At 24.6% G+C, this 212,882-nt stretch overlaps 13 protein-coding genes across 15 annotated transcripts; 7 read left to right on the top strand and 6 right to left on the bottom strand.

Annotated features, from left to right (window-relative positions):
- The first annotated feature begins 822 nt into the window (after positions 1-822).
- Positions 823-85,270, top strand: LOC122500348. Its single transcript, XM_043609244.1, has 4 exons — positions 823-5,088; positions 72,555-72,814; positions 81,829-82,180; positions 84,561-85,270. Exons 1-4 carry the CDS (start codon positions 4,197-4,199, stop codon positions 85,007-85,009), a joined length of 1,953 nt encoding a protein of 650 aa, XP_043465179.1. The 5' UTR covers positions 823-4,196; the 3' UTR covers positions 85,010-85,270.
- A 1,802-nt stretch (positions 85,271-87,072) lies between these two features.
- LOC122500352 (peptide transporter family 1) lies at positions 87,073-105,419 on the bottom strand. Of its 2 annotated transcripts, XM_043609252.1 has the most exons (10): positions 105,076-105,419; positions 96,578-96,656; positions 96,075-96,303; positions 94,141-94,415; positions 93,736-93,818; positions 90,686-91,105; positions 89,991-90,219; positions 88,143-88,720; positions 87,742-87,847; positions 87,073-87,226 (listed from the first exon to the last, which is right to left on the bottom strand). In XM_043609252.1, exons 1-10 carry the CDS (start codon positions 105,106-105,108, stop codon positions 87,141-87,143), a joined length of 2,118 nt encoding a protein of 705 aa, XP_043465187.1. In that variant the 5' UTR covers positions 105,109-105,419; the 3' UTR covers positions 87,073-87,140. The 2 variants fall into 2 exon arrangements, with proteins under 2 accessions (XP_043465187.1, XP_043465186.1); XM_043609251.1 differs by lacking the exon at positions 87,073-87,226 and having other exon boundaries at positions 87,383-87,847; positions 105,076-105,417.
- A 3,852-nt stretch (positions 105,420-109,271) lies between these two features.
- On the bottom strand, positions 109,272-119,993 carry LOC122500386 (solute carrier family 15 member 1-like). The gene is made up of 9 exons (XM_043609297.1): positions 119,771-119,993; positions 119,304-119,445; positions 118,204-118,478; positions 117,457-117,587; positions 117,022-117,099; positions 116,770-116,940; positions 109,980-110,108; positions 109,710-109,817; positions 109,272-109,436 (listed from the first exon to the last, which is right to left on the bottom strand). The coding sequence occupies exons 1-9, from the start codon at positions 119,844-119,846 to the stop codon at positions 109,272-109,274; spliced, it is 1,275 nt and encodes a 424-aa protein (XP_043465232.1). The 5' UTR covers positions 119,847-119,993.
- Positions 119,994-120,415: 422 nt separating this feature from the next.
- On the top strand, positions 120,416-125,232 carry LOC122500286 (E3 ubiquitin-protein ligase NRDP1). Its single transcript, XM_043609140.1, has 3 exons — positions 120,416-120,739; positions 121,378-121,965; positions 123,908-125,232. Exons 1-3 carry the CDS (start codon positions 120,650-120,652, stop codon positions 124,175-124,177), a joined length of 948 nt encoding a protein of 315 aa, XP_043465075.1. The 5' UTR covers positions 120,416-120,649; the 3' UTR covers positions 124,178-125,232.
- A 618-nt stretch (positions 125,233-125,850) lies between these two features.
- Positions 125,851-147,932, top strand: LOC122500285 (laminin subunit alpha). Its single transcript, XM_043609139.1, has 28 exons — positions 125,851-126,583; positions 128,665-128,811; positions 130,799-131,206; positions 131,561-131,774; positions 131,943-132,152; positions 132,277-132,549; positions 132,969-133,106; positions 133,194-133,466; positions 133,583-133,882; positions 134,038-134,196; positions 135,553-138,394; positions 138,533-138,761; positions 138,986-139,694; positions 139,803-140,029; positions 140,196-140,955; positions 141,212-141,495; positions 141,582-141,769; positions 141,863-142,403; positions 142,585-142,718; positions 142,857-143,700; positions 143,797-144,346; positions 144,653-144,739; positions 144,953-145,195; positions 145,309-145,475; positions 145,672-145,911; positions 146,804-146,966; positions 147,184-147,417; positions 147,507-147,932. The coding sequence occupies exons 1-28, from the start codon at positions 126,374-126,376 to the stop codon at positions 147,773-147,775; spliced, it is 11,043 nt and encodes a 3,680-aa protein (XP_043465074.1). The 5' UTR covers positions 125,851-126,373; the 3' UTR covers positions 147,776-147,932.
- On the bottom strand, positions 147,849-150,071 carry LOC122500287 (solute carrier family 66 member 3). Of its 2 annotated transcripts, none has more exons than XM_043609142.1 (5): positions 149,603-149,809; positions 149,089-149,262; positions 148,449-148,671; positions 148,239-148,359; positions 147,849-148,126 (listed from the first exon to the last, which is right to left on the bottom strand). In XM_043609142.1, the coding sequence occupies exons 2-5, from the start codon at positions 149,238-149,240 to the stop codon at positions 147,996-147,998; spliced, it is 627 nt and encodes a 208-aa protein (XP_043465077.1). In that variant the 5' UTR covers positions 149,241-149,262; positions 149,603-149,809; the 3' UTR covers positions 147,849-147,995. The 2 variants fall into 2 exon arrangements, with proteins under 2 accessions (XP_043465077.1, XP_043465076.1); XM_043609141.1 differs by lacking the exon at positions 149,603-149,809 and adding an exon at positions 149,843-150,071 and having other exon boundaries at positions 147,852-148,126.
- A 63-nt stretch (positions 150,072-150,134) lies between these two features.
- LOC122500288 (transmembrane protein 208) lies at positions 150,135-151,952 on the top strand. Its single transcript, XM_043609143.1, has 5 exons — positions 150,135-150,295; positions 150,635-150,793; positions 150,923-151,059; positions 151,174-151,258; positions 151,373-151,952. Exons 1-5 carry the CDS (start codon positions 150,290-150,292, stop codon positions 151,505-151,507), a joined length of 522 nt encoding a protein of 173 aa, XP_043465078.1. The 5' UTR covers positions 150,135-150,289; the 3' UTR covers positions 151,508-151,952.
- A 453-nt stretch (positions 151,953-152,405) lies between these two features.
- LOC122500327 (modifier of mdg4-like) lies at positions 152,406-157,134 on the top strand. Its single transcript, XM_043609212.1, has 5 exons — positions 152,406-152,977; positions 153,604-153,780; positions 153,947-154,433; positions 154,499-154,555; positions 156,749-157,134. The coding sequence occupies exons 1-5, from the start codon at positions 152,795-152,797 to the stop codon at positions 157,132-157,134; spliced, it is 1,290 nt and encodes a 429-aa protein (XP_043465147.1). The 5' UTR covers positions 152,406-152,794.
- Positions 157,135-157,422: 288 nt separating this feature from the next.
- On the bottom strand, positions 157,423-161,798 carry LOC122500325 (nose resistant to fluoxetine protein 6-like). The gene is made up of 12 exons (XM_043609209.1): positions 161,420-161,798; positions 161,040-161,290; positions 160,464-160,681; positions 159,957-160,230; positions 159,636-159,802; positions 159,323-159,491; positions 158,931-159,127; positions 158,483-158,621; positions 158,202-158,397; positions 157,970-158,112; positions 157,761-157,891; positions 157,423-157,558 (listed from the first exon to the last, which is right to left on the bottom strand). The coding sequence occupies exons 1-12, from the start codon at positions 161,721-161,723 to the stop codon at positions 157,528-157,530; spliced, it is 2,220 nt and encodes a 739-aa protein (XP_043465144.1). The 5' UTR covers positions 161,724-161,798; the 3' UTR covers positions 157,423-157,527.
- A 771-nt stretch (positions 161,799-162,569) lies between these two features.
- LOC122500326 (esterase FE4-like) lies at positions 162,570-165,725 on the top strand. The gene is made up of 8 exons (XM_043609210.1): positions 162,570-162,860; positions 163,221-163,503; positions 163,600-163,785; positions 164,060-164,253; positions 164,372-164,534; positions 164,727-165,044; positions 165,270-165,408; positions 165,477-165,725. The coding sequence occupies exons 1-8, from the start codon at positions 162,726-162,728 to the stop codon at positions 165,649-165,651; spliced, it is 1,593 nt and encodes a 530-aa protein (XP_043465145.1). The 5' UTR covers positions 162,570-162,725; the 3' UTR covers positions 165,652-165,725.
- A 1,130-nt stretch (positions 165,726-166,855) lies between these two features.
- LOC122500328 (NEDD4 family-interacting protein 1-like) lies at positions 166,856-170,951 on the bottom strand. The gene is made up of 6 exons (XM_043609213.1): positions 170,624-170,951; positions 170,138-170,293; positions 169,706-169,858; positions 169,515-169,641; positions 167,735-167,920; positions 166,856-166,978 (listed from the first exon to the last, which is right to left on the bottom strand). The coding sequence occupies exons 1-6, from the start codon at positions 170,648-170,650 to the stop codon at positions 166,875-166,877; spliced, it is 753 nt and encodes a 250-aa protein (XP_043465148.1). The 5' UTR covers positions 170,651-170,951; the 3' UTR covers positions 166,856-166,874.
- Positions 170,952-171,702: 751 nt separating this feature from the next.
- Positions 171,703-211,857, top strand: LOC122500280 (putative oxidoreductase GLYR1 homolog). Its single transcript, XM_043609127.1, has 10 exons — positions 171,703-171,818; positions 171,917-171,953; positions 172,695-172,783; positions 172,856-172,982; positions 173,087-173,188; positions 173,473-173,658; positions 175,706-175,879; positions 206,790-206,900; positions 207,019-207,463; positions 209,971-211,857. The coding sequence occupies exons 1-10, from the start codon at positions 171,784-171,786 to the stop codon at positions 210,168-210,170; spliced, it is 1,506 nt and encodes a 501-aa protein (XP_043465062.1). The 5' UTR covers positions 171,703-171,783; the 3' UTR covers positions 210,171-211,857.
- Positions 180,904-187,281, bottom strand: LOC122500279 (leucine-rich repeat and immunoglobulin-like domain-containing nogo receptor-interacting protein 2). The gene is made up of 4 exons (XM_043609126.1): positions 186,845-187,281; positions 185,000-186,765; positions 182,649-182,931; positions 180,904-182,308 (listed from the first exon to the last, which is right to left on the bottom strand). The coding sequence occupies exons 2-4, from the start codon at positions 186,754-186,756 to the stop codon at positions 181,664-181,666; spliced, it is 2,685 nt and encodes an 894-aa protein (XP_043465061.1). The 5' UTR covers positions 186,757-186,765; positions 186,845-187,281; the 3' UTR covers positions 180,904-181,663.
- Positions 211,858-212,882: the final 1,025 nt, after the last annotated feature.

Below are 212,882 nucleotides of genomic sequence, written 5' to 3'. Positions count from 1 at the left end.
TAAAGCCATCATGATGATTGCGGTCTGATGGTATAGTTTCGATGTCGGTAAATTCGAAAACAACAACGAGCGATGGATGATAAACGGTAAATAGCAATAAACGGCAAATGCTCTCTCGTTCTCAGCAAATAGCTTTCAATAATAAATCGTTGCCAGCCGTCCAGCGGCATTCGTCGGGCCACCCCATTCCAACTCTCTATATACTCTTCTCTTCCTGCCAACCCCCTCGAAAACAGTGTTAGTGGCAGGAGAATTACGTAAATATCATGGTGGTAGTAGCTGGCACAAATATACATCGTGGTGGTAGTATCAAGACGCATCATGGTGGTAGTGGAGTGCTACTAGTATTAGTAGCAGCAGAAGCAGAAGTATTAGCGGCAGTAGTATTAGTAGCAGTGGCATCATCATCTATGGTGGTAGTAATGGAAACAGAAGCATCAATAACTGGTGGTAGTGGGTACACCTATAACACTGGCAGTCGGTACGCGCGAGCAGTTAGCGAGAGTAGGAGAACGCGCGCCGGCCGTTAACTCCTCACCCTCACTAACCCCTTTTCCCCCTCGATCTACCCCTCATCCACGAGCATCACAAACCTCTCCTCCGCCTCCGCTTATCCCCCTTTTCGCTAAACCCTTATTCGCAGTTGCGCCCGCAATACCCGCGGCGATTTGCCCCTAAAGCCCCCCCCTCCCTCCCCTTGGCCCACCCCCGCGTTCAAACGATGCTGTGCCGTGCTTTCCTACCGCCATCACCTCCCCTCCATCCCCCCTCTCTTTAGTACCGTCAACCCGCCATTACCACCACCCGCTCGTTCGTCCGTGTACCCTAAATCTCGCGACAATCAGTCAGTAATCGGGCGTCAACGGGCTCGGGCTAGGACGCGCGCGCGTCTCTCCCCATCTTTCTCTCTCTCTCTTTCTCTATCCATCTCTCTTCATCCCGTATTTGCCTTTTTAAAAAAACTTGAGAGAGAGAGAGTATGTGTGACACCCGAGTCTATGGCTAACTAACGACCCCACTATCGTTAACTGTCCATGAAACACGTGCTGCTGCTACTGCTGCTGCCGCTGTTTTTTCTGCCGGTTTCCTTCTCTCGACATCCTCCCCCCTCCCTCCCTCAATCAACCCCTCTCTCTATCCAATCAAGCCAGTAAGTAACGCTTCGCGTGCGCACGTGGTTCCGCCGGCTTGTCTCGTCGCGGATGACCTAATCATTGACAATTATGTTCTTGGTGATCAGTGACGATTTATCATCTGCTTTTCGAGCAGATGAGAGAGGGTGTTGTTCCTCCTCCTGAGAGCCATTTCTCGCTTTCTTTAGATCCACTTGATGGAATGTACTCTCTGCCATATGTGATTCTTTACCAGTGATGTGGAATTTTAAAAAGCATTCTGAGAAGTGATTTGTGAATTGGTGATTTTGATTCTGGATCTGGTTATGTATTGAATCGAGGAGAATCTAATTAGTTGTAATTCAATTAAGATTGGATATTTTCGGAAGATTGCAGATCAATTAGATTGTAGTTCGATATGGTAGATTATAGTTTAAGATGCATTAGATTAGTTCAAGATGCATTAGATTAGTTCAAGAAGCATTGAATAGTTCCAGTTGCAGTAAATAGTTCAAGAAACATGAATAGTTCAAGAAGCATTAAACATTTAAAGATACATTAAATATTTAAAGATACATTAAATATTCTGTGCACTAAAATAGTTCAAGAATTAAATAATTCAAAATGCATTTTATAGTTCAAGATGCATTAAATAATTCCATAAGAATTAAATGATTCTAAAAGAGTTAAATAATTCCAGAAGAATTAAATAACTTCAAAAAAATTGAATATTTAGAAACATTCAATATTTTAAGATGCATTAAATGGTTCAGAATTCATTTAGAGAATTATTTTTGAGGATAGATTCAGAAGATTATTGTTCGGCAAACATCAAAAAGGTTGTTGTTTCGAAAATATTCAGAAGACAATAAGAAAATTGTCGTACAGAAAATATTGAAAAGAGTGTTGTTTGGGACAAATTTTTAATGTTCAGAATACATTTAGAACATCATTATTTAAAATACATTTAGAAGATTATTGTTTAAACTTCAACGAGAAGATTTTTCAAGATTTTTCAAGATTTTTCAAGAGTTTCAAGATACATTCAGAAGATTAATTCAGGATACATTCAGGAGAATTAGTTCAGGACACATTGAGAAGATTTGTTCAGAATACATTTGGAACATTTGTTCAAGATACATGCGGAAGATTTGTTCAGGATACATTCAGATTATTGATGGAAACATATTGAGATTATTGATGGGAATATATTGAGATGATTATGTCAAGGACATATCGGCAGGATTTATTACATCAGTTGGACAACGCATCATTAGTGATGGCACTTGTGCTGCGATTTATCTAAAAATTGTTACAATTGATAAAAAGTTTTCGATATTAGTGGGGATTTATGAAATATTCAGTTATCTTCTAATTTCTTTTTCATAAAGATTGAATTTAGAACGAGCAGCAATCGACGTCGACCTTCCGATTGGTTTTTGTAACTCCAATATCCGATCAATATTGAATATCAACAGGACCTGGTATTTCAACAGGTTCTAAAAACCCACTGGGATTTAATATTCTAGCAGAGGCTGATAAGATATTAATACAGAGTGCTGTCATATCAACGGGAGCTGGGAACTTAACAAAAAAAGCGAAACAAGAAAGCTAAATTATTCCTCACTCTTGAGGAATGTAGTTTTATTGGAAATCGGAAATATTCCCGAATTGGTGATTTTTTAATGGAATTAGTCAGTATTAGTAGTAATAGTTAGTAATGACAATTGTAAAACAATAGTAATAACAAATTGGTTCAACAATCGGTGCAATAATCGGTTCAACAATCGATTCAATTATCGCTTCAATAATTGGTGCAATAATCGGTTCAACAATCCGTACAACAATTTGTACAACAATCAAGGTAATTTATTTTGAATGATCTTTTTTTGTCAAAATAGTTGAGTGATTCTCCTAAACAGAATAGTACTAATGTATCAAGAGTGATATTGCAGATCCGTTTACATTGCAAACAAAGGAAATGAAATGTTTAGAATTCAACATGAGTAATTCGTAACAAAGGGAAAAATGAATTTGAAATATTTAGGGGAATGTGACAAAACGGATCTTGAAAAGATGTTTTCAGTTGATTTCAAGATTAATAGCAGTCGTGAAATGTACTTGTACTGTGTTGGAAGGTCGTGTGTAAACTCAAAAGAGAGTTGGGGATATTAACAAAAAGGAAATGAGTGCATCGTGTACAAAGTGTTGTGTTCAGAAATGGACTTGAAGCCCCAAAGTGTTGTTAGTGACACCTGTTGACAAGAAAGTCGAGAGGGATGTGCGTTCATCGCGATGGGATAAGAAGGTGATGATGAGAAATTTTTTCTCAAGTATGTATTTTAATTAATGAAAAGAGAGAATAAAATAACTACACGATTTTAGTAAAAATTTTTGATATAAATTGTAGCGGAGAATTGTAGAGAAAGAGAGAGAGAAAGGGAATTAGATTGATCGATCAGGAGCCCTAAAGTGGTTCGACAAACAAGTTGAGTTTGAGTACTTGGCAGACCTTTGTTCGTGATATTCAGCATTTGAGCGTTATTACAGAGAGAGAGACCCCCACCGCTTTTCTACTGCAAGATTTAATTAAGCTCGGCAGATTCAGTGTCGCGGTCGGCCTCCTGGGAATGGACCCACGAAGATCCCTTAAAAAGCGAACTTACGAGGGGAATTTCATCCCTCGATTTTGTCGAGAAATTCATAGGCGCGTCGTTTGGAATGGCTTATCAATGAAATTAAATTACCACAGTAAGAGCAGATTAAATCAATAGCGACCAGAACCGGGGTACACTATAATCGAGCCGTCGATAAGTCGTCTCAGTTGAATTAATCGTGTAAACATTAAACGCGCAAGCGTTTCGTGTGTTCGATCTGATAAAGTTAACCGATCGAGAGCCACTTAAACCCATCCATTAAACTCAAACTGCACGTAGCTAGCTGGAGATTTACTCTAGGCAAACCGTCCTACAATTATGTAGTAGGTGTACGAGAAATAATTTCGCTTCGGCTAACGGTGAACTCTAAAATCGCCCCAGTTAGCCTCCCCCAAGAAAGTAATATCGCCGATGTCCTCGTCGCAAGATGGCAGAAACCGATAAGCGTAAGACAAACGATGACGAACCCAGTTCACCCCAAGAGACAATAATTTCCTGTGACAACAACAACGAGACAAAGACAAGTTCGCAATTCTTAAATAGCGAACGCACAAGGTGTGAATTAACGGTTGACGGTTCAGTACCGGTTGACAACCCCGGCACCACCATTAGGATCGGTTCTTGGCACGATCACGTGTACGCAACGCCGCCTCGAACCCCAACACCGCACCGAATCAGCGATATTCTAGGTTGGAGTAGACCCTCATCAGGAGCCACCAAAGGGCACATCTCCATAGGGATGGGCTCCACTAAGCTACTGGCTCCGACCCCCAGGAGATTTACCGGAAGTCCTTTAATTCGCGCTCCACTGCCTATTTATTCGCCCTTGCCGGCTCACTCGCCAGCCTCAATTCAAGGCAGTTTGACGTCTCCCCCATGTACGCCGAGTCCTGCATCTCCGCTCATGTCACCCTCATCAATCGCCAGCATTGGAATATCGTCGCCAAAATTACAGTGCTCTGAACAATTATCGAGGCAAAGTGTTACGGCTTTTCAATTGGCGAATGCCAATGACAATACATCGGCTATTCATCTTGATGAGATGAATGACGATAGGCCACTCAATTTGACGACCACTTCACGAGTCAGAAGTCCATCCACATCGCCGAGCTCGTCTATTCTCAGTGGACGCTCAGTGTACTCGAGGTCTTCACCTACCATGTTCCGTGAGCCGCAGACCGAGCCCTACATCCTCGGAGTTCACCGCAACCCACACCATGGCTTGTCTCATCAACCTTATGTACATAATGGAAGGCAGATTGTTGCTGACGTTGCTGCACCTGCCTCGTCTGGAAAAGGCATCAGATCCAGCGCTAAGGGTGAGCTTGTACAATTAATCATTTCATGCCATGAATATTATTGCGAATATTTAAATCTTCTTTTTTGTTGATCATTTCTTATGATTCTAGATTAGGAATAGTTGTTGGTAAATGCTTATCTGAATTTTAGATTTATGATGAATAAATTGATTGCTATTTTAGTGGCAAATAAATTGGTCCTTATTTAAGGAACAAAAAAAATGGTCTTTATTTAAGTGGCAAATAAATTGGTTGCTATTTGAGTGAAAAAAAAAATTGGTTACAATTTAAATAAAGAATAAATTGGCTGCTATTTAAATAGGAAACAAATTGGTTGCTACTTGAGTGGCAGAAAAAATTGGTTACTATTAAAGTAGAAAATAAATTGGTTGCTATTTAAATAAATCGGTTGCTACTTAAGGGGAGGTTCTCATTGCAGAGGCCAAAATAAACACAAACTTTGACAATTTTTTGCAAAGAACGGCTATGACTTAGCGATTTAGTTTTTTTTCTAAATAAAGATACATTCTTGAACTTTTACAACATATATTTCATTTTCAAAAAAATGCAAAATGGCGGCCAATATGGCGCATCTAGAAAATAATGTTTTTTTAAATAAGGAAAACGGTGGGCATTCTACACTGCGCAATTTTTAGTCTAAAACAGAAACTCAAAATTTTTTATAAAGATGACATCCTAAAGAATAGGTTATACCTATAAAATAGTTAAAAAGTTAACAAAATGACAAAATGGCGGACACATTTTTAAAAAAAACTGCGTTTTTGCATTATTTTTCCATATTTGACCTCTTGTAAAAATCTGTATTGTTAACAATTTTATCATATTATAGGTATAACCCCTGTAGAATTTAGTTACCTTTAATAAACCACAAACCCGAAGTTGATTGATTAAATAGTTTAGACGCTACGATGCCCACCAGTTTAAAAAATCTTGTTTCGAGAAAAACGCGTTTAGCTTGAAAAACATTTTTGTGCAATAATTGTATTCTTTGCAATTCTTTGTTCAATTTGCGTATATGATAAATATCTATAGGTATTTAGGGTCTCTCTTTACGATTCTGAGGTCAGATTTGCAAAATTTTTAAAAATTGATGTGATTTGCCTGACATTTGTTACTTAGTGCTCGGGACGTCGGTTAGTTCAAGACTCTATAAAATCGAAAATATTCTTCGGATCAAAAAATCGGTATACACACATATTCTACATATATATAGCTTTCAAAAAATACAATAAAAAAGAAATCAATTTTTTTGACTCCCGCGATGGGAACCTCCCCTTAACTGGAAAATAAAGTAGTTACTATTTAAATAGAAAATAAGTTGGTCTTTATTAAGGTAACAAATAAATTGGTTGCTATTTGAGTAGAAAATAAGTTGGTTGCTATTTAAATAAATAATTAATTGGTTAAGTTTTAAGTGACAAATAAATTGGTTGCTATTTAAATAAACAATTAATTAGTTAAGTTTTAAGTGACATATAAGTTGGTTGCTAACTAAGTTGCAAATCAATTGTTTGCTATTTAAGTGACAAAAAAATTGGTTACTATTTAAATAGAAAATAAATTGACTGCTATTTAAATAGAAAATAAATTGATCGCTATTTAAATAGAAAATAAATTAGTTGCTACTTAAATAGAAAATAAATTGATTACTATTTAAATAGAAAATAAATTGGTTACCATTTAAGTAGAAAATAAATTGGTCTTTATTAAGGTAGCAAATAAATTGGTTGGTATTTAAGTATAAAATAAGTTAGTTGACATTTAAGGAACAAACAAATTGGTTTTTATTTAAGTAACAAATAAATTGGTTGCTATTTAAATAAACAATTAATTGGTTAAGTTTTAAGTGACAAATAAGTTGGTTGCTAACTAAGTTGCAAATAAATTGTTTGCTATTTAAGTGACAAAAAAATTAGTTACTATTTAAATAGAAAATAAATAGGTTGCTATTTAGATAGAAAATAAATTGATCGCTATTTAAATAGAAAATAAATTAGTTGCTATTTAAATAGTAAATAAATTAGTTGCTACTTAAATAGAAAATAAATTGGTTGTTATTTAAATAGAAAATAAATTGGTTGTTATTTAAATAGAAAATAAATTGGTTGTTATTTAAATAGAAAATAAATTGGTTACCATTTAAGTAGAAAATAAATTGGTCTTTATTTAAGTAGCAAATAAATTTGGTTGCTATTTAAGTACAAAATTAATTATTAATTAATTAAGAAGCAAATAAATCGGCTGCTATTTAAGTGGAAAATAAATTGGTTATTATTTAAATAGAAAACAATTAGTTGCTATTTAAATAGAAAATAAATTGGTAGCTAGTTAAGTGGCAAATAAATTGGTTGCAATTTGATTGGCAAATAAATTGGTACTAAAAAATTAGTAAATCTTTACTAACAATTTATTAGCAGAAATAAATTACTAAATAAGTATCTAATTACAAGACTATTGAAATAAATAATTAAATAAAAATAAATACAAATTTAATAAATAAATTAATTAATAAATTCATAAATATTAAAATATATAAATAATAAAATAACTATACGTAAATAACTTAAAGGTTTAGTTGTTTATTTAATTTACTTGTTTAATTAAACAAGTAAATACTAATAATAATTATATATAATAATACAAAAAATTTGTTTGTATATTTGCTAAAAAATATTGATTCACATAATCTCGAATAAAAAAAATGTAGCTCAACAAATATTTGTGGTTTTAGGTGAGCAGGAAAAATTTCAATTTAAAATAAAAGCTATTTGTGAAAAAAATTATTGGAGATATATTGAAGTATTTAATTTACATTCGCGTAGTTGCATCCATTTTTTGTGATTCGATACTTTTATGATATGACTTTTTTTGTTTTCCAATATAAATACGTACATACATAGTTATATTGACTATCTATTGTCAACTAAATTAACAAATTTTCATGGGTTATTTAAAACCCACCTGTGGATAAGTTTTCAGTATCTGCATCAACAGATGATAAAGAATGTATGGGACGCGTGTATATATTATGTAAATTAAAATAGTTGATAAATTTATTAAATAACAAAATTTAATGAGATATTTTTGTTTTCATTTTAAGAGAAATTTTCATTCTCGTAGATATTTTAGAGAGTTATTTATTTTTTCCTCCCTTTAACATTGTTGTATCATACATGTATATGTATATATACGCTTTTGAAATGAAATGTTGTTAATGTGATTTGTTTTAAAATCAATTTATTCGTGCGGTGTGCTTTCAATAAATTTTGAGAGAATTCGTTGGTACAACAATAATATCCTCAATATACAGGATCTATTGATATAAAAATTTAATGCTATAATACCTCCATTGATAAAACAATCTGTTGATATGTGAATATAATAATTTATTCTTTATGTGTATAGTTATATATTTGTGTGGTATAGATATATATGTTGTAAAGAGCTAAAACACTAAACACACTTCAGTTGCAAGCACTCTCTGTTTTTCGAATTTTATAGCTTTTATGGTTAACAATACTAAATTTAAATACCCTTTTAATACGATAATAATAAACGAACTGGAAACCAGCATTATCGAAACATATATTTCGATTAAAAATTCATAACTCTCTTTCTCTTTTCATTTAGAAAAGGAGGATAAATTTTATATATTTTTTTAATTAAAAGATATTAAATACGTGAAAAATTACAATTTTTATCAAAATTAATTTCTAATGACCAATTTAACTTTTTTTGATCCGTTTTTGCTTTTTATTGAAAAATTGTGAAATCTATTTTTAACATTCAATTTACAATGTTTCCATGTATTTTTAACTTTATATTTGCAATCTGTCAATTCATTTTATATATAATTTTTTTTTTTAAACTGTGTTGAAACATAAATATATTCTCGGTTAATTGAATTTTTAATTACAGGAGAGAATATTGTACAAAAAAAAATTTTTTTGTTGTGAATGGCATCGGGAGTTGGGAGTAAAGTTTTTAAATTAAAAATCTAGATTTTAAAAAAAGGGAGTTAATATTTTAGTAACGAAAGGATTCTATAAAAGTCGCCCGATTTTGGAATTATAATAAAGAGAGTAAAAATTTAAATATGGTTAAAATAAATGAAAATAAATATTGTATTAAATATGGTTAATTATATTTGATAGTAATTGCACGATGAATATTTATAATATGAGTTATATTATCCATAAAAAGCATGTGCCAATTTCGTCAAAATTTCCATTGATGATGGCTATAAGGATAATAGATTTATTGAGCATTAATTGAACCCTATAACTTATAATAATGGTTTACTGAACGCTTTTACAAAATCTGATGTTTCCTATTATGCAAACAATTATCCGGATTTCGAAAATTACATTTTCGACCGGTGAATTAATTGTGTACAATGATTCAGGAGAATAATTCACCGTTTATGTGAATATCTCTTTTTTAAGAGATATTTCTCTTTTAGAGAGAAACGAAAAAAAAAGAATATGAAATCGTTTATTTTTTTTTCTCTTTAGTGTTTTTCTAGAATAGTAAAAGTTCTTTTCACTGTTGACTTTATGTGGGTAATATTTTTTTTTACTCTTCTCACTTGAGACGTGTCATAGGGAAAAAATATCACTTCAATTTTACAATCCGTTTGTAATAGATTCTCAAGCATATTTATGGAAAAGAAGACAAACAATTGGAATAAAAATTTGTCTAAAATTTATATTTTTGTATTTTCAATTAGATGGAAAATAATTTAGAATTTTTTTTTGACATTTACGAAAATAATTGAACTTTGGAGAAGAATTTTGTTATTTATAAAGATAATTGGGTTTTTTGCGAGAATTTTTTTCAAATTTTGAACATAGTTGAATTTTATAAGAAGAATTTTATTTTTTTTTGAAGAACTATCATAAAATTATTACTTGTAAATTATTTAATGAATAATTTTACTTAAATATTTCAAAATTAATTGAATTTTTAAAGAGTTACGTTTACAATATTTCTGAATAATTGAACTTCAAAAGGTTTTAATTTGAAATTTTATGATTGTTGAAATTCAATTATTTTCAAAAATAATAAAATTCTTCGCAAAAATTCAATTATGTTCAAAAATTTTTTTAAATCCTTGTCAAAATTTCAATTATTTTTATAAATAATGAAATTCGCCTCTCTGAAATTCAATTATTTTCAGAAATTTTAATAAAACTCTTGGTAAAATTTCAATTATTTTGAAAAATTCTCCTCAATTCAATGATTTTTAATATCTACTATTTTAATAAAATTTTCCAAAAAAAATCAATTATTTTTAAAAAAATTTGATAACAATCTACGCAAAAATTCAATTATTTTTATAAATAATAAAAAAGTCAGAAGAATTTAAATTGCAAATTTACAAAATTTACAAATTTTTTTGTAAATTTCTTCACAATATTTCCATTATTTTCCTGAACAATAAATTTTTTTGAAGAGATTCAATTATTTTCTTAAATAGTAAAACTCATCGCAGAATTTAAGTTATTTTTAATTCAATTTTAATCAAATTCCTCGAAAAAATGTAATTATTCTTAAAAATTTTATTAAAATTCGTCAAAGAAATTCAATTATTTAAAAATTTGTTGATAAGATTCTTTATGAGAATTTAATTTTGAGAAACATTCAATTACTCAATAAATTATTTATTCTTGTATCTAAATAATTGAATTTTTGTAGAATTTTCTAATAAAAATTGATTAAAAAAAGATTTTTAGTTAAAATTTTAGATAATAATTGAAAATTGAAATTAGGGCAAGAATTTTTTTTACATTTACGAAAATAATTGATCTTTGAAGAAGAATTTTGTTATTTATAAAGATAATTGGGATTTTTAAGAGAATTTTTTTTCAAATTTTGAACATAGTTGAATTTTATAAAGAAGAATTTTATTTTTTTTTTTGAAAATAATTGAATTTCTGCAATTATTTGTAATTTCGCCAAAATTGAATTCTATTAGTGTTTTGAACAAAAATTTAAATTAGAAAATTTTTAAATTCTAAAATTATTTTTAAAATTGTTATTTTTATTAAAAAAAAAGGTAGTAAGAACTAAGAAGTTAGAATTGTTGCTAGTAATAATAATAATGAAAATAATAATATTAATAATAATTATTTATTATTCAGTTTATTATTTTCTGTTAATTAATTCTGTTTTATTAATTATTATTCTTTAGAATAAATTACTTGTTTTTTACAATTATATAATTTTTCATCACAACTAATTAATTTTTTAATTTTAAGCAGTTAAATAATTGTTTTTTAAAATTAATTAATTTTTTTTCGAAGAGTTAATAAAGTGTCATTTATAATTAATCAATTGTTCTTTAATTAGTTTGAGAGGATAAAAATCTTATACCAATTAAATTAAATACGTTTAATTTTTTTTTTTTTTTTTTTTTTTTTTTTTTTTTTTTTTTTAATGAAGTAAAAATTATTTCACTTGTAGATGTAAATAAATTTTTGTGGTTGATAAACTAGTTGAAAGAGGGGGAGAGAATGAGAAATCGTCAATTAAAAGTATTTAGTGCGTCAGTGGATGCGGTTAGTTTCAGTAAGTCATGTCTTATAATCGATAAGTTTGATTCGTGGAATCAGAGTTAACGAGAAGAGGGGTTTATATTGTCGATTGAAGACTTGGTAACAATATTCTCTTGATTATTTCGAAGTAGTTTACCAAACCCATTGATTCCGGATGGTCGGCTGATCAAAATCGCCCTTCTCCACTTTGATTCACTCTCGAGCTTTATATATTCTCTGTCGTTATAAGCAGTAAACTCGGATACAATAATAAATGGATCGGTTTTTTTTTCTTCTTCAAAATACCCTTGGAAAAATATATTCTCACGATTGTTTTCTCAATAATATCTCATCTTTATAAAGAGTAGAGTGACTTTTTTCCCCTATATTGTATTTTTAAAATCATAATTTTTAATTATAAATTTATAAATAATGTCTTTTTATTTAATTTCATGTTATTTATTTTTCTTTTATTCAATATTTTTAATATTTATTTTTTATTTATTTTATTTATTTTTTTTATTTTATTTATTATTTTTTTAGTTTTATTATTTATTTATTTCATTCTTATTTTGTTTATTTCTTTTTGATTTTATGTATTGAGCTTATATTTTTGTTCATATTTTTATTTATTTGTTTTATTTCGCATTTGTTTTCGATTCCACTTTAATTTGGTTTATTGAATATTTATTTCATTTATTTTATTTTTATTTATTTCGCTTTAGATATTTTAAATGAAATGCGACATTTGAATTAAATAATTGGCCATTATTAAAATTTAATAATTCTCATTAATAGAATTTATTTGTTTTGACAATTATTGAACTTTAGTAACTGACAATTGTTAAAATTTAATAATTAATAATAATTGACAATATTGTGGATTGTTATTTTGTTTTTATTGGTAAACCTCAATCAATCTGAATCATTGATATTACAATAATTAATTAAATCGATTTTTGTTGGTAAAATTTAATAATTTATAACTCATTTGCTTATTTGCCTTTTAATTAAATCTAAATATCTAAGTTGTATATTTAATTATTTTCTCTAAATCTAAATTAATTAAAATTTGGGCAATTATTTAAAATAAAATTTCTATTTTTAATAATTCGTTCAGTAACATTTTTATTAATGAAAAATATAAACTATAAAATAAACAAAGTAGTTAAATTGTTCTAAACATAAAAGTTTAGTAAATACTGAATTTAGTAAAAAAAATTTTAATTTAGAGTTGTTTTTTTTAAATATTTAAAATACAGTTGAGTAGATTTTGTTAATAGAGAAATTTCTGGTTAATTTGCGGTGAAAATTATAAAAAGAGAATAAAATATTATAATCGTGAAATTGTGAAGCATTTAAAAATCGTAAGTTCAGTATAAAGAGAAAGCACCCCACAAAGGCGTTAAACCTAAAAGTTGGTGATAACTTTTCATCTTCCCCCCAAAGAGAGCTTTCACAAAGTTGTACATCAACTTTTTGTATTCGTAAGACGAAGGTAAACATTTAAGACTTTTTTTTAAACTCATTTTTTTCTTTCTTTCTTTTTATCTCTCTATTTCTTTTTCGCTCATATCGATTTTGTTCTAAACTTAAATTATTTATATACTCTCTCCCCATCGCATGGAAATTCATTTGAGATAATTATTTAAATCTTATATATGTAAAGTGTGTCTTTACACAATTCTACCGCTGAATCTTTACGGTTTTATTGATTATAATGAACCTATAGAGTTTAATTTTATACGATTAATATAAAATGGAAGTGACTCTTCACTGGACATATATGTGACGCTCATTTATATAAATCAATTGTATCTATTTTTAATGTGACGTTTAATTCTTATTCTCCTTTCTCGTGATTAATTTAATTTTAGATTGACAGGAAATATAGTTCAAGCAATTTGACACTTTTTTTTCTTTGTTTGGATGGTATTTTTTTTTAAATGCTTGTGCTTTATTTAAGTATTTGAAAATGGGAGTTTTTAACTAGAAATGGAATTGGATGATAGTTTTACTCTTGGGGAATTGAAATGGAGTAAAATTCTTGGTAATTTTTCTTCTTTGTGTTAATTTAACTTTGACGGGAATTATTAGTGAAAATTTTTGTGTTACTGTAGGCAAAGTTTATTAATTTTTAATTCTAAAATTTTTACTTTCCACTCCGATTGTCATTAAGTTCCTAAATTTTTTTAGTGCAAAAGTTGCAGTACTAAATTTTTTTCAGTCCGAGTCAAGTAAGAGAACATTTTACTTAAAACTATAAATTAAATTTTTCATAACTATAAAACATGAAGGTATTGATAACTCCGAGTCTTCGACTCGGAGTGATCGAATTTTTCATGTTTTATAATAATAAAAAATGGGCGAGTGATAAAATCATTTACAATTCAATTATTATTTACAAACATTTTTAACTGAAATTCTTCTTTAAATCGATTATTTTTAATAATTTTCGGAAAAGTTTTGAAAATTTTCAAATCCATTTGTTTACAATATTCAATTTTACGAAATTTCAATTATTCGTAAATTCTTCAATTAAATAAATATTAGAAAATAAAAACTTAAAATAATATTAAAAAAAATTCAATTGTTTAAACACAAAAGTAAATATTTTATTGAATAATTAAATGTTTCTCAAAATTAAATTTGATTATTTTTGAACAATATTTAATTTGTGCGGAGAATATTATTACTCATGAAAATAATTGAATTTCTGCAAAAATTTGTAAGTTTTCCAAAATTGAATTTTTTTAAATTTTAAATTTAAAAAAAATTTTAAATTTTAAATTAAATTTAAATTTTTAAATTTTAAATTTTTAATAATTTTTTAAAAAGTTCTTTAAAAATTTTCAAATTTATTTGTTTACAATTCAATTTTTTCAAAATTTCAATTATTCGTAAATTCTTGAATAAAATATATATGTTAGAAAATAAAAACTTTAAATAATTTTTTAAAAAATCCGCAATTAAAGTTTAAAAAAAAAATAAATTCCACAGAATTGTTAGTTAAAAATATAAAAAATTCATATTTTCAAAGATTTTAATCTAAAACCTTTTCAATTATAATTAATATTCAATTATAATCTAAAATTTGAACTGGAATCCATTTTTAAATCATTTTCTCATAAATTTTTATGAGAAAATTCTACTAGAATTCAATTATTTAGATACAAAAATAAATAATTTATTGAACAATTGAATTTTTCTCAAAATTGAATTCTCATAAAGAATTTTATCAACAAATTTTTAAATAATTGAATTTCTTCAACGAATTTTAATAAAATTTTTAAGAATTTTTTCGAGGAATTCGATTAAAATTGTATTAAAAATAATTGAAATTCTGCAATAACTTTTATTATTTATGAAATTAATTGAATTTCTGAAAAGAATTTTATTATTTACGAAAATAATTGAAATCCCGTAAAATTTTTACTATTTATGAAAATAATTGAATGATTGGGAAGAAATTTATAAAAAAAAAATGTAAATAATGAAAGTGCTGTGAAATTTTTATTATTTTTTGAGAATAATTAAAAGTTTCTGTAGAATTTTATTAAATTTTTTTTTTAAATAATTGAATTTTTTTGGATCATTTTTGAAAGTAATTAAAATTTTTCCAAAAATTTTATTAAAATTTTAGAAAATAATTGAATTTTGGAGAAGAATTTAATTATTTCTCAAGATAATTGAAATTTTGACGAGAATTTTTAAAAATTTAATTATTATTAATAATTAATAATTAATAATTAATTATTAATTATTATTATTAAAATTTTAGAAAATAATTGAATTTTGGAGAAGAATTTAATTATTTCTCAAGATAATTGAAATTTTAACGAGAATTTTCAAAAAAATTTTGAACATAATTGAATTTTTGCGAAGAATTTTATTATTTTTTGAAAATAATTAAAAGTTGGTGTATAATTTTATTAAATTATTTTTTTGAAATAATTGAATTCTTTTGAAAAATTTTATTAGAATAGTAAATACCTATTAAAAATCATTGAATTGAGAAAAATTTTTGAAAATAATTGAATTTCGGAGAAGAATTTAATTATTTCTAAAGATAATTGAAATTTTGACGAAAATTTTTAAAAATTGTTGAACATAATTGAATTTTTGAGTAGAATTTTATTAGTTTTGAAAATAATTGAATTTCTGCAATAATTTCCAATTTCTCTAAAATTATCCAAATTATAGCGAATTAATTCCTTGCGGAGTTAATCTAAAGTAAATGAATTAAGAAGTTAAAGAGGTTGAAAGAATACACTGAAGGATATTTAGGAGGTAAATGGTATTAGCAGTTGGAAGTAAGTTTTTCGAGTTAAAAATCTACTCCAAAAGTGAGTTAATTTTGAGTGAGAGAAACGACTTTGTCATTTACTCTTTTCGGAGTTATTTCACAATTACATTAAAAGGAGGAGTTAATGTAGAGGAGTAAAATTTTAACGCTCTAAATTTTACTCCTTTCGCTTTAACTCCAAAAAGGGAGTGACTTTTATAGATAATCTCGTTTGGAGTTGAAAGTTAACTCCCTTTTTTTTGCACTGCTATTATTTTTGTCAGATAAATAAGCGTGTCGCTAACTTTTCTCAAGTGCAATGACTCCTAAAGTACTCCCACTAAATTATACTCCTACTTGTAGAGGAGTATAATTACAACTTTCAACGTCTGCCCTTTTCTTCACCTTAAAAAGGGTGCGCCGTTTGTAAACTCCCATTGAGGGTTGATTTCCTACTCCCTCCACAGCAGAGAGTGTTAATTATCACGGAGTTAATCTAAAGAAGTATAATTGCGTTAACGCCAAAAACAATAGAGAGAATTCTTTCACATTTCAATTAAAGTTCCCCTTTTTTTTCCCAAGTAATCGTCGACTCTCTATTTTCTCTCCCATTTTTTTTCTTCTTCCTCAAATAAATAAACAATTTAGCTCACGGTTATTGTGTGATAATGGAACAAAGCGATAGCGTGGTTGAAAGTTATAGTTTGTCGTAAGTCACTCCGTCTCTCTTCCTCCCCATATAGCTCTATACTTAGGAGGAAGAGTGAGTCCGTTGAAGCCACAGGTTCATAAACTATGCGACTACATAGTGGGGTCGTTGGCGGAACGAGAGATGGCTGGATGTGCTACTACGTAGATTTTAGGGGTGCGGAGGTTAAGAGCTGTACAGTAGCGCGCTCAAGTTAGGGGTGGATGGAGTTTGTGATAGAGTGGGGGTAATACTCGGGCGGAAGGGGAAATTGAGTGGGGGGAAGGTGGAAAGGGAGAGGAAAGCTATCGTGGAGAAAAGCTTCTACTAGCGTAAAGTGGGGTTGTTTTACTCTATATATACGTGTGTATAAAGTTTGTGTGAAAGTATGTGGGTAAAACGAGCGAATGAAAGAGATGGGGAGTGAGGGGGGTGAAAACTGCCTCTTAACACTCATGCCTTAACGTTTACCCCTTCTCTCCTTTCTATGCTCGTTTGCAGCCATAACCCTCTCTCAGTGTATATGGTAAATCTGCTTTCCTCTACACTTTCAGGTCTCTAATACTCTATTCTCTCTTACAATTTTCCTCTCTCTCTCTCTCTTTTGCTCTCATGTCGCCTTTCTCTTGCTATCTTTCTTCTCTCTTTCTTCTCTTTCTTCTCTTTTTCTGTCTTTTACTCTCTTCTCTCTTAATCTTTTCCCTCTTCTACCCTCTTTTCTTAAACTCTTTTGTTTTTTACTCTCGTCCCTTTTACTATCTTTTCTACTTTCTCTTTTCCTTTTGTCTCTTCCTTTTTCTCTCCTTTTTCTCTCCTTTCCCTCTCCTTTCCCTCTTCTACTCTCTCATTTTTCTTACTTTCTTCCCTTTTACTCTTTTCTGTTATTTACACTCTTTTCTCTTACTCTCTTCTCTTTTACTCTCTTTTCTCTTACTCTCCTTGCTCTCTATTTTCTCTTATTTTCTCTATTTTTTCTTACTTTCTCTATTTCCTCCTTTTTTACTCTTTTCTTATTTTCTTCTTTTTTACTCTTTTCTGTCCTTTACTTTCTTTTCTTTTACTCAATTGTCTTTTACTCTTCTCTTATACCCTCTTTCTCTCCTCTACTCTCTCTTTCTCTCTCCCTCTCTCTATTTTCTTATTCTTCAACTATTTTTCTCTCCCCTCTTTCTTTTACTCTTTAACTCTTCTTACTCTCCTAACTTATTAAGGGTTGATGCTACAAAAATTTAATTTCGCTTTTATTTTTAATTTTCCCTGATTTACAGAGAAAATTTTTTTTCCTAACCCTGAAGAAATTCTGATTCACTCTTAAAATGATTAAAATTTAAAAAAAAAATATTCTATTACTTTTATTTACGAATTTCTTTAGTTGTGAAATTATTCGAAAACATCAGTAACTTTTACTTAAAATAAATAAATATTTATCTAAAAAAGAAGTTATTGATAATTATTATTTTTCCCTACATAGGAATAAAGATTTTCAAAAATTTCAAATCTAAACTTTTTTGAAATTCAACAATAACAACTTATAACTATTGTTGATTTCTTCATGTTTTATAATAATTAAGAGAAGACCGAGTGATGGAATCATTATTTTTTATATTATAAGAATATTGTTACTGCAACTGCTTCAAAATTATTTGCATTATTTCAATTTAATTATTATTTTCTAGAATTTTTTACAAAAATTCTTCTTTAAATCAATTATTTTTAATAATTTTTGAAAAAGTTTTATGAGAATTTTCAAATACATTTGTATACAATTCAATTTTATTAAATTTCAATTATTCAGAAATTCTTCAATTAAAAATTCAGATTTTCTAAGATTTTAATTTGAAACCTTTTCAAAATTCATGTATATTTCCAAAAATTCACTCTATAATGGTTTTAATATTCAATTATTATCTAAAATAATTTAAACTGAAATTCATTTTTTAATCAATTTTTATTAGAATATTCTACGAGAATTCAATTATTTAAATACAAATAAAATGCAAATAAATAATTTATTGAATAATTGAATGTTTCTGAAAATTGAATTCTCATAAAGAATCTTATCGACAAATTTTTAAATAATTGAATTCCTTCGACCAATTTTAAAACAATTTTTAAGAATGATTACAGTTCTCGAGAAATTCAATAAAATTGTATTAAAAATAATTGAAATTCTACGATAAGTTTTATTATTTATGAAAATAATTGAATCTCTGTAAAAAAATTTTATTATTTATGAAAATAATGGAAATATTACGATGAAATTTCTAAAAAATTTGTAAATAATTGAATTTCTGTGAAATTTTTATTATTTATGAAAATAATTGAATTTCTTTGAAATTTTTATTATTTATGAAAATAATTGAATTTTTTTGAAATTTTTATTATTTATGAAAATAATTGAATTTTTTTGATATTTTTATTATTTATGCAAAAAATTGAATTTTTGCGTAGATTGCTATCAAATTTTTTTTAAATAATTGAATTCTTTTGGAAAATTTTATTAAAATAGTAGATGTTGAAAATCATTAAATTGAGGAAAATTTTTCAAAATAATTGAAATTTTGCTAAGAATTTTATTAAAATTTCTGAAAATAATTGAATTTCAAAGAGGGGAATTTCATTATTTATAAAAATAATTGAAATTTTGCCAAGAATTGGCAACATCTCTGAATTAAATTTCAGAGAGGAGAATTTTATTATTTATAAAAATAATTGAAATTTTGACAAGAATTTAAATAAATTTTTTGAACAAAATTGAATTTTTGCGAAGAATTTTATTATTTTTTTTTTGAAAATAATTGAATTTTTGCAATCATTATAAAATTTTAATCTGAAACCTCTTGAAGTTCAACTATTTATTTATATTGCAAACGCATCTCTTTAAAAATTCAATTAATTTTGAAATTTTGAAGTAAAATTATTTATTAAATAATAATTTACAAGTAATAATTTTATTCAAGAATTAAGTTATTTAAAAATAAATTAAATAAATTATTAGGAGAAATAGAAAAAATTGAATGTTCTGTATTAGAATTCTAATTCTAATTTTATGAATTGTAAAAATTTAATTTTTTCCAATATTTTTATTACAAAAACCGCTGATTTTCCCCTGACCAATTTTACTTTTCCTGACTTTTCTCTAATTTTTCTGTCTTTCCTGTCTTTTACTATCTGCCTCTCCTCTTATCTTTTCTCTTCTCTATTTTGCTCTTTAATTCCTTTTCTCCTTTTTTAACAATTTTTCCTCTCCTACAATCTCTTTTTCTCTCTACGTTCTACTTTACTTTCTAAAACTTTTTCTTTCTCTTCTCTCTTTTATCCTCTTTCTCTCTTCTTTATTTTACTCTTTTTCTGTCTCCTCTCTTTTACTCTTTAGGACTTTTTTCGTTTTTTCTCCCTCTTTTACACTCTTTCTTCTCGTTTTCTCTTTTTTTGAGAATTGGCTGAAAATGAGAAAAAGAGAGAGGATAAAATAGAGAGAAAGAGGAGTAAGAAAAAAAGAGAGAGAGAGGGAGAGAGAAAGAGAAGTAAGGGAAAAAGAGAGAAGGAGTTGGAGTATAAAGAAAGAGAAGTAAGGGAAAAAGAGAGAAGGGGTTAGAGTATAAAAGAGAGAAAGAGAATTAGAGAAAAAAGGAAGATAGAGTATAAAAAAAGAGAAAGAGTATAGAAAAGAGAGAAGGAGATATGAGGAAAAATGAGGAAAAGAGAATTATCGTGCCGTGTTTCGCTCTCTTTTTCCAACTCATTCATCAGGAAGAGAATGAGTAGTCGATGATTGCCTGACAACGCATTTACGTATATTTATCTTTCCAACAGTGAATTTTCATGAAGCCTATGATACCGCCACTTTTCGTCACCAATCAGCAGCGGAGAGTGTATTTCTGGTGCGCTTGCGTGCGTCGTCTGTGAAATCGATGACTCGTCTGTAATAGGGACTGTCGCCAAAACATTTTCTCTCTTCTTCTTTCTCTCTCTCTCTGTCTTTCTCTGATATTCCAGCAGCACCCCAGTTAAACGGCGATGGCATCCGCTGTTTATCAGAGAAAAGAATGCGCGTGCGTGCGTACATTACCCCAAGGAAATGAAATCACTTCCTCCCAACGCGGGCTTCATTCCATTACCTAAATTCGTGCAACCCTGTGTGATACACATATACCATCTCTCTCTCTCTCTCTCACTCTATGCTCTCTTGCTCTATGTTATTTTCCACTCTGCGCAGCAAATATCATGGAAACTCTCGAAAACGAATTTATCGTCCGAAACTATTTACCTTGTATGGATGTATATACATTTTAACTTGATAGCTGTATATATATTCTAACGATACTTTTTATTTTTTTTTTTAATTTACTCCCTTTTCTTTTTTTCTTTTTTTAATTTTCTTTCATTAAATTAATTTCTACGTTTCGTTCTGTGACGATGTGAAGTTATTCAATTTTGAATGTGGATTTGAAACAATTTAAATGATACTTCCAACCAAGTTTATGAATTGTATTCATATTGCGAATTTATATTCTCTCTCTCTCTCTCTCTTTCTCTGTGAATTAAGTTGTGTAATTGAATTAATTCAAATTACCATATACTATATTGTAATAGTGGAGAAATTTTATAATTTTGTTCAATTGTCCGTTTCTTTATTTTTCTTGTTTTCATGAAGTTTATAATACGATGGCATAAATATTTTGTTGAAAGAGAAACGCTTTTGTTTGATGTGAAAAGCAATTATAGTGTTTCGAGTTTGGCTTTTAATTTTTTTTATATATCGTGAGCTTCTAGAGTTGAATAAAATTTTCATACTTAATTACGTTAAGTATTTGTTTTTCTTTCTGGAAAAATTTTTCTTTCTTAAAAACTGAGAAAATCTCGAAAGATAAAGAATTTCTTTTTTATAAACTTGGTAGGAAATTATCTGTTTATTTTCTGATTGTTATATTAACAATTTGAAAGTTTTTGTTGAACGGTAGACAGTAAAATTTATTTCAATTCTGTGTTGCTTTGAACAAATATTAAAAGTTTTTAAATTAAAAATTAAATTAAGTTGTTGGTTTGATATTAAAACAATCGTTTTATATTAATAATATTAGATGGTAATGTTTAATATTAAAATATTAGAAATATTCAAATTTAATATTGCACTAAAAAAATTATTTGACTGAAATAATTAATTGGTTGACTGTCAATTAAATATTTACTTGAATCAAATAATTTTTGAGTCAATTAAAATGGTATTTGCTTCAAATACTCAATTTATTGGTTCAAATAGCATTAAACTGCGTTTTCGGGGTTGCCACAAAAAATTAAATTTGTTTTTCCCTGATTTCCAGAAAAAATTTTGACCTTATCCTAAAAAATATTCTGTTCTACTCTAAAAATTATTAGATATCAAAAAATTGAAATAACTTCGAAAAAAAATTTTAATTATTTATTTATCTTCTCATAGGAATTAAAATTCTTCAAAACATTCAAATTCAAATCTTTATGAAATTCAACAACTTATAAAAAAATATTATTATAAAACACAATGAAGATATCGATCACTCCAAGTCTTCGACTCGGAGCAATCGGTATCTTCATTGTGTTTTATAATAATTTAAATTTCCATAATATTTTTTGTAAAAAATTAAATTATTTACAAAAATTTTAATAAAATTCTTCGCAAAAATTCAATTATTTTTACAAGTAATAAAATTTTTCCCATGAATTCAATTATTTTTATAAATAATAACATTTTTCATAAGATTTCAATTATTTTAAATGAATTGCTTGAGAAATGTAATTATTTTCAAAAATTTTTTATGCAAGAATTCAATTACATTTCATAAATAATGAAATTCATCTCTGATATTCAAATATTTTCAAAATCTACTATTTTAATAAAATTTATCAAAAGAATTCAATTATTTAAAAAAAAAAAAATGTAATAAAATTCGTTGCAAGAATTCAATTATTTTCATAAATAATAAAATTCTTCACAGGATTTCAATTATTAAAAAAGTAATAAAAATTCATTGCACGAATTCAATTATACTCCTAAATAATAAAATTCCTCGCAGGATTTCAATTATTTTTAATGCAATTTTAAATTCTTCGTGAAATGTAATTATTTTCAAAAATTGTATTAAAATTCTTTGAGATAATTCAATTATCAATTATTTTTATTAATTTTTTGCAAAAGTTCCCTGAGAATTTTCAAATCTATTTGTTTACAATTTAATTTAGCGAAATTACTATTATTTGTAAATTCTTCAATTAAATATTTAGAAAATAAAAACTTGAAATAATTTCAAAAAAAGTTCAATTAAACTTTTTCAAAAAAATTATTATCTAAAATTTTAACTGAAATTCATTTTTATGAAATGAAAATAAATTTTTATTAGAAAATTCTACGAGAATTCAATTATTTAAATGTGAAAATAAATAATTTATTGAATAAACGATTGTTTGTCAAAATTTAACTCTCATAAAGAACTTTATCAACAAATTTTTAAAGAATTGAATTATTTCGACGAATTTTAATGAAATTTTCAAAAATAATTACAATTTTCGAGGAATTTGATTAAAATTTTATTAAAAAAATAGTTGAAATTCTGCGATGAGTTTTATTATTCATGGAAATAATTGAATCTCTGTAAAATTATTGTTTATGAAAATAATTGAAGTATTGCGAAGAAATTATTAAAGAAAATTTGAAAATAATTGAATCTCTGTAAAAAATTTTATTGTTTATGAAAATAATTGAAATATTGCGAGGAAATTATTTAAAAAATTTGAAAATAATTGAATTCCTGTGAAATTATTATTATTTATAAAAACAAATTGAATTACTGCAAAGAAATTTATAAAAAAATTTGTAAATCATTGAATTCTTTTGGAAAATTTTATTAAAATAGTAGACATTAAAAATCATTGAATTGAAGAAAGTTTTCGAAAATAATTGAAATTTTGCCAAAAATTTTATTACGTAAAATGTAAAAAAAAAATTTTTTGTTAAATTTAAAAAATTTTGAAGAAAAATTTTATGATTTTTAAGGATAATTTAGTTATTTGACTCAAATAAATTTTTGTTCAGTGTAACATTAAATGTTAATGTTTTTAATCTTTTTAATTAAAATACTAGATAAAAAAATAATTAATTGATGTTACTTTTATTGTTTTAAACAAATATAACAAAGCACAATGAATATTTGTAAATAATTTTTATACTGGAAAGTAAATTTTAGTTTTTTAACTGACCTATAGATAGTGTATTGATAAAAAAATGTAGATAGTAATAAAAACAATGTCTGTAGGTATAGACAGTAATAAAAATGTTTAGATAGTAATAAAAAAATTGTACAAAAATGTAGTTACATCAAGTGAATTATTTTTTAACAAAATTTTTTGCTGTCGTAGGAAAATATTTTTTTCTAAATATAGATTAGAAACAAATTTTGGAATTTCATTTCAATAGGTGATTAACAATTTTCCAGATGTTGAATAAATTTCCAATACCTTGATTGCAAACTTCTTTTTTCAAACTCGAATTATTTCTGAAATTATTTTTCAGTTGTTAAAAGTTACATGTAATTAATTAAAGTACTTGGTTGTGTGATAAAAACTGTAATTAATAGTGATAATAAAAATTACATCTAAATAATTGTCATAATAAAAAATATGATGAATGAATGAATTAAATAATTAATTAATATTAAAGTTAAGATAATATTTAAAAGAGTGAAAGAAAAAGGTAAAAGAGAGAAAAAGGGAATATTCAGTAAAACATAAAATTAGACGAATATAATTCTACTAATAGGGTTTTAATATTTTTGTTTAAAATTAATAATAATTGAATGAAAAGTAATTAAATTTGTTCCCCCTAAGAATATATATATATATATGTTTTCGTTCCTCCATAAAGTTGAGCATTTGCTGATCAAATATAATATGTAACTATCGGTATTACAGTAGCCACTCGCGAATGGTAATATTGATTCTGGCTAACAGTTTACTACCAGTTCCACTGCCATCAGATCCAAACTGATTAGCTATGAACACGTTGCATCCAATTGTAAGCTCCAATTATTTTCCAACATGAGTTGTATATTATAACATAGTTTAATATCACTCTAAAGCTCAACAAAATTTACAGCTTATCTAACATTATATTTTTCCACTATTTAAATAGTATTATTAAATTATTTCCCATTTATGTTAATAATATTTAATTTCCAATTATTTTTAATTTTTTAGCGATTATTATTATTATTATTATTATTATTATTATTAATACCTCTGTTAGGGATTTATTTCGATGGAACGAATTTTTAAAATTTGATACAAAAATAAAATAGCTGTAAATAACAATTTAATATCTGTTTACACACAAATAATGTCATTCTCATATTACTCTAATTGGGAAGAATATTCGATATAATCTAATTACTTATGCAAATTTCCCTTTTTAAATTTAAAAATGGAAAAAAGAGTTTCGTACAAAAATACAAAGTGATATATATATATATTTAAATGTCACAATTTAATGTTCGTTTCATATTTAAAATTGGATTCTGTGAGAACTTAACAGATAATTAACATATATATGAATAATAACATCGAGTTGCATATATATCTCTCTCTATATATTTAAAACAATGCAAAGTGGTATTCATCGAGGCATTTTAAATGAGCATATCACTGACTGTAAATATTTATCCCCTCTTCACAAAAAAAAAATATCTCTCACAGTAATTTGATTATAAATAAAATGTGAAATCATCAATAGAAACAATTAGTTTATATAACAAATTAACCTCAATTTAATACATTTGAATACGAAATTAAAGTGCATCTCTTTTTGTATTTTTAAAAAGAATTAGGTATTTGCTCATCAAAATTTTTTAATTTGTAAAATTTTGATTTAGTAGTAATTATTTTCTTGATAGCCAGTGCAATTTTACTGATTCCAAATATTGGAATTTCACTAATAATTAGTAAACCGGGAATTTTTTCACCAAATTAAAATAAGTTTTATTATTTTGATTCGTTTTTAAAAAATCGCTTTTTATTTCAATTTTTGTAGATATTTATACTGTTCTCTAAATTTGAATTAGTTAAATATAATTAATTTGATAGTAATTCAAATATAGTATGCACGTAGTATGTAAATAAATTTTAAAAAAATTATCGAATTAATAGAAATTTTGTGAAAGTCAACTGAAAATAATTAAATTTGTTAAAGAATTTCATTAAAAACTTTTTAACAAATCGAATTTTCAAAGTATTTTAATTTAATAATTGATAAATAATTGAATTTTAAAACGAGTCAGATTCTAATGTATTCATGTTTCTTAGTGTGAAGATTAATAATTAAAATTTCTATTAGTTAATTTAAAAAAAGATACACACTTCAATTTTTTTAAGAAAATTGAATTTTCGCAAAGTTTTTTTTTGAAAATTCTGAAAAAAAAGATTTTTGATATTTTTCAATTCTATTGTTTTAAAATAATTGAATTTTCATAAACAAATAATTGAAAATTTTTGAAATAATTGAAATTTCTTGACATTCAATTAAAAATAATTAAAATTTCTTCGCAATATATTCAATTGTTTTCATAAATAGTAAAATTCATTGCAGAATTTCAATTATTTTTGATACAATTTTAATCAAATTCCTCGAAAAATGTAATTATTCTTAAAAATTTTATTAAAATTCGTCCAAAGAATTCAATTATTTCCATAAATAACAAAATTCTTCAGATTTACTCAATTCTTTTAAATATTATTTTTAAAAAGAATTTTTCACAAAAATTCAATTATTTTCATAAATTTCCATAAAATTCTAAAAATCAATTCAATTATTTTCAAAAGTAATAAAATTCTTCAAAAATTTTTTTAAATTCTCGTCAAAATTTCAATTATTTTTAGAAATAATTAAATTCTTCTCCGAAATTCAATTGTTTAAAAAAAATGTAATAAAATTCTACATCAAGTTTTAATTATTTTAATACAGTAATAAAAATTTCTCACGACTTTCATTATTTACAAAATTTTTTTTATAAATTTGTTCTCATTTATTCAATTATTTTCATAAATAATAAAATTTTTACGGGGATTCAATTATTTTCGTAAATAATAAAATTCTTTTTAGGAATTACATTATTTTTATACGTATAGTAAAACTTATTGCAGAATTTCAATTATTTTTGATACAATTTTAATCGAATTCCTCGAAAAATGTCATTATTCTTAAAAATTTTATTAAAATTCGTCGAAAAAATTCAATTATTTTCATAAATTTCCAGAAAATTCTTAAAAATCAATTCAATTTTTTTCAAAAGTAATAAAATTCTTCGCAGAAATTCAATTATGTTCAAAATTTTTTTTAAATTCTCGTCAAAATTTGAATTATTTTTAAAAATAATTAAATTGTTCTCCACAATTCAATTATTTTCGAAAATTTTAATAAAATTCTACCCAAACATTTGATTATTTTTATAAATAATAACATTATTCTTTTGAAGGATTCAATTACTTTTATAAATAGTATAATTCTTTGCAGAAATTCGATATTAGTATCAATACACTTTAATAAAATTGAATTAATTAAATTTTCAATTATAATTATGAACAGACAAGATTTTTTACCAAAATTTTAAAAATTCTTTGTTTAATTCAATTATTTTCCAAATAAATAAAAAAATAAATTAATTAATTAATAAAAAAAACATTATATTCAAAAAATTTAAAGAAACTTGTCAAAAAAAATTAGTTATTCATAAAAACTCTAATAAAAATTTTTGAAAACATTATTTTGTTTTCAATTATTATTATTCAATTATTGTTTGAAATGAAATAAATTTAAATTTGATGAGAGAAAAAAACCGGGAAAAATTAGGACAAAAGCCGTGAAATTTGTTGGAACGAAAATAGTAGACACTCTGTGAGGAGTAGAATTTTTCGAGTTGAAAATCTGCTTTTTAAGTTAAACAATAACGAGGTTATCATTTATTCTCTTCGGATTAATTTTACAATTAAATATTTAGTGAAGGAGTTAAAAAAGTGGAGTCAAATTTTAACTCTCTTCGGATTTATTTCACAATTAAATTTAGTGAAGGAGTTAAAAAGAAGAAGTAAAATTTTTGACTCTCTTCGGATTTATTTCCCAATTAAATTTAGTGAAGGAGTTAAAAAAAGGGTAAAATTTTTAACTCTCTTTGCTTCAACTCCAAAAAGGGAGTGACTTTTATAGAATCCAGTTTGGAGTTAAAATAATTTAACTAATTTTTTTACAGTATAAATAGTTAAATACCTATAAACTAATATTAATAAGCCGTATTTTACAGTTAGAGAATACATATCTATAGAAATGGTAAATTTCTAATGGAAAATAATTGATCATGCGGAATAAACGGATTAGTAATGAGAATGTATCTTTGATGTCGTAATAATAATAATAATAATAATAGCAAAGATAGAAAAAAGATAATGAGATTAATAATAATAATAATAACAAGAACAATATTGACTTGTGGTTGGTCACAGGTACTATAGACGCTGGTAGTGTGTGTGTGTGTGTTAAATAGCAAACATTTCTAACAGAGTGGCAGGTGATGAATTAACGCGGAAATTCATCGTTATACATTTCGATTGGTCTCTGATGCATTTATCCTGCGTAATATTCATCGTCGGATAGATCGAAACTGGACATATATGCGGTGAAATAGTGGCTGGTTTTCGGTATCATGGGTCGCGCGAGAGATGCGCTTCTCTCGTTGTTAAAGCGCCGTTTGAAATGTGGCATTATCTATAGGTTATAGGTATCGTCTGCGGTCGGCCCTAATGCACATGGTAGCAAAAGGGGGTGGTCGCTCCCTATCCAACAGACCAATAGTCTTACCGCACTCGAATCGCTCATGATATGATCAATGATCAGCCCTGCGAGAGACCTACTACCTACTACTGCTCGCCGACCGTCTGACACTAAATGCCGGCTTCTACTTCCACTCTTGTATCTTTAGACTACAAGTTGAAGCCAAAAGAGTCAAAGTCCATTCTAGTAAATTCCAGTCCTCTGATTTCACTCAGCATTTCTAGTTTCAATCTCTCAATATTCCTTTATTTTATTCTTTCACTTTATTTATAATAATAATTTATTCCTTATCTCTCTCCCTCTCTCTCTCTCTCTCTCTCTCGCTCTTAATTAGTGAAAAATAAATAATTTGATAAGAAAAAATCAGTCACTTATTCAGTTAGTAATATTTCTACTAATTATGCGGCTAATTATGACTAACTACAATGAAAAAAAAATTATTTGATTCAAATAACCGACTAATTGACTCATTATCAATTAAATATTAACTTGAATTAAATAATATTTATTGGAGTCAATTAAATGCTTTAGTTCATATTTCCTTCAAATACTGAAATTATTGGTTTAAATCTTTAAATACCATTTAATTGAATCCAATAAATATTATTTGATTGAATTAAATATTTAATTAATAATACAGTCAATTAAACGGTTATTTGAATCAAATTTTTTTTTCGTTTAAGAAAAATAACGCGCGTGCTGTTTCTTTTTGTATAGTACATAAACATACCTACAAGCTTTTTTCTTTTTCATATTAAATTATATTTTGAAAATAAAAATAAAAATTATTATAAGCAAAAAAGGTTAAATGCATACATATGAGAAATATTTAAAAAAAACCCAAACGTCTAAGTTCAGGTATAATAATTTTATGTAGTTTAAAATTAATTGAATTTTCAAAGAATTGCGTTTACAATTTTCATAAATAGATGAATATTGAAATTTTATAAAATTTCAATCTTTAATGAATTTCATTAGAAATTTTAAAGATTATTTAGGATTTCGAAAAAATTTTAATAATTCAAATTCTTCTGAAATTTGTTACATTTTTTAATTGTACATATTTAATGAATTATTAAAAATAGTGGATTTATATAGACGAATTTTACTCAAAAACTCTAAAAAAAATTGAATTTTGGAAAAATTATAAAAGATAATATAAATTCAATTATTTTCAAAAATAATCAAAATCTTTTCTAAAATTCAATTATTTAAAAAAATGTTAATAAAATTCTTGGCAAAATTCAATTATTTTAAAACTTTTTAATAACATTCTTGGCAAAATGCAATTGTTTTTTAAATTTTTAATAAAATTTTTGGGCAAAATTTCAATTATTTTCAAAAATTTTCCTCAATTTCATATGAATTCTATATTATTTACAATTTTTTTTATAAATTTCTTCGCAATAATTCAATTATGTTCATTCAATAAAATATTAAATTTTTTTACAGGGATTGAATTATTTTCATAAACAATAAAATTATTTTTAGGAATTCAATTATTTTCATAAATAAAACTTAATCGCAGAATTTCCATTATTTTTAAAACAATTTTAATTGAATTCCTCGAAAAATGTAATTGTTCTTAACAATTTTATTAAAAATCGTCAAAAGAAATGAATTATTTAAAAATGTTTTGATAAAATTCTTTTTGAGAATTCAATTTTAAGAAATATTTAATTATTCAATAAATTATTTATTTTTGCATTTAAATAATTGAATTCTTGTAGAATTTTCTAATAGAAATAAATTTAAAAATGAATTGCAGTTAAAATTTTAGATTTGAATATTTATTATTCAAATTATTCAAATATTGAAATAATATTCGAATATTAAAAGCATTATAGCATGAATTTTAAGAAATAATTGGATTTTGAAAAGGTTTCAAATCAAATTCTATAAAAATCTTAATTTTTTTATACTTATAACCAAGAATTCTGTAGAATTAATTATTTTGAAAAAATTTAATAAAAATTCTACGCGAACATTTAATTATTTTCATGAATAATAAAACTCTTTTTAGGAATTCAATTATTTTCATAAATAGTAAAATTCATTGCAGAATTCCAATTATTTTTAATACAATTTTAATCGAATTCCTCGAATAATGTAATTATTTTTTAAAAATTTATTAAAATTTGTCGAAAGAATACAATTATTTAAAAAATTAACAAATTAAATTGATAGCTTTCTTCTTAATATTTAAAAAATTGTTCATAAAATTTTTTATTGGAATTGAATTTTCAGAAACATTTAATTATTAAATAAATTATTTATTTGCATTTTATTTGTATTTAAATAATTGAATTCTTGTAGAATATTCTAATAAAAATTGATTAAAAAATAAATTTCAGTTAAAATTTTAGATAATACTTGAATATCAAAAGCATTATAGCACAAATTTTTTGATTCGATCAACTTTAATTATTATAAGTTGTTGAATTTCAAAAAAGTTTGAATTTGAAATTTTTAAATATCTTCATTTCTATGAATAGAATAATAGGTAATAATTAAATATTTATTTAAAAAAGAAGTTATTGAAGTTTTCGAATAATTTTACAATTAAAGACATTTGTAAATAAATGTAAGTAATAAAACATTTTTTTTAAGTATCTAATAATTTTTAGAGTGAATCAGAATATTCTTTTGGATCAAAATAGTATTTAAGTATTTTTAATCAAATAGTATTTTTTTTTACTAAAGATTAGTTATTGTCATTAGTTATTTGCAAAAATTTACTAATTCAAATTGGTAAACGAATCCTCACTATTTCATTAGTAGAAAATTATTAATTCAGATTTAGAGAGTATAAATTACTATTTATTAGTAAAATTAACTAATTCAATAGCTAAAATTCAGTCACTAATAAGATAAATAAGTTAATTAAGATAACTAAGATAATTAAGGTAATTAAGATTAATTAGATAAACAATATAAATAAAGTATAATAAATAAATAAAGTATAATAAATCCAATATCCCTGAATTTAAAATTTAATTTTCAAAAATATTTATAAAAATAAAAGCGACAAAAACACAAAAATGAATTTTTCATTTCCGTTTAAATACTTTATTCTGTTTGGATTTAATTTTTTGTTATGCATTGCCTTTTATTTGTTGACAATTTGTCGAATATCTCTATCGCAATAAAATGGAAATAAAAAAAAAAAAATAGTAATATGGTACTTTGCTTTGAAATATTTATAAAACTAATAGCTAACAATTTTTGCTTTCAATAAAAAAGCAAAAAAAAAAAAAAAAAGGAAAAAAAAATCGTAACAGCTCCCGTTATTGCTCAGTAAAAAGTTTACTGTGAAAATATGACCTCTAATAATTTTAGCTTTTGTAATAAAATTCACCACACAAATGTTACGGTGTTATACCAATTTTTAGAATGAAATTGCTGCACTTTTTATGCTCTTATTGCCGAGGGTGCATTGAAAAAAAAAATTGCTTGATTAAACGATAACGATTTTGATTTTACATGTTATTATTTTATATATGTATGTAGCTCTCTAAATATATTTTTTTTGAGGAAACATTTTTGTTTTTTTTTGTAATTTCTATCGAAAGTTTTAAAATTTTTTATTTATATATTACATTTTGCGATTATATTGAAGATGAAAAAGTAGTGATGTGATGACAAGATCAAGGAGGAAAAATGTCATCAAATTTTTTTTCGTTAATTCGATTAAAATTGATAGCAAAAATTTGGATTAGTTTTAATTTTTAATTTTAATTTGAGAATTTAAAAACAAATAATGGACTAAATTTTTGCTGCACATTTTGAGACAATTATATGAATATTTTTCCAAACCACGAAGCGAATTATAGAGTTTGAAATAAGTTATAGAGTTGGGAGTAGAATTTGAAGAATTTTGGAGTAAAATTAGAGTATTTATTTTGAAACTAAATATGTAAATAATATTGGATGGGTTATTGAATGATTTATTATAATGTTGTAAAAGAAGTGATATTATTGACTGAGAATTAGAGGATCATTGAGAGCAATTTGTTGGATGTAGATTCTGTAAGCAGAAGTTTATTGGCCGCTTAACAGATCGTTAAGAATTAATTCTACTATCGATTGACTCGTGCTAAATTGCCTATTAAATGGTGTGCTTTGAAAAGTCTCGCTTGCACAAGTCATGCGGTTACCCCTACTCGTGCGAAATCTCATTACGATAGCAGAGCACGCGATTCGATTTACGTTTACCCCATTCATACCGCATTCGCTCGTCTGTCATCCTTTTCGAATTGTTCCTGTTATACGTTTAAATATGCGCACTTTTCATCCTCATGCAAATATTTCATTTCCTCTCTTTCTCTCTCTCTCTCTCATTCTCTCTTTTTTTTATATATACACATATACGTACATTTTATTTCAAACCTCTCCAATTATAATTCACTTAATTTGTTCGTTTATTTTATTTTATTTTATTTTTTGGTTTAATATACACTCACGCGTGTTCCCTCATTAATTTTTGTATTCAATATTTACAAATGTGTGCTTTTTGCGCCTCAATTTTCACGTTACGGGAATTTTTTTCTCTCGTTTTTATTTTATGAGAGTGGAAACTTTTTTTTTTATTTAAATTGAACAATTACATACAATGTATATTTAAATTAATTAAAAATTGTGAAATTTTGATTATATTTTCAGGGTGTCTACTAACTGGGATAATCGAGAAATAGCCGGGAATTTTATTTGACCGGGAAAAACCGGGAATCAGCCAGGAATTTTATGCCAAACTGGGAATTTTTTTTAACCAAATTAAAAAAAGTTTTATTATTAATTTGTTTTTAAAAAATTGCTTTTTATTTTAATTTTTATAGATATTTATACTGTTCTCTTGAATTAGTTAAAAATAATTAATTTGATAGTAGAAAAAAAAGAATTTTATTAAAATTCTTTTCTTCTAGAAAAAATCATTCACTGATTCAAATATAGTTTGTAAATAAACTAAAAAAATTATCGAATTAATAGAAATTTTGTAAAATTTAACTGAAAATAATTAAGTTTGTTAAAAAATTTCATTAAAAACTTTTTAACAAATCGAATTTTAAAAGTATTTTAATTTAATAATTAATAAATAATTGAATTTTATAAAGAGTCACATTCTAATGTATTCATGTTTCTTAGTGTGAAGATTAATAATTAAAATTTCTATTAGTTAATTTAAAAAAAGATACATACTTAAAATTTTTTAATAAAATTGAATTTTCCTCAATTGAATTATTTTTAATATGTATCTACTATTCTAATAAAATTTTACAAAAGAATTCAATTATTTAAAAAAAAATTTAATAAAATTCTACACCAACTTTGAATTATTTTCAAAAAATAATACAAATTTCACAGAACTTTCATTATTTACAATTTTTTTTTTATAAACTTCTTCGCAATCATTCAATTATTTTCATGAATAATAAAATTTTTACGGGGATTCAATTATTTTCGTAAATAATAAAATTCTTTTTATGAATTCAATTATTTTCATAAATTGTAAAAAAAATTCTTTGTTTAATTCAATTAGTTTCCAAATTTTTAATTAAAATTATTAAAAAAAAACATTATTTTCAAAAAATTTTAAAGAAACTCGTCAAAAGAATTTAATTATTCATAAAAAAACTCTAATAAAAATTTGTAGTTTTATTTTTGTTCGAAATCAAATAAATTTAAATTTGATGAGAAAAAAACCGGGAAAAATTAGGACAAAGCCGGGAATTTTGTTGAACGAAAATAGCAGACACCCTGTATTTTATGTTACACTTGTTTCTATTGGTTAGAAAAAAATTGAAAATTTTATTAAACTTTTTGGTTATGTTATTATTTATTTTATTTATTTATTCAATTTTTAACAGAGCCCTTTAGTTGTTATATAGTTCAATTAAATATAATTTATAATTTTTATTTTAAGAATATAAAATTACTGAATATTTAAAATTCACTGAAACATTTTCTGAATTAGGTGACACAAAAAAAATGTTTAACCAATCTCGAACTTAATGTTTTATCATGCTATATAAAATATAAAATTGACTTTCAATTAACGAGATAATATTAATTTTCGACATTTTGTGGGAGTTGAATATCGAGTTTCTATTATCGCATTCGACTTGCGGTATTTATTTTAAAGGTAACCTCTGATATTTTGCAAATTAGTAATAAATCCCTTTAGAATTGTCAATAATTCATAATAGAGATCCATCACTTTAAAATATTTTAAATTAATATTTAATGTATAATCTTTGATATGATTCTTTTTTCCGATTTATATAATAATGATATAAGATATCTTATATATTCTTCTATCTGATTTATTCTTTAATCGAATAATTAATTAAATTATTTTTATTTTAGATTAAAGTTGAAAAAAATGGTATTTAAAATTTTTCTGTGAATTATTTAGTTTTTTATTTTCAATAATAATTTTTGATTATTGTGTCACAGTTTTGTATAATAGTAGAAATATTGTAGGAATTTTTGGAATTTTATATTTTATTTGACAATTTTAATCGAAAAGCAAATATTTGAAACAAACAATCATTTGTCTGACATGTAGGTAATTGCTCTACTTCCGAGTGTATTTTTTTCAAACCCGCGAGAGTTGAATTTATATTTCCAAAAGAGTGGTATATTTATTTCAGGGGAAATTGTTATCTGATAGAATTTTTTTTTATTCTGATAATTTGTAATTTTATATTTTGAGTATATAAAGTTTTTAAGACTTCTTTATTTATTCTTTCTATTTTTTTGGATTTATTATTATTAATTTCATATTTTGTCTTATTTTTATCTTAGTATATTATAAAGAAAGAAATAAAATTAATAATTAATAAAAATAAATAAAATTAATAAAAATTAGGAAAAAATGCTATTTACTAATTCAAAAGAAAATAGTTTTCATTTCTACTAATTATTACTAGAAATTAAAAAAAAAATTGTCTCAAGAATTCAATTATTGCCATAAATAGTCAAATTCTTCTGATTTACTAAATTCTTTTGAATATTATTTTTAAAAAGAATTCTTCACAAGAATTCAATTATTTTTATAAATAGTAAAACTCATTGCAGAATTTCAATTATTTTTAATACAATTTTAATCAAAGTCCTCAAAGAATGTCATTATTCTTAAAAATTTTATTAAAATTCGTCGAAAGAAATCAATTATTTAAAAATGCTTTGATAAAATTCTTTATGAGAAATGAGAATTCAATTTAATTTTAAGAAATATTTAATTATTCAATAAATTATTTATTTTTGCATTTAAATAATTAATTTCTCGTGGAATTTAATAATAAAAATTGATTAAAAAATGAATTTCAGTTAAAATTTTAGATTTGAATATTTATTATTCAAATCATTTAAATATTGAAATAATATTTGAATATTAAAAGCATTATAGCATGAATTTTAAGAAATAATTGAATTTTGAAAATGTTTCAAATTAAATTCTTCGAAAATCTTAATTTTTTATACTAATAACCAACAATTTTGTAGAATTAATTGTTTTGAAAAAGTTTAATTATTGATTTTTTTTTCTAAAATTATTTGAAGTGTTTTTTTTAAATACATATTCAATTGAAGACTTTCTGAATAATTGAAATTTCGTAAAATTGAATTGTAAACAAATGGATTTGAAAATTCTGAAAGAGTTTTTTTTCTAAAATTATTAAAAATAATTGAATTAAAGAAGAAGTTTAGTTAAAAATTCTAGAAAATAATAAATTGAATTAAAATGATGAAAATAATTTTGAAAAAATTATAGTAAAAATATTTCTATTATATAAAATTATGATCTTATCACTCGGTTATCTAATTTATTATAAATTGTTTAATTTCAAAAAGGTTTGAATTTGAATCGTTTTTATAAGAAATAGAAATTTTGTAAATATTTCTTCCAAAATAAATTTTAAATTTCTTAAAGGAAATTTGAATTTTACCATTTTTTTTTAAACTTGTACTTTATTTATGAATTGTAACTGAGAAGCAGAAAATTTTGAAAATATTTTCTACTTTCTAATTTCAATTTTCCAACAATTTTTTTATTTTTTTTAGATGAAAGGAAAAAATAGCTGCATAATTTCGATTTGTCAAATATTGATTATTTCGTATTTAAAAAAAGGAAAATATTTTGTTGAATTTAATTAATTACCTGAAACGTTTGTGACAAAATGTAAAAACATTAAAAAAAATTTGTTGGATTATTTGAAAAATAAAGATAATATTATTAAATGAAATGATGAATAGAGAAGAGGGCCGAGAGATATTAAATGGCAATATTTGATTACTTTTCCTAAAGTGAATTTAAACGTCGCGTCATTTAATTTCCACTGTAAATTTATCTCTCGAATTGAGAAAAAAAAATATCGCTTCAAGTTGCAAAGAGGTTAAGACTGTTGGAAGTGTCTAAATTAGTGAACGTCAATTGTAATTCTGCAAATAGCTATGGTGTGAAATCCTGCGAGGCTCTTTTGTGCAAAGTACTGCTATAAACGGGGAGAAAGAGATAAAGGAAAAAAAAGAGAGAGAGAGAGAAAAAAACGTTTCCAATTTCTCAACTTGATGTAATCTTCATTAGAGTTGGGTAAAAAAAAGTTTTTAGTCACACACACAGACAAATTGAGAGAGAATATTTATGTTTGGGCGCGTATATGGAGATGAAAGTTTGCATTTTGATTTTGTAGAGTCATTGTCACGTGGTGACATTCGAGAGCCATGAGATTAATTTTCAGTGCCCATTGGGGTTTCAGTAATATGGCATCCATGCGAAACATTTGAGCCAGAACTACGTATTGATCGGTTTCACCGGCTCATCGAATACTAAGTAAGCCCTACCGTCATCCCTGTTACATATACACTGTGACACTGAGTTGAGAGTGAGAGAGAGGTGATACACCACCCAATTAACACCCCTAAACACGCCACCGCAGGCAGCTAGGCAGCCAGGCAGGCAGGTAGGTAAGCGAACAGTATAGTTGCTGTTGAGGGATGAAGAGAATGCGGGCGAACTCGAGAAATGGGGTGAGGTGAGTTCACTACTACTACTAATACTACTACTACTATTACAGCACATCCGAGTCACTATCTCTCTATATATGTATATATACATCCACCCCCCTCCCCCTCTTTACGTGTTTCTGTATGTGTATGACAAGCTTATACACACAAACACTGATCATCCTTGTACACGTGTATACAATACTCCTACAATTACACCAAGAATGATCGCATTCGAATTATATACAAGGTGGCTCGTATATAACTCTCTCTCTCTATCCCTCTCTCCCTCTTTCTCTCTCTCTCTCTCTCTCTCTCCCTCCATCTTCTTCTCTCACTCTCTCTCATCGTAACAATATCTAGCTCCAATTTACTCGCAAAAGCTATTTCGCATTTCCATAGTATGGAGAAAAAGATTTGTCTCATATCATCCAAACATAGAGGGTCGTTTTAAATTCCAAATTGCTTCGTTTTCAACCAATTTCACAACTCTTTTTGAATTCTTTAGGGGTTTTTTTCTTCTTCTTCTTCTACTTATTTTTTTTTGTAAAAGGAAGCATTTATTTGAAATCTTTGCTCATGTTTTGAGTTTAGTAAGAAAGGATCGAGGGTTGGATTAGTTTTTGCTCTAAGATGGGAATTTAAGGAGGAAAAAAGTTTAAGAAACTTTTACTACTCCTGGAATTAGAAGTTTTTAGATAAGGGTGTAATTTCTACTGTTTGGGGTAAAAATCTAATACTTAGTATTTTGCAAATTTGGGTTTGAGTAACAAACCTGAAGCAGGGACTCTTTTCAACCCAAATGAACACAAATATCAAGTGTGTGTTTGTGTTGTGTTCAGAACACAACACAATTTTAATATTCGAATTGTGTTGTGTTCTGAATACAACACGAACTCAACACAAACGTTTGGTAACTGTCCCTGCTCTAAAGTTGTCATATGTGTTTTTTTGTTTACTTTGAATAGATTGTATATTTTATTATTATGTTATAATTATTTTTATTTTATAAACAAAATTGTAATGACAAATAGTAATCATCACTTCTTTTCATTAAGAGACTAAAATTTTGTTAAATATTATGTTTTGGAAAACTTGAAATTATGCAGATTTTTATTCTTTACTTCTAAACAAAATTAAAAAATTGTTAAACAACTGTGATTGAGAAATAGAAAATTTATTTATTTTGCATTATTTTTCTTTATGAATCACAATTTTTTTTAAGAAAATTATTATTTTGTTTTCGAAAAAAAAGAAATTTGCACAATTTCTATTTTTAATCTTATTTTGGGAAGAGGATTTTCCACAGGAATTAAGAAGACATTGAAAAATTTCAAATTCAAACTTTTTTTTAAATTAAACAACTTTAAAAAGTATTTTTAGAGAACATGAAGATATCGATTGCTCCGAGTCGAAGACTCGGAGTGATCGATTTCTTCATGTTTTCTAATAATTAAAGATGACCGAGAGATAAAATCGTTATTTTATATTAATAAGAATATTGTTACTGTCACTTCAACAAAATTATTTTCATCATTTTAATTCAATTATTATTTTCTAGAATTTTGAATTATTTTTTATGGGAATAATAATTGAATTTCTTAAAAAAATTATTATTTATGAAAATAATTGAATTCCTTTGGAATTTTTATTATTTATGAAAATAATTAAATGTTTGCATACAATTTTTTTAAATAATTGAATTCTTTTTGCGAAATTTTATTAAAATAGTAGATATTAAAAATCATTGAAATAAGAAAAATGCATTTTATTTTTGAAAATAATTGAAATTAGGACAGGAAGTTTTTTGACATTTATGAAAATAATTGAACTTTGGAGAAGAATTTTGTTATTTATAAGGATAATTGGGATTTTTACAAGAATTTTTTCAAATTTTGAAGATAGTTGAATTTTATAAGAAGAATTTTATTTTTTATTAAAAATAATTGAATTTCTGCAATTTTATTTGTAATTTCTTCAAAATTGAATTTTTTTAGTGTTTTCAACAAAAATTTAAATTAGAAAATTTTTAAATTCTATTATTTTTTAAATTGCTAATTAAAATTCAATTATTTTCAAAAGTAATAAAATTCTACGCAGAAATTCAATTATGTTTAAAATTTTTTAAAAATTCTCGTCAAAATTTCAATTATTTTTAGAAATAATTAAATCCTTCTCCGAAATTCAATTATTTTCAAGAATTTTCCTCAATTCAATGATTTTTAATAGGAATCTACTTTTTTAATAAAATTTTTCAATAGAATTCAATTATTTAAAAAAAATTTAATAAAATTCTACACCAACTTTGAATTATTTTTAAAAAATAATAAAAATGTCACACGACTTTAATTATTTACAATAGTTATTTTCGTAACAAGGGCGCAAAATAGGTGATTGCGACGATGGCGAAATGAAGGGACCGAGGGGACACAATTTCGCGCCCGAGGCGAAGCCGAGGGAGCGAAAGTGTCCCCGAGGTCCCGAAATTTCGCCAAAGTCGTAATCACCTTTGCGCCCATGATGCGAACATAATTTTTTGTCCTAACTGCATGGAAAGTATGGCATTGAGGGCACGCACGATTAAACACTCATATTAGTTAAAAATTAAGCTCTATATAAACATTATATCGAATGAAGTCTTATAATGATAGAAGTTTTAAAATAGAAATAAAAAAATAATGTATTCTGGAAACATAGTATTTATTTAGAACGTAGTAATTAATAATTAAACAAAACTGAAACAAGAACTTTTAAAATTGACAATTTTGATAAACGAAATGGGAACAAAACCAAATGTCTCATAAGTTTTTTTAGAGAAAATAAAAAAAACTTGCAAATTTTTAAAGGTAAAATAAAACAAGTTCAAAATATTTGCAGTTCTATAGTCAACTTAAAAAGAAAGTCGAAAATGTCGCATTTTAATGAAGAAAATCGAATAATTAACAAGCGGGCGCAAAATACTTTTCCGCCCGCTCGGTGGTAGGGGAAGCGGGCGGAAAATACTTTACCGCCCGCTGACGTCATACAAGCGGGCGCAAAATACTTTTCCGCCCGCTTCCCCCACTCCCGGGCGTAATGTGTTACTTTGCGCCCGCCTTAAGTGCCCGAAATGACATACTTTCCGTGCAGGTAGGACAAAAAATTTTTTTTAATAAATTTCTTCGCAATCATTCAATTATTTTAAAAAATTTTAATAAAATTCTTTTCTAAAATTCAATTGTTTACAAAAATTTTAATAAAATTTTTGGCAAAATTTCAATTATTTTCATAAATAATAAAATTTTTACGGGGATTTAATTATTTTCGTAAAGAATATAATTCTTTTTAGAAATTCAATTATTTTTATAAGTAGTAAATCTTGTTACACAAGAATTCAATTATTTTCATAAATTTCCATAAAATTCTTCGCAGAAACTCAAATATGTTTAAAAAGTTTTTAAATTCTCCTCAAAATTTCAATTATTTTTATAAATATTAATTAAATTGTTCTCCACAATTCAATTATTTTCGAAAATTTTAATAAAATTCTACGCAAACATTTAATTATTTTCATAAATAATATAACATTCTTTGGAAGGATTCAATTACTTTTATAAATAGTAAAATTTTTTGCAAAAATTCAATTAGTACGTCTATCAATACATTTTAATAAAATTGAATTAATCAAATTTTCAATTATAATTATAAACAGACAAGATTATTTTAAAAAATTGAAAAAATTCTTTGTTAATTCAATTATTTTTCAAATTTTTAATTAAAATTATTTTAAAAAATATTAATTTTCAAAAAATTTTAAAGAAACCCGTGAAAAGAATTTAATTAGTCATAAAAACTCTAACAAAAATTTTGGAAACAATTTGTAGATTTATTTATGTTCGAAATCAGTTCAAATATTTACTAATTTGAATTAGTGACTGACTTTTTGCTTTTGAATTAGTAAAATTTACTAATAAATTAGTAGAAATTACTATTAATTAGTAAAATTTACTGATAAATTAGTTAAAATTACTATTAATTGGTAAAATTTACTAATTCTAAAGCAAAAAGTCAGTTTCTAATTCAAATTAGTAAACATTTTAACTAATTCAAATTAGAGAGTACTTTAGTTGCTAGTTGCTACTTACAGTGTAGACTCTCATTTGGAGTTGAAAATTGAAATTCAAGTCCCTTGTTTATAGTGTACTCGTGGTATTTGTGTGAACCTAACTTTGTTAACAGAATATACACTCAATAATTTTTCATGACACAACGATATTGCCAATTTTCCTGTCGGATTTTATCAAAGGAGATAAGAGACAGTGAGAGAGTGATAAACTACATGAGAATGAAAGAGCGAGTTCGCTTGCGTCAATAATAACGTTAACATTTCTCTTCTCGCCTTGGAATCATTATATTCGTGAATTGAATGGTCTGCTATTAAAATACTGCATAGTCACGTGCTTCTCGATGGTACTCCTCATTTGTACACAGATCGTTAAACTTAATGGTCGTCGCTGCGAATATTGCTTTCTCTCTCTCACTCTCTCATTCCCTCTCCCACATCTCTCTTCTATTTCTCTTTCCCTCCGTCTTTCTCCTTTCCACTCTAATCGGTCAGTTGTCGTTTTCAGTAACAATTGTCGGAATTAATAGGGTAAAAGGGGCAGATGCTAAAAAATTCGATATTTTTATTAGTTCGCCTTTTGATGGGACGTTTCGTCGTTCATTCTTTATGAATATGTGTCAAAAGCATCGTTTTTCTTGTGTTCCAAAAATGGCAAAATAAAGAAATTTTTTTTCTGAATTTTTAAAGTTGACAATTTTTCATATTTGAATAAATTGAATAGAAATTAAATTATTAAATATTGGGAAATGTTTAATAACATCGAAATGAATAAAAGAAAAAAATGCGTGGTGATTATTTTCCCTCAAAAAAAAAGAGAAAAAGTTTGAAAATAATTAATTTTGTGTACGTAAGTTTCTAGACAAAAGAAAAGTCATTAAGTCAGCTTTTAGTATTTCAGACAATCAAGTGGCAATTCATTAGTTCGTTAGGGGGGGAAAAACCTTCGTCTCAATCAATTAGAAGTGGATCAAACTAGTAGGACACATAGAATCAATTCAAACAAAATTGATATTTTTCTACTAAAATATTTTTCTTCCAAATTGCTCCTAAAATAAAATTTTTCTACATAAACATTCATTTAAGGAAAGAAATAATTTTTTAGCACAAATAAACTTTTTTTCAAAACCAAAATTGAAGAGTCTGTAATTCTAATAACAATTCTAATAATAATTCTAATAAAAATAATAATAATAATAATAAAAACAATAAAAATAATAATACTAATAATATAAAAAAATAAAATAATAATAATTTAGATTTTTCTATAGAAAGGAAATAAAGAGAATAAAATTCTTAACGACAATAAAAAGCCAATAATATTTCAACTAACAATTTCCACTTAAATATAAAACAATAATTAATTATTATTTGTTATTAATTAAACATTAAATTAATTTGAAGTTGAACTGGGAGAAGGAAAAAAAATCTTTAATTGTTCTCAATTAAATTAGAGGATAGATTTAAAAAAAATTGCTCTCAATAATTATTCTTTCCTAGAACAATAAATTATTCACCAACAATTATTAAATATTCTCACTATACATCAATGAAACTTGGGAAATGTAATTAAGTTTATAGAAATTAAAAATCCAGTAATTGATCGCATGTGATATTTTTTCATAAAGAAAAAAGAAATTTAATTTTTCTCTTTTATCGGACAATGTAATAATAATTCTTCATTTAATCAAATTCTTTTATCTTTTTATTTTATTTTAATTCTTTTATTATATTTCTCTCCCTCTCAACTGGAAAATATACATTTAGACAGTAAATTGTGTGTTAATCAAAATTTTTTATTTCCCTGATCTTTCAATGATTTTTTAATTCAATTATTTAGAACTTGAATAATAATTTTGTTAAATAATTTAAGTAATTCTTATCTGTTTTTCCATTAAAAGAATTTTAATTTAAAACCTTGTAAAAAAAATTTAGTAATTTATAAAAATTACAACATAAACCTTCTAAAATTCAATTATTTTCTAGAATTTTTAATTAAACTTCATCTGTTTTTTTTAAATAATTTTCCGAAAGTTCTTCGTGAATTTAATTATTCAAATACAAAAATTCAATTTTTTATAATAATTACAACTGTAACGGTCCTTTTTAAATATTAAGGTATAATATTTTCAAAAAATTATAATAAAGAAATTCTTGAAATTCATTTTTTAAAAATATTTTTAAATAATTTTTGAACGATAATAGATTTTCAATTTTGAAAAATTTCCAAACAATTAAAATTTGGTAAAATCTTTTAGAAATAATTGAATTTTTAAAAACTATAAATAAAAATGATCAAATTTTTGAAGAATTTTAATTATAAACAGGACCATGATTTCTCAAAAATTTTAATAAGTCCATAAAATAAATTTTGAATCTTAAAAAATTATTAAAAAACAATTCTAATAATTAGTTTTTAAAAATATTTTATAATTTTTCGAAAATAATTGTATTTCTTAAAAGAATTTTTGTATAATTTAAAAAAACTAATGAATTTTTTAATGAATTTTAATTAAAGATTTTGAACATTATTGTTTTCTCTAAAATGTTAAAAATAATTTTCAAATATTATTATTTTTGGAAATATGTAATTATTAAAAATATTAAAAATATTGAATTTTAAAATATTCGAAGCATATTTTCATTTTTAAATTAACCTTTAAAGATTTTTCATTATAATTTTTGATAATTCAATTATTTTCAAAATTTATTGCAATTAAAATTCTTCAAAAGTTAATTTTCAAAAATTGTAAAAAATTACTTGCAAGAAATTAATTATTTTGAATTAAACTTTTTACAAAATTTTAACTATTCACTCTATAAATTTGAATTAGTAAAAGTGTTTACTAATTTGAATTAGTGACTGACTTTTTGCTTCTGAATTAGTAAATTTTACTGATAGATAGTAATTTCTACTAATTTTTTAGTCAAATTTACTAATTCAAAAGAAAAAAGTAAATCGCTAATTGAAATTAGTAAACATTTTTACTAATTCAAATTTAGAGAGCAAAAACAATTTTTGAAAGATTTGTTTTTTTTTTTGCATTATAAAAATCAAAATAAGTTGCACTTATTTACTAAAAATTGTGGTGTTTTGTTGCAATGTTTGGAAGAAAAGTTCAAAAAGTCTCAATTTTCTTAATTTCCCAGACAACAATTTTTTTTCATGACATTTACCTGAATTAACTGACAAAAATTTTATTTTAATGAGTCATGGAAATTTTATCGTTTATCACCTGGAAATCATGAAATTTTATATGGAGAAATTTGTAGAAACCTTGTATTTGAAACATTTCAATGAATTTTGATGGCAGGTGGTCACTTTTTCTAAAAAATATTTTCTAATCCTTTTTGTCTAAAAAAAGCGATTTCTAATGAAATCTGTTTTCTAAAAAACGGTTTTTCTAACAAATTTTGATTTCTAAAAAAAGTTTTTTTAAAAAATTATGATTTTTAATATTCATTTTCCTAAAATTTGTAAAATTCCATAATTTTGATAAAAGTTAGAAAATTGTTAAAAAATTAAGTTTAAGAAATAGAAACTATTTTGCATATTTTCTGTTTCTCATTTATAATATTGTTCACAAACTCATTCTTTTATTTTGTGAAAAAAACATTACATATTCCCGTTTCTTAATAGTTTTGTAGAAAATTTTTTTTTAAAATAAAGGAAAAAAAATTTATAAATAAATTCTATTTGTCAATTACTTGAAAATGAAAATTTTTGAATTTTTAGAAAATAGAGGAAAAAATTTTACTCAAAAATATGTTGTTACATTTATTTACGAATTTCTTAAATTGCAAAATTATTAAAAAAACATCAGTACATTTTTTTTAAATAAATATTTAAATATTATTTTTTCATAGGAATTAAAATTCTTCAAAAGATTCAAATTCAAACCTTTTTGAAATTAAACAATTTATAAAAGTATTGTTATAAAACATGACGATATCGATTGGTTCGAGTCGAAGACTCGATTTCTTCATGTTTTATAATAATATAAATTTTATAATACTTAAAAATTTATAAAAATAAATAAATAATTGAATAATTGCAAAGAAATTTATTAAACAAATTGTAAATAATATTGAATTCTTTTCGGAAAATTTTAGGTATTAAAATAGTAGATTTTGAAAAAGTAGAAAATTTTTTTATAAAATTACTATTTCTTATCACAATTTGTTAACAAAATTCTGTTCATTTTTGAAAAATAAATAATTTGCATCATTTTTATACTAAAATTTCCAAAATTAATTTATTTATAAGACATTGAAAAAATTTTAAATATATTTAGGAAAAAAATCTCTTTAATTTCTATTTGTTAGTTACGATTTTTAAATAGATTATTATAAAATTTTGTTAAAAAATTTGCATAATTGCTATTTTTTATTATAATTTCTTAACGAAATTTCAAGTATTATTAAAAAAAAATTTTTTTAAATACTTTTATTAGAAAAAGAAATTTTTAGAAAATGACCTTTATTAGGAAATAGAAAATTAGAAAATCTTCATTAGAAAAAAGTTTCTTAGAAATTCACCTTTATTAGAAAAAAAATGTTTAGAAAATAAAAAATTAAAAAATACATTTTAGAAAAACTGCACCCCAACTATTTTGATTTAAAGTCCCCTCCCCGCTCTGGCAGGGGGAAGGGAAAAAAAGATGATTTATTTATTATTTACGGAAATCGAAGGAAGATTGAAGGTAAAATGTAAAATAAATTGAATTTATCCCACATTTAGAGGAGAGAAGCTGGGATATAGTACAGAGATATTGTAATGCATAATAAATCGGTGACAAAGAGGATTATGCAACTGCTATTCGATAGCATAGTTGGCTGTGGGAGAGTGTAAGAGAGAGAGAGAGATATACATCGGCTTGTCGAATTTAGGATCATAAAATATATAGAATGTACAAAACGACTAGGTCACGGGTTGGGATGTTTGCCTTATGAGTATTCTAGATATGCATGCGCTGCCTCTATAGAGTCACGTAGATGACCCGCAAGCTGAGAGTGGAGATGCGCGGCAAGGCACCTATCAGGCAGTTACCAGACAACCAAACAACCACCCGCGTGTAACTGCCGCATATTCTCTTCAAGTCCACTTCTCTCCACCCTCCTCTCCACTTTCTTCCCACCAGCTCCCTCACATGTACCAACATCTATACAAAACGTGATGCTTCTCTTGCTTCCAGTGGCTCTCAACTCTCCCATCGTTCCCCTCTACATAATGTGTCACAAGCCAACAATTATTCTTCGCTCCCTCTTCTCTTCTCCCTCTCACTTCCAAAAGAAAAAAAATCTGAAAAAGAAGAAAAACCAACAATCAAAGTTGGAAAAAATTTTGTTTATTACTCGCACGAATAATGTGAGGAATTTGAGGAAATATTTTGTCCGACTGGAACTTACTGTTACTATTGCGGTAGTAAAATTTCTATTCGATTAAGCCTTAAACGAAGAAAAGACTAAACTGGGTATTTTAGTACTATTAGTATTTTTAGTATTTTTGTAATCAGTACTATTAGTATTTTTTTAGTCTTTTCGTATTTTAGTACTAGTAGTATATTCGAATTTTAGTACTATTAGTATTTTAGTACTTTCGTATTTTAGTACTATTAGTATATTCGTATTTTAGTACTATTAGAATTTTCGTATTTTAGTACTATTAGTATTTTTTGGTATTTTATTACTATTAGTACTATAAATATTTTTACTACTTTAGTACTATTAGTACTATTAATATTTTTATTATTTTAGTACTATTAGTATTTTAATACTATTAGTACTATTAATATTTTTATTAGTTTAGTACTATTAGTATTTTCGTATTTTAGTACTATTAGTACTATTAATATTTTTATTTTTTTATTTTATTTACTATTAGTACTATTAGTATTTTTAGTATTTTTAGATTCTATTAACGATATGACTTTTGTCACTTCGTTCTTTTTCTTGGCTGAAAGGCAAAATATTGCCTTCTCTGATCAACAAAAAGGAATTGTCTGACTAAACTCTTGTTTTTCTACTGAAATAAATATTTTTTTATTTTGATAACTTTAATTCCTGTATAGAAAAAAATATGTCTGAAAAAACTAGATTTATTCTACTTGAAAAAAGTATTCATTTAATAACGAAACAGCACAATTTTTAAAGTAAATCGTGTCTGACTAAAATCCATTTTTTCTACTTAAAAACTTTCTATAACTATTTTTTCTTACTCTGAGGCAAAGTTTAGTCAAAACCCAAGTTTCTGTACTTGTAAATAATCGTCCTCCTATCAAAATTGTTTTGCCTACAAAAAAAAATTTTGTCTGACTAAATTACTTTTTCGACTTATAAATAAATATTTTTTGCTTCAACAATTTAATTTGTTAATTTTTTACCATTGTTAAATTAACAAGTTTGTTAAATTAAAAACTGCGATTTTCCTACTTGAAGAGAACGTTTGCTTTTGTAAACGATTTTTCTCCTGCGTTAAAAAAGGTAATTTGTCTGACTAAACTGCATTTTTTCTACTTAAAAATGAATTATCTTGTTAAAACAAGATAATTAGAATTAATAATTAAAAACAACAATCTCGTTGTTTTTCTTTTACTTAAAAACTAAAATAAAATTTGGTCTCACAATTTCTAACCTTTGGTTGATTTTGTTAATTTTTACTAACTTCCACAAATAAATGTTACTATTCCCTAAATTTAAATTAGCACAAATGTTTACTAATTTGAATCACTAACTGACTTTTTGCTTTTAAATTAGTAACTTTTACTACTAAGTAGTAAATTTTACTAACTTTATTTATAAAATATAAATGAAATTAATAAAATTTACTAATTCCAAAGCAAAAAATTCAGTATAATTAATGCAAATCAGTAAACATATTTACTAATTCTAATTTTACTTTATATAAATTATTTTTATTCTGGAATACATTTTTTACTATACATGTAAGGTAAATTTTACTATTTGATAACTACTGACAATATTTATTATAGGGAATACTCTCTATTTTTAAATTAGTAAAAATGTTCAGTAATTTGAATTAGGAACTGACTTTTTTGCTTTTGAACTAGTACATTTTATTATATTAAATAGTATTTTTGCCTAAAGAATACTATTTTTACTAATAAATAGTATTTTTGACTAAAAAATACTATTTTTACTAATAAATAGTATTTTTGCCTAATGAACACTATTTTTACTAATAAATAGTATTTTTAATAATTAATAGTATTTTTTATTAATAGAGAGCATTTTAAACTAATTTTTAAGTAAATTTAGGTACTAATTTAAAAACAAAAAGTTTTGATTTTTGCTAATTTATTAGTAAAAATTTACTAATTCAAATTAGTAATTGATCTTTTGCTTTTAAATTAGTGAATTTTATTAATGAATATAGAATTTTTATTAACTGATAGTATTTTTTACTAATGAAAAGAATTTTTTATTAATTTATTAGTAAAATTTATTAATTTAATATCAAAAAATAGCTTATTTTTATTTTGGAATTTATTTTTTACTGTTCCAACGAATTAAATTTTATTATTAACTATTAAGTAACTACTGACAATATTTATTGTAGGAAATACACTCTCAATTGAAATTAGTAAAAACGTTTACTAATTTGAATTAGTATTTTTGCTTTTGAGTTAGAAAAATTTACTTGTTCAAAAGCAAAAAGTTTGTCTTTAAATTTCAATTAGTAAAAATGTTTACTAATTTGAATTAGTAAGCAGAATTAGTAACATTTTTACTTTAAAAACTAGTTTTTATGTAGGATCATTAAATTTGGTGAAGTTACCAACGTTTGTGATTAACAATTTCAGAAGAAAAATATTTCTCTACAAGTCTAATTTTTATAAATAATAAAGTTTCTTGATCCACTGTTTCTAAAAGAAATATTTTTAAATAACAGAGTTTATTATTTTCCTTGTTAAAAATATAAATTTTATTTATTGATCATAAACGTTGTAAACTTGACTAACGTGATTCATTCTATAGAATCATTTTAGTGAAATTCTATAAAATTTTTTTTTTCTTTTGACAGAGTATGTAATTTTATTTGCATTTACAAAATGTTTGTCCAACAAAATGTCGAATAAAGACATTGAATGATATACATATACATATACATTGACCAAAAAGAAAAAAGAAACTGGGGAATGAAAATACATGTCAAGCGAGAACTAGAATATTGATAAAATTGATATGAATTTTGATATTTCTATTGGAGGTGAATTTTTTCCTTTCTTTTTAGTTGTATATAGTTTTGATTGAACATTCGAGATGCAAAAAACAAGTGTACACGAATATGTGTGTGTGTGTGTATAAACGGGCGGAGAGAAAAATGACGGAAAGAAAAAGGTTGCGCTCTTGGTCCGCGGGAAAACGAGTGTCTATACACGCAGCTGAGTTTAATAATTGAAATGTCGCATCGTATGCGATTTCTATTCTTTTGATGTCAGTGCGACGAAATATATTTCCCTTGACGCCGCGCGCCACATGCCAGCCTATTGCACGACCAATGTTATGGTTTGTGGCTGCCGGCACTGCTTGATCCCCCGGAAACAAATTAGTTATTGCTTTTCCGCGCGTTGCTCATCTCTCTCTCTCTCTCTCTGTCTGTATTGCGACTTTTCAATGCGCACACAGGAAAATGGATGTATACAGACACGGTATATTAAATTTCTTTGAACTGCGATGGGATGAGATTTTAAAAGGGGGTGGAAAAGAGAGAGAGAGAGAGGGAGGGAGCAAAGGGCGGACAGGCAAAACGGACAAAGAGTCGAAATGTTCTGCTTACAAGTTGCCTGGGGGCTTGCTGCCATTGTCAGTAGACGAGATTGCCATCGCCGATTGAGTCGCTCCGGCATGGCACGCTGACTGGACGTTGTTATTCGGATTGTCGACTCTCGACGCTCGGAAACTTTGCAATTATTAAGCGTTTCCCTTTCGCAGTCTGCGTTCTCCTCCTCATTCTATCAATTCACTTGGACGAATATTGTCGCACGAGGAATTAAGTGATGTGGATTTTTTTTTTTTTTTTTTTTTTTTTTTGTAAGACGACACTTGGAGAAATTTTAATGATATTGGGTCAAATTATTTAACTAAGTAAATTTTACTATTTGTAGATTATTTTTACTTTTCGATTACTTTTTTCGATTACTTTTTTTTTAATTTCTTCTTCGAAGTAAATTTTACTAATTTTACTATAGTACTGACAATATTTATTATACGAAATACTGAAATACTTGCTTTCTGAATTTTAAATTGGAAAAAATGTTTACTAATTTGAATTAGTGACAGAATTTTTATTATTAAATTAGTAAATTTTACTAATAAATCAGTAAAAATGAAAAATTTTTTTCTTTAAAATTAGAAAATTTTACTAATAAATTAATAAACAATAGTATTTATTAAAAAAAAAAAATACTATTCATTAGTAAAAACTAGTATTTATTAGTACAAATACTATTCTTTAGTCAAAAATATTATTAGTTATTAAAAAATATTATTTATTAGTAAAAATATTATTCTTAAGTCTAAAATACTATTTATTAATAAAATTTACTAATAAATTAGTAGAAATTAAAACTTTTTGCTTTTGAATTAGTAAATTTTACTAATAAATTAATAAAAAATTCTTTTCATTAGTAAAAAATACTATCAGTTAGTAAAAATTCTATATTCATTAATAAAATTCACTAATTTAAAAGCAAAAGATCAATTACTAATTTGAATTAGTAAATTTTTACTAATAAATTAGCAAAAATCAAAACTTTTTGTTTTTAAATTAGTACCTAAATTTACTCAAAAATTAGTAAAAAATGCTCTCTAAATTAATAAAAAATACTAATTATTAGTAAAAATAGTATTCTTTAGTCAAAAATACTATTTATTAGTAAAAATAGTATTCTTTAGTCAAAAATACTATTTATTACTAAAAATAGTATTCTTTAGTCAAAAATACTATTTATTAGTAAAAATAGTATTCTTTAGTCAAAAATACTATTTATTAGTAAAAATAGTATTCTTTAGTCAAAAATACTATTTATTAGTAAAAATAGTATTCTTTAGGCAAAAATACTATTTATTAGTAAAAATAGTATTCTTTAGTCAAAAATACTATTTATTAGTAAAAATAGTATTCTTTAGTCAAAAATACTATTTATTAGTAAAAATAGTATTCTTTAGGCAAAAATACTATTTAATATAATAAAATGTACTAGTTCAAAAGCAAAAGAGTCAGTTCCTAATTCAAATTACTGAACATTTTTACTAATTTAAAAATAGAGAGTATTCCCTATAATAAATATTGTCAGTAGTTATCAAATAGTAAAATTTACCTTACATGTATAGTAAAAAATGTATTCCAGAATAAAAATAATTTATAAAAAGTAAAATTAGAATTAGTAAATATGTTTACTGATTTGCATTAATTATACTGAATTTTTTGCTTTGGAATTAGTAAATTTTATTAATTTCATTTATATTTTATAAATAAAATTAGTAAAATTTACTACTTAGTAGTAAAAGTTACTAATTTAAAAGCAAAAAGTCAGTTAGTGATTCAAATTAGTAAACATTTGTGCTAATTTAAATTTAGGGAATAGTAACATTTATTTGTGGAAGTTAGTAAAAATTAACAAAATCAACCAAAGGTTAGAAATTGTGAGACCAAATTTTATTTTAGTTTTTAAGTAAAAGAAAAACAACGAGATTGTTGTTTTTAATTATTAATTCTAATTATCTTGTTTTAACAAGATAATTCATTTTTAAGTAGAAAAAATGCAGTTTAGTCAGACAAATTACCTTTTTTAACGCAGGAGAAAAATCGTTTACAAAAGCAAACGTTCTCTTCAAGTAGGAAAATCGCAGTTTTTAATTTAACAAACTTGTTAATTTAACAATGGTAAAAAATTAACAAATGAAATTGTTGAAGCAAAAAATATTTATTTATAAGTCGAAAAAGTAATTTAGTCAGACAAAATTTTTTTTTTGTAGGCAAAACAATTTTGATAGGAGGACGATTATTTACAAGTACAGAAACTTGGGTTTTGACTAAACTTTGCCTCAGAGTAAGAAAAAATAGTTATAGAAAGTTTTTAAGTAGAAAAAATGGATTTTAGTCAGACACGATTTACTTTAAAAATTGTGCTGTTTCGTTATTAAATGAATACTTTTTTCAAGTAGAATAAATCTAGTTTTTTCAGACATATTTTTTTCTATACAGGAATTAAAGTTATCAAAATAAAAAAATATTTATTTCAGTAGAAAACCAACAGTTTAGTCAGACAATTCCTTTTTGTTGATCAAAGAAGGCCATATTTTACCTTTCAGTCAAGAAATAAAAACGAAGTGACAAAACTCATATCGTTAATAGAATCTAAAAATACTAAAAATACTAATAGTACTAATAGTACCTACTAAAATACGAAAATACTGAAATTCAAAAGTACTAAAAAACTGAAAATACTAAAAATTATGAAAAATGAAATAAAAACAAACAATTATTCAATTAAAAAATACTAAAAATATTAAAATTTTAAAATACTAAAAAACTGGAAATACGAAAATACTAATAATACTAAAATAAAACTACTAAAAATTATGAGAATACTAAAAATACTTAAAATACGAAAATACTAAAATTCAAAAGTACTAAAAAACGGAAAATACATAAAACGATGAAAATACTAATACTAAAATACGAAAATTCGAAATTACTAAAAAAACTGAAAGTATGAAAAAACTAATAATACTAAAATACCAAAACAGTAATATTCGAAAATACTAAAAAACTGAAAGTACTGAAAATACTAAAAACTCGAAAATACTAATAATACTAATCTACTAGAATTACTGAAAATATCAAATAAAGTTTTTAAAAAAATTCTAAAATAAAATGAACAATAAAAATTACAATAGACACAAATAAAATGAACGAAATCAAGAGTCAGAAAAAAAAACAAAATAAATTTTTTAAAAGTTTTTTTCAAACTAATACTGACTTTTACGAGATACGTATTATAAAAAAGTAGTGGGAAGCGTATGTATACACAGCCGAGGTATATAAATGTTATTTTTGTCATCTTAAGAAGTTATAAAATGGGATAAATGAATTGAAAGTGGTCGATTAGACACGTGGCACAGTCAATGCTCCATTACACGGAAAACTGATCACAGAAAGTGACTGAAGTGGTTTCCATTGGCGCGGATGCATGCTTCCACATGAGGTAAAGGAGATACTTTCGTTCAAACAACCCTACATCGTTCGACAAGCGCCATTAGCTTGCTTCTGAAATCGCCCTCGATATATAGCGCAGGCTTTAGCTTTTTAAAAATTGACTCTCAACTCGGCGCACACAATTTACTTATATACAAAAGCCGCTGCATTCTTTTCACACATATACAATCACACTCATAATACATTTACTCAAAAAAAAAAAAAATCGTTTCACCCGGGAAAAAAACGATCAATCTAAAATTATTTTTTTTTATTAACTCGAATATCCCAATTATCTTTATAAATAACGAAATTCTTCTGCAAAGTTCAATTATTTTTATAAATATAAAAAAAAATTCTGGTCCTAATTTTAATTATTTTCCAAAATAAAATGTATTTTACTAATTTCGCAATGATTTTTAATATCTACTATTTTAATAAAATTTCCTAAAACGAATTGAATTATTTAAAAAAAAATTTGAATAAAATTTTATGCAAACATTTCATGCAAACATTTCATTATTTTTATAAATAATAAAAATTTTACAGAAATTCCATTATTTGCATAAGTAATAAAATTGTTTTAAGGAATTCAATTATTATTTTCATAAAAGATAATTTTAATTCTAGAAAATAATAATTGAATTGAAATGATAAAAATAATAGTTACAGTAACAATATTCTTATAATATAAATTAATGATTTTATCTCTCATTTTTAAATCTCAATTTTTCGTTCAAAAATACTGTCAAAAATATAGGATAGGTAATAATATTTATTAGTAAAAATAATAATATAAAAATAATAATAATAGAGTCAATTATTATTATTATATTGTTATTAATAAGAAAGTTATGAAATTTTCTCTGTAATACAAAAAATATATTTTTAGAAAATATGATTGAGAATTTCTATATAGAACAGTGTTGAATAACTGGAGCGTCGAAGAAATCAGACGGGTGCTGATATTTTACAGACGATAAGCACAATATGATTGGCTATCGAGTATAAAAGGCATTCGATAATAACTCGTGCCATATATACTTGATGACGGAGGGTGAATTCTTTCCTCTATATATTATAATAAAAGTGATTAATTTCATTATATTACGTGAATAATTATTTTTCTTTTTTCTTCCACATTCATAAACATATATTTTATGATCGCATACACATTATACTGACACCTTTCTTTGCCACAGTAAAAAAAAAATTATTTTTCATTAAACAAACATTATATATTTATATCAAAAAATTACTTTTCTATTTCTATATATTATTATATACTCTCGTATATTATACAATATTATTTCAACGTAAAATAATCTCATAACATTTTTTTTTCCTTTTTTTTGCGTTATATAAAGAAACGTCAAAAGTGTGCATAAATATTTCACGAAAAATTTTTCAAAGAGGTGAACATTTTTTCTGTTATTTTTATACTGGTGGATATTTATTTTTTGTTCTCAATTTGAATGTGTGAAGTAAAGATTTTTTTTATTTGAATTATTAGTTGACTTTTTTCAAATAATGTGTTGACTATTACTATATATATATAAGAATATAAATTGATTTTAATATCATTTTATATGCAACTTGAGTGACATTAATGACAGGGTATTGGAGTAATTTATAATGTAATTAAAGATCAAGCGCGACGTACTTAATAATTATTTTAAGTTTCTAAAGGTGTTACATTACTGTTGTGATAATTATTATGCTTTATTGATTTTGAAAATCAGAGAATCTACTTTGATGTAATTTTGATCAATCATTCAGAGGAAGTGGCTCTATCGTAATAATAATAATATTAACTAAAATATGATCACAATAATAAAATAATAATAATAATAATAAATAAATAATAAAATAATAATGCACTGAAGGAAAAAATATATTTGATTGAAATAAATATTTAATTTGATAATAGACAAGTAAACGGTTATTTGCATTGAATAATTTTTCTTTTTAGTGAAATATAAAAAAAGCAATTGTAATGAATAAATAAATTAAAGAAATATTATTCTGGGGAAATGTTCGTGTAATTTATTTATTTTATTTATTTGAACATATGCGGAGAATCTTTAATGGAGAATTACTATTTTCGGAATGCGCTTAAAATTTTCGATGATACCTTTCATCATTAAAAAACAGAATCGACATTTTATTGCGGAATTTTTTGTTTTGTACAAAAATGGCAGTTGTTGAAGTTAACGAAAATTATTCAATCTCTGTAGATACTTTGAATGACAGTGTTTCATTTAGTTTATAACTGAATGGTTTTACCTCTCGAACATATGAAAATAAAATACCTATATATTGATTATCAAATGTTTTTACAAATTACAGAATATATATAGATCTGCCAAAACTTCATTTTAAAACATCAAATTTATTCATAAAAGCAATTTTTTTAAAACTACCATAAATTTTTTGGTTTATTTTATATGAAAAGAAAAATTGTGTCGACGAAATTTTGAGGAAATTTTGAAAAATTGTAGTTTTGGAGGATAAAGAAATTTTTACTCTGATGAAGATTTATTTGAACTTTTTTTAACTTTTTTTTTTTTTTTTGAAGTAGCATAAAAAATAGAGACTTTTTTATATAGAAATTTCTCTATTAGTAGTAAAAGGCAATTTTAGTCAGACGAACAAGAGTGTGGATTCTGAAAAAACAATTTTTACTCTAGTTTAAATCAAATTTGGTCTCACGGTACCTACTTTTCGTTTTTTACATGAAAGTGAATTTCTTGAGTAATATATTTTTCAAAACAAATTTTATCTGACAGAATATATTTTGCAATTTGTAAATTTTCTTTCAAATTATTCAAAAAATTGATACTAGTAGTTAAAGAAAGTGATGGTCAGACAAAGCGTTTTGTTCGAATTTTAATTGACATTTCAGTAGAAAAAGACCCATTTTGTCAAAACAGAGTATTTTAATAAGTACAATTTTTTTTTCCCAGATCTTTCAAGATAATATTTTCTCTAAGTGGAAAAAATTATAAAAAAACATTTTCTAATTATCTACGAAAAAAAATTGAAAGAAAATCTTTAATATACTCGATTTTCTTTTAATTTAAATTAATTTATTTTTTCTCTATTATTACTTTATAGAAATAATAATTTGATTAAAAAGTAGGCAATTCCAATTTCCATTTCTGCTTAAAAGAATGGATAAATTAACTTATTTTACTTTTGTACTTTTACTTCTGCTGTTTTACTTTAACTACCTAAAAATATTGTATTTACATTTAAATAATATGAAAAAAAAGTAAAATTAAAGCTCGTAGAAATTTTTCCCTTTTAAAAAATAAGTTATGTCTGACAAAACCGTCTCGTTTTACTTGAAAAAAGTAAATTTTGACCTAATAGCAATATTTTTCCTTTCAAACACAAATTTTGTCTGATAAATTTTTATTTTTTCGCACTCAAACAGTAATATTTGGTTTAAACAACGTTACTTTCTAAAATGAACAATTTTGTCTGACAAAACAAAGCTTTTTCTACTTAAAAGAAAATTTTGATAAAAAAAATACGTTTTCTTTTAGAAAACAAATTCAATCTGTCAAAACAATACTTTTTTTACTTAGACAAATATTATTTTGTTTAAATACTTTTAATAAATAAATAAAACAATTAAACAATTACGCCTGACGAAACGAATATTTTCTATACTTAAAAAATTTTCTATACTTTTTTTTTTCAAGTAAAAAAACTTTTTCTTTTAAAAAAACAAATTTTGTCTTAATAACAACTTTTTCGTTTAAAAAACAAATTTTGTCTGATTAACTTTGGTTTTTCACAAATAAACAAATACTGTTTTGTTTAAACAATATTTCTGACTAAAATAAACAATTTTGTCTGACAACACAAAGTTTTTTCTACTTAAAAGTAAATTTTGATAAATAATAACAAAGTCTGACGAAACGAATTTTTTACTACTTAAATACTAACATTCATAAAAGCTCTCACACTGTACCTATAAATATTATTTTTTTTCTCAAAAAAAAAAAAAAATTCTCGTTCAGAAAAATAATTGGCAGACTAATAATTAATTATTATTGATCGTGTATTATAAATGATTCACTAATAATAAATGATAAATAGCATCTCGCGAGGAATAGCGTTTTTTTTTAAATACACTGCAGGTAATTAATAATAGTATCCGATTTAAAAAAAAAAATAAAGCTTCACTTAATTTACACAATGTCAAAGTTCACAAAAGCTTTTGTTTTATAAAAACAGAAGTGTTTTAAATTTGGACCCGAATAAAAAATAATAATCTGACATTTAAATATGAAAGCTTTTTTAACATTCGATTTTTCGAGGTTGACTGAATTGGGAATTTAAAAAAGCTTTTGATGTAAAAATACGTCAAGCAAATCAATATGTAAATTTGTAAATACGTAAATTTTTTATCTATATATAGCTTTAAATTTTTTTTTTTTGTAAAAACACCTGATTTTTTTAGTCGATTAAAAAAATGGTTTGATATAAAAAAAAATTCAAAGCTGAGAAAAGGAAATTTTTAAATTTATTTATTTATTTATTTATTATTATTATTATTTATTTATTTATTATAAATTCTCTGTTTAAATTTAATTTATGGAAAGAAATTAATCTTACATAATGTTTTCTGAAAATATTAAGAAAATATTGGTTGGACGAATAATATTTGGTGGACGACATTTCGTAATTTTTTTAATAACTTTTTACTAATTCAGATTTAGCGAGAAATTAAAATAAATAAATTCATTAATTAATGTGAGTAATCATTAATTTATATTTAATTAATAACATTAGTGCATCAGAGCAACAAAGTATAAAATTCATAATAGAAATGAAAATTGACAAATGAATTTTTATTACTGAATTTAACTCGTTAATTATTATTATTATTATTATTATTATTATTATTATAGTTTTTTTTAATGTTCCAAAAATATTCTTACATAAAATGTCATTGTTTATAAAATGTATATATACATACGATCAATTAATTTTAAAGGTTATGATATTCATGAAAATCTTTTGTATAATAAATCGTGGCACACGCTTTAATATTCATTATTTAATAATAATAATAATAATAATAATAATAATATGATATATTAATATTCATTTTCACGTTATGAGAATATGAAATGATGATCATATCACAGTGTGCTTGAAACGTTTTCTTGTTCTGCATAATGCAATCCACGGTATGACTGGTATTTTAACTAGTCCCCATTACCTCCCGAGAATGATGTGGCAGAATCGATTAACGGAATTTACGGACGCTTCTGAGTGGCGAAACGGATAATCTCGCCAATTCTGTCAATTATTCACCTGAAGCGACTTCCATCGAGATTTAATCATTAATTACCATTATCCAAAGAATAAATTTACTATTATAAAGTTAACTCAACAATAATTTATATATCACTTTTCAAATTCAATTATACGGAAAAACATTGTCTTTCAACAGTAACAAATTTCGACAATTTTAAATGTCACCATCATTCAATGCCCGGGGGCTATTAACATATATATTTCGATTTCATCATTATTTTTTATCATTATTATTATTATTATTAACATTATCATTATCATTATTATTATTATTGTTATTGTTGTTATTATAGTAATTATTTTAAACCTAATAATATTAATTAAACATAATAATAATTATTTATAATATTTATTATTATAAATGAATAATCATTAATTACACTGAAAAAAATGTGAGCCGATTCAAATAACCGATTACTTGTCTATTATCAAATAAATAATTTTTTGGATCAAATAATTTTTATTTAAATCTATTAAATAATATTTGCTTCAATTACCAAAACTATTGGTTCAAATTTATTTAATTTAAATAAAAATTATTTGATTCAAGTAAATATTTGTTTCATAATACACAAGCACTCGTTTATTTCAGTCAAATTAATTTTTTTTTAGTGTAAAACTGTGTTATGTTTAATATTTCATTTTATTATTATTAAATTTTTAAAAATAATTGAAAAAGAAATTAATTAACATTAACAAATGACATTGTGATTATCAAAAAGAAATGATGACAGTTTTTTTCTTCGTTTTCTAAACAATCGGAATTTTAAAAAAAATATGTGAAAAAAATACTTGAAATTTTGGGAAATAATTTTTGAGTTTTTTTTAGGAAGTAATAAAAAAAATTCTATAGACAATTTCAATTTGTGAAAGAAAATCTTTGAAGAAACTTTCGGTTTTTTTATAAAAAAGAAAAATAAAAGAAAAATTTACATGATTTTGATTTGTCAATATTACAATTTTTTTATTTTATTAGAAAATTATAATTTTTTTTTATTAGAAAATTATAATTTTTTTTTTATTAGAAAATTATAATTTTTTTTTAATGGAAAAAATTTGCATAATTTCTTTTTCTAATTTCACAATTTGGCGTGACAAAGAAAAAAATACTTAGTACTGAATTTTTAAAATTATTAATTATGAATTAATACTTATTAAAAAATAAAAAATGAGAGTTTGTTTAAAAATTGTTAAAGGTCGTGTGGGACAAACTTAAATTTCAAGTAGGTAAAGTTGTCCTAATGTGACATTTATTTTTAAGTAGAAAAAATGTATTCACGTCAGACAAAATTGATTTTCAATTAGGCAAAGTTATGAGGATAAGAGAATGTATATTTTTAAGTAGTAAAAGCGTAATATTGTCAGACAGAATTTTATTTTAAGTAGAAAGTTATACTGTCCTAATGAGATATTTATTTTCGAATAGAAATAGTACATTTACGTCAGGATATTTTTTTTAATATGTAAACTTATGCTGGGAAGACTATATTTATTTTTAAATATTAGAAAAAAATGGAATTTATTTTTAAATTTGTTTTTAAAGAAAATATTATTTCATTAAGTAATTATACAAAATTTTATCAAAAAAAAAAATTGTTTTTTAGAAGGAAAAAATTACTATCTATTGTACTTAAAATTTACTTTTAAGTAGTAAAAAATCCGTTTAGTCAGACTTCATTGTTTTTTTTATTTATTATAATTATTTAAATAAAATAATACTTAAAAAAAAGAAGTGTTGTTTCAGATAAAATTTGTTATTTATTAAAATTTACTTTTAAGTAAAACAAGTTTTGCTTTGTCAGACCAAATTGTTTATTTTAGTAAAAAACATTGTTTAAACAAAGTAGTATTTGTTTAATTGTGAAAAACCAAAGTTAATCAGACAAAATTTGTTTTTTGAAAGAAAAAAAATTGCTATTAAGACAAAATTTACTTTTCAGTAGTAAAAATTCGTTTCGTCAGGCGTAATTGTTTAATTGTTTTATTTATTTATAAAAAGTATTTAAACAAAATAATATTTGTCTAAGTAAAAAAAGTATTGTTCTGACAGATTGAATTTGTTTTCTAAAAGAAAACGTATTTCTTTAACAAAATTTTCTTTTAAGTAGAAAAAGCTTTGTTTTGTCAGACAAAATTGTTCATTTTAGAAAGTAACGTTGTTTAAACCAAATATTACTGTTTGAGTGCGAAAAATAAAAATTTATCAGACAAAATTTGTGTTTTAAAGGAAAAATATTGCTATTAGGTCAAAATTTACTTTTTTCAAGTAAAACGAGACGGTTTCGTCAGACATAACTTATTTTTTAAAAGGGAAAAATTTCTACGAGGTTTAATTTTACTTTTTTTCATATTATTGAAATTTAAATACAATATTTTTAGGTAGTTAAAGTAAAGCAGCAGAAGTAAAAGTACAAAAGTAAAATAAGTTAATTTATCCATTCTTTTAAGCAGAAATGAAAATTGGAATTGCCTACTTTTTAATCAAATTATTATTTCTATAAAGTAATAATAGAGAAAAAATAAATTAATTTAAATTTAAAGAAAATCGAGTATATTAAAGAATTTCTTTCAATTTTTTTTCGTAGATAATTAGAAAATGTTTTTTTATAATTTTTTCCACTTAGAGAAAATATTATCTTGAAAGATCTGGGAAAAGAAAATTGTACTTATTAAAATACTCTGTTCTGACAAAATGGGTCTTTTTCTACTGAAATGTCAATTAAAATTCGAACAAAACGCTTTGTCTGACCATCACTGTCTTTGACTACTAGTATCAATTTTTTGAATAAATTGAAAGAAAATTTTCAAATTGCAAAATATATTCTGTCAGATAAAATTTGTTTTGAAAAATATTTCAATCAAGAAATTCACTTTTATGTAGAAAAAGAAAAGTACCGTGAGACCAAATTTGATTTAAACTAGAGTAAAAATTGTTTTTTCAGAATCCACACTTGTTCGTCTGACTAAAACTCCCATATAGAACTACTAATAGAGAAATTACTATATAAAAAAGTCTCATTTTTTTATGGTACTTCAAGAAAAAAAGAAGTTAAAAAAATCAGTACACTCGACTCTCGGATCTTTTGCATTCAGTTCTTTTACACTCTCGCTTCTTTTGCAATTTTTCTCCCGCATCTTTTACCTTTTATATTAAATAAATAAATTACTATCAAATTGTCAAAACATTAATTTCGCGATAACTTTGGTTATCTAAAGTAAATTAGAACAGCACCTCCATTATGTGATTAAAATTATATTAAAGTTTTAATTATTATAAATGTAAATATTAAAACTAAAACATAAATACTGTCATTAATTTACATATTTGGTTATACATATTGTTTTGTTTTGCGTTACCATGGCATTTGTTTTGGTAAAAGGTATGAGAGGATTTGGTTCCGTAAGTGCAAAAGATCCGAGAGTCGAGTGTAATTATATTAATTATTTTTTTAATATTATTTTTTTTAATTAATTATTTTTTCACTGAAAGTCAGTTATTTTTAACTGATTCAAAAGCAAAAAGTCAATCACTGATTGTCTGTTAAAACCACGATTTTTAACTGATTCAAATTAAGGGAGTGTGTTTATCGTTTCGAATAAATTTGATTTAAAGTGATGAGTAAAATTTTTTGTTTTCAGACAAAATTTGATTTTTATTTGAATTAATAAAATTGGGTGACAAAATTATTTTTCCTCTTAAGTGTATAAATGTACAAAATCAATTTAATTTCTTAGAGTGTGTATGGTAAATTTTATCCCCTTGAGGGAAATGATGTCAGAAAAGTATATGTATACGGTTAATATTATCTCATTATATATATATATAACTGAAAATAGTTGTAAGTGTTGACGTGAATATACAAAGACAGATATATAAATTTCTCATGAAAAGCGCGCGCGAGTAACGCGAACAACATCTGGAGAATGGCAAACGTGAATGCAGACAAAGTTAATTAGTGCAAAAAGTATCAGAAGCACAGTGCAAGTAGTCCTCTTGGTGTGTATATCATTTACAAAGGAGAGGAAGATTTCAAGGTGGATGCCTGGGGCAGAAAAGTGAGATGTATTTAGCAAACGTTGAGTAAGAGAGAGAGAGAGAGAGGAGAAAGGAATGGACGAGGATTGGTAATTATCGTGCCCCTTGAAATTAACGAGACAACTTTACCTGACCCGACTTAACCAGAGAAACCTAGCTTGACATAACGAGGCGTGCGCGCTCAGAGAGAGAGAGAGAGAGAGCAAGAGAGGGAATTTGTGCGTCTTTTCTATACATAAGACGCTCAAGATAGGTACAAAGTCGTGTGAGGCTGAGGGGGGTTTACATATGTATGTTAAAGGCTCCAGACGCAAGAGATGCAACGACGTAGGTAATTTGTTCAACCAAGTAATACACCACCTTCCACTTCTCTCTTCTTCTTCTTCTTCTGCTTCTTCTGCTTCTGCTTCCTTCCTCCTTCTTTCTCTTTCTCCTCATCCTCTCTTTCAGTTATAATTAGCCTCCCTCACTTTATAGCGTCGCTGCTAAAGAGAGCAGCCACTTTCGCGCAGGTTCAACATCTCACCTTAATGACACTGGGTAGCACAGATAAATTAATAATACCTATATAGCCCCTCTCTCTCTCTCTCTCTTTCACTCACTCCATAACTCTCGGCTATATTCAACTCATCGTCGTTTAACCCGGTTGAGAAAAATATTTACCGAGTGTCTTCATCGCACTCTCGCTCCGCTTCTTGTATATATAAACACACTTTATGTGTATTCAATTCGTGAGAATTTTCCTCTCTATATTTCTCGAGGAATTTTTTTTTTCAGTTTTGAATGCTCGATTTGTTTTTTTTCCTCCTTTTTTTCATTGTGTCTACACTCTACACTCTTATTCGACACTCTCTGCATTTAAAAATTGTAGTTTTCTATATACCAATTAAAAGGGGGAGAATTCGTGTCCACTGAGAGAGGAAAATTTTTTTAATACAAGAATATGTGAGAAGCAAGTTTTCAAAATAGCTGATAAATCCATTTAAAATAAAATTGAGATAAACGTAAAGTGAATATTTTAAAGACGTCACTATTTTTAAATCGACCTGTTCCTGTTAAATGTACAGTAAAAAAAAATTTATTTGATTCAAATAATCGATTGACTATTATCAATTAAATATTTACTTGAATCAAATAATAATTGATTTCCTATAAAGAATTTTATAAGAATTTTTGAAAATATTTAAGTTTATTCGAAAAATTTCATTAAAATTTTATTAATTTTATTCATTAATTTTATTAAAATAAAATTTTTTATTGTATTATTTTAAAAAATTTCTTCACAAGAATTCAATTATTTTTAAAAAATTCTAAAAAACAATTCAATTATTTTCAAAAGTAATAAAATTCTTGTCAGAAATTCAATTATTTTTGAAAATTTTAATAAAATTCTACGCAAACAATTATTTTCGTAAATAATAACATTCTTTGGAAGGACTCAATTATACTTTTATAAATAGTAAAATTCTCTGCAGAAGTTCAGTTAGTATCAAAACATTTTAATCAAATTAATCAAATTTTCAATTATAATTATGGACAGACAAGATTTTTTAAAAAATTGATAAAATTTGTTGTTTAAAATAAATTCAACTATTTTTCAAATTTTTAATTAAAATTATTAAAAAACATTTTCAAAAAATTTAAAGAAACTCATCAAACGAATGTAATTATTCATAAAAACTCTAGTAAAAATTTTGAAGCCATTTGTAGATTTATTTATGTTCGAAATAAATTTAAATTTGATGAGAAGAAAAATCGGGAAAAATTAGGACAAAGTCGTGGAAAATTGGGAAATTTTGTTGAACATATTTTTTATTTTAAAATTAACTATGTAGTGGTTATGTGAGAAAAGTCATTTTTTTTAATTTTCTCGAAATAAGAAAATATGGACTTATCAAGTTTACTGGCAAAAAATCAAACTTTTCGAATTTATAAGAAAATTTTGAATTTCGATGTTTTTTTCGTTTGCCTCATAAACTACGAAATTTCCACCACCAATTCAAATAAAAAACCTTGAATTTTTTTCTATTTCTAACTATAAATTATTTTTAGTAATTTAATTCTTGAAGAAGAATTATAAAATTATTACTTATAAATTATTCAATGAATATAATTTTACTTAAAAATTTCAAAAATAATTCAATTTTATAAGAGTTGTGTTTATAATTTTATAACAAATTAATTCCAAAAGGTTTTAATTTAAATTTTTATAAAATTTGAATTTTAATGAATATTTAATTAGAAATTTTAAAGATACTTCCATGAAACGAATCCGCACTTTTATATTAGTAGAAAATTACTGCACAATATTCAAACTTGGTCTGCCAAACACTTTCTCTATACTTAAAAATTAATTTTTTTCCGGTCGAAAGTACAAGTTTGGTTTTAAGAATAAAAACAGTTTAATTACTTAAATGACTCCTGAGAAACAGAATATTTAGTTTTTCTATATAAATAAAGTATATTCTTACGCTAGAAGGACTTTATTTAATCAAAAACAAATTTTGTCTGACATAACACTGTTTTTGCTACTTAAAAGTATTATAATTTTGAATTATTAATATTTTATATATGTAAATATATTACATCAGAAAATAATATTAAATAATTATGATATAATATAATGTTATATTATACTGAGTACTAAAAAATCAAGTATGCCTGACTGAACTGCACTTTTTCTACTTAAAAAAATTTTCTAAGAAAAAAAGGCCTATAAATAAATAGAAATACCTACTAAAAAAGAACTTTTGTCGAATCAAACTCGATTTTTTCTACTTGAAAATTATTGAAAAATTAAAAATTATTAAAAATAAAAATTAATTCAACAATAAACGAATTTACCTATTTAGAAAAAATTCAAGTCTGACGAAACATGTATTTTTCTACTTGTAAATAAAATTCGTGTTTAAATAAACTATAAAGCGTCTTAGTTGAAGAAATAGTTCATGTCTGACCAAACTGCTCTTTTTCTACTTGAAAATATGTTCTTTTCACAAAACGATTTCACTTATTGAAAGATTGAAAAAAAATTTTGTCGGTTCGAACCGCATTATTTCTACTTATAAAAATTAATATTTTAATGAAGCTACTTTATCTATATTTAAAAAAAAGTTTACCCTGAACAAAATTGTACTTTTTTTACTTAAAAATAAAATTCTATAAGAATTGAAATAAAAAGCGATTTTTTCAGAAGAAGTTACAATAATAAAACTTTTTTTTAATTTGGTGACAAAACTCCCAGTTTGGTATAAATTTTCTGGCTTATTTCCGGGTTTTCCCGGTCAAATTAAACTCCCGGCTGTTTCCTGGTTTTTCCCGGATTTCCCCATTAGTAGACACCCTGGCTCCCCCCCCTCCTTCTGAATAAAACATTTTTCGAACATTAATTAATTTACCATTATATATACAATCAAAACCAGGAAATCTCAATTTACAATAAAATATTATTTTTTCTGACCCTCCTCTCAAAATTCGATCCTTCCGCATCACTTGTTCAGGGAATAGTATTTCGATGGAGATAAATGTTTGGCTCGAAACAGTTTTCGCTATAAAGCGTGTATATACATATATATATAGAGTATATATAATTTTGCAGCGGCAAACGAGAAACAGCGGATGTCAATAAACCCCCTAAATCACACTTTGCTACAAATATCAAGAGACTATGTGTGTATACAATATACATGTGTATATGTGTATATAAAGGTATTTCTGATGCTCAAATTGTCTAAGGTTTCATTAACTCTTAATGAGTAGAAGAGAGAGAGAGAGTGAATATACACGAGCGAGAGAGAAAGATAATATTCACTCTTCTGTTTTGGATAAGCCTTGCTCGAAGCTAAGATCCGTTTGAGTCTCTATAGGGTTGATATAGGTTTTCCCTATCAAAGAGACTCGAAAATTGATCCCGTGAACGAGGAGAGGACACACGATTTGCACACGTATTTATGCACGTAGATGTGGACACATATAGATGTAAACACATATAGAAGTTTGCACATGTAGTTGCATTCAGATATAGAAGTTTGCACATGTAGATGTATTCACATGTAGAAGTTTGCACATGTAGATGTATTCACATGTAGAAGTTTGCACATGTAGATGTATTCACATGTAGAAGTTTGCACATGTAGATGTATTCACATGTAGAAGTTTGCACATGTAGATGTATTCACATGTAGAAGTTTGCACATGTAGATGTATTCACATGTAGAAGTTTGCACATATAGATGTAAACACATGTAGAAGTTTGCACATATAGATGTATTCACATATAGAAGCTTGCACATGTAGATGTATTCACACTCGTGTGGAAATTCGGCCATGGCCCTAATCGGGACCAGATGTGGCGTCCTTATTATTGGCATGAAACACCTTCGCAGATCGGGGCCAGACTTGGCCCCGATCTGCAAATGTGTTTCATGCCAACATTTTTCATGACAATTTCTATATGTGAAACCATAAGTTTCTTTATGTGTCAATAGATGTCTGTAGTCTCTTTATTTGTCTATATGTGTCTATATGTTTCCATGAATGTATTTATTCATCAATAGGTGTCTGTGTGTTTTTTTTGCACATGTGCGTCTATAAGTGCCCCTATATGTGCCTATATGTGTCCCAGAGTTTCTTTATCTGTAAATAGGTGTCTGTAAAGTCTTCTTCAGTTTCTTTTTGCACATGTGCTTCTATAAGTGCCCCTATGTGTCTATATGTGTGCATGTAGTTTCTTTATTTGTCAGTAGATGTTTGTAAAGTCTTCTAGTGTGTCTTTTTGCACATGTGCGTCTATAAGTGCCCCTATGTGTCTATATGTGTGCATGTAGTTTCTTTATTTGTCAGTAGATGTTTGTAAAGTATTCTTATAATGACATAGAGACACTTATGGAGACATAGAGACACTTATGGAGACATAGAGACACATATGAACACATATAGGCACTTATTAGACACACAGATACATAAAGACACTTATAGTAACATAGGGATACTTTTATAGTAACATAGGACACTCATGGAGACATAGAGGCACATGTGGACACATATAGGCACTTATAGACACACAGACACATAAAGACACTTACAGTAACATAGAGACACTTATAGAGACATAGAGACACTTATGGACACTTAGAGACACTTGTGGACACAGAGACACTTATGGACACACATACACATGAGGACACTCAAGGAAACGTTGCAAACACATATAGACACATAAATACACTTGTGGACACACACACACACATACAATTATATAAAAGCTCTTGTGGACCTACTCACACATAAAGGCACTCATGAGCACATAAAAATATAGAGACACACACATGGACAATATATATATATCGAGGCTGAAGCAATGTGCAAAATACACAACATGGTTGAAACAAGGGTGAACGTCCCTGTGATTTGATCCTATTAATGTGACCCTCGTGCTAATTAGCGTGAACTGCTGCTGTGGTGTTGCCGGATAATCGATAACCACCCAACGATACATCGCTTATCCCCATCACACATACAGTGCAAGAGTGAGAGAGAGAGAGATGGTAGTAAGCGATATAGCGATGGCGATGGCGATTGCGATGGTGCCAGTGGCGTGACCGGGGGTGGGATCGTTAAGTTCGCTCTAGGTACTGTTTGACCAGTTCTCCGGAACAAAGCCGATGTTACAGGCTAATAAAGGTTGACGAGACACGTTCGACAGCTATCCACAAGGACACACACGACATTTGCACACCAGAGATACCTACTCCAACATGTATCGCAAGCGCACTTCATACCTAGGATCACTCTCTCTCTCTCTCCTCTCTCTCTCCTCTCTCCCTCTGATACTGCTGCTTTCAGGTTGATTGTATCTACATACAGTGTCTCGTTATTTCCCACATGAAACGTGACAACCGTTCCATATCATATCTATTCATTCGACAAATCTCTATTTCACTATGTTCACTGAAAATTGCCTTCATTAACTCTTAGTCATATACTCAATACCAGAAGCGGAATGGATATATAATAATGTTGCTGTCGTGTACTCTTTTTTTCATGTTTTGAAATTATTTTTTTTTCAAACGATTTCTATTGTTTTGAAAGGAAATGTTCCAGTTGGAAGATAAATGTTTCATTCACTTCAAGTTGTGGCGCAATTAATTGCAAGCAATTGGGTTGATTTAGGAATAATGTTCTTCTTCTCAAATTTCTTTTTTTTTTGAAAGCATTTGAAAGTACCAAAATACAGGGCTCGGAAAAAAGTTTGAGTCAAAAAAATGTTCTGTTATACATTTATTTACAAATTTTTTGAAAACATCAATAACTTGTTTTTTAAATAAATATTTAATTATTATTTTTCCATAGGAATTAAAATTTTTTCATAGATTCAAATTCAAACCTTTTTGAAATTAAACAAGTTATAAAAAATTGTTATAAAACATGAAGAAATCTTTTAAATATTATTTATTGATTAGTTCTTTACTTATTTATTCTTTATAACCTATTTAATCACGCTTTACTTATTAATTATTTACTATTTCTATTTTAACTTATTTATTAATTACTAACAAATGTTATAATCGCGGTATTCAATTTTTATTACTACATTTATACTATTCTTTATTTTCCAATGTCAACTTTCATTTTTGAACAATTTCAGATTTTAAAAAGTTCATAAATTAACTAATTAATTATTATTCATTATTTGGTAAAAATTTTAATAATATTCTTTGAAAAAATTTAATTATTTTCAAATGTTTGATAAATTTCTTTATAACAATTCAATTATTTTCAACACAAGTGTGTTGAAAATAATTAAATTAAGATTATAATTAACGTTCCTTGAAAAAATTCAATTATTTTTATGAATTACAATAACTTCGCAAAAATTCAATTATTTTTAATATAATTTTAGTTAAGTTTCTCGAAAGAATTCAATTACCTATAATATATTAAAAATAAAATTCTTTGAAAGAATTCAAATATTTTAATTTTAAACAATTTTGATAAAATCGAGATAAAATTCTTTATAAGAATTCAATTATTTTAAATACGATTTTTTTGAAAATCCCCCAAAGAATTTAATTATTTTCAAAAATTTTCTAATGCAATTCTTTTGAAAAAAGACCATTATTTTTTAAGAGTTTAGCACAATTCAAAGTTTTTTAAAAATAAAGGGAAAAAATGTTTATAAATTCTATTTGTCAATTATAAAATTTTAATTGAAATTGACCTTGAAACTTTTTGAATTTCTAAAAAATAAAGGAAAAAATTTTACTCAAAAAAATGTTCTGTTACATATTTTTTACGAATTTCATTTCATTTCATTTCATTTATTGAATAAATTTATTAAATAAACATCTTTTTTGAATAAATATTTCATTATTATTATTTTTCCACAGGAATTAAGACATTCAAAAATTTGAAATTCAAACCTTTTTTAAATTAAACAATTTATAAAAAAAAAATTTTTAATTTTTTATGAAAATAATTGAATTATTGGGAAGAAATTTATAAAAAAAAAAATTGGTAAGTAATTGAATTTTGCAGAAGAATTTTGATATTTACAAAAATAATTGAAATTTTGAGGAGAATTTAAAAAAAATTTTTGAAAATAATTTAATTTCTGCCAAGAATTTTTTTTACTTTTGAAGATATTTGAATTTTGCGAAGAATTTTATCAGAACTTTTGAAAATAATTAAATTTCCAGAATGAATTTTATTATTTATGAAGATAATTAAAATTTTGACGAGAAATTGAAAAAAGAAATTAAAAATAATTGAATTTCTGCGAAGAATTTTATTACTTTTGAAAATAATTGAATTTCTAGAATGACTTTTATTATTTATCAAAATAATTGAATTCTTTCAAAGAATTTTATTAAAATTCTTTGCAAATAATTGAATTTTAGAGAAGAATTTTATTATTCACAAAGATAATTGAAGTTTTTAACAGATTTTTTTTTAAAAGTAATTGAATGTTGCAGAAGAATTTTGATATTTATAAACATAATTGAATAATTGAATTTCCTTTAAAGAATTTTCGTATTTTTGAAGATAATTGAATTTGGCAAAGAATTCATTTGTTTATTTTTCTAACTAATTTCAAATCATAATTTTTCTATGATAAAAAAGATAAAATATAAAAAAATGCAATTTTTATTTATTTTCACTATTTTTGAAACATTTAAAAATAAAACATTGTTTTTAAGTTGAAAATTCTAAAAAATACCATTGCATTGTTATTCAATTTTTTTTTGTTTCGAAATTCATTTGTTTATTTTTATAATTGATTTCTGATCATTTTTATCATATAAGTTCTTTATATTTTTTAATTGAAAAAATTATTTTTTGAAATCAGTCATAAAAATAAACAAATGAATTTACAAATCAAAAAATGTAATAACAATGATATTTTTTTAATTTTTAACTTAAAACATTAAAAAAAATAATTTTCAGGCCATAATATCAGTCATTTTTCATTGATTGGACAATTAAAAAATAACTGAAATTTTCAATATGCTTGACTGACAATTTTCTTTTTTTGCAAAAAAAATTTTTTTTGATATGGAACGAAAAAATTTTTTTCTACTTAAAAATAAATATTTAAGCCTTTAACTATACAGGAAAAACATTTTTGTCCGATCAAACTTGATGTGGAACAATTTTATCTAAGTTCATAAAAGTAATAGTAGTTTCGTTAGGCAAATAAAATCGAATCAACTACTGAAATCAGGAAAAAAAGTTGACTGAAAATTTTGTCGTTTGTCACTGATTGAAGCCAGTTTAAGTATGACGGAAATGATCAATGATGGTTAATGAAAACTTGAGTTGTATTTTAACTGGCCAATCAGACAGAAACGTTGAAAATTTTCGTCAATCTTTACTGATATATCTAAATTAATTTGCATTTTATTGATATAAACCCTTTAACCTTTTAAGGAAAGTGTACGAAAAAAAAAATTTAGAGAAAAAATTGAATTCTCTATTGATACCTAATATGTGTATCAACTTGAAACTAAAACAAGAATTAGAATAAGAAATAAAATAGATAATAACTTAGAAAGTTGAAAAAAAATAAAAGCAATTAAAAATAAAGTAAAACGAAAAAGTAAAATTTATATTTCATTTTTTTGTAATAAATAAATAAAATAATGAATAAGTCAAAAAATAATGAATAAATAAAAAAATAAAATAGAAAATGAAGGAAATAATAAAATAGAAAATAAAATAGAAAATGAAAAAAAAATAAAATAGAAAATAACAATTAGACAATGAAATCAAAAGTAGAAATTAAAACAGAAGCTCAAAAGTAAATTAAAATAGAAAATAGAATATAAAGTGAAAAACTAAAAAATAAAGTGAAAGAAAAAATAAAATAGAAAATAAAATACTAATTAGAGATTGTTTTTTATGATGCAGAGAGTACGAAGTTGACATCAGTAAAGAGAAAACGAGTGGAAGTTAGTGCAAAAGAAACGTTGCCTTCGATAAAAGCTGTGAGTGAAGTTAATTCTGAGGAACGAGAGGACGCGGAGTCGGATAGAAAAAAGAAGAAAGCAAGAACAACCTTCACGGGACGACAAATATTTGAGTTAGAAAAACAATTTGAAATCAAAAAGTACCTGAGCTCTTCCGAGCGAGCTGATATGGCGAAACTCCTCAACGTCACAGAAACACAGGTTTGCTCTCTCGATTGTCATATTTTTCAAAAAAAAAAATGTTTTCTCTCTTTATTTTCCAATAAATGTTTATATTTTATTTCAATTTACAAACACCATTCGCGCATTACTTTTTTTTATAATTAATAGGAAATTTTTACGCCCAAAGAATATTAAAAAAATAAATTACATTTGTTATGTTAATTAAAACTTTACTTTTTTTCGATTTATTTATTTTTATTTACTGTACCATTTCAAATTTTTTTCTCATTTATCGTATTTTAAATTTATTTCTCCTCTGTTTATTTCAGTACATATTTCATTCAATATTCCACATTTATATAATTTCTAATTTGTTTATTTACTTATCAATTTACAAATGTAAATAATAAATAATATACTTGGTACATTTATAATATAAATTACAAAATGAATTCATGCTTGTTTAATTTGTATAATTATATTTTTGTTATTGATTTATTTATTAACAAATGTGCGTACTTAATTAATATAATTTTATTTAGTTGATAATTTGTTTATTTATATTATATTAATAGTATTTATTATTCAACTGAACCGATAAGATATTAAAAATGAAAAAAGTCAGGGAGGAATGTAAAATAATTCTTTTATATCATAAGAATATTGTTACTGTAACTTCTTCAAAATTATTTTCAGATTCAATTATTTTCTAAAATTTTAAATAAAATTCATTTTTGAATCAATTTTAATTTAGAGAATTTAACGAGAATTCAATTATTTAAGTACAAAAATAAATTATTTATTGAATAATTGAATGTTTCTTAAGATTTGATTCTCATAAAGAATTTTATTAACAAATTTTTAAATAATTGAATTTTTTGGCGAATTTAAATAAAATTTTTAAGAATAGTTACATTTTTCACAGAACTTGATTGAAATTGTATTAAAAATAATTAAAATTCTCCGATGAGTTTTATTATTTATGAAAATAATTGAATTTTTGGGAAAAACTTATAAAAAATTTGTAAATAATTGAATTCCTGGGAAATTTTTATTATTTATTAAAATAATTAAATGTTTGGGTACAATTGTATTAAAATTTTTTTTAAATAATTGATTTCTTTTGGATAGGAAAATTTTTGAAAATAATTGAAATTTTGACAAGAATTTTATTAAATTTTTTTGAAAATAATTGAATTTTGGAGAAGCATTTTATTAAATTTTTTGAAAATGATTGAATTTTGGAGAAGAATTTTATTAAATTTCTTGAAAATAATTGAATTTTGGAGAAGAATTTTATTATTTATAAAGATAATTGAAATTTTGACAAGAATTTTATTAAATTTTTTAAAAATAATTGAATTTTGGGGAAGAATTTTATTAAATTTTTTGAAAATAATTGAATTTTGGAGAAGAATTTTTTAAAATTTTTTTAAAATAATTGAACTTTGGAGAAGAATTTTATTAAATTTTTTAAAAATGATTGAACTTTGGAGAAGAAGTTTATTAAATTTTTTAAAAATGATTGAATTTTGGAGAAGAAGTTTATTAAATTTTTTAAAAATGATTGAATTTTGTAGAAGAATTTTATTAAATTTTTTGAAAATGATTGAATTTTGGAGAAGAATTTTATTTTTCGAGGAATTTTATTAAAAATTAAAATTGTATTCAAAATAATTGAAATTCTGAGATGTGTTTTAGTACTTAAGAAAATAATTGAATTTTTGAGAAGAAACTTATAACGTAAATAATTGAATTCCTGGAAAATTTTTATTATTTATTAAAATAATTAAATGTTTGGTTACAATTGTATTAAAATTTTTTTTTAAATAATTGATTTCTTTTGGGTAGGAAAATTTTTGAAAATAATTGAAATTTTGACAAGAATTTTATTAAATTTTTTGAAAATAATTGAAATTTTGACAAGAATTTTATTAAATTTTTTTGAAAATAATTGAATTTTGGAGAAGCATTTTATTAAATTTTTTGAAAATGATTGAATTTTGGAGAAGAATTTTATTAAATTTCTTGAAAATAATTGAATTTTGGAGAAGAATTTTATTATTTATAAAGATAATTGAAATTTTGACAAGAATTTTATTAAATTTTTTAAAAATAATTGAATTTTGGGGAAGAATTTTATTAAATTTTTTGAAAATAATTGAATTTTGGAGAAGAATTTTTTAAAATTTTTTTAAAATAATTGAACTTTGGAGAAGAATTTTATTAAATTTTTTAAAAATGATTGAACTTTGGAGAAGAAGTTTATTAAATTTTTTAAAAATGATTGAATTTTGGAGAAGAAGTTTATTAAATTTTTTAAAAATGATTGAATTTTGTAGAAGAATTTTATTAAATTTTTTGAAAATGATTGAATTTTGGAGAAGAATTTTATTTTTCGAGGAATTTTATTAAAAATTAAAATTGTATTCAAAATAATTGAAATTCTGAGATGTGTTTTAGTACTTAAGAAAATAATTGAATTTTTGAGAAGAAACTTATAACGTAAATAATTGAATTCCTGGAAAATTTTTATTATTTATTAAAATAATTAAATGTTTGGTTACAATTGTATTAAAATTTTTTTTTAAATAATTGATTTCTTTTGGGTAGGAAAATTTTTGAAAATAATTGAAATTTTGACAAGAATTTTATTAAATTTTTTGAAAATAATTGAATTTTGGAGAAGAATTTTATTAAATTTTTTGAAAATGATTGAATTTTGGAGAAGAATTTTATTAAATTTCTTGAAAATAATTGAATTTTGGAGAAGAATTTTATTATTTATAAAGATAATTGAAATTTTGACAAGAATTTTATTAAATTGTTTCAAAAATAATTGAATTTTTGAGAAGAATTTTATTATTTATAAAATTGATAATTTTATTTTTAAAAAAAGGTAGTGAGAAGTTAGCCGCGCGCTTTAGCGTGCGAATTGTTGCTAGTTAATAATTAATTACCTAATAAGTAATTAATAATTAATATTTACATTGTTAATAATAGAAATGAATTAATACAGAATGCTTAAGTAAAATTTTTATATTTATTAAAATGTTTTATTTAAATTATAAGTGTCGCAAGTTGAATAATTATAATAATAATATCGTACTTTTGAGAAAGAGGAAAAATTGTTGAATTTTTGAAACGAGAGTAATTAGGGAATGATGAAAATCTATAATCTCCAAGGTAATATCTCTCTATATTCACCGCTACTTTGAGTATGTTTCCGTCGCGTAGTTTTGGGTTGATGGAGGGTTAAGAGTATGGTGAAGGGGGTGGGAGAGGGGGGGGGGGGTGAATATTTCAACAGTTAGCTACGCAAACATTATGTTAATTAGTAAACCCGGACTACCAGTATCCAGCCTCTAGGACACGACAATGGCGTGGCTCATATATCACCGATAATAATATTACGGGATATGATTGCAACTCGCGTCTGCCAGTATCGCATGTATCATAAACGGATATGTATACGGGGTGTCTCCTACACTTGTCTCATTTTCGTGAATCCTATGTCCTCTGTACGCTTCACTGACGTTGACTGATGTGCATTTTCTCTCCAGATAAGCACTCTCTCTCTCTCTCCCTCTTCCCTCTTTTACTCCCCCCTCTCTCTCTCTCTCTCTTTCCCTCTTGATACAAATAGATACACATGTATAACATCCCCCCTCCCCATTATTCTTCTCTTTATGAAAATTTTACTTCTTCTATATTCTTCATTAAGCCACAAAAGAAAAAAATCCCAAAGATAAAGTGCATCAATCACTTTTATTATAGTTTAAACTTTAAATATTTTCCTAGACGTATTTTTTTATTTTTTCGTCGTAAAATAATAGTTTTTTGGTTATTTTCGAAGGAGAATTGCGATTATAGAGGATTTTTTTTTGGGAGTAGTGATGATAGTCGCAGTCGCTAAGGCACTTGGAAATTTTTGGAACAGTGTAGAAAGTCTGGGTTCGATGTTCGATTCCTCTTGCGAAAGTTTTTGGAAAAATTTATTTTTTCTTCGTTTGAAAACTTTTGTTTGAAAAGTTTCAATTTAAGTGCGGAAAAATTGTGGTTTAATAAAGTCAATCGATTATTAAGAGATTTAAAATAATTTTAACTGCTTTTAATTAATTTTAATGTAATTTGCATTACATTCAAAGATAAAATTCATAATTAGAAAATTTAATTTTTATTCAATATAATAATTATATTCTGTTCTATAGAGACGAAAAAGGTAAATAAAGAAATCTTGTTAAAAATTGGAATTACTGTTAATTCAAAAATAATTTTTAGTTGATGGCAAAGATAATTATGTCTTATAAATATTTTTATCAAAATTTTTGAAAATATTTGAATTCTTGGAAAGAAATTTATTACATTTCTTTAAATAATTGAATTCTTTTGAAGAATTTCTTTAAATTTTTTTAAAATAGTGCAATTTTTCAAATATATGTATTAATTGAAAATTTTGAACGTAATTGTATTCTACGAAACATTTCTTTTACATTTTAAAAATGAACTATTTTTTTAATAATTGTAATTAACAACTTTATAATTGTTGAATTTTGTTAAATGTATTTTGGAAATATTTAAATTCTTCTCAGATTTTTATTACAATCTTTGAAAATAATTGAATTCTTTCGAGAAATTCTTTAAAAATTGTACTGTAAATAATTGAATTCTTTCAAAGATTTTTAATAATTATTAATATAATTGAAATCTCTTGAAAAATTTTATTATAATTTTGTGAAAAATATTAAATAATTGAATTTCTGCGAAAAATTTTATTACATTTTTTAAAAATAATTTCGCTTTTTTAACTGAAAATTTTCAAACTAATTAAATTTTAACTTTTTACTTCAATTTTTAAATGAAATTATCAATTTTAAAAGTAATAGAATTTAAAAATATTTAATTCAAAATTTTGTTGAAAACTAAAAAAATTAAATTTTGGAGAAATTATAAATAATTGCAGAAATTCAATTATTTTCAAAAGTAATAAAATTCTTCTCAAAAAATTTAATTATGTTCAAAATTAAAAAAAAATTCTCGTCAAAATCCCAATTATCTTAGTAAATAACAAAATTCCTTCCTTAAAGTTGAATTATTTTAAAAAATGACAATAAAATTCTTGTCCTAATTTCAATTATTTTCAAAATCTAATATTTTAATAAAATTTTCCGAAAAGAATTCAATTATTAAAAAAAAATTTTATAAAATTGTAGGTACACAAACATTTAATTATTGTCAAAAATAGTAAAAATTCCACTGGAATTCAATTATTTACCATTTTTTTTAAAAAATTTCTTCGCAATAATCCAATTATTTTCATAAATTTTTAATAACTATAAATTGTTTAATTTAAAAAAAGTTTGAATTTCAAATTTTTGAATGTCTTAATTCCTGTGGAAAAATAATAATAATGAAATATTTATTCAAAAAAGATGTTTATTTAATAAATTTATTCAATAAATGAAATGAAATGAAATGAAATTAAATTCGTAAAAAATATGTAACAGAACATTTTTTTGAGTAAAATTTTTTCCTTTATTTTTTAGAAATTCAAAAAGTTTCAAGGTCAATTTCAATTAAAATTTTATAATTGACAAATAGAATTTATAAACATTTTTTCCCTTTATTTTTAAAAAACTTTGAATTGTGCTAAACTCTTAAAAAATAATTGTATTTTTTCAAAATTATTGCATTAGAAAATTTTTGAAAATAATTGAATTCTTTGGGGGATTTTCAAAAAAATCGTATTTAAAATAATTGAATTCTTATATAAAGAATTTTATCTCGATTTTATCAAAATTGTTTAAAATTAAAATATTTGAATTCTTTCAAAGAATTTTATTTTTAATATATTAGGTAATTGAATTCTTTGGAGAAACTTAACTAAAATTAAATTGAAAATAATTGAATTTTTGCGAAGGGTTTTATAATTCATAAAAATAATTGAATTTTTTCAAGGAACGTTATTATAATCTTAATTTAATTATTTTCAACACACTTGTGTTGAAAATAATTGAATTGTTATAAAGGAATTTATCAAAATTTTGAAAATAATTAAATTGTTTCAAAGAATATTATTAAAATTTTTAGCAAATAATGAATAATAATTAATTAGTTAATTTATGAACTTTTTAAAATCTGAAATTGTTAAAAAATGAAAGTTGACATTGGAAAATAAAGAATAGTATAAATGTAGTAATAAAAATTGAATACCGCGATTATAACATTTGTTAGTAATTAATAAATAAGTTAAAATAGAAATAGTAAATAATTAATAAGTAAAGTGTGATTAAATAGGTTATAAATAATAAGTAAGTAATGAACTAATTAATAAATAATATTTAAAAGGAAATAATAAATAAATAATTTGCTTTTTGGAAAGAAATTATTTTTTCTTGGATAAATTTTATGTGCAGATATTTTTTTTTGAATTTTGAGTTTGAAAATATTTTTCTTGGTTTTTTTTTCTGAGTATCGAAAATGTAATATTATACACTTGCTAATAGAAATTGATGAAGGGAAATCAACGATATGATAGGAGTTGAAAATGACAAAGTAATGTTATGACACATATCGGGGGAGGTGTATATAGAAAAGTTAATGTATTCAGAATATGTGTATGGTTATAAATTTTGTATAGATATATATATGTGTATTATGGAGAATGAAGAAGTAATTGGTTAAGAAGCCACGCGTGTTTAACGGTGGAACATACATAAGTGCCAGGCTGCCTGTAAGTAGGTGGCTGGATATCAGCGGCTATCAGAACCATTAGAGGCAATCAGAGACAATTGGTACCAGCCGGCCTGTCGCTTTGTGCTTATTATTGTGGCATGTGCGCGTAATCTGTTTCATCCTCTGGACGCTTACTATCATCGCAACTATTTTCTCCACTAGTGCGCTCGCCATATACAATTTGTCTCAACCGATATCCACCTATCTCTATATTTTCCCCGCACCTGTCCAATTTCGAAAAATAGTAATAGAATAGACACTGACAAATTTATTTATTTATTTATTTATTTATTTATTTTACTAATAATTTATTTACTTATTTAGGGTGACCGTTGTTTTTTTTCAATCTATTCTCGGTCATAAAGAAAAACTTTCAAAAATTATTTTGTAAAAATTTTAATAAAATTCTTTAAAACAATTTAATTATTTTCAAAATTTAGATAAATTTTGTTTATAACAATTCAATTATTTTCAATACAATTGCAATTACGTTTCTTGAAAAAGTACAATTATTTTTATGAATTATAAAACCCTTCGCAAAAATTCAATTATTTTCAATTTAATTTTAGTTAAGTTTCTCGAAGGAATTCAATTTATGTGAAATTTTTTCTAATTTAAAAAATATATAACATTTTAAATAACATTTTATAATTTTGAATCTGAAATAATTTAATTTTTACTTCGAATTTTCATAAAATTTTAAAAAATAATTTAATTGTTTTAAAGAATTTACCTAAAGTAGAATTTTTTAAATTTCCTATATATCTGAAATTATTCAAAAATTGAAGCTAATTTTTGAAAATAAAATATTTTGGAATTTACATACTTAATTTTAATAAATTAAATAGACAGCTTTCCTAGTTATTCATATACCTATATTATTTATAAAAATTAAAAGCGCAACTTTTATAAAATTAAATTATTTTTTGAAATTTTAAATAAAATTATTCGCAAAATTATTTAAAATAAATTCAAAAGCGGATTTGTTTGAATTTAATTAAAAAATCTGTGTTAGAAATTTTTTTTATTTACAAAGACACCGATTATATTTTTTATTCATTCGTTTCTTTATTTATAAACGGAATTTATTTATAAAGAATGAAATGATAAGAAAGAAACAACGTTATTTTATATTTACAAAGCGTTTAATTTTATTAGTTGGCGAAATAAAATTATTTATTTATTTTCAATATTACTTTTAATTCATTTAAGATGAAAAGTAGAAAAAGAATGAAACTTGTTTCATTATTTATGAACGAATTCGTAAATAAAATATTTGCGAATTTATAAAACCACGGATTTAATTTGTTGGCGCAAATTAAAATTTTCTTTCTTCACATTTTTTTATTTATTTATCAACGAGTTCGTAAATAAAATATTTTAATCAAGAATTTTTTTTATTTACAATGATAGAAATTTTATTTGCTCCCAATTTACATACTTGAAAATCTTTGTCCCGTAAATTTCTTAAATAAAAATAAAATAATAAATAAAGGAATAAAGAAATAATTTTTAAATATAAAAAATATTAGTCACGAATTTTTTTTCTTTTTATTTATTTATATTTTATAAACAAAAGTTCATAAATAAAAAATTGAGTCACGAATTATTTTATTTATGAAATCATAATTATCGATTTTATTTGTTGGCAAATTAAGATTATTTTCCTCTCATTTTTTACTTATTTATGAACAACAAGCTCGTAGATAATAAATTTAGTCGCACGAATTATTTTATTCATGAAACCATCGATTTTATTTTTCACAGATATTTATTTATTATTTTATTTATTTATTTATTTATTATTATATTTATTAATTATTTTATTTATTTACTTTTATTTATTAATTTTTCTCGAAGATATTTGTAGACGAATTCCTAAATAAAAAATATAACTTGCATTAAAACTTGGAGAATTATTGCAAAATTATATTTAACGTCAAAAATAAAATTTTAGTTCGTTGATAAATTAATTTACTTTTTTCTGTAACTAATTTAAATTGAAGTACATACAATTATAAACCAAATGGAATAATTTATTATTAAAAACAATCAGATAATTTTAATTCAAATGAAATAATGATTTTCGAAAAGCAGATAATTTTAACTCGTATGGAATAAATAAATTATTATTAAAAACATGTGCTTTAAAAATAAATATTAAATTGAGAATCAATTATTGTCAAAAACAGTTTAATAATTAATTTTTTGTCTTTATTGGAAAATATTTTTCATTTTGTTGAAAATAATTTTTTTCTTCGTAAAAAAGTAAGAAAATCGATTTTTTTGTTTGGTGCTAATATTGTGTTTTTTTTCAGGTAAAAATTTGGTTTCAAAATCGTCGGACAAAATGGAAAAAGCAAGATAACATTAGCAATGCCGAGGCGGCGGAACATAAAAATCAGAATAATCCAAAGACAACGTCGGTTAAATCGAAGCATTCGTCGATGAAAGAAGAATCACTCAGGACGTCAGTTGAATGCAGTTCGGATTCAAATAATTCACTATTAATCAGTGATGTATCAGTGTCTGATAGCGATCCAGCCAATCAAAGATTATCGTCGACAGTCTCAACTGGTCCAGAAAGATCCATGCAGTCAATCTACATATCCAGGAATTATGATTCGGATCTTCAATTAATCGGTGACAATCGTCTCAAAGACCAAACTGGTAACTTTCAAGTTTTAAACTTTAGAAAAACTTTAGAAAAATTAATAAATATAAAGCATGGAAAAAAATCAGAAAATGAAAAAAATACAAAAGAAATTGTGTTTTTGAAAACATTTTCAAAATTGAAAAAAATCAAAATATTTTGAAAAAAAAAATGAAAAAAAAACTCGAAAGAAATTCTGTTCTTGAAAATATTTTCAAAAAAACTCAAAATATTTTGAAAAAAAAATTTTTTTAAATTCGAAAGAAATTCCGTTTTTGAAAATATTTTCAAGAACGGAATTTTTTTTGTATATTTTTGTTGTTTAATTTCATAAAAACTTTAGAAAAAATAAATATCAGAATAAAAAAATCATAAAATGAAAAATATATAAAAGAAATTCCGTTCTTGAAAATATTTTCAAAAAAACTCAAAATATTTTGAAAGAAAAATAAAAGAAAGAATTCCGTTCTTGAAAATATTTTTAAAATTGAAAAACCTCAAAATATATTGAATTTTTTTTCAAAATATTTAGAGTTTTTTTTTATTACGGTTATATTAATTGAAATTGGATAATGAAATTAATAATGAATTTTCGAGAATTTGAGAATTGGATAATAATTAATGTCTAATTTATTTATGAATAAATAAACGAATACGTGCATATATAAATTAAAATAAATGTTTAATATTAAATTTAATAATATAATTATTATTGTAATGATATTTAATGCCTTTACACAATTCATTGCACCATATTTCGATTCTTTGCTTTTCGTTCGAATTGCTTTTAATGGCAATCATATACATAATTGAAATGTAAAATAATAAATTATAAAGGCAGTAAATTTGAAAGGGAGGGCTAATAAAGCTTCAAAATAATAAAATGAAAATAAAAAAATGCCATCAAGGAAAATTTATATTTAGTTTAGAATATTTTGTTTATTCGAATTTTTATTCAAATTTTTAATTAATAATTATTACAGATATTTTATTGAAATAGAAATTGGAAATTTTCCTTTTTTAATTTTTATTTCTCTAAATTTATTTTGTAATTTATTAAATTTCATTTGCTTTATTAATTTATTAAACTCCATAGTCAATTTATTTGGTAAATTTGGTTAGTAAATTTATTTTATAAATTTTGTTAAATAATAATTTTTTTTGTAAATTCGTTTTCAAAATTCTCTATTTGTTGAATAACATTATAAACATAATTTGCTAATTTTTTGTATCACCAAAAAATTATTTCTTATCAAAACATTAATTTATTGAGTGAATTGTTTTCGCAAATTTTTCCAGTTAGTTTATTTACTAAAATTATTTTGTTAATTTCATTAGTAAATTTTTCTAGTATCTATATATTATTTATTGAATTTATTTTTGTTTTCTTCTTCAGTAAATTTTGTTAGGAAATATATATTTAGTAAATTCGTTGAACTAAAATTGAAAAAAGAAATTTTAATCAAAAAATCGAAAAGTGCAAATATAGAAATTTACTTTTGTCGTTTTTTTTCGTATTTTTCATTACTTTTAAATATTTTTTTTTCTTTTTTTGGCGACAATTTCCATTAGGGTAATAAAAAAATCGTAATTCTTAAATTTGGAGCAATTAACATAGAAAATCGTCGTTTGTCATGAAACGCAAACAAAAGACTGAGCTCATCAATAACTCATTTCAGAAGTCGACTGTGCCAAATGCAGATTCTGCTTCTGATAAAGCGATGCCTCTTGATACAGTGAATTTCTCTTTGTAATCGAGATATTCCCGGAATGAAAATATTTTAAAATCGCATTTGTGTCTTTAAACGATTTTTATTTCTTTGCTTTCAATAAAATTTATATAATGATCTTAATATTTCAATTTGATTAAGAAAAACATAAAATACTTATTTTTAAATTCGAAATTCTTGAATCGAAGACAATTATCAATAATTTATTTAGTCAGGTCGATTAGTATATTTAGTTGCCAAATTTATTTTGGCAAATTATTTAACAAATTCATTTTTTAATTTATTTACTAAATCTTTGTAAATTTTTATTTACAGTAAAAGTTATTAATTAAATTTATTTCGTAAATTTATTTGTAAATTTATTTGTAAATTTATTTGTAAATTAATTTGTAAATTAATTTCGTAAATTTGTTTCTAAATTTATTCAGTAAAATTTGTAAATTTATTCAGTGAATTAATTTATAAATTTATTCAGTAAATTAATTTATAAATTTATTCAGTAAATTTTTTCGTTTCATTGAATTATTTCATCGAAATATTTATTGCAGTATAGAATTTAAAAATTCGCTATTATTATAAAAAAAGGAAAAACATTTTTTCTGACGAATAATATTTTTTCTAACAAATAACATTTTTTCTAACGAATAAAAAAAAATTTTTTTTCCAGGTGTCCTGAAGGAGTACGACGTGAAACGAGATCAAAAAATTGGTTCACGTGATTTGGTCGCAGGCAAAGGTGAATCAAGAACAACATCAACGACAGAAATTAAAGAATCAATAATTGATGATTCCGATTATGAGAATTCAGAGAAAAAAGTGTTGACAATATTGAAGGGCGAGAGGGAAAATTGTCCGACAATTCACGATTTGGATAATAAGAATATTAGTGGTCATCAATATCATCATGGGAATAAAATTGAAAGGCTGGAGAATAAAATTGAGCCAGTTGAATTTGCTGTTGCGCCGACAGTGGCACGTCTCGTATTGTCCGACAAGGAGCCGGAAGTTGTTGAAAATCATGAAAGAGATTTTGACGAAGAACCATCTTCGCCGCAGTCTGCACTTGAAATTGATGAGAGAGAAGAGAGAGTTATCAGTCCCGAGCTACCCAGCTAACTAGCAATCTGATTAGGAGTCACTCCTACTTTATTATAATTAAATAACATAAGCGCGCATATTTTCATAATCATTTTTTCCATTCCTTCGTGTAGTGTAATATAAAAAAAAATATATTATTAAGATAAAATATTAATATACGTCACCGGTAATCAGGTCACTAGTGGGTACTTGAATTTTTGTTTGTTTTTTTTCTTTTTGGCATTTTTTTCTTCTTCTTTAGTATTGAGAATATTTTTATTTCCTTTTGGTTTTTCATTTCGTAAGAATTTTTTCTTTTTGTTTTTTTCTTCTCGTTTCTTTTTTTCTCTTTTTGTTTTTCTCTTCCCGTTTCTTTTTTTCTCTTTTTCTATTTTCGTTTTGTCTCTTTTTTTCTCTTTTTGGTTTTTCCTTCTTCCTTCTTTTTTCTCTTTTTTGGATTTTTCTCTTTTTATTTTTTCTTTCTTTTCTTCTTATTTTTTTTTCTCCCTTTTTGTCCTTTTGATTTTTCTCTCTTCTATTTCGGAGAATTTTTTTTTTATTTCATCCTCTTGGTTTTTCACTCCTAGTCGATTTTTGCCTATTTTAATATATCTACAGACGACTTGTAATGTTCTCGTTAAGAATAGACTTTAATTTTAGTAATAATTTCTAAATTAGGACAAAGCAATTAATTTTCGTATCGTCTTTTACGTGAAAGCAAAGTGGTAATTCAGAATTAGCTTCAACTGTGCTGAAATACTAAAATTATCCTTCCTCATGTTTTAATTTATATATCTATTTTTCATTGAAAATTTCTTTCCTTTCATTGAAAAAGATGTTCATGTTGAAATTGTTGGGAAAAATTAATGAAGAACTTCCTTTTGATTTGTGGGAATTTTATTACAAATTTATAGTTTATTCTCGTGAATCGAATTCAATAATAGATTATATTTAAAAGTTCACAGAATTCTAAAAGGTCTATTCTGTTTTTGGATTCGAGGAAAATAACACACCAAAGAAGAAATAATTTTAGAATTTAAAAAGAGTCGCTGTAGGAAATTGATTTTTTTTTCGTTTTTTTTTTTGTAAAATTAGTTTTTAGAGGAAAAAATATTGTACTGCGATAATTTATGTAAATTTGTAATGATTACTTGTTATTGTTATTTTATTCGTTTTGTACTTTTGTATTTTTTTAAATATTTGTTTGTCATTTTCTTCGATTTTTCTATTTTTTTTGTAATTTCTTTATCATTTCTTTGTCATTTTCTTCGTTCTTTTAATATTTTTCGTTACTTTCTTTGTCAGTTCTTTGGCAATTCTTTGTCAATTCTTTGTCGTTTTCTTCCATTTTGAATTAAAAAAAATTTTTTTTGTCTGTTTTTTTGTCATTTTATTCATTTTCTTCATTTTTTTTCACTTTTTTGTCACTTTTTTAGTCAAAGCTTTAAAGACTTGGAACAAATAGGTTCTTATCGTATTGTACGATTATAAATATGTGTGTAAATAACTATTATATATTTTCGCCGAATAATGACAAGCGTTTAATTAGAATTTGTGTAATTAAAATTGAGGCGTGAATTCTCGTGAGATAAATGTGGTACGTCATTTTGTATTATTAGTTGCCAAAGTAAAGCCAAAGGCTCTTCGATATTTTTGCTCCGATTCAAGGTTAATAAATTGAGATAGATTCTGATATCAGATGAAGAGAATTTTCAATATTTATTGTCAAGAGAATTTTTCTCTCTTCCCGATATTGTAATTTATTTAACGTTTTTTCTAATTTTACGAATTATTTATTGATTTATATTTTTTTTTTTTTTTGATAAATTTATGTATTTATTTGTATACCTTATTTATAAATTTGTTTATAGTGATCCGAAAGTTCAAATGAATGAAAATTTTTGTCGTTGTAAATATTATTAATATTTAGAAAAAATGGGGAAAAACATTTAGAAAATTTATTTTCTAAATTTCAATTTTTGCAATATTATAAAAATAGAATTTGAATTGAGAAAAAAAATTTCGTTCGTTTGAACATTCGGAAAATTAGGAATATTTTTAGAAATTTAATTTGTAAATTAAATTTTTGATTACTTTTGTAATTGTAAAAATTCTCGAGTTGTAAACAATTTTCTTCGGTTTTTTTTTTTCTTTTTGTAGAATTTTTTCTCTAATTTGTTTCGTTTCCAGCTCTGTCATCGTCTAATTCGAAACAATCCGTCATCAGGGGAGCAGAATTTATCCAAATTTCTCCACCTGTGAATTTATATTTTTCTCCCATTTATTTTGATAATTTTTGGTGGGAAATTCTAAGCGAAGAAGACAATCACAAATTCTACTGAAAGAAGAGGACAAACACTTTTTTTTTTCTAAAAGCATGATGGAGAAGAGGAAAATGAAAATGCTCCAAAGTCTATAACGAATATGGTATATTTTTTCTATCTTCTCAATGAAATTAAAACAAAGTAAAAAAAAACAATGTATAAACAAAATAAGATGTAGGAAAATAAGTATTTACAGAAAGCGTAAAAATGTATAATATATGGAATTTTTTTTTAATTCCAATATTTTTATGATGAATCTTGGTAATATTGGTTATCTCTTGATAATGTAATGCATTGAGGATATTGAGAAAAAAATGTTTCTTTTTCTTTTTTATGACTTTTTGGAAGAGCACTATCGTTTTATGTCTTCATTACTATCCTCGACAAATGACGCGTTGATTGATCCACTTTTCCCACGCATGGGAATACCATTACCATTACCATTACCTTCAGATTCATCAGTTATCACAACATATTTGTAACACATCGCCATCACAGCAAAGACTATCATATCCAGAAACATGAGGCCAGCGAAGAGTAAAAATTCGTACGACTGAAAAATATAATATAAAAAAGAATATTAATTTTCTTTTTGTGAACTGAAAAGTTAAGTGTTAAGAAAATATTAAAAAGAATAAATAAATGAATAAATAAAATTGTAATAAATAATTATAATTATAAGTAAAAAAATAGAGGAAACTAGAGAAATAATTGTAAAAATAGCGAAAAAATAAAGTGGAAAGAAATGTTTTAAATTCTATATTAGAAAATACGGAAAAGAAAATAGTAAAATTGTTTAGTAAAAAATTATTTTGAAAAATATTTGGAAAATAGTGAAAAATTTGTACCTGCTTCATAAATGACGTTTCTGCGATAATTATCACAACCAAATTTCCAATAGCCACAGTTAATAACCAAGCGGATTGTAATAATGATTTCATACTGACTGGCGCTTGAGTGAAAGCAAATTCCAGACCAGTCACGGAAAACATAACTTCTCCCATTGTTATGACAATATACTGTGGTATTAACCAGAGTATATGAACACCATTTTCCGGCGTTACTGTTAGAATTTTCATGATTTTCACATTTTCAGAAATATACCCAACAAGTGTATAAACACCTCCTCGTCTAAACCTTATTGATTTTTCAATAAGTTTTTCATTCCAATAGAAATCATAAGTTCCAAGTTCCATTTCCATTAAAGCAGTCTCATTAAATTCACTTTTAATGTCAAATGTCAATTTAGTCGAACCGTCATGCACTAATCGAAGTACACCACTATCATAATCTGCCAACGATATTAGGGCACGTATAAAAAAATCTTTTTCCATTGCTTTTGACACTGAATCTTTGTAGGGAAAATACAACCCATTTCTATTTATTGGCAAGGAAATGGCAGTATTCTCGTGTAATAAAAATGAAACTGAAAAAAGAAATAATTTTATTATTGTAAAAATAACTTGAATTTTTTATTATTATATTTTTGCATCTTATTATTATTATTATATAGATAATTATATTATACACGAAAAAAAAATTAGATAATTATTATTTATACAAAAATCGCTTATTATCTAATTAATTATTACTATTTATTATTTTTAAAAATTTTAATAAAATTCAATTATTTTCAAAAACAATAAAAATTCGTCTGTGGAATTCAATTATTTAAGAAAATTGAAATAAAATTCTTCACAAAAATTCAATTATTTTCGAAGACAATAAAAAATCTTCTGTGAAATTCAATTATTTAAAAAAAATTTAATAAAATTCTTTCAAATAATTCAATTATTTTTGAAAATAATAAAAATTTTTTAGAGGAATTTAATTATTTGGATACAATTATTTTAATTATTAATTCTTCGAAAGAATTCAATATTGTTCTCAATACAAATTTCATCAAATTCGTAGAAAGAATTCAATTACTTTACAAAAGATTAATAAAATTATTTAATTATTAACAAAAATTTTGATAACAGGCTTTATAACAATTCAATTCTCTTTAATAGGATTTTAATTAAATTCCTTGAAATAATTTAATTATTTTTAAACATTTTAATACAAATTAATAAAAAAAAAATTAATTACTTTCAAATTTCTTTTTTTTAATTCATTGTAAAAAATTTAATTATTTTTAGAGATTTTAATAAAATTCTTCACAAAAATTAAATTATTTTTTTCGAAAACAATAAAAATTCATCTGTGAAATTGAATTATTTAAAAAAATTTAAATAAAATTCTTCACAATAATTCAATTATTTTTTCGAAAACAATAAAAAATCTTCTGTGAAATTCAATTATTTAAAAAAAAATTTAATAAAATTCTTTACAATAATTCAATTATTTTTTCGAAAACAATAAAAAATCTTCTGTGAAATTCAATTATTTCAAAAAAAATTTAATAAAATTCTTTACAATAATTCAATTATTTTTTCGAAAACAATAAAAATCTTTTTGAGGAATTCAATTATTTTTATAAAATTTTAATTATTAATTCTTCGAAAGAAATCAACTATTCTCAATGCAAAGTTCATCAAATTCGTAGAAAGAATTCAATTACTTTACAAAAGATTAATTTAAAAATTCAAAATATTTAAAATGAAAAATTATCAAAAAAAAGAGGAAAAAATTAAAGATTGTATTTTATTTATTGTTATATTTATTTTTGTATTAAAAAATTATTATGTTATTACCATTCTCTTCTCCAGAAGAAATTGAGAAATTTTCCTTATGACAAAGTGCAAAATTGGCTCTAATTGATATTTCCGTATAGTTATTGACTGGAATATTAATATTTTCCCAAAAATCGAGTGGCTTCAGTTCAAAAGTCTCGTTTTGCACTGACATTGGCACGGAACAATTCAGAGTATTGAATATCCTTAATTGACCCTTACCGGCAGTAGGAAGAATTGCATAAGTATCCTTCAAGTAAAATTTTCATTTGTTATTTATTTATTATAAATAATTATTATTATTTATTATTATTTATTTATTATTATTTATTTATTTATTATTATATATTATTTATTATTTTTTATTTTTTTATTTTTTTACTATTATTACCCATTATTATGCAAATGATAGTAATAATTTTTGCTAGTAATAATAAAAATAATAATAAAAATAAAAAAATAATAATTTATATTACTATAATATATTAATTAATAGATTATTAACAATAATATTATTATTAATTTTATTATAAATTATAATATTTTATATTGTACAATAGTTATTATTTTAATTAATTTCAAATTTTTTAATTGTATAAAAGAATATAAAATATTTTTATTAATTTAATTAATTTTACAAAATGTTTTTTTTTTCCATTTTAATTTAATTTATTTACTTATTAATTTATTTATTAATAATAAAAAATTATAGATACCTCCATTTGAAATTCAACAACTGATGAGATGATAAAAGCAAACGCTGCCAGTACACCGCCGAGAGTCAATTTTTTGAGAGGAGTATTGAATATTTTGAGTTTATGAAAAATTGGATATAAACAGCTATTGAAGATTGGAATGAAAAGTACAATTAAAAATGGATTGACGACTTGCATCTGATCGGGTTTTATTATGTAACTGCCAATTTCACCGTTCATATTGTTTGCCTGGAATGTCCATCTCGATCCTTGTTGATCGAAAAGTGCCCAAAATATTGGCAGAGGCAGAAATAATTTCAGTACTTTTAATGCCGATCTTATGTCTTCAATCATTTTTGATGAATATTTATCGTCCGCGTAATCCAACCAATGGTCCCTTTTATTGTGACTCGAAGTTTTATATTTTCTTCGAATTGCATGCTATTTTAGAAAAATAAAAAAAAATTTGTCAAATGTTTTTCTTATTATAATTAATTAAATTTTAATTAAATTCATGAATTTAAATTTTTTTCTTTCATTTTTTTATTCACTTACACTACATGTTTTTTATTCAGGGTTGCCACAAATATTTTATTTTATTTTTCAGTAGGAATTAATATTCTTCATAACATTCAAATTCAAACCTTTTTGAAATTCAACAATTTATAAGAATATTTTTACAAAACATAAAATTTTTCAAAAAAAGTTAATTATTTACAAAAATCCTAATAAAATCCTTCGCAAAAATTCAATTATTTTTACAAGTAGTAAAAATTTCTCAAAAAAATTCAATTATTTAAAAAAAATGCAATAAAATTCCAAGCAAGAATTCAATTTATTTTCATAAATAATAAATCAATTATTCGGTAATTAATTTTTAAATTAATTTTTATTAGAAAATTCTAGAGGACTTAAATTGTTTAAAATTGAATTCTCATGAAGAATTTTATCAACAAATTTTTAAATAATTGAATTCCTTTGACAAATTTTAATAAAATTTTTAAGAATAATTACATTTTTCGTGGAATTCGATTAAAATTGCATAAAAAATAATTAAAATCCTGCGATGAGTTTTATTATTTATGAAAATAATTAAAATTTTCCCAAGAATTTTATTAAAATTTTTCTAAAATGATTGAATAATGGAGAAGAATTTTTATTTAAAAAATATTTATTTAAAATAATTTTTATTTATAAAGATACTTGAAATTTTGACAAGAATTAAAAAAAACGATTTTAATTAATTGAATTAATTGAATTTTTACGAAGAATTTCATTACTTTTGAAAATAATTTCATTCTTCAAACGAATTTTATTCAAGTTTATAAAAATAACTGAATTTCTGTAAAGAATTTTATTATTTATATTCAAAATAATTGAATTGTTACAACGAATTTTATTCAAGTTTATAAAAATAATTGAATTTCGGTGAAGAATTTTATTATTTATAAAAACTTTGAAAATAATTCAATTCCTGTGAAATTTTGTCAAGAATTTTTATTAAAAATTTTTTTAAAATAATTGAATTTCGAAGAAGAATTTTATTATTTATAAAGATAATTGAAATTTTGACGAGATTTTTTTTTTAATTTTTGAACATAATTGAAATTCTGCGAAGAATTTTTATATCTTGAAAATAATTGAATTTCTGGAATCATTTGTAACTTTTCCAAAATTCAATTTTTTTTTTAGTATTTTTAACCAAAAATTCTTCTATTAATCTAGTATTTAGGAAAATTGTAAAAATTATTCATTAAATAATTCATAATAATTTTATGATAGTTTTTCAAGAATTAAGTTATTTAAAAAGAAATTATTGTCAGAAATAGAAAAAATTGAAGAAATAAAAAAAAACATCAAAATTTAGAGTTTTCTCATGAATTTTAAAAATTCAATTTTTTCCAGTACTTTTATTAAAAATCCCTGACTTTTCCCTGAATTCCCTGACCTGTGGCAACCCTGTTTTTTTTTATTTTTCTGTTTTCGTTTATTCCACTTTGTTTCTTTTTTTTCACTAAATTTTTTTCACGTTTCAAATTTTTTTTCCACGTTTTAAATTCATTAAATTTATTTTAGAAATTGAGGTAAATTTATTCACTTCATAAGTAAATATTTAGTGAACAGTTTCCCCGAATTTGAGCAATAAATTTATTTACTAAATTTATTATGTAAATTGATTAAGTAATATTTTTTGCAAATATATTTAGTAAATTCTTTTAATAAATTTGGTTTGTAATCTTTTTTCTTAAGTTGTCTTAGTAAATTTTTATAGTAAACTTAGTCACTTTTATTTCATAATTTTTTTTGTAAATTTATTTACAAAATTTATTTACAAAATTAATTTACAAAATTAATTTACAAAATTTATATTTTATTTTAGCTTTTTCAATTTTTTTAGTAATTATTTTAACTAAGTTTTATGAAAAATTTATTTCGACAATTTATTTAAATAATTTTTTTCTGTTTATTTAATAAATCGATTCAGTTAATTTCATTTGTAAATTATTTTCCTTGATTAATTTTTTGTCCCTTTTTATTTTTGTAAATAAATAAATTGAAAGTGACAAAATTATCATAATAAATTCATCTATTAAAATTATTTAGTAAATTGACCAGCGGTAAACTTATTTACTTTTTATTTTTACAAAATAAATTTACTAAATCAAATCATTTGCTATAGTAAATTTTTGAATTAAATAAATTATTATTTATTTTTTCAATAATAATTTTATGTTTGCAATCAATTTTTATTCAGTTTACATATTTAAATAAATAAATAGAATAATAAATTATTTAAAAAATTAAAAAATAACTTGTCTCGTTTATTACAAAAATAAAAAAATATTTAGAGTTAAAAATAAATTTTCAAAAGAAATCTATATATGAATGATAAATAATACAATAAATATTATTTTTTATTAATTTTTCCTCTCGCCTTGTAAATTTATTGAGCACTGTTTTTTTATTTACGAAATTATTAGTCATCAATAAATTTAATCGAAGTGAATGTATGTACATATTTCCATAAAGTTGAAAAATCATTTTCCATGAATAATTAAAGGAAAACTCACCGCTATGCATTTAGACACATTCAACACCACATTGCCTTCGGGTTTTTTAATTCTGTAGAGAGGTTTACCAAGAATGAAAATCACTGAAATTAAATACAAATGCTTTAAATAAAGAAAAAATTACACTTTTGCAAAAAAAAAAAATTTTTCTTTTTTTCTAACAATGAAAAACAACAAAAAATGGAAAATAACGAATTTAAAAAATAAATAAATAAAAATAACGAATATGATTTGAATTCTATTTGTACTAAAGAACATTGTTTTATTTTTTAGCCCGTATTTAAATTTTTAAATGAAAAAAAAAAAAAAAAAAAAAAAAAATTATGAACAAATTGTATGTTTTGGAGTATAATTAGTTTTTATTCTTATTTTAGAAAAAAAATAGAGAGAGAGAAAATATCACACCTATTGATAGAGCCATTAAAACAGCAGGAACTAAAAAGGCCAGTGAGAAACAGGAATCAATACCAAAACATTTAATGTCCTCTCTCAAGATTGGAGTTATAAAAGTTGAGATCAAAGAACCGGAATTAATAGCAAAATAAAAAAGTGAGAAAAAAGTAGTTAATGCAATTTCCTGTTGAGGCATGATAAATTGATCGCCTCCAAAAGCAGATACACATGGCTTTATCCCACCGGTTCCCAGAGCCACTAACACTAGGCCAAGCATTGTAAATTCTCTGAAAAATAAATAATTATTAATTTTATCAATATTCCAATGGGCTTATAAAAATTAAAATCGTGCTTTCGGGTGAGAATTTATTTATCGATTGTCTTTCATACTTTACTATTTTTTTAATTTTTAATATTTTTTGCTTTACTATTTTTTCACTTTACAATTTTTTTTTACTTTTCAATATTTTTTACTTTACAATTATTTCACTGTGCAATTTTTTTTTTATTTTTTAATTTTCATTTTTTTAGATGTTTTTTACTTTAGTATTTTTTAATTTTTTATTACTTTTTTTTAATAATTTTTACTTTACTATTTTTTTTACTATTTAATATTTCTTACTTTTATAATATTTTTTACTTTACTATTTTTTTTACTATTTAATATTTCTTTCTTTATAATATTTTTTACTTTACTAGTGTTTTTTACTTCTTTAGTATTTTTTACTTTTCTAATGGTTTTTACATTGCTATTTTCTTACTTCTTTAATATTTTTTACTTTACTATTTTTTTTACTTTTCAATATCTTTTTCTTTTCATTTTTGTACAATAATATTTTTTTCTACTTTTCTAATATTTTTTAATTTTAATTTTTTTTTGTTTTTTAAATATTTTTTACTCTTCTAACATTTTTAAATTTTATATTTTGCTTTACTTTTCTAATATTTTTTAATTTTATATTTTGTTTTACTTTTCTAATATTTTTTAATTTTATATTTTGTTTTACTTTTCTAATATTTTTTAATTTTATATATTTTTTTTTTTGAAACATTTTTTATTTTTCTAATAGTTTACAATTTTTTTTTTTTTTTTTTTTTGATAAACGTATATTTATCAAAATTGTGAAAGCGAGTTAATTTTATTAATTTACACAAAGTTCTCGTGAAGTAAATTTTAATAGAGATTCAATTTTACAATTTATTATGAGAAAAATAATTTTCATTTTGAAATAATAGAAAGATTTATCATTTTTAAATAAAACAACTTTTTTTATAATGATATTACAAGCAAATTAATAAATCTGAAATATTGATAAAATGACAAGTAATTCAATATTATTATTCAACTTTCTAATTTTTTTTCCCCCCATTTACAGAAATAAGAAATTATCCTTGAAACAAAAAAACATCTCTTCATTGAGATTTATTGACTCTTTGAAAGTGAAAAATAACTAAATCATTAAAGAGAACGAAGCCGTCAAGAATGAGTGAATTATTTATTTACTTATTTTATTATTAAATTACATATACATTACTATTATTATTTTCGCTCCCATAATAGTTTTTTTCTAAATATTTATAGTTTCGTATTTTTTTTTTAAATTCTCTTTTGGTTTTAAAAATAATTTTTTTGACTGTTAAAAATTTGATTTTCAATTCATCATTGGAATTGAATTTATAAAATAATTAAGTAATTATTATTAATTAAATAATTAAGTAATTAAATTATGAAAGTAAAGTAGTAAATAATTGAAAGTTATTTTAAATAAAGAAAATAAAGAAAAATAAATAATTACTGAATTAATGACTAATTTTTTCTATTTACAGTTCAAATTATTGTAAATTTTAATTATTGAGAAATAATTATATTGAATTATGGAAAATAAAATTTTTTTATTATAAATATCTATGAATTTGATGAATATATGAAATAAAAAAATATTTACCGGGTTGCAAAATTGAGCCATGGCGTTGCGCTAGCGGACAATATAAATTGTCCAATTGCATAAATAATACTAATGTAAAAAATAGTTTTGAACTTTCCAAGAAGCGAGTCGGACAGCATTGCTCCAAAAATGGGTGTCAAGTATGCCAACATTATAAAAATGTGAAAAATAACTGTCGATGTATTTTCACTGTATAGTAAAATTCTCTGTAGGTACAATGTCAATACGGCTGAAAAGTACATTTAAAAAAAATTATATTTTTACTTTCATTCTATTTTTTTTTCATTTGTTAAATATTTTTGAAAATAAAATAAAAAAAGAAAACTATTTTAAAATCTTTTTTTTTAAATAAAATAAAAAAAAGAAAACTTTTTTTTGTGTTGTATTTATTGTATATTTAAGATTTTATATGAAAATTAAATAAAAAAAATTATCATTTTCATTGCGTTAAGAATAATTTTTTTTTTCTATAGTTACAAAGTTGAAGATGGAGAAAAATTTACTTCGCATTCCATAGAAAGCAAATCGTTCACAGAATTCATTGCTGATGATGAAGAAAACTGACTTCGGGTACTTCAATTTCTATTGAGAGAAACAAGTAAATATTTTTTATTAATTAATCACTTTCTTGAAATTTTTATTAATTATTAATTTAGAAATTTAAATGTTATAATGTCGTATCAAATTAATATTAGAAATTTTTGAAAAATAATTTTAGGAGTACACTGCATTTTTTTTTTATTTTTGAAAGAAATTTTTTTATTGCTGATGTTAATAATTATTAATTGTTTAAAATATAAACTATAAATGAATGCAGGTTTTATTACTAATAATATTATTAATTATTACTCTAATAATATTTTATACTTTAATAGTATTATTATATAATAATAATATTATTATAATATTATTATATAATAATATTATATAATAATATTATTATTATATTATTATAATAATAATAATGTGCAAGACATAAAAAAAAACATAAAATTCGGTAATTAATTATTAAAATTTTTTTATATTTGAAAATAATTGCATTTTCGTATAAAAAATGGTAAAATTATTAAAAGTCTCTTTATTTAAAAAAAAAAAAATAGTCATTCAAATGTGAAATTCATTCCAGTTCTAAAATTTATGCAACTTTTATGAGTTCTGCGATTAGGAAAAATTGTACACCATTTGATATACAAAATGTTAAAGTTTGTTTTACATTTAGACAAAAATAATTTGCTGAAAATTACTTTTAAAAAAAACCCCAAAAAAATCAATTTATTGTGTAATTTAATTTTTTTATATTTATTAAAATAATTTTTTTTTATTTATTTATACAAAAAAATTACCCTTGTGGTATGGCTGAAATTATTTATAATAAATTATTAATAAAATTTAATAATTTAATAATAATAATAATAGTAAAGAGTGAGGGGCGTTTTTTGTTTTGTAAGCAAGTTGATTCTAAAAGAAAAACAATAAAAGTAATTTAGTAAAAATAAATACAATAATTACAATAATAATAGAAAATAAGAAAAAAATTAGAATAACAATAATAATATTAATAATAATACGTCTACTTATAAAAAAATAAATAATATCTCGTGGAACAATGTGGATAACAATAAAAATTTAATTTAAATAGAAAATAAAATACGCTTGCAAATTGCGAGAATACCGTAAAGAAAATAAAAAATAAAAAAATGCCATTTAAACGGGTCAATTATCAATAGATAGAAAATTATTCAATAATTGTTTAATGTCCCAGCTATAACACCTTTTTTAATGTAAAAAAAAAATTTGTATTGATAAAAAGCATTAATTACAAAAAGATAAGATTAAACTATTATGTTGCTTCAATTATTAAAAGAACGACGAAAATCCTGACTCAGAAAATTTTATTTTTTAAATAAATTTATAAATTATAATTATAATTATTATTCTATTGCTTCTTTTTGTTTATTTATTATTCTTTTAAATTTTAATTTATAAATTTATAATTTATAATAATTAATAAGTTATTGATAAATAGAAATAAATCTTAGAGTTTCGAATTTTTAAAAAATTATTATTAGGTATTCAATTATCGGCAAATCCTTTTAAAATTAAAATTTTGTGTGTCCGATATTTTTTCTTTTTTTTTTATTTAAATCTAGAAAATTATTTCCATTTATCAAAATGTTTCTGATAGAGAATATTATTATCTGATTATTTTCAGATTGCAATGTCTTGTTTATTGTCTGTTAAGTTTCTTTGGCATTTTTTTCTTATCTTATTACGGTTATTAGTATTCTTTTAAATAAAAAAAACGAAAAAATTTATTGTAAATCCCCAAATGAAAAGAATCTTCAAAAAAAAGGGAAAATAAGCGAATAGTATTTAAGTATAAAATTGTAGGTAAAAATATTTAACGTTAATTTTTTTTCTCCTTTTTTTATTCTGTGGTCAGTCTGACACCGGAATGAACGGTTAAATAAACTATTTGCAATACATAGTTGCATTTATCTGAGACAAGTGTGTAAAAGACTTATTACGTGTAAAAGTCGTAAAATTAAAGAGCTCAAGACACTTTACATAAAACATAAAATTATAACTATTATAAAAATTTTTTTTTTCTATCTGTTTATACAATGTTGATTATTTGCACACGTTTGTTACAATATAAAAATATTGCGTCGCAGAATTTAGATTTATAATAATGACATGCTAAATATAAACCAAAATAATCCTCTTTTATTCGTCTCGAAAGGAAATTATTAAAAAAAAAAAGTGTATTAACACTTCTGTTTATCAACAAGAAATACTGTCACTTTTGAATGTTTTTATAATAAAATTTTCACAGAAGAGAATTTATTAATAAATAAAAAAAAATTGGAAACAAATTTATAAACAAACAAAAATGCGAAATTCGTTTTGTTTACATAAGATTTATACATTTTTTTTATTGTACAGTACTTTTTTTATTTATTATTTAGTTATTTTTACTTTTTATTTTTTTATTTACTTTATTTACTGCTTATTATTCGTATTTATTTTATTTATTAATTTGAATAAATTTTCCATAAGAATCCAATTTCTATATTGAATAAATATTAAATATATATTTAAATAAATTTTAGTAAAATTCTTTAGAAGAATTATTCAATTATTTTTGTAACAGAATTTAAATAAAATTTCTCGAAAGAATTCAATTATTATTAAATATTTTAATTAATTAATTAATTAATTTAATTTTAATTTTTAATTTTAATTTTAATTATTTTTTAATTTTATTTTAATTATTTATATGCGAATTTAATTATTTTCAATTTCAATACAATTTTAATAAAATATCACGAAAGAATTAAATTATCTCAATAGGACCGCGAGAAACATAAAATTGTACTAAATAAATAAATTATTTTCAATTCAATTTTACTAAAATTGTTCGAAAAAATTCAATTATTTGCAATTCAATTTTACTAAAATTCTTTGAAAGAATTCAAATTAATAAGAAAATGTTGATAAAATTCTTTGAAAAAAATTCAATTATTTTTCATAATTTTAATTAAATTCTTGACTTTGGAATTATTTTAGATTAAAAAATATTTATTAACTAATTAACTATTGAATTGAATTAAATTGAATTATTGGCATGTATTTTAATTATTTTTTTTCAAGAATTCAATTATTTTCATGAATAAAAAAATTCTTCGTAGGAATTAAATTATTTTCAATACAATTTTAATAAAATTTTACAAAAAATTAAATTATTTTCATGTATTTTAATAAAATTCTTTATAAAAATTAAATTATTTTCAATTCGATTTTAATAAAACGTTTAATAAAAATTAAACTATTTTTTATGTATTTTCTTAAAATTCGTGACAAAAATTCAATAATTGTTTTTAATTCAATTAGTTTACTAAAATTTTTTGAAAGAATTCAAATTAATAAGAAAATGTTGATAAAATTCTTTGAAAAAAATTCAATTATTTTTTATAATTTTAATTAAATTCTTGATTTCTGGAATGATTTTAGATTAAAAAGTACTTATTAACTAATTAAGTAATTAACTATTGAATTGAATTGAATTATTGTCATTTATTTGAATTAATTTTTTTTCAAGAATTCAATTATTCTCATAAATAATCAAATTCTTCGTAGAAATTCAATTATTTTCATGTATTTTAATAAAATTCTTTATAAAAATTCAATTATTTTCAATTCGATTTTAATAAAATGTTTAATAAAAATTCAATTATTTTTATGTATTTTAATAAAATTCTTTACAAGAATTCAATTATTTTCAATTCGATTTTAATAAAATGTTTAATAAAAATTCAATTATTTTTATGTATTTTATTAAAATTCTTTACAAGAATTCAATTATTTTCAATTCGATTTTAATAAAATGTTTAATAAAAATTCAATTCTTCTCAGGATTTGTTATTTTGAATAAAATTTTAATTAAGTGCCTCAATAGAATTCAATGACTTTCAGAAATTTTAATAAAAATCTTCGATACAATTGAATTATTTTCAAAAATTTTGAATAAAATTCTACAAATAATTTTGTTTAGTTAATTTTTTTCATTTCTTATTAAATCTTGAGAAAATTGAATTAAGATTTTATTTATGAATTAAAAATATTTAAAAAAAGAATTATCAAGAAAATTTTAATTAAAAACAAGTAAAAACAATTAAATTCAAAATTTGGACAAACAACCGAACTACAACAATTATTATTATTATTTATTCAATTTTCATATGTTTATTTGATTAATTATTTATAATTATTTAATAATAATGATAATAGATATTCTTTATAAAAGAATAAGTTTTTGGATTTATTATATAATTTAGGATATATATTTTTGGTCAAAAATATCCTCTAAAATAGATATTCTTATTTATATTTACTTAATTTATTATTTATTTATAGATTTATTTTTCTTATCTTAAGAATTTTAAATTAATTAATTTTTTTATCTTTAATTCTTTACTTTTTATTCTAACATTGCTTTAGACGAAGATAAGACGATATATTAATATAAATAAGTGATAATAAAAAATATAAATAATTAATTAAAATATTGAAAAATATATTTGAAGTTTTTTTTAATCAGTTACTTAAAGAATAAACAATTTTTTCGCTCCTATTTTTTTTTTTTTTAAACTCTTCCGGTTTATAAAAATAAAATCGTGATATCAGTTTTTTTTTTCTTATGGGAATGATTTCCTAGAAAATATTGTATGAAATAATTGTTGCTATTACGAGATACTTTTTTTTTGTATTGTATTTTTGAATTGAATGCATTTTAGTTCGTTTAAGATCTAAAGGACTCACATGATCTTTTATGACGCGAACTTATGACATTGCATTTATAGTGTGTAATGAATGAATTTCAATGAGGAAGTATATACATATATATATGTGAATAGTAGGCGAGTTAATTAATTCGCCGTAAAATTAAATAAGTGTTTCTGTTTGGATACTGTTTGTGACTTTAAATTTTTATTTTTTGAATTAGAATTTTGAATTAGAATTTTTTTTTCTATTTTTTTTTTTTTTTGGTTCTATAATATTTGTCAACCGTGAAAATAAATGTAGTTTAAAAGTCAATGAACCTTTAACCAACATTCCATAATCAACGAGCTACATTCCTAAAAGTCTATACTGGATTGTATTTGTTGAGAAAAATCCTACATAGCAATATCCGGTTGTTGTGAATGGAATTGAGATATATAAAAAAAAATGTCGTATTTTTCAATCAAATCAGAAGTGAACAAAAAATAAAATTTTTATTTGATTCAAATAATCGGTTATTTGATATTGTTATTTTATTATTGAATCAATAGTTTTTATTTGCTTTCCAAAATGGAATTATTTATTAATATTTGAGTCAATTAAATTTTATTCGTTTCAAACATCAATACGGAGAGACGGAATTTAGTTGTAAGATTAAAAAATAAAAAGAAAAATAAAATAATAAAAATAAATTTGCAATAAAATAAAAAAAATCTACAAAAAAATAAAATTAACAATTATTTCATTTAAAAGAAAATTATTTTGGTTCAAATAAAAATTAAACCGAAAATAAAAACCGAAATTATTTTCTTTAAATAAAAATTGTTTGGTTCCAAACGAAATAATTTCCTTCAAATAAAAATTGTTTTGCTTCCAGCCGAAATTATTTTCTTCAAATAATAATTATTTTGTCTAGACCAAAATTATTTACTTGAATAAAAAATATTATTATTAATAAACAGAATATACCTATATAATTAATTTATATAATAAATAATTGAAAATAATTCAATAAATAAAAAATTATAAGATATAAATTGTTACTACGAGTACAACTGATTAAATAATAAATTATTATTTTTTAACTGTTACAAAAAAAATTATTTCGTTGAAAGTGTCTAAACCGAATTTTTTTTTTCTTGAAATCATAATTATTTGCTTAAAGGGCATTTGTACCTAAATTAGTTGAGTAAAAAATTTTATTATTAGTTAACATAATAGTAAATTTAATTTAATAATAAATAATTAAATAAGAAATCCAACGAAATAAATAATTATTTATTGAATTATTGAATAAATAAATAAAATAATTGAAAATAACTCGATAAATAAAATATATTAAAATATAAATTATTACTTCGAGTAAAGTTGATAAAATAATAAATTATTATTTATTTATAAATAATTTAAAAGATGAAATGGCAAATTCATTTCAAAATTATGGTCCGCAGTGTCAATCTGAATGCATATGATTTTATTCGACCATGGCCTACCTTTTCTAAAACGTAGATAAAGACATAAAGTACGATAATAAAACAAGTGAAATAATGACGATTGTTCACAACAATCAACTGTGAAAAAATGTTTTCTCCTCTTGCGTGTTTATAAAATAAATCAGTAAGGTGCTAATTGATTATTAAAAAAAAATTCGTTTATACAATTTTTTTTCAATCTATTTTAAACAAAATTTTTTTTATTTGTTATATTTTGTTCATTAATTAATAAACAAGTGGATTTAATATTTTTAATTTGACATTAAATTGAATAATTGATTCTAATTTGAGTATTGACATTAAATATTTGGATTTTACAGTGCTTATAAATTAATACTTTGTTTAGAGAAATTTTTTATTTTTCAAAAAGATTAAAAATATATTGATGTTGATAAGAATGAAAGTACAAATTTAACTTGTCACGAGATTTTTATTTTGATAAATTGAACACTTGAGTGGAGAAAAAATTTGTCTTATAATAATCGAAAAGAAAATTAATTTCTGTAATATAAAGCATAATTTGTAAAAATAAATTGCTTTACTTAAATAATAAATTTAATTCTTGTATTTTTATCAATTTTTTTATTTATCAATTTTTGTAAATTGGAAAAGTACTTTTAAGGTTATTTCTATTGCGTTTCAATTGTTTCTTATTTTTTTTAAATTTTATTTTCTAAAACTGCTCTTCAATAATTCAGTTAATTATCTTTATTTTTAATTCAATTATTTATTTTTCATCCAATTATTTATTTTGTATACTATTCAATTATTTATTTTTATATACTACTCTATTATTTTACTTTATTTACTATTCGATTATTTATTTTCTTTACCATTCAATTATTTTTTTTTTTTTAGTTTTTTATTCAATTATTTACATTGCATTGAATTCAATTCTCTGATTTAATTTCTATTCAATTATTTACGTTGTTTTTCACTCAGAAGTCTTTTTTTTATTTTCGATTCAAATATTTATATGGTTTTATTTTTTAACTGTTTTTTTTAATAATTGAATTATTCAATTATTACATTTTATTTACACTTAGATTTTATTCAATTATTTACTTTGCATTTAATTCAATTATTTATTTTGATCTCTATTCAATTACTTACATTGATTTCAATTCAGTTATTTATTTTGTTTTCTATTCAATTACTTACATTGATTTTAATTCAATTACGTGTTTCATTTTCTATTCAATTATTTATATTGTTTCCCACTAATCCGATTTTTTCAAATCAATTATATTTACATTGTCTTTAATTCAATTATTTATATTGTTTTCTATTCTATTTTTTACATTAGAAATAATTGAATTATTCCTTAGTTTCGTTCAATTTAGTTTTAATTGTTTTTTTATTATTTATGTGATAGTTAATTATTTATTTACTTAAAATTTTATTAATTTATTATTTTAATTTTTTATGATTATAATTTTTTTTTAATTTTTCGTATTTATTTATAATTGAAAATATTTTATTAGTTTTTAATTGAAATGTTTAATAATAATAATAATAATAATAATTCTAGTTTTCAATTCAAATTCAAGTTATTAATTATTTTCGAATAAATTTTCTGGTTTAAAAATTTGTTGTTTAAATTTTAATTGAATTATTTGAGTTAAATTATTGAATTATTTATTTAATTTTTGAATTTTTTTCTTTGCAATGATTTATTTTTAAATTCAGTTGTTTTGAATCAGAATATTAATTATGAAACACAATTCCTTTTTTTCGAAAATTTTTCTTGATTCTTTATTTTTTATCACTTTTCAATTCTTATCGTCCATGTTTTATGTAATTTACAATGGTATTATCAACTTTTTTTTATCTTTTTTCCTTTTCTCCGGCAAGCAATGATGAATAATTTGCAAAATGCAAGTGTACAATTAAATAAATAAACAAATAAAATAAACATATAAATAAATCATTGAAAGTGTCAACTAAGTTGATGATGAACGATTTTTAAACGAATAAATAAAATTAATACACGGTTATTTAATTTTTAAATATATGTTTTAAAATTTGTTTTAAAATTTAATTTCAATTTTCAAAATTAATTTTGAATTTTCAATATTAATTTCAATTTTCAATTTTAACTTCATTTCATTTTTTAAACTTTATTTCAATTTTCAATATTAATTTCAATTTTTCAGTTTCATTTCATTTTTCAAACTGAATTTGAAATTTTTCAAATTTAAAAACACCAAAATTTAAATATTTACCTTCTGCACAGTATCTCCCCCTTTTTCGTGCATTTTGTACACCAAAAATTATTCCAGTAAAACAATTTTTAATTTAAAAATCACATATATATTAATATCACAAGAAAATTGCCTTCAAACTATTCTACCATTGAATAATTTAAAGCTAACGTAGAAAAAACGTTCAATTATAATAATAATACATTTTAAAAATTTTTTTTCTGTTTTTAAAATGTGTTATGACATGTGTTACGTTGTTAAGACATTAAAAAAAAATGTATAACGTCAACACTGTTCCGTTCAACTGCTACTGTTACACTGCATGTAAGTATTTAAAATGATGTGAAAGTCGCTGAACGTGAAGAAGTCTGTAACATAAAAGTCTCGAACCAATCTGTAGGCCAAAGTCGTTTCTGACAACAACGAAAAAAAGGGTGGAGGTATGGACAAAAAAAAGGGGGGGGGGATAAATAGCTCAAATAAAACATGTCCAGATTTTTAATTACATGTACCTGTTAGAATCATCATTGATGATTTTCACGATCATTACAATGGAATGTTTTTCCGTAAAAGTTGTTTTAAATGTAAGAAAAAAATAATTGAATATTGAAAAAAAAATTTATTTTATTCTAACCGATTACTTTTTTTTTGTTAAATAATTATTTACTTGAATAAAATAATTTTTATTTAAATCAAATAAATTATATTTAAATCAAATAAATTATATTTGAATCAAATAAATTATATTTGCATTAAATAAATTATATTTGAATCAAATAAATTATATTTGAATCAAATAAATTATATTTGCATTAAATAAATTATATTTGAATCAAATAAATCAAATTTATAGAGAAACCTATATTTTCGAAAATTATTAGAATAAATTAAAATATTTGAATAAAAATTGTCAATATATTTAAAAATTATTTTCTATTGTACGACAGTGACAAAGTCAATGTGTCGATGACATGGTTTGCGGAGCAATTATTTAGAAGATCGGTAATTACAGTTAATTGCCACTAACAACTACTTCAATATTGTAACAATCATTTAAAAAAAAAATCATATTCGAAACTCCTTCAAACACGTACGAAACATGTTTGAAACTTTCAACTATTAATGCGAAACTTATCCAAATTAGCAATAAAAGCAAAAAAGAAAAAGAAAAATTAAATTGAGCTAAAAATCAAAAATTAATATTATGAAAAAAATTAGTAATAAAAACTTTTTTCGTGACATAATTGAAGAAATCATTAGAAGTGACAATTAACTTGATTTGAAGTTTTTCCATGACAAATGAATTTCCAAGAAGTATGATTAATTTTCAAATTGCTATTAATAATGAGAAGATGAGTATAAATATATTTTCTTTTTAAAAATTTCTATACGAAAACTATACTCTTTATATTTTTTTCTCGGTTTGAATAACAATAATAATAATAATAATAATAATAATAATAATAATAATAATAATAATAATTTCAATTTTTAATAATTTTTGTTACAGTTTTTCCCCGCATAAAAAATGTTTTCTATTAATTTTCTTTTAATGTAAAGTAAATTCGATCAATTAAATTAATCAAATACACAATAATTACGAATATAAATATAGGTAATTACGTTCTTTTAAAAAACCTTTTCGGAAAATATTCTGTATACTTTGTAAAAAATCATCAGTGATGATTTTATCGGAAGAAAAATAATCTATTCTGATATGATCATCACTGATAATTTTCACCTTTAATTAAATAGAATTTTTCTAGAACAAAAACATGATTATTTATTAAATTATTAAAATTATTATTAAGAGAGAAAAAAAATTAAACAATTATATGAGTATTAATTTCGATTGATTTTTTAATCAAAATTATTTTGTACACAATTTTGAATATTACAAATTTTTATTCAAGTATTTCAATTTTTAAAAATATTTTTAAGAATATTTAATCATTTTTACGTCATTTTTACGTCACAGTTTGTGCAAGGCATTTACTGTGGCGTCTTAATGATTCAAATGCCCTTAAGAATAAAAAATTAATAATTAAAAAAAAACATTAAATGAAGATAATATTCAAATTTAAAATTTAAAGAAAAAAAAACTTGAATATTAAATAAAGTATTTTTATTTATTTAAATTCAACTCCGCAGTCTAAATAAAACCGAAAATATAATACAAAGGTAAAGATAATATTCAATATTATTGAAAACTTTTATTTAGGTATTTCAATTTTTTTTTTAATGATTTTTAAGAATAAATAATTAAAAATTCGAAAAGAGAAAATTGAATAAAAAATGAATTGTAAGAATATTTAAATTATAAATTTAAAGAAAAAAACTTTAATGTTATTTGTATAAATTATTTATAATAAGACTGAATACAAAATTGAATACAATCTTTAATAAAATTAAAAAAAAAAAAAAAAATTAACAACTTTTACCTATTTTTTAGTTAATTTCTGAGTAGTAGGTGAGATAAATTCCCCTTTATCATATAGAATTGAAAAATTAATTGTGCGGGTCTTTAATCTAAAATTCATGTATTTTATCAATGCATTTCGTGATCCACGTATACACACAAGTCTAAATAAAAATCATAATTGCATGGTTTCTTTATCATTTCTCAGAACGCGTAAAGTACAATTTTTATGAACAAAATACTTCGTAAACTTACATATTTCAGTATTACTATTTCCATAAATAGAGCGGTAATTTTTTTTTTACACAATGTCAAAATATTTTCTAGAAAAAAAGAAGACAAAATTAAAAGATAAAAATAATCGAATGTAAAATCAATATTTACTTGAATCAATTTTTTTCAGTGTAAAAATTTTATTATTATTGTCATTAATCAATTTTTTTCAGTGTAATAATTTTATTATTATTGTTATTAATAATAATAAAATTATTACACTGAAAAAAAAAATTGATTCAAGTAAATATTTATTTATTAATAGACAAGTAATCGATTATTTGAAATTTGAATCAAAGATTAAAAAATATAGAATACAAATAAAATACAATTTATTAATATAGATACATAAAATATAATACAAAATAAATTTTTTTTCAGCTTAAAAACAAATATTAAATTAAAAATAAAAATACTATTTGTTATAAAATATGTCAAAAATATTTCCTAAACAAAAGAGGAAAAATTCAAAAATAAGCAAAAAGAATTTTTTTATTAAAAAAAGAAATAAATTTAGTTAATTAATTTTCCTCCCTGTTTATATTACAACCGATATTTTACGATTAATTAAGAAGATTTCAATTTGTCAATATTGTCAAATGAGAAGTTTGATTTGTTCCTCGTGTTAATTTATATACGCACTTTACTACAAAATATTCTTCTATATAAAGAACTTTCACCGAACGAATTATTATGTAAGTTTATGTCAAGGAGAAACAGGCAAAGAAATAAATTACTGAATAATTCAAATTCAAAAAAAAAGGAAACTGGTTCAGAATTTGAAAAAAAAATTTTTTAATAAATAAATTTTTAATAAATTTTTTTTTATTAAATAATAAATTTTTTGTTCTAAATAAAAATATTATTCGGCATAAATAAAATTTTTATTCGAAGCAATTTTCAATTTTTGTTTGACACAAATATAATTTATTTGAGACAAGGAAAATTTTTATTTGAAGCAAATATAATTTACTTGAATTAAATATATTTGTCTCAGAGAAGATAAATTTTTAATAAATTTTTTAAATTAATTAATTTTTTTTATTTGTTTGTTTTGAATAAAAATTTTATTCGTCATAAATAAAATTTTTATTTGAGATAATCGCATAATTTTTATTCTCGAAACAAATATAATTTATTTGAGATAAAAATAATTTATTTGAGACAAATAAAATTTCTCTGAAACAAGTAAAATTTTTTGCAAAAAAAATTTTATTTATTATTCTCTTGAGTTTTTCGGTATGTAAATAAATATAAATAGTTTTATATACATATTTATGTTTTTTTGAACATAAAATATGACGTATGTAATTAATTTATCTTTAATTGATTTTTATCAAAACAAAAAAAAGTCCCCGCATAATGATACATCATAAAAATCAATGAATGGAGATTATTATTATCGGGTAATTTTTTTGTAATTATAAATTATAATATATAGTAAAATATTATTTTTTACTTTTATTTGAATTTTATTTTACAAAAGAGCAAAAAAGTACGATTATATATATGGAATTTTTCATCATCAGAAAGGTTCAAAATCTCTTTCTATTTTTTTGCTCTTGTTATTAATTAGAGGCTCATTGCTTGAATCCGCTTCGATTAATACAAATTTATATCGTCTTGTCATAAGTGCAAAAATTAGCATATTGAGCATTATTAATCCAGCGAATAGAAAAAATTCGTTTGCCTAAAAACAGTGAATTTTTTGAAATTAAAAAATGAAGCTTTTTTTAATTTATTTAGAGTATTTTTTTGGTTTTTATTTTTAACATTCATTTAAATTAATATTAATTTAATTTAAATAATATAAATTTATAATAATATTAATTTAAAGTAGGTAAATATTAATTAATAACAATATAATAATATTAATTTGATCATTTTTTGTTTTTTTTTTAATTCGAAAATTTAAAATTCAAACAAAAAATTAGTTATTAGAATAAAAATTGCGAAAATTTACTTGACTTTGAAAAAATCGTGATTGAATTATAATTATCACCAATAAATTGCCAATGGCAACACTCAAATACCAAGCAGCAATTGTTATAGTTTTCATACTTTTTGGTGCCTAAAATATTGGAAAAAAATTAATTATTTTTTAAATACTTAAAAACTAATCAAAATAAAATTAAAAACAACTATATTAAATTTAGATTTTTTTTTTAAACTCTCTTTTACAAAATATAAATTTAAATCATTTAATTTTGTATATATTTTTTTTTTGTTTTACTTGCGTAAATGAAAATTCTAATCCGGAAATGGCGAACATAATTTCCGCCACTGAAATTAGAAAATATTGTGGGAAAAGCCACAGAATGTGAATTTCATTTGGTGGAGTCATTGTGTACAATTTCTGAAACTGTTTATAATGAACATTTAAAATAATATGATATAAAATTAAAAATTATGTTAATTATATTTTGCAAAAATTTGACTTTCTTTTATTTTTATATATAATAATTTTCTATAAAGATAAAAAATTTTTACACTAAAAATAAAAAATAAAAAAAATAAATAAAAATACACTATTAATGTTCTTAATAATATTAATTAATAATTAAAAAAATAAAATAATAATATTAATATTAATAATATTCTCCAAACAAAATGTACAATATTAAATTATTTTACGTAAATAAAAATAAAATAAATAAAGTACTTGAAAATTAAATTTTGTAACTCCTTACCGCAATTATTTGACTTTGATATATTCTAATCACGAGATTATAAACTCCACCGGAAGACAATTTTATCGAATCTTGATAAATTATACGACGATTTATATCATTAGAAATTTTATACTGAAAACTTCAAAAAAAATATTCTTTGTTAATTTTTTTTTTACTTCTTTTGCTCGAAAATTTAATTGAAAATAAAAATAAATATTTTTACGTGATCAAATGATAAATGTTGGAAATTAATTTTAGGGAAACAAATAAAATACAGTAAATTAATTAAAGTTGGGTTAATGACAAAATTAATTTTTCTTTAAATTTAAATTAGAAAATTAGATGTTTATTTTTGAATACGATTTAAATTAATTTTTTGAATGCTGTGATAAAAGAATTTTTTTGTAATTGATTTTTCTCTTATCGTTAATAAATACTGCGCTTTAAGTATTAATTTATTTATATTAATGATGGGAAACCCACAGTCCCGGTTCCAATTCCAAATAAGCTGACTCTGATAAAAATTTTCCTTTTGTAAATGTATATTTATTTATAAAATTACGTGCACTTTTTAAAATTATTGTCACACTTGAATCATCTTTTGCATTTCTTGAAAAAATGAACCTATTAGTGAAAATTAAATCAAAAAAATATATGGAACAAATTTTATTATTTACATACATATTTTTTTTCTTTTTTTTCTTTTGGAATTTGAATTTTTATTTATATTTTATTTTTTTATTTATTTTTATTTGAAATTAAAAAAAAAAATTTTTTTAAGAAAAAATAATTTCTGTTGTATATAACAGAATCTTTTGTTAGTCTTCTCTTTTATTTTTAAAAAATATATTGAGTCGAATGGTTTCAAAAAATAATTGAAAATAAAATAAATAAGAATAAAATAAATAAAAATAAATAATAATAAATAAATAATAATTAATTAATTAATTAATTAATTAAATTAAAATGAGTTCCGTCTTAGACGTCGTAAGGTATAGACGTGTTTGTTGTGCCCGCTCTGAGATTGTTCATATTCAAGTGATTTACTTTGGATTGGGCTCGCTATTTGCTGATGTGGGGTGAACCCAGTGATGTTTTCTCGTTTTCTTTTCCTTACACCTATTATTTTTTTTGTTTTTTGCTCATTTTTGTATCGTGTCTGTACGCTATAATAAACTGAGTGAAGGTTCTGTGAAATAAATGGTATTTTGGCCAAGTCTTGGTTTATAGTGAGTGACTCATATAGTGTACTGTAACCTTCTCAATAATAATAAACAATGGAGTCTCAAGAAATTTTAAACACACTACAGAAGATCCAGGAAAGTATGGCCACGAAGGATGACATAAACATGATCAAACGTGGTAACGACCAAATTCAGAAGGAGATGGAAAAAATCAAAATCAAATTCAATCAGTCGATTTCTGATTTAGAAAAAAAGGTAGAGGTTCTCACGCGAAAACTACACTTCAGCGATAATGCAATTAGAGCAAAAAACATCCTCATCTTCAAAGTGGAGGAAAATTTAAATGAAAGAGAAAACACTCTCGGCAAGATTATGGGTATCTTTCAGCAAGTAGGGTTGCAGATTAATAAATTCTGCGTGGAATCGGCTTATCGTATTGGTAAACCAGGTACAAGTAGACCGATCCTGATACGATTCATAGCATCAAGATGGAAATCCCTACTCTTTGAGAAAAATAAGGAATTCAGAGATCTTGGTATGTCAATTGCGAACGATTTATCTAAAGAGGAACGTCTAGAACGAAAAGAATTACTTCAGTTTAAAAACAAGTTGACTGAGAGAGGTGAGCGAAACATTGTAATCAAAAGAAGCAAATTATGGATCGGTAATAAGGCATTCTCTTTGGAAGAGCTCCAGGAAATGGGAAATGAAAAGGAGCAACATCGCTCCCAATCTTCTAACCAGGGTCCAAATTCGCTGAATGAGTCAACTCCAGAAAGAAAAAAGCCAGGTCGGCCAACAGGGTCAAATAAACGGCATCTACAAGTGGAAAATAATACTCAAAAGGACTCCCCACTCTCAAAATATATACTACAATTTCCAACCGTAAAAAAAGTAAAACAAGACGAATAGCAATTATATCACCCCCGTACTCCAAACAACAAAGGACATTTTAAATCAAATAAAAAGAATGGGAAATTATTAAAAGCGATTGACGCTCGTTTGTCAGTTTCGTTTTGGAACGCTAACGGCTTTCGAAATGTTATAGATTTGATAGACAATAGTTTAGTTTGTGATGTGTTATGTGTGTCGGAAACTTGGCTACAAAAACCCCCGTCTTTTCTGCCTGGTTTTTTAAGTGAATTTAACTTTATATGTCATAATGCTATACGTGAAAGTGTAATGGGCAGAGCAAAGGGAGGCATGGCAATATTTTTTAGGAAAAACATTTTTAATAATCAAATAATTTTACAAGATGACCACGCTATTTTTGTGCTATTCAAAGAAAGTGGCTCAGTTTTTATAGTGGGGTCGGTGTATTTTAACCCAATATTGGAGGAGGACTGCTGGCGATCAACTCTAGATGCGGCATTCACTCGAATCGAAAATTTAAACTTGTGCTGCCCGATAATAGTGGGCGGTGATTTTAATGGTAGAACTGGTGAATTAAACCAACTGGATGAAGTTGCCCTGTTGGAATCTTCTTCAAACCTTTATGCATCAAGAGGGTCTCTGGATAAAGTAATAAATAAGAGAGGTCGTCTGCTTGTGGAATATTTTGAGGATCGCGCATTCTTCCTGTTAAATGGCAGATCGAGGGGGGATTCTCCTGCTCGCTTCACTTACTGCGGTTCGAGGGGAAACAGCACGGTGGACCTGGTCTTCGTGAATTTTGTGAATTCGGAGTCAATTTTGGACCTGCGCGTAAATCCTATAGTCACATTGTCGGACCATTTGCCAATCACTGTCTTCATGTATGATGAGGTAAGAATAAAAGTGGGAAATTGTCAAGTCGTTGGAGGGGATGTGTATAGCGGTGGTTTCAAATGGTCGGAGGAGAGAGGCGTGGAATACACGGAGACAATGTGCTGGTTGCCAGAGGTACGTTGGTGTGATGTTTCGACTGAAATGGGTAATGAAAATATAATCCAAGCTGTTAGTCGGGTGGCAGAGTCTCTGGGGCTACGAAAATTAGCGAATAAAAGTAAATCAGGAAAACCTTGGTTCAATAAGAATTGTTTTGATCTGAAAAGAAAAGTTAAAGAACTATTAAAAAAATGTTTTAAATCTAACTTCAATTCAATAGACAATAATCTGTATAAAGAAGCAAAAAAGTCCTACAAAAGTTTATTAGATGAGTCCAAAAAAGCTTTTGAAGATTCAATTAGAAGTAACTTAGCAAATTCAAAAAATTCCTCAGCTTTTTGGAAAGCAATTAACAGATTTAAATATCGTGCCCCAGGTCTCGATCAGATTAGTATAAATGAGTGGAATGAATTCCTGGCAAATGTGTACCCTCCAAGAACTACTTTTAAAGTCAATCTAATTGATGTGAGAGACCCCGTCCTGGATGCAGATATTATGTACGAAGAATTGATATCAGTGATAAAAAATTGTAAGAATGGTAAAGCAGCCGGCCCGGACGGGATCTCATATGAATTCTTTAAAAACTTGCCATCAAATTGGCTCTTGTACATGCAGTGTCTGTTTAATAAGATTCTTGAATCGGAGGAAGTGCCTGTGGGGTGGGGTCAATCTCATGCATTTATGATTCATAAAAAGGGGGATAAATCGAATCCAACGAACTATAGATGTATCGCCCTTATGAATACGATTTCTAAGATATTCACACAGATTCTAAACAGAAGATTAAACATGTGGGTGGAAAATTGTTCCATTATTCCGGAATTTCAATCAGGCTTTAGAAGTAAAAGGGGCTGTATAGACAATGTATTTGTGCTAAATTCAATTATTCAGATACGTTTAAGTCGGGTGAAGGGTAAACTATATGCTTTTTTCGTTGACTTTGAAAATGCATTTCCTTCGGTTGATCACAACAAGCTCTGGATTAAACTTTTTAACCTTGGTGTTAGCGCAAAATTTGTTAGAATTTGTAGAAACTTTTATGAGTCAGCATCAATTGCGGTCCGCAAGAAAGAGGGTGTTTCTAATTATATAGAGGTTACAAGGGGGGTGTTGCAGGGTGACACACTGAGTCCGACGTGCTTCTCTCTTTATATCAGTGACATTGAGTCTTACTTTCATGATCACGGGTGCAGAGGTGTGGCAGTGGACTCGTCTAATGAAATATTGTTATTGGCTTACGCTGACGATATTGTCATTCTGGCGGAATCGGTTAGTGACCTTAAAAGAAAAATGAAAATTCTAAGTATGTATTGTATGGAAAATGATCTAACAGTCAACACAAATAAATCAAAGGTTGTGATTTTTCAAAAGGGGGGTCGAAGAAAAGAAGTTTCATTTAAATATAATGGGTGTGAAGTGGAAATTGTAAATAATTACGTGTACCTCGGAATTCAATTCTCTAATTCGGGTGTTTTTTGTAACGCTGCTGATAGAGCCATTTCTACATCAAAGATTGCGACTATGTCTGTATTAAACATTTTAAAGCGTTCAAAATCTGATGTGTGGGAAACTAAGAATAAATTATTTGACAGCATGGTAAAGAGCGTGGTAATATACGAGGCAGAAATCTGGGGTCTCCGATACCTGGACGCTTTAGAAAAAGTGCATACAAATTTTTTTAAGAACGTTTTATCTTTGCCGATTAACTCGCCAAATTATGCTGTGAGAATAGAAACAGGTAGAGTAAGACTCTCATTAGCTGTCTTAAAAGCTGTATTAAGATGGTTAGAAAAAATAGTCAACATGCCAGAAGAAAGATACCCCAGACTCTGCTGTCGTAGAATTTTTGAAATGGCAATAAGAAAAATTCAAACAAATAAAAAATTTAACTGGGCCCTTCAGGTGAAAGGTTTGATTGGCGGGCTGGAACTAATGAGAAATGAGAATGTCTTAGATATTAATTTTATAGTAAATAACAAGGATAAAATCCTGAAAGAGTATGAGTTGTTTTTGAGGGGGATGGATTACGATAGACTGCAAAGATCGTCGAGTCTTCAGATCTATCAGACTTTGGTAGTCGAGGAAGAGACTCACTCTTATTTGAAGTTGAGGCTTCCATTTTCGGTTCTTAGATTAATAGCTCAGGTGAGGGTGATCCAATTCAGACGCCAAGCAATAATGTACAAAAAAGAGATATTTAAAATTGATGCGGAACAAAGCTGTGTTTGTTGTAATTTAAAATTAAAAGAAACAATGTTCCACATTTTAGCGGTTTGTCCGGTGTATTCAGGTCTCAGAGAAACAATGCTTGCAGCGTCTGACTTGGAGTATGCATCTGGCCAATTTTGGGTAGATCTGATGACATCGAACGACACAACCAAATTAAAAAAATTCGCAGACTTTGTTTTGAATATATTAAGATTTAGAATTAATTATGTCGGCTTTTCGTAATGACTTGTAGTTTGAATGTGAGAGATAATGTCTTCGTCCGGAATTTTCTTTGTAAACGGAATTCTTTTGTATAAAATTTTTATAATTTTAAAACAAATAAATGGCTAAGAATTAAATTAAAATAATAACCGTAATTTGGAACGTCCATTAAGACTTTTTGAATATGAATCGGGTTCTGTTTGAAAGAGATAAATTTTTCTATCAACGATTCCAATCAGTAAAGTATGAATCTGAAATTCTTGAAGTTCAACATTCGTTTTTAATATCGAATTACTTAATTCAGAATTTTGACAATCAATTGGCACTTGAAGATAAATTTCATGGCGAGAAATATTATTCGTTATTACGTTGAATATCGTTTTTTCACCTGACGCATTCAAAAAGGCATTTAAATAAAATGTTGATTGAATATTAACATCGCATTTCAGCGTGTTAATAAAATTTAAAGTCGCTTCTCCATTTTTTGGCAAAATTTCATAGGATTTCTGCTCGTCAAAAAAATATAATATCAACAATTTAGTAAAATAATAAATTTCATTTACAATTTTTAATTATTTATTATTAATCAATTAATTAATTAATTAAATTTAAATTCAAAATTTAAATAATTTAGTACGTTCAAAGATTTATTGAAATAGAATAAAAATATTTAATAATAAACAAAATTTAATATTTAATAATTATGTAATAAATATTTATAAGTAAATATTATAGGTATTTATTATTTAACTATATAAATATTTAATATTCATTGATAAGTAGGTATATATTCATTATTTATAAACAATAAATTATTTATTAAAAATAACATTAAATATTAAAATATTTAATGTTATTTAACTATATGTACTTCTAATTGTAATTCCAAAAAGCCGCTGGTAATAAATGCAAATCCAGCAAATATGCCACCAATAATCATACGATTTAAGGCTGAATGCAGTCTACATATTTTATTGAAAATTGGATATATTCCCTTGTCAAATATCGGAATCAAACATAAAACTAGTGCAGGATTTATAACCTATTTCCAAAAAAAAAAAATATTTATCGCAATTATTTAATTTTATTTGCAAAAATAATATTTCTTGTAAATTAAAATAACCTGTAGCTGATCGGGTAAAATTTGTAAATTCCAAATATAACCATTCATTCTTGAAGCTTGAAATGTCCATCGCGATCCCTGATATTTAAAAACAAATGATTATTTTTATTAACATTATTAATTACCAGCAACAATTAAATTGAACAATTAAAAATTAATTAATTTAATTAAACAATTAAAAAAAAATAATTAAACAAATTAAATAATTAGCTAATTTACAGTCAACTTATTAGTTAATTAATTATTTGTCACTCTCTAAATTTGAATTGATAAAAATATTTATTAATTAGTAAATTTGTTAAGTAATTAATTCGTCAATTTATTTGTTAATAATAATAGTGTAATATTAATAATATAATATTATAATTTTTTAAATATAATAATAATAATAATATTAATAATATTAATATTATTGATACAATATTGTAAATCAACCTGTTGATCGAAAAGACTCCAAAATATGGGCAAAGGAATGTATAAATATAAAACTGCCAACACTATTTTTATATCAGATATTAATTTTTGAGAAAATTTTTCTTGTGAATTATCCAACCAGTGTTTTTGAACTTGCAAATTTTTATTATTTCGAAACTTTGTTCTCAATGAATACTTTATAATTAAATTAAAATTAGAATTTATATTATTCAACGCAAAATATCAAGAAAAGAAAAAATTTAATCACTTACAATTATGCAACGCAGAAAACTGAGAATTATATTTTCTTTGGGATATTTGATACGATAAAGAGGTTTTCCAATTAGAAATAATACTGCAAATTTAAAAAAGAGTTAATGACAAGTTGACAATGTATATTTTATTAAATAAATAAATATTTAATAGTAATAATAAAAAAATAATTATTACAACAATAATAATAATAATTTTTTTAGAGAGAGAAAGGAAGAAAATAATACTAATTAATAATAATAATTTTTTTTAAAAAGAGAGAAGGAGAATAATAATAACAATAGTAATAATATTTAATAATATTAAATTAAATAATGCCTATTTAATAAAAATAAATAAATATTGAAAAATAAATAAAATAATATGATTAAAAAATAAAGAAAAATGAAAAAAAATGAAATATTAAATTTTTAAATACTTTTAAATACTTTTTTTTACTAAATTATGAAAAAAAGATAATATATAGTAAAAACTAGAAATAATTATTATAATGACATAATGAAATTATCATTAATGCTGCAGGAAATCCGAAACCAAGAGCATAGCAACTATTGTCATTAAAGCAGTTAATATATTTCCTTAAGACTGGAATTAAAATCATTCCAACGAGTCCACCAAAGTTAATGGTAAAATAAAAAATGGAAAAAAATTGTTGGAGATATTTTTCTTGCAATGGCAAGTGAAATTGATCTCCTCCAAACGCTGCCACACAAGGTTTTATTCCTCCAGTGCCACAAGCGATTAAAAATAATCCAATGAATGTCATTCCTCTAGAGCGGAAAATTTGTCAAAATAATTTCATTGATTACTGTTATTATAAATTTTGAAAAAAAAATTATACTAATTAGTAATCACTAATTTTATTAACTATAAACAAATTATTGTTTTAAATAAATAATTATTCTTTCAAATTAAAAAATTATTGTTTTTTAATTATTTTTTAAATTATCTAAATGAATAGTTATCATTATAAATAATTCTTCTTTTAGATTAAAAAATTATTGTTTTAAATAAATAATTATTTATTTAAATTGAAAAATTGTTTTTTAATTATTTTTTAAATTATCTAAATAATCATCTAATAAATAATTCTTATAAATAAATTATTCTTTTGGATAAATTAAAATTAATTTTAACAATAAATTGACAGAAAATTGCATTTACATAATTTTGAAAATAAAGTGCACTTAAATAATTTATTTTAATTACTTGGGCCATAAAGCAACTGGTGGAGTGGCAGCAAAACACATGAGAACACTACCCATGGTATAAATAATGGAAAAATATAAAATTGTTCTATAAAAATAAAAAAAAGTTAATTATTGAACTAATTATTTTATTTTAATAATTAATTAATATGGAAAATTATTTAGTTTAATTAATTAAATATAAGAGATTATTAATTTTCATTATAATTACCAATTTAATCAATATTAATTATTTATAATAATTATCAATGATAATTAACTCTAATTATTTATTGTACAATTATCAATGAAAATTAACTGTAATTATTAATTATAATTACTAATTTGTTTAATTATAAAATATTATTCATTATTTATAATTTATAATAGTTAATTAAAATTTTTCACCTAAATCGTCCTAAATAACTGTCTGCAAGTATTGCTCCTATTATGGGAATCAGGTAACAAAACATTATAAAAATATGATAAATCACTGTTGATTCATTTTCTTGAAATAATAAAACATTACGAAGATATAGTGAAAGCAACGCTATATTTAAAAAATTATTTATTTTTTTTATTTATTTAATTTATTTTTTATTATTATAATTATAATAATTAAATTTTTAATTAAATAAATTTAATTATTTATTAATATTCTTTATTGTATTCTGATTGTATAATTACTAAATTAAACTAAAAAAATATATTTTAATAATTATTTCCACTGATTGTAAAAAAATAATTACAATAAATAATAATTTTTTATTCGTTTATTAGACACTTGACTTTTTTGCTTTTTCAATAAATAAATTAATGAATAATAAATGTTATTTTATTCATATTATTTTGTTGAAAAATATAAGCAAACTTACTTCTCATTCCACAAAAGGAAAATCTTTCGCAAAATTCAGTGCAAATTATTAAAAAAATTGCACGTGGATACTCCATTTGGAATAATAAATTTTTTTATTTATTATGTTCTTTTATTTAATCTCATTATTTTATTTAATTAATAAAATTAATCTTTTTTCAGAAAAGGAGAGAAGCCCCTTGCTTTTGATAACCCTTCGTACACCTGTGTTTCACTGACACTTGAATCTAAAAGTAAAAAATCACTTAAAATACCGGATATTTTATTATAAATAAAATATATTAAATCATTAATTAAATTATTTTAACTTAATTAATTTAGTTTTATTTTCTTTTAATATGCATTAAATACAGAATAAATATTAGATATTGTTTTCTAAATGTCAAACATTGAAACTGATAATCTAACCTAAATGACACTCCACGTGCTTATTAAACAGTTTTATTTTTCCTGTCAGAACATATTTGAATTATATACATAATAACCTATAATTTATTATTTATTTCATCCTGTTTCTTGAGTAAAAGTAACTTTCATTTAATTTCAAATATATTTTTTTTAATATACTTTTTTTCGTATATTATTTCCTATATTTTATTTCATCGGTGATGTTCGGAATTGCTCGTGTGTTTTCGGAAATTTTAATTTTATGGTTGTATGGAGAACTCTTGTGAAAGCTGTACAGGTGCGTGAAAAAGGACACATTTCTTGGAAAATTAAAGTGATTTTTATTTAGTTAATGTTTGTTTTATAAGAAAAAGAAAGAGAATATTGTGTAAATGTTACATTGTAGTTTTCTTTTCTCACTTGAATAAAGTAGAAAATTGTCAATTTAGTGAAAGTAAACGAACTTGATTTTCGAGAAAAAGAGGTGTGTGAAATGGGTTTTGACTTAGAACGTTTTCAAGGAGACGTTGACGAAGAACTCGTATGTCCGATATGTTCTGCTGTCCTTGAAGATCCTGTACAGGTATTAATTTTTTTTCTAAAGTACCTGAAATTTGAATTAAAGGCCGCATAACATGAAACCTAACCTAACTTTTATCTTATTGTTGTTGACATGTTTGACATTTGAGTTAAAAGGTCTCTTCTATTTTTACTATTTTTTTTCATTAAGTATTATCTTTTATTCTGTATTTTAACTCTATTTATTCAACCGAATATAAAATTTAGAAAAATAAATTTCTAAAATCTGAAATTATTTTGTTTATCCTTTGACAATGTTCTTGAATTCTCTCGTATTTGTTATTAAAACTTAATTGTCACTTTTTATAATTTTACTATGTTTTTTAACATCTATCAGTAATTTTTTTTATTAACAATGATAGTAAATTTTCATTTTTCGCAAAATTCATAAACCTAACCTTAAATTTTGATTTAATTTAATTGTGAACAAAAAGGATTTAAAACTAAATTAATGTTTAAAGTTCAATTACTTGGAAAATAATGGTGAAAATAATGAAGTCTATAGAAGTTAATTAATATTTTGATACACAAAAAAGAGATAAATGCGAGCTATTGTTTGCTTTGATGGAATTATTTGAAACTTTTGAAACAAGATTAAAAGATTATCGATTATCAGATTGAAATTTAAAATGTTTGTTACAGGCACTTGTGTGTGAACATGCGTTTTGTAGAAGTTGTATTCAGGAATGGATCAGTCGTCAACCAATTTGTCCACTCGACCGCACACCAATCACTGGAACTCAGCTTAGGCCAGCACCACGAATCCTTAGAAATTTACTTGCTCGTTTGTGTATCAATTGCGATAATTTAGCACATGGTTGTCAAGCAATAATCAAACTCGACAGTCTTGGTACACATTTGGAGGAATGTGAATTTAATCCAAAACGATTGATTCCATGCGAGCAGGGCTGTAGTCTGATTATTCCAAAAGACGAGATCAAAAATCACAATTGTGTTCGTGAATTGATGAATTTAATTCAATCGCAACGACAAAAATTGTCCGACATGAAGCGCGAATTGAGCGAACAACAATTTCAACTCAATGAACAAAAACGTGAAATTCAACTACTTAAAGAATTCATGAAAGCAATAAGAATCTCTAATCCTTTGATGAAGACAATTGCTGATCAAATGGAACGTGATGAAGTTGTTCGATGGGCTGGAACATTACCACGCGCTAGAGTCACTCGTTGGGGTGGAATGATATCGACTCCTGATGAATTATTACAGGTAATTAATTATTATTATTAATTTGGTATTGATTTTAATTAATATTCAATATTAAAGTGATATTAATACAATTCGTTTTCATCACATAAATAGGATTGCCACAAGTCAGGGGAATCAGAGATTTCAGGGAAAAGTCAGGAAATTTTATCAAAAGTACGGGAAAAATATTAAATTTTTAGAAATCGTATAAAAAATTTGGATTCAACATTTAAAATTATTACAGATTCAATTTTTCTCGATTTGAATGAAATTGAATTTACTTGAAAAAATTTAATATTCTTTGAAGACTTGTCATAAAATTGTTATTTATAAATTATTTACTGAATAAGAATTTAATAAATTATTTAATGAACAATTTAACTTGAAAATTCCAAAAATAATTGAATTTTATAAGATTTTTATCTTCAAATATGAACTTAAATTATTTTTCAATAATTTCAAATTCAAAAATGAGAAATATTCAGTTATTAACTACATAATAAATTATTATGATTCATTGTTTTTTAAAACTTTAATAAAATTCTTCGAAAAAATTTAATTATTTCTAGAAAAAATTTTAATAAAATTCTTCGTAACATTTCAATTATTTCCAAAAAGAATTTAATAACATTCAATAATCAAATGTTAATTAGTAATTATTAATAAACACGATCATTCAAAAAACTAGGAAATAAATTCTTCATTAAATTCATAAAGTTTCAAAATTTTCAATGAAAATTGTGAAAAAACTTTTTTCAAAAATCTTATAGAAATTTTTCTCTAAAATTATGCAAAATAATTCAAATTTTCATCAATAATTTTAATAAAATTATCAATTACTATTATATTAATAAAATCGATTATATTTTAAAAAAAAATAAGGAAATGATTCGAAAGAATTCAATTATTGGAAATATTTTAATAAAATTTCTTGAATAAATTCAATTATTTTTTAAAAACAAAAAAGAAATTTTTCATAAGAATTCAAGTACTTTTAAAATTTTCAATTAAATTTAAATAAAAATACTTCATTATTTTCGAAACATTCCAAAAAATTCTTCAAAGCAATTCAATTATTTTCATCAATAATTAAATTTTTCGCGGAAATTCAATTATTTTTAAAAATTGTAATAAATTTCTTTGATGTAATTCAATTATTTACAAAAACATGATAAAATTTCAAAAGGATTGAAATTTAAAATAATTTTAATTAAATTTTTTTCAGCAGTTAGCTTTTGAAAAATTTTTAATTAATTTTTTTTTAATTAATTGAATTTTTGAAAATAATTTTAAATTGTAAACCTTTCGAATAATCGAAAATTCGTAAAATTCAACTGTGGAAAAGTAAATTTTAAAATTCTTTCAGGTGAAGTTCCTTTTTTTTCTATGAATAATTTGACTTTAAAAAAATTGTGAATTCTCAAAAATTATTAAAAATAATTGATTTAGAATCGAATTTCAGTTAAAAATTCTAGAAAATAATTGAATTGCAATCTTATAAATAATTGAAATTTTAAAAGAACTTTCCCAATATTTATTAAAAATAAAATTGATTTAGAATCGAATATCAGTTAAAAATTCTAGAAAATAATTGAATTTTAATCTTATAAATAATTTAATAAAAAAAATATATAAATAATTGAAATTTTAAAGAACTTTCTCAATATTTATTAAAAATAATTGATTTAGAATCGAATTTTAGTTAAAAATTCAAGTAAATAGATGAATTGAAATAATAAAAAAAATGTTTATGAAGTTATAGTGTCAATTTTTATAAATTATTAAATTTCAATAGGTTTAAAATTAAAAATTTTTGAAAATCTTAATTCTTATAGAAATAGTCAAGTTTCTCTCAGGAAGTCAGAGAAAATCAAAATCAAACTTTTGTGGCAATCTTGATAATGTATTTAATAATTCTTATAAATATTAGTCATAATTATTAATTAATTATAATTTTTTCAAGACACTGATCAAAAGAACACTTTCGGAAATAAATTGTCCATCGCATGTGATCAACGAATTAATGGAGAATTGTCACGAGAGGAAGTGGCCGCCTGGATTGAATTCACTTGAAACAAGACAAAATTCAAGACGTTTGTACGAAAATTATATTTGTAAAAGAATTCCCGGGAAGCAAGCGGTTCTAGTTTTACAATGCGACAATACCCATATGCCAGAAGACATGATTGTGGAACCTGGATTAGTCATGATTTTCGCGCACGGAATCGAGTGAAGATAAGAAAAATTATTTTTTTTATTGATATTAAGACCAAGAAATTAAGTTTTTTAAAAAAAAGGAGAACACCAATTTATTTTTTAACAAATTGATAATATTTCTTAAAAAGAAATACAATTTTTCTTTTGTCAAATATTTTGACAATTTTTTCCTTCTTAATTTTGTCGTCCCAAAAAATGGATGATTTTATATTCTTAACGAGAAAAATTGTTTTCTCTAAAATGAAAGAAATTGTTTTCATAAAAAATTTTTTTCACAAACAAATTGATATAAAAATGAATTGGTATATTTTTCTAAAATTTAAGAAATTCATTGCGGTAATGCAATTTGTAAAACGAGCACACTATTCATCACTGCGAGAGAATATTTCTCCAAAATAATTAATTATAAGAAAGTTTTTTATTTTATTTTTTTTTAATCTTAGAACTTTTTTTTTTCTTTAGTTTTAATAAACAAAAAAATTGTGATAAATAATATTTTCGCTTAAAAAAGAAGAAAAGTGATTAACTTTCAGATTTTAAGATCTAAGAGACTTCTTTCATACACGTGTTATTTAATAATAAGAAAGTACGTCAAATTTTTCTATAGGCGGAAAGAAAAAGAATTATAGTACTGAGTACTTGTTAAATAGTTTATGGTAAGATTATAATATTAATATTATTATCGACATTGTTTTTAACACTGTGATTTGAGCGACGAACTCGACATTTAATTTTTCTACACGTATAGCAATTAATTATTATTAGGTATTATTAATAGTATATAAAGTGCAAAATAATTTGTTGTTTTTGTAATCAAAATTCGAAAACACAATTTTGTTTTGAGCGTCAAGTCAAATGAGTATCTGGAAAACTCATTTGTTGAAAAAGGACTTTGAAAAAAAAGGAAAATTTTCTTTGAATAAAAAAAATTGTCCTTTAAAAGACATTGATGAATATTTTCTAATAATATTTTAAATTCGTGATTTAAATTTCTTAGTGTTAATAGTATTTTATAAATGTGGAAAATTGTAAGTTATGATAAATTTATATTTACCAGGTTCCTTTTTTAATATTGTACGCGTTATCTTTTTTTTATTGATGATATTTTTGCCAAACAGAAGTTATTTAAATATAGGAATGCTTTGCAAATAATTTGCTTTATTTAATTTGCCTCGAGAATTGAATTTTTCTAAAATTATGACAAGTTTTATTTTAATTTAGTAAATTTATTTACTATCGAGATGGTTGTTTTTAATTTTCACTTATTTGTTATACTTCAAGGAAACGAAAAGTATTCGTGAGTGGCTTAAATTTGAAATTGGAGTAGAGATTAAAATGTTATCAGGAGGTCAGCCCTATCTGTTCCTTATCGCTCCCTAAAAATATGAATGAATTTTAGGCAATTTTTGAACCGAGAAGAAAAATAAGTTATGGGAAATACTTTGGTGAGGAAATCTAATTTTCTTTTCTAAAAATCTTTTATTTCGATTTATTTATTTTCAATTCATCTTTTATTAATTATTTTCTGTTATAAAGTTATAATTTATCTACAAATTTATTATTTTATTTTGTTTCTATCTATTTTCTAATTTTTGAAATTAAATTTTCAGCTACGAATAAATGAGAAAGAAAAGACAAGAGATTTAATGATCGAAGGAAGAAATCGACTCGAAGTGAAAATGAGATGAAAATTGGTCAAGAATCATGATTGTGGAGAGAGAGAGAGAAAAAAAATATCCATTTTGGTTCGCTTTGTGAATTCGAAAATAGAATTTGTTTTGAAATTTAGCAGTTGCCCTTTTCTGTTTGGTCTATTTGGACTTTTAAAAGTTCTAGTGCAAGTGCCCAGCATCTCCAGAATCTTTTGACTCTCTCCCGCATCCCCTCACTTTGACTCTATCCCTGGGTCCTAGACGAGTGGATGCAGATGTGATCTCAGTCTGAAACGGGAAACCGAGCGCGCCTCATATTATAAATCAAAGAGGAGAGAGAGAGAGAAATTGGCGGCGTTAAAAAACGCCGCCGGAATTTTTCATGTTTTTCATTGTAAATTATTTTTTATCAACACAAATGTTGACTGATAATTTAATTGTCACGTTATAATTTTGATGTGGTATTTATTAATGATAATAATTTAAGAAACTTATCGAGAGAGGTGCATCGAAAATTAAACGAGTGTGTTTTCGTTTTTTAATTTTTAACCGGCATCACCATGCGGTGGTGTATGGTTCTTTTTTTACCATTTCTATTTAATCATGTGCATTCGGAAATTCTTACGCCACCTTACTTCAATTTAGCAGAGGGGAAAGAAATTACCGCATCTGCAACATGCGGTGTCGATTCAACTGGTCCTGAACTTTATTGTAAATTAGTCGGTGCGAATGCTGATCAGAAGGAAGATATTAATCTCATTCAAGGACAGGTGAGTTGCAATTTTTTTTTAAATTTAAAAACAAAATATTCTTTTTGCGATGATTTTGATTTTCTCTTCGTTTTGAAACTCAAATCGAAATTTTCTTTTTCCGAAACTATTTTTTTTTTTAGACAAGTGTAAATTAATTTTATTTGAATTCTTACTCTTTCGTTAAAAATGTGTCTCGAAAAATGTTTTCAAAAATCATTCAACTGGTAAAATTATTTATTTTCAGGGAAAAAATTAACTTTTCTCTTTTAATTAATTTTTTTTACTCATTAGTTAATTTCTCAGTTAAATGACAAGAAATTGACTTCAAATTAAATTCTTAACGAAATTTCGAAGAGTGAATACACATTTCAATATCAATTCAAATTAAATAATAAATACAAATTTTATTCAGTTGTAAAATAAAATTCAAGTACAGGAATGAATTTTTTATTCTTAATTTAATAAAAAAAAATTATTTTTTATTAACACATTTTGAGAGATGTCAAACGATTAGAAGTAGAATTTTTATTCAAAAATTATTATTTTATCAATAAATTATTTTACTGTGTGAAATTAATTTAGATTAAATAAAATTTAATAAGTTTTTTGTTTCTCGTTTTTTCCTTCTTTTTTTTTTTTGTAGATAAGCGAAAAAAAGACACAAACACACACGAGATGAGTAAAGTTTGCCTTGTAATGTATAGTTAATCCCTTGTGGCAACTATGGGATTGCCATAGAAATAGTTTGAAGACAGGTCCCCTAATACCAAAAAGAAGCAAACTCCATTCTGTTTTGTATGGAAGATCAGCCTATACCGAAAACCAGTCCCGGAGTCCCTTTTAATGGGTCCTTTTCAAGGAATAAATTTCACAAAGAGAGGGCTCCGATTCATGTTTACTTGAATATTGAAAAAAAAAATTGATTCCAATCCACATATCAATTTCTCCAAGTGAATCGCAAAAATTAATTCGCAATTGAAAATTTATATTCTCAAAAAAAAAATTGACTCGAATCAATTATTTTTTATTACAATTTTTTTTTACCTGATAAATAATTTAATTATTAATATTAAATTGTTAATCATTATTTTAAAATATATTTTTTAAATAAATAAAATAATATATAAAATATAAAATAAAATAAAAAGACAAAGTGTAAAAAATAATATTTTTAATGCAAAGATTTTTATGTAAAAAAAATAATTGGAACTGATGACTCAATTTTTTTTTTTATCACATTTTGATGAACTTAAATTATAATTTGATGGTTGCTCTGATCTGTGTTACAAAACGAGGATGCTGCTGTATTTGATACAATCCCATTTGGGTAATATTCTCTAAGAAAAACGACAAGGGGAAGTGATAAAGTTGACCTCACGATAACTTGAAATATCATTGAATTACATTCTCTTTCACATTTTTTTCGAGAACCTTTGAACATTTTCCCCATGTAAAATATCATTCATTATGAAGTGAAAATTTTTAATTTACTCACCACGCATTGTTTATTAACTGATTTGCTAATTACAATTTATACAAAGTTTACATTGATTAGCAAAATAAATTAAATGTGAATAATGCAAGTAGAGACGGTCTTAGCAGTATTAATTATATACTTTTTTTTATTTATTATTATATTTTATTTTTTTTTTAATTTAGTATTTTTATTTATTTATTATTTGTTATTATTATAATTATTTTTTCGAATATTGTTATTCCTTTTTGTGTTATTTATTTTTATTTATTATTTGCTTTTTGTGGAAACAGATTTTTGTAATTATTTGTTATTATAATTATTTCTCTTAATATTATTTTCTTTTATTGTTATTTATTTATTTATGAATTATTTATTTATTAATTATTTATTATTTTTTTATTATTTATTAATTATTTATTAATTATTTATTATTTTTTTATTATTTATTAATTGTTTATTAATTACTTATTTATTAATTATTTATTATTTATTTATGAATTATTTATTAATTACTTTTTTGTAATTATTTTTTATTGTGATTTTCGCTGTTGTTATTATTAATGTTTTTTTGTCAAAATTACTACTTTCATTCACCGTTATTAAAATTTTGAATCGTTTTCAGGTTTGCGATTACTGTGATCCAAATGACCCGGAGAAAAGTCATCCACCAGAACATGCGGTCGATGGTATGGAAACATGGTGGCAATCTCCACCCTTATCCAGGGGGATGAAGTACAACGAGGTCAATTTGACCATCAATTTGGGACAGGTAATACTCCATAATTAATTTGTATTTCTATTTCCAATGGTCGTTAATTATTTACTAATTTTTCTATTCCGGGAAATCTCAAATGGTTGTGGGAATATTTTTAGAGGCAATTTCTTCAATTTTTTTTTATTTGAATGTCAATTATTATTTATTGACTAACTAGGGAAAAATTTAATACAAATTGTGAATTAATTTCTGAAAATTGAATTATAAATAATATTTAAAAAATGTTTTTCTAGGGAAAAATTAATTTTTGAGAGTGAAAAATTGGAAATTATTTTTCCAATATTCTATTTGAGATTTAACTGATGAAAATTAAAGGATGTTCAGGACCATCACCCAAGAACTTTATCAAAGCGTAGGCGTTTTCCTGTTTTCTTATAAAGAATTATTATCTTCATGGTGGAGGAGTTTTGTGATAAAAACGAAACAGGACACAGGCTTCATTCAGCAATTTACTAGAGTCATCATTTATTATTTATATATATAAAGAAATTTTAGAATGATGTGAAAAATTTTTTCCTGAATTATATTTTGAAGAAAAAATAATTTTTAATTATTTAGCTAATTTAAATACAATTTTAAATAATTTAAATAATTAAAAATTTAGTTTTTCATCAATTAAATAATTTAAATACAACTTTAAATAATTTAAGTACGATTTTAAAATTGTAATTTAGGAAAACTAATTTTTCTAACTTGAATTTTTATTTATTTATTTTTCTAAATTTTAATATTCTATTATTAATATTTTAATTTTTAATATTAAGATTTGAGAAAATTGTATTTATCAAAATTATATTTTCAGAAATTTTTTTCTAAATTATGTTTTGAAAATTATATTTTGAAAATAATATTTCGAGAAATTACAGTTTTAAAATTATTTTTTGAAAAATTACAGTTTTAGAAATAAGATTTTTTTAAATCTTAATTTTTGATAATAAAAAAAGGAGTGTAAAATTTCGTTTTAATTTATTTTTTTTTTTTAAACAGAAATTTTATTTTCTTCCTTTGGTGTTAATGATTTTATTTCACATCTTTGTACAAAACAGGAAAATGATACGCGTTTGAAAATTCATGTACAAAAATCTTTTCCAAATGCTTTTAAGAAGTGGTCCAAACTGAGATCATCTGTTTTGGCCCGCCCACACATGTGGTGCAGATGCCTTAGTTTCTGTATTTCTTTAAAGATATGAGCTTAAAGCACGTTCCCCTTACACTGCTTTAAACTTAGACTCAAAGCACACAACGAACTTATAATTCTAAATGTGAGAGAATGAAACTCATTATATTGCTTTGTGTAACTAATTTTTCCAATTTTCAGAATGGAAATATTCTCTCTTTTTAATTTCAATTTTAAAACAGTAAAATTTATTGCTTATTTATTATTACTGTTTAATTTATTATTTATAATTGTTTAATTTATTATTATTAATATTATTTATTAAATATTTAATAATTTATTAATAATAAAAACATATTTATTTATTAATATTGATTAAATATTGTTTATTACTTTATTTTTTACTGTTTATTTTTATTGAAATATTATTAGTTTCAAGCATTCTATTTTTATTTATTATCATAACTTATTTTTTATTTTACCCTTTGAGAGCATTATAAAAATCACCTTATACTCTCCGACTCGAGGTGTTAAATTCATTTAGCAAAGTCTTGAGAAGTAGGTAAAAGGGAAAAATAAGAAAGGAGTAATATTATTTTTATACAATATTTTTGGTTGAATAAATCTTAGAAATAATTTTCTCCATAATAGAGACACAATCGAAAATTAATTTTGTTATCGAAGAAGTTGGAGGATAATTTAGAACATTGGGAAATAATTGACGAAATTGGCAAATAATTTATAAATTGTTGAAAATAATTGAATTTAATCAATATTTTTAAAAAATAATTGTATTCAATTGAAAAATTTTATTACAATTTTTGAATAATTTTGAATAATTTTTTTCTCTACGTAATTTTTCAGGAATTTCACGTGGCCTATGTCTATGTGCGAATGGCGAATTCCCCCCGACCTGGCGTTTGGGTTTTGGAAAAATCGAAAGATTATGGAGAAACATGGTCACCTTGGCAATATTTTTCCGATTCTGAGAGCGATTGCTTGACTTATTTTGGAGTTGACAGTCACACTCCGATCACTAGGGACGACAGTGTAATATGTACGACTGAATATTCAAAAATTGTTCCACTCGAGGGAGGAGAGATTCCAATTTCAATTTTAAACAATAGACCCTCGGCGAAGCATTATTTCAATTCGACGTTACTCCAAGAATGGACGAGAGCAACAAACGTGCGTTTTCGTTTTCTCCGCACGAAGAATTTACTCGGACATTTAATGTCTGTTGCCAGACAAGATCCAACTGTCACTCGAAGGGTGAGTTAAAAATTGAAACTGTATTTAATATTTAATTTAATAATTTTTATTTTAATTACTTTATTTTTCTATTTTATTTCTCGATTTTCGATTTTTCATTTTCAATTTTTGATTTTATTATTTTTTAGTTTGATTGTTTTTAATTATCTCTTTTCTTCATTCCAATTAAAAAAATGATTGAAGGAATTTGAAAATTGAAATGAAAAAGAAGAAAATTTAAACTTGAATGTTAAGTAAAAAGAAAATGTATGTAAATAATTATTTTTTATTAATTGTAAATTTTGCTTTCTGTTCTAAAGTAATGAAAGATGATTTATCGAAGATATTTAAAATATAACTTTCGCAATTTTTCAGTATTTTTATTCGATTAAAGACATCAGTATTGGAGGAAGATGTATGTGTAATGGTCATGCAGATACTTGCGATATTTTAGATCCTAATATGCCCAAGAAATTGGTGTGCAGATGCCAGCACAACACTTGCGGAACACAATGTGCAGAATGTTGCAAAGGCTTCGAACAGAAGAAATGGAGAATATCCACTGGACTCTCGAAATTCACCTGTGAACGTAAGACAAAATTTATACTAAAATACCAAATTAATAAATTTAAAAAATTTTAATTTACATATGAAATTGATAAATTTAGATTCTAAATTTTTACGAAATCGATTCTGAATTTATACGAAATTGATACAAAGGAATATTTTTTTGATTGGAAACAAATTTTCTTTTCAGCTTGCAATTGCTTTGGTCACACGAACGAGTGCGAGTACGATCCGGAAATTGATGAAAAACATTTGTCATTGGACATTCATGGCAATTATGAAGGTGGTGGTGTTTGTCAAAATTGTAGACACAATACGGAAGGTATTAATTGTAATCGTTGCAAAAAGAAATTCTTCAGACCTGAGAGAAAACATTGGAATGACACCGACGTATGTCAACGTTAGTATCGACAATTTTCTTCTGTTTTTGTGAATTTTTATTTTTTATTAAAGAATTTGAGTAGATAAATTTTAATTCTTTTTTGACACATGGAAAATTGAAAATTGCAATTTCTTTTTTGTAGCCTGTGACTGTAATCATTTCTTCTCGACTGGAAATTGTGCCGAATCTACTGGAAAATGTGAATGTCGACCTGAATATCAAGCACCGAATTGTGATGCCTGCAGTTATGGTTACTTTGGATATCCAAATTGTCGTCCCTGCGAGTGTCATCTCAATGGAACGGATGGTTATCATTGCGAAGCTATTCAAGGTTCCTGTCCTTGCAAACCGAATTATGCGGGTCATTATTGTAATCTTTGTGCTGAGGGTTACTTCAATTTCCCTGAGTGTTTAGGTGAGTTTTCCGATTTTTTCATTTTTCTTTTAAAATTAATTTTGTCTTTAATTTTTTAATTCGATTTATTTATTTGAACTTTATTAAATTGAATTCGTTTCTATTTTATAGTTTTCAAAATTAAATTCGAATTCTATTGTAAATTTTCAACATTAAATTCTAATTTTTTAAATGAAATACGTTTCGATTGTAAATTCTCAAAATTAAATTCTGGTTTTTAAATAAAAATTCGTTTCTAGTCTAAATTTTCAAAATTAAATTCTGGTTTTTAAATAAAATTCGTTTCTTGTCTAAATTATCGAAATTAAAATGTAATTTTTCAAATTAAATTCATTTCCATTGTCAAACTTAAATTAGCTTCTATCGTAGATTTTCAAAATTAAATTGTAATTTTTCTAATTAAAAATTTCCGTTTTCAGCTTGTAATTGTAATTCTCTGGGATCTTTGAACGATGTTTGCGATGTCTTGTCTGGAAATTGTACTTGCAAAAATAATTACGGTGGAAGAACTTGTGATATTTGCGAAGACGGTTACTACGATTATCCTGACTGTACCTGTAAGTATTTGAATCGATAAAATATTAATATTAAAAGTAAGATTTAAAAATGAACTGTATCGACGATAATTTTTTCTATTTTTCAAGATTGTAACTGTGATAGTCGGGGAACTGAACCTGGAGTTTGTGATAAAACCGATGGCCACTGCTTGTGTAAAGAAGGATATGGAGGAGAGAGGTGTGATCGTTGCATCGACGGCTACTTTGGATATCCAAATTGCAAACCTTGCAATTGTAGCGCCATCGGTTCATCGTTTATTGGATGTGATATCAGTGGAAAATGTTCGTGTCTCGCGAATTTCGCTGGCAAAACTTGCGATCAATGCAGTCCTGGATATTACAAATTCCCAGATTGTATAAGTGAGTTATTGTCATTTTTTTAACTTTGCGCTTATTTATTATTTTACATTTTATTAAAAAAATTAAATTCACTATTTAATACTCAATTATCAAAAATTTTTATGGGATTTTTACAGATTGCGATTGCGACAGTCACGGTTCCATTGGAGTGTCTTGCGATTTAGAGGGAAAATGTCAGTGTAAAGAAAACTTTGACGGTCCACAATGTAATCAGTGTAAGGAAGGATTCTACAATTTTCCACGATGCGAGGGTTGTAATTGCGATCCCGCTGGTGTTGTTGAAACTTTCAAGGGTTGTGGTTCACTTCCAGTCGGCGAACTCTGCCAATGTAAGAAGCGTGTCGAGGGGCGAATTTGCAATCAGTGTAAACCACTCTTCTGGAATTTGCAGGCCAACAATCCCGAAGGGTGCGAAGGTAAAGAATTCATTGATGATGATAATAATAATAATATTGAAATTTATTTTTGTATTTTAATTAGACGTAAATTAATTTCTTATTTTTTTTTATTACGAATAACAAAATAGTTTTCTAAAATTTAGAATTAGAAATTAATTTAGAATTTATTTCAGAATGTCAGTGCAATATTCCTGGAGTTATTGGAAGCATTGGTGAATGTGATTCAAAGACTGGTCAGTGCATTTGTAAACCGGCAGTTACCGAGAGGAGTTGCTCCCGATGTATCGATGGATCGTACAATTTACAAGAAGACAACGTTTTCGGATGTTCCGGTAAATTTACCATCAAAATCCACAAATTTTCTTTCAAATTGTTTTTCGATTTCTTTATTACATAGTTTAATCATTAAAATTTTTTTCAAAGATTCAATAATTTTCAATAAAAATTCACGAAATAATTCAATTCTTTTTCTTAATTTGTTATAAAATTTTTCAAAAGAATTTAATTATTTTCTAAATTTATAAAAAATTCTTTAAAACAAAGCAATTTTTTTTTAACTTTTAATAAAATTTTTCGAAACAATTAAATTATTTTCTATATTTTAATAAAATTCCGTAAATTAATTAAATTATTTTAGAAAAATGTAATAAAATTCTGAGAAAAATTTAATAATTTTCTAAAAATTGTAAAAAAAATTCAATAATTTAATTGAGTTTAATTTCAATTCTTATGAAGCACGATTATTTTAAAAACTTGATAGAAATTGTTCATAAAATTCAATTACTGTCAAAATTCTTAATTGAAATAATTAAAAAAAACTTCTTTAATTAAAAAAAAAATTGAAAGAAATTCGTCAAAAGAATTTAATAAGGATTTAAAAAAATTTTAATGAAATTCTTATCAAGAATTCAATTCTTCTCGAATTTTTTGATAAAATTCGAGAAGAAATTCAATTATTCTCAAATTTTTTGATAAATATCACGAAAGAATTCAATTATTTTCCAAAATTTTAATAAATTCTTCTAAACAATTCAATTATTTTTTTAAATAGTAAAATCTTTACAAAAATTCAATGATTTTCAAAACAATTTTAATTGAATTCCTCGAAAGAATTCAATTTTTTTTTAAATTTTAACACATTTCGAAAAAATTTAATTATTTTCAAAAATTGCCATTAAATTTAATTTCAACAAGAATTTAAAATTCTCTAAAAATAATTCAATTATTCTCAAAATATTATTTAAAAAAATCTGTATAAAAATTAAATTACTTTCAATGCAATTTTTAAATATATTCGTCAAAAAAATTGAAAGAATTCAATTATTTTCAATTCAATTTTAATAAAATTCTTCTTTATAAAATGCAATTGCTTTCAAAATTTTTAATTAAAATTATTAAAGAAACTCCATTAGTTTTAAAAAAAATTCAAAGAAATTCTTCAAAGGAATTTAATTAGGATTTTTGAAAATTTTAATAAAATTCTTTGCAAGAATTCAGTTATTTTCCTAAATAATAAAATTCTTTGAAAGAATTCTATTATTATTAAATTTTTTGATAGAGTTCTTTGCAACAATTCCATGATTTTCAATACATTAATTTTAAAATTGAAAAAAATTATAAATTTTTCTAACATGTACTTTATTATTATTAATAATTAATTAATTAATTTTCTATTTATTAATTTGCAGACTGTGCCTGCGATGTGGGCGGTTCGATCAGTCCTCTCTGTGACAAAGTTACCGGCCAGTGTCCTTGTCAAGCTCGAGTAACAGGACAAACGTGCAAGGAACCACTGAAAGCCCACTACTTCCCAACACTCCATCAATTCCAATATGAAGCCGAAGATGGAATAACACCCTCAAATAATCCCGTTCGTTACGGATTTTCCGACGAAGTATTTCCCGGTTACAGTTGGAAAGGTTACGCCGTATTCGGTCTCATTCAAGACGAAATCATCCACTTTATCAACGTTCACAAATCATCATTATACCGAATGGTGCTTCGCTACATCAATCCAAATAATGAACCAATTCTCGGTACCATCACCATCACTCCGGACAATCCATCAGAAGTTGAGCAACAATTCATGGTTCATTTGAAACCAACAACGAATCCATCATTCGTGACAGTTGCCGGCGCACAGGGTATAATTCCATCATCGATGGTCATGGATCCTGGACACTGGACCATTAGAATCGCAACCAAAAAGAGTCTATTTCTTGATTATTTCGTTCTTCTGCCGGCCGAATACTATGAGGCGACAATATTAACCGAGGACGTGAATATTCCCTGTGAAATTGGTTACATGGGTCTTTGTCGACACTACGGTTATCCAAATCTAACACTCTTTAATTCCGTTCAAGGAGCCGGTGGATTTTTGAGCAAAGGCGATGTTCGTGAATCCGTCTCTCATTATCTCAGTGATCCGGAAACATTGGACGAAATTAATCAGGATCAACTTCCTTTGATTAGAAGCGATCAGAATGAACTTCATTTTGAGATGAGAATCACAAAACCAGGTCCTCATGTTCTAGTGATTAGTTACTTGACTCCGAGGGAAGTGAATACAACATCGACCGTTATGGTCAAAGCGAATGCCGATTGGAATGGAAAAGCGACTCTCAATCCTTGCAAGTACACCAGTATTTGTAGACAAGTTGTCGTCGATTCGTCCGGAAGAGTAAAAGTCATGAATTTCCCGTCAAACTACGTAGGTCTTGTACTTACAGGTGATGAGAGTACACCGATTGCAATAAGTTCCGTTATCGCCATACCGGAGGATGAATGGTCACTCGACTACATTAAACCAAAATCAGCTTGCGTTCGAAAGAACAAAAAATGTGTTCAAGGCAATTTCCCCGGTGCGGCAGACGCGAAAAAAATTGAATTCGAATCAGATTCAAATCCCGGATCAACTCCCGAGTGGATATCGAACAAGAATTCAAAATTCATCTATCTTTACGGTGATAACGCAATGGCTGATATTCACGCAAAAGTTCCCTATCCAGGAGCTTATATTTTCGTGATACAATACTATCAACCCGATTATCCGGAATTCGATCTTCAGGTTTTGATTCAAAACGGAAAGTACTATGAGGCGAAGGTGCCGGTTCCCCATTGTCCCAGTAGCAGTGGATGTCGAAGTTTAATTCGCCAAGCGGACGGTGAGACGAGATTCGTACTCGAGGAGAATGTTTCGATTAATTTCAACGAGGCGACTGGCAAGGGTATTTGGATCGATTACGTTCTCATTGTTCCTGCCGATCAGTACAATGAGAATATTCTCCAAAAATTACAATTCGATCAGACTGAGGAGTTCATCAAGAAATGCGGTAGCAATCATTTCTTTGTGAATGTCACCGAGGAGGGTTTGTGTCGTGACGCGACATTCTCACTGACGACACATTACAATAATCGCGCTCTGCCCTGTCAGTGTGATATCGAAGGCACGACAAGTTTCGAGTGCGAGAAATTCGGTGGACAATGTCCTTGTAAACCGAATATCATCGGAAGACGTTGCGAGACTTGTAAAACGGGTTTCTACGGTTTTCCGGACTGTAAACCTTGTAATTGTCCGAGTACAGCGATTTGTGAACCAGAGAAGGGGGAATGTATCTGTCCATCAAAAGTCACGGGGGAGAAATGCGATCAATGCGAAGTTGGTACTTATGGTTATCATCCAATTATTGGATGTGAGGATTGTAATTGTGCTCATCAAGGTGTTTTGGATGGTAATTTACAGTGTGATCTTCTCAATGGAAGTTGTAGTTGTAAGGAGAATGTCGTTGGCAGACGTTGTGATAAATGTCTACCGGGATATTCACAATTTCCCCATTGTGAAAAATGCGATTGCGATAGTCGAGGAACAACTGAGGATATTTGCGATCAATTCACTGCGGAATGCTATTGTAAAACGAATGTACAAGGTTTGGCATGCGATGTTTGTAAGGAGGGGACTTTTGATTTGCAAACTGGCAATGAAGAGGGTTGCAGTAAATGCTTCTGCTTTGGAAAGACAAATAGATGTGTGTCGTCAAATTTGTACAGGACATTCATTATGTTTATGGAAAATTGGGAATCTGTTGCAGTCGTTGAGAAACATGGGAATGTGACGAATTTAGAATCGTTGGTGAAGAATGTCAATGAAACGTCGACGGTTCTTGATTTTGGACAAAGTGAGACTATGGAGAAAATTGTATTTTTCACGGCGCCGGAAATTTATTTGGGTAAGAAAATCACTTCATATGGGGGATGGTTGAATTATACGATTTTGTATTCGACGGGACCGTTTGGAAATGCTGTCGATGGACCTGATGTGATTTTGAAAAGTGGTGATATGCTGCTTTTTTATCATGCTGATGAGCAGCCTTATCAATTTACGAATTATAGAGCGTCATTGGAATTGGTCGAGAAGAATTTCCTGGCTTTGAATAAATTGAAAGTGACGAGGGAACAGCTTTTGGTTGTTTTGGAAAATCTTGAGGGAATTTATATACGGGCGACTTATTGGGATCAGAGTCTAACTGCTGTGTTAGTATATTTATCTCTTTACTTTTCTCTTATTTCTTTAGCTTTAATTTAATTTATTAACTAGAATTTTTTTTGATTTTGTTCCAATTTTCTTTTTTCTATTTTAATACCAATTTTGTAAATGAAATTTTTTTTCAGATTGTCTTATGTGACTCTGGACACGACGACCACTTCCTACTCGCATAATAGTATTTTAGCGAGTGGCGTCGAGCAGTGTCAGTGTCCGCCAAATTATCAAGGACTTTCTTGTGAAGATTGTGCTCCAGGTTACTATCGAGTGTCATCGGGTCCCTATGGTGGTTATTGTGTCCGCTGTCAATGTCACGGACACTCCGACTCTTGCGATGTCAACACTGGAATTTGTCACGTAAGAAGTCTAGATTTTTGTCTAAAACTTCTTCTTTTTAACTTTTAAGTTTAATTTTTTTTTTCAGTTTTAATCACAATTTTTAAAAAAATTTTAATTATTGAGTTATAATTATTTTTATTTTATAATTAATTCAAAATTGTAATGATAAATAGAAATCATCAGAATTTTTTTTCAATTCTTTTCATTGAAAAACTAAATAAAAATTAAAAAAATGTTTTCAGGACTGTAAGAATGGAACAACTGGAGATCACTGTGAACTATGTGAACAAGGATACTACGGAAATGCGACAGTTGGAACACCATCCGATTGTTTAATCTGCGCCTGTCCACTTCCAGTTCCCAGCAATAATTTCGCAACCGGCTGTCAAGTGAATGAGGATGGAAATAAAATCAGTTGCGACTGTCTACCGGGATATTATGGAGCACGTTGCGAGGCATGTTCCGCTGGCTACTACGGACAACCTGACGTCTACAATGATTTCTGTAAACCCTGTAATTGTTCGGGAAATATTGACACAAATGATATTGGATCGTGCGACTCAATTACTGGCGAATGTCGCAATTGTTTGAACAATACGTACGGCGAGGCGTGCAATATTTGCGCTCCAGGTTATTTCGGCGACGCTGTTGAGAGAAAAGATTGTCAGAGTTGTATCTGCGACAATTGTGGAATGGATCAGTGCAATAATTATAATGGTCGTTGCGAATGTAAGGCAAATGTTATCGGTGACAAGTGCGATCGTTGTGAGGTCAATCATTATGGTTTTGATTCATGTGATGGTTGCAAGGCCTGCGATTGTGGACCGGCTTCGGAGAGTTCACAGTGTGACATGCAAACTGGACAGTGTCGCTGTAAACCCGGAGTGACGGGACGAAAGTGCGATAAATGTATTAATGGTTATTGGAATTATGGACCTGAAGGCTGTGTCTGTAAGTTTTTTTTCTGATAAATAGTTTCTATTCCTTTTTATTTCTTAAATGAACAGAATTTTAATTTTCGGTAAGTTGCTTATTTTTAACTTTTCTTCTTTTTACTAGCTTGTGGGTGTAACACTGGATATTCGGTTGGAGTTTCCTGTAACACATCCACTGGACAATGTACCTGTCTTCCTGGTGTAATTGGAGAAAAGTGTGATCACTGTCCTTATCGTTTTGTCCTTATCGAAAATGATGGCTGCTATCAATGTGACTCTTGTACCGACGATCTTCTCGATGTCACAGATCTTCTTACTGATACTCTTAATCCTGTCTTCAACAATTTCAGCGTAAGTTCTTTTCTTCCTGGATAAATAATAATTAACTTTTTCAGGCGTCGCACTCATCTAAAATTAATTATTGAGTGTAAAGCCTTTATCTTTTTAATACTCCTGAATACTTAACAATAAATTTGGAAATCGAAATTTCAATATTTCAAATATTATTTTTTTTCAGACCGCCGTAGAAAGTTACTTTACAAATCAACGTTTAAGATTTTTCAACGACTCGGTCAATGAATTGTATCCTGAGGTTCAACTCCTGGACCCAAGTAAAATTGACTTTGTCCCATTGAAAAAGGATATTTCGCGATTAGACGAGGAAGTTAAGGCTCAAAAAAGAAAAGTCGAATACATATCAGACGCTGCTAATCAATGGAAGGAGGGAGCGGAGAATACATTAAATGGAATGAACGATTTGGAAAAGGATGTTGCACAGGAAATTGAACTCGTTAATGATATTGTTGCTGAAATTCAATCTCTAGCCTCGAATATTCAACTTGGAGCGGGAGCAAAAGTCGAGTACGCATTACAAGTAGCTGAGGATATTTTACAAAAAGTAAAATCTGTCTCCTTCCATGAATTCCGCGATAAGGCAAATGATCAACAGATTGCCGCGACAATTCTCATTTCCGAAATGATGGATTATACATCGCCAGTGAAGAATTTCAGTTCGGAAATTCAAAATTTGAATACGGCAATGAAAATGTTGAGTACCAAAATTGATGATCTTCATAATTTAGCTGAGAAGGCTGAGGATTTAATAAAAATGGCTTCCAAATTGAATGAGGAAAATAGAAGAGCAGCGGAAACGGGAAATATTGATAATGTTAAGAAATTTGCCGAAGAGACGAATGATGATATTTTATCAGGAGGAGATTTAAATAAACTAGCTAGTGATGCTCTGAATAAGGCTAGTCCAAAAATGAAAGAATTAGGTGGGAAGAAAAGAAATATTTATATCTATTTTTTGAATTAAAAATTGAATTCATTTAATTCATTAAATTCATTTAATTGAAAATAATTTAATTCTTGTTATTTTAAATTAATTTCTTCAATTGAATTTTTATTTTTATTTAATTTTCGATTCAATTTTCATTAAAATTAAAAATTGAATCCGGCAATTCTAATTTAATGTTTTCTATTGTAAATTAATTTCTTCAAATGTAATTTAACGGAATTTTTAATTTCCAGCGAGTGAATCGGACAGAATAGGAAATGATATTAATCAACTAAATAATACGTATTTGGAAAATGAAAGGGAAATGCCATTGATTTTGGATTTGATAGGAAGAGCAAAGAAGCACGCCGATGAACTTGATTTGCATTCTCTAGCGTTGGATGATGTTTTAGCGGACACAAGAAACACGGACGCTGTCAAAGCTGTCAGTGTTTATCAAAATATTCAAAATGCCATCTCAAATGCTGAAAATTCGGCGGCTGAAGCGATAGATGCAGCGGATCAAGCTCTAAGTCAGGTAATTTCTTTTTTTTTTTTTTTGAAAAGAAATCATTTAAATTTCTTAATTTTTCTTAATTACAAGAAAAAAAAATTTGTTTTCAGTCCAGCGGTATTGATGAAAATGCAAGAAACTCTTTCGAGCGTAGCAAAAAATTATCAACAGCAGCATCAGAATCGGTTAATAGAACTGAAGGACAATTGAATCTCGATTTAAGTAATGCTGAAAAATATGTCGCCGATATTGAGGGAGAAAATATATACAATAAGGATTCGCTTGATGATATTGACAGGTATTTGAAAAAACAAATTAATTTCAATATTAAACTAATTATAAAATTGAATTTTATTAAATTGAACTCATTATATAATTGAAAATATTTCAGATCACTGGAAAAAATTACTTCACAAGGTCCTCTTTTGGTAATACAAACAGCGTTGAATAATGCGGACAAAGTGGAATACACAATTCAACAAGCTCTGAACAATATGAATCATACAGTTCACACGCTACCCTCGGATTTGAAAACAACAAAACAACTTTCCAAAGATATTTCTGATTCAATTCACGAAATTACACAAACTAATTTCCATTTGAATTCGGTCAATGATGTTATTCCAAATATGAATACACTTTTGGATGAATTGAATGTACGGCAAAATTTAATTAATTCAACGGGCAATGATTTGTACGATAAAATCGAGAGATTGAAGAGAAAAATTGAAAATGCTCGAGAATTGGCTGATAGATTCAAGACTGGATTGACATTCTTCAAAAATACAACATTGGAATTGAAAAATCCCGAGAGTCTTCCATTATTAGCGACATCGACGCAAGTGTCCGTTTATTTCAGAACAAATATTTCGAATGGTTTTCTTATGTATCTCGGTAATGAGGGAAAATCAAAACTTCCTCGCACTGGAACGGTGAGTTTGGATTTTTATATTTAAATCAATTTTTCAGTTTTTAATATTTCCATTTGGAAAGAAATATTTTTTTATTTAAAGAAATAATATTTCTTTGACAGTTAACTCAAAAGTATTCAGAAAAAATTTATTCTACCTTCACTTTCGAACAATTTTATTTTATTGTTTCTTTATTTTTCAGCACGATTACATGGCACTCACGATAGAAAATGGATATCCAGTTTTATTAATGGACCTTGGATCAGGAACGACGAAAATTGTAAATAATAATAAGACAGTATACGATAATGTTTGGCGACAATTAATTGTTGAACGGTAAGAGATCAATTACTCCGCAAATATTAACAAACAATATTCCAACTAGAAATGTTTACACTAAAATTTAAATTTTTTAAGAAAGGAATTTCAAAGCAAAAAGTAAATTATTTTTAATTAAAAAATTTTTTTTTACAGAACCGGCAGAAATGTAAAATTGATTTTACGTGAGGATGTGGGCGAAGGTAAAGAGAAAATCTACGTGAAAGAACAATCACTACCGGGAACAAATACAGTGTTCAATTTAGATCTGAAAAAATCAAAACTCTTTGTTGGTGGTTATCCGCCATCGTTCCAAATTCAAGACGACGTGACAGTGAATTATTTCGAAGGTGAAATGGAGGAATTAATAATTGGCGATGTACCGGTATCGTTTTGGAATTTCATAGACGCTGAAAATAATTTCCAAAGAGCATTGGAACGTGATAAATTAATAAACTTAGAATCAAATACCGGCTATCGTTTCGATGGCAATGGCTATGCGATAATAAGTAAAAAAATGTCGCAATTGCATATGAAAAATTCGGAATTCATCATTAGAATGAATTTCAAGACTTTGGAGAAAAATGGACTTATGTATCTTATGGGAAAGAATGGACATTTCTTGTCAATTGAAATGAGAAATGGACAAGTACTTTATCAGTATTATCTTGGAGGTGACAAAGTACAAATTCGTTCGACTGATAGGTACAATGATGGCGAATGGCATACATTGGAGGCGATTCGTCAACATCAAAAGGGAAATTTGAAAATCGATGGCAAAGTTGTTGCCAGGCATGATGGATCCGATGAATTTAAATCGTTAATGTCGAATGATCAACTTTTCTTCGGTGGATATCCGCCAAATCTAACTCATTCTTATCCAACGGTCACGCAAAAGGGTTTCGAGGGTTGCATTGATTATGTCATTATTCACGAGACTTCCGTTGATCTCGTCAGAAATCTTCAGGCGTTTGGAGTTGTTCCTGGATGTCCCGTTAAGGTACTTTATATTTATTCCTAACTATTGTTTTTTTTATAAAAAAAATTTGAAAATAATTTAATTCATTTCAATTGTTAAAATTAAATTTTTTTTCAGTTTGCCAGCTTGATTTCTCTGGAACAGGGTAAACCTGCCTATGTGAGATTACCGAATATAACGATAGCTAACGATCTTCAAATTACACTGAAATTCAAGACTGTGACGAGCAATAGTCTCATTTTTGCAATTATGAGCAAGAACGAAGATGATGAGACTTTCTTGCACAGTAATTTGTCTCTGAGGGATGGAATTTTAGTTTTTACGAGTGTGGATAATGTTGTGACTAGCAGTCAAGTTGGTACGAAATTCAATGATAATGAGTGGCACGTTGTCACTGCTACACTCGACGACAGAGCGATTGCCCTCGACATTGAAAGAATTGACACCTACGATACGGACAATTATAATTCTAGAGGACCACCATTTAATATTAAATCGGCTTTCATATATCTTGGAGGTATGCCAAATCATTTCCCATGGGCATCTTCTTCTGAATCTTTTACTGGTTGCATTGGTGACGTCACTGTCAATGGAATTATCATCAATTTTGCTAATATCACCGATAGACCGAATACTATTCTCAACAAATGCCGAGGTGGCGAACCATGTGAGTGATTGTAAATTCTAATTCATTCTTTAATTAATATTCCTATGTGACTGTTGGATTTATTTCAATAATTAAAATTAAATTAAAATTTTTGAGAATAATTTTTTAATTTCAACTATTAGAGGATTTAAAGTTATGCAAATTCGCAAACATAGAAAAAAATAGCTTTTAGTGTCGCAAGTGTAAAAAACTATTCAAATAATAGCAAATCGTATAAAAAGTAGTAAATAGTAGGTTTCAGTAGATTTGTATGAAGCTTGTATTTATAATTATTATTAATTATTAATTTATCGTTTCGCTTTCCAGCTGGATTACCCAAGGCTCCGGAAGATAATTGGCCCCTCCCTCCACTGCCGATTGACAATGAAAATTACACAGACATCACAGAAAACAGTTAGTTTTTCAATTTAATTCTAATCAATTCTAATTCTTTTCTTAAAAGAAAAAAGAATTTTCAAAAAAACACTTCTTTTGTCTTCTTTTTAAATAAAATAAAAAATGAAGTTAATTAAATTAAAATTAATTTAATTGAGCCACCCGAGCAAACGAAAATTATAACTTAATTAAACTCAAAATGTCAAAAACAAATTCTAATTAATATTTTAGGTATCGTGGATATAAATCCAGAGAATGTTGAACCTGATCCAGCAACTGCGAAACCAATAGAGGGTCGACACAATGAGAAAGTTAATAATGTTGACGTTAAGGAAAGTGAAGAAGAAGTTATTAATACTACGCCTATTATCACCACCAAGAGTACAACACCATTTATTCCGGTTTATGTGGACGAATGTCGACTACCATTTGAGCCGGCTGTCGATCCTGATGGCACCATGGGATGGAGATTTGGTACAATTATCTTACTTTTTCAATGTTTCGAAAGAAATTAAAATTTAATTCTTCTATTCTTTCAGCAATGGCAGCAATTTTTTTTAATTAATTTTAATTTATTTTTTGTACAGGTACTCAAAAAGACAGCAGAAGAGAATATAGTTCAATCAATGGTCGATATAAGTATGACTTTGATTTCCAAATAAACATCAAGACAATAGAAGACGAGGGATTAATTTTCTACGCTTCTGGGCAGAATAATGACGACTTGATTGCTCTTTTTATTCAGCAAGGAAAAGTAAATTTTTGGCATTATTTATTTTCAGTTTAGGATTATTTTCATTTATTCATTTTTGTTTTTTTTTATTTACTTCCATTTATTATTCATTACAAAATTATTTATTTATTAAAAGAAACAATTCATTCTTCTGTATTTGAATAAATTATGAAATTGTAAATGAAATAAATTTTTTAATTACTTTTTTTTACAAAAGGTGAACTTTAAATTCGACTGCGGAAGTGGACCAGTATTAATAATAAATCCAGTGAAGATAAACGATAATCAATGGCACACTGTTCAATTTAAACGAGAGCAAAATTATGGTGAATTAATTGTGGAAGATACAAGAGCAACAGGTGTTATGCAACAGGGAGAAGTTGAAATTGATGTAAATCCACCGTTCTACTTGGGAGGTGTAATTCCAGAAAAATCATCTCGAGTCTTCAAATCTTTGGTAAACAATAAAAATATTTATATCCTTTTTTATTTTAACTCTTAAAAATAATTTATTATTATGCAAATTACAAACTTTTTTATGTTCAAATATAAACTTCAAGTTTTGAATAATTTCAGATTCAAAATTTAAAAAACTCACATACTGACTAGTTAATTATTATTGTTTATTATTTTCAAAAATTTTAATAAAACTCTTCGTAAGAATTCAATTAATTTTATAAATAATAATATTCTTCGGAAGAATTCAATTATTTTTATTTTATAAATAGTAAAATTCTTTGCATGAATTCAATTATTTTCAATATACAATTATAATAAAATTTTACAAATTGTTTTATTTTTTTTTTTTAATTGTTAATAAAGTTTTACGAATATTTATTTTCTAAAATTTCAATAAATTTTTTTTAACAATTAAATTATTTTTATAAATAGTAAAATTCTTTTCAATTCATTTTTAGTTTATTTAATGTCTAATTTATTAAAAAATTAATTAATTTCTAATTTAATTCACTTTGAATTTAATTTTATTCAAATGTAATTTATTTCTAATTTAATTCATTTTTAGTTTAATTAATTTCTAATTCTTAAAAAAAAATTTACTGTTTTATGAAAAATTCTGTTTCTTGAAACGAAAATAATTGTAAAAATTAATTCTTTTTTAAATTAATTAATTTCTAATTTAATTAACTTTGAATTTAATTTTATTCAAATGTAATTTATTTTTAATTTAATTCATTTGAAAGTTAATTCATTTCGAATTGAATTCTTTTTTAGTTTCATTTATTTCGAATTGAATTCATTTGTAATTTTATTTATTTTATTATTTTTGAATTATTTAATTTTTTTTTCTAAGTTTAATTTAATTTAACTAATTTAATTTAATTTTTCAGGGAATGAATAAATCATTTGACGGCTGCTTGAACAATTTCATGATTAACGGCCTTCCAGTCGGTACACCGGCCGAAGAAATCGGTCTAATTCCATGTTCAAAGAAAATTGAACCCGGAATATTCTTCTATCCTTCCAACAATGGCAGCAATTTCTTCAAACCTGGTTATAATTTATCTGAATAGTTTTTTTTTTTTTTTTGACGAAATTTAACTCAATTTCTTGCTTTTCTTTAAATAGAAAAGAACAATAGTTTATTGATAAATAGAAATTAAGTAACAATTATTTATAATTATTTGCTTTTAAATAATTGAGAAAAATATTTAATTTTAAATAATTTGCTTTCTCTGTAATTTAACATTGTTTTTTAAAATTTTTCCAGTTGAAACATTTTCTGTGAGTAAAACAATGGACATTCAAATGGACATAAAACCACGTTCGTCAAGCGGTCACTTATTATCGGTCCATGGAAAGAAGGACTTCTTGATTTTGGAAATGGTCAGCGGCACTATTAGATTTATGATTAAATCAAATAAAGGACAAACTACAATCGAAACATCATTCAAACCACCATATCCAAATTCTCTCTGTGATGGAAATTGGCACAACATTCGAGGTAAACTTTTTTGTTTCGAAAATTTTTTCTACTTTTTTAAGTATGTACTTTTATAATTTACTTAAACACGTTTTTGTTAAATTATTCAGCAATCAAACAAAAGAATGTACTATTGCTGTCAGTGGATCATAAAGCAGCATCACCTGGAATTGGACTTAAAAATTCTGCCGTTGTCAGTACAAAGAGTCCAATATTCATTGGAGGCCATGTGAGACTTCAATTACCATTAAGAGGAAGTACTGCTCAAGCACAATACGTTGGTTGCATGAATAATATTATGATTGATAATGTTCCAATTAAATTCGATCCTAGTCGTACAAATGGCAAAGTTACAACAAATGTCTGCTCAACTATTTAGAAACAAAAAGAAAAGAAGAAACCTAAGATAATTCTTGTGAATACATATTTTTTCTATATAATAAATTTATAGTATTCAATTTTCAAAGTAAAATTCAAAAATAAGTTTTATTAATTAAAGAAAAAAGACCTACGTTTAAAGAAATAAATTTATTTAAACTCTTCAACGAATATATATAATTTACAGAGAATAGTAATTATTAATGAAAAAAAAAGAGAATTTAATCAGTTTTTGGATGCCGTTTGTAATAAATCACAGTAAACATAACACACGAACTTAGAAATGTTGAAATAGTAACATTTCCCAAAAGTAAAACATCTGCAGAATCCATCCATATTGTAAAAATTCTTGCTGAAATAATAAAAAAAGAATTAGTAACGTCAAATACATTCCGTTAATCACGACATATGAATAATTTGAATCAAAAAAGAAATTGAAAGGAACAAAAATTTTGTATACATACTACAATTTGTCAAAGCTGAAATAAACCATGTGAGAACGGAAATAGATTCTGCGTTTTTAGCTCGATGAATTGTTAATAATTGAACAACTTTGCTAGACGCAGTAATTGGAGTACATATAGGCTGAAATTAATTATTTGATTTTAATTGATAACAAAAAAAAATATATAAATTCAGCTAATTTATTCTATTTTTAATTGAGATTATCTCACCACAAATAAAGTTAATAGAGACTTTGGCAATATTTGAAGTACAAAGGAAGTAAAAGTAGTAAAATAGAGAGCAGAGATTAATATTGTTATAAAATTAATTTTCTCAAGGTACTTTAATACCAAGAATATGAGTATATATTGTTGCACCAAAATAATTGGATAATCTAAATATGAAAGTAAAGAGTAGCCATTTGTAATATTGTAACTGGTCATCACTGTATAACTGTAATTAGAAATAAAATATTTTTTTTTTAAAAATAAGAATTACTATTCAAGAAAAATTAAATTCCAAGAATTTATTCTTTGGAAATAACTTTTATTATTTTCAAAAAAATAATAAAAGAAATAATGTAAAAAGTAATCTATTTTTCTAGAATATGAAAATATCATAAATTTTTATAAAACTGAAAATTTTTTTATTCACACAAATTTCGTTTTGCGTTAATTAATAAGGAAAATAAAATATTAAAAAAAACTGTATAGTTAAAAATGTAGAATAATAATGACTTTAAGTAGAAAAATCATTTATATTTTTCTTCAAAAAAGTATTTAACAAGAAAAAAAATAAACCAAAAAGAATTTGTTAATTTGTCTTATTTTATAATTGAAAAAAAAGAATTAGAAACAAATTTTTACAAACCTTGTCAATTCTAGGCACAAGCCTATTATAGACATTCCTTTAGCTGATTTTAAAGCCATGAGATTTAAAATTTGTGGTACTTTTAAAATAAAACACATACCTATTGTAAAAATACTTAATAAGTCCGAAAAATGTTGCAGTGACATCTCCATTTTTGAAAAACAATTCTAATTCCTGTAAATAAGAAAAATGAAAAAAACTTAAGAATTAAAATTCGTCAAAAGAATTCAATTTTATTTAAAAATTTGTTAAAATTCTTTATAAGAATTAAATTTTAAGAAACATTCAATTATTCAAAAATTTTCAGTTTCTTTTTTAATTAAATTTTCTAATAATAAAGATTTTTAATTGACAATTAAATAGATAGTTAATAATTAAATGAATAAAATAAATGAAATAAATTAACAATATAAACAATCGAATTTATATACAAAAAATACTGTAAATATAAAACAAAAATATATCGATACATTTTAATTAATAATTAATACAAAATGACATGACTAAAACTTACCCTATTTTTAATTATTTAAATTATGCAACTATAAACAATTACATAACAAACATATACTCTATTATTGTTAGAAAATGTCAAAATTTAATTTTTAAACATAACCTAACCCCAAAAATGTCAATGTCACAATGAAACCTTTCATACGTGCATTGTCACTTAATTATTTACACATTTTCCAACGGAAAGAGAAACCTACTTAGGGATATTCTACGAATAATTAAGTACACATTAAAAAATTACCTTTTTATAACAGGAATTTGTCAAAAAAATTTTGACACTACATTTTTATATTGAATGATGAAATAAAAACTACGCAAATTGACAGCGCTTGCGTAAATAAACTATAATAACTATATTTTCCCAAGAAAGTATTAATTTACATCATTGTAAAATTTTTAATTGAAAATTTTTTTATTAACAATCAAACTATATTATCTTGAACAAGTTGGAATATGTTTGGATATATTTTATCTGTTGTCATTGTTGACGTGTTAGTGTCAGTGCGGTGTCAGTGTATAAACTATACATATAGTTGAATGTGTGTCATAAACCCATATGTTCATCTCCGACATGTGGTTTCAATCCCTTTGAATATTATGATACTTTGTTTAAATAATAAACCGTGTTTGTGAATTACTTTTTATTCTTGACAATTTATTTCGTAAATATTCAAAAACTGAAGGAATAATGGCGGTAAGTGGTAGTTATTTACTGGAAAAAAAGTGCTGAGACATTATAGGAAATGATTATTTTTTAAAGGCAATTTTAAATAGTAAAAACATGAAAGATAATATTTACTGTAAATTAAAATGTTTCAGTAATATTTGTAAATTATTTTTTAAAATTATCTATTGTGAATGAAAATGATAAATTTTTCGTAATTATTCAAAAGAAAAGTATGAAAAATATCGTTGAACATAACCTCAAAATTCGATCGAGTAAACAAAAGTTATTATTATTAATTACTATTCATTAATTGTTGTACAGTTGAATTTTAATAATTTAATACTAATACTTTTCTTTGTTTTTCAGCCACCGACAAAAAGTACGAAAACCGCAACAAAGGGAGCAAAGCAAATAGTGGAAGAAAATGTTTCGACGTTAAAATTTTATATGTGTATGATTGCCATTGCAGTAGGAATTTATTTAACAATTATGATGATATTTTTCGAATTCACAACATTAGCAATTGTAAGTACAATGGAGAGACTAAATTCCAAAATTAAAAAATATATTTATATTATTGAAGCTTAGACAAGAACAAAAGGCGTTATTTGTAATTTTACTTTAGGAAAATAATTTTACTCACATTTATTTTAGACACTTAGTCTTTTATCTGGAATCGTGTACATAGGATGTTATCATTTCATGTCATATATGGCACAAGCGAAATATTCCGAAACGGGACAATTACTCGACTCTGGAGTTGATCTCAACATGGAAGGAGGAATCGCAGAGTGATTATAAAAATTAATTTCCAATTTTTTAAAATATTAAAAATTACAATTTTTCAATAGCTTTTCTACTTTCAAAGAATTAGTTTTAATTCCTATTTGTTTACTAAATTACAGGCATGTGAAAGACATGATTATCCTTACTTCAATCGTACAAATACTTTCCCTCATCTCAAATTACTTTTGGCTGCTATTAACTCTGGTAAATTAAATCTTTTATCTTTTTTTTTTATATTATAACGATTTTTCCAGTCGTTAATAATTAATAAATTAATGAATAATTAAAAATGAATTAATGAATATCTAAAAATTATAGGCACCACTTCGAGGATTGTGGATGCTTTGGGCGAATATCATATCCCCGTGGATTTTTGCAGCACCTCAAGCACCAACGGAAATGGATGAAAAGAAGCAGAAAAAACTCGAGAGGAAAATGGCAAGACGTCATTAAAAAAAAAGAAAAAACAATGCAACTCACACACGGGCATGTATTAAACACTTTTTTTTATTTTTTATTACTTTTTATCATCTCTTCGTCTTCTATTTTGATATGAAAATTCATAAAAGAAAAATATCTGTGATCTAATTAGTAGATGCATATTTACTTTGCATTTTTGTGCCACAAATTTTTTGTTAAGAAAAAGAAAAACAAAAATTTGTGAATGAATTTTCACAAATTAGGTGAATATTAATTTTTAATTATCAACTTTTTTTTTTAATAATTGGGAGATTTATCTCAGGGGTTTTTTAGAAATAGCTTTGAATTTTGTTATACGTGCGTTTAGTTTGTTGCTATTAATAAGAAAAAAGTAAATTACAATGATAAAAGTTAATTGTAAAATATAAATTAAATTATATAAATGAAATTGAAATTAGTATAATTCGTTTTTTTATAATTGCAATCGTTTTTTTATTGTAGTTAGTACAATTCGTTCTTTATATTTAGTAGAATTTTTTTTCTTAATAGTAAAATTCGTTTTTTATAATTAGTATAATTCGTTTTATTATAATTAGTATAATTCGTTTTATTATAATTAGTATAATTCAACATTTATTATTATTTATTATTAATATTTATTTATTATTTAAGTACATAGAATTAAAATTCGCGCTTTAATTTTATTTAACCAATCGTAGTGCGCAAGCACGATTTGTTTATTTATTTATTTTGTTTTGACAGCTGTCACAATTTACTAAATAATTTTCTTCCTTTGTGTATTTAAGATAAATATTCTAATTAATAATTTCTTTTTTTTTATCAAAAAGACTTTTTTCGAAATGTATTAGTTGGCAACTTTTTTTTCTCGATCTTTTCTTATAGTTTTGAATGAATACGAGTTTTTAATTTTGCTTTGTTTGTTTATGATACAAAATGTTAAAAATAGATTAAATTCCAAGAATGTACATATGCATATAATTAAAAAAAAGATGTGTGTAGAGAAAAGGGTTCGTGAAAAGTTGTATACGTTACTGATGGATGAGTAGAAAAAGACAGTCTGGACAAGACAAGTGCACCAAGTGCAGGACAGGACAGTTGGTGGTGGGATAAGAAACATCGGAAATAAATCGCGGGGAGGGGTTAAGTTGCGTACATGTCTCTTGGATATACCTAGACTTTTCTCTATATTATACTGGTGTTGTTGTGTTTTCATTGTTTCAATTTTATAAAAATTCGGAAAAAATTGAAAATTTCAACAAAAGAAAACAAAAAATTAAAGAGAAAAGAAAAAAAAGAAACATGGCTGGTGAACAATTCTCATTAGTTTGGAATACATTTCCAAGAAATTTATCTTCTGGTCTTTATAATTTATTAACCGGTGAACAATTGGTCGACGTTACCCTCGCTGCTGAAGGTCAAATTTTGCGTGCCCACAAATTAATTTTATCCGTTTGCAGTACATATTTCAGGGAATTATTCAAGGTATTGTGGAATTTTTTAATAATTAAATTGTTTTCAATCAGAATTTACAGTAGTATTTTTTTTTAATCTCTACTTTTGTTTTTTGTTTATAATATCAATTAACTGTGTTTTTTTTTTCTTAAGGTTTTGTTTTGTTTTTTGTTCTCCACATCGTCGTACGCAGTATGTTTACTACGAGTTTGTTATTGTTGAAAGAGTATATATTTACACGTTAGTTCTTGTTAATAAGAAACTAATCACATTAACATTGTTTTATCAATTGCGTAGTATTTTTTTTATATTGAAAACAGAGAAAAAATCGTTTTAATTTGACTCTTGTTATTCATTTTCTTCCAACTGTTTATTATTAGTCATTAATCATTTAAATTGAATTTTTTCTTTACTTTTTCACTGATAAATCTAATTTTTATAGTTTAATAATTTAGAGAAAAAAAATGTTACTAAAAAAAATATTTCGTGAGAAAAGTATGAAAAAAATATATGTAGAGAAATATAAAAAAATATAAGTAGAGAAATATAAATAAATATAAGTAGAGAAATATAAATAAAAAGAAAGAAATATAGATTTTAAAGAATTAGTTTAAGAATATAAAGAATTTATTAATTCGCTTTGAAATTGTTTACAGGGGAACTCGTGTAAACATCCGATAGTAATACTGAAAGATGTTAACTATCGTGATTTGTCGGCAATGTTACATTTTATGTATCAAGGAGAAGTCAACATTAAGCAAGAAGATATAGCCAGTTTTTTAAAGGTCGCAGAAGTTTTACAAATAAAAGGACTCACAAAAAACAATGACGAGGTATGAATTTAAATAATTGCCATTAATTAGAATATAGAGATTATTGTAGTAAACTATATATACTTTTCATTTGTAAGAAATAAAAGGTCATAGAGTTAAAGTTTGAATAATTGAATAATAATTATTATCACCATTCGAGTTGACTATTTGGAAATTTTATTTATAGGAATTTTGTGAAAAGGAAGCAGAACTCTCGGAACATTCATTAAGTGAAAAAAATGACACAACACCGAATGCAATTGATAATGATTGCGATGTCGTTAGAGAATTAACGGAAACTTCAGAAAAATCATGTCACTGTCCGTCTTCCAATAAAAATATCGAACAATCGACTGACAAGACAAGGGAGGGTTTCATTCAAAAAATTGAATTGGAAACCGAAATGGAGAATATTGAACAAAAAATGGAAGAATACTTGGAAAAAGAGGCTGAAATGCAAGAAGACGAACCGCTGGATTGTACACTTGATTTTATAAAATTGCCACAACCGGAACGAGATTGGCGTGATTATAAACCGGGGATTGAGACAACAACAACGACGACAACGACGACAGGAACAACAATAGCGGAAACGACGACGACAACAACAGCTGAAAATCAAATAACGGAAACAATGGAGAATCAAATGGAACAAACGGACACAATGGCACAAGGTAAAATTTTTTTTACTAGTTTGTCGAAATTTTGGTTTAGATTAATTTTTTTTTCTTTCTTGTAGATTTGCCGCCGGATCCACAACACGTGCAATATCCACCTTATCAAGAACCTCCACTGAGTACGTACTTTAAAAAATAATTCGTCTTTTAAAAAATATTCTAATTTTCTTTGAAAATAGAGAAAAGATGTTTTTTTATATTTTTTTCTTTGAAAATATTGAAAAACTATTGTTAATTTTAAATTTAAATAGTAGTTCATTACTTCAGGTCTCGACTATTTTTCTAAACAGCGACTTTTTCAAACTATTTTTTCAATATTCTGGAAATAATTAAATTTTCTCAAATTTTAATAAAACATCTTCAAATGAAAATTTGCTCTAAAAATTATATTTGTAATATTTTTTATAAAAATAATTATTAGAATTTTTTTATTAGCATTATTTTATAATTCAATTATTAAAGTTGAAATTAAATTTAAATTATTTAAGTACAAAAATTCAATTTTTTACACAATAATTTATTAAAATTATTATTAAAAATTTTAAATTTTAGAGAAATCAATCGCATATAAAATTCTCAATTAAAATTCTTCGAAAAATTGAAAATTCGTCGATAAAAGTCGCCTATTTTGAAAATAGTCGAGAAAAATTGAAAAATTTTGTTACATATTTTCAAAAATTAAAATATCTAGAAAATAAAATGTCTTTTAAGAATTTTCAATTATTTTCGAAATATTAGATTCGAATATTTAAAAAAATATAATACTTCGAATTTTTTTTAATCATAATTTATTAAAATTAAATTTTTTTCAATAAAGTAAATTGAAATTTTTAAAAACTTTTCTCTTTTATAGATTTATCATTAAAATTTTAAAGAAATCGTATATTTGCATATTTTTGAGGATTCTGATTAAAAAAACAGTTAATAATTTTTTAATAGTCAAAATTCTCGACATAAAAATAAAAAAAGGAATTTCGAATTTCCATTCTTTTCTAATTCTTTGTTTTTATATAAAAATTGCAAAAATGTTTCTCTAGAAATTGTGATTTAAAACTTTATTTTTTTATTTTATACAAGACAATGATTTTTAACTGAAAAAAATGATATCCGGTCCTGTGATCGAGACCTTTATCATTTTTAAATATTTTCAATTTTAAAATTGATGTAATTTTTCTCGTGAAGAATTTTATTAAAATTTTGGAAAATTCTAATTAAATTCTTTTGAAGAATTTCTTTTAATTTTTTTTTGTTAAATAATGGAGTTTTTTTTAAATAATTTTAATTAAAATTTTTGAAAATAATTGAATTTAATGAACAATTTTTAAAAATTGAATTCTTTTATGAAATGTTATTAAAATTGTATTAAAAATAATTAAATTTTTCCAAAGAATTTTATTATTTATAAATAAAATTTAATTGTTTCGTGAATTTTTTTTTGAAAATAATTGAATTTTTGACGACTTTATAACTATAATTGAATTATTTCGATGGATTTATTAAAATTGTAGAAAATAATTTATTTTTTTCGAAAAATATTAAAATTGTAGAAAATAATTGATTTTTTTCGAAAATTATTATTAAAATTGTATTAAAAATAATTGAGTTATTCAAAAGAATTTTACTATGTATAATTAAAATTGAATTGTTTCATGAATTTTTTTTTAAATAATTTAATTTTTGCAAAGATTTTATAAGGAATTAAGAAAAAAAATTCAATTCTTTCGTGAAATTTTTTTTAAAATAATTGGATTTTTGCAAAGATTTTACTATTTAAAAAAATAATTGAATTGTTTCGAAGGATTTGTTAAAGTTTTAGAAAATAATTGTATTTGTTTGTGAAATGTTATTAAAATTTTGTTTAAAAATAATTGAATTTTTGCAAAAAATGTTTCTATTTATAAAAATAATTGAATTGTTTCGAAGGATTTGTTAAAGTTTTAGAAAATAATTGTATTTGTTCGTGAAATGTTATTAAAATTTTGTTTAAAAATAATTGAATTTTTGCAAAAAATGTTTCTATTTATAAAAATAATTGAATTCTTACGAAGAATGTTATTATTTATGAAAATAATTGAATTCTTGTGAAGAATTTTATTAAAATTTTAAAAATTAATAAACAAGAATAATTAATTAGTAAATTATTTAATAATTAAATTTTTTTAATGCTTGAATCTGAAATTATTCAAAAAGTTCATATTTATTGTTAATAATTTCAGTTATTAATTTTGAACAGTTAATTTTAAATTGTCAACAATTTAAAAATGTTAATAATTTCTAAACTATTAATAATTCTGAACTGTGAATAATTGCAGATTACGATAGTGCGGAGGCATCGTTTCAAAGTGATTCGGCGAGTTGTAGTAATCGAGGGAGAAGAACAGTAAAAGGAATTCCAGGCAGCAGTCTATCGTTGGAGACAACATTACGGGTAATATCAGAACTTGGTCCAACGATTCGCGTCGAAAGAGGTAAAGTAATTCGAATGTATTCTTGTCCATGGTGTTTACGGCATTTTACACGAAAAGAAAATTTAAAACTCCACGTGAGATATATTCACGGTCCACTTGAAAGTCTAACATGTAAATTGTGTGGCAACAAATACAAAAACAGCAATAGTCTGCGTGTACATTCTTACCTTTATCACAATACAAAGAGAAGTAAACACAATAAATCACCACTAATCACCGGTGGTGTCTAAAGAACTGATTTTTGTTTTTTTTAAAAAAAAAAAGCTTTATAGTCATTGACAAAAAAAAAATATTTGTTACGTTACAATTGGTTGTACAGTTTATATTTATATACACACTACATATACTCATGCGTTAAAAACAAAACCAATGCGTGAAATTTATATATATATATATATATATAGAAAAAAATCCAGAAAAATATGCGTAAAAAACTTTTATAAAAAGTAATTTGTTTCCATTTTATATAATAATTTATTTTAATAAAAAAAAACATAATCTGACAATGTATATTCTATATCTAATTATCTACTTTAAATATTCTCTTAATTTAAGTTAATATACTTGATAAAAGGAATATGTTTGTTATAAATATTTTATACATACAAAGTTTTTTTTTTGAATTAATCCATTTTCTTCGTTATCTCAGATTCTCTGAAAAAGAAATAAAGTATCATTTTTTTAACAAAAAGTAAATTTTCATTTACTTAAATTGTATAATTAGAATATTCAATAGAAAATCTAATTAAATAAATTATTTATAATAATATATTATAGATTATATGAATATACTTATATTTTTATAATTTTATAATAAAATTTATGTTCTAAAAATTTTTTAAATTAGAAATTTTACTTGATTGGTTTTTCTGCAGTTCTCCCTCTAAATATTAAATTTCCTAGATTTGTGAATGGTTTTTCAATTAATACGACTAGAAACAATGATAAAATTAACGTGTAGATGCCATCAAGTACGGTAAATCTGAACTGAAAGGAGAAAATAATTAAAATTTTTGAAAATAATAAAAGAAAATTAAATAAAATTAAATAAAATTAAATAGTTACGAAATTATGGAAGGAAAATGTGAAGGCAGCTCTTGCAGTTCCAACATCATAGGAATGAAAAATATAATGCGTGAGGAAATATGCGTAAGAAAGTTTTGAAAGTGGTTGCACCCAAGTTGGTGTCATGAAATTATACTGAAAATCTGTATAAGAAAAAATCTTTTTCAATATAGAAAGAAAAAAAGTTGCCTTAGTTTTCCAGAGGAAAATATTTAAATTAAGAAAAAATTACCTAGACCATCGCCGATTGTGAATAGTAAAACGACAGAGCACATACTAAATGAAAAAATTGGTCGATGAAAACTTGCGTAAAGACTTTTTAGAAACAGACTTGGTTTCACGTTTGGATCAATAAAAAAAATTGCTAAATCTTGAATAAGAAGACTTAATACAACTACTTGTAAAAGAAATAAAATTTGCGACCAGACCTGAAAATATATTTTCTTTTAGGAAAAAATTTTATTTGAATTTTAATTATGTGTTAATTTAATTCTTTTTTTTTTTAAATTTCACCTTCGAAAGTCGCCACTTTGCGAATTTGTGATCATAAACAAGTGCACCCATAATTATACCAACGAAATAAGCCGGCAATCGCATATGAGTTTTTATATAGTAATCTGTAAAATATCTGTAATCTTCAAATCTTTTGGTTCTGAAAAAAAATCGATATTTTTTTAATAGAAAAAAATTCTATTTTTTTTAGTAAGAAAAATTAATAGTAAATTAAAGACTAAATTTTTGTAGTAAAAGTAATAAAATAGTAAATTAAGGACTAAATTTGTTTTTAATAAATAAATTTTTTTAGCTGAACTTACAGTAATTTTTAGAATTAAATTTTTTATAAGAATTGAGTCTGTTTATTAAAAAAAATGCTGAAATTCAGAATTATGAGAATTCGGCAAATTCACATTTTGAGAAAATGATTTTATATATACAAAAGAAATAAAAGAAAATGACTTACTTGCCAAATCCTTTGATCTGTGTATCGATGTCATGTTTGTAGGTCACGTAAAATGGTATTGCAATCGAGAGCATTAAAACAATACTTAGAAATGTGTAACCATTTTTTCGTGACATTTTTTGAAATGCCAATAGTAGGAAAATTCCAATTATATAGCAATGAAAATCCACCGCTAAATGCCATGCTTGAAATATACACTGTAAATGACAATAATTATTTAACAATAATAATAATAATTATTATTATTATTATTATTATTATTATTATTATTATTATTAGATTTGGATTTTTTCTTTTTTCTCCTTTTTTTCATTGAAAATTATTTTTTAACTAAACTTACAGTAATTTTTAGAATTATTAAATTATTTAATTTGAAAAACAATTTTCCTTACTGTATTTCTGTTATTGTAGTAATTACTGATAAAAAGTAGATTTGTCCACCAGTAAGTCGAACAAGAATCCCTGTCGAATCCAAATCTTTCCTCCCAATATGGACCTGAACCTAAATGATAAAAAAATGCTGCATACGCATACGTAATGAACATATAAAGTGGAGCCATTCTGTAAGAATTTAAAAAAAAATCATATATTTATCATAATAAATGAAATTAATTTAATTAATTATGAATTAAAAATAATTCTGCATTAATTATGAAAAAAATGCCTTTTGAAAAAAAATAGAGATCTATTTAAGATGAAACATACCTAATAAATCGCCTTATAATTAAAAGAGGTATATTAACATTTTTTGACGAGTGCTCCAAATATTCTAATAATTGATAACTTAATACAAGTCCAGCGAAACCAAAAAATGCATCCACAATAATGGAACCATTGTGAAAAATCATTGTAAACCATGCTGATGTTAAAGTCTGAAAATTTTTTTTTATTCTTTCTAAATTTTTCCAGTTAGTAATTAATTTATTATTATTATTATTTTTATTATTATTATTATTATTATTATTATTATTATTATTATTTTATATTAATAGTGTTTTTTGTTTTTTCTAGATTAATTGCGTTTACCGATTCAAAAAATTTGCCAGTAACATTGGAGGCATGTAAAAATTGTATGTGACGATGTCCGGTAGAGGCGATAGTTGAAAAAGCAAATTTCAATATATGTAAAGCATCAAATCCACGATGCCGATAATTGGCACTAAAAATACTTTTCAAATTTCGTCGAGCAGAAAAACAGTGGAATATTTCCTCTCGAAGTGATTGATTTTTTTCATTTTGATTTTTGTAATCGTAAATGGAACAAATAGCAACCAGAGTGATCATAAAAAGAACGATGAAACTGAAATTTTGGAAAATTGAAAATTAAAAATTTATTAATTAATTTGTTAATGAATTAATTATTAATTTATTTGGAATTAAAAAAATAATAAATATAAATTCACGATTAATTACTGTTATAATTGTATTATTACTGTTAAATAGCAGTTGATATTATAATTTATAATGGAAAGAATATAATTTTCGACAGAATTCGTAATTAGAATTTCATTTCTAAAAATATTTGACATTTACCAGAAGAGGAAAAATTGATATGATAATTTCGGAGTTTCCAGAGTTGAATGACAGAGTTTCTTATTTATAGAGATATTCAGTTGTAGATTATATTTTTCTGCAAATTTTTCCAAGGGTTCGTTCAAAGCTTGAACAAGATCGTCAGGAGAGCAAATTGCTGGTGTGCATAAAGCCATTTGCAAACGGTATCTTATATAACGTCTATCGTCTCCCTTTTCCTAAAAAAAATTTTATTCTTAGTTTTAATTTAAAATTTGTATTTTTAATTTTAATTTAAAATTTGTATTTAATTATAATTTAAAATTTGCATTTTATTTTTATTTAAAATTTTTTTTTTACCTAATATTTATTTAGAGAATAGGATAATTTTTTTTAGAGAAAAATTATCTTCTTTCAAAATATTCTAATATTCAAATCATTCAAATAATATTATACAAATAATACATTTAATAAAAAATAAAAATAATAAAAAAAAGCTATTCATAAGATAGAAAATAGAATTTTATTTTACTGAAATATTAATTCTAATCCTTTGTGGTTTTTTTTACAGGTAAAATAGGAGTTTTTGGATATTACTTTGATAGACTCCCACGCTGAACCATGGGGATCGAACCAAATGTCAATGTATTCTGTCAAATTTACGGACTCATCTTTTTCGTGATATTCAATATCAACGAGACAATATCTACCACGAATTTCTTCGAATTCGGGATAATTATCAGAATTTTGCACTTTTGTATCAATTCGAAGGCACTGGTCAAATATTCCCAAATGTTGCGTTAATCCTTCTAGAATTCCGTAAGGATATTTTGCCGACGAATCGAACACTAAACAAATGGTATATTTTCATATCCAAAAAATTAATTCAGGAAAAGAAAATTAATTTTTCGTAGTTAAAAATTTAAAAAAAGAAAATTGAAATATAGTTAATTTAATTTAAAATCGAAATTACTCACTTTCGGTAGCCCATAATGTTCCATTATTCAAATGCGAAAGATACAAATGCAATTGTTTTTTGCAAGAACCTTCTGGAATTGACTCTGAAGTTGCGACAACAATCGGTAATAGTGGTACGTTCAAGAACCAAGAATTTTTAACACTTTTTTCTAAATTAATTTCATTATCATTATTAACAGTCAAATTATCGATATATTTATTCCGTGAAATTTTTGCCACTTCATCATTATTAATTGCTGCCAAAACAATTTGTCCATTCAGCAAAAATATCAAAATACAAATTCTAAAAACACATGAAATCATTTCACGTAAAAATTCCTTTTTTTTCAATTAAATTTTTATTTCCAGAATTCTTTTTTTTTATAAAATTGTTAAATTTTGTTATTTTTATGTATATTTATAAAAATAATGTTTATAATACTTTTAAATAATTTTCTTAAAAAGAATAATAACACATTACACTGCTGATGACTGATACATAATAAGGTGTTCATTTAAAAAAATCTGATCACTTCGAATAAGCAGAATTAACATATTAATGATTACGATATTATAAGCAGGGGAAACATTATTTTTTTTTTTTCAAAGATCATTTGAAGTTCATTAGATTATGTTTTTTCTGTTCAATCTAATTATCATTAGAAGAGAAAATTGTATTTATTTTTCATGAATAGTGTGGAAAATAATTTTTTACGTTGATGGAAAAAAAAGTGTTACTAGTTTTTTTTTTTAGTTAAATTTGCATAATTATAAATTAATTAATTATGAAATTTCTAAATTTTAAATTTAAGTTTTTACAAATTGACGTTTTTCATACTCGATATGCTTATTCTATAAGATTGCTATTAATTTTTTTACTGAGAAAATTAAATTTTTTTACTCTGCGAAGAATAAATTTAAAAATCAAGAATTGCTTTAATTTTTAATTATTTGAATGGAACAGTTAAGAATAGAAAATGTATTTTTTTATTTGCAGAAGGATCAGTATTTTAGGGGCCATTCATAAACCACGTAGCCTCTTGAGGGGGGGAGGGGTTAAGCAATTGATTACGACAAGAGGAAAAAATGGCGCTAATACATGTAATATCGTACTACATGGGGGGAGGGGGGGGGGCAAAATTCCTCAAAAATGGGGCTACATGGTTTATGGACGACCCTTTATCACATTTCTTATCAGTAATTCTGTCTCATTAGTTCTGACACTCGATAAGGCCACAAGTCATTTAAGAAGAAGAAGAAGAAGAATTCTGTCTCTATTTCTTTGGCTTAAAAAGTGTCAACAGATTTATGTGAAAAAAAAGGAAAATGAACGAATTCGTGGTTAAAGTGAAAGAAGGATTATTAAAAGGTGTTTCAAGGGAGAATATCGATGGAGGAAAATATATCGTCTTTCAAGGAATTCCTTATGCTGCAGCTCCGGTCGGAAATTTGAGATTTCAGGTATTTTTTCTTTTTTTTTCTATTTTAACAAGAAAACCTATGTTACTGTAATTAAATTTATATCTTTCATATTATTATAAAATAATTAAAAAAAACATTTTTTGACAAATAGGAAGTGTATCACGCTCTGAGGAAAGGTACCTAAGAACTTCTTAGGTACCTTTTTTGGGAGAACGTCACACTATCAAAAATGGCGGTCGCAACGGGATCAAATTTTAACAAACACACACGTGTTAGACTTCTTTTTAATTATTATTCCATTAAAAAGCTTAATAATGCTAATTGTGGAGCTAAAAATTGTTTCAGTTTGTTTTCATGCAAGTTTTAAAAATTATTAAAATATGTTTCTTTTTTTTGCAGGATCCTCAACCACCGTTACCTTGGAGTGGAATTCGAAATTCTCTCGAGAATGAGAAACAAGCTGGACAAATTCACTTGAGAACGGGAGAAATTATTGGCGATGACGATTGTTTATATCTCAATATTGCAACAAATTCCCTGACGGGAAAAAAAGCCGTAATGGTTTGGATCCACGGTGGAGCATTTTCTTATTCATCCTCAGATTTAAATTATTTCGGTCCGGACTATCTTCTCAAAAATGATATTGTCTTTGTCTCTCTTAATTATCGACTCGGCTTCTTTGGTATCAAAATTAATTTCTAATTTTTCCTTTTTAATTAATTGCTGTTGAATTTACTCTTTTCATTTTTATTATTTTATTATTTACTATTTTTTTCAGGTTTCCTGAATTTAAACACAAAAGACTGCAGCGGTAATCAAGGTTTGAAAGATCAAGTCTGTGCTTTGAAATGGATTCAGGAAAATATTGAAACCTTCGGAGGCGACAGTAAAAATATAACGATATTTGGTTGTAGTTCCGGAAGTACATGCGTTCATTATCATTGTATTTCTCCACTCGCTAAAGGTGTTGGAATTTTTTAAATTCATTAATTCCGTTAAGAAAGATTAGAATTGAAAATCAAAGTAAAATTTAATTTATTGCTATGAATAAATTTATGAGAAAAAAAAATTATATAAATAGATGATAAATAAAAATATTAATAAATTTATCACACAAATAGGTAATAAATAAATTTATTATTTATTATTTATTATATAAATTATGAATTAATCTATTACCATAATTTATTAATACTATAATAAGTAAATAATTTATTACAATAATTTTTTTGTTGCAGGACTTTTCCAGAAAGCTATTTGTCAAAGTGGAGTTGCTGTTAGTGAGAATACTTTTCAAAGCTCTAATAAGGAGTTTGCCTTCAAGATGTTGGAAGTTCTAGGAAAGAAAATTGACAATCCGGAAGAAGCTGTGCAATTATTTCGCAATTTTTCGACGAGAGAAATTCTTCAAGCTGAATTAAAATTAGTGAAGGTAGAACGAAAAATTCTCAGTGAGTTAATTAATTGCTGAGTGAATATTTAATTAACCACTGATTTAATTACATTTGCTTATTTAGTTTAGTTACAAATTTGCTGATTTCATTTAATAGGAACTCAGTGTATTTTTTGCAAATGCTCCTTTTTTGCCAACATTGGATATTGACAGCGAAAATCCTTTTTTACCACAACCATTAGAAGTATTAGTTGAAAACGGAATTAATGTTCCTCTGATGATGGGATTCAATAATTTAGAGGGCAATGTACTCAATACTGGTAAATTACATTTTCCCCCTTAATTACATATTTCTATTTCGTTTAAATAAATTTAATTCGTTTCACTAATTTAATTAAATTTATTCAATTAACTACAATTCTAAATTATTTGGAAATTTAAAGAAAGCGAATAATTTGTAAAATACATTATTTTCCTTTTTAATTAATTTTCAATTTCTAAATATAATACAGAGAGATCAGAAGAAGTAATTAAGATGTTTAATGAGAATTTTGGAAAAAATCTTGCGTCACATTTGAATTTGGATAAAACGATTACTTTACCGGAATTCGTTGGAAGAGTGGAAAAATTTTATTTTGAGAAAAATCCGATCACCATTGAGGAATTCAAGAATATAGTGAAATATCGAGGAGATGTTTGTATGATAAATGGTATTCAGTTTATCGTTGAAAAGCAAAGACTTAAAAAAACTCCTACATTTATGTACAGATTAGCATATAAAATTGCCGATGTTGTCTCGGAAAGGAATCCAATTTTCAGAGATTATGAAGGTGAGTAATAATTAAATTTTTAAGAGCGTAAACTTCAAATAAAAAAACTCAAACTAAAAAACTAAAATTAAAAAACTAGGAGTAAAAAACAAAAACTAAAGAAATTAAAATCTAACTAAAAAAAATTGAAACTAAAACAACAAAACTAACTGAAACTAACTATATTTTCAAATATAAAAAAAATGTATAATATTTACTTATATAAACTGGAATAATATTTTTTAGGCGCTGGTCATGCTGAAGATAATTTTCTTCTTTTTTATCGTCCACGATTAGGTGAAAAACGACAAATTAAAAAAGGAACAAAAGATTATTTAATGATGCAAATAATGACAAAATTGTGGACAAACTTCGCCAAAACTGGGTAAGGATTTTTTTCCTCCTCCCTCTTTTTTTTCTCATAAAAATTTACAAATTTAAAAATTTATTTAGCGATCCAACATCAGCAATCGATGACCTAATAAATATCAAATGGAAACCAATTTCCAATTGTCATAAATTTTATCTGAATATAGATGAAGAAATTGCTTTAAAAGAAAATCCAGAAGAGAAATCGTGGAATTTATGGAAACCTTTTTGGTCAGTTAAGAAAACAAATCAAAATTAATACAATATTGTTTTTTTCGAAATCAAAGAATTAAAAACAATTTTCTAAAAATAAAAATTGGGAAAAAAATTTAATTATACTACAATCAGAATAAATTTTATGAGTATTTTTTATTTACTATTATAATAATTATAAAGTCATGAAAACAGTCAGAAGGAAATAAAAGAGAAAAAAAAATTGGATATAATTTTTTTTCTAAAAGGTAACAAAAAATTATATAATACTCGAATAAAATGAAATACTTCTGACAAATACAGGAAATGTAAAATCATTCCTGATAAAAAAAGGTACTATAATACATTTGGTATAATGTACTATTGGAATATTACAATAATAATAACAATAATAATAAAATAATAGATTTGACAAAAAATTTAAAAAATTAATATTAATGTCAAATTGAATATTTTTTTTTAAAACACTTAAAAGTGTACGTGTATCTTAATCTAGCCTATGTACTCTTTAGATATAATAATATATATATATGTATATATTTATATAAGATATTTATATATAAATTACAATGTAAAAACAAGAGACGGACATATTATTTAAAGATCTAATATGAAGCCGCATAGTGATTTTTTTGTTTCACAATCTACAAATGTGTAATTTCTTTTTTTCATTTACTGAAAACTTGTGATTTAGCAAAAATAGAATACAATTTAAAAGAAAGGTCACATCCGTTGAATTCGGGGTGCAGACAAATATAACGTTATCTTTTTTTTTTTTTTCTAAATACGAAAAAAATATCACAATTTACACGAATACTTTTGAAGCTATTTATAATTAAAATTGTGTAAAAAGAAAGAAATAATTATAATTTTTTTTCTTTATCAAGCGCTATCGATGCTATTTTGAGCAATAAAAAAGTATAAGAAGTCAATTAATTTTACACGTATTTGTTTTTTTCTTTAATTTGAGTTTTCATTTTCATTGTGGTTATAAATCTTGCTAAATTCTCAATCTAATCTATTGGTTTTTCTTTTGTAACAAATTTGGCAAATTCCAATAAGTCCTCGTTTTTTCCCCCCGTTTTTTTCTCAACTCCTCTTCATTAAAACGATCCATACTGTTATAGAGTGATGTTGCTTCTATATGTGTGTTGATTATTATATACCAAACAAGTATAATTTTCAAGTAAAAATGCTGTTTTTTTTTTTTTTTTGCTCTAAAGCGTGTACGTTCAAACATTGTTTTTTTCTTTCTTCAGAATTTATTTTTTAGTAAAAAAAAAGAAAATGCTCTTGAGGACTTCCTGATAGTAATCTCCAGCCTCGTTTAATATTCAAGTATTGAATAATAGCACGAATGCAAATTAAAACACCTGTAAGGGAAATTTTTTTGATTAATTGTGAATCAATTATAAAATAATTATAAATTAATTATTATTAATTAGTGACAATTAAGAAACAAAATTCAGGATTGACAAATAATTATATAATAATTATATAATAAATAACAAATTTCTTTTAATTTCTTTTCCTAACATTTCTTTGATTTCCAGACATTAATTAAAATTCTTTAAAAAATTTAATTATTTTTTAATAGTATTTTAGGAAATTACAATTATTTCAAAAATTTTTAATTACTTGTTTATAAAAACTCAATTACCTTTAAAAAGAGAATTGAAATATTTTACAAAAACAAATTTTTTAGAATTTCAAATATTTACTAACTATTAAATTAAAATTTTTCGAAAATTCAATTTTCATAAGAATTTGTAATTAAATTCTTTAATTAATTCAATTATTTCTGAAAATTAAAAGTGTTTTTTATACTAAAATCTTTTGAAAATTAATTCAAATTAATTTTAAGAAAGTTATTCTAGAATTTAATTATTTAAAATCGAATTCAATTATTTAACGGAAAATTAAAAAAAAATCATGGTATTATTTTTAAATTCATTGGGATTCAAAAGTTTTCAAAGTGAAAAAAAATTAAAGGAGAATTCAAGTTTTCTAAATAAAAAATGTTTTTAAACACACAGTTTTGATAAAATTCCCTAATTTCCCTGAATATTTTCATTTTCCCCAATTTTCTTAATCAGTAGCATCCCTGAAATTATTAATTTATTGTTTACCGAATGCCATAATCAGGAACCATAACCAGGAATTTTCACGAGAAGCTAAGTCAGTTGAGTGTTTGACAATTAATGTCCATTTTGTCAAAGAGAGACCAAAGCCTGCCAAGGCTCCATATCGAGAGGCAACTGTATGACAGAAGCACATCAACAAAAGGAATCCAATCCAATTGAAGAGAAAAGCAACTGAAAGAAAGGTTTCGTATTTTATTTTTCTACTCTCTTTCTCTAAAAAATAATTCAATTATTTTTATAAATAATAATTCGCAAGAATTCGAAAGAATTAAAATATTTTTATAAATAATAAAATCCTTCAAAGGAATTCAATTATTTTCATAAATAATGAAATGTTTCGGTGGAATTCAATTATTTTCAATTTTAATAATATTATTTAAATTCAATTATTTTCAAGTGTTTTAATAAAAATTCAAATATTTTCAACAATTTTGATAAACAATTCTTCGAAACAATTAAATTATTTTTATAAATTGTAAAATTGTTGGCAAGAATTCAATTATTTTTGTAAATAATAAAATTCTTCTGAGAAATTTAATTATTTTCATAAATATTAAAATTCTAGAAAGGAATTCAATTATTTTCAATACAATTTTAATAAAATTTCTCTAACAGGTTTAATTATTTTTAAAAATTGTAATAAAATTTTTCTAAACAATAATTTAATTGTTCACAAAAGTTTTTAATAAAATTCTTTGTAAATTTCAATTATTTTCAATTAAAATTATTTTTTAAAATTACAATATTTTTACGAAATTTAATGAAATTCTTCTAAAAAAATGTAATTATTTACCAAACTACGATAAAATTGTTTAAAAGATTTAGTTTTAATTTAATTTTCGATGAATAATTTTAATATAATTTAATAGAAAAATTGTTAATTATAATTAATAATAAACACGATTATTTTGAAATTTTGAAAATTTTAATTACATTTTCTCGAAAGAATTCAATTATTTGAAAAAATGTTGATAAAATTCTTGAAATGAATTCAATTATATTCAAATTTTTTTCATAAATACTTTACAAGAATTCAATGATTTTCAGTACATAAAAAATTTAATTATTTCTGAAAATAATTGAATTCTTGAATAGAAGTTTATTAAAAACTTTCTAAAATAATTGAATCCCTGCCAAAAAATTTATTATTTCTGCAAATAATTGATTTTTTTTGTAAAATTTTAAAAAATAAGTGTATTTTTGAGAAGAATTTTATGAAAATTACATTTAAAATATTTGAATTCCTGGGAAAAATGGACTATTTATTGATATAATTGAAATTTTCGAAGAAATCATTTAAAAATGGAATTGAAAATAAGTGAAATTCAAATTCTTATATAAGAAGTTTATTATTTATAGAAAAATAATTGAATTTTTTTACGTAGATTTTTATTATTTATAAATTGACTTTTTGCAAAGGATTTTTATTACAATTAGTTAAAAATAATTCAATACTTCATAAAATTCAATTACTTTAAAATTTTTCAGTAAAAATTATTAAAAAAAAACTTCACTATTTTCAAGAATATTGAAATAAATTATTAAAAACAATTTAATTATTTTAAAGAACTGTAATAAAATCTTGCCAAGAATTAAATTATTTTTAATACAATTTTAAATACATTTTTCTATGAAAGAATTCAATTATGGAAAAAAATGTTGATAAAATTCTTGAAATGAATTCAATTATGTTTAATTATTTATTATAATAATTAAAAAATTGTTTTGCCAAAAAGCAAATATTTTGATATAATTGAAAGCTCACCCAAGAAAGCAGTGAAAAACATAAAATCTGTGCCGAGCATTCTACTTTCGGCCAATGCATCGCCCTCGACTCCATCGATGTCAATTGTAAGAATTGCTGACGGTTGTTGTTGTCTGATTCCACTAGGCTATGAAATAAGAAAAATTAAAAAAAAATAAGATTAATGGAGGTTAATAGATAAGAATAATTACCACATGAATTTGAGGATGTATGTGAGGAATTGCTTCTCCTTGAAGTGTTTTTTCACGTTGAACTTCCTCATAACTGGGTAATTTTGTAGCCACATCGTATGGAGGAGGTGCAGAAAAATCTGGCTTCGGAGGTGATATCACATCTTCCTCTGCCTACATTGAAAATGATAAGAAAATTATTTTTGACTAAATTCTCATTATACATTGGCCTTTATCACAACAATTAAATATAGAAATAAAATCAAGTTTCACTCTAAATTCGATTTTAACTTCAATTTCCACTACTTTAACGATTTAACTATTAAACTATAACATTTACAATCGTAAAAATTTAATGACATTCATAAAACATTGCATTGTCATTGAATTATTAAAATAAAAATCCCTACAATTAATTGACAAATTCAATATTAATATTTTAGCTATTATTACCATTTGTGTTGTTGTTGTTATTGTTGTTGTTGGGGTTTCAGAATTAGGCTGATTAAGTGTCATATTTGAAGTAACACTAGCAGAAGCAGCGGGTAATTCTACTGTCAATGTTGGAACGTCTTTTTGTGATGTTTCCCCCGAACTATTATCGTTCTCCTAACAAATAAAAAAAAAGAAATATATCAAAACACTCGAAATGCTTAATCAATAAAACAAATTCTCCGTCCCCTTAATAATGCAAATAAGCACCAAAATAAAAGCACACATTATGTTATTATTATAAAAATTTCTAAATATTTACCAATTTACTCAATTTGTGAAATGTTAAACAAAATCGTGAAATAAGGAAAGAAAATTGTCAACACTACAATCTGGTGGAATTGTTACATTTTAAAAACATTAAATGAAATCGTAAATATATATATATAATTTACGACTTAAAAATTTCTAGTGCTCGAAAAATTATTTTATTAATATTTGACATACCAAATTGGAACGATTATTATTATCCATAATCTGTAGATTTTTTAATTTCAACTTCAATATTGTTATTAATTCTTTTTTAATATGTGGAAATGTTTATCAGTTTGACAACTTTTATTCACTTTAAAAACCTATACATTTGATGGCTGACAGATGGATAATATTCTAGTATAGACAAGAATGGATAAAATCACTTATCATTGACAGCTCTTTAATGCCGTGTATTTATTATTATTTCTGCTACAACGTCAAATTATTTCAATTATTTTCAACGTACTTGTTATTTTCTCACAATTGTTTCTAAAAAAAATTCTAAACAATTTGGAATAAAATCACTTGGGAACAATGTCAAAGTGTCAAAAGTGAATTTTTAATTTATAACCTTTTTAACCTTCTAATGATAAAATGGATAAAATGTCAAAAAAAATATATTGAAATATTGAAGAAATTTTAGAGATTCTCATTGGTTAAAAATCGTTCATTCACGGCTTAGTATTCAAATTAGTAAAAATGAATATTTTAGAAATTAGTCTTTACTAAACAGTTTAATTAATTTAGATTGAAAAGTGAATTTTAAAAATAACATTGATGGTAAGAAATTATTTATAAATATACTAAATGAATATTTAATTTATTTTGAAAAGAGTTGTAATAGCTTGTCCAAATGATGGTTTATTTCTATTGGCTGCGGACTGTATTACCGACAGGGTTTACCGGAAGTACTTTGGGAATTTTTTATTCTCAGGGAAAAATTCAATTGAAATTGTAAATATTTGTTGTTTATAGATAATAATAAAAATAATATAAATAATTAAACAGTAAAATTATTCGCGATCAATTTAATGCGAATTTACTTTCTTGAATGTTATTAGAAAATTTTATCGTTTTACAACGAAAATGCACTTTTTCCACAAAATGGCTGACGTATTTGTTGGAAGATGTTAAATAGGGCAAAATTAGACACCAATGTAATATTTCGAGAAAAAAAATTCTTTATTTGACGGAAAAAAGAATTTTTTAGTCGATCATTTGACTAAGGAGTTCTTTTGGAAGTGTTTGACTAACGTAGTACAAAACGACGCGAGCTTGCCGTTCTTGCGAGTCGCTTCAGTCGTGTTTAGTCGCTTGTGTGTAAAAGAGGTGATAAAGTTTTTTTGGTTGAAATGTCGGAAGTTTTTAAATTAGGTGATTTAGTATGGTGTGTATCAAGTGCTTTTTAAATTACGTAATATTTCCTAAGCAATATTATACAAGGATTATTGTTCATTTATTAATCGAATATTCTATGGATTTCAGGGCAAAAATGAAGGGATTCTCGCCGTGGCCTGGTCGGGTGAGTTGCATTTGCCGCTTGTTAACGGCTCCACTTTACCTTACACACTTACACAATTCACTGTTGCGCGTATAAGCATCATTACTGTCATGGCTAAGATAATGTATTTTCATTAAATTTAAATTTCATTTAATATTTTAGAGTTTTTAAAAGTTTCTTATTTGTATATCCGTTGACGCTGCTGTTTAGCCGTAAAATGTTACGTCTCCCGCCACACCCGCCCTTCGAATTCAAATTGGCGCGCAGACAGTGAAATTATAACCTAAATTTGACGTGTTATTTTCATTATAATGCATTTAGTTTCTTTTATTTATAAAAAAAATGTTTACTTTGTCGTTTAGTGTAATTGTTTTGCTCTCTAACATACTAGAATGATTTTGTTTAACTGTCAGATGTTCTTTTATTTTTACTCTCGGTTTGTTGGTTCTGACGTTTGTTATTATTTCTTTTCAATACTGTAAATCTTTAATTATTGTAATTTTTGTAATTACTAAAAATGTTATTTAATTGTTGAACTCTTTAATTCTCACGTAGTTTGAAAAAAGGGGGATTTATTGCAAAGTCAACTGAGAAGGGTTGTTTTGATCTTGTTTTATTTTTTAAACACAATTTTTGTCACACATTTTTATTTATTCGTATTCTTTATTTTGGTATTTGAATATATAAAAGAAAATATAAACCTAACCTTTATTACTAATTATTTGTAATTATTGTGAATACTAATTTTTACAATATTCGAAGGTATCGCTTCCCTCCAAGGATTTAAAGAGACCAACAAATCCGAAAAAAGGTCCAATTCAGTGCATTTTCTTCTTTGGAACAAATAACTAGTAAGTTTTTTTTCTATTTTTAAAATGGTTCTTTACTATTTGTTGTTAAATAATTGGTTGTTTTATTTCTAGTGCCTGGATAGAGGAGGCGAATATCAAACCCTATCATGAATTTAAAGAAACTTTGGTTAAATCAAGTAAAACTGGTCATTTTAAAGAAGCTGTGGGAGCAATAGAGGAATTTATTGCCAAAGGAGAGGCGAGTATTTTTAAATAATATTTCCCTTTTTTAAATTTTATTGTTTCACGATTAAAATTGCTATTCGAAATTACAAGATTTTTACTTGGCAATTTTTATTTTAGATTTTCGAAGATGGATTGGATCCTGATTCGTTATTTGATCGACTCAAAGAAGACACAGTTCCCGCTGAAAAGAAAACACCCAAGACTCCAAAACCCCGAAAGGTTAGTTTATTATCTTGACTATTATAATTTATTACTTTGACTGATTTTATCTGAATAATTTCTATTTACTGCTTCTTTAAATTAATTATTATTAGGTAAAAGAAATTGTTGAAATTAACGATATATATTGAAACCGTATTTACAATTATTTTCCACTTATTTAATACTTTCTAATTGATTTAATACTAATTTTTCTAATTCACTTAGTACTAATTTAAGAAATGATTAATTTACAAAAAAATGTAAACAGTGTTGAAAAGTAACATGTGAATTGTCTTCTGCAGGAAACGCCAAAAGTAAAGAGAGTTGACAGTGCAGAAATTCGTCGTCCCGCCAAGAGACAAAGACGAGAGTCAAGCACAAGCAATAGCATTCGAGTAGGAAGTCTTAGTCCAGCTTTAAATCATTCTGCAACATCGAGAAAATCAGGATCAACATTATTGAACAGGCCATCAAATATCGCCAGACCTGTAAGTATTTTTTTTGTATGAAATATTTTTTTTCTTTTACCTTTACCCAAGGCAATAAAATAATAGTTATTTTTCCGGAGAAAACATTTTTTTTTTTAATTTAATTTGAGAGTTAATGATTCAACTTCTGTGCAGGGGGTTTTGCTTTTTCAACTCTCAATGATTATCTTCTAAAGAATACCGTGAGCGCCTCTAACGTCAATTATGTGTAACCAGTATTATTTCACGTAATGAAAAATTTAGTCCCCTGATTTTACTCGACATTAACAATTTTATTTTATGAGAGTATAGAATTTGTTTATTAGTCGATGAAATGCATTTTAATCTGATTTTTTATTATTTCATTCTTGATTCCTTTTGGGAGGATTTTCTCCATATTTGGAAATAATTTAATCTGTTAATGAAAGGCTTGGAAAAAGCTTCTTTGTTCAGATGTAAATTGTCCACTAAATGAAACGTTTTTGATTAGTTTATAAATTATACTTAAATTAATTGATTTTAAATTACTTAAATTAATTAATTCTAAATTACTTAAATGAATTACTTAAATGAATTTCTTAAACGAATTACTTGAATTAATTTCTTAAATTAATTGCTTGAATTAATTTTCTAAAACTAACAAATTTGCTATAAATAAAAAAAAATCGTTAATATTATTGAAATGTTTTATTTGAATCTTTGGAAAATATTTTAGTCATTAAATTATTAATTATTGAAATTTATTTTACATGGATTGTTCTTGTATTATTATTATTAACAATTATTGACAATTAATAATTAGTATTCATGTAATATTTTACAGGAATAATAATATTATTATTTAATAATACAGGAATAATATTATTTCTCTTATTCTATCATTTCTATTATTTTATAATATTATTCCAGTAGAACAATGTATAGAAATATTTCGCATAAATTTGGAATATTTGAAAGCATTTGTGAATATTAAATATTAAATAAATAAATATTAAAATATTCTTGAAATATAGATGGAATATTTTTTAATTATATTGCTGAAGTATAAAAAAAATTTAAAACCGAATATTAATTCTTTTACAGATGTATATTTTTCTACTTAAATTTTAATGCTTTAATACTTAAATTATTATTTTCCTAATAGAGTAATATTTTTTATAAATAATTTGGAATTTGAAACTAAAAAACTTTAAAAAACTTAATAGAAATTATGGGAAAATTAAGTTTAAAGGGTTATAAGATTAAAATAGTTTAAAGAAAATGATTTGAAAAAAAAACACTTTTGCCTTTATATAATTTGTTATCTGCTTTTAGTTCTCTTGAATAAATATTTCATATTCCTGGATTTCTTCTCCTTGATATACATTTGAATTTTGAAAATATAGATTTTAGATTTACATTCATTTCTCCATGTATTTACATCTTTTTGGATTTATACATTTTTTTATCGGATAAATTTTGAAAATATATTTTTGGTAACATATTTGTTTCATATTCTTTTAACATTTAGACGATCTTACCCATGGCTTTGTGTTCAGAAATTTGTAACAAAAGTTTTAGAGTGAACTAAACGTACAGGCAAAAATGTTCTCAAAAATCGTCTATAGCTTTAGATTAGTCCTTTCAATTTAATTTCTGTTCAATCCTGAATTTTAGAAAACGAGGTAAAAATACATTCTTGTTGCACAATTATTTATTATTATTATTATTATTATTATTATTATTATTATTATTATTATTATATTTTATCTTTATAACGTTTCAAGTTTATAATATTATATATTTATAATAATTATATTTATTATTTTTATAATATTTCATCCTTTTGAAGTTTTATATTTATAACGTTTTATATTTATAATATTATAATAATAAATTAATTACAATGAAGAAAATGAATAAAATTTAAATTTAATTAAGTAAATTACTCATTAACTTTTTACATTTCCAACGAAATATTTAAAAAAAAAACGTAGATTTTTTTTAATATTAAATTATGGTTTCTATTTTGATGAATGGAAGAAAATCATTAGAGACAATTGGACTTTAGTATTTCTCTCCAATGCAGGTGACTCCGCCATTGGACGTGGAGACTCTTTCTCAAACGCTGAAGGAGAAGAACATCATGCCATCAACGCTGAAATTCGGATTTCTGGGACTTGGAATTATGGGCAGTGGTATAGTTAAAAATTTAATCAACAGTGGTCACAAGGTTATTGTCTGGAACAGAACACAAGAAAAGGTATGTTCAATCTTATCTTTTTTGTTCAATTGAAAAAATTAAATTATAATTCGCTATATTATAAATTATAATTACTGTAATTATAATTTAATATTATTAAGCAGAACTATAATTTAATATTAATTACACTAATTATAATTTAATATTATTAATTACTGTAATTATAATTTAATAATATTAGTTATAATTATTATAATTTAATAATATTTGTCAGAATTATTATAATTTAATAATATTAGTTACAATTATTATAATTTAATACTATTAATTAGAGTTATATTTTAATACTATTCAATTAAAATTATTGTGATTCAATATTATTCATTCGAATTGTTATAATTTAATTATTACTTTCCATAAAAGGAAAAATTTATTTCAATTAATAGGAGTTTTATAAAATGTAAAAATATGCCTTTGATCAAATGGTGAAATGGAATCCTTGAGCGTTGATATTATTCATATGGTGCAGTGAAGTTATTTTATTTAATGAGTTATGAAATTCTGCCTTTAGAAATCTGTAACAAATTTTTGAAATTAAGTTAACTTTCAATAAATATTTATCTAGATATTATAATATTAATTTAATATATAATGTTGAAGAATATTATTATATAAATATAATTTATATATTAAATTAATATTTCAATGTCTAGATAATTATAATTGACTAAACTATTAATTTTATATATTATAAATTATAATATTATATCGTATACAATATTGTATAATATAGTAATTATATATTTTAATATGTATAATATATATTATATTTTCATCTATATTATAAAATGTGCAAACAGAATAATAATAATCGTTACGATTAATTTTTTACAGTAATTGACATTAAACAAAATATTTAAATTGATTATGATTATTTATTAAAATTGACAGATACAGATTTTTAATAGTATAGTATTTCGCTCTACAAATTTTTATAATTTGAAAACTGCTTTTTTTAACTTTTACAACTGAATTTGTTTTAATACACCTTTAATATTCAGTTATTTAATTATTTAATATCACAGTATTTTTATAATATAAAAATAATTTTTTTAAGTTAATGATGTTTCCTTTTATCTTTGATGTTTTAGTCGCACTTTAAATTTTATTATATTTACTCATGGTTCCAAACTCTAGTTATATTACGGCAACAGATTATAAGCCATTTAATTTTCTCTTTTTAGACAGTTTTTAACAAAGATAGAAAAGAATTAATTTCAGCTACTGTAAATTTGATTATTTATTTCAACTAGAATTTTTCTTAAGGAATATTAAGTTATAAATATTAAGTTATATTTTTTTCTAACTTTTTCCGAAAAGTTTTATGGATACTTTTAATTTCTCTTTAATGGACTATTTAAGTTTGTTTCATTCTTTCCATTAAATTTAATTTGTTTTTCCGTTTGGCAAAAATTCTTTCCATTAAATTTAATATGCTTTTCTGTTTTCTTTTTTTGTCAAAAATGATTCAGTTTTTTGATTAAAATTTTTCAATAATTATTAAATTATTGAATAACAATTCAATATTAAATTATTAATACAATTATTAAATTGTTTGCAATAAAAATGTTACATTTTTTAATGATTTTGTTTTTGAGAAAAAAAATTAAATTTAATGGCACTTAAAAACTAATTAGTTAATAAAAAAGTGGATCTAAAAAGTATCTCTATAGCTATTTGAGAAAAAAAAAGAAAGACAAAATTAGAATATTAAGTAAAAAATATTTTATTTCAAAACATTTATAGGTGAAGTTTCGAAAATTATTTTTTCAGATAAATAAAAAAAAAATTATCGTGTTTTTTTTAAATTAATGTACAATTAAAATTGACTTTCTTCGCAATCTATATTATTATTTATAAAAAACAGAGTTTGAAAAAAGTAACAAAATTGGGCTCGATGTTATTTAGGAGGTAAATCGATTCTATTGATTTCTCACGCCTTATCTATATGTATATTTTGTGCAGAATTAAACTCATACACTTTTTTTTTCTCTTCATCGTCGTTCTAGTTTCGTTACATCTTTTTCTTTTCATTTTTCCTCTCTCGCTATAATATAGGTATTTTTGACGATATTCTATATTTTTTTTTTAAATTGATGTAATAATTTTTACATTTCTATTTTTTCTCATTGTAAATGTATTTTTTTTCTCTTCAGTAAATTTTTTCTCTTCTCGTTTATAGTGAAGAGGAAAAGTTTTTTCTACAATTATTATGGAAAAAAATGTAATTTTTGTTCGATAAGGAATTTTGATGAAAAATAATATAAAAGATCTCGTGATTGTCACTAATAGAATAGGAACTGTAAAAAATATTGTTACTTCTCTGCGTTTGTATGTAGATAATCTGAGCACCCAACGAATCATTTGGACATTGACACTGATTGTACAGTAGTAGGGATTCAGTTCTCGTCAACATTGTGACTTCTCTCTTTTCTTTCTCTCGATCTTTTTCCCTCTCGAGTCGTATAGCGCAGTAATCTTGATGAAGCTTTACATTTAAGTGTACGTAGTTTTTTTTTTATTATTTCTTTCCGGTAGTACAACAAAATATGTACAATAATGTGCTTATCGCTAAACGTAAAAGGCAAATGTCTCCAAGTTAGACATTAATACATTCATGAAATATTCGCTTTTTATTTTCTTTGATAGTTTCTCTCTCTCGAACAGTATTATAGATTCAATTCAATAGATTTGTGAGTATTTTTCTCATAGTCAAAGATGATCACGAGTTTCGTTACGTAATTTCTCTATTATTTACATTTTATCTTTTCTTTAGTAACTTTTTATATAATTTTTTTTTTTGTTATTTTTTTGTAATTTTTTTTTATTTTTATTTTGTAAATTGCATTTACATTTTTAATTTTATTAGAAAAGAATTTCAAATTTTTAAATACATAGGAAATTGTTTCATTCAATTATAGAAACGAATTAATTTTTTCTTCTAAATATTTTTTTACTTCTGAATATATTTTTCCTTTTTTTGCCTCTAAATTTTTTTTTTTGTTTTTGCTTCTAAATATTTTTTTACTTTTCTTGCTTCTATTTATATATAATTTATTATTATAATTGTTATTCAATTTTATTGAAATAAAAATGAAAATATTCGGCTTTAAATTATAATTTATTCATTTTTTGAATGTTGCGTAAGTTTGTGATAATAGTTTGATAACGAAATTAGTTGCTTTTATGATACGAAGAGATTTTTTATTAAATAGATCGTTTGAACAATTGTTCTCAATGATATTTAATGTGGGCTGTCGTAGAAAATAAAAAAAATAGTTACAAAACAAACAACTGGTAAAAACCTTGTAAAGTTTTGACACGCTCAAGAGTTGAAGTTAAAAATTTTTGTTTAATTTAACGAAAGTGTTAAAGGTCATACACGATGGATCGCTTGATAAAATTCACATATTCCTATTTGATGGTCCATTATTTTAATTTTAAAATTTATTTAAAAGTGAATTTTTCTTTTGAAAAAATTCAGATTTTGCTTTTTGGAAAAATAAATTCTCTTAGGAATTTGTACTAAAATGATTCGAATTTAAAAAAATGGGAGTAAAAAATGATCTAGAAGTTCCGCTTGAAGAATATTTTTTTTTTTCAATTGTTGATCATAAATGTTGTGAACTTCACTGAAGTAAAAAAAAGTCAGGATTTTCATCTCAAGTTGGAAAGTTTCGAATTTTTAAAAATCGAGCGTTCAGATATTGAGAATTGTAAAATGAAGTTGAGAATTAAAATTACAAATTAAAAACTAAATAAAGAGAATTAAAATTGTTTCTAAATAATTAAAAAGAATTTCAGTTTTCGAAAATTCGATAGTTTTTCAAATTTTTAAAAATCAGCTCAGATTATTGAGATTTGAAAAAAAATTTGTGAATTTGAATTTCAAATTGAAAAATAAATATATAGAGAATGAAAATTGTTTCTAAATAATTAACGAGAATTTTCAGTTTTCAAAAATTCGAAAATGTTTCAAAATTTTTGAGAATCGAGAATTGAAATACTGGAATTTATAAAAAGTTGAGAATCAAAATTGTAATTTAAAAATAAATATAGAGAATTAAAACTGTTTTTAAATAATTAAAAAAGGTTTCTCCTTTCAAAAATTCGAAAATTAAAAAAATTAAAATTGATATTAAAAAAACTGAAATTGAAAGAAATTTGATATTAAAAAATCGAAATTGAAAAAATTGATAAAAAAAAACTGAAATTGAAAAATATTGATAAAAAAACTAAAGTTGAAAAAAAATTGATATTAAAAATAATTGATGTTAAAAAAAATTGAAATCGCATAAAAATAAATTTGAGATGTTTAGCACACGATTCTCTTTATTAAAAATCGCTTACTTTGAAATTAGCGTTTTGCACATTTCTAATTTTAATTATTCCACAAAAATCTCTCGACATGTGAGATTTGAGGCTTTTTATAATGAGATTATTATATATAGAAAATATTTTAATAACCAAGGAAGCATAAGTACGAGTCTTTGTGTAGTCGCTAGATTCAAGGAAGAACGTCCCGTTGAATTCGATGTGATACGTTTTTTGTTTTTATTCTCTTGTTCAAAAGAAAAAAATGTTTTTCACAATAACGAAAAACATTTTTTTTTGAAATTACTTTTAAAGAAGTAATGTCCGAATCCACACGAATTAAAGGCCATTTAATTAGGTGTCAGAAGAATTTTCCACATTCAATGGAATTTTTTTTTTCTATATAAAAATAAATATTTAATATAAATATTTCTGATTATAAATTATTTCCTACGAATAAATATTTATATTCGTTTGTTAATTTAGGAATATTTATTCGTAAGAATGAAAAATTGAATTAATGTTGTGAAAAAAGTCTTTCGATTTAATTATTGACGAATAATGGGATGAAAAAGAAGTCTTATTTTTGATAATAGATTTTTGCATATTTTTTTTTTTTGATAAAATCTTTATTTTGTCTAAAATTGCTTCTGAAGAGATTTTTTTCTGACTTTACGTACATTTGCCGTTTATTTTAAAATTTCTTTTAGTTTTTTTTTATCAATTCGTAATATTTATTTTAATTATTAATAATCAAATATATTTTTTCATTTGTCAAACAATCTTACAAGCACTATGTTTAAAAGAGAGTAATAAAACTCGTTTAACGAGAGTCCTGAGGGTGTGAAGAGAGAACTTTCTTTAGCACTCGCCTTTTGTTGTTATTTTCTTTTAAATTTATGATAAACGAGAGAAAAGAAAATTATTTAGGAAGATTCGCTGAATGCGAAACGAAATAAAAGTCAGTCTTCTGTCACGCCCACTTATAAGCAGTCATAAGAGAAATTGCGAATTTTTTCTCCTTTGATAGAAAAGATTTTGCGAAATTGATAAATAAGGGAGGTGTTCTCTCTCTCTCTCTTTCTCGCGATTTGTTTATTTTTGAAAAATATTTCCTTGACTGTCTGGCAATTTTTCTTCTTTCCTTCATTTTTTTTTACACACAAACACACTGTCGATGCATCAATTATTGTTTCTTGGCACAACGCTCTTATTTTCCTTTGTACACTTCTCTCAGGTACTTGTCAAAAAAAGGGGAAAAAAACAGGAGTTGACACTCGCGAGGAAGCACACAATGCACATGAAACACTGTCACATTTCATTCTTCTTTCCACAAAAGAGAAATTATAATAATAATTATAGAAACTAATAAAAATCCCCGAAGCAAAATAAAAAAAAAATAGTCTTGCACAGCATTGATTAATGTTTCTTTTTCTTTTGTAGTAATGAAAAACTGATGTGTTGTCTAGACTAGAGTGTTGTCTCCCTTGGTAGATCAGGAAGGCTCGTACTCGGTGCAAGGAGACTTAGAACTTCAGGCGTTGCTTTCATTTCTTTGGCGAGGAATTCAGCGCTAGCACCACGAAACATTGGTCTATCATATTCGGAACCATGATCAATTGTCGTTGTACTACCAAATTCCTCGAAACAATGGAGAAATAATTTTGATGATCCTATCGGTGGATCGAGTGGTGGCGGTGGACCAGTTTCAATATAATTTATATGAATTTCCTCGAGTAAAAATTGTCCCCTTGGACTTGACGATGATAATTCTGTTGGTGTATAATATTCACTGTTAACATCATCAAGACTACCACCTGCCGCGAGATCCTCGAGTTTTGCCTTAAAATAAATATCAAGCTCTGCTGTACTTATATTCTTCGGATCAAATACTGCCGATTCACTTTTCCCGCATGAACCACTTCGACAATTGTCGAAATAAAGATTTGGCAAATTCTCGAGAACTTTATTTAATGTTTGTTGTTGATATTTACAACTTTCTCGTAAGCGAAGCACTTGATGAGCACTAAATTTCCTTATCTTGTTCCGCTGGAAGACGTAATTTTCACGCACCCAATTCAATTGACCTGTTGAATAGTCACGCACTCGTTTCACCTGCGAATTTATAATTAAACATCTGTTTAGTTTGCCGTTACTTTTGCCCTCTTTTTCTTTCTTATTATTATTCTAGCAGGAAAAATTTACTTTTCTGATAAATAATAATTTTAATTTTTTACAATAGAAAATTTGTTTTAAATGTTTGTATTGTTTCGAAAATAATTGGAAAAATGTATATATTATTTTTAAATATTAAAAGTGTTTAGAATTTACTTTGTTATACTTTCATTGATTTTGAGTATAAATTTGAGGAAAACAGTGTTGATGATTAAAGGAAGCCATGTTGAGGTGGTAACAATTGTAGAATTGAAAGGCTTTTAGGAAAATTGGGAATTACCTGTTCGTAATATTGATCACGTAGTGTTGTTAGGTGATTTGTTCCGTAATCCCGAATATCGCGTATGTGACGCATTTGACCCTCGTAACTCTCTCTGATCCATTCCACCTGCTGAGCGCAATTGTCCTTAATTCTGTGCACTTGTTGGGTATAATTCTCCCGTAACCTCTCAAGTTGCTGACTTTTGTAATTTTCAATATTGTCCAGCATTTGATAAATTTGTTTTGCCCGTGGCGTTGCACCCACGTGCCTACAGCAGAGACACCATTTCTCCAAACCACATCTGCGACAAAATCCAAAAAAAAAAGAAAAAATACAAAAGAACAAGAAAAATCTTTTATTAGCAATTTCTAAATTTTCAAAAATTTTTGTCCTATTTCTTAATTAGAAAGAATGTGTTTAGAAAGAGTAAAATTAGAAAAGAAGAGGGTAGAAATTGGAAAAATGAAATTAAACAGTGGGTAGAAATCGGAAAGAGTAAAATTAGAAAAGAGGGTAGAAATCGTAAAGAATAAAATTAGAAAAGTGGGTAGAAATTGGAAAAAATGAATAAATTAGAAATAGATTTTTCTAAATGAATTGTTAATAAGAGGTATTTTTTTCTCTAGCGACAAAAAATGGTTAATTGCAGGTATTACAGGGTCGAGTGTCATTCTCGTAAATGAATTAGAAGAAAGATTAAAATGAACATCCTTGTTGAAGACTAATTAACCAGGGTGAGGCTAAATGAAAAAGCAAATCGAATGGAGTGACGTTTAGGGTCTAATTGAATATAAGTTGATTAGAACTTTTTGATGAATTCTCGCTCGACAATGTCTGGTGATCACTGTGATAGAGAAAAAAAAATTCTTCCAATAATAACCGAAAATTGAAATTAATTGTGAATTTAGTTTTTTCTTATCGTTACATTGAAATTATTAGTTGGGAATTTGTTGTTTTATCGTTACACTGAAATTAGTTGTGAATTTAGTAATTTTATTGTTATATTCAAATTAGTTGTGAGTTTTGTTAATTTATTTTATTATTGTGTTGAAATTAGTTGTGAATTTAGTTATTTTTTCGTTATATTGAAAATTATAGACAAAATTTGAATTATTTTTATTTAAAACATTGAAAATTGAAGTTAACAAGGAAAAAATGTTTTTGACTTTAAAAAATTAGGTTCTTAAAATTTAATAAATACATAGAAGAATTGAAATTTATTTGAAGAAGAATATTTTGGCATCGGGCAAATACTCAGAAAAAAAGTTTTTTTCTTTTTCAAAAACTTTTCCTTTCTCTGCAAACGATTAATAATTATTCCTTGGTTGAATAAATATTTTTCTTTGTTAAATAAATACTTTTTTAAAATAAATATTTCTTGTTAAATAAATATTTCATTCATAAACAATAATTATTTCTTTCATAAACAATAATTATTTCTTTCATAAACAATAATTATTTCTTTTATAAAAAATAATTATTTCTTTCATATAAATAGTTGATGATTAATAATTAATTAGTTTATTTCTGTTAAGAGTAATAAGTATTTTGCAAAAATCATTCAAAACGAAATATTTAGTTTGATTTGAAAATTTTTAATTTGAAAGAACAATTTCTAAAAAGAAATTAAACGAGCATTTTTAATTATCTCTAGCATTATCAATTAATTAGTTTACTCCCTTCAATAATGAATATTGGAAAAAAAATTCTCTGAGAAATAAAATTTGTAATTTGAATCAAAAACTGTTTAATTGAAAATAATTCAGATCTGCAAGAAAAAAATAATAGTATAAGCTCTTTTTGGGAGATAGAATAATTTTCTTTTGATTCTTTTCTTTGATCAAAAAATTTTTGATTAAATAAAAAACATACGTGGTTCTAAAAAAATCTATTTTTCTCGAAGGAATAATTCCAAATTGTCGAAAGGAAAAATTTTAGAAAAAGGGCAAAAAGTTTTTTTCTGGGTGTGAAGATGAAGAAATATCGAAAATTGGAAAACTTTGTTTTTCTTTCGAACTTTTCCTCATTATCGAAAAATTGAGAGAAGAAAATTGGAAGGAAATTGTTAATAAAAGTTTGAAAATTGTCAATTTTGAAAATAAGTTCGAAACTCTTTCTCGTCTTAATCCTAAGTTTTAAAATTGCCAATTTTGAAAATAAATTCGAAAATGTACCTCATTCTCTTTTAATTAATTTTATATTTGTTCCTCGTTTTTTCATTTTATGGAAGAAAACTAAGTTTCTATGTTTAGTGAAGGAATTTATTAATTTGTTCTTTTTTTTGTTGAGTAGATTAGCGGTGAGAAAATGTTGCTGTGAAATGATTGAAAAGAATTACTTTTTCATTGTGAATTTTGTTATTTACTTACTTGAAAAAAAGATATCGTAGGAACTGTACGAATAATGTTAGAAGTAGAAATCCAGCCGCGCTGGCAGCACCCACAACGTAACTGAGAATCTTAATGTTGTAATAAGTAACTGGATCCATATAAAGAGTAACATAAGTCGTTGAATTTGCTATTGGATTCATCGCAAAACATTTATAAAGTCCAACGTCCTCTCTGAGCAAATGACTAATATAAAGTGAGCCATTTTCAAGTAAGCGTATTCTATTGTTTGTGAAGGGTTTCTGCGGTTCATTGACAAGATGCGCTTGAGGATGTTGAACGAATGTGTCAGGAAATGCAGGATCGGGATTCCAATGAAATGTTATTAATTTCGGTGTAACCCAAGTTAAGGCTGGCGCTGGATTTCCATTGAATTCACATTCAAGTAGAACTGGATGACGAAGAACGTGAAGTTCCTTACCAGATGTTCGCCATAATGTTGGTGGTGTACAATTTAAGTAACGTAGAGCTTGTATTGTATCAATTGTTGCCGATTCATGTGAGCATCGCAATCCAGAATCAAATGCAGTTCTATGTGCATGATATTCGGCCCAACGTACAAACCAAAACATTCGACAATCACAGGCCCATGGATTGCCCTGTAATTGCAATTCCTCGAGTTTCTTTAAACTCGCCAAATTTGCCGGCAGGAATGTGAGATCATTATCGCGAAGATCAATTCTCCTGAGATTTGGTACATCGTCCAGTGAACGTAATCCAATTTCCCTTAATGGACCATTTGTCATTTTGAGAATTTCCAAATTTTTCAAATTCAACAAATCTCCATTGCTGATGATCTCTATTTTATTGTCTTCAATGAGGAGATTTCTCAAAGACGGCACATGCTTCCAAACACCTGGGGGGAAATTATTGACTTGAGTGCGACTCAAACTTAGTCCTTGGAGATTTCCAAGACCCTGGAAGGTGATGTCCATCAAACGATTAATGGGATTACCGGATAAATCCAATTGTTCGAGATTTTTCAATTCGGTGAAAAAGCCACGCGGCAGAACGTCAATTTCATTATTTGCTAGTCCTAGAATGCGAAGATTTGAGAGACCTGAAAAGAGGCGCGATGGTAATCGTTTTAGACGATTCGATGAGAGATCGATTTCTTGTAAATGTTTATTTGGCCGGAAACTGTGATCGGGCAGGGATACCAATTTATTACCGGCGAGATCAATGACACGCAATGACCACGCTGGCTCGAATACTTGATATGGTATCACGGCAAGTTTATTGTTGGCGAAATGAACTTCGTCGAGGAAGTCGAGACTTTGAAACCAGGTTCGTTGAAGGCTGACAAAATTATTGCCAGTTAAATTGAGAATACGAAGTGAATGCAGTGGATGAAATAGATTGCTAGGAAATTCTGTTAAGCGATTGTCACCTAAATTTAATGTTTCTAATTTCACGGTACTTTGAAATGCACCGATCTCTATTGCTTTGATTGCGCTTTGCGTCCATGTGAGATGGCGAAGTTCGGTGTTGATTTTCAATGAATTTGCAGTTACTGTCGATGCGCGTACATCCTTTAATATCACATCGCGAACACTTGGGAATAATTCGAGACCCATGAAATTGCGATCCTCGCAATATAGTCGCCATTCTTCGTTTTCGCATTTGCAACCAGATGGACAGACGACATTTCTTTTTTGAAGAACACGCGAATTCGATGACTCTCCGATGACTAACAGTCCGGCCAAGATCAACCACCATGGTCCCCAAACCACCCTCATTCCTAATACCTGAAAATTTATTTTTTTATTTTATCTTTCTTCTTTCTTTTTTTGCAGGAGAGAATTTTTTTTTTTTTTTTGGACCTACCTATGTTCAAGGCCAGTGTAGGAATTAAATTTTAACCATTTGCAAAGTATCCATTGCTGGGAATGAGAGAGTTACTTGTGCCAGAGTTGTCGACAAACGAAGACATATTGCCGTCGCTTTACAGAGAGGCGAACAATGATAATTTCTTTTATTTTCTTTTTTTTAATGCTCGTTGACCAATCAAATCGCGACGATGAATTTTAGCAGCTGGCGCACGATAGATCCCTTGAATTCCACAGGGGAATTAGATTTTTGATTATTATTATTATTCTTTTGTCACATGATCGCTATGAAAAAAATTGGAGTGAGAAAAAAAAGGGAAATTATTTATATAGAGCGCGATAAAATAACGAAACATTCACCGCGCAGTCTGTAGAAAAACTGACTACTCGCATTACCACTTGACTGACTGTGACTCCCTCGTGGAGAGAGCCTGGTTGCTTTTGGTGCTGAACGGCAACGTTGCCTCGCGCCGACGCTCAAAAACCCTCGGCTTCCCTCGACGAGGAGAGCTCACACAACTATATACATTGGACGAGGAGAAAAAAAAATTATGAAAGAGAGAAGGAAAACCGTGCACGAAGGAGAGATAAATTTATGCGACCTCATACCTGAACCTGGATTCTCAACCGAGGACAAAGGCGGCCATTACCTTTCGCTGTTTCTAATTCTAATATTAAAATTATTACTTTTTTGCTGATATTTTCGATTTGGATTTGAATTGATTTCTTTTCAATGGATATATATAGAGAGAGAGGGGGGTTTTTGTTTCTTGTCTTTAGAATTTTGCTCTCGTGGGCCTTGAAATTAATTTGACGTGTGCACGAGTTTTCGGAAATGATGGAACATCAAATTTTTATTTGCTCTTTTCTTCAGCTATTATTTCAATGATCGTTTTCGATTTCAACTTTTTTAGTTTCTAAAAATATGGCAATTTGTTTTGTGCAATTTTGCTGAAATTTAAGTCTCGAATTTTAAATTCAATCATTGCTTTCTATTTCTGCTTTTTAGCTTCTAAAAATATGGGAATTATTTTGCGAAATTTTGGAGCAATTTTTGTTTTTGGATTTTAGTTTCAATGTTTGATTCAAGATTTTAATTTTCTGAAAATACGAAAATTCGTTTTGTAAAATTTTAGAGCAATTTTAGTTTGAATTTTCGTTTTCGACCTGAGATTTCAATTTTCTGAAAATAAGGAAATTTGAGATTCTAAAAATATGGGAATTCGTTTTGCGAAATTTCAGTGTAATTTTTGTTTTTGGATTTTAGTTTGAATTTTCGTTTTCGATTCCAGATTTCAATTTTCTAAAAATATGGGAATTCGTTTTGCGAAATTTCAGAGTAATTTTTGTTTTTGGATTTTAGTTTGAATTTTCGTTTTCGATTCCAGATTTCAATTTTCTAAAAATATGGGAATTCGTTTTGCGAAATTTCAGAGTAATTTTTGTTTTTGGATTTTAGTTTGAATTTTCGTTTTCGATTCGAGATTTCAATTTTCAGAAAATAAGGAAATTCGATTTATAAAAATTAAGGGCATTTTACTTTCGAGAATTTTGATCTGAATGTGTATTTTTGAAATGGAAGTTTTAAACTTCTAAAAAAGAAGGAAATTCGTTTTTGTAAAATTTTGAATCAATTTTAAGTTTAGGATATTAATTTCAATGTTCGTTAGCAATTTGGAATTTTTAAGTTTCTTTTTTTAAACTTTTTAAGCTTCTAAAAATATGAGAAATCGATTTGGAAAATTTTGGAGCAAATTTATATTTTGGAGTTTAGTTCGATTTATAATTTTCTATTTTATTTTTTAAGTTTCTAAAAATATCGGAAATCGTTTTGTGAATTTTTTAGATTTATTTATTATAATTTTAGTGTAAAATTTTGTTTCCAATTCGAGATTTTAATTTTCTAAAAAAAAAGAAATTCGATTTTAGTTTTTAAATTTCTAAAAATGGAAATTCGTTTTTTGTTTGTATATACAATTTTGAAACTAATATTCAAATTCAAATTTTTCATTTATCAGAAATTAAATTTAAATTACGTAAAGTAGCAAACGAAAAATTTAATTAAAATTTAACTTTTAAATTTTTATTTTTCGTTCTCAATTCGAAATTTTATTTTCCTAAAAAGACGAGAATTAGTTTCTATAAACTTTTGCCCCAGTATAACTTCCAAATTCACTGAATTTTGGCAAACAAATAATTTTTTTCTTTTTTTTTCTTCTTGTCTAATTTTTGTAAATTGTTTGGAATTATTTTCATTTTCTGGCAGAATTTCTATTTAGTGCGATTTTTCGTATTATCAAATATAACTCACGGATGTTTTAACGATTTTATCGCCTTTAATTTTTGTTGCAGTGGATTTGTTTCTGTCTGTTGTCAGTTTCATGCGCGATAACTTATCTTTCATAATAGCTTGATGATAATTCTCCTGATATGCAAATTCCAACTACATGGGAGTAATTTTTTTTCCTACACTAGCGACAAAAAAAAAAAAAAAAAAAAAAAAAATAGAAACGTGAAAAGATTTTCAAAAATTTTTCTTAGTTTTTGCTAGAATTTTTTTTCCTTCTTTTTGTTTCCGTTCTAATATACGATTTCTACTAAATCTCATTTTATAAAATCTATTATTAGATTTTCGCGAATCTTTTAGGAAGTCTTGCCATAATTTAGGCATTTCAAAAGTTGAAATTATTTCTTCGGAATTCTTTTTAATTTTTAATTCTTTAAATTATTTATTTGAAAATATTTAATTCGATTTTAATTTAATTGAATTTTGGAAATATTTAATTCGATTTTAATATAATTGAATTTTGAAAATATTTAATTCGATTTTAATTTAATTGAATTTTGAAAATATTTAATTCGATTTTAATTTAATTGAATTTTGAAAATATTTAATTCGATTTTCAAGATGAAAAAGATGCAATAAATAAATATTTACTAAATAAATTCTGTGTGGGAATAAATAATTTAGGACACAAATTTGTTGTGTAAATAAATATTTCTTTGTAATATTATTGACACAATAAAATATTATGACAATATTTCAATAGTTTAAATAAATATTTCAATAAATATAGCCGTTCATTGTTGAAAAAAATTTAAAACTAGAAAAAACGTTAATTCATGGTTGCTGTGAATTGAAGACGATTACCAAGGTTGTAAAGTGTAATCTACTGTTACGTATACAAAAAACTCGACTATTTTTTATTTAAAAAATATTGTGAAATGGAATTTATTCTATCGAATCGTTGCTTTGTTTTGAAAATAGAGAAATAGAGATTACTTTCAAAAAAAGAAAAATTAAAAACAAAATTTCCTATATATAATTTAAAGTATAAAAAATATTTTTATTTTCAAAAAAAGAAAAATTTAATTGTCGAAGAAAATATTTTTGCTAACTCTTTAAATTTTATTTGTGATTTATAATTTGTATTTGTGATTTGTAATTTGTTATTTATTCTCGAATTTTCCAAGAAACACTCATCGTTTTCTAAATTAAAATACAGGAAACTTTTTTTTTCTAATTTTATTTTAAAGTTACTTGGAAATTTAGTAACGAGAAGAATTTAATTTATAGTTTTGTTCAGGACCAATTAAAATTTTTATGTCAATTTATTGGATTATATGCAAATTCATTGTTATGTCTTTCAGGTCTGTTTAAAAATGATAAAACAAGATAAATATTTTTTTTAATCATTATGTCTAATGGGGAAATTATAATTAATTGGTTTTTCAATATTAGTATTCATTATTTTCTAATTAGTAATTATTATAGTATTAATTATGATTAATATTATTAATTAGTTTTCCACGAAAGGTCGTTTTTATTTTTTAAGCTCTTTGATAATAAATAAATAAATAAATAAAAGTAATATTAATATAATATTAACATAATATTAATTAATATTTAATATGTATAATTAATATTATATTAATTAATTTTAAATTATTTTTATTAAACAAAATTTTTTTGAACAAATAACAAAGAAACCTGGTAAACAAAAAGTGAATGAATTTTCAAAAAATAACAGAAATGTAGTTAAAATATATAAATTGAATTAAATAAAATATTTATTATAAATAATTTTTGTATGCCTTTTCTCAGTACATGTGCACTTGACGAAGGCTTTCAATTATATCTTCTATAACTTAATATATAGTATACAATTATGATAAAAGCAGACTTAAGTTATTATTCTTAACGAGCGTTACAGTGCTGCGAACCTTAATTACAAAGTAAAGAGCAGAAGTTGACAGAATCCTCTTCCTCTGTTATATTTAAATTTTAAAATAATCTCATTATCGATTTATTATCTCCAATCAATATCACAGTTGTCAAACTCAAATATTTTTTATTTTTATACATTTAAAAAATTTTCACTTGGAGAAAAGTATTCAATTTTTCTCTCTACTCTTTTTTTTTATTAGCGTTAATAATATTTTTATTATTTCGAATTTTAATTTTTCTAATAATAATTTAATAATTTAATTTAATAATTTAATATTAAAATAATTTAATTAAATTTAATAATTTAATAATAATTAATAATAATTATTATTAAATTATTATATTTTCGTAATAAAAAATAATAATTTTTTATAATAATTTTTATTATAATTATTAATAAATGTATATTATTTTTCTGTTATTGTTATAGCGATTTATAATTATCATGGTCATGGTACAATAAATATTAATTCATTTCTTTTATTTCGATAACAATAGAATGTTTTGAAAATATATTCAAATTAAAAAGAAGATAAGTCTACTACTTGAGAGGAATTTAAAATTATTATTTATGTTTGAAATTAAATGCAATGCGACAATATGTAAATTGATGTTTTTTCTTTTTCTTTTATTAACAAAAAAAAAAAAAAACGTGCTGAGCAATTAACTTCTTTGTAGCTTCGAATTGAATATGTATTTTAGTAAAATTAATGTTGGTCATGCACAATGTACATTTTCCGTATATTATGAGTTATATTGTTGTCAATGAAATTTGCTTCCACCCTAATTAAAAATATCGACCAAAAATAAATATTGTCTGCTCGCTTGGCCTACTTTCACGAACAAAATTCAATATGTAAATAGACAGTCAAGTATCCAAGAGTTTTAACTTAATAATATATACTGGAGTTCTAAAATCGATATTTTTTCTCCCCTTTGGAGAAATTAGAGGGGGTAAATGAAAAATTGTATAATAGGAGAGGAATTCTTTTTTATTCTTAATTAGTATCGATATTTTTTTTATTCTTTTCGTTAAGTTTTTATTTTTTTTCGTTATATTTTTATTTCTTTCGGTATACCTATTTCCTTTTTTCGATATAATTTTTTTGGTATATTTTTATTTCTTTCGATATAATTTTTTTGGTATATATTTTTATTTCTTTCGATATAATTTTTTTGGTATATATTTTTATTTCTTTCGATATATTTTTTTTTGGTTATATTTTTTTCCGATATATTTTTATTTTTTCCAATATATTTTTGTTTCTTTCCGATAAATATATATTTTTATTATTATTTGGAAAGAAATAATATATAGTGATATAAAAATACAGTTTTTTGGTTTATTAAACAATAGATTGAATTTATATTATGATAAGCTGATAAATAATTTTTTGATAAGATGCATTTAGCTTCTGTTCGATATATAAATTTAATCGATTCGAGGTAGAGAATTGTATTTTTTTTGTCTGATAACGATAAGTATCTAAGAAGTCTTCCTCATCGATTGTTATGAACAATTGTTATTTTGCTTTAAAAAAAGGGGAAAAAGAAAATGTAATTAAAAATAGATATTCAATGCAATATTACAATTTCTGTTTATTACCGAAAGATTGTTGAACTAATTAATTTTTGATTGTTCCAATTATTAATTAGCTTGTATAGATATATTTTCTATCTATTATTAATTACTTTATTTATTCTTGATTATTTTTACTTTAAACATTTTTTTTTATTATTTATTTCTTATTGTTTAATTACTTTTTTTAATTATTTAAAATTTTTTTTGATTAAATCTTTCATTTTTTATTAATGAGTTTTAACTGTAAATAAATATAAATTCATTGAGAAAAAAGTTTTTAACTTCTTTCTAAACTTAAAATAAAAGTTAGTTTTTCCGAAAAAAAATTGTCGTTTACCAGGTTTCTTTATTGTTTTTGAAAATAAATTTCTATAATAAATTTATAAACAGTTTTCGCATACTCTGATAATTAGTGATCAATCTTAATTAAGAGGACTTGAGTTCAGTATAGAGACTAAAACTTATTCAATAACAGTTTTGAAAGGCAAATATTATAGTTACTAAAGCTTTGACAATAACGAATGTCTACTTCATTCTATTTATTTCCATATTCGAAAATGTTTATTCATGAGATTTGTTGACTTCTGAAACAACATTGACACACCTCATCCAACAAAAAGAATTTACGATAGCGACATAAAAGTCAAATTTATTTTACACTTTTTTTTCAGTTTTCAATTCGGTTTGATAAAAAAATCTATTTACCAAATTGAATTTTTATTGAACTTGATTTTTACAACAGTGGAATTTTTATTTTGTGAAAGAAATGTTCTTTTTTAGTAGAATTTTTTTTAATAGAAATATTTTTCACTGTGGATTCACAGTTGAAATGGACAAATTTTGTTAAAAATATTTTCTTAAGGAAATTCTGTTGTAAAAATTCTGTTAAATTAGAATTCCATGGAATAAAATTTCTGGGTAAAACGAGTTCAATTTTTCTACTTTTTCAGAAATTGGAAAATTCGATTTAATCGGAAATTAGAATTTACAAACGAAACATTGTCAAACTTGAAATTTAAATTGATGCTTGGAGAATATTCATGTAACTTGTTGATTATTATGCTTGAAAAGTTGGCTAATTTTGAACTTAAGTTGGGGGTAAATTAAGTCATCGAGGGGTAATAATCGTTCAAAGAAATTAATAAATTAGTCATTCATTCGAATTAGTGGCAAAGCCCTTTCAAGATGCTTTCTTTCTGGGTCGTATATCTCTTCTCAAGGTGCTTTAAAATTGTCCTTGCTTTTGGTCATGGTCAGGGACAAACAAAAAATTTCTCTAGTAATTGAGACCTTTCTGTATAAACATCAAAAATTCTCTTAATTCAGGTAGAAAAAAAAATGTATTTGTTCAAAATTTACATTTTTTCCTTTTGCACCTTTCTTTCAACAAGAATCACAAAATTCAAATTTTTCTTTTTTGTACTTTTTCATATCTTTATTTTAATTCTTTCTTTCAAAAATCGTAAATTTTGCAACAATTAATACAACTTGATACACATTTATACGATTAGATGATCTTAATTTAGAGATGCTTGGAAAATTGTAATAAAATGAAAGAGCAATTTTGTTGGGGTTGTAAATAATGTTTAATGTCGATTCTGTAAATATGATTGAATGAAAAAATGATTTTTAGGAAAATGGATAAATTTTCTCAGAGTAGTATAAAACGATGTGTCATGTTGGTGACCCTAGGAACTATAAATGCCGTGCACACGGGAAATATTATAAATATAACCATGTGTGGGGTCACTGTGCGTTCACTATTCTATAACTGTTGGTGCATTAAAATTATGCTGTACTTAAAAATAGTTTGATTATTTTTGTTCTTTACGTTTTATCCAATGCCTTTGTTCTATAAGCGAATAATGACCATCGATTTCGTCTTTTTCTTTTTTAGACTTGGCGTTAAAATATGTTTTATAGACTGTTTAGAATTCGTTGAATTTGTAGTTCCGCATTTGTATCCAAATTCACCGAGGATTATGATTATCTTTCTCTTCTTTGTCTGGTTGTTTATTTTTTATCTGCTAGAAAAATGGTTTGTTAGAGAAATTCGTAAATAAATGTAATAGAACATTTTTTTGAGTATCTAATAATTTTTAGAGTGAATGAGAATATTCTTTAGTATCAGGGAAAATGACAAAATTTTGTCTGAAAATTAGGGAAAAGTCAGGAAAAGACAAAATTAAATTTTTGTAGTAACCCTGTTTTTTCTCTTATTACGAAATCTTGCGACTAGTGTTATTTAATTTTGCAAACGTTTGTGAGAAAATGTCGCGGGAGTGGAATATGACGAGGACAAATATGACAAAAGTCTTTGTATAATAAAAGGAAAATTGTGTAAGAAATTTTTGTTTGTTTGAGACGGTTTGAGAAAAGTGCGTCTTTTGGTTTTTAGCCTAAATTGATGGTTAATTTATTAATTTTAGGTGTGCAAGAACTATGGTTTTTTGTTTGCAAAAGTCATTAAATTTTCTTTATTACATAATAGAAAATGTTGAGATGATGAAGAGAATGATTCATGCAGTTCGAAATCTTCGCTAAAAAAAAATTAAGAAAGCACAAGGTGTGTGATAAAGAGGCGAAAAACAACCGTTTGGTAAATTTGTTTCTCGAGACAGGTCAAAAATATAACGTCGAAAGTGAAATCAAGAATAGCAATCTCGAAAGAAGGGAAAATATCGACAACGTAATACAAAAAACCCTCTTGAAGAAGCAAGTGAAAGTATCAAGGAAACAGGTTTTTCTACCATCAGGAGGGAATCCCTCTGAATAACCTTGAATTATTTTTTTTTTTTTTTGAAAAGTACAAGGCTGTGAAAAAAGACTGATTTCATTGAGAAGAAACCGAATTCGGCTGATTGCTTCCGTTATACTATCAGCAACCCACGGGGTAGTAGTTACGTAACATCATCGATTCAGTCTCCACTGGAGAGAGAACTAGAGAGAGGGAGAAAGACAGTCGAACAAAGAAGAGAGAGAGAGAGAGAGAGGATTATCCAGACTGAGCACAAAGAGAAAAAGAGAGAGAAGCAAGAATGAAAGTTCAGGAAGAGAAGAACGGAAATTTGAAAGACAAAGCTAGCAGCACAAGCAACACAAGAGAGGAAGTAGAATGAGAGAGGCATGAATAGAAATTACCTCCGTTTTTATCTCGAGGGAACAGCTTGCCACTGGCATAGTGGAAAAAGCATTTTTAACTTTAGCATTGAGCCAAAACCAAAAAGTTCTCTTTTTGTTCTTGTGAATCTTGTAAATTGTAATATTCTTGTAATTCTTTAATATTCTCTTAATTCTTTAATATTCTCCAAAATCTTTAATATTCTCTTTACATCTTTTAATTATTCCCCCTAAAATACGAATAGAAAGAATAGAATATTTACAAATTGAAGAGTTGAATTTATTGTGTAATATTTTTCAGCATAGGACGACTTGAGAGAAAGAAGAAGCTTGAGAATCAGGGTGGGAATATAAACGTGTACGTGTAGAAGTCGAGACATGGTTGCTTGCATGGTTTGCTCGTTGATCAGCTGTGAGAGTCATGCGATGTTGTCAGACCGTTCCCGGTGACCTGGCTCCGGCGCGTGGAGTGGATCAATATTTGTCGAATCGGCAACCTTGCCAGGTTTTTATTTAACGCTACTCGGGGCTGGTCTAGAGCAAAATGTGTATACCAATACATAATGCCAACAGTTGAAGCCTTCTTCGTTTCCCTTTTTTCGCCCTTCCAATTCTATATACTCAGACTTGTTGACATGAGAAGGAGAGTTCTCTTTTTTTTTCTTTCTTCCTCTAGACTAGACTTAACCGGCTCTCTTTTGCTCTTCACATTCTTCCTGCAATTTACAATCAGTCCAGAGTTGACAAATGTTTCTTAATCGATGATTAACTTGTGGTTTTTGTTTACAGTTTTATGGAAGATGTCGGAAGGGGGATTTTTTTACGGAAGATGGTCTTCTTTGTGACTATAGTCAAGAAAAAATTCATATATGAATCTGCTATAAATCTGTTATGAATGTTATTAATCTGCTGTGGATCTGCTATAAATCGGCTGTGAATCGATAAATAAATTAAGTGATGGGTCCTCGACAAAATGAAATTCAGTCATTTCGTGATTGAAGCCAACGTTAAATTTTCTCTTCTCGGTGCAGAAAGTTAGCAGAAAATTCTTAGAAAAACTTAGCAGAAAATTTGTTTCTTCTGCTTTGGTCCAGTGAAGTTGTGCTAATGACAATGCCAGACGAATGCTGGAAGAGTCATTACTCTTGGATTGCTTTTGTTCCTTATGGGTCAACGAACTTCTTTTTGTCAATTTACAGGGTGGCCACATGTCAGTAAAGTCAGGGAAACAAAATTTTTGCCAGTAAAGTCAGGAAAATGTCAAGAAACAACATTTTTGTCACTTAAGTCAAGAAAATGTCGGGAAAAAAATTTTTGTCAGGAAAATTAAGAAAATTGCGACTTTTTGCGACTTATTTAAAAAAAATTGCAACAAAATACCACAATTTTTAGTTAAAAAAAAGTGCAACTTATTTTGATCTTTATAATACAAAAAATAACTATAAACAAATCTTTCAAAAATTGTTTTCAAACCATTTTTTAACATAATTAAATTTTTCAAATATAATAAAAATCTTTTAGAATATGTAGTTGAAATTTTGTAAAATTTAATTGAAAATAATTAATCAGGGTTTCCATAGATCAGGAAAATTAGGGAAAAGTCAGGGAAATTAAAATTGTTCAGGGAAATCAGAGAAAAGTCAGGGATTTTTATCAAAGTATTGGAAAAAATTAAATTTGCAGAATTCATAATTAGTTTTATGGTTTTATTTAATTTTTTAATCTATATTTAATTAATTATTTAAAATCATGAATTTATAGAAGAGTTTTATTTAAAAACACTAAAAAAAAATTGAATTTTAGAGAAGTTACAAAAAATGTTTCCAAAAATTCAATTATGTTCAAAAATTTTGAATAATTTTCGTAAAAATTTCAATTATCTTTAAAAAATAATAAAATTCTTCTCCAAAATTCAATTAATTTCATAAATAATAAAAATTTCACAGGAATTTACTTTAAATTGGATATTAAAAATAATTGAAATCCTGTGAGGAATTTTATTATATTTAGGAAAATAATTGAAGTCTTGCAACGAATTTTTATTACATTTTTTTTTAAATAATTGAAATCTTGTAAAGAATATTTTTATTTATGAAAATAATTGAATTCCTGCAACGAATTCTATTACATTTCTTTTAAATAATTGAAATCCTGTGAAGAATTTTATTATTTATGAAAATAATTGAATTTTTACTACGAATTTTTATCACATTTTTTTTAAATAATTGAATTTTTTTTGAGAAATTTGATTAAAGTCGTAGGTTTTGAAAATATTTGAAATATAGCGAAGAATTTCAATATTTGTGAAATGTAATTGAATTCTTGCTAAAAATGTTTGCAAATAATTACATTTTTTGAGGAATTTATTTAAAATTGTATTAAAAATAATTTAAATCCTAGGAAAAATTTTATTATTTATGATAATAATTGAATTGATGGGAAAAATTGTATTACTTATAAAAATAATTGGATTCTTGCGAAGGATTTTATTAAAACTTTTGTAAATAAGTTCTTTTTTTCTGAAAAATTTTATGGAAATTTAAATTATTATAAAACACAATGAAGATATTTATTGCTCCGAGTCGAAGACTCGGAGTGATTAATATCTTCATGTTTTATAATAATATTCTTAAAAGTTGAAAATTTTGTCTAGAAATCAGGGAAAAGTCAGGGAAGAACAAAATTAATTTTTTGTGGCAACCCTGTTAATTTATTTCAAGTATTTTGTTACAATTTTTGAAAATCAATTTTGGAGAATGAAAAATCTTTAAGGTACCTAAATTTAAAAATGAAAATTTTGTTAGCTTCTAATTTTTTCAAATTCAATATTTTCAGTATTTTCAATTATATATTTCCAAAAATTCAATTACATAATATACAAAAATAATATTTTAGAATTATTTTTAAAATTTTGGAGAATTTTTAATGTTTAATTAAAATACATCAAGAAATTAATTAGTTTTTTTTTAAATTAAATACAAAAATTCTTTTAAGAAATTCAATTATTTTCGAAAAATTACATTAAAATATTTTTAAAAACTAATTATTAGAATTGTTTTAATAATATTTTTTTAAGATTCAATTATCTTCGAACAATGTAAATGAAAATTAATGAAAATTTACTTTTTGGACTTATTAAAATTTTTGAGAAATCATGGTCCTGTTTATAATTAGAATTCTTCAAAAATTTGATAATTTTTATTTATATTTTTCAAAAATTCAATTATTTTTAAAAGACTTTATCAAATTTTAATTATTATTAGAAGAAAAATGTAAATTGACAGAACATTTGAAATTAACAGCATTTGAAAAATGATTTTCTGTTGGCCTTTCGGAGTAAAATTTTCTGTTCGCATTTTTGGGTAAAATTATCTATTCTCGCATTTCAGAGTTCTATTTTCATGTTGGAATTTTGGAGTAAAATTTTCTCCTGCAACAATTTTGTGCTCGTCGAAATAAAAGCGCGTATACATGTCAATTATATTAACACTAATTATGAATTGATGTTTCCATGGCAACTAATCATGAAACCCATTAACAACAGGGGCCACTCGACATTTACGTAACAAGTAAGTGCGTAAAGTGTCTCATTTCTCTCCAATTCGCAACAATGGAAAAAACACCCTTTTTAAAAAATAAAAAATTCGAAAATAAACTTATTTTCGATTTTTTATTTTGGATCTTTTTTTTTTTTTTTGATCAGGAAATTTTGGTCATTAAAATACTTCTGATTTCTATATAATAGATAAACTGCGACGAAAAAGAATTCTAATTTTAACTCTTTATCTGATAAATAACCTACGACTTCTGTATATTTCAAACTGAATTTTGAAATTCATTCTTGTCTTTCTGTTATTATGATTTTCAATTATTAATTTAGAAAATTTCGATTTAGGAAGTTTTGATTCATTTAGAAATTTTAATGAAAATTTTGTTTTTGATAAAATTAATTTTAATTTAGATATAAATCGGGACTGTCAGTAAATGTCAAAGTTGGTTTCACGAGCATCAAAAGCAAGTTTATTCAAACTAACGTATTTGCTAATTTTAATGCGAGTCCTTGAAGAATAGACAGACGTGAGTTAGAATATCAAGTAAAGTAAATATAATACTGATTTTAATATTAGTTTTCTCAAAATTTCACAATTTCGGCAGAGCTAATTTTTTTTTTTTTCAAGAAAATTGTTCCTTTTTTGGAAATTTGATTAAAAAAAGAGTGAAAGAAAAATTATTTAATTCTCTTGCAAAGAAAGAATAAAAATTTCAAAAATTGTTACAAACTTGATCTCATTGAATAAATAAGTAAACTTGCAAGAGAAAAATGTCACATTTGAATAAAAAATAGAAGTGTAAAAATAAATGTATAACCGGATATTGGACTTTATTGAGATTATCGAATTTAGGAAGTTGAAGAAAAATATTTAATTTCTTTATTTTTTGTTATTTAATCGAGGAAATTGGTTGTATATCGAAATAAATGGAGGAAAATGGGAGATATTGTTTCGCCTTTAATGAGCATATTGTGCCTTTTCATAAAGAGTTTTACTATAAACTGCAAATGTCATTAGCGATCGCTATATATATATATGCATTTTCAAAAGGTCTGCCGACATTTTCAAAGGTTAATTTTATACAGATAGAGTTGTTATCTCTATCGTGTCTACAATTACATAACTAAGCAATACACTCCGTTCAATGACGACTTTAAACTAGTATTCTGTGTAACAAAGACCTTTGAACTTTTATTCCGCGTCTTTATTCTTAAAACGCCGCAGATTTTAGAGAATGGTCCCATTGATCTTAATTATTGTACATAATATAATTCAAAACAATAATAAATAAATAAATAAATAAACAATAAACAATAATAATAATAATAATAATAATAATAATAATAATAATTAATTTTATCAATGGTATTATTTATATTATTATTATTTTAATTTTTTTTATTATTATTTTATTATTAATATTTACTTAAAACAATAATAATTAATTGCTATTTGTATCACTAATTAGTAATTAATAATAAAAAATTATTATTTAGTGGAAAACAAGATTGTAGCAACAGGAAATACATAATTCAATTAAATTCTAAGTAATGAAAATTATATCAATTAAAAATGCATTATCAAGCAATATTAATTAATTAATGTTATATAATTAATTATTAATTATCTAAAAGCAAAGAGTCGTTTACTTTGTTAAATGATTGATATTTAACTTTCAAAACCAAAAGTCGATTTTTTTTCTCTTATAGATTCTTTCTTGTAAAAATAATAAATAAATAATAAATAAATAAAGATAATAATAAAAATATTAATAATAAAAATATTAAAAATATTAATATTAATAATATTTAAAATATTAATATTAATAATTTATTAAATAAAAAATTAATATGATTGTTTAATTTTTTACGAATTTATAAAACATTTAAATATGTCATAAAAAAATTAATAATTAAATTTAATGAAATTAAAAAATATTAATTAAAATTTCAATTTCATTCAATTGAAAAAGAGAAAAAGAGAAAATTATTTTTTTCTAGAGAAAACAATTGTTTTTTCTAGAAAAAAATAGTTTCTCTTTTTCTACTTTGTACACACAACAATTTGAGTTAATTTTAAGCTTATTTTTATTTTTTTAATGCTCGTGACAAAAAAAAGGGAAAATTTTTGGCAACGAAAATAAAAAATTTATAAAAGACAACTGTATTTCAAACAAGGTCAGGGGGAGAAATATACAATTTTCTTAAATCACAAACACACTCTCCTACCTTTGGGAGAAAAACAATTGTATTATCGCAGCGAAAAATTGATTTCCTCTATAAAATAAAATCGCTTTTTAATTCACGAGAATTTTCCTCTTTGAATGAGAAATTTATAAATCAGTTTTTCTTCATCTTTTTGCCTGTCATGTATATTTCGCCCCCACTTTTTCTTTATTTATTTAGACGTATATTTATATATATAAAAATTGGTGAAAATTCTTGCCAAAAATTTTTGATCAAGACCAAGACCAATTATTGAATTAAATTGAACTTGTGCCAATTTTTGTGCTTCGTAACGTCTTTTTGTCTAGATTGTTTAGCAGAAAATTTGGCAAAATTCGTTTATGAAATTTATTATTTTCGATGATAATAATAATAATAATAATATAATAATAATAATTATAATTATTATTAGTTATTTTATTTATTAATATTATTATTATTATTATTTTAGTACTATTATAATTGTTCAATTTTCTTATTAAAATTATTTTTACCGATACATAATATTACGATTTCTACAAAAAAACCGAGAAACAAATTTTTAAAAATTGATATAATAACGAAAGAGTGTAAAAAAATTCATTGAAATTGTAATTTTATGCGCGAAAAACTTTTTTATGACTCTTTGGAAATGTTTTTTTTTTTTTGTTTTGTGTTTTTTTTTTTTTGTACACTCGTTTACTAATTTTATTGATTACGTAAAAAAGAGAACAAAAATAATTTTGTGCATTGAAATATATGTATAGTGTATATATAAATGTTGGTAAAATGGAAGGTCGATATACCTCCGTTTATGTACTTCCTTAATGCACTGTTTTCTTTCATCACGCAACCATGCATTCCCTTGAAGTTTTAAAACGCGAAACTTTTAAGTTCCTGTGTGTCTTAAAGGTGTGTAGGCGTTATGCTTTCACGCATCGCGATGTGAATGCATAAGCATTTTATTTACGAGTCTATAAAAGTGTAAATTACGAGTTCAATGATATAATATTTTTAATTCCATTTTGCTTTGAAAATTTTTTTTTCCTTCAATTTTCTGTAATTTATTTATTTTTTTTAGAATAAAGAGCAGAAAATTTGTCTTCAATTCTTTAAATAATAAATAACATTAATGTTCAAATTGGAGTAAAAATTAATTTTTAAATAGTAGAAAAAATTAATTTTTAAATAAATAAAATAATAAAAAATAGAAATTGAAATAAAAAGTAATAACAAGGGAATAATAAAAAAAACGGTTGTAATTAATCAACTGGTAGTGTAATTAAAAATTGGGAATTGTTACCAATAGGGAATTACAGTTACCACAGGAATAATTGAAATCACAAACTGAATGTGTTTTTGAATTCCCTCGAAAGTAGTAAATTTTTCCAGAAAATATCCTTTTTTTTTGAAAAATAGTATATATTTCGGCTAATTTAAATCCTATGAGGCGGGTGCTTAGGAAACCAAATAAAGTAGAGCACATTCACAACAGTTCAAGGACATTTTATCGAGCCTCGATTCAGGAGTCGATGCCAAACATCGAATAAAAAAAAATTGCCTGCCTGTGGAGGTCTTTCTCTTATTGTCACAGACTTACGAAATTTCAAAACCAAGTTTGGTCCTCTTGAAAAATTCTCAAAAAGGAATTAATTACCATTTTTCTCCTCCACTCGAAATTGATTGATGATGAAATTCACCTTTCAAATTTGAAAAATAGAAAACAATTCAAAATGGTAGTTAAAATTGTAATTCGTTCCAACAAATCTAGAAATTATCAAAATTAGAAAAAGTTCTCTTTTTTTTGTTTTATTTTTTATTTTACTACACTTTTTATTTGTTTTACTTTTATTTTATCATATTTTTTATTTGGAAATGATAAAAAATTTTGTTTTATTTTCCTATTTGGAAAGGATAGAAAACAGAAAAAGAGAAATATTTGTTTTATTTATTTTTTTTTTTTTGAAAAAGGATATAAAAAAGAGAAAAATTTGTTTTATTTTATTATTTGGAAAACAGTAAAAGAGAAAAATGTGTATTATTTTTTATATTTAGAAAGAACGGAAAATAAAAGAGAAAAATATAGAAGTAATTGAAAGTGGAAAATTGATATAATTTATTAAATTCCATTATGTACATGTATCACCTGTTATTTATGATTGAAAGTTTAGTTTGTTGAAAATTTCATTCTATTTTAATAATTTACGTTGACAAACATAAAGTTAAAATTATAGCAAACAATGTAAAAACAAGAATACTAACTTTAACTTTTTTTTGTAGGTAACGTTTATTTGTCAATTGAAGATAGAGTGTCAGAAGTGTCAAGAGAGTGTGCGAGAGTGAGAAAATTCTATCGACCAAACTTTAAATCCATAGGGACTTCGATTTTTCAACCTACGATTAACGATCCGATCGTTAACAGTCACAAACAATGACGTAGAACTTGGAAAAAAATAACCTTCGATATTCGCTTCAATTGGAATCGATGTCTAGTAACCTGTGCAATCAATAATTCTTCCAATCACCTTGCACAGTGTCAATATATAATTTAGAAAAAAAGTACGTTGAAAAAAAGCCAATCTAATCGGCTCCAATTCCAACGATTTTTATTTTTCAAAGGAAAAAAGAAAAATATTGGATAGTGTGTGCATCGTCTTTACATCTCATCAGATTATTATTCGGTTTTATTCTATTCCAATTTGAAGATTATTGGAATCAAGAAATTTATCAGACGCAGATATATATTTCGAGCAGATTTTAATCTCGACTTTAAGTTATTTCTCTCACTTTCTTAATATTGAAAAAATTGATTTTGATTTTAATTTTCTGATTAAAGAACCGGTTGTAATTTTGTAAACGCAGTGAATTTATTTGACAGCGAATTTTATTAATTCAAACAAGTTGTAAATTTGAAGATAAATAGGAGGAAAAATTGTAGTCACTTTTATTGTTTACAAAGTAAAATCTAAATTGCCGGGAGTTTCTATCTATTTCTGCGAAGATAAATTTTATTATTTTTCGGAGTAAATTTTACTAAAGTTTGCTAAAATTTAGTTTTTCGGAATTAGTTGAAAATTTATTCTGTAAATGGAAAGAACATCTAGATAGAAATTGCGTGGAAATTCCCGACGAATGTTACATAATTTTTCTTTTAAATTTGATTGTTATACCTGCAGGTAAAAAGATTTTTTTTATTATATCAATTATTCGAGAGGGAAAAATTACGACTGTTTCTTTTATAGGGATTTCCAATTATTCAAATTTTCAGAAAATATTTCTATAGATAGAAAATTCTTACTACTAAATATTATTAGAATCTTTTACTTTTAAAATTTTTATCACGAAAAATTAATAGAAATTCTATGAACTAAAGTTAAGAAAAAATTTTATTATTAAAAATTAATTAAATTCTTACAATTAAACTTTTTAAAATTTTTTAAAATTCTTACAATTGAAAGTTAACAGAAGCTTTTCCTTTAAAAATTAGTAGAAATATTTATTATTAAAAATTTTTACTACAAAAAATATTAAATGAATTCTTACAGATAAATATTAATGGAAATTCTTACAACTAAAATTCAATAGAAATTTTTACTACTAAAAATTAATAGAAATTTTTTTACTAAAGTGAATGTAAATTTCTATTACTAAAATTAATAAAAAAAAATTTTCTACTGAAAATTAGTGGAAATTATCACTACTAAAATTAATAGAAATTTTTGCCATAAAAAATTAATTGAAAATTACTAGAAATTTTTACTATAAAAAATAATAAAAAATTTTTATATTTATAGATTATTTATTTCCAAAAAAGTTCAAATATTTCAATTATAAAATGTAATATTATTATTATTATTATTATTATTATTATTATTATTATTATTATTATTTATATTTTAAACAACGCTTAAATTTTTTTAATTTCGATGCTGTAACTAATTTGGAAATTTTTACCCCACTAAAAACTTGTAAAATCTTAAAAAAAGCTTCCTCACGAGGAAGTAAAAATATTTCCTGAAAAATGAAAATTTTGAACTATAATAATTAAAATAACGAATTTTTTCCTTAATTTGAAAGTGAGAAAAATTGTAATTTAAATAATGGAGAATTCCCTTCTGTATTGATCAGAATAATATTTGTCTGAGTGGAAAATTTCTACGCGAAAAACTTGGAGAAAATGAGGAAAATTTGTATTTCTTTTTAATGCCACTTGACATCGTCTTGGTAACAAACCATCGTCTTTTCATTTTGACTATAGAAGGAAATGTGCTAACCAGCAGACCACCTGGCTTGCATCTGCTGTCGCCACGTAGGCACTTGATATTTTTCTCTTTTTTTCAACTCTTATTTTCAAATTTCTCTCTACCTTTATATATATATTTTTTCTAATCCTGAAAAAGCATTTTCCATTATCCTAATTTATTTCTAGGTATATCTATATATACCCTTTGTCCCTTTTTTTTCTTCTCTGGCCATTTCTCGATTGTTGATTCAATAATAATGGAACTCCCTAATGTGTTCTCATCAATCAGACATTAAAAATCCATTATTTGAAAAATGTTTTTTCTTTCCTCGATAGGAGAAAAATTATTTCTAAAGAAGTTCTTAGTATAAAGAATCTATTTTATTGTTTAAAAAGAATTTTTATTTTATTGTTTAAAGAAAAAGAAAATTATAATTTTGTCTAGTTTGTAAAAATTTGTGATTAAATTTGCAAATGCTTTTTTTGCGAATTGAAATGTAGAAGTATTAATATCGATATGGCATTTTTTAATGAATTGGAAAGCAATGGCGTCTTTTGCTGATGTGGCTGCTGGTGCTATAACCGTTTTCGTTTTATTTCCAAGCATTGCGTGGCAACTGGAAACTTGTTTGTGTGAGAGGGACGTCACGTAAGTGGGTTTACATAAAATTCTGCCTGGTGTTAGTAAACGAGACAAGAACGAAAGTTTCAATCCCTCTAGTCTACTGAGTCGCTATCTGTTGGCTGCGCCGTGAAATATATTCTCTATAGATGGCGCAGTTTGTCAAAAAAAAAAAATAATTTAAACATTTTTCAATTTTTGTTTTTTAAAAAATTTTTGTTTTTATGATTTTTCTAAATTGAAATACAAAATTTCTAATGTATAATCGGAAAAATAATTATGAAAATTCCCTCAAGGATTCTTTATTCCATTTAAAATTATTTTTATATGTTTATTTGAAAAAAAAATGTTTAAATTCTATTTTTTTTATTAATAATTTTTCTCTATTTTCAGTGCATTGACTTTGTGAAGGCAGGAGCCGATCAAGGATTAACACCATCCGATGTGGTCTCAGCTGCGGATATCACTTTTTCATGTGTTGCCGATCCACAGGCAGCGAAAGAAGTATTTATTTTTTTAAATTTTAATAATTTAAATAATTCATTTAACTTGAATTTTACTTGAAATTTAATTTTTTAAATTTTACTTGAAAAGAGATTAAGAAAGAAATTGACAATTTCAGATGGTGTTTGGAAATTGTGGCGTTTTATCGGAAATGGCACCGGAAAAGGGCTACGTGGAGATGACGGGAATCGATGCGGAGACATCCAAGGATATTGCCGAAGCGATAAATACAAAGGGAGGTCGATATTTGGAGGCACAAGTGCAAGGTAGTAAAACTCAGGCGCAAGAAGGTACACTGGTGATTCTTGCTGCTGGCGATCGATCGCTGTTTGACGAATGTCAAAGTTGCTTTGAGGCAATGGGAAAAAATAGTTTTTATCTCGGAGAAGTTGGCAACGCGTCCAAAATGAATCTTGTTCTTCAACTCATGGCGGGAGTTACTTTGGCGGGTCTCGCCGAAAGTATGGCACTCGCCGATCGTGCTGGACTCCAACAAAAGGACGTGCTTGAACTTCTTGAACTCACCTCATTGGCTTGTCCAGCTATTTTGGAAAAAGGAAAAGGTACAATTTGTTTCTTTCAGAAAGGAAAATTTAGGGAAAGTAGAATTAATCAGGGAAGTCAGGGATTTTTATTAAAAGTACTGGAAAAAATTCAATTTTAAGAATTCAAAAGAAAATTCTGAGTTTTTTTTTGGTTTGCCTCATAAATTATGAAATTACCACAAAACCTTCAATTTTTTCTATTTCTGACAATAATTTCTAATTAAATAACTTCATTCATAAATAGATGAAGTTCAAAAGGTATTACTTTGAAATTTTATAAAACTTCAATTTTGAATAAATTTAATTAGAAATTTTAAAGAACTTAGATTTTTGAAAAATTGTAATATTTCAAATTCTTCTGAAAGAATTTATAAAAGAATTTTAGTTAAAAACACTAACAAATTTGCATTTTGGAGAAGTTGCAAATGATTGCAAAAATTCAATTATGTTCAAAAATTTTTTTAAATTCTCATCAACATTTCAATTATCTTTATTAATAATAAAATTCTTCTCCTAAATTCAATTATTTTAAAAAATTTAATAAAATTTTTGGCCAAATGGCAATAATTTTCAAAATTTTTCCTCATTTCAATGATTTTTAATATCTACTACATATTTTAATAAAAATTTTCCCAAAGAATACAATTATTTAAAACAAAATTTGATAAAATTCAACGAAAACATTTAATTATTTTCATAAACAGTAAAAATTCACAAGAATTCAATTATTTACAAATTTTTTATAAATTTCTTCGTAATAATTCCATTACATTTATAAACTATACAATTTTTTACAGAGATTTAATTATTATTTTCGTAAATAATAAAATTCTTTTTAGGAATTTAATTATTTTCAATTTTTCATAAATAATAAAACTCAACGCAGAATTTCAATTTTAATCGAATTTCTCGAAAAAATGTAATTATTCTGAAAAATTTTATTAAAATTCGTTGAGAGAATTTAATGATTTAAAAATTTAATGATAAAATTCTTTACGAGAATTTAATTTTGAGAAACATTCAATTATTCAATATTTATTTATTTTTTAGTTGATTAAATATTTATTTAAAAAAGAAGTATCTAATCATTTTTAGAGTGAATATTCTTTAGGGTCAGGGAAAAAGATAAAATTTTGTCTAGAAATCAGGGAAAAGTCAGAGCAAAAAAAAAAACTTAAATTTTCGTAGCAACCCTGTAGAATTCATATTCATATTCAAATATGAGAAATATTTGGAGAAATTTTTACTATTTTGAAGGTAAAATCTAAATTGGAACTTCTGATTATTTCATGTTTGGAACTTTTACTATTTTTAGAGTCAATTTTGCCTATATTCGAAATTTTTTATAGTTTTTAAATAAAAATTTACTTTGAACTTAGAAAAATTCACTCCAAAAATAGTAAAAGTTACAAAGCAGAAGTGCACAGAAGTTTCTGCCAATTTAGATTTTACTACGAAAGTTGTAAAAGTTACTTTATTCCTTTTTGCTGTGTAAAAAATTGTTAGTTAAGAATTTTCATTCAACAATTTCGAATTTAAATTAATGCAAAATTTTTAATTTCAGGGTTTTAAAGTTCAAAGAAGTCTAAGCTTTTCAAATATACTCAACAAAAATTTTACTTAATTTAATATTTTCTTACCGAATTATTATTTTACAGACATTTCTTTTTACAATATTTCACAATCAATTTACTTTTTATTTAATTTCGAATGAGTTACAATTAAAAATTTGGATTAATTACTTAATTTTAAAACAATTTATACTTAATTTTGTTTTAAATTCCATGTTTCGAAAAGTTTTATGTACAAATTCTGAAAAATTAGGTTTTTAAAATATTTCGATTCTTCTTTTTTTTATAAAGTTAATTGAAATTTTATAAACAAGTAATTGAATTATTACAAATAAGTAATTGAAATTATTTTAAAATAATTGAAATTTCCTGAAATTCTGTTAAAAATAATTGAATTTTTTCAGAAAATTTGATTAAAATTTTTCAAAATAATTGAGGAAATTTTCTCGAATTATTTAATTTTATTTTTAAAATAGGTACCCTTAAAGTTTTTTAAACCCTTACAGTTTAAAAAAAAATTTTGCTTCTAGAAAATATATTTTTTTATAAATTGAATTTTTATGAATTATCACCTTGAATGTTTCTTTATGTATAAGGATCAGAGTAAAAATCGAAATTCTGTCTGAAAAATAGGGAAAAACAAAATCAAATTTTGTGGCAAATAGGATGAAAATTGTATCTAATTAAATTATTAAATTATGTCTAATAAAATTCTCTTCAATAAATATTCTAGCTAATAATTTTTATGGGATCTTTATACGCCTATCGAAGAACTAGAAGTGACTTCAAAACGAAAACTGGGAAAGTTTTCGTAACTGGAAAAGAATGTGTTTTCTTTTTTTGTTCTAAAAATTTTCCCCCGATTTAAAGCAGTGTTTTTTTTCTATTATTTTTTTAGTCGAATTAATTAATTATTTAATTATTTTATTAGCTAATTAACTTTTTATTTTTTAGCAATAATCGAGGGCGGATTTCCAACACAATTGCCACTTCAGCATATGCAGAAAGATTTACGATTATCATTGGGCATGAGTGATCAACTTGAACAGCCATTACCATTGGCCGCTGCAGCAAACGAAGTCTATAAACATGCAAAACGCCTCGGTTATGGTGAACACGACGCATCAGCAGTGTATATTAGAGCCAGGTTCTAACGTGATCGTTTAATTGTTCCTGACTAAGTTTTTGATGAATCATATTTATTGCAATATCTACATTCGTCACCGTGTGCGATATCGAATAAAACAAGAAAAGAAAAAAAAGAATCATTGACATCTCGTCACAGGTGTGGTGGAAAAAGAAAAAAATAAAATAAACGTGAGAGAGGGTGAAGTGACGAATAATAAGATCTAATGCATGTGTGCGTGCGCATTTGTAAAGATAAAAGAAAAATAATATAAAAGGCCGTGTATTGTTTTACATCCCGAGATATTATGCTCGAACTCGGGAATCTTTTTTTTTCCACTCACGCGAAATCATTATTGATATGACAATAAAATTCAGGCAATGAACAAATTTTTTTGACAATTTTGTAATTTTCATATATTAAAATGGAAAAACAAAATTTACAAATTGATTGACAGTTTTTTTTTCTTAAATGCAAAAAACAGTAATTATGCGACATCAAGTTGTTAATTGATACATTCTTGTGCAATTTAGTGAATTCATCTTCTAAGAAGATGTGAGTAAATTAATTTTTGAAATTTTGTATGCGACGATACGAATTTTTAAAATGATTTCACGACACTTTTAATTTAAAAGGAATTCATTCCTTTTTTATTTAAGTTCGTCATCAATTTTTTTTTTCAATTAAAAGATTGTATGTGTGATTTTTGTTTGAATTCTGAAAAATAATGCTGAGAAAAAAAGTTAATTCGAAATGGACATTATTTTAACATAATTTTTTTTTTTTAAACAATTGTGTTTGTTTTCAATTATAGCGTTTCGAATATTCTACAAGTAATTTTTTTGTATTTTCTTTCTCTTTTTTAAATTCAATTTCCAAAAATTGTAATTATGCTTTTATTTAAATTTTTTTAGAAATTTTATAATTAATTCCCGTTCTATTTCGATTTTATGAGCAATGTCAGAATTCAGTAATATGTTTCTTTAAACAAAAAGAGATATATATATTATATAAAATAGATTGTGAACGAATTGTTGATTTATAATTATGAGCAAGTAATTATTCAGTGTCAGCATTGAATGAAATTCTTTTATGATACGAGATTTACATATTCTCGGAGTCATTTACTGTCTCGACCGAGTTTCTCAAGGAATGTAATTTACATTTACTGTTTTTTTTTCTTTATATAATACCGGAACGTATAATAAAACAACAGTCGAGCAAATATTGTTTGGAAATATACAATACTGCCTATTATATATTTAAAAGAAAAAAAAGAAATTATACATAAAAGATAGGATAATTATTAACACTTTAAACGCACGCACGCAGGCTATCGGCTACGCGCCATATCATAACTTGTCTTTAACTAAATTATATGATATTGTCGCTGTTTAATGAGAAAACAAAGTGTCGAAAAGTAATCGACATGCTGTACATTAAAGAATAACAGTGATAAAAGAAAATAAAAAAAATGATAGTGCGACAAAGTTACAAACTTCAGATAATCTTATTAAATCGTATAAATATAGCTGTAAAACATTAAGAGAATGAAAAAAAAATGGGAGAAAGCGAGGGAGAGAAAGATTATACATAAAAAAAGCGTGTATGCTGGTGAGAGCGTTACGTCTATTGCATCTGCAATTCACGTTATATGTTTTGTCACAAGAAACATTGGTTTTTGAATAAATATCTATTTGAATTAAAAAAAAAAATCGTTGCCAAAAACTAATCTTCAACCCTTTAATGTTCATTTGATTTTTTGTTTTGTAAATATATTAAAATTTTTAATTTTATTTAAGTAAATAAATTCAAATAAAATTGAGATTTATCGCATACTTTATTCAATTTTAATTTTATTTGAATTTATTTAATAAATAAAATACAAAATTAAACAAAACTAAATTAGAATTTAAATAAAATAAAATAAAAAAAGAATTTATTTAAGTCTCACATTTTATTCAATTTAAAATTTATAAAAATTTAAACTAAAATTCATTTTCAAATCAATTTTTATTAGAAAATTCTACGAGAATTCAATTATTTAAACAAAAGTAAATTATTTATTGAATAATTAAATGTTTCTTAAAATTTAATTCTTATAAAGAATTTCATTAACAAATTTTTAAATAATTTATTGAATTCATTTGAAGAATTTTAATAAAATTTTTTAGAATAATTAGATTTTTCAAGGAATTCAATTAAAAAATTGTATTAAAAATAATTCAAATTCTGCGATGAGTTTTATTATTTCGGAAAATAATTAAATTATTGAGAAGAAACTTATAAAAAATTTGTAAATATTTGAATTCCTGTGAAATTTTTATTATTTTTGAAAATAATAAAATGTTTGCTTAGAATTTTATCAAAATTTTTGTTAAATAATTGAATTCTTTTGGATAATTTTATTAAAATAGTAGACATTGAAAATCATTGAAATGAGGAAAATTTTTTAAAATAATTGAAATTTTGACAAGAATTTCTAATTAAATTAAATTATTATAAATTGGAAAATTTATAAAGCAGCATTTTACATAAATAATATTTTTTATTTTATTTTTTTATCAATAAAAAGGGAAATCCCCCCCTTGCAAATTTGTAATCAATAAAAAAAAGGACTGAGATTACAAGTAACTACCCAACCCTGGGCGTCAATTGTAAAATTCAAAATGCTTCTTTTTTCGCGCGTCAAGCCGGCAAACTGTGGGCAGCGGTACCAACCAAATCGACGTGGAGAAAA

Source organism: Leptopilina heterotoma, unplaced genomic scaffold (assembly GCF_015476425.1).
Source record: "Leptopilina heterotoma isolate Lh14 unplaced genomic scaffold, ASM1547642v1 Lhet_183, whole genome shotgun sequence".
In the NCBI taxonomy this organism is placed as follows: Eukaryota; Metazoa; Arthropoda; class Insecta; order Hymenoptera; family Figitidae; genus Leptopilina; species Leptopilina heterotoma.
This window is presented reverse-complemented; position numbering and strand designations above follow the sequence as displayed.

Excerpts from the sequence above, each read along its gene's own strand:
- LOC122500285 (XM_043609139.1), top strand. The coding sequence starts at position 126,374 with ATGCGGTGGTGTATGGTTCTTTTTTTACCATTTCTATTTAATCATGTG. Across the intron at positions 131,207-131,560 it reads ATCCAACTGTCACTCGAAGG|TATTTTTATTCGATTAAAGA; the intron begins GTGAGTTAAAAA and ends GCAATTTTTCAG. Across the intron at positions 133,467-133,582 it reads CAAATTCCCAGATTGTATAA|ATTGCGATTGCGACAGTCAC; the intron begins GTGAGTTATTGT and ends GGATTTTTACAG.
- LOC122500279 (XM_043609126.1), bottom strand. The coding sequence starts at position 186,756 with ATGAGGGTGGTTTGGGGACCATGGTGGTTGATCTTGGCCGGACTGTTA. Across the intron at positions 182,932-184,999 it reads CTACGATATCTTTTTTTCAA|ATGTGGTTTGGAGAAATGGT; the intron begins GTAAGTAAATAA and ends ATTTTGTCGCAG. Across the intron at positions 182,309-182,648 it reads GTGATCAATATTACGAACAG|GTGAAACGAGTGCGTGACTA; the intron begins GTAATTCCCAAT and ends ATAAATTCGCAG.
- LOC122500288 (XM_043609143.1), top strand. Across the intron at positions 151,060-151,173 it reads ATGGAAGGAGGAATCGCAGA|GCATGTGAAAGACATGATTA; the intron begins GTGATTATAAAA and ends ACTAAATTACAG. Across the intron at positions 151,259-151,372 it reads TTTGGCTGCTATTAACTCTG|GCACCACTTCGAGGATTGTG; the intron begins GTAAATTAAATC and ends TAAAAATTATAG.
- LOC122500348 (XM_043609244.1), top strand. The coding sequence starts at position 4,197 with ATGGCAGAAACCGATAAGCGTAAGACAAACGATGACGAACCCAGTTCA. Across the intron at positions 5,089-72,554 it reads CATCAGATCCAGCGCTAAGG|AGAGTACGAAGTTGACATCA; the intron begins GTGAGCTTGTAC and ends TTTATGATGCAG. Across the intron at positions 72,815-81,828 it reads TCAACGTCACAGAAACACAG|GTAAAAATTTGGTTTCAAAA; the intron begins GTTTGCTCTCTC and ends GTTTTTTTTCAG.
- LOC122500352 (XM_043609251.1), bottom strand. The coding sequence starts at position 105,108 with ATGCACGAAAAAGGGGGAGATACTGTGCAGAAG. Across the intron at positions 96,657-105,075 it reads GGGGAGATACTGTGCAGAAG|AAATTGAAGTACCCGAAGTC; the intron begins GTAAATATTTAA and ends TTCTCTCAATAG. Across the intron at positions 90,220-90,685 it reads TTGTTGAATTTCAAATGGAG|GATACTTATGCAATTCTTCC; the intron begins GTATCTATAATT and ends TTTTACTTGAAG.
- LOC122500286 (XM_043609140.1), top strand. The coding sequence starts at position 120,650 with ATGGGTTTTGACTTAGAACGTTTTCAAGGAGACGTTGACGAAGAACTC. Across the intron at positions 120,740-121,377 it reads TCCTTGAAGATCCTGTACAG|GCACTTGTGTGTGAACATGC; the intron begins GTATTAATTTTT and ends TGTTTGTTACAG. Across the intron at positions 121,966-123,907 it reads CTCCTGATGAATTATTACAG|ACACTGATCAAAAGAACACT; the intron begins GTAATTAATTAT and ends AATTTTTTCAAG.
- LOC122500287 (XM_043609141.1), bottom strand. The coding sequence starts at position 149,240 with ATGGAGATGTCACTGCAACATTTTTCGGACTTATTAAGTATTTTTACA. Across the intron at positions 148,360-148,448 it reads CTCTATTAACTTTATTTGTG|CCTATATGTACTCCAATTAC; the intron begins GTGAGATAATCT and ends AATTAATTTCAG. Across the intron at positions 148,127-148,238 it reads TTCAGCTTTGACAAATTGTA|CAAGAATTTTTACAATATGG; the intron begins GTATGTATACAA and ends TTATTATTTCAG.
- LOC122500326 (XM_043609210.1), top strand. The coding sequence starts at position 162,726 with ATGAACGAATTCGTGGTTAAAGTGAAAGAAGGATTATTAAAAGGTGTT. Across the intron at positions 163,786-164,059 it reads TATTTCTCCACTCGCTAAAG|GACTTTTCCAGAAAGCTATT; the intron begins GTGTTGGAATTT and ends TTTTTGTTGCAG. Across the intron at positions 165,409-165,476 it reads ACAAACTTCGCCAAAACTGG|CGATCCAACATCAGCAATCG; the intron begins GTAAGGATTTTT and ends AAATTTATTTAG.
- LOC122500386 (XM_043609297.1), bottom strand. The coding sequence starts at position 119,846 with ATGGAGTATCCACGTGCAATTTTTTTAATAATTTGCACTGAATTTTGC. Across the intron at positions 119,446-119,770 it reads TTCCTTTTGTGGAATGAGAA|CGTTGCTTTCACTATATCTT; the intron begins GTAAGTTTGCTT and ends TTTTAAATATAG. Across the intron at positions 109,437-109,709 it reads CACGATTTTTTCAAAGTCAA|GCAAACGAATTTTTTCTATT; the intron begins GTAAATTTTCGC and ends CACTGTTTTTAG.
- LOC122500328 (XM_043609213.1), bottom strand. The coding sequence starts at position 170,650 with ATGGATAATAATAATCGTTCCAATTTG. Across the intron at positions 170,294-170,623 it reads ATAATAATCGTTCCAATTTG|GAGAACGATAATAGTTCGGG; the intron begins GTATGTCAAATA and ends TTTATTTGTTAG. Across the intron at positions 167,921-169,514 it reads GTTTTTCACTGCTTTCTTGG|TTGCTTTTCTCTTCAATTGG; the intron begins GTGAGCTTTCAA and ends CCTTTCTTTCAG.
- LOC122500325 (XM_043609209.1), bottom strand. The coding sequence starts at position 161,723 with ATGATTTCATGTGTTTTTAGAATTTGTATTTTGATATTTTTGCTGAAT. Across the intron at positions 161,291-161,419 it reads AACATTATGGGCTACCGAAA|TGTTCGATTCGTCGGCAAAA; the intron begins GTGAGTAATTTC and ends CCATTTGTTTAG. Across the intron at positions 158,398-158,482 it reads CAAAGTGGCGACTTTCGAAG|GTCTGGTCGCAAATTTTATT; the intron begins GTGAAATTTAAA and ends ATATATTTTCAG.
- LOC122500327 (XM_043609212.1), top strand. The coding sequence starts at position 152,795 with ATGGCTGGTGAACAATTCTCATTAGTTTGGAATACATTTCCAAGAAAT. Across the intron at positions 152,978-153,603 it reads ATTTCAGGGAATTATTCAAG|GGGAACTCGTGTAAACATCC; the intron begins GTATTGTGGAAT and ends AATTGTTTACAG. Across the intron at positions 154,434-154,498 it reads AACGGACACAATGGCACAAG|ATTTGCCGCCGGATCCACAA; the intron begins GTAAAATTTTTT and ends TCTTTCTTGTAG.
- LOC122500280 (XM_043609127.1), top strand. The coding sequence starts at position 171,784 with ATGTCGGAAGTTTTTAAATTAGGTGATTTAGTATG. Across the intron at positions 171,954-172,694 it reads TCTCGCCGTGGCCTGGTCGG|GTATCGCTTCCCTCCAAGGA; the intron begins GTGAGTTGCATT and ends CAATATTCGAAG. Across the intron at positions 173,659-175,705 it reads CATCAAATATCGCCAGACCT|GTGACTCCGCCATTGGACGT; the intron begins GTAAGTATTTTT and ends TCTCCAATGCAG.